The 288,358-nt window shown below is 41.9% G+C and overlaps 1 protein-coding gene across 3 annotated transcripts; it reads left to right on the top strand.

Moving 5' to 3' along the window:
- Nucleotides 1-97,801: 97,801 nt before the first annotated feature.
- MEIS1 (Meis homeobox 1) lies at nt 97,802-229,507 on the top strand. 3 transcript variants are annotated; one of them, XM_010979915.3, is made up of 13 exons: nt 97,804-98,577; nt 100,443-100,669; nt 102,524-102,665; nt 103,204-103,254; nt 104,058-104,108; nt 105,499-105,645; nt 126,440-126,551; nt 171,145-171,290; nt 204,999-205,075; nt 224,173-224,231; nt 225,323-225,412; nt 225,733-225,828; nt 227,972-229,507. In XM_010979915.3, the coding sequence occupies exons 1-12, from the start codon at nt 98,566-98,568 to the stop codon at nt 225,789-225,791; spliced, it is 1,173 nt and encodes a 390-aa protein (XP_010978217.1). In that variant the 5' UTR covers nt 97,804-98,565; the 3' UTR covers nt 225,792-225,828; nt 227,972-229,507. The 3 variants fall into 3 exon arrangements, with proteins under 3 accessions (XP_010978216.1, XP_010978217.1, XP_064350507.1); XM_010979914.3 differs by lacking the exon at nt 225,733-225,828 and having other exon boundaries at nt 97,802-98,577; XM_064494437.1 differs by lacking the exons at nt 97,804-98,577; nt 100,443-100,669; nt 225,733-225,828 and adding an exon at nt 100,700-100,769.
- The last annotated feature ends 58,851 nt before the right edge of the window (nt 229,508-288,358 follow it).

Genomic DNA, 288,358 nt, shown 5'->3' with positions numbered 1-288,358 from the left:
ACCATTTAGGGCAGAGGAAAGCAAACATATGTGATGGAAGAATTAGAGGCAGAACTATTTCTGTGAAATCTTGGGTTTCGTCTTTGGGATTCATGCAAAGTTTGTGTTCTATTTTTTTTTTAATGTTTTTACTAATCTGAAAGAAATATTTTTACCCACATCTTTGAGAAAATTAGAAACCAAAGGGTGATGTGCCATGCTTATATTAGGTTGGTGGTATCCCAGTTTGAGAAGCATGGGATGGCTATGCCACACATGATAAACAGCACTGTAATGGGAATATATCTACGTTTTCATCCAGATATGTCACTGCAGTTATTAATTATCCAACAACAGCAAAATTGGACCCTCTTGTTTTTTGTTCACACAATCTTTATTCATTAATTGCTTTATTCAACAGGTATTTAGTGATTGTCTCCTCTGGACCAAGTTCTGCTCTCATTGCCAAGATACGTAAATGAACTAATCAGATAAACATCCCTGCCCTTGTGGAGTCTGCATGCAAGTGGAGAAAGAGAACAAGCAATAAGCATAACAGCTAAGCAAGTGTCAGGCTTATTGGAAACCAAAGAGAAAAGACAGCAGAGTCGAGCAGGGGATCAGAAGTGCAGGATGTGTGTGCCCTGGTCGGAGGAGTGGTTGGCTTCAGTGACAAGGTGACATTTGAGCAACTACTTGAAGGTGCTGAGGGAGTTAAGAGGTAAGTGTGCCTGGAGGAGAATGAGTGAGAGAAAAGGAATTAAATAGGAAGCTTATAGGCAATTTGGGACAATCACATAAATCAGCGTAAGGACTTTGACTTTGACTCTGAACAAAATAGGGAGCTGGTGTGGAGTTTTGAGCGGAAGTGACGTGACCTGATTTAACGTTTCAAGAAGATGATGCTGGCGGCTGTATTAAGAGTAGCCTAGGGAGACCCAGGTAGGAGCAAGGCAATTGGTCAGGTGTGTATTGAACTGTTCCAGGCAAGGAATAAAGGTAATGTGGAACAGATGGCGGGGAGGGGTCAGATGCTGGGTATATCCTGAAGATAGAATGGACAGGATTTGCTCACGGATTTCATGTTGGCTTGGAGAGAGAAGTAAAAAAATGACTTCAAGGTTTTTTGACCCGAGCAACTGGAAGACCGGCTGAGATGGAGAAGGCTACACGTGGTGTGTGTTTTAGGGTAAGATCAGGAATCAGTTTTGAACATGCTGAGTTTGAGACGTCTATGGGACATCCCAGTGGAATTAATAATATATATCAATATATATAGTATATATATCTGGAGTGTAAGAGACAGGTCTGGACTTAAGTTATAATTTGGGGGGGAAGTCGCCCACACATACGTAGTGTTTAAAGCCATGAAACTAGAAGAAATCTGCCAAGGAGTGAATACAGAGAGAGGAGCGGGCCAAGAACGAAAGCCTGGGCCACTCCAACATTAAAAGCGGGCAGACAGGATAACGGGAGAAACTAACAACAGAACGTGAGAAGAGATGAGGGAAAACCAAGCAAAGAACGTTTCAAGGACGAGGCAATGACGTCACTGAGTTCCTGAAGGAGCCCCAGCAGCATCGTGCCATCTGTCTAGTAAACACGGCCGCCGTCTCCTTGCTTTCCCCCTTTCTTCTCCCCTATCCGGTTAAGAAGCACAGAGGTGAGCAAAACCATCTCAGCAGGGTCCTTCTAAAGGTGGGGCACCAGCCAACCCAAGAAAATTTGGCCATTAGAGGTAGAATCCCAGCCCTCAGAATTTATTGCAGAATTGGGGGTTCATTTTATGGCAAGCAAAAAAAACCCAGAATGTATGTGGAGAGGTCGTGCTGCTGTCTTTTTCAGGCTATCCTTCTGTGTGGTGTGAAAAGAACAGAGAACCTCCAGGGACTTTCCTGGAGGAACGGAGGTGTCCAGGCTGAGTAAAACATGCTCCCTTACCTGGCAGACATCCTTCCTGGGCAAAGATTCCGTGGGGGCTTGTTTACTACAGGCATCTGTCTCCGGCAATAACAGGGAGTAATATAAAGCAAAACAATTCCTATTGTGTCCGAAGGAATTTTCTACATAGCTTTGGATATGACTTGAGAAGGAGCCTTATTACCCAGGTGTGAACTTCATCTTACGAGACGAAAAAGCCCGGGAGCTGGAATCAAAAGATGTGAATCTTACAGGGAACCATGAATTACAGGTGACCTTGCTCACGTCGTTGAGTTTTGGTGAGTTCATGGAGTAGAGGGTGCTGAACAGAGCAGGGGTGGTGCTGTGTTGGAATTCCTTCCCATCCGGTGGGCTGCACTGGTATCCTGGAGCAGTGTGCTCCATTCTGGGCACCACATACGATGAGGAACATTGACAAACTAGGACAGCTCCAGAGTACCATTACCGTGACAACAATGAGTGAGCAAAAACTCACATTGCTAAAGAATGCTTGGAGGAATAGTCATGGGTTCTTAAGTTGGAATACACAAACCTGAGCAATGATGTATGTATTTATTTTTATTTTTTTATTTGAAGTATAGTTGATTTACAATGTTGTGTTAGTTTCTGGTGTATAGCATAGTGATTAAGTTATATATATATATATTCTTTTTCATTATAGATTATTACAAGCTATTGAATATGGTTCTCTGTGCTGTACAGCAGGACCTTGTTGTTTATCTTTTCTCTATGTTGTAGTTTGTATCTGCTAATCCCAAACTCCTAATCTATCCCTCTCTGCCCTTTCCTCTTTGGTGACTGTAAGTTTGTTTTCTATGTCTGTGAGTCTGTTTCTGCTTTATAGCTAGGTGCGTGTGTGCGTTTTCCTGATTCCCCACCCAAAAAGAGTGCCCCAAACAAAGGGGTACTCTATCCAACTTGAGATAGAGATGTTGACAGGATTTCCCAAATCGTCTTCAGATATTGGGGAGCAATCCTGTATGAAAGGCTTAGAGACTTCCCTTGAACAGTGTGTTCTGGTAGAGCAAGACAGACCTGGGTTCAAATGCTAGTTTTGCACCTAATTATGTGCCTTTTCACACTTAATTGAATCTCTCTGATCATCTGTTTAATTTTTTTAAGGGAAGATAATATTCATCATGAGACAGTTCATGGGGATTGAAATACTGTATTCCACACTCGGCCCTGCCTCCAAGGTAGCTGGTATCACTACCCAGCATAACACCTGATGCCCGAGTCAGGACCGATGAGCCAAAAGACACAAGAGACTGATTTGAGCTCAAATTTTTTCAAATCTAAGAGCTTGAAAAACTTTTTTTTAATGGAATGAATTGCTTTGTGGGGCCCCTGTACAGACTAGATATCCCCAGTTCTCAGAGATAGTCTCAAACAGTTACTGGTGCTGTGGAAATTGGGGGTTATTTAACTAAACAATTTCTGAGATCTCTTCCAAAAGTGAAAATCTTGCCATTCTAGGCTTTGGCCTCTCCTGTGTGCCCCTTGTGTCTCTGATAAACGTTCGGGGCACTTCTGTGGGCCACTGGTAGCCCTCGGCACATTCTCAGGCTACTCTGAGGACTGAAGAGACATGTGGAAGTGTTTTCTAAACCGTAAAGCATCATCTACACATACTGGATTGTTTTCTGAGTTTAAAGTCAGTAGTCCATGTAATCCCATCCAATAGGCCTTTGCTTCCTCCCGCAGATCCGTAGCCCTTCTTTTCAGTTAGAGAGAAAACTGGGAGCCTTCCAAGCGCCGATGACCTCAGTAGGGCTTGTTTTGCATGTTTAAAGGGTTCAACTCCATAAACTGAAGAAGTGGAAATCACGACTGTCGGCGGTGTCTGATTCATCCAGAAGCCTTTTTTTTTTTTAACTTTCTGCATCATTTAAATGGAAAATCTTTATAGTCCAATTGTACCAGGTGAGTGCCGTGTTATTCTTCGTTGCCTCAGATCCTTGTTCTACTCATGAGCTGGGACGGACTGAATGTATAATTTAGATTCTATCGTAAAGAGGAACAAATAGCCCGGAAGAGAATAACCAGAAGAGAATTAAATTAGGAGAGAATTGGAGATGCAAGCCTGGGTAAATAGCTGCTGTTTCTTGTTGGATAATTTAGCAGATCAGTCACCTAGGAAAACACTTTGATTGTATTTGTGCCAACAGCCAGGACCATGACTGAGTCGTGTCGATCATCTCGGCAGCCTGGGCCTGGAGTCACTCAGCTCCGACACAGTCAAGAGACTGTGCGATCGTGACTCTGTTCCTCCAACTTCTGAGCCCTTCGCAGTCTTCAGCTGAAAACTGAAGACTGGAAGAGATGAATTAAAGGCACTTCCAAACTTCAACTTACTTTGCCTCCTGATAATAATACACATGGTTCTTTCTACTCAAATGTGTGGATTTGACCTGAGCTATCAAAACTTGTCAAACTAACCCCAACGATAAACAGTCATGGAATGTGGGCAGTTGCCTCAGGCTCCAAGCATTGGGTATTGCATATAAGGCAGTGGCTCAGAAAGACAGTCCTTAGCAAAGGGGAAAGCCACCTGCCTGCTGACATGTGAAGCTATGCACCTTCAGCCTGAAATCACTGGTCTCCACTTTCTGTGGTCCCCAAGGAAGGCAGATGGATCAGGTCCACTCTTCTAGTCCTTTGTGCTCATCTTGTGTGATATATGCTTCAGGTTTGCTCTCAAGCCTGTCTTTGATTTATAAAAATGTCTGCTGCATGGTAAGTGTGGGAATAGGGGACACGTAACACGGTCTGCTCTGAGCTCTACACACCCCAGAGATGGCTCCAAACTTCCAGCTCTTAGGGGCAGTCAGCCTTAGAAACAGTTCTCTCTTTCTACTTATTGCTTACTACTTCCTGACATTACACTGACATTTGTTTTCTCTGTTCATTTACATCCCAGTAAGATGTTAACTTAAACTCCTTGAAGTTACAGACTTTCTCTCTCTTATTCACCCAGGGCCTAGAATTTATACATAAAATCGTTGCAGATGATAGGATTGGAGGATCGAGAGCCCTCCGTCTCCTCACTTCCTTTCCTCCGTCCCCCAAGGACTCCCTGGAATGCTACAAACCGCTCACAGGTGGGAACAAAGCTGAAAGCCAGAAATGCTCAGTGTTTGTTTAAGGCCACAAAGCCAGTTAGTGGTGAGGATGCTGGGGCTCTGCTCCTAATGTGCTCTCCCCCCGCCCCACCACCGAGAAGCCTTCCCAAGCAGATAAACCCATTCCTTAGGGCCTCCTCCTGTTTGCTTACCCATCACACGGGAAATCTCTTTTTGACGTTTTTGACACTGGTGCCCAGCCCAGAATTCCAGATGTCTGTCACTTCCAGTTGCATATAAAGATCTGGGGCAGCTGCCTTTTCTGGGTCTCCACCCATGACCTTTTACTCCCCAAAGGAGCTGGAGAGCAACTGTTCCACTCCTGCTCCCAGACGCAGAACTTCTCCGCCCTCCCCCACCTGCTCTGGCTCTCTTTGAGCCACCAAGGACAAGAGGATGAAAGGGCAGAGCCTGTGGCATTTCTGCTGATGAAGAAATCTCCCAGATGGCACATCCGGCTGTCAACGCCGTGACAGTCAACGAGAAGGAATCACAGAAACATGCCTCCAGCTCCCAGTTCTGGTGGCTGTGATGGGCTTCAGTGCCAGGGCCCACGACTCACCCTTTGCTTTGCTGTAGAAGCCTACCGCCTGGGGACTGAGTGGAGATCCTCACGTTGGAAAAGTGCCAAAGACTCAAAAAGATCCCTGTGAAGAAGGGATGGCCTTCAACTGGGAGGGAGGGAGAGGGATGAAAGAAAGAGAATTGCTGGGTTCTTACCAGGCAAGCTGGTTCCTATTTTAAAATGAAAGATGAGACACATGAGCATGACAACAAGGACTGTTGTGACTGTTTCAAGTAGAGAAGAATCAATTATATGTGCTAGGGATGAAAGATGGTTTGGCTGTGTTGACTTGCACCGTCTGTTGCTTGTAAACATGAATGCACAGCCCTGTCAGTCCACCCGTGCAGCCTACACGTCATGCACCGACAGCCCAAGCAGGGCCAGGGAGCTCGGGGACTGGCCATTGCAAGGGTGGGGGGAATTTCGGAAGCGCCCTGGAGTACAGAGTTGAAGGCAAGAAATGCCACGCCTTTCCGGCCACCCACTGGGAACCCTCCTTTCAGCTTCCACTTTAAAGAGTGGGAGTGAGGGGTAGGAAAGGCAGGAGGAACAAGAACAACTGAGAACAGAAAGGAAGGAACAAAACAGCACCGACCCCCAGGCATGGCAATGAGACTGTCACACACAGAGCTCAGCTTCTACTTAGACATTTTGGGTCTCAATGCAAGCACACTCTGGTCAAAGAGATAATGTGGGTTTTTTTATGGATGGAGGGATTATGGTTGACTTTTATTTCTATCTTTATGCTTTTTCTCCACTTGCTAGTTTTTCTACAATGCCAGTGTAGCATTATTTATGTTAGTCTGAAAAATGGCTTTACCCCTTATCAGCCGTGCTTTCTTGGACCTTAGTTGCCTCGTGTGTAGAATGGGGATTAAGGTACCATCATAATTTTTATGGTAGTTACAAGGGACCAAGCAGATCTTTAAGCATATAGTAAACACTTAACAAATAGCCTTTGTTATATTATCATAGAAATGATATCTTCTTTTTCAGAAAGCTAAGGGGAACAAAGTAAGCTCACCAAAAGTCCAAACCTGCCCTCAGAAAGATCTTCCCCACCTCCCTTCCAACCTCTGCCATTTTTATCCAACTTCACTTGCTAGGTGGTTGTTCTGAAAAGAACCCAGAGAAGCACCAGCCACCCAGATCTCACTCAGCATCACCGAGTTTGGAAACTGGATCTGAGTCCTCCAGTGCACTGGCCCTGTGCTCGAAGTGGGCCGTCTCCCCTTCAGCGCACACAGTGCTTCCCAGGCCAACTTCTGCTAAGGTTTCATTCAGTCAGCCGTCTCACTGCAGCGATTTGAACAGCCGGTCGGGATCTGAGTTCTTGGGTGCACCCTCTGAATGCACATCTTTCTCTTTGATCTGTCTCTCGTTGAAAACATAGTTTGTCCACCAGCTAACACAGCTCTGGAGGGCACGGAGTACTCAGTTTTCTGAGCCCCATTTCCTCGGGTGAAACTAGGGATTGGATAATGTAATGCTCTTTCCTCTTGGAATACGCTTGGAATGTGGTGATCAATTTTATTCTGTTTTTCCCTCAAAGCAACATGCTGCTTCTCTCAGGTAGTGTTTTAAGCCTTTATTTCAAAACCGATTTTTTTTTTTTTTTAGTATGCAAGAGGCTTTACCCTTTTTGAGTAATTTCAGTCATTATCAACATATGAGAGATGAAATGTTGGCCCTCAGTACCTTTCTAGGTGGAGGACTATGTAAATTCTGGAGACACAAATGACCTGGCAGAAATAAAGCCAAGACTCCCTTCAAGTCTGTTCATGCAAAGGTAAGTGGAGACCCAGAGCCCAGAGGCGTATGCATGTCACTGATTTACAGGCCTTGGTGTGATCTATATTACAATATACCTCGTTATATAGGACATTATCAAGAAAGTAAAAAAACAAAATCTACAATACAGAAGAAAATATATACAAATCATGTATCTGATAAGCATCCTAGTATCCAGAATATATAAATAACTCTTACAACTCAACAATAACACAACAACAGAAAGACAAACTATTCATAAATGGGCAAAGCACTTGAATAGACATTTCTCCAAAGAAAATATACGAGTGGCCAGCAAGCACGTGGAAAGATGCTCACCATCGTTGGTCATGAGGAAAATGTAAATCGAAATCACAGTGAGACACCACTTCCTGCCCTCCAGGAAATCATGCATTGCTGGTGGGAATATAAAATGGTTCAACCACCAGAGAAAACCGTTCGGCAGTTCCTCAAGAAGTGAAACATAGAATTACCATATGATCTAGCAATTTTAATCCTTGGTATATCCCCAAAAGAATTGAAAAAAAAAATTTATTTTCCATTTGCTCTCCAACAAATACTTATATGTGAAGGTCCATAGCAACAGCATTCACAATGGGCAACCTAAATGAGCAAATTATGCTAAAAACATAAGTCAGAATATTAATTCATGTATAAGAAAGATGAAATACTTCTGCAAGCTACAGTGTGAAAGAACCTCAGAAATATCGTCGTGAGTGGAAGAAGCCAGACACGAATCGTTATGTATGTATGATTCTATTTGTAGGAAATATCCAGAATAGGTAAATTCATAGAAATGGAAAGTGGATTGGTGGTTGCACGGGGCTGAGGGAGGGGGAGACAGGGATTAACTGCGTAATGGATACAAAGTTTTATTTGGGGAGGTAATGAAAATGTTTTAGAACTAGATAAAGGTGATGGTTACCCAGCATTATGAATTGTACTGAGAATCATTAAATTCTTCGCTCTAAAATGTCAGTTTTATGTTGCTCAGATTTCACCTCAGTTTTAGAAATGAGTAAATAAACGCAAATCAATTTAAAAGCAATGAATAACAAGAAGAAAACAAAGAGGGCTGGTAGAATGAGGCAGAGAGGAGGCCCCTGCATCAGTTCACGTGGGTGAGGGCGCTCCTCCTCCCTGCGCCCAGCATCCCCACGTGGCCTCCTCTCCCAGGCAGCGACTTTAAATCTTGTCCCCCCTGCAAAATCCTCACCTCCTCCCCCGCTTTTTGGCTGTAAAAGCAAATATGCAACTTTGGGGAGGGAGGGGGTGAGGTGGATCATTTTCTCATAATAGACCAAACCACCCAGACCAGTGATACTGAGGTTAAAAAAAAAATACTAAGGTTATAGGTTAAGGAACTGAGAACTGGGGACTTTTCTAATTGTGATGATTACAGGACTGGCATTTAAAAACAGCTATTACCTCTTTCTTTCTTTCTTTCTTCCTTCCTTCCTTCCTCCCTTCCTTCCTTCCTTCCTTCCTTCCTTCCTTCCTTCCTTCCTTCCTTCCTTCCTTCCTTTCCTTCCTTCCTTCCTTCTTACTTTCTTTCTTCCTTTCTTCCTTTCTTCCTTTTTTTAAGAAGCAAACCCACATACCTTGCACTTGTGCTCAGTTTTGTATGGAACCTTCCATCACTCGCGCTGGCTGCTCCTCACTCCGTCCCCTGGAAATGACTCTGCGGGACAACATATGCAGAAGTAATGGATCGGTGTCTCTGGGTCGGGATGTTGAGACGTTTCCACGGCCCAGTCTTATTTTCAGTTTGTTAATGATGTTGGCTGGTCAGGCCTTCCTCCTGTTCAGAAAATTTCACTCCTGCAGCATCTTGGTTGGTTTTGAGGAGTCCCTCTATGAGGTAAGTGAACTTGTCAGTGTGCTGGTATTTAAACTGTGGTCAGATGGAAAAAAAAAAAATGAAGAGGGGGTGAGTTCAGAAAAGACTTTCATTAATGATACTCATTCCCCTGTCTTCCCGAGGAGGGTATAAAGCAGACCTGTTAACATCCAAAATAAAAATGGGCATGCTGAGGATCATTATTCTTACATGTCCCGACTTAGGAAGAGATAAAAAGATGCATGAAATGAAAAGATGCTTAAGACAACGTGGTGATTTTGTTCCAGAGAAACATTTGGGCCCTTTCCCTGGGAAAGCGGGTTAAAAGGTTGTCAGTGCTTTCTCCAGGGGCTTCGTCTGACAGCGAACATGTGTTTCCTCCCTTTAATCGACTCGCCAGTAGCCAGAAAGCTGCTTGTTTTCTGCAGAGGTTGTCAAAAATGATTTCAGTCTGGAGACGATGAATGATAAAAGAGGTTTTCAAGCATGGTTTTGCACTGTAGCGTTCGCAGCCCCAGAGAGGAAAGATTGTATTACAATCGCGGTGCAAAGGGGCATGTTCCCCTGGCAAGAAAACAGCCGCCTTCAACCTGTCTGATGCGTCCTGGTATCTCAGGGAGCCGGGAGATACAGGGTAGGACGCCGTGGAGCGGATGGTCCAGAAAAGCAGGCTGATGGAGCTGCATCCCATGGAAGAGGAAAACCCCAGAACCGTCTCTTCCACTGTCCACGTGAGTCTGGTTCTGTCAGAGGGCTGCTTGCAGGACCAAGTGCAGGACAGAGTTCCCGAGACAGGAGCGGCGGCGAGAGCACTGCTGCGGCCCCGGTTTCTCAGCGATGCCCTTGCTCTGCTGTGGAAGTAGGCAGGGCGCCTGGGTGCCCTCCATATTTCCTCCCCTGGATTTATGGGCATCATAAGCCGGTACTGATGGGGTTTGTGTTTAGAAAACTCAAGAGGTTAGTTATGCCTTTCCAAAACACATGACGTAACCCTAAGCAGGCAAAGAAAAATGAGGCTTTCCATCCTCTAATATTTCCCCTTTCTCAAGAGAGGGGGTAAAAAGCTACGGCCGTCTCAGCTCAACGGTTCTCTTTTCAAGCACCACCCTCCCCCTCTCCCCACCCTGCCCCAGTCCTATTGCATCCTTCTGGTAGACTCCACTGCAGAAAGCCCAGGGAGGGAAACTTGGAACACGCCAGGTGGATAATAAACTCAGCAGTGATTATTTGTGTTTCGAGCGGAAGATGCTTTCCCTCAGGTGACACACAGGTAGGGATTCAGCGCAGAGTGACTTTGGCCAAAAGAAGCTCCCTGAAGCCTGTATGAGATTCTCTTGGCAAAAACAAAATCTGATTTCTCTGCAGCTTTTCAGAAACACATCGGTGATATAAATCAAGGCGTTGGGTACAGCTACTCTTAACATCTTCCTGTTCAACTCCTAAACTGAGAAAGAAAAGCCCCAACGGAAGTTTTAACCCAAGACTGAGAACTGGTTTCACACAGAAGGTTTTTATTACTATCTTCTCGACGATGTACATGGATGCGGTTTAAATCTTTTTCCTCTGCTTGCACAGCCATAACATCTCCCAAGCAGTAACTTGTCTTCCTTTCTTTATCATTTACGACAATACTTAACGTATTTTTAGCTCACCAGTGGCCACTATTTCTACCACTGCAGAAAGATTGGATTGATGGGTGGTAGCCCCGAAAACCAGAGAGAGGGGACTGGGGCAAACTGAGTGCTGAACTCGACATTTCCATCTGATTCTAATTTCTTTTCTAGCTACTCAGTTCTATCACCATACAATTCACCCTCTGAGCGTAATCGGGAAAGAAGTGTGGATGGAGAGGGTCAGAGGCACCACACAACAGGTCCATGGACAGAGCTGGGTTGTATGTTTCAAACAACCCTTCTAGATTCTGATCATAAATATCACGCGGGTCCCAGCTTTCAGCATCTGAGCTAACAGCATATGCCAGGAGCTGACTGATGTGACTGCCTCTGGGAAGGACAAACTCTCAGCCAGTAACAGCCTCCACACAGTCTGAGCTGATGCTCTTCTCGGTGCTGACGTATTTGGCCAGTGTCAGAGCGATTTGGCTAAGTGGGCTCCACCAACTGCTTTCGGTCTATTGTGGTTGGTAATCCCTATTCAGGATGGAGTGTGCAGCAGCCTAATGAATGTGGTAATGGAATCCTTGTGTATGTCTTCCCACAGCAGGGCACAGATTAGCATAAGTGTCATATTCTATAGGTTTGCCCGCTCTTATTTTCAGGCGTCACCGATGCTGGGAATTTTTCAACTGGATAATAAGATGAGTATGGCCCACATATGCAGGGCGAGCACACGATTTTTCGTTAATAAATCTCACCTGGAGGTGCGCCCTGATAGATTAACTTCGCACTTTTGCTTTAAAAAAAAAAGTAATATTTTACACCAAGGATCCTGTAATCTGAGAAAGAAAGAATTAGATTGAATTTCATGCAGAGTTTTAAAGAATGTTGTCCTTTTCAACTGTGGGGTTGAGGAATACTTTACAGTTCTCCGAGTTTCCCATACTCATAGTGAGTTCAAAGCTCTAGCTGCATGTCACAATTACTCAGAGCTGATGTTTTATTCTCCAAGATGCCAAATGGGAGGAAAAGATACCCTTGATGGGAACAATTCATGGAGAGGAACAGGAGAGGGGGTGGTGGGGAGATTGGAAAAGCCAATTCACTCGCTTGTTTTACTTTGCAGATTAGAAGCCAACTGGAAAGGCATTTTGTTCCTAGAGTCCTTAGAAAAGCCTGCCTCAGTAAATATGAATGAGATTATTTAGAAGTTCCTTAAGATAGGAATTCATCCTCAGAGCACTCCTACCATTTTGTATTTCTAGAAAAGCATCGTCAAACTTTCTGACCTGAAGCAGTAAGTAATGGTCCCTGTGTCTGTGATGTCAGCAAAACTTATGTAAAACTTAACAATAAATGTAGAAGCCCCCTCTGCCCAACCCTTCACCTCCCTTTTGGCTGTCAGTGCAAAGGTGGTTTATTTAGCCTGAGTCATTGGCCTTATCAGGTCAATGGTTGACATTCCGTAGTTTTTTTATTCCAGTTGGTTGGTGATTTGGCCCTTACGGCCGATGGATTGGGGAGAGATTGGCAGGTTAAGGCTAAGAGAACTCCCAGTGAACCTACCCCCACCTGCCTCCTTAGAGAAAAGGATGCTGCTTCTGAAAGTCCCCAAATTTATGACTTGATTAAGGAGAGTGTAGCTTCGTGGCATGCACACCACTTAAGTGGCGGTTTAGTATGACTAATCAAAGAGGTTTTCCTGGCACCCAGTAAGTATCAATCTATATCAGCCGGGAGAGCAAAGCATGTCTTGATGCTTTTAAGCATGGAGGCAGGGGACCAGCCTGAGCCTATTAATCAGTCCAAGGTAAGTGCTGCCTCCATCTCGTATTTTAATCTCCTCCTTTCTGCTGTGTTAAAGAAATGATATCTGTGGCTGAAATAACATTTAGAAACGAAATTGTTTGCCAAGTGAATGAGAAAATCAAACCATCGTTTTGAGTTGGGGATTAAATATGAATCTCATTTCCCTTTATTATCTGTGCATTTCTCGCTAATCATCATAACTCAGACTATTTAAACTTCATTGAAAATGTAGCCAGTAATGGAGTACCATTAATATTTGTTTGTAAAGATTCCAGGAGCTGAGCAGATCTTAAGAAAGCCAGCCCATCTCGTTTTTGCGTTCGGGAAGTGGGGAGAAATCAGATTGGAGGATCTTGGCCACCCTGCTTCAATGCCTTCATGGACAACTGAGTTCCAGCTACCGGCTTTCTTCCCAAGTATCTCTTCCTTGCAAAATGGTACCAGCAGAATGAAGTTTTCCGAAAGAAAAATGCTCCAGCACCTGCTTCCATGGTGACATATCTTTAAGAGTCAACTTTCCAGCAACAAATGCCACCAAGCTAGTTAACTGAGACCGATGGCAGAAGGAATCCAAGCTGGAAATTTCACGGGGGCAGACTCCTCCTCCACCCCCAGCTAGAGCCCCTTTTAATCTCATCACCCAGTCCCTTGAATATGGTAGAAAGAGGCTGGGTGGCAAGTGTATTTAAGATTCCGAGGAAAAGTGCTGTTAAGTCAACCTTGGTAACTTAACTGAAACAGTATATGTGTAAATCCATCGAAAATCCCTGGCCTTTTACAACTCCTGTCCCAATGGAAATCAGATCATAGGACTGTTTACAAGAGACCACGACTCATTTGGACAAAGACCCATGACAGCACAGCCCAGGATTATTTGAAATTTTAGTAACCTAAGCTTTAAAAATATTCTAAAAGCAGACTAACGAGAGGCAGGTAATTGCCACGAGCTAATTATTTGTGATATTTCATATATGTAATCGGTGAACAATCTCTGTAAATGTCAGCTCGTGGCACTTTGGCAATCACTTGTAATTTTTATTGTTTAAAGAAATGTCAACATTTCCATTTTCCCCAACTTTAGTTAACCTAGGCCCTACGCGTGGTTAAACAGGCCGCCCAAAGAGTACTTTACACTGTCCTTTCATAGTGTTTCATAGTTTCATAGCAAAGCCAGTCCCTGGTTTAGCAACAATTTTGCTACCAAAAAAAAAAAAAGCATGAAGTGTGGACAAAGCAATTTAAATATTAAAATTAAAGATGACAGATGCAGTCATGATTTTCTGAACAAGTAGATTTCATTCATGTTCCAGGTCATCTTTTCATCAGCTTGGGGGAAGTTTTCAGGAGATTCTGAAATTTGTTTGCTAATTTGTTCCTTTTCCTCCTCCTCCCCAGCTACTTGGAAATCATTACTGTGAGTGAACAAAGGAACTTCACGAGAAGATTCCTTGCTGGTCCAGAGAGAAGAAAGGAGGGCAGAAGGTGGTGGTTACAGTGAATAAGATCAGATCTGGGTAAGTCCAAAGCCCACACCGCCGCCGAGAACTTCAGGCTGCCCACTACCTCCTCTGAGCTCTGCCTCCTGCACCAGAATGACACGCGTCTCCTAAGGAGTCTCAAAATTCCATTTATACTTCAGTGTGGATCACCTGGCCTCCCTCATCCATCCCCGAGTGTGGTTACTGGAGACAGTGTACCTAAAGAAGGCGTGTTCCCAACACCAGAAAGAGGCTTAGAAAGGTTGGCACAGAGAGGCAGGGGCTACACTTCCCAACCCTGAGCTGGGGGCTCAGCAAGGCTGTGGCCAGCGTGGGATATGAGAAGCAAGGGGCCTGGTGGAGGGATCTGAACTGTCAAGGATAAAATGGGAGCCAGTGGGTAGACAGAAGCAAAGGAATCTGGGAAGAACACGGGCTGAAACAGCAGCAGCCTCCTTTTGCAGGGAATGGCAGGGCCACCTCTGTCTGCACAGAAAGGAGAGAGCAGAGCCTTGGGGAAACGGGCAGCAGGACTGCTTCCTGCACAAGACTGTCTCTGTGTAGGGCCAGGATGGAGATCAAAGAATGCAGATACTAACTGTTATATATAAAATAGATAAACAACAAGTTTCTTCTCTATAACACAGGGAACTATATTCAATATCTTATAGTAATCTATAATGAAAATAAATACATGTGTGCATATGTATGACTGAAACATTGTGCTGTACACCAGAAATTGACACAACATTGTAAACTGACTATACTTCAGTCAAAAAAACCCCCCAAAACCCACGCTTCCCAGAGCCCATTCACCCACCCCACGTGCCCCCTCCCGCTTTCCCTTGCCCTTGCCGAGGTGGGGCACCTCATCACTGATCCCTTCTCCACTAGTGGGCATTAAAAGTCCTGTAGTCAGGCCACATCTCATCCTTGGAATCAACAACTTTTGGGCTCGGAGCTTCAACAGATAAAAGTGGCCGATGGGGCCAATGTGAAAAGAGACAAGATAAAGAGAACGCAAAAAAGACTGTCAGAATGAGAGTGAAGAACAGAAATGTATGTTTGTACCAGCAAATTCTCACCTACTGGTAATTCAGTGGGGAAAAAAAAAAAGAAAAACAAAAAAGACCATCTGAGAAAAGGACAAGGTGAACACTTCCTTGACTAAATCCAACCAAAATTAGAAACCTTATTGAGGGTTTGAGGGGAGTAAACTGAAAGATGTGGACTCTTCGAACAATTTGGTACCATGTTTAGACTAGCTTCAGTGTTCTAAATTTAAAGTATATTCTACAAAAACTTTACACTTAAATCGTGTTTAGCTTCTAAAGAGAATTACGCATTTCTTTGAAAAGTTGAAAATAAATTCCTTAGCATTATTTAGTCTTTGCAAAGTGGGTTTTGCCCCCCTTTTTGGAGCTCTGCATTGTATTTAGTGAAGCACAGATCTGAGCAATTTTATTCCGAAAAAATAAAGTCACCACGAGAAAACAAAACCCTTGTGTCCTGGTTTGGTATGAATGCCATAAAATGAAAATTCTTTAGAGGGACTTCGTTTAATCCCTGGTCAATGCTGACATTACATCCCTCTTCCAAAGCCTGTGATAATAGAATGACTCCAGGAAAGAAAGGCATCTAAGATGAGTGATAGAAGGAATCAAAATTACTGATAGAGGCTGAGTAATTGAGGAGCAAGTGAGTTCTCAGACACTGTGAACCAATGGTCCGTGGGTCTGTTTATATTCTGTTTATTTGGGGGAAGTATGACACTTGGATCCTGAACTTGGCTGATGCAAAGTTATAAAAGCAAACATATTTTCCATTTTAGACTGACACACCTCAAAACTTTTTTCCTTTAGGGATACACAGCATGTCTCTTAATTCTCTTCCGGTCATAGTTTTTAGCCTTCTTATATCAAAGTCTTTAGCCTTAGACCGCTGTGCACCTTTTTGGACAGCAACTGAAATATAAAGACTAATTTACAAAATCCATGAAAGAAAATATTAGTGAAGAGCAAGAACGGGGAAAGAGGTGTTTTAGCACACTGGAAGTGTTTTCAGGTCAATTTATAATCTTTGGAAAAATTTCTCGAGATTTTTAGTTGATCAAGCATCGGACATACATGGCAGTTCATTAAATTTGTGTTAATTGAAAAATATTTTTTATAAAGCCATGATATATGTGATATTTGTTCAACTCTTTTTTAAACACAGTGATGATACCTCTTTACAACGTTCTCATCCTAGAATGTTATCCTGACTGCATTATTATGTTGTTCCCACCATGATAAGGAAGGACTATCAGCCCGTAATTGTGTTCTCTGATTGTTCTCCGTGTGGTTTCAGTCAGGACAGGGGACCTTACACAGCAGTAACAAATGCCTGCCAGTCTCAGGGGTTGGAACCAACCGCTTTCCTGCCTGCTCATTCTGTATTTCCAGCGTAGGTCAGTAGGGAGGCTGAGCTCATTGTAATCGCCCTGCGACCCGGACTAATAAGAGACTCCGTCTCAACACCTGTTTTGGGGCAAACGAATGCGCTGGTGCTTAAAGCTTTTCCTGGGAATTAACACGTATCACTAGCATGCAGGTTTCATGGGCAAAAGCAGTCACACGAACACTTAACTTCAAAGGGGCAGAGAAATGAAATCCTTCCATTTACCTAAAAGAAAAACTGGATGATTTGTCTATGATCTTAATATCTATCTGTCTTATCTCCCCAACTAGATTAGACCCTCCTGAAGGCCAGAGATCGAGTCATATTTCACTCGAAATTTGTGTAGCACCGTGCTCTGAAATGATACATATTGTTCATTGATTATTGAAATTTGAATAGAAGGCACGTTAATTTTGAAGATCAAAGCACTGTGGTCTTCATGTCAATCATTACATATTTATAACATGCCTACTATGTTCAATAACAGCTATAAAGCCCCTAACATGTAGTGGATACTAAACTAGTTGCTTTCCATGTATTTTCTCTAATCTAAATAGAACACAACTATAGAAGGGAATTTTTCTCACTCCAATTTTTTTTTAAATTTTTAAAATTAAAAAAATTTTTTTTAATTTTTAAAAAAATTTTTTAAAAGCATTTGTTATTGAAATGTAGTTGATTTGCAATGTTAGTTTAGGTGTACAGCAAAGTGATTCAGTTATACATATACATACATATATATATACTTTTTCTTTTCAGATTCTTTTCCATTATATGTTCTTACAAGAAATTGAATATAGTTCCCTGTGCTATTTTATATATAGTAATATGTGTCTGTTAATCCTGGGCGGACCTAGAGATTATCATATTGAGTGAAGTAAGTCAAACAAAGAAAGACAAATATATGATATCACTTATATGTGGGCTCTGAAAAAAAAAATGATACAAATTCTATTTACAAACCAAAACCACACTCACAGACATAGAAAACAAACTATGGTTACCAAGGAAGGAAGGGTGGGGAAGGGATAAATGAGGGGTTGGGGATTAACAGGCTCACTTCAGTTTAAGACGCTGCATTATTTCAAGATTAACCAGCTTGCCCGAAGACACTCAAGAGGGTGGCCGAGGCAGAGTCCGAACCCATGTGTGTCAATCCTCTCCAGCCCCCCTTTAGCCACTCCAACGCCCCTCCACACCAAGAGGGGACCACCAGCCTTCTTCCTGCTTCTCAAACATCCCAGCATTCCGCTGCCCCTGGGTCTACACACTTGCTGTTTCCTCTACCTAGAAATCTCATCTCCGATGATGGCTCTGGCCTCTCTGCCTTCAAATCTTTGCTCAAATACTACGCCTTGTCTGACGACCCCATTTAATTTTCCAAACGGCCACCCAGCCAAACCAAGCAGTCCCTGGGCCCCTGTCCTGCTTTATTCTGCCCAGAAGCCTTGTCACCAATGACATCCTCTGTACCTTTACTTACTTACTTAGTATGTTCATTGTCTCTTTCCCCAGTTAGAAGGATTTTGCTCTGTTTTATTTGTTGCTGTATCTTCCCTCAACATTGTGCCTGGAGCAACGCCCTCACATTGTAGGTACTCAGCGCATTTCAGATGGATGAATAAGTGAAAGATATAGTAATAGCTGGTGCCACACAAGATGCTTTTAGATGAAACAGAAGCGTTTATAATTTACAGTTATTTATTTTGATGGGTATTAGAAAAAGTTTAACTAGCACATCAAACTATGATTTTGAGGATACTGTTGGCAGATATACCATGTTTCCTTTAAAAAAAATTTTTAAATGCTCCATATCTTGGTTTGGCCAGAGGTTGTATATACAAATATTGAAAATTCATCCAGTAGTACACTTAAAATGAGTTCATTTTACTCTATGTAAAATGTCAAAAATAGGAACATTCGAACAACAACAATAACAAAATCTATGATAAAGCTAGTGTAAATAAAAATATCAAGTATTTGGCACTTTGGGCAGTGGCTGAATAGCAAGTCACGAGTGATGGGACTTTGGTAACCACGTGGCTGGATCTTGCTGTTTCTCAGAGAACTACCTCGATTTTGAAGAGCTGGAGAGGTTGGAGAGACATACATGGCCACATAAGGCCGTTGTCATCTGCGTGATTCAGACAATAGTGCCATGTGATTTCAGAGAAGGAGAAGACTCTTGTAGAGTGTGGTAGGGTGATAGGAATTGATCCTCGAAGGACAGGCAGAGCCCAGGGCAGCAGATGGCACCCAGGCACTGGGGCTCTGGGGCTGACGTGGAAAGTCACTGCTTCAGAACCCAGCTCTTAGATCCATCCGGCAGGGTGCACCTCGCATACTCCCAGAGGAAAAGAGAATGCCAACTCTTTTCTGCACCTCGCCAAAGATCTCAAATCTGGACGCCCTGTGTCCCACCTTCCCTGCTCTGAAGCCAGAGTCACGGGCAGCGCTTTCTTCCCTGGGGAACCCCGCCTTTGGATGTTGAGATTTGTGGAGCCTTCGTCTGCCTGTGAACTAAACGTTGCCTACTTTAGTGAGGGAGCCCCGGGAAGAACAAATCTGGCTGCCAACACCATGTCTGACCTCCGGCCGTTGCAGAGAAAGCCAAAGAACATATGACAACCACCAAGGCAAAAACAGCCACTGCACCACGACCAAGAAGACAAGGCGAGTTCCCTCTCCTGTGATGGTTTCCCTTTCATTGAGCAGCACCTCCTGGTTGACCATGGGTGGGGCAGGGAGGGCTGTAGCCATGAGTTGGAGCTGTGGATGGGAGAGTCATTCTTGCCCTTCAAAGTCATGACCAGGAGTTCGCCTGAGCACAACCTCCCTTTCACACAGACCCATCCAAGGCTCCCGAGTCAATGTCCCTGAATTTCATTTGCATGGAAATGGCAAGTTACCCACAAAATCCTTGTCATTATCAAGTTTTCCCTTGAGAATGTCTTAGTTTGTGGCCAATTAAAACTAGATTCTCAGATTTGGAGCCTCCAAACGGCTTCGTGCTTCTTGGCTGCGTTCTCACCAGAGGAGGAAACCACTGGCGGCAAAGGTGAAGAGTATGGGGAGTCACCCTCCAGAGGCCGCCCTTTGAAGCCAGTTCCCTCCAGCACCTCCCTAGATTCACTGTCTGCACCACTGGTCTCCTTTTATCTTGGTTCGAGTCTAAAGAAATGAAAATGTGACTTTCAAATATTTTTATGAAGAAAATGCAGACTCATTAAGAAAAAGGAGAAGGTGGGAAGACTGGTGACACTTGCAGTCACCTGATAGTTCTCAGTTACTCAGGTTTAATCGTCTGGAGGGAAAGAAAGCAATTTAGAGGTTAAAAAAAAAAAAAAAGAAAAAGAGAAAGGACAAAGCAAGCATTTTGCCATTCTTTGTTTTAGCAAGAAATTCCTTTATTCTGATGCAAACCAATTTCAGTCGGATTATACTTTTCAAAATTGCGGGTGCTTTCAGCTCGCCGGCAGTGATTTTCAACCTGTCTGACATTCCGTTTACAACACAAGCAAGGGGCCCATGTTGTAACTGATGTGAAAACCCTGAATTTGCTAGAATATGTGTCTTTCTGATGGGATTTTGTTACTCTAGGCACCAGCAAGTGTTCCTTATCACGCTTCCTCCATGAAGCCTGCCTCAGAGTCAGAACAGCAGGAGTAGCTCCCCCCCACACACACACACAATTCTTTCATGTTTGTCTCTTTCTCCCCAAAGTAAGGGCCACTGAGGATAAGGGCAGCACAACTGTGTCCATCGTGGGCTCACCAGCAGCCAGTAATAAGACCTCACTTCAGGGCTCTTCTATAGATCTAAGGGGTGATGGTACCTCGTGGCTCTGATGGAGTTTTTATTAAGCCCATCCACTCTTCATGTAAGCCCTCTTGTTGAACCAGTCCTTGCAAAAGATTCCACTTAACAGAAACCAACAAATGCCAAGTCCATCCCTAATCACATCAAGATTTAAAAACATACCCCGCCAAACTCAGCACAGCCTGCTGACCATTGTATGCATAAATAACTCAGTAGTGAAATTCTCTGTACCTGTTCACCATCAAGCACTAGAATCAACTTCAAGAAATTCCTAAAAAAAAAAATTTATCTTAGAAGCTCACCCTTATTAACCTCACCTCCTCTCTCTTCACTTTTTTCTCTAAGCCCCAAGTTATTTTTGCAGTTCTTGGCATTATTCTTTGTTGTTATTCTCTGGTCATTTCATGACACTAAGTGAGATGATTCATATTAAAATGCTGTGTAAACCACAGTGCAGTCTCTGAAGGCATGTGACTTCTGTTATTGAGCTTTGAGTTAAAGGAGTATGCCTTCTATTTCTTCATTATCTGTTACCCTTAAAATAGTACCCTGCACAGAGCAGGATTACAGTAAACACTCCTGTTCTTACAGTGTACAAAAAAAGCCAGTGTACAAATGACCTATGGCTCCAACAGCCCCACCTGAGGACAGACGTTGATGTGATTTGAAGAGAGATTTCTGGAGTCAACCAACCTGGGTACAAATTCTGGAGCCACCCCCTCCCGCTTATGAACTTAGACAAGCTACTTGATATTTGTAAACCTCAGTTTGCTCATCTGTGAAATGGGAGCAATAACAATGTCTACCTCAGGGAATACTGTGAGAATTTAATGAAAGAGTCTCTACCACATAGGAATTTTACGAGGAACAGATGGGCTAACCTCTGTAAAGCACTCAGGAAAGGACCTGGTAAACAGCAGACACTCAGAAATGAAATCACAACTCTTCCCATTACTGTTAGAGGAAAATATCACCTGCGTCAGGTGTCCCAGTGCCTACTCTGGAAATTTTTATATTCCCAGTCACCTGGGCCGGAAGCTAAGGAAAGTGACAAATAGGCCTCTGGACCTCTGAGGAAAGCGAAAAATAAACCTGCCCATCTCAGGCCACATACGTCGCTCATGCTGTTGTCCAAACCAGCTATCAAGAACTCTCCCCTCAGTTGGCAAAACAGCTACAAGAAGAAAGGCCAGACCACTATCCATGAAAATATGCGGGGGCGACGGGGGCGATCTACGAGTAAAGGAATTCTGGGAGTACCTGTCCGGGTTCTAACCTGCAACGGCAGAAACCTTCTTTGCCTCACTTAAGCAGGAAAATTTACTGAAAGGGTATCGAGGCGCCCACGGGAGCACTGGAAATCTACAGGACAGGTCAGGGAAACAGGCAGACACAGGGGAAGCAAGCCCTTCGCAGACAGAACCACAGCCAAGTCACCCCACAGCGTCCACGGAGTCGGGCCCCTGCTGCCCCTGCCTTCTTACTGGGAGGTCCCAGCGGGCACCGTGGCCGCACCGGGCAGACGGCGCGCCCCATCACTGCGGGCGCTGGGGAACAGACGCTGCGCTCCTAACACCGGGATGAGTTCCTGACTCCGCTCGTGTGTCACTTGGTCCCGATGCAAACCCTTCACCAGGCGCATGCGTCTGCTGGCGGAACGGTTTTGCTACATCATCGTTTGACTCCCGAAAAGACACTGTGGGAAATCCCTCCAAAACGGGGGCTTCAAAAGCTGGGCAGACGAAAGAATGGCAAATGTTTTCTACAATAGAAGTGATTTTCTTAGGGTTCTTTTCCTCTCTGTTTTCCACAATGTACACATACACATACGTATTCCTTTTGCACTCACATACAATAATGTACTTTGTTCTTAAAGTTACAACTTCTATTCTTAAGACATTTTCAAGTCTTTCCATACATCATGCAAAATCCAGGGAGTTTTCAAAGGATAAAAGAGAAACAGTCAAAAGAACAGCGGAGAGAGAGCCCAGCGCGTGGGGCACTGGGGGCGTATGTATATTAGGGTTTTAAGATGTAGCGAGGGCGAAATGATCAAGAGACCAAATTGAAAAACTATGTTTGACACCTTTTTTCCTTCCCCTGCTCTGAGAGCAAGGGGATATCTAATTGCTTCTGTTTCCTCCAATAATAATCCCATAAATAACAAAAAGGCCGAGCGGGGCTCGATTCCCTCAGTATCAGATAACTATCTCGACTGTTTATGCAGTCGATGCATTAATTTTCGTGCGGGTTGGCTTTCTGTTTCTTTGAAAGGAGCCTCGGACAAATCCTCTTTGAGCTTTGCATTGAGCTCGGCTTTGCAGCCAAAATAAATGAGTCAAGTCTAGAACTTTGTTTTCAGAGTTTGTCAAGTTATTTCCAGTGAAGTCTTTCCTCCCGTTCCAGATGTTGTGGTTTTCTTGACTTGGGCTCCTATTTTCCTGCCCCGGGAGCATGCCAGCATCTCCTCCGGGAGGATTTCGTGGAGAGCCAGAGGAGGGTGGACACAGCTCTTCTCTCAAACACGCCCCTGAGCCATGATTTAATACAGGTGCTGCTTTGGGGCTTGGGGCTGAATCATCTTGTAGCTACATTAACTTCTCAGACTCCTTTCTTCTGATAACAGCCCTTCCGTAAACTTGGTATATTTTGTGTTCGGCCTGGGCAGAGTGAGGCGAAGAATTGGGGAAATTGGGAATTACTCTATTACAATCAAAATATCCAGATTATTGGACAAATGTTCATTTGAGGCTTGAGCTATTCAGGGAGTGGTCTCAATTTTCCACTTCTCTGTGTGTGAGGAATACAGACAAACGCATAGCACAGCCAGCGAGACCAGAAGCAGCTCAGCCATGCCAGAGTGATGGGTTTTAGCTACAAGATCGGTTTGCGTTGTGTAATCAGAGACACAATCTTCCTGCAACAAAAGATGGTCACTATGTTCTTTCATTACTATGACCACTTAACCAAGAGTGTATCAATACATTTGGATTTCTCTCTGCTCCCGTTAAAATTTCAGAGGCATTATTGTCCCTCCCCTGGGAAACATGCAAAATGTAACTTGAGAAGAAGTAAATTATTGAAAGAGCATTGGTGAATTTATTCAAAGAGCAAATTTCTTTGAAGTCTGGCTTTTTCTGGTTTAATACATTTTAGCTTTGAAATGTGATTTATTGTGTTTTATACATTTACATAAATAGATATAAGTAGATACACATATGTATCTGTCTTTGACTTTCATAGATTTTTTTCATGACTGTCCCTGCTTTGATATCTGAATATACCTTATATTTATCATTAAGCTAGAATATTCATTTTTATCCTCTTCGAGGATTGGGGGTTGTATTTTGAAGACCACCACCTGCAAGCCTTTTAGGAGGTGCCCACGGTACTCTTTCTGACATTCTATTAAATAGGAAAATAAATGCTGCCCACCAAATTGTCTGAAGTCAACACTTATGTCACCCAAAATGAGCAAGTCAGTTGGAATCGATTTTTCAGCATGTGCTGAGTAGCTGCATTTTTTTCCAACACCAACGTAGCCAACTGCATTTCTCCCCAGGCTTTAGTCTTAGAAACCATAACTCACCTCACATCTCTGTGCCGCAGTTTCCTTATCTGCACTATGAGGAGGGTGGACTCAAGGGTTACTAAGTTGTCTTTCAGTTACCAGCTTCTACCACCAGAATTTCTCTGAGTTTTGGTTTCTTCTTCTGTGAAAGAGGAAAGGTGACTTCACATATAAGTGACACCATGCAGTACTTGTCTTTTTCTATCTGGCTTATCTCACTGAGCGTAATGCCCTCCAGGTTCATCCAGGTTATTGCAAATGATAGGTTGTTTTTCTTTCTCAGGGCTGAATAGTATTCCATTGGCTATTTATACCATGTCTTCTTTATCCATTTATCCATTGATGGACAACTACTGCACAGTACTATTTACATATATCTTTTTTAAAAAAAAAATCAAACTCATAGGAACAAAGAGTAGAAAAGTGGTTGGCAAGGGTGAAGGAAATAGGGAGAGGCTGGTACAAGGGTACAAGCTTTCAGCTATAAGATGAATAAGGTCTGAAGATCTACTGTAAAAGATGGTGACTGTAGTTGATAACACTGTATCATATAATTGAAAATTGCTGAGAGAGTAAAACTTGATGTTCCCACACACAAAAAAGATAAGTATGTGAGGAGATGGATGTGTAAATTAACTGGATGGGGGGAATCCTTTCCCAATGGATACATTTGTCAAATCACTGCAATGTACACTTTAAATATCTTAGAATTTTATTTGTCAGTTATACCTCAACAAGGCTGAATTCAAAATAAATTAATTTCTTAAATTTTTAAAAGAAAAGAAAGCTGAACTATGTGAAGTTTTTTAGTTTCTTTTTAATTATTGTGAAAGTGATATATGCTTGTTTAAAAAAAAATCAAATGGCCCATTATTTCATGAATCAAAATGGTATAGTTTCCCCTCTCTTCTCTTATCTTATCCACCTCCCCAACCTGTGTCTAGAGAAAACCACTGTTCAAATTTCTTTTATCATTCCAAACATTTCTGGGCTTATTCAAACAATTATATTGTACTTCAGCATGTAAGTGGAATTATACAGTGCATTTATGACTTCTTTTTAAAATAAAATATGGTGAACACCTTGCCTTGAGAATACATCAAGGCACACTTCCTTTTTATCAGCTGTATAGTGTTCCATTTAAGGGTTTGCATAATTTATTTTACACATCTTCCATTGAAAATATTTAAATTATTGCTGTGATCTGAATGTCTGTGTCCCCCCAAATGGTATTAGGAAGTGGAGCCTTTGGGAGATGATTAGTTCATAAAGCACACTCATGAATGAGATGAATGCCTTTTTAAAAAAAACGGCTTCAGAGAGCTAGCTAGCCCCTTATGCTAGCTACGTGAGGCTACAATGAGAAGTATGTGGCCCAGAAGAGGCTCTCACTTGACCATGCTGGCATCCTGATCTTGGATTCCAGCTTCTAGAACCGTGAGAAGTAAATCTCTGTTTTTTATAAGCCACCCAGTCTCTGCTATTGTTGTAACAGCCTGAACAGACTAAAAGAATTGCTTATCTATTTTTTTACTTGAACTAGATGATTTCTAAGATTCCTTTCAGTGTTAAGATTCCACGGTCACACATCTATTGATTAGTTTCCTGGACTTCCTAAATCCATTCAACAAATACTTAAGAGGACCATGTATGTCATGTGGCAGGAGCTGTTTTTCACAACTCCAAATGAATGAACTATCTACAAGCCATTTGAACGTGCTGTGTTCAGCGCATTTTCCAGATGCAAGCAGACTCAAGTCCCAGTGGAAGCCCTCTTAGCAGCAGCCAAGAACGACAAACAGTGGATGAGAAGGAGACACCCGGAAGTCACAGCTACCCTTGGTCTGCCCCGCGTGGCTGGGTGCTCACTATTTTATTGACAAAATTTGCAGAGGACCTCCTCTAATCTTTCATCTAGTATGTAAACATCTAAACTTGCTCCATCAAAATAGTCCTAAATCTTAATTTTGCCACTGGGCCTACTTGTGGAAAAGTCAGTTCTACAAGGTAATGCTATGTGTATTCAAAGAGTTGATCTTGACCGTGAGGGTAACAGCTCAGTGGCGGAGTGTGTGCTTAGCAGACATGAGGTCATGGGTTCAATCCACAGTATCATAAATAAATAAATAAATAAATAAATAAATAAATAAATAAATAATCTAGTTACCTGCCCCCCAAGAAAAGCCCAAAACAAACAAAAAGAATTTTTTAAAATGTGCAGCTCAAAAAAAAAAAAAAAAGCCCAAAGAGCTAGTCTTTTACATGATTTATTTTATTTGTCTCAACACATCAGTAAAAGGTGATATTGCCATTAGGATATCATTATCGTTAATAAGATTTTCTTTAAAAATTATTTCTATTTTTTTTAATTGAAGTACAGTTAGTTTACAATGTTGTGTCAATTTCTGGTGTACAGCATCATGTTTCAGTCATATGTGTACATATATGTATACGTTTTCATGTTCTTTTCCATTATAGGTTACTACAAGATACTGAATATAGTTCTCTGTGCTTTACAGAAGAATGAGAAGGGATAAATTGGGAATTCAAGATTTGCAGATACCAACTACTATACATAAAATAGATATACAACAAGATATTCTTAATTCAATTATCAGTCAGAGTAAGACGTATCTGTAACAGATCTGCTGCTCCCTTTGCAGCCGTACCAAGCCCTTTACATACATTTTCTCTAATCCTTATGACTCTCCTGCAAGATACAGAACCATGTTCCCCTTGAACAGCATAGAGAAGTAGGGATGCCAGTATTCCTCCATTGTCCATTTTCTCCTCACTAAGTTCCTCCAGTGTCACATGGAATGTGCCAAACACAAGCTTTCTATAAAGCCTTAGCTAGAGATTTAAAAAAAAAAAAAGGAAACCAGAGGTCTTTAGATAAGGCCAAGACCTCAGGAAAGATGCATGGTTGAATTAATATTTAATATACTTTGAAAACTATCAGACCGCCATCAACCACCCCCATCCAAACTCCAGCCTTTGTAACACCCTTGGATTGAGATATTCTCATCACTGCTTCCATGTGTGATTTGCAAACTCATTCTTCAGGCTGTTGGTTTTCAGTTCAGTTTTGTTTTGCCTTCCTTGAGCAACTCTTTGCTGTAAGAAGTGAAGTTTTTCCCGCTACCAACCTAATTACACCAGAGCATCCCACACTCTCCTCTGCTGTAAGTGCATTTCCCTGAATGCCAGTCAACACTTAATTATCCACAGGAGGATTATCCATGTCAGAGTTGTCTCCTGCTAATTTTTAATCCCCAAATGAATTTCTCTTGCTGCCCAGGGTGGCCTTTGCTGCCAGCCATGAGTGTCTGTCCAGAAAGTGAAGCTAATATTGACAATAACTTGCATAGGATCTGATTAAAGGATGTGAATCTGCTGCCAAAAAATGTTAAAAATTAAAAATATGATACCTCCTGAGGCCAAACAACAGATGATTTGGGGATTATCTGTTGCACTGGATTTTCTGCCCTACCACGCCCTCCCTCTGGCACGTAGAGCCGGGAACTGGCTGCCCAACATGTTTTTCACGACTGTTTTAAGAGGGAAGTTATTGATGAGCAAGACTGTTGTCATGGCACATGTCAAACTCGGTCATTATCATATTTTCTTACAACAAGTTCTACAGCTGCTCTTCTATGGTTCATTTGTCTCTAAAACCTGGGAAATCATTGCTTTCGGTCAGGAGTTGACAAGAGCAACACCAGCTACTCGGGTCCAAAGGATTAGATATTCTGCCTTTTCTAGGTAATCAAATCATGACCTGAGGGACATTTTAGGTCTTCTAAAGCCATACCCAGCTACGTTTTTATGAGCACATCATGTAACTAATGGAACCAAATCCTTCATGCTAAATTGCCCCCAACCCCTCCAGAAATGAATGTTCTGGTAAAGAAAGAAACCGTCAGCACAGTGCCAGCCAAAATTCCCCAGATTGTAGCCCTTGGTTTTTCTAAGGGTAAAAAAATAAACAAACAAACAAAAAACCACAACTGCTCTTCTAGCTCAAGAAGAAATTCTCAGGTACTTGAGAGTGATAAATACCTCATAGATCTATTGAGCAAAGACATGCTTTGCAACAGTGCCAGGTCTTCTTAACAAAAAGTGAGAGGTTAATAAAAAAAGAATATGAAAAGGAATATATGTATGTACATGTATGACTGAAACATTATGCTGTACACCAGAAACTGACACAACATTGTAAACTGACTATACTTCAAGAAAAAAGGAAAAATAAAGTGAGAGATTTTGGTCCTTGTGAAAGGGTCATGTAACCCAGAGGAACCAGAAAATGCCAGGCTGCATTGTTGACATTTCTTGTGCAATCTATAGGCTGAATACAGAGTTTGCATTCTATTCCATAGCATTTAGGTTAACTGGAAATTGCTTTTTCTCTTAAAATGTTGAGTTAAATTGATGCCCTGAGGTGATTTCACAACAGCTATCCTATAGTTTCTCACACCACCTGGTGAACAACCTCATTTACCACCGAGGGGTTTGAAGACTTGAAGTTACAAAACAGAGCTCTTTAAAAAACTCCTTTCTAACGACGCACTTTCAGATATCGATTGGGACAGCAAGGGGGTTGTTCTAGGCTCAAGACGCACACTGACACGGGTACCAGCATTCTGATCTTCTGGTTCTAGACTGTAAGAGAGGCAAGGTTTCTGACTGGCCTTTTACTGGAGACTGTCTAGGGGACCACAAGCATCGAGGATGGATGTATTTGGACCTGATCTGAGGGTCAGAAGACATCTATAAACCAGTGATTTCATATAATCTGTTTTATGTGAAGAGAATTTTGGAGTATTGAGTTGTCCTAAATTATTTGGTTCCTCACTTCTTATAATCTAAGCCCCAGAGAGGTGAGAGCTGCCCAACGCAATAGCATTAAGTTGTAGCGGAACTGGGACCAGAGCCTCACGTTGCATCAATTCAAGGGAAAAGGGAAATGGGGAAACCCTCAATCTGATCCTCTAGTACGTGGTAATCCAGGCTCTTTGAACTCTTCTTGTTTGTCTGCTTCTTGTGGTAGAGTCTGGCCGGAACCTGTACCTCCTTCTGCAGCCCTGGCCGAACTGCCAACCAGACCGACCAGCATCAGACAGAGGTTCAAAATATTCAGACAAATGAGGAGCAGGCAGTTCCTAGCAATGACCGGGGAATTGCCGCCAGTTCTCCAAGCCCTTACTAGTGATGCTGTTTGCAGGTTTTAAAAGATCACCTACTTACACATGTTTTATTTGTCATATAATACCACTGTCTGCTCAACTTTTTCTTTTTTTTTCCCGTCCCTCTAGAAAACTTAACTGGACCCACGGGTCCAGCAAATGTCTGGCATCTTCTCCAGGCAGAGGTCTCCCACATGGTCCAGAGATCCACGTCCAGCCGAAATCCCCCTGTTGGGCTCCTTGAATCACATTTCCAGATACCTCCTGAATGTGTGTTGTGTCCCTGGAAGTGCAACACGCTTCCATCCTGGCTCTTCTGCTCGAGTCAGCCCCTCCTCCTGACTGTGTCTAAATAACCATTTCCTCCCCTGCCCAGGACAAAGGAAACCAAGGTATTGTCACATCCAGTTTTTTATCACTAGCCGCCAGCACTGTGCCTCGATAAATGTTTGTTAACTAAATAAACACATGCATTTACATGCACACACACACACTAGCTGATGAGAAAAATTTAAAAGACATTATAGAAGAAGAAATTAAAGATACTTGGAGATTTTAACAACTAATCCATCATTTTCATTGAATACCCACTACTCGTTAGGGAGTATCTCCAATGCATCCAGCAGCTGCTCAGATCTACAGGAAATAGAGGAGCGGGGAAGATGGCCTCTCTGCTTGTAAAAAATCTAGTTGGGAAGAGAAAACGCTATACTTGAAACCACCCTGATCTGTATGAACCATCATGGGCTGAAGGGCTAAAAACTTCAGGTCCAAAAACCCCATTTGGGAACAGTCAGCTTTCTAAGCAATAGAGGAGGATTTCATGGATGCTGTGAGAATCTGAAGATGCACAGAGTTAAGACTGAGAAGAATGGGGCAGGAAGGTTTTCCAAAAAAAAAGGAACAATGGAGAAGAAGAGGACTCAAAATGCAGGCACAGGCACGGGCGTGGGGGTGGCGTGCGGGGCGAGGTTTCCAGAACTGAAGAAACCAGCTGAACAAGTCCATCTCGGCTCTAAGTCACCCTGTTGGCGGTATTAGAGGATCAGTCTCCTTGGACCTGATGACCAGCCTGTTTGGAGAACATCTGGGGGAAATCTGATCATCTCTATAACAAGTAAATAGACAATGGCATCTTTATTGTTTTTTTGAGTATGCCTAGCTCAACCCTCATCCTAGTCCCTCCTTTTAAGTCTCTGTAAAATCCTTCTATAAAGAAAACTGTAGACGTCTTGGTTCCCACAGTTGATATCAGGCATTCTAGGCATTTTGGGGTATGTACCATGTCTTGGGATAGCCTGAAAATATTGCCCCAATAATGTGTCAAGCAGCATCATGGTGACTTGAATGTTTAAGAGCCAACAAGGAGTGACTTTAAAAAAATTATTTAGTATCATTTGAAAAAAGGCAAAATAGGACAAAAGGGCTTTATGTTGTTTCTATTGCCCCAACACCAAATATAATAAAGTAAACTAAGCTGCTGGTACTTTTAATAAACTTGCAACAGGGATTTGTTTTCTCTTAGAAGTGTAAAAAAATGGAGTGTGACTTCCACCGATCAGTGGAAAGAGGTTATGATGTTATTAGTTCAACTGTATATTTTTTTTCTCTTGTGTGTATTTTTCCACATCACATCTGATACAGGAATAATTTTGACATTAAGAACAATTATTCTTCCAATCTCCCTATTTGTTATTTGGAAATGTTTTATATTTTCCCCCAGCCTCTCCCTCTTTGTCTCAGCCATCATGGCTTCTATTCAGTTGGTTCGGTCTCTGAACAAAGCCCCGCCCACCCGGGATGGATTACTTCCGATGCATGTTTGGGTGATGAACGAGACCTAGTCGCTTAGATAAGAGAGAAGCTTGTCTCATTTTCATGGTTGACTTGGCATCGTCACGGTGTTGAAAACTTAGGCACCCTCTCTCTTGAAGTTCTGCCACCCCCAGGTGTCAATCTTGTCAGCACAGACAGCAGTGCCATCATCCTTTCGTGAGAACAGGGGTGACTTACTATCATTAGGTGTGCTAGGTGCTCACAGAAGGAATGGAGTTCTAGGATCATATGGTTCTCCACTCCTGAGCATATATCTGGAATGAACTCTAATTCAAAAAGATACATGCACCCCGATGTTCACAGCAGCACTATTTACAACAGCCAAGACATGGAAGGAACTTAAATGTCCATTGACAGATGACTGGATAAAGAAGATGTGGTCTATATATATTCATTCCGCACAGTGGAATACTACTATACCATAAAAAGAATGAAATAATGTCATTTGCAACAACATGGATGGACCTAGAGATTATCATAATATATGAAATAAGTCAGATAGAAAAAGACAGATACCATATGGTATCACTTACATGTGGAATCTAAAAAAATGACACAAATGAACTTATTTATGAAACAGAAACAAACTCACAGACATAGAAAATAAGCTGTGGTTACCAAAGGGGGGGGGATAAATTAGGAGTTTGAGATTAGCAGATACAAACTACTGCATGTAAAATAGACAAATGACAAGGCACTAGTCTCTAGCACAGGGAACTATACTCAGTACCTTGTAATAACCTATAATGACAAAGAATATATATGCATAGCTGAATCACTATGCTGTACACCAGAAACTAACACAACACAGTAAATCGACTCTACTTCAATGAAAACAGTATACACTTACATACACTTACCAGAAATGGACTGCACATTTGGCATCACCCCTGGGCAGCGCTGCCAGTCCTTGTCTAGCTCTCTCATGACCCTCTGCTCTGATTGCTTTATGCTCTGGTAGGAGCTGGGACTGATGGAAAGCCACAGAAGCCACCTCTTCCGTGAATCCCATAGACAGTGGACGCTGCAGTGTCTCACCGAGTTTTCCTTCACTGGGAGTCACACCATCCCCCAGCTGCCCTCTTCTGTGGAGAACTGTGGGTAAATAGGAGCTATCTCCCCTAAGAGGATTCAACCAATACATGATTGGCATCGTGGTGCAAAATATGAGGTCCCTTGCCTCAAGATGGAACGTATCACATGGGGGCAATTCATCCTGCAGCACTGCCCATCCAGAGGATGGCACTGACGACAGTCTCCAGCTGAAGCCCTGTCCTTGCTCTGTTCTCCTCCTCTGGTCTCGCTTGCTCCGCACACCCCTTCTCCTAAGAGCACTTGCCCACTAAAATCACTTGTCCAAGAATCCCCACCTCCTGAGGAACCCATGTTAACACAGCATGGAATGTAGGACCCAGCAGGAAGAGAACGGATCCTGGGCAGAGTCTGGAAGGGGTGGGGAGAAGCAGGAGAAACTGTGAAGCTCGTAAGTGGGGACATAAGGGGAACTCAGGGCCCAGATGGGGTGAGGAGGGTGGGCCCAAGGGCTACAAGATGTGGCAGCAGTGGGTGGGGAAGGAGCGCACATGTGAAGTCAGCCGCCAGAGGCACGGTGTCAGCAAAGCAGTTTCCTCCGTGACCGGGGCGTCCTCTGGGGACACGCCCTGCCCAGGGCCTGGTAGGTGTTGTGCTCTTGGCTCCCAGCAGAACCAGACGTTTCAGGGGCTCTTCCTGCTTGAACTTGCCCATTCTGTCACGCTGAGAGGAGGGCTCCAGCTGACCCGTTTGTTAATCCCCTAGATTAAGCTCACATAAAGAGTGAAAACACCACTAGGGGAGAATTCCTACAGCTTCCTGCTTGCAAACAAGATTTGCCTGCAGCTAACGGGCATGCCCAGCTCCGACTGCTACTATAAACCCTGGGTAGGGTTTGGAAGGAAAAGAAAAATCAAAGCAAAGAGACATGGAGGAGACTGTTGAGGGGAGAGAAGGGGAAAAGATGGGGGGAGGAGGGGCCGGGAAGAGGTGTCCACTCCCACAGTAGCCTCTGGATCCCTTTCTCTGCACTCAAAATGGGCTAATTTTTGGCCTTGATCTTTTAACACCATTGACAGAGAATAGAAAGGAAATGTTAAGCTGTCTTGGTGATATTTTGAGCAGAAGTGGTTTGAGGGAGAAAGGGGCATCTTCTTGCCATTTCTTTACTACTTGGGTGATTAGTCTCCATGCCCTTGAGATATAAAGAAAAAAATGGGGAAAAATAATCACCTTTCTTAACTTGAATTAATACTCTAATCGAGTCATCCTTGGTTTTGGAAAACATCAGGGTATCTCTCCATGAGCTTTTGAAAAGGGTCTCAAACTCAGGACTGAAATGCTGAGGGAGATTTTGCTCCAAGTGCCTTACTCTTTGGGGGAGTTGGGTGACAGAGAGTTGGTGAATTTTGGAAATTGCTAAGGGCTGTAGTATGCTTTATTGAAAGTTCTAACCAGGTTAAGTACATTAGGTGGTTACATTTTATTTATTTAACAACTATTTATTGAGCATTTCCTGTGAATCAGGTATTGTACTGGGTGTTATTAGCAGTATGGTGAGATGTGGACCTGGTTCTTATCCTTCAAGAGGTCACAGAGGAGGAGAGACATTTAAGGAAGAGATTATGCCAGGGTCTGTTTGAAACTCTATGGCTATGCTCAGACCTGGTCACACAAGGTTTGTGGGCTTTCCAGTAACATGGATGGAATAGTCTAGGAGCACAGGAGAAGGTGAAGTCTCCAGGTGGTTGTGACTGGCACACCTAGCAACGTGATCTAAGGTAAATCTAACTCCACATTGCTCCATACGACCTGATTCATCCTCCTCTGCATTCTCTGCTCCCTCAGAGAAGTATCATCACAGGAGGGGCTCAACGAGAAGCGGGACCCGAGAGCCCAGTTCTTCCTGTGTATCCAACGATTTGGATGACACAGGAACGTATTTTATATGAGCCACCATAATTATTACTATTTCCCAGTGGTGATGGTGAGAGGAACAGAGACTCCGATAGTAAGAAAGGATTATAAATTACCTACTCCAACTCTCTCACTCTCCATCTCTTATCTCATTGTCCCACCTGTTGCTTGGCTGTTACTTTACAATATCCCTGCCAGGGAACAGTCATGTGAACACTTTCAGGAAAGGAGATTTCAGTATTAGCTAGGGTAGCAGCAAACTATTTTTTATTGAAAACAATGTTTTAAAAGGAGACTTTAAGTGTAGGTGAAATCTGTGGAGGTTCTTTCATCAGATTGCTCATTATGACTGTCTTTTCCTTTAACTCCTTGAAGATATTCTTAATAGCTTCTTTAAAATCTTTAACAGACATAGAAAACAAACTCATGGTTACCAGGGGATAAAGCGAGGCGGTGGGGCGGATAAGTTGAGAGTTCAGAATTTGCAGGTGCTAACTACTATATATAAAATAGATAAACAACAAAATCCTCCTGTATAGCACAGGGAATTATATTCAGTATCTTGTAAAAATGTATAATGAAAAATAAAACGGAAGGAATATATATGTATAAGTGAATCACTCTTCTGTACACCAGAAATTAACACAACACTGTAGATCGACTATAATTAAAAAAGAAATCTTTGATAATTCCAACATGTGAGTCATCTCATGGTTTCTTTCTTTCTTTTTTCTTTCTTTCCTTCTTTCTTTTTTTTTTTAGCTTTTTTTTTTAATTGAGTTTTAGTCAGTTTACAATGTTGTGTCAATTTCTGGTGTACAGCAGAATTTTTCAGTCACACGTGAATATACATATATTCATTTTCATATTCTTTTTCACTGTGAGCTACTACAAGATCTTGTATATATTTCCCTGTGCTATACAGTATAAACTTGTTTATCTATTCTATATCTACCTGTCAGTATCTACAAATCTCAGACTCCCAGTCTGTCCCTTCCTGTCCCCGTCATGGTCTCTTTCAATTGCTCCCCACCCCCACCAATTATGGATCATATTTTCCTCTTTTATGTTTAAGAATGTTTCATTCTACACTAGATCTTGTGGGAAATATGTTGTATAATATCTGAATTGTATCATCTTCCTTTAAAGTGTACTGAGTTTGTCCTATCAGACAATTTAATTATTGGAAGATTCTTTTGATTCTCTTGGGTTCATTTTTATTCTTTAATAGAGTGGTCTGTTTTGGTTTTTTGTTCTTGTTCTTTACTCAGTCCTACAGCAGGCACTTCCTCTAGGGCCTAGTTCTCATTCTTTTATAAAGTGTGGCCTTTTACAGTCTCACCTGAACACCCAAAGTTGTCCTCGTGTGGGCCAGAACTCCAACAGCTCCCTAAACTGCATGCCCTCTGTTGTTACTGTTCAGTTTTTATCTCTACAGCTGTCTGTGCTTTGTCTTGTGGAATCGCCACCTTTATCTGCACAGCTCAATTCTCAGTCAAGGAAATTGTATAAATTCACATGCAGACTCTGGAGGCACCCCCCCCCCCCAGGCCCCTCACAGCTGCCTGTTTTCCAGTACCCTCTCCAGGAAATTCAAGCTACTTCACAAGCCTGGAACTCTGATCTCTGCTCCCTCAGCTCATCAAGAACACTGTTCTATTTGGTTCCACTTCCTCCTGCTGCCCCAGGCAGAAAAGTGCGGCTCCTCTTATGTGTTTCCTTTCTCTCAAGGATCACAGCCTCATGCCTGTTACCCAGTGCCTGAAAATGACTGCCTCGTGTATTTGTCCAGTCTTATAGTTGCTTTCAGCAAGAGAGCAAGTTTGGTACCCGTTACTCTGCAATGGTTGAAAGCAGAAGTCAACATTCTTTAAAAAAAAAAATTATTGATATTATTATCTGCATATCTTGACTAGAACTATGCCACCCCACGTTGAGGAGCTAAGGACAAGCCAACATCGTGGGAGAAGATGGCAGGGCAGAAAGAAAGGAGCCTGTGTCTTTAACTGAATTTACCAACGCTTATACGTCTCACCTCCAAACTTCTCGTTTTACGAGATTATGAATGTCTTATTGCTTAAGCCACTTGCAGTTGAATTTTCAGTCATTTGTGGCAATGGACACAGTAATTGAGACAATTCATCATGTCTGAGTCTTCTTTTCTCAAGACTAAACAACTCTAGCTCCTTCAGGCATTTGTCCCATGATATCATGTGAATTCCAGTCCTTTCAAATTTCTTGTCTTAACGATGATAGTGTGCTATAAACTGAGGAGTGTGATTAACTCAAACCTCTGCAATGAGATTGTGAGTGTCAGAGAGAGAGTCAGAGACTGAAGGATTGATTAATTGAGCCCACTAATCATAGCAAATGCACCCAGATAATGGAATCTTACATTTTACTTGGAAGGACCAGACTGAGAGATCATCGAGTTCAAGTTTCTCAGCCTAGGATCCATTGAGTTCGAGGGATGGGGTTGGGATGAAATTGGAGGTAACACACCCGTATGTGTATATTATTAAGAAGATCCATAGATTCTCCAGTGGAGGAGAATTGATTTGCTTCTGTGACTCCAACATCAACAGTTAGAAGTCACTGATTTAGACCAAACTTTTCATTCTTTAAACAAAGAAAGGTTATCCAAGTAACTATGACTTTGGGAAAGACTTTGCCAAATTGAGACTTTAATCAAGGACATCTACCTCTTTCTAAGTTATATTCAGACCGATCTCACTCACTGGTCTTTTCTCCCCTGCTTGTATGAAGGCTGGTAGGTGAATATGGGCTCTAAAGTCAGCCTGGCTATTTGCTTGAGGTTGCACAATGTATTTGTTTCTCTAAGCCTGGGTTACCAAATCTTTTTTTAAAAAATTAATTTCTATTTTCTTTATTTTTAGTGACATATAGTTGATTTACAATATTATATTAGTTTCAGATGTACAGCGTAGTGATTCAGTATTTTTGCAAATTATACTGCATTATAGGTTATTGCAAGATAATAGCTCTAATTCCCTTTACTGTGCAGAATATCCGTGTATTTGAGGGCACCTCTCCCCTTTCTCCTTTGATAACCACAAGGTTGTTTTCTATATCTGTGAGTCTATTTCTTTTTTGCATATACTTTCATTTGTGCTTTTTTTGAGCTTCCACATATAAGTGATGTCATACAGTATTTGTCTTTGTCTGACATGTTTCACTAAGCATAATAGTCTCTAAATCCATTCATGTTTCTACAAATGGCAGAATTTCATTTTTTTTACGGCTGAGTAATGTCACACTGTGTATATATCACACTTTCCTAATCCAGTCATCTGTTGATGGGCACTTGGGTTGCTTCCATGTCTTGGCTGTTGTAAATAGCGTTGCTGTGAATATGGGGTGTGTGTACCTTTTTGAATTAGTGTTTTCCTTTTTTTCCAGTTATATACCCAGGAGTGGAATTTCTGGATCATGTAGTAGTTCTATTTTCAGTTTTTTGAGGAAGCTCCTTAGTGGCTGCACCAATTTACAGTTCCACCAAAAAGTGTATGAGAGTTCCCTTTTCTTCACATCGTCTCCAGCATTTGTCATCTGTGGTCTCTTTGATGATGGCCATTCTGACAAGTGTGTGGTGGCATCGCGCTGTGGTTTGATTTGCATCTCTCTCTAGTAAGTAGTGATATTGAGCACGTTTCATGTGTCTGTTGGCCGTCTGTATGTCTTCTTTGGAAAAATGTCTATTCAGGTCTCCTGCCCATTTTTAAAACAAAATTAAAAATAACATCCGTGTATCCATCAGAGTTCTTTGTTTCAAGTGATATAAACTAACTATGGTTGATTTAGGCAGGAGGGAACTTACTGCAAGAAGACGAGGGGCCTCCAGGAAGAGTATCAAGGTTGTATTTTGCTTCTAACAACATCTGGAGGCTGGAGAACCAGTCTCAGAAGAGGCAGAAAGAAGGAGGTCTAGGTAATAGCCAGACCACAGCCAAAATGATGTCACAAAGCTAGTTGGTGGGGACTTTTGTCACTGGAGCTGCTGACATTGAATAATGGAGTTCACCTCTCACTACCACTAGCCTTGGACGCTGGATGCCACAGTAAACACACAGTCCTTGCAACCCCTAGAAGCTGAATACTGGAGCCACCTATGTCACCATTATCTGAGAAATAAATTCTCTACTTTCCTGGTTTTTTTGTATCTCTAGCTACCAATGTAAAGCCTGAGGCAGTTACCTCTATTTGGCTGAATGTTGGTCATGTGTCCACACCCCAGTCTGGAGCCAACAAGTATCTGAACTGTTTCTTGGCTTCTGCGCTGGGAAATTCCATCAAAATTCCCATTATTGGGAATTTCTCAAACACCGAAAATGAGTTCAAAGGCTGAACAACTGTCCGAATAAAACTAACATGGATCTGCTACTCAATAGGGTTGGTGTGAGGCTTCAATAAGATAACAGAGAATGTCTAGCAAATAATAAAGGCTCAGTTGATGTTCACATTCATTATCATCTCCATCAGTGTTATTACTGGAAGAGTCAGATCATCTTCTCTTCACATGATACTAACTGTTCATAATGCCTGTCCTTGAAAAAGGTCAAATAAGGACTTAAAATGATTGTAGTTCAAGGAATGGAAAAAAATATAGAGCAAATTAAGGAAATGGGGAGTAATGCCAGAAAGGATCAAGGTGGAAAAGTTGATAGAGAGGAATAAGGAAAAAATGGGCACTCGTTACAGAATTGTGAGTTCTGGAAAGACATGGGTCTATCAGGAGAGAGAACATAGACAGGACTTGACATGGAGACCTAGCAATAAGGAGGGTCGTGTTATTCAGAGCTCTGGTCCTTGGGTGTGACCTTCCCCATCCAAGGGGCTCATGCTGAAAAAAAACCAAGATAATTCAAGACGAACCAAGAGGCTTAGAAAGAAATGTTCTTGGTCTTTTTTGAAATAAACCCTTATAGCTGGTGTCCATTTGGTGGTGGTGGTGGTGGTGATGTGTGTGTGTGTGTTTACTTTGGTGTGTTTTATATTTAGAGAGGAAAATTGAAATGTGAATTTTAAGAGAATTTTATTTAATTTTTTGTTTTGGCAGGCCCCCTTTCAAAACCTTCTTTCTTCCTCTTCTTCCACTCTAACCTGCGCAGACACACAAGTCATGGGTGGGATTGGCTGCAAAAACGGTGCCTCCCAGGGTATTTCTATCCATCTCATCTGGGCTTAGCTGCCCTCTGATACCTGGTAGAGGATCCTAGTTAACACATCAACCAATAGGGATAGTTATTCTAGAACAATAATTCCCAAGCCTTGTAAATATAAGTGTAAAGATGAGAACCCCTCTTGCAGTGAGCAAGCTTTGCTTCTCTGCTCACTGGCTCCTTTTTCACTTGGAAACTGGCCCCTCCCTCTCTCCAGGTGACTCTGGTATGGCGGTAGATCAAGGGGCTGCACCTCTCCTCCCCTTACAGAGGTGAGTGTATCATCCACGCTGACCAGTCAGATTACCTTCTCCACCTTAACGCTGTGGTGAGCCCAGTAAAGTAGGGCTGGCCCATCCCATCTCTGTTTTGGAGTTCAATGTGGATGTTGGGATAAAGTCCCCCTTGAGTTCACCAGCCTTCAGGATCATGAAATCATATGACAAAGACCAGGATCCCTTCATCACCCTATGGACAAAGCACCCCTGACAATGAAGCCAAGCAAAGGCAAACAGCTCAGCGTATCTCTGAGTTGCCTGGGCCAATAACTTTGTCCTTTGGCCTTAGCTTGTTTAAGTTGGGTTTTTATTAATGGCAACTGATAGACTTCCATATCAATGCCCCCACCCCCAAAATGTTATAGACTCTTGTGTGATATGAGCTGAACTTTCAGTATGGCTTGAGAAAACATACAATGATAAAAAGTGACTATAATCTCAGGAAATCTTTTAAAATAGTTTTGACGCTATTAATCGTAACAGCATCTACAGATTTTTTTAAAAAACAATAATCTATGTGTGAGACATGCTGCTTATTCAGACCCTAGAGAATGCTTACACAAGTGGGTTACTGCATCCCTAACAATACTTTTTTTTTTTGGCTCTCCATCCAAGGCTGAGAATCACTGTTTTCAAGCTCTTAGACTTTCCATACAATACTCCAGAAAAAAAAAAAAGCACTTCTAAGTTTCACCATATTTTAAAGAGCTACAAACCCTTTGTCCACTTCTGAAGAACATACCATCCAAGAGCTTTCTGATAAGCTTCTTGTACCCAAACAAACCGAGTTCGGTCCAAAGGTTCCAAAAACACAAGGCCACCATATCTGAGGACGCAAGATCCACCTGCGAGCCCCGAGAGTTCAGAGACTCATGTGGGAACAACACTGGGGTCCCCACTCACCCTAGGGAGTGATATTCGTGGCGATCAGGGTCCTCAGCGGGGCAGCGGCATGCAAGTGTCACTCCCCAGATGAAAACTGCTCTTGCTGTTTGAATGTAGTGCCAGGAGCCATTTGTGATGGGTTTGACATTCTATCAGAAAATTCCGCCAAAGCTCCCTTTTCTATTAAAAGCTACTCAGAAAAAAGAAAAGAAATGGTGGAAACCCCAACAATAAAAGCAACCATTTACTAGAAAGACCAATGCAGCCCTTCAAAAAGCTGACTGGATGGTATGAAACTCACTAGCTGTTCAATTTCCTTTTTGACCTGTTTTTAAAGTTACAACAATTTTCAAAGCTATTTATATAGCTGAGGATCTCTATAAAAATTTCTACACATTTTCGATTTAACAAAGAACAGACTGCTAGACCATGTTGGGGTCAAAAGGGACTGGGAGTGAGGTGAGGGAAGCCCATTATATCCTGCTTCAATTTAGCTGTGAGAAACGGGAGTTCCACTGCACTGGAGAAACATCGATCCCTCAAGCAAAAAACGTTAGCAGAAAAGTAAGGGGCAATAAAAGCAGATCTGAGCCCTGTAGCAACTGGATCAAATGCTACCTGGGCCTTCAGTATCTGACTGACCCAGTAGAACGAAGATGATGGGAAATGGTTTCTTTCAGTCTGGGCTTTGCCTCGCTTCCACCTCCTGGCAGCCCAGCGGGGCAATCTCCGCCTTGAGGCACCGTTCCTGTCGTGGGATCAAATGTGCGGATTTTAAAAACTAAAGTTTGATGTGGGTGAACAACTGCCTATAAAATGCATTAAGCGCTTTCCCTGTAACGTATTTAATTTCACACTGGCTGCCGGTATTACCTCTGAATGGATTACGGCAGGGGGCTGCCATTGTCCCACTAAACCGCACGGGTTAAATAATACCTTGGTGTGTAGAGCTGCTTCAGGACCATTTCATACGGGCTAATACATGAAATGAATACCCGGCTTTTCTGCAAGTGATTTGGTTGGGTTAAAAATAAGGACACGTTGAATTGGTTTACAGTGCGAGATCATTTACGGCACTATTTGGATTGTACCTTTGCCTACAGTAACATTTGCACCTGCATTTTGCGATTCTCAGCAGCAGGGCATAATCGCACACTTACTGCTGGAAGGCATTTGGTGCTCGGAGTCTATTTACTTAACAGCCTCGGGAATAAGACTCCACTCCCGGGTCAGCCACTTAAATGTGGCTTCGTGTTTAGATAATGACACCGTGTTCTTGTCCAAGCCCGGGGAAAATGCTATCGATAAACTCCAGCGTTGCCTGCCCGGCTCCAAGTTGACTTGATTCTTTTTCAAGAGCCCTTGCAACCTTTAAGCGCATTTCCAAAGTTATCCCCTCACGTAGGCGGGATAATCACCTCGTTTTGTGAAGCACTTCTCAGGCCATAGACACTGGACTCATTTGAGTCTGAGCCAGATGGGGCCAGGAGGAGGTTTTACAATGAAGCAGTTTCTCTCTGCCCCTTTGGTTGCACCTGTAACATAAACAGCCACGGAGAGGGAAGCTTTAAAAGCCACTTAGCCGGGCCTCTGCTGCCCTGGGTTTTGCTTCCCCGTCTGCATCGGTTTGGGACTTGCCCTGGCAGGAGACGCATTCTGGCACAAGTGTGAGGCCCTGGGTGAGCTCACCTTGGGGGCTAATTATACAATTGTAGATGCTTATTTTTAAAAGAGGTTTCAAGTGCAAGGGAGTGAAGAGGGTTCTTTTAGATTCCTCTGTATTGTTGTTGTAATAAAAAGAAAGTTAGGAAAGTATTAAAGCTTTGCTCATCTTTTTTTTTTTTTTTTTTTTTTTCCCCTTTACTTCCCTTGGCTTTTGAGCCTGAAGAGAAAGCTGGAAGTCATCGGAGGCCCAGTTGGAACAGAGAGTGTTAATTCTTCCATATCTAAGCCTCTTTGTCGAAATTCCCTTTGTCTCCGGCCCCAAGTCATTAAACACTAATCCCATCACTCTCCCTAATCCGCCGCACTGGAGCCGGAGTTCACTTTCTGCAACTGTCTTTGTGGCTCTCCTAATAGACAGCTCTTCTGGACTGCCGTCGGTTCAGGCGCATTCAGAGCGGCCCATTGCAGCTCCTTAATGAAGTGCCCTTAATGAATCTTTTCCTCCTTCATGCAGTGAGCACGGGCTTCAGTTGGTTTAGTGTTAAGTAGGGGAAGATGCAGAGTCATCTCAGGGGCCTTTGCAAAATATGACTGTCAAAGGCAAAAGCCTCGGAACCGGGCCATTGAGGGCAACGGCCACTGAAGTGCTCATTTAATTACTAAGGATTTACAAAAGAAAATCTGCCCTTTGTAGCTAACAAAGGACAAGGAACTAAGAGGAGATAGCAAAGGGGTTTTCCAACAAATGATAAAAGAGGAAACATGGCTGAGTAAAGCCATAGGGCCTGTAGAGGGACCCATTCACGTTTGCTACGCTGGCTTACCTTTCTCAGCATTAGGTATGCCCGCAGATACCAAAATGGGCTTTTCTAGCCTGCCAAGTGATGGAGCCCGGAGGTCGGTCTGATAAATTCTTCACGGACAAAAACCCACTACAATGACAAGCCACTCCACTAAATGTACCACAAAGTACTGTTCAGGAAGCGTCGATAATCCCCGGGGACTTGAAAAAACAACCATAGTGGGGAGGGTGGGGGTAGACAATAGGAAAAAATGTTTCCAAGCAGTTTTGTTTGCCTTTTTCTTTTTCTTTTCTTTTTTTTTTTTTTTTTTTTTCTCTTTGAGTAAATTGTTTACGGTCTTAACTGCTCAGGTTAGCTTGGATTCCAATCCCTCCAACCCAGCAATTTTAAATGAAAACTCTGAATGAAGCCTGATCACTTTATGTTTGCAAAATATGTTGACCCATTGCATGGATAGCTCAGTGAGAATATGTATTACGTGATAAAATCTATATGATATAATGTGATTATATCATATCTATGTGATATAATCTGTTTACTATATGATGAAATTAATAGGTGATTTTTGGTCTTGTAAATATCCACGTTTAAAATTCTGCAGGATCAGGCGCTGTTGCTTCAGATTAAGGAATAAAATGAAAAACAAGTTAATGGGGAAATAATGCCATCCTATTGGTCATAATTTATTTGGCATTGAAGGCATAAGAATACAACTGACAGCAGTTAATACAACTGTGGCTGGATTCTTTGGTCACAGAGTCTGCGTGCCAGCAAAGCCACAGAGGCAACTGACCCACAGAGCACCTGCACGTAGTAGACACTCAGGAAATACTTCTTAGCCAACTGATGAGTTAACTAATTAATTGGACCAAGTCATCTAGTCCTGCAGAGTCGGCCTAGAGAAACTTTGAGTACTTTTAATAAATGAATAATTGTTCCCAAGACCCCATCATGAAATCATTTAGTAGATTTGACAAAATTAAGATCACAGGGCGCAGCAGGCTTACTTTTCTGATTTGGCAGCACGAGATGGCCTTGTAAAGATGCTGTCAGATACTGACAGCAAAGTCTGGGCTTCTGAAATCCCAACTCTCTCTCTTAATGCCAAGACTCAACCCCTCTTCATTGTACATGGCAGGTGACATCTTGGCTTTATCTCTATTGAGCATTTTAATAAAATTTTGTGGCCTCTTGTTTGTACCAGACCCAATGGTTTCTGCCCTGGAAAAACAAAAACAAAAACAAAAACCCAGAAAACAAACTTTGAACTCCCTAATGAAAACAAATCAGATCCATTTACTAACTGGCTAAATCAGAACAAAGTGACTCATCTCAGAATGAAACCGCAACATTCTCCTCACAGATAAAAACAACTGCATTTAGCATTTGGGCTGCATTTCAAATTCCAGTGCCTGTCTACTGTTGGCAATAAAAGTTACACTTGGACATTGTTAAAATGTGCTCATGTGTTCAGGGCTTCTATGTTCCTCTTAACTGACTTGCCAAATCTTTTCCTTTGGGGAATCAAACAGCTCTTACACGCATTGAGGAAAAATTTCCTGTGCTGCATGTTGGGGGAAAAAAAAAAACCTACATAGCATTGGTTGAGTTTATGGGAGACACAGAGGCAACATGAGGCCAGTACCATGACCAGCTGAGTGCCAGCTGTCCCCGGGAGCTCGAGCCCTTGAAAGTCAGTACTCCCTGAAGCTGGGCTGCCTATGGTGCATTAGATCATGATGGCTGCATCCTACCAGAACTTTTTATTTAATCCTTCTCTTTCTTTCCAGACCCTAATTTTTTTTTCATCTCATTTTGCACAAGCAAGCTGCATGAATCTCATTTCAAATGAAAAACAACATTGAAAAATTGGAACCAGGGTGGTGTATTGGGAAGATTCTCCAGAAGGATCTACACTGCAGATTTTTCCCCCCCTCTGAACCTCATTTCCTCTATAACAAGTTTTGGGGGAGGGGTAGCGGTGGATTGGATTAACGCTATTTTTTTTTTTTTTTTTCTGAAGAGGGTACTTCCTGGCAAAACGTTTTGGTACTTCAAGTTTTCTTTTTAAGAAAAGATGCGTCACTGAGCTTTGGAATTAATAAACATTGGAAGCACTATGTTTTTCATTGTGTTAGTTGTTAGTGGCACTCACTGACCTATGCCAGCAGTCTGTAGTTCAAATTTACCAGGGACAATGCAAGTTCAACTGAGAAAAGGAGAGATGGAAGAGGAACCTTATCATTTATCAAAGTATAAGTAGCTCACGCCTTGAGGTCTCTCCTCCAGAGGGTAAAACAAGAAAACACTGATCTATTTCTTCCATCATTTCTCAGATATCAAGAAGCCAGTTGCCCTGTAACTTTTATGCCCCACTAAATCCCTAGCCCATGCTACAGTGCCCGACATGTATTTCTGTAATGAATGAATGAATCTATCAGGTTGTAGACAGCCTGTAACAATTATCTAAAGAGAAGTTGAAGTTGGACCCCAGAAATAGTTAAGACTTTTTTTTTTAATTTCCTACAGGATTTTCCATATGGATTCTACTGTTTTGCGTTAGAAGCACAGGTAGTTTGCAGAAGGGGAAGGTGAATGGCTAAGACATTACTTAAGAGATGCACACACTTGTGATTAATCAGGGATACATGAACTGAAACAAAGATGAAATTTTATTCTGCACTTATCAGAATAGAAACACATGGGAAGGGAAGGCAGTGCCAAAGGGTGAGCATGACGTAGGGCCATGAGAACCTTCATACATGGAGATGGTAAATGGATGAGCCGTTCTGCAGAACAACCCAGCAGGACTTAGGTCCCATGACCCAGCAATCCCACATAGCTGCCAGAGAAATCCTCACACACAGACTTATGGGCACACATACCATTCACCACTGTGTTCTTAGTAGTGGTGGTGAGTGGAGGGGCAATCTAGATGGTCCCTCTCTAGGAGAAGATGGAATGGTATTCTGTGCAACAAGGAGAATTAATAAATTAGAGACAAATATGGATAAGATATAAAAACAGTTTTGTGTGTGAAAATGATAAGAAATGAGAGCAAAAGTGCAATTTTATATAAGTAAATTAAAAACATAGTAACACAACAAACCAGTGCAACAAAAATATGTACAAATCCATGTGAATCTATCAAACACCCCAGAATGTGTATTTACTAGAGGAAAAGAAATGGAAATATTGGGAGTGAAGGAAAAATATATAATTTTAACAAGTGAGGGATCCTTCAGAGACCAGTGATGGGAGTGTGCAAAGAACTGATGAGAATGATTAACTTACTTTTCTGTCCCTGAAATGCAAAAGAAAGGAATGCATGTTTTGAAAAACAGCAGAGATAAACGAGATTGTCATTTTATTCCTCCCCAAGAAAATAGCATCTTTCAGAGCAAATGTTAAACTTGTACAACTTTGATATAAGGGAGCATCAGTGCAAGGACATCAGATTTCCTTGACAAATGGGAAAGAATCCAGCAGAGGTGTCAATGGTCTTGAAAATATATAAAGCAAAAATCTTTGTATTGGTTAATATAAGGTTAGCTGCTGTAACAAACAAAGCTCAAAATTTCAATGGCTCAACACAACATAATTTTATTCTTCTCGCTCACATAACAGTCCAATATTTTGTGCTGTGATTTCATTCAGGGACCTCAGCAGGAAGATGTTATGTCGTCTTCAAGATATCATTTCCATGGTCCCGCATCTTGTCCCTATCGTATCATTTAGAAGGGAGAAAGAGACAGAGGAGTGTCTAAGGCTGCGTCAACTCACCCTCCATTGCTATGATGCAATCAAATGGCTAAACCCACCTGCAAGGAAGCCTAGAATATATAAGTGTAGCTGTCTGCCCAGGAAACAGAGAAAAACACAAATTTTACTCTGTCTCTAGCATTCCCTACCATGATCCTGTTGCAATGACATCAGTCAGACATGGAGAGAAACCAGAGCCACTGACATGTTCATTTAAGCCAATGAACACCACTTAGCTGGTTTTTAAAATCCAAAAGAAGTGAAAGAAGATATGGAGGTGAAAGGGACAAAGTGTACCTATGGTCTTGAAGACATCTTCTTCTTAAAAAAAGTCAATTGTTTGCATAAACAACGAAAATTCACAATTAAATCAATCGAGCACCCCCTTAAAAAAAAATCAATGGCATGGGAAGATGAGTGCTATAACCTTTTTGTAAGGCAATAAGATGATATGAATCCCAAATCTCTGAGCGGTTCATAGCAATTCCAGGACACATAGCAGGGGAGCTTGGTCTCTCAGAACGTGAATTTTGGGGATTCCTAGACACATGTTTAAGTCCAGGGCCTTACCTTTCAGACTACGGTTTTTACCTGTGACATGAGGGTAGTAAAAATATGTACTTCGTCAGTTAGGAGATCAAATAAGATAATGCGTGTAAAGCCTTTATTACCTACAGTGGCTGGCGTGTAAGAAAGATTTTGAAATGCCACTGAGGACGTCATCAGGGTGTGTGTGGCTTGGGCTCAGAAAGGCTCATCAGAGACTTTGCTAAAAATTATTACGTATGGGGGGAAATCTCACAATGGCCTAAAACAGGAGACTGGTTAAATAAATAATGGCAAATCAATCTGCGTCCTGAAAAGATATGGACAATGATTCAATAACAAGGAAAAATAGTTCCTATATGTTAAGTTAAAGTGACTATAAATGGACTGTAAAGTAGGATCCACGTTTATAGAGAAATGGATGTAAATTTATACACAGACCACTGACCAGAGGGTGTACCCCTAAATGCTAATACTAGTTTTCTGCGAATGGGGCTGGGAGCAGGTTAAGTTACCTTCTTTTCCCTTTGCAAACCATCGCTTTCTAGATTTTTGTTAATAAGCATGTATTTCTTTAGAAAAATGGAACTTTTAAGTTCCAGGACATACTTTATGTGTTAGTATGTTTTCTCCTCTCTTTTTATAAAAAGTCTTCAAATATAAAGAAAAATACTGTTTTGTGAACACAGTGCAAGAACTGATATTCCCCATCCCCTAGATCTAACAGTGGTTTACATTTTGCTTCATCTTTTTCTTGAAGAATTTTTAAATCAATTATAACCATGAGATGCCATACCTTTAATCATCCACCTGAATCTTTAAAAATAAAGATAATTTTTTTCCCTAAATTACAGCTAATAATATTTTATGTTTTAGAAAAATGACTATGGGTAAATGTGGTTAGATGCATCTATTCTTTGGTGAACATAATTATTTTTAAAAGCTAATTCTATGAGTTAATATTTAGAGATATTAGGAGGCAGGGCATCAGAAAGTCTAGCTAATAGACCAGTCTACATGTAGACTTACTATAAATCCGTTAAATCACTGGAGTCAGCTTTTCCCATTTGTAAAATGAAGGTGTTGTGCTAAATGACATTTTCCACTTTTAAGAATCATATTTTCTTTGGGGGCAAAGAGAGGAAGAAGTGAATTTCCACAAAGAAAGAAAATTGAGGGTAGGGAGACGCACCAAGGAGCTAGCATGCGTCACTGGCGTGAGGAGAATTTGAAATGAAGAAATTGGAGATGGGAGATATTAAGAGATTTTTCTAATTGGTCCAAGAAATAAAGACACCTGTGACCTTTTTGTTTAACCTAAAAGTAAACTCCTGAACACTCCTCCATCTCCCAGGCATGAGTTTCAATTTTGGGAAAAGGTTTTAATTTTTCCCAGTCTTTGCAGGGCGCTTGGACTGTTTCATCCTTGTCATTGTTTTCCTTCCTGGAGCAGGGCAGTCTGGGTAGACCTCTGCCAAGAACACATCCCTCTGACATTCAGCGCCATGAAAAGAAGGGCTGGGCCAGGGCCCCTCTCTCTGCATTTGCATCACAAAGCCCAGCCTTCCTCTGCGCACTTCTCAGTAAGAGACTTCCTTGGAAAAAGTCAGATTCAGATCCAGCTTGGGGCCCCCCTGGCTGGGGGCCTGGTTCTTCTGCACTCTCTCTGGGCCCTAATCTCAATTCCTCCGTTTCCTCCCCCTAAAATAGAACTCAGCCCCTCCCTGCAGGGAGCACGACAAGAATTCACTGTTTTAGGATGTATTCATATGCTTGATTCATTGTGACAAAGGGCAGTTGCAACTCCAGCCTGAGTACTAATGAGGTTAGTGCTGTGTGTGTAGTGCTGGACGCCTTACCTCTGCACGCGGCCGCAGCCTCCAGCATCTCCACCCGGAATCTGCTTCCAGGCTCCCTGTTAAGGGGAGAACACCAGTGAGAAGTCTGGGAACCTGGATTCTCATTTTTCTCTGCTCTGAGCTGCCGTGTGGGCAAATACCTTAAAACTTCCCTGAAACTCAGCTTCCTTACTTGTACAATGGAGCGGCTGGACCTGACTACTAGTTCTAAGATCCCTGTAAGGATACACGATTGAATGCTTCTAAGTGCAGTTTTTTTCCTTTTCAGGGAAAACAATATTCTCCTTGGTTTTTAAAAGTCATTTAAAAAGAATATGTGGAAAATACTCATTCACCACCTTCTCCATCCTAAAGGCAACTTTTTCACTCGCTCTTTGTATTTCCAAGAATAGTCTATTGAATTAAAAACACGCATATCCCCCAAATTAGGAGTTTGGGATTAGCAGATTAAAACTAAACTATACGAAACAGATAAACCACAAGGTCCTACTGTATAGTACAGGGAACTATGTTCAATAGCTTGTAATAACCTATAATGAAAAGGGATAAGAAAAAGAGTTTATATACGTATAACTGAATCACTATGCTGTACGCCATAAACTAACTATATTTCAGTTTTAAAAAATACACACATCCCCAAATCTCCAATTCGACGTCTAAGAATTTATCTTACTGACGGACTGGAACATGTCTGTGAAGACACGCATCACGTGACTTGTTGCAGTACGTTTGGTTCGTACAAGCGCACTAGACCAGCCTGAATGTTCATTAAGTATATTGTGAAGTGTTCACACAGGCCGTTAAAAAGAAGGAGGTAGATTTATATGCACCTGAATCAGTTAACAGTCTTTATGTTGCAAGTAACAGAAAATCCACTGTGAACTGATTTAAATAATAAAGGAGATTTATTGGGTCACATAAAGGAGAAATCCTCCAGGATTCAGCTTCTTCCCGTCTCTTTGCTTTTCTGTCCAGGATAATAGCTGCGCTCCAAGTGTGGTTCTTCCCTGGTGGTGGGGGACTTATCAGCCGTGGTTAGGGTTTCTTGCTCCATTCCAAGGGCCAGGAGAGAACCTCTGCCCCAGCACTCCAAGCACGGGTCCTGAAGGTCATCTTGTCTGTCGAAGCTTGTAGATGCCACGGGAAGGGAAAGTACTGATTAGCTTTGGCCAGTCAGCCAAGGGTGCTTCCTGGGCGCTTTGTGGGAAGGTCAGATGAGTAAATGAAAATCTGAGGACTTAAGGAAAGGAGGAGGGAATGGACCACCAGTAGACAGCTATCAAACATCGACTATAGCTTTGGAGTATGAAATAGCGTCTAAGATCCTTTGTTGAATGCAAAAGACAAGGTATAGAGGTGTGAGTACAACACGCCACCATTTGTGTAGAAAGTCATACACGCATAGACTATGTCTAACAGTAATTTCAGTCTCACATGCCTTCATTCAAATACATACACGGGAAAGCGCCCACAGGGAGAAAAACAATAAAAACAAACCAGAGATCGGAGAATCGATCATACGTTGGATATTTTCAAATAGTATCTTGGAACAGAGAATCCTGGAAGAATTGTTCATTGCATCAACAGCCCCTGCACTGGTTTCATCTTCCAACTTTGAATGGTCCTCGTCTTCAGGATTCTCCAGGAATGCAGAGTATTCAGCAGAAGAAAACAATCTAACTCATCATGCAAACGACAAGGTAATAAACAACGTATATGTGTTTGCACAAATCAATTTACAAATGTCACTTTTCCTGAAAGAGTTTTTAAACAATGCCCAAGAGCTAATCACTGGGAACTCCACAAGGTGACATAAATCCACAGACACTTCTTTTCCTACGGAGTCTCAGAAATACCTAGGGCTGCTCCATCAGTCACTCACTCAGAACTGCAAGGGATTCTGACAGTTTCTGATAGCTTCCTGAATGCCTGCTACTCAGTGGGTATTATATATTCATGGAGTTAGATCACTGGTATAAATTGAGTTTTAGTAAACCGAAGAAAAATTGGAAAAACATCTGTGCAATAGGGGAGCCTCCCTCCCAGGAAAGGAGGAGCGAACTTTACACAGTCAGCCTATGGCGCTCTGGAGCATGAAGCCAGCAATGACTTCAAAAATCCCATTGCAAACTGCCAGCACAACTTTTGCAAAAAATCAAATTAAGATGTATGTGTGTGTGCACGCGCATAAAGTGCTAGATGCAAGAAATGAATTTTACAATGGGTTAGAGGGTTTCCGATGTTTTCCTAAGCGGAAGATATATCAAAAAGGAGAACCAGAGTTAAGAAGGCAGAGTGGTCAAAACAAATGATTCCCTTTGACATGTAAGAGAGGGCTTTGCTTGGAAATAACTAAATATTCGCTCATTCATTCAACGAACTTCTAATTGGATGCCTGCTATGGATAGCTGAGAACTGTGACGAAACAGGGACATTAACCACATGGATACGAGTAGAAAAAATATATTTGGAAAGTAGGTAATTATGAAATGTGAGCGAGACAAGGAAAAGTTATAAACATTGATGACTGCCAAGCACTTGTAGGAGGAAAAGTATTACAGAGGGGTTACTGTGGCTCATTCGATATTAAGTCACCAGGAAATAAATGTGGATGAGGTAAAACGGCACACTAATTAAACATGTGAACTCTGGGGTCAAAGAGCCCGGATGCAACGTCCAGTCCACTACCGACCAGCTGCATTAACTGGTAACGTTACTTAACCCTGCTCCTTGGTCTGTATGAGATAATGGAAATAGAGTTCTTAGCATGGTTCCTGCCATCTACTTAGTGATTTTGACAAGTTAGCTGTTGTTATTATTTTTTATTATTATTATTATTATTATTAGAATTAAGTTGAACCACTGTTTAGTATTAGCTGTTTCTCTACTTTATTTTATTATGCATAGAACAGGATAGACTATTAACAGATTTACAGACATTTTTAGGGGAGTGGAGGAAGAGGACGATTGCAGAGAAATTACCTCTTTACGTTAAAGCTGTGTTTACATACATTTATTCATTAGCAGCCGAGCTGCTTTACCTCTTTGATATTGCCCTGGCCTCTTCATGTTGACTCGGTGGCATTTGAAAGAGCTATTTATTTGGTAAAAGAGTTACTTACAATTTAACAAGTCATTTGGCGTGTTCCTACTTTAATTTTGCTTCTAACATGTTAAGTGATTTTTTAAAAATTTTTATTAAAGTGCAGTTGATTTACAACGTTGGTTTCAGGTGTCCAGCCAAGTGATTCAGTTATACAGATACATACATATGTATTTTTTCTCTTCGAATTCTTTTCTGTTATATATTATTACAAGGAAATGAATATAGTTCCCTATGCTGTTAGGGGATTTTAATCTGATATTTCTCTGATCTATTCATGGACAGCTCTAATGCCATCTTTACAGCATCCATTTTAAAGCACAGCAGAGTTATTCTGGTGGGCTTCTGCGGTAAGGGGGCCGTGGGAGAGGAGGTGAAAGAAACAATTTGGAAACGATCATAAATTAACTGTAAATCGAAGTATTTGCTTTCTGGAAGGCTGATTTTGAAATCTTTCTATGTATTATGTTACTTGTAGGAAACTTGCAACAAAAATGACCTTGAATATCCCTAAGAAATTTTTTGCAATGGGCTACGATTCTGTTTGGAAGCTAAAGGACACACGATCATCTCGGTGAGATATTGTCGTTTCTATAGCACTGGTCTCCGAGAAGGAAGATGCAGAAGCCCCAGAACAAGTCATCAGTCTGAGCAACCGAAGGGCTGGAGAGAAGAACCCAGAGGAAACGTAAACATGGGAAAGAAAGTGATTTGTGCCTCGTTCCAGATGCCCTGTGACTGGTGCGACTCCTTGTAGAAATGAGCCTGGATTACGGAGATGACTTTCCTCTGTCAGCTCGAGACTGCACATTAAAACAAGGTGAAGTGACTTACAACCATTTTGAACATTGATTCACCCCTTCAGCGTGACCCGTGCACATAGGAGAATATGACTTTTAGTGCCCCGGAACGTATCATGGAAGAAAATAGAAAATACTATACAGAAATGGAAGACCACAATTGAATGGGAATGAGTAAAATCCCCCAGGACACACACATACACAAAACATTGGTGCTGTATTTATTCTGATATTTTTTATTTTTTTCTGCTGCTTTTGCTTCTTAGCTTTCCTCGTATATTACACACACACGTGTGCGCGCGCATGCACGCACACACATGCACACACAAGAGAAACAGCTAGATCATCTGGATCCATTTAGGGACTGAATTTCCTAAGTGCCCGTGAGATAAACAGACCCTATAATATAGTTGTCACCTGAAAAAACCCATGTTTGATCAATGGTCCATTTGCTTGGTGGAGTGTGAACTTTGCTTGGGAGCTGAAATGACAAATATTACTAAATTATTATCAACACCTATCATCAGACAGTTGGTTCATTGTCCTGCGTGGAGTGAATTACAAATTAGGAATCTATCTGTAGCTATAACTGGTACTACAGCATGACCAGATCGTTGAACAATTGATTCAGCTGCTCCACGCCTTCTGAACAGAGCAAATCCCTCTTCCGGAAACCTTGAACCCGCAGTGGCGTCTCTCCTCCAGAAGCTCTTAACGCTGAGGTCGGCACCGATGGTCTTCTATCATTTGTAATGTTTAAAATCAGTTGAAAAAATAAGCATGCACCATCACTCTACTACACTTGTTAATTTGTAAATTAAGTATCACATATTAGAAAACATTAAATAAAAATTAGAAAAGGATAATCTTTTTGACATGAATATTTAAAGTCATTTTAATCTTATTTTAACAATGCAAAACACCTTTTTGCTCTCACCTAAAATATTAATGTGTGTACTTGGTTATTGACTGTTTCTCATTATCATTCAAAATCTCCATTTTGTTTTAAAATATCTGATTTTATTGTCTGGCAAAACTAAAATAGTTACTTCACAAAGATGTTTATATCAGAATGGAAGAAACTCACCACTGGTTACACTTACCAAATCTTCCTGGGTTTTTTTTTTTTTTAAAGCTTTTTTGGCTGAGAAAGGTAATTAGGTTTATTTATTTATTTATGTCTTCTCAATGGAGGTACTGGGGATTGAACCGAGGACCTCATGCATAATAAGTACAGGCTCTACTACTGAGCTCTATCCTCCTCTCCTCCAAAGTGTCATGTTTATGCTTACCTTACAACCACATCCTCCAATTACCAAAGAGTTCTTGTTGAAATTCTACAGGTAAATTTCCAGCTTCCCTGTTAGAAAAGAATCAGGGGGTGTGGCACATTGATATTGTTAACATACTAGTTCCAAATTCACTGAAACTCTTCATCTGGAGGGTTTTAAAACAGATTAGATCATTTTAGTTTCCAAGTTTTTAAACTGCAGAGGTTCGAGCAATTTTGTAGGAGATATACATGGTTTTTTTCAAGAATAAAAATCATATCAAGTTGGAAATATTTCCTAGGATCCATTTTCCAAATGCTTTCTTCAGTGTACCAAATTCCTTTCAAAAGGCAGTGTCTTCTTCCTTACTGTTAGCTCAAGGGAAGATTCAGAATGGATATAAATACCTATTTCAAGTAACCTTGCTGATCATTTTGATCCCTTCCTTTTTTTTCTAACTCTGATCGGATCTGACTTCCTGCATCTTCATTTTTACCTGATAGGAAGACAAAGAAAGAGTGTGTGTGAGGAGCAGAAGGCAGTTCTGCCATGTGCTTGCTGCCCCTTTGTGTGTGCATTATTTGTTCAGTGTTATCTTCAGTTGATGATTTTCTTCCTGGAATCTTTTTAAGCTACTTGTCCATTTAGTGAGAATTAATTTAAACCGATATGATCAGCTATAACTGCCAGTCAGGATGACACGGGTATAAACTCCAACGTGTCTCTACATGCTGAGTGAGCAAGTAAGGACACTGTGGATCACTCAGAGGCTTTGGAATTTCCATTCCTTCTTAGAATGCTCACTTATCACATGAGACTGGGATAGTGAAGGAATGAGGCCACATGTGTCATTCTATATCTTAAATACTAGTAAAGCTTAACCTATGTCTTATTTTTATTAAAAAATATTTATAGGGTCTTATACTTTCTTTCTACGCCTACCTCACTGGATCATTTTTCACAGCCCACTTTGGGGACTACTGGTCTTTGCTCTCAGGGCCTTTGCACATGCTAGTTTCTCCCTGGGCCATTCTGTTCTCCCTACCCCCTTCAACAGTTATCTGTTACTTCTCCTTCAAGTTTCATCTGCAATATTTCATGCTTGTGGAGACATTTCCAGATCTTCACTGTCCTCTCAGATTAAGCCAGGTCTTTTCTGTTAGAAGCTTTCATAGAATCATATTGCCTTCTTTCAAAAGCCCTTCATAGCATAGTTACAGGTTTACCTGTGTGATTAAGAATGGCCTCCCTGCTCTCTAGAAACTGTAAACTCCATGAAAGCAGGAGTCACACCCATTTTCTATTGTATGCGCAGCCCTTAGCACAACGCCTCACAGATAATCAGCATACAATGAGAACTTGCAGAATAATTGAATGAATGATTGATCGACTATGAATCTGGAACTTGTTCATATATTAGACATCCTAGATCATCTTGTTTTATCCTTTATTTTATTAATAGAAAAACTGTAATGTAAGAGGTTTATATGTTGGTGAAAATGTAGAGAAAAAGGAACCCTTGTGCCCTGTTGGTGGGAATATAAATTAGTACAGCTATTATGGAAAACAGTATAATGGTTTCCCCCAAAATTAAAAATAGACTTACCATATGATCCAATGTTCCACTTCTGGGAATACAACCAAAAGAAATAAAATCAGTACCGCAAAGAGATTTCTGCATTCCCCTGTTTCTTAGAAGGATGATTCATAATAGCTAATATGTGGGAATAGCCTAAGTGTCTGTTGACAGATGACTGGATAAAGAAGATATGATATTATATACAATGGAATATTATTCAGCCATAAGGAAGAAGGCAGTTCTGCCATTTATGACAACATGAGTGGACCTAGAGGGCATTATGCTAAATGAAAAAAGGCAAACACAGGAAGACAAATACTGTATGGCATCACTTTTATGTGGACTTTAAAAAAAAAATTAGACTCAGAGAAATAGAAAGTAGAATGGTGGTTGCCAGGGCCTGGAGGATGTGGAAAATGGTCAGATATTGGTCAAAAAGTACAAAATTTCAGTTACAAGATGAATAAATTCTGAGAATCTAATGCACAGTATGGTGACTATATTTAATAATGTTGTATACTTGAAATTTGCTAAGACTATAGATTGTAAGCATTCTCACCACACAAAAAAAGAGGTAAGTATTTGAAGTGATGGATGTGCTAATTAACTTGATTGAGGTGAATATTTCACAATGCATACCTATATCAAATCGTCACATTGTAAACTTTAAATACATACAATTTTGTCAATTATACCTCAATAAAACCGGAGGGAAAAAAAGGTTATGTGGCATGCCCCAGGTCACATAATTAGTTGATAACAGTAAGAGGGGGAAAACCTGAGGATTTTGACCCCCAGGGGCAGTGATTTTTCTATGCATTCAAGAGATGCTAAAGAAAAGTCAGCATTGGGAGAGAGTGTGGAGAAAAGGGAACCTTCCTACACTGCTGGTGGGAATGTAATTCAGTGCACTATGGAAAACAGTATGAAGGTTCCTTAAAAAACTAAAAATAGACTTATCATATGATCCAGCAATCCCCATCCTGGGCATATATCCAGAGAAAACTCTAATTCAAAAAGATACATGCACCCCAATATTCACAGCAGCACTATTTACAATAGCCAAGACACAGAAGCAAACTAAATGTCCATTGACAGATAAATGGATAAAGATGTGGTAAATTTATACAATGGAATACTACCCAACTCTAAAAAGAATGAAATAATGCCATTTGCAGCAACACGGATGGACCTAGTGCAGTAAGTCAGATAGAGAAAAATAAACATCATATGGTATCACTTATATGTGGGATCTAAAAAAATGACACAAAGGAGCTTATTTACACACCAGAAATAGACTCATGGAATAGAAAACAAACATATGGCTACCAAAGGAGAAAGGGCTGGGAAGGCTAAGTTAGGAGTTGGGGCTAACCGATACAAACTACTATATATAAAATAGATAAACAATAAGGTCCTACTGTATAGCACAGGGAACTACATTCAATATTTTGTAACTACCTATAATAAAAAAGAATATGAAAAAGAATATACATGTATAACTGAATTGCTATGCTGTATACCAGGAACTAAGACAACATTGTAAATCAACTAAACTTCAATAAAGTAAAGAAAGAAGAGAATAAAAGAAAGATAGAAAGAAAGAAAGAGAGAAAGGAAAGCCAGCATTGGAAACTGCCTTCTTAACTCAGATAATTAGACTCCTTGAGACCAAAAGTTTTCTTGAAGGGGCATATAAAATAAATTTACACGAATAAAGATTTTAAAACAGTAAGACAAAGAACCTAGTAGAAAAGCTTTATAAAATAGACCACGAATTTGCAATTCATGGAAGAAGAAATATAAATTACCAATTAACATGTGAAAGTATATGTAATCTAAGAGAATTATCATCTAAATTAAAAATATGCTCTTTTCCCCCATCAGGGTGCTAAAATTTAGAAAAAGTGGTCATTCCTACTGTCATCAAACTGTGAGAAAAAGGGGCCTCTCATAAATGCTTTGTGAGGGCCAAAACTAGTGCAATCATTTTGAGTCAATTTAACAATAATTATTGCCATTTAAAATGTCCATGCCCTCTACCCTAGCAACCTTAGGACTAAACGTACAAAGGCTTGAACAGGTGAGCAAAAATATATTCCAAGATGTTCACTGCAGTATTGTTCATTATAGTGAAAACTGCGTTACAACCTAAATAGCCACCAATAGGAAGGTGATTAAATAAATCACCATTCAATCAAACTATGGAAAATTAAAGACTACAGTAGATCTACATTTACTGATGTAGAAAGCTAAATTGGTAAGTTAAAAACCAAAAACTGTGTGGTAACAAACAAACTTACGGTTACCAGAAGGGGGAGGGGGCGGGGAGGGATAAATTGGGAGTTTGGGATTTGCAGATACACACTCCTATATACAAAACACATAAATAACAAGGTCTTACTGTATAGCACAGGGAACTATATTCAGTATCTCACAATAACCTATATTGAAAAAGAATATGAAAAGGAATATATACATATGTATAACTGAATCACTATGCTGTACAACAGAAATTCACAACATTGTAAGCTGATTATACTTAAATTTAAAAATTTTTAAATTTTTGTTTAATTAAAAAAAATAAATGGACTAATTTAGCAAAAGAAAAAAAAAGTCATATGATTCCATGTGTGTTTTATTTAGTTTTAAGTAAACACAAAACTTTCAATAATGGTTACCTCTGAGGAGGGCAGTAATATGAGAGGATGTAATAGCAGAGACTTGCACTTTTTACTGTACAAACTTCAGGACTGTTTCCATTTTTTGCAATCACGTTATTTCTTATGTAATTCAGTTTCCTGCCAAGTCATACGTTTCCCTGTTCACAGTCCCCAGTGCAGACGCAGAGCTTGATCACTCCCCGCTCCTGGTGCTCATGTGGGACCTCGAGGCACTGTGACATCCATGCCCACGCTGTGGGGAGCTGGGGGACACCGGCCAAGTTTCTGCCCCTTCTCCCATCAAACACCCCAAGACAGCGATGGCACCCAAAGCTCCTGAGACTTAACACACTTCCCTCCACAGAGCCTGATCAGAACGGTGTGTACACATGGCAAACGTGGAGAAAGCCTCTCAGAAGATGAGTGAATTTTCCAACCTGAAGTTGTGGGGAACTATGTGGAGCCCCCGATGCAGCTTCCCGATACCCTTTCCCCACATAGCACAGGGCAGATCAAACTAGGGGAACACGGGTTGGGGTTTTGCTTTGCTTTTTTAACGGAGGTGCTGGGGATTGAACCTAGGACCTTGTGCGTGCTAAGCATGTGCTCTACCCACCCCAACGTGTCAGGGGTTCTTAAGGAGCAATGGAGAGCTCTAGATTAGCACAATAAGTTAAGAAACTTGTTTTCTTGAAACTTTCTTAAAACTCATCTCTCCTCCCTGCAGCTGAACCTACCCTTGACATCCATCTGTAATCCCACTCGCTCCAGACATTCCGGATCACCTCAGCCTGCAGTCACCACCCCGCCTCTAACCCAGGGCTGTGCGTGTTCACCCAGTTAAACTGACGAGGGACCCCGTGGCTACAGCTCCTTTATTGCTTTCATCGGCGATTTGAATCTTGGCTTACCCTTTGGCTTTTTGTTTGTCTTACTTTCTGGACCAGGCAGGGATGTTGTGTTAAACTGTTTCCGAAGACCCACCTGAACCTTGCTGTAGCAGACATCTGAGACACACTGGCACCTTCGCAAAACTGCAAACAAAAAAGCCAGGACCGCTAGGATTCTTTTGTTGTTGTTGTTTGGCAATTTTGTGGGCATGTTCCTCACATCCATCCAGAGTTTCCGTGTACCCTTCACCAAAAGGAATTCAACATTGAAAATGAATGCTGCAATTCGCAAACACTGCATATTAGTTTATGAGCTCAAGAAGAGTAAAAACAAAAAACTATACAGTAGCCAACAGTGCGAGGGAACAAAGACAAAAAAGGAAAAAGCTGGTTTCAACTAGAGAATGGTGTTTGTGTTTCACATCCAATAAACTATCACAAACAAATGAGGTGAAAACTTAGAGAGATAACCCATCTTGTCAAACAGAAAGAGGTGTGTGTGTGTGGGGGGTGTGTGTGTGTGTCTGTGTGTGTGTGTTAAATTAAGAAATGAAATTCTAGGCTCCTTTGCTTAATGAAGCCAGCTCCTTCATCTTTTAAAATGACAGTTAAAGTCAAAACTGGAGTTTGAGGGCGGGGGTTGGTAATGGAGATTTAGGACCTCCCTTCAGACATTAATAAACACTACTCCACATTCTAAAGCGATTAGACATAATTTGGCATAATTGCCAATCTTTCCTGAGCAAAGATACGAACTCTGTTTTTTTAACTGCTAAACTCTTTTCACAAAGAGCAATCACCTCAGTCCGGGGCTCAGGGTTCACGCCTTCAGAGAGGCATTGCGAGGCAATATATTCTTGGCCCTGTATATTAATAGAAAGTTTTTATTTTCTCAGATTCACCGTAGGAGTGGAACAGAAAACAGATTTGAGAAGACCAAAAAAATATTTTCTAGGACTCGATCTTGAAGAAAATTCATGTGAGGAGAAAAAAGACATTCATTTTATTCCCTGTGAGCCAAACTCCACTCTAAGTTGGTTGAATCTTAAAAGTGAATAGTCCTCAAAAATTTGTCCCTCTGAGGACCTATGCTTTCTTACGGTGACTTTCTGCCCAGCTTGTCTCATCTGGCTAATTTAGATCTCAACCCCTCAAGGCACACACCATGTATTTCAAGTGCTTTCCCTCAGAGCATCGTACTGAGGATTTCAGTTAACTGTCAGTAGCAATGTGTTTTCCGTAGGTATCCCCTCTAGGTCCTGTTTTTCACACTGACCTCCCAGTTTCAATTTGTGTGGTTAACTGTCCTTTCACTAAACTATTGGAGCGGCTAGGGATTTTTCTAAGTCAAGTTTTGACGATTCGTTTTGGATCTATTCGCTAGGATATAGCAAGAGGTGAAAAGCAAAAGGGGAGAATTGTCATGTTGATCAATATCAATTATAATCAAACCAAAGGTTTCATAACTGGGCAAAACATAGGCTGTTGAAGACCACCAGTGTTTGAAAACAAAGTATCTAACCTTTCCAGCGCTCATATATTGAAAAAGTACTCCTCTTCCTCTTCACCTCATTTGTCAAAAAGAAATTACTCAGTAGGTCAAGACACTCCAGTGCCGAATACATTTTTTTCTGAAACGTTTGGTGACAATATTTTTAAATATTGTTGTACCTTTGTACGTTCTGAGAAGCATTGAAATGAATCAGAAAAAGAAATGTAAAAAATCTTTCGGGGTTAGTTGAAGGCTCTCCCTGGTCATGCAAACTTGTTAACAGATATTTCTTCGGGAGAGCTTGAGAACCTGCCCAGCAGAAGATGCTCGTCCTGGGCCGACTCTGGTGCTTACGATGAATCATTGAATAAATTATTACCATCCACGGAGGCTGCCTCTTTGGATCATTAGCAATTTCAATCTAAGAAAGATACTGTAAAGTACACTCCAGCTTCAACATCAGTAGACGAAACGCTGGGGTAAGTAGCAAAATTAGACTGCTTTAAATACTAGCTAGAACTTTTATTTCAATGATATGCCCTTGGAAATTCCTACCTAAAACTATATGGTATGTAAACCTTTTGAGCATAGAGTAGCAAGCTGAGATTTTGTAACAGAAAAAATGAGATTTCACTAGAATTTTAGACATTCGTCAAATAAAATCCTTTAAGGTAGAATTTATTCTATGTACATAAATAAACAGAATGTAGAAATTACGCCTACCATTTTCACAGCTTTTCTCCCTCCGTTTTGTGTATGTGCTTATAATAACAAGAGATCTAGAACATTCCCATGGTCACTAATTTGATTGTATTTATGGCTGTGAATTAAGCTGATGGGTGTATTTCGCTTGGGAAATTCGGTGCTCTGTAGTTGAAATACAGGTTTTATGACCTTTGTCCTGATCTCTATTTTGTGGCTTAAAAAAAGCTATAGGAATTTAACAGTAGGCAAGAGATTCTCTGAGACTTGCAGTCCTGTTGCATTGTGACTAAGACTTAAGCTCAAACAAGAATATAAACAAATGTTTAATAAATTCATATTTCAGAAGTATGTTTATTATTGTAAACAGTACGATCAATTTTAGTAAATTATCTCAATTGTTATTTCATAACTATTAAAAAAACAAGAAAAATGGTACAAAACATTATTTGGAATTAAACAGGGGGAAAAATTCTTTTTATTAGTCATGATTAAAAATACTCTTAGATTGGTGGAGGGTATAGCTCAGTGGTAGAGCACATGCTTAGCATGCACAAGGTCCTGGGTTCAATCCCCAGTACCAACTCCAAAAAAAAAAAAAAAAAGAAAAAGAAAAAGAAGTAAACCTAATTACCTTCCCCCCCAAAATAAAAAATAAATTAAAAAAAATACACTTAGGTTAAAATTTAACCCACCAACTTCTCTTACTTCCTTAGCCTTTCACAAAATACCCAGGAAGGTTTAGCAACTACAATGACAAAAGAGCAGGAATCATTAAAAATCATTTAATCAACTCATTACAATGCACAGTCTCTAAGGTGATTTTCACAAATACATAGGTGTTTAGAAAAGAGATTCTTATCAAATGTAAAGCAGAAGTAATTTGGAGATGTAAGTAATTAATGCAATACTCCTTTAATAATATGACATTCTCTAAAAAGCTCAAAACACATTTTTAAAAATTGGAATCTCAGAATTATCATTTTGGAAAGGTATATTTCCTCTCTTTGACCACTGGGCATAAAAAAGGAGGTAGGTCTTTTTTTTTTTTTTTAATGGGTTTGTCTTGCACGCTGAGAAATATATTTTAAAATTAAGTGACCAGAAGACATTACCACTGGCAAAGCATTAGCAGGGAAGAAACCTCGATAAAATCAGCAGTGAGACACTGAATCAGTTCTTCTGTTAGTGAAAGTCGTAGGCAAAAGTTCTAAAATTATACAATTACAAAAATAAATCAAGCCAGCGTGTCATTTCTGCTTTTCTACATTAATAAATTAACCATGTAACATTGTTCAAAATTATGTCAGTTACGCATATAATAATCTTTTAAATTAATGAAGTGATGAAGCGTTTTGATGACACCCATGATTTACAGGGCTGCTTTTAGCTAATGTTAAAAGCCTTTCACTTAATAAATTGCCCCCTTGAGAAATTACCAAAAATGAATATTTTCTATGCTAAATGTGTCAAGGTTTACACTTTTTCAATACAGTAACAAATGGCCAGGGAGACGCATTTTTCAAAATGTATCCTCTTTTACATATATTTAATTGAAATTAATTAGTATATTACTTTAGACGGAAATGATTATACAAGATCATTGATGAGAATTTTTGTGAAACAATAAAGCTGGATTTAAACAATGCAATTAATCATACGCTTACAAAATTTGGATGATAAACTGGGAACTGTTTCCTCTTTGATGAAAGAGGAATAATTCTATAGGACCTGTGTTCTCAAAATACACCTAATGCTCTACATCTTAGCTTAATCATTGCCTTAATTGTTTGTGTGAAATTTTTATGAAGACTGAACTATATTACTAATAAGGCTTTGTAATGTTTAAAATCACTTTTTGTTTTGTTCACTTCTATCTAAACATTTCTTCATGAATTGTTATGTGATTTCAGCTCCAGTGTATTTCTGAGTTCAATCATGAATAACAACAGTCAGACCTTGCAATCAAAATATATCATTTACACCGTCCTGTAGTTTTATGTGGCCTTAGAGACATGTCTGAATACAAGGGAAATAACGTCTTATGGAGGCACATTCTGTAAGTTCGTTGGGAGAGCAGAATAGATTTCAGACAAGCCAGGATGTGCTTGTGTGTGATAACAGCAAAAAAGAAAAGAAGCTAAATATAACTAGGACAGAAAAGCCTGACATTGACGATCCCTGTGCTTATGGATTTGTTCTCAGAATGTGGAGACTGAGTTTTATTCCACTTCTGAATTAGTAATGTGCCTAGTACACTGGGCCAATTTCTTTTTCAAAGCTTTTACAGCTCCAGCCCTGAAAACAAGAATAATTAATTTGTGCTTCCTGAGTCCGGTGGATGTGATTTTAGGCAGGCAGATGTCAAGGAAATACTTTTTTTTAGAATTCTTATAATCGATGGCAAGGAAATGGAGAATTGCCTGTTGGCATTTCAAACGATTTTAAGGAATTTCAAACTTTCATCGATGAATTTTTAATGTGTACTAATCATGGACGCTCAGGGCTTTGTAGTCTGTGTTTAGTGAAACGAAACTATAAGCCTTTAAACTATTTTCCTTTAAAAATGGCTTGAAGAAAGTAATAAAAGTGTTGGGACATCAAGACTTTTTGTTCTTTTATAACATATAACAGCATCGAACTAGTCACAAATACAATTATGCAAGTGAGTTAAATAAAAAATTGGAAAGAATCAATGGTCTCTCAAATATAAATACTCTCAAATATAAATCACTGGGATTATTTCTAGGAAGTGCCTTCATGAGTACAAAATTATATGGGTATAGAAATTGATTAAAATCCTTGCCTGGGTGAACCAAAACATACTGAAATCATGATGACAAGAAGTGGGGTGGGAGGAACACCAGGAACTCTCAGAGGGTCTATGGGAGCCCTGTGCAAGAAGGGTAATTTTGAAACAAAAGCTTAACTCTGATAAATGAAGCTTCATGTTCTAATCCACACTCACTAGGGAAACATCATGTGACATCTCCGGACCTTAGTTTTATCTGTTCTGAGAATGGAATTGTGGTATCTATTTTTAGCGTGAAATATTGCATCCTTTTTTCCTACCTCCGTGGCACTGCGGAAACACGGCAAAATGCCATATGAAAGCATTTTTAACTTCTTTGAAAGAACCGTGCTGTATAGACCAGAGATTCAAGTAACTGTGGAATTTTCCAAGCCCTTTGAAAGTAGATAATGGTGTAAAAGCTTACAAATTAAGAATATATTTATAGTATATGCATATCTATGTACAGACTAGAAATTTTTATGTGATTTTATGGCAGATTTCCTTTTTTTAAGCATGCTCAATTGTATTAATAAATTTATATTCTGTACATATGCCAACAAAATGCCGGGAGGAGGAGGACAAACTTCCCCAGCAGTGGGAGCAAGGCTTTCTTTCCCCCACCCCAATCGTGGTCTAAATGGAAACCTCAGTGGAAACTTTACATCTTACGTTTACGCCCCATAGAAGCAGATGCTGAGCAGCTTAAAGATGTATCTGCATCCTCTCTATTTTCAAAGCCCAGTTTGGACGTCGGGCAAATCTTTGACCTTTTACAACACAGAGAACAGCCAGTCTGCCCCTGTTTTTCAAAACAGAGTGCTGTACGCCTTACAGACACAGATCCAATAAAACGCTCTATTTATTGGCTGAGCATTAACAGCGTCTCTTACTTTACTCCTGTGACCCGCTCTGGCGGTTAGTCACACATTCCAATTGAGCAGACGCCACAAAAATATCCCTTATGTATAAAGAAAGAGAAGAGCCTAATTGGCCATCGACCTCTCCCTTCCAGCTACCCTGGTTTCACCACCCAGCGGCTTCCGACGCGTCACCCTTAGAGCCAGACAATCTGGGCTGAGAAGACCATGGAAGGCGAGGCTGAGCGTGAGGTTTGGGAACAGCTCCCTGCCCCACCCAGAAGCCCCACTTCGGTGATCAAAGCCTCAGCAAGTTTCGTCATCACCACCTGAATCAGCGCCTCTCAAAGTGCCGTGCTGGGAAAACTGGGTGTGATCCAGAGCAACTTGTATGGCTTGGTTTTTATTTTATTTATTTTCACTATTACCTTCTGTGCATAGCAGTGGTATTGCAATCCCACTTATGATAATGACACAGAATTCCCTTTGAAAATACACGTATTTATATTTTAAAGAGGATTTCAAAAATGTATGCAAATAAAGGCACGGGGAGGCAAAGATACCGCAATGATTGTGAGAGGGATTTGTGACTCGCTGAAGATTAGAAGACACTGAGTCCCCGAATGCTAAAGCAACTATGGGGAAAGAATAACCACTCTCTCCTTTCAGCTAGGTTTTTAGAATAATTATTAGAATTCTATGGCCAAGTGCCTTCCTCTGTATTTTCATTTGATCTCTTTACTACGCTAGCAAAGTAAGTAAGATATATTATTATCACCACTTTACAGATGGGGAAACTGAGGCTTAGGAGGCTCAAATTTTTCACTAAAAGTCACACAGCTATTTGAGTGTGGAGAGAAACAGGAAGCCTTCAAAATAAATAAGGCTTTCTGCTCCAACTTTTTTCAGGTTAACACGCTATTCAATTCAAAAGGTCACATGGGGCGTGCAGAGTTAAGTATTGCCTTTGTGTTAAATTCGTGCATTCACTGAGTAATACTTCTGTACTTTTTCCAACTGTACAGCAGACATCATAGGAAAATTCCTTTTGAGCAATATAGGATTTGAACCCAACTGAACTAATTAGTTCACGATGTGTTAGGAGGTTAACTATCTGATGGTGATAAAACACTTCATTGATGGAAAAGGCCATGTTAAATCCCCCAAATTCCCATTACAAGTATCACTGTTCAGTATTTATATTCCACGAAGTTACAGGTAAAGCCAAAATATGAATATCATGCAGTTATTATGTTTCTGATCAGTCCTGGGAGAGATGATATTTAATCCCAGCTGTCACGCTTGGGGGCTGTCGGCATTTGTCAGGGAGAACTGATGGATCAGGTAGTCGATGGACAGTTAGAGACGAGCAGACACATATTCAGGGGATGCTGCCACTTTGTTGTTTCATAGGAAAGAAGAAGTATTAAAAGAAATCTCGTTTTGCCACTGTGTGTGTTTTTCAAAAAGAAAAAAGGAAAAAACAGACGTCGTAATTTCTGAAAGCAAAATTTGTAGCTTCAATTGCAAATTTAGCCTTCGGAGTCTGCACGGTAAGACCACAAATTGTATGAGATCCTTAAATTCAAGTGGCTCCTCAGAAACTTAAATATTTCCACATGAAAAGGTATATATGCCAAGTCAAAGTTACACAAACATACCGCATGCCCGTGAAGTTCCAGTACCACCAGCCAGTCAAATGCATTCAAGATTTCAGCATGGGAAGCTACCATTTCTGGAAGGCAAAAAAAAGCTGATAAACAAAAATATATTATATCCCCGTGATGTTCCAATAAAATAGCCCACCTGAAGTTTCTCTACTAGGAAATCTGACTTGGTTTTTTCATAACAAGACTGCTTTACAGCATGACTTACATTTTCCCAAAGGAACAAAACCCCTGTTTGTTTGAATAGTTTTCCTTTGCATTTTCTAAGAGGATATTCCCTTCAGGGATACGGACAATAGCAGTTGGATACCAGGAAGGCATATGGTCTGGAATGAAGTTCTGAAGTGTGAAGAAATGTAACCTCAACTCAAAGTGAAAAGCTACACTTACACAAGCATAATTATTGGAACCGCTCGACCTTTCCTGCTGAAATTAGTGAGCATTCTCATTTTCCATATGCAATCACTTACTGTCCTTTCCCCGCTATTAGTGTTTCAAGAAGCAAGGACATTTAATGAAAAGAGAAAAGAAAAAAAAAAAAAAAGCCCTCTGCTAATTTGAAGCTGAGCATCCCATCCACTAAAATTGACAAAAGTGTCCTCTTGATAACCACCATTTTCCAATAATCCAGCCTCACAAGAGGGAGCCTCACGAGGAAGGAGCCAGTTAATGTGCCTCAATTCTGCGTCTCAAAATCGGTGCAGAGTAACGTCATTCACTACAAAGAGTTATTTTTCAGCCTTTTGGAACAAGGGCCTTCGTGTAGATAACACCACACGGAAAGCTCATTTGTGAACGACCCGATCTAAACACTTAGCCACTCACTCTGGTGGTATTCTGGCACCTTACGAATCCTTTAAAAAAACTCAGATGATGCATGGTTACATGACATGCAACCTGCTTGAAATCTGCGAGCTTTGAGAACTGGCCTTAAGTAACTTGTTTGTCCCTGGGTGTCCCAGTCCCGCTCAGACACGGAGAGAGCCAAAGGATTAAAAACTGCCCCTGCCAAGTACATGCTGCGCTGATTGAAGACGCTACCACTGGGGTCGGTGGGAGGGGACTGGCCCGGCCGTCAGTCCGCGGTTTTCACCCTCTGAGCCGGACTCCTTGTAACTGTAGCGGAAGGCATTTTCAGCCCCTTCTCGAGGCAGTCGGCAAATGCCTCTCACAAAGTAACAGTTAGACAGGTGTTAGCTATGAAGCTGCTCAGCCTATCTGTAACACCCAGGGTGGTTAACTCTGCTCAAGTAAACCGGGAGGGCGGGCTGCACATCAGAGCCAAGCCCAGCGGAGGATATAGCTCAGTCGTAGAACGCACGCTTAGCATGCACGAGGTCTTGGGTTCAATCCCCAGGACCTCCATTTGAAAAATAAATACGGAAGTGGAGGATTAAGAGGTACAAACTATCAGGAATAAAATTAGCTACAAGGATGTGTTGTACAACATGGGGAATATAGCCAGTATTTTATAATAACTATAAATGGAGTACAGCCTTTAAAAATTGTGAATGACTGTTTTGCATACCTGTAACAGAATATTGTACATCAACTGCACTTCAATTTAAAAAATCTGATTCTGTAAAATAAAAACATAGATAAATAATTTTTAAAATAAATAAATAAATAAACCTAATTACCTCACCCAAAATTTAAATAAATTAAATTAAATTAATTTAAATTAAATTAAAATGGAGAAGAGAGAGGGACCTGTGCTGTGACAGGCCGCCACCAGAGCAAAGCCAAGAGATGGAACAGCCTCATGGAAATGCCCAGAAGGCAGAGGCAAAGGAGTCTCCCAGCAAAAGAGAAGGAAGGAATCAAACCTTTTTCTGTCATGTTTTACTTCCACCCCTTTGACATCCCAGTGAGATTACACCAGGCCCGAAAATTACTGTGTTAGGTTTGACTTTATGGAATTTGAATTGTGAAATCAATAAGTATTTTGACCGTGCTTTGTCAAACTTAGTATGTCTCCCCAGTCACCATCCCCACCCACCCCACCCTACCTTCATAATCACTGCTGAGTGGACTGCTCATGGATCTCATTGGAAATGTTCAGCAGTTCCCTGAAGGGGCTGTGCACCCAACTGGAGAGCCGCCACATGAAAAGTTAAGCACATTGGTCCTCACTCGGTGCCACAGGGGTCAGAGGTACAAGCGGGGATGCTGCAATCACTTGACAACACTCTCTTACGTAAGATGGTTGTCCAGTGGATCCCGAACAAGTGCGTATTGATTTGTTTACATTATAAACATAAGTAAAACAGACATTTGTAAATGTTATCATAGAAAACATATATATGGAATCTAAAAAAAAGAAAAAGAAAAGATACAAATTTCAGTTATAAAACAGAAAGAGACAAATGGACACAGAGTCTACTTAATCTTGATGCAGGTACAGGAAAAGCTCTTGGCGGGGGAGGAGGGGAGACAACGTCTTTTTGCAATGCCAGTTCCTCTAGTGGTGATCGCCAAATAATGGCAGTTTGAGCAGCTCCTACACGCAGGTTGCTGATACTAAAGAGCAGACAACAAAAACCATCAAGAAGTGAAGAAGCAAGAACAAAGCTGTGGAGCCTTTCGATCCTGCCCAGATAACCCTAAGTGGGGTGAGGGGCAACCAAGCCCAGAATCAGTGAGTCCTGAAGGAAAGCAGAGAAACCAAAACTTCACTCAGCATTCACCGAGCTTTAAACTTCCTCCATCAGGACTGGCTAGGAGAGTCACAGACACAGGAACCACCCTGAAAAATTCTGACTCAGATGCTCAGGCTGGGAACTAGACATGCATGTAACCTCGACATTTTTCTGCAATGATTTTGACCTTGTCTTTGGGTAAAAATAGCTATGAACCAGTAGTTCTCAAACCTGGATGACAAATCCTAAGAATCACCCAGGGACTTAAAATTACGGATTCCTGGTTTCCACCCCACACCGAGTTGAACAGAATCTTGGGAGGTGGGACCCCAGACTATGTGTTGTTGAAAGCCCCACATCTGATTCTGATTATCAGCCAGATTCTGGACGGATTGCTTTATAGCACATCCCAAACATGTCTCAAAGCTGGCCCTAAAGCCCCACTGAATAGATCCACATAGGGTCCGGGAATCTGCATTTAAACCAGCACCCAAGGCTGTTCTGGTGTGAGTATTGTGAACTGTGAGCTGTGAACACTAGGAAGAGGTGGAATTCAGGTATCAAACTCGAAACTTCATTTGAGGTTTTTATCCTCCTTGACCAATCATTTATTTATACATTCCAAAAAAATCAATAAATATACTAAGTATCACCTATGTGCCAGGCACTGTTTTAGAACTTAACAGAGTTCATAATCTAGGGATAGAGATAAAAATACAAATAATTATAATGTACTGTAGCAAGGACAGAAATAAAGATGTTTCTAAAAAGTGATGTATGATCACAAAGGAAGAGGTAACTAACAGCCTGGAGGAGCTCAGAAAAGTTTTCCAGAAGACAGGTTGACTTTGAAAGTAAGAGAGGAATTCTAGTTAGAAAAAATATCATGTAAAATAGTTTCCGCGTTTCTGAAAGTGTGTTCCTCAGGCAGCCGTTCCCAGAATCTCAGGGATGTGCCCCAGAACTCCACAATTGGAATTTCTTGGAATGGGACACAGGAATATCCATTTCTATTGAGCTCCCTGGGCGATTCTGCAAAACACTAGCTTGTGAAAACTATCGACAGAGATACTCAAAAAAAAGTTAGGTTTATTCAGGGAAGTATGAACACATGGTGTTAAAGTGGAGACATTTTTAAGGCTTGAAAAATCGAGTAAGACTTCTGCTTCTGGCCAAAATGGCAGTAATAGGGACCAAATGTATGCTCCTCCTTGAAGAAACCAAAAAATGGAACGAAAAAGAAGGAAGAAAAAAAGAACATAAGCATTTTCAAGGCACTGAGTATCAAGGAATAAAGGGATCCTCGAGGGAGAGGAAGAAATGAGGTGAGCCCTATGCTTGCTTTGAGAGTTTCCAAGCAGTGGTGCAGGCAGGAGAACCCCAGGCAGAGCAGGTAGACCCTTGGAGTTGCAGGAATGAAGCTGAGCATTGGGGTCAGCAAGCAGCAGGTTCGGCAGGACAGAGTCCAGGAAGGGAAAGAATAAGGATGCTATGGAAACCAGGGACTATTTTGAACACCTTTATGGCACCAACTTCAACAACTTGGTTAAATGGACAAATTCCTTGAAAGACACAATCACCAAGGCTCATTCAAAAAGACACAGCTAACCTGAATGTCCGTACCTGTTAAAGAACCTGCACTTGCACGTAAACCTTCCCGACAAAAAACAAACAAAATTTACCAATAACAACAGACCCAAAGAGATTCACTAGTGAATCCTACCAAACATGTAAAGTAAATGAAGTGATCCCAAATCTACCTAAACCATTCCAGAGAATTGAAAATGAAGTCATACTTCCCAATTCGTTCTAGGAGGCCTGAATTTCAACACCAAAAGTATTTTTCCATGATGCGTGAAAAAAATTACTAAATTGGACTCTATTAAAATTCAAATGGGCAATGTTGGGCAAAAAACATTGTTAAGAGAGTAAAAAGATAAGCCAGAGATTGGGAAAAAAATAGGTATCTGATAAAGGTCTTACATTCAAAATATACAAAGAACTCTTAAAACTCAACAATAAGTAAAACACCCTAATTAAAAAATGGGGCAAAACTCTAACAGACACAGTACCAACAAAGATATACAGATGGCAAATAAGCATATGGAAAGATGTTCCACAGACTTTGCCACTAGGAAGTTGCAAATCAAAGCAACCATGTGATACTACTGCACATCTATTAAAATGACTAAAATCCAAAAATCTAATTATACTAAATGCTGACAAAGATGCAGGGAGCAACAGGCACCCCCATTCATGGCTGGTGGGAGTGCAAAATGGCACAGCTGCCTGGGAAGATAGTTTGGCAGCTTCTTATCAAGTTAAACGTACACCTATCATATGATCCAACAATTGTGCTCCTAGGTATTTATGCAAATATTTTGACAACATATGTCCATACAAAACCCGGCATGTTTATAGCATATTTATTCATAATTCCCCTAAATGGGAAGCAACTAAGATGTCTTTCAGTTTGTGAAGGGATAAACAAACCCTGATACAGCCACACAATGGAATTTTACTTAGTAATTCTTAAAAATAAGCTCTCAAGCCACAAAAAAGACATGGAGGAGCTTTAAATGCATACTGCTAAGTGAAAGAAGCCATTCTGAAAAGGCTACCTACTCCACAACTCCAACTATATGATATCCTAAGACAGAATTATACAGGGAGAATTTGGATTAGGCAATGGGTTTTGAGACGCGACACCAAAAGCTCAAGAAACGAAGGAAGAGTAGATCAATGAGACTTTATCAAAGTTAAAAAAAAAAAATCTTTTGTGCAAGAAGATAAAAAGACATCCACAGGATGGGAGAAAGTATTTGCAAATCATTTATCTGATAAGGGATTTAGCTTAAACTTCAACAGTAAAAAACAAATAAGCCAATTTAAAAATAGAAAAAGGATTTGAATAGACATTTCTTAAATAAAGATATGCAAATAGCCAATAGGCACTTGAAAAGATGCACCATATCTTTAGTCATTACGGAAAAGCAAATAAAAACCACAGTGAGCTACCACTGTACACCTAGTAGAATTACTAAAATTAAAAAGATTGATAACACCCAGCGTTGTGTAGGATGTGGAGAAGACTAAACATTCATACTCCCGGTAGAAATGTAAAATGAAACAATCTCTTAGGTATGTAGTTTGGCTGTTTCTACGAAGTTAAATACACTCATACCATAAGATTCAGCCAGTTCACTCCTTGGTATTTACCCGAGAGAAATAAAAGCATTTGCCCTTAAAAAGACTTCTACACAACTGTTCACACAGCTTTATTTGTAACAACCAAAACTAGAAATAACCCAAATGTTCATCAACAGGTGAATGGATAATCAAAATGCTGTATAGAAATACTACTCGTCAATGAAAAGGAATAAATTACTGATAGATACAACAGGGATGAGTCTCAAAATAATTATACCAATAAACCAAACAAAGAAGCAGCGCAATACCTCCGAGTCCACGTATATAAAATTTTAGAAATGCCAAACTAACATATGAGGATATAACATATGGGGATTGCAAAGAGTATGAGAAAACTTCTGAGGGTGATGGATGTATCTACTGTCTTGACTGTGGCCATGGTTCATACATATGTCAAAAATTATTCAGTGGTACACTTGAAATGCGTGCTCTTTATTGTATAGCCATTCTAGCTCAGTAAAGCCATTTTTTAAAAGTGTGAATTCCGAGGACAGGTGTATGTAGATGAGTCAGATATGTGAGGAAGCCATCTTCCTCTCACCCTTCTTCTTCCCCAAACAGCTGGCTAGACAGGTAGCCAGGTAGCCTCAGGAAAGTTTTTTCTAATAGATGCCCCTGTTTTCAAGGTCTTTTGTTCTCACTGGGTGCTCAAAACCCCAAATCAGTGAAGCACCTCATAGGATAATTATTTTTCCTCCATTTCTATAAATCGTCATATACTTGTTAATGCACTATCACATATATAATCTAATTTTTGCCTTTGTATGTGTGAAATACACAAGGTAGGCATTATTTGATATGCATTTGTCAAGTGAAGGAGAGGAAACAAGGAAGTCCAAGATCAGAGCCACATGGCTGTGAGTCAATCTACCTCCTCACCCGCAGAGTCTGTTTTGATTGACAGTTAACTAAGTAAAATTCAGAGAAGGAAGGCTCAGCAAAGGGTCCCACCTTAGCTTTCTTACTGCTTCTGCTACAGGGAGCCCACTGACACTTTTAGATGTCATTTCACGCCCTCATTGTGATCTTTTAACACAACGATTGATTATATGAATCAATTATTCTTGTGTGTTGTGGGCTCCTGGAAATTGACATAAACAATGATAATTAGACATAGTTAACATTGTATCAGATTATTTATTGAGTTAGTATTTACTGCATTATTGTGTACTTCCTTACAAGCCTATGTGGTAGCTCCAACCACAATCCTCTCTGTTTGACAGATGAGGAAACTGAGGCACTTGAGCAAAGTCAAACGGGTGATGTGGGAAGAACTGGGATTACAGCTCAGAGTGTAGGACTTCAAAGCTTCATCCTATGCCCCAGTAAGACATTTCATGTGATATTTGTAAACTAAGACATCTCCAGATTGTGTTTTTAGGGAAGCCATAAATTAGATTGGAAACTGCCTGCTTTTACAATGTAAAGCCTGCTCTCCACAGAAGCACCTCCTTCCCGTTGTTGATGTGAGGCAGTGGGGATGCTGGTTTTGCAAAATGATGCACACAAAATAAAGAGACTGACAAAGACGAGGGAAGGAGAGCCGACCTGCCCAAACATCCTGACCTTTCTCCTAGGCTTTTGTTTTGCTGTATATTCTATTTCTACCTTATTGGTGCCCTGGTGTTCAGAGAGTCAGAGTTTAAATAAAATGAGATAAAACACTTCAATGGCTTCAGAATTCTATTTCTCCATCCTTCTTAACTGTTTAGCAAAGAACTGCACTTCTTTCAACTTACTGTTTCTTGTTTTTCCCAAAGAGGAGAGACAACTTAAAAAACAAACAAACAAACAAACAAACCAATACTTCTGGTTTAGCTCCTATTCAAATATGTGGTCACAGGGGCAAGTCAGCTTTTTGGGGGGCTCAATTTCCTTATCCATCAGTAAGAGGGTTCTTCTGCACTAGAGAGCCTCTAAGATGCTATCTGAGCTTTCAAATTCCATGATCTCGTGTTTCTTTCCTATCTGTTTTGCATACCAGAGTTTGAAATTTTCAAAGTTTCTTTGCTCCTCTTGGGGGCAAAGATTCCTTGTCTTCTCTTCCTGTGCCTCCTTTTGCTGTTCTTCTAAATTACTATGTTCTGAAAAAAAAGATTCCAATAGCTCCTAGCTGCCCCAGGTCAGAGGGAACCCAGGTTGAATGACAGCTCATAGATATGCAAAGTAGCGCTTTGCTTAAGGGTGATGGAGGGGTATGGAGAGCAAACTGAATCACTCACTTCCAGGAAAACCTTGAATCAATAGGAGGAATAGGGTTCACTGCTGTTCCATCACTACAGAATTGTCCTTGCCCACCAATACTTAAACTCCTCCAGAATTGTTCTATTTGAATAAAACTTTTAGTCTAGAGAAATGGATACTGAATGAGTAAACAAAATCCAAAAGATGACTTTTAGATGGCTAATAATGTTGGGGTTTTTTTTTTTTTGAGAAACTTTTAGAACTTTAACAACAAAAATTATGTTCTTAGGTTTCTCATTACATAAATGTGGCATCAATAGAAAAAATAGCTTAAATATGATAAAAATAAAGATGAGAAACTGAAATGAAACAAAATTTGCATCGTCTTTATCACTTTTTTTTTTTGCTAAACAAAGAATACCCAGCACAGTAGAGGAACGTAATTCCATTAATTCAAATTTTCTTCAGAAGAATACAAGAAACTTCATAGAAAAATACACATGGTGTTCATATTATCAGGAGATAAAGATTTGAAAAGGGGGTGTGGGCTTAAAAACAATATCTTTTTTTTCCAGTTTAAAGTGATTTTTAATTCCTTTTCTGAAAGTGTAAGAAATTTACATTCTGTTTTACTGACATCTTTTGCATTGAAAACTTCAACCTTAAAACTGCATCACACAGACTTTCAAAGTTTGTTCAATGAATTCATGAATTTTATTATTTACGTGGAATTTAAAAACTCTTAAAACCAGAGTGAAGATTTTCACCTCTTTTAATCATATTTGTTGTTGGCTTGGGGAGTGATTAATTCCCTATTTTTTCTTTTTTAATAAAAGAGACTGATGCTTTTTGGAAAATAATTCTTAAAATAGAAAAATATTGTATTAACAAGGCATTATAAACTGACTCTACTTCAATTTAAAAGAAGAATAGAATATAGGTTGTCAGGAGCTGAAAGATGAGCAAAATGGGAGAAGCTGCTCATGCTCAAAGAGTACAAATTTCTAGTTATTAATTGATTAAGTTCTGGGGATCTAATTTTTTTAAAAGGATCTGATTTTCTAAAATATAAATAAAATTTTATGTTCAACAACAAAAAAGAAACTATTGTGAAAAAGTAGTTCCTAATATTCTACATAAACAAGGACTATGCAGTATAAACCAGAAGATACCGACTGAGAAATAGGTTGAAATGAACTAAGCACAGTGTAAGTTATAGTCCAAAAACAAAATTAGAAAGTAAAATTAGAGTAAATGCTACCCACCCTAACCAAAAAATGAATAAGAAAAAGATTAGAATTATTTATAGTTTTAGAGATATAATATTTTAGATCCCATCCCTGGAGCATGAGGAAATATTGGAGGAAAGACGTTTAAATAGGCAGAGCTTTAGGGGGTTGGCCCTGACAGTATTAATCCACAGCAATGGTCAGAAGAAATCTGAGAGCACTTTGACTCTGTTCTTCTCTGGATCATTCATGCCCTAAGTGGTCTTTAGCTTATTTCTTTTCTCTTCGACTACCTCTGAGTGATCCTGCTCTGCGCTGCTCCCCATCTTCCTGCCAAACAGAGGAAGGCACAATCGCCAGTGCTGGGGCTTCTTCCCACTTTGGGTACCACTCACCCTCCATGGAACTTAACGCTCTCGAAAGGTCCCTTTGGGTTTTCTCCCCTTGGCGGACCACACACTGTCCCTGGCACCTTCCCTGCAAATGAATGGGGCAAGAACGAATTATTGAGAAAGGTTTCCTTTCCTGCTCCCCAGGGCATTAGATCCAGAAGAGGGAGGTAAGCTCTGTATCTCAAGATTCTCAGTACCTCTGTCTTCACACACTTCCTCACGCTTATTTAAGGAGCGTTGCAGAGATTTCTTTTTGTGCTCAAGTTTTGAGAGCAGAAAAGAAGTATATTGGTATTGCAAATACCCTGCCAACCACTTTCAGACATTCCAAGGATGCCAGTTTACACAAGCCCCAAGAGGGCTACCACTCATGCCTCAGAACCAGATAATCTTTGCTTTTCAGTCATTTCTTCACTTCATTAATTTTTGAGGAGGGACTGCTTCTTCCTACTCGTTTCCATAGGAGGGAGAGCTTCCACACTTATTAAGTCAGAGTATGTGTGAAAGTCTTCCAAAGTCTTCCTCTCTGCCCCCTTTCACATTTCTCTGAAAGATCGGTTTTCCTGATCAGTGAATCTGGAGGGAAAACAAGAACCACACTTGGAGACTCAGCCTCTGCTGAGCGCTTTGTCTTTTGATTTCAGGCAGCCTGTGCTCAGGACTCACATACACATGCAGTTGTGGTTTGGGAAACCTTTGTTGGGTGGGTTTGTTTAATTAAACAGGCGAGATGGGTACTGGCCAGCCTAGATCTAAGCCTTGTTTTCTAATTAGCTCCCTCCTACCCCAAAGCTGGTATTTCTCCAAGATGCTCCTATGTGAATCTTTCAACTGGTCCCTAACCCAGGGGCTTGGGAGTGAGCCGGAGTGTTAGTCATCGTTCCCTGAAATCCCAACATGCCCAGCTTTCCTCGGGCTTGTAGGATTTGTAAATCTAAAGAACAGAAAGTACCCTTTCCGATTGCCTAATCCAAGAATGTTATCCTGAAGATAAAGACAAAACCCTAATGTTAAAAAATAAACTTCCATGGAGAACTGGCTACTAAGATGTAGAGGACCAAACGCCTACACTTTTGAGAAATAGTGAACTTATTATTTCAGTGAAATTCTTCTCACTGTTTCTTGTCTACCCTGGAGATTTACAGGAACTTCTAAAATATATGCCCCTGCAACATTCTTGGAAATCAGTCTTGACTGAGACCTTTTTTTAGTTCAACATTCAAGATGTTATTTTAATTTCTCTCCGACGTTTACCTTCCATCAAAGTACAGCACCGTCAGGTAAGGCTCGGTACCCACAGAGAACGGAGGGGTCAGGCTGATCAGGATTTCACTATTACTCCAGCTAATCGAGAGAGAAATTCGACAGCTTTTCTACTTGTTACTCTTTTACAAACAATAGATTTCTTTATTTAAATTAACTCAATATGGAAATTTGTTCACATATGTAAAAAAGGATAATTTTAATTAAAGCAAACTTTTTAAAAAGTGGGCATCCAGGTATAATCTGTGTACCCTTTTCACCCATGATAACTTGCCACTGCGAAAATTCAGGCAGAAGATGACACAAAAACCTTACAATGCAAAATCTCAGAACAGCTTGGAAAACGACACCAGCAGCAGCTGAAAAGCATTTATTCCATACTGTTCAGCTGCAGGAAAAGTCACTTTGAGTAGCCCTTACCCACTCAGAGGAATCGATCTGGTCTCCCCCTCCTAAACATCTTTTTAGAAAATTTTGGTTTCACAAAGGAAAGAATCTTCCAGAAACTACTTTTTCACTTGCCCACAGCTTCCATATTTGCATATTCTCACCAGTTTCAGTGAAACTCTAGGTCTTAAAAATGTCCACGTTTAAAAGAAAAAATGAGTTTAGAGAAAAGAAAAACATATCTACAAATAACTGTTTTTTCTGGTTTAAAAAAAAGAGAGCACATCCACTTTAGAAACCTTGAAAAAGAAAGTAAATATTATTCACCATCTTATAACCACAATTAATGTATTTATGAATGTCTATTGATTCTTTCTCCTAGGTACATTCAAACACGTACGTAATTATGACAAATCTGCTTTAGTTTTGTCTTTTTATTTTTATGAGCACTTTAAATTTCATTAATATTTATTCAGAAACAGCATACATGTTGGCTTCATATATTCCTTCATATAAGAAAGAGGATTCTGAATTTTCAAAGCTACAATTTCCCTAACAGAGAAATTCACAGAAAAGGTGAACAGACAATTCAGAAAAGAAGGACAAGGACTACTAAACAGAGACATGAGCAAATTGGCAGGTAATAAAAAATGCAATTTAAAAAATACGGGCTCATTTTTATTTACAAATTTTGGTAGGGAGAATATTTAAATCTTTGAATCCAATGCTAACAGATAATTCAGCAAAAAAAAAAAAAAAATTAAAGCCATAAAAATTTTAATATCTTTTAAAGACTTAGAATTCCAACCCCCAGATAGATAGCTATCTAAAAAATGTAGGGAAATCTACATGCACGTGCACACGCACACACACAAACCACACACACACACACACAAACACACTATGCCCTGTAACTTAATTTTCAATAGCGGGAGAAAAAAAATAGAGACCAAATAAATATCCCAAAATACTGGTACTTAACAGTATTATAGGAAAAAAACAGTATTATGGTATACCTAGGCTTTGTAATATTAGGCAGACATTAAAAATAGATATAAAGTTTGTGTAATAATTTGAAAAAGGTATAATATAATAGAAAGCAAAAGCACATAATTCTACAAAAACATACATCTGAAGAAAGAAATTGCTATTAGTTATGTTTGAATGATGGGGTTATGGAATTTTTTTCCTTTTTCTTTAGCATTTCTTTCTTTTTCAGTACCATTTTGATAATTGAATCTTTAACTTCTTGGGGTGCTTTGGCAATCTTTAATAGTCACTGCAATTTTGACATAATCAGAAGAGGTTGGGGGAAAGAAGAAAAGGAGATAATTATTACTCAAATATCTAAGTAGTTGTATACACTAAAAATGACGGAGTTCTCTCATTTTATTGCCATACAAACTTCAAAACTTTGTGACCTAAAATGCGAGCTATTTTTTTTCTCGTTTTCTATGTTAATTATCATAAATACCTCTTTTGTCCTTGAACGTAATGAAAGTTCACGGAATGCCTGATGAATTGACCCCAGTTGTGGACTGACGTGGGGGTGAGGAGAAGTCATTTTCATTCAAGGTGACAATACAGCTCTCTAGAACAACTTCCAAAATACAATGAGCAGCTAAAATGACACATGAACGGGCCAGGAAAGTAACTACTATTGATCACACACTTCCTCAGGATCTCCACCCTCCTTTGTTTTCCTTAATCCAGATTCTGGCACGTGGGTAATCAGTAAATAATTTATCGGATAAATGCATTAATTAATTAATAAAGAGCAATGTCTGGACTGTTGCATTTAAAACATGGTAGGTAATTTCTAGTCCTGGCTAGGAAACATCGCGTATCAATTCTGTGTTTCACAACTGTCTTTGAAGGGCTGACTGCGTTTAAAAAAGCAAAAACCACCAACTGATCATAAGAAGGCAGTCTCTAGAAACCAGGGCAAATCTCATAGACCAACTTGACACCTAGCTTCAAACTCAAAGTCTCAAATTAATGACAAGCTGTGTCCAGTTATTAATTATACAGCTGCTCTAAGAATGGCTAATGGCATTGCATAAGACGCATCCTCAGAGAGATTCAGGTCCTTCTGACCTGCCCTTAGTACAGCACTAGACCATATTGTTCTTCCCTGTAATGTCCCATCAAAGTCAATGTTGCAAATATTAAATATTCTAAGCCTTCTGATGAGACTTTTGCTCATGACTAGGGAACATGAAAAAGTCTAAGTAGAAAGTAATTTGCAAAGTAATAACAGTGTTCCCTACCCAGGTGATAGCTCAGAGGAGATTTAATTGGATAAAATTACCCCATTTCAAGAATAATACTTTGTACTTTATGTCACAATTATCATTGACGATCTCGAAGAGATTTATGAACATTGATTAAACATCAGCGCGCCATTCTGAAGGAGATGGAATTAACATTATTTTACTGAGGCCAGAAAGGGAGGATGTCCTATTTCAAAGCACACAGTAAATAGTCAAGAAATAACCCCAGTCTTCAGTGGCTTGATATTAGGACTATTGTCTCCATCCCTTTGGGAGCTTTTCACTTCCATAACATGTTATAATTTACATGGTAGAAGCAAAAAAGAAAAAGGTTTTTGTTTTGTTTTGTTTTGTTTTGTTTTGTTTTTCAGTGTATCTTATAATTGCCTAAAGGAATGCATTTCTGATTGTCAGAGTCAGGAAATACTTAAATCATGTCTCTTGAGCCCCGGAGATTTTAACTGGAAAAGTTCTGTTTATAATCAGTTTGCCTTCCCCCTTTCAACTGTACACATTTGGCATCAGCAGAATCAAATACGAAATTCACAAATCACCAGGGCTGGGGAGAATATAAAAAATGGAGTCAAGTCTTCCTGATTTCCAGATGAGGAGGAGCCTCAAGCCCAAGGGGGTGGGAAAGATGAAAAGAGGTCTCTGTTCAAATAATGAGGAGGTTCTTCCATGGCTGAACTATCTCCAGTTGCAGGGAATGCCACCACTTAGCTCCCAGGGCCTTACTGCCTCCTTAGTTTGCTGGGCAATTGAGCATCTCGAGTTAAATGGATGTAAATGAGGCTGTGGCCAGGGATAAAAAGTGAAACTGATGGCAGAAGACCTAAATTTTCAGCCCAGTGGCATTCAACATAAAAGAGATATCAAACTCTAAAGTTCTAATTGGACTATGATCACAGCCCTCAAGAGCCTTGGACGCTACCAGAATGAAAGCATAGCAGAGCATCTCTCCCAGTGCCTGGCATAGAGGAAACCCCCCAGTAAATGCTCCCCCTTGTGCTTCAACCAGCCCTCCACCTCCTTCGACCCACTCCTGGAGCCCAAGACCTAAAACCACTTGATCCACGTATCTATATGTATTTAAAGATTGCGGGGCAGATTTTTGTTTGTATTTGCAGAAGCTGCAAGTACTCTATCAGATGTTTCTTTAAAAGCTTATAAATGATTCTTTATGCTTTCTTTTAAAACAAATAAGCATTGAGATGAATATGCGTGCATTAAAGTTCATGATCAATAAAGGATGATCAGGAGTGGAGTTAGAGAAAATGTGTCCCCACAGATGAGTCAGGCTAACCGCTGTCACCTGAGCCCACATAGGAGAGGAAGGTCCCCTAATGATGGAGACCCTCAATTTATAAGTGCCCCCCCCGACCCCAGTGAAATTCCCCACATTGGGGAGATGAGTGAGACTCTCTTTACAGGGAAAGTGAATTCCTGTTTCTATTTGCTCAGCAAGCCCAGGGTGGGGATCAGACTACAGGAACTGAAATCACATTTATTGTTGCTGTTGTTAACTTTTGTTTTACCTCTGCCATTCAGGTGACCAATTAACTAATCCCACAAAAACACGTTCTGATGACCCAATAACGTGTCCTTTACTATGCTATGCTTTAAATATCTTTCCATCAATCACAACATTGAGAATTCTAAAAAGTGACAAAACTATGATGACAGTGATGGTAGTGATGAGTGGGTAATGTGGCTCTATCTGCTTAACTGCATTTGAAAAATAGAAACCGTGACAAGGCTGATTAGTTTTGCTATTCTCTTTTGGAAGATACAAAATGTCTAATATTTAAATCTTGGTCCCTCCCTCCCCGCAACATGACAGATTATTCAACCCACAATCAAAAGATTTCACTTTATTGTAGGAGAAAATATTTTGGAAGTGAAACTATGTCTTTAATATTTCCAAGTAAAAGAATTCATATCTGATAAAAGCAATACTTTTAGATATGTCATATGCAAAAAGGGAACCATATAATTAGAAGTGAATTTAGACAGAAAGACAGAAAGATGAGATGTAAAAGCAGATAATTAGCGCACTGTTATAATTAGCAAATACTTCTCAATCCCATGGTAACTGTGCGCTGAAAGGGACTCCTGCCGATTAACTAATATTTCCTGAAAGCAGTTTTCTTCTCTGTCTTTAAATGGAAAGTTTGAATTGCTATCTCCTTGAAAACCATGCCATAATATGTCATAAATTGATTTATGTCTATGTTATAGTTTTTTAAATGCAAAGAAGACATACCAACTATAAGAACAAAACAAATATTATACTTATAGAATAAAAGAATTACAATAAATCTACATAATAATCTTGTGTTCTATATATAATTTTGAGCGCAGTCTTTCAAAAATAGATATTATTTGCTCAACAAAAAATAACTTTGAAGTCAGAGAAGCAAACATTTCACATTGAGCGTGGTTAATCAGTTCAAAATGTCCGCACATTAGAAATAGTGGAACTTTCTGGAGATGTGTTCCGGAAGTTTAAACATTTCTCATCTTATAGATGATAGGAGGGAAAGAGAAAAGAGCTAAAAAATTCAACTAAAAGGAAATGTTTTCTCATTTTTTCTCATGCCCTCCCTCCCAAATATTTAGCACAATAAAATGATGCAGTTACAGGGATATTTTTCCATTAATACCATAATCTTCAGTGCATGTCATGTTACTTACTGTGAAGTAAACAGTTGTGTGATTTTAAACTTTATCTGTGAAATGGAGATGACAATAATATGTCCTTGCAGAGTTTTGCGGAGTAAAAGAAGATATTAGGCCTGAGGGTGGGGCAGGCATTGCAAACTGTGAAATGCTTTCTTAAATTAGGGACAACAATTGAATTCTCAATTTTATGCCTGAATCTCAAAGACTTGTTTAGAACAGACAATTAATGTCAGCTGAGTAACACTGTTCTAAACAGAACAGCATAAGATGAAAAAGTTGGCAAAGTCTTACCAATTACAGGCAACAGGACCCCAAAAGGTAGTCAAACACTCTGAATCGATCTCAGATTGGCTGGGATAAGCCCTGACATATGGTGACATTAGTGAGAAGGGCAACCTGACAGCAGAGCAGAGAGAAAAGACCGATTTATGAAATTTGCAACAGACTTGCCTCTTTAATCACTATCCCCCCAAAATGTCAGTGACAATGAGAAAAGCAAATAAACTCTGGAACTGTTTTTGGACCTCATGTCTTCTGAAAAGTTTCCAAGAGAGCAGGGTTAGGAGAGTGAGGATGACCCTGGTGTCTGGGTTAACTGAGTGTGTAGAGCATGAATGAGCCTGCGCGGCTTCTCAGCAGATCTGCGACCACAGTTCAGATACTTCAAGGAAGCAGTCCTCAAGAGGGGGATCTGCAGGGCAGTGGACTCCTAAACACGTGGATGAGAACAGACCTGCTTATTGCCAGCATTTACACAGTACGAAAGAGTCTCTAAGATCACTTACTGTTCTCCAGAATCATTCTAAAGGTAGCAAGGACATTAGACGTTACGCAATGAGAACTAACCCGTCCTCAAAAGAATGGGGTATGTTGCTTTTTAAACTGTGCCCTTTTAGAATGATTGGGGTGGAAAGATTTTGATAAACAAACCAAGAAAAAAAAAGCAATAGGCAAAAAAAAAAAAAAAAAATGCTGATTAATACCAGCAATAGGAACAGACATTTTTAGAAAGTGTTTTTAATCAGCTCCCCAGTATGGGGTTAACCAACTGTGTCAGCAGAACTAAATTAAAGACTCATAGGAAAAGAAAAAGCAAATAAAACGAAGAGAATTTTGAAACAAATTCAAGCTATTCCCTCCTGGGGTAAAAAGCTACAGGCACTGAGGAAGCCTCACTGGGGGAGCACCTCAAACACATAAGCCCTAAGCACGGATCAGGTAAGTGTATCTGAAAATATATAATACTTTACATGCTAAATTAGCTTAGGATTAAAAAAAAAAAAAGGTGTTGGCCAGCGACCATAGATATGCAAAAATACAAAATGAAATGGAGAGGGTGTAGCTCAGTGGTAGAGTGCCTGCTTAGCATGTCAGATGTCCTGGGTTCTGTCCCCAGTACTCCCATTAAAATTAATAAATAAATAAACTCAATTACCTCTCCCACCGCAATTTTTTTTAATACAAAAATAAAGAGAGTTAAATGCTCAAATAGGAGAAAGAAAAAAAAGGTAACTACCAGGTGTAGAATCACAAATCCGGGAACTGACTGGCAGTGAGCGTTTGGTTCTTCCCGGGTTAGGGTCATGGTTGGTCCCAGGTTGCCAAGGATTCCTGGTAGCACAGTATAGCTGGGAACTTAAACATGGCTGTTTGACCTTCAAAGCAGTGGTTTCGAGAGCATTTGAAGCTCAACCACACTCTTCATCGTGCTGGGGTACTGATTTAGAATCACAGCTAAATGACAGTTATTAAAAAGGCCCTAACTATCCATTTCCAACTCTGTGGTTTTAAAGTTCTTAAGCACTCTGGTTGTGCTAAGCAATGCTTTTTGGTCTTGATTTTCCTTGGTTTTTAAGATGGTCAGGTGTTTATGTTGTTTCAATAAATTATTATTTTAACTTAATGCCATATTTAGGGGAAAACAAAGCAGAACAAAGGCTTCCAGCAAATGGCATTTGGTTTGCTGAGACATGTAACCACTATTAGGCGTAAAGAAATGAAATCTCTGTGTAAATTACCTCTTGCCCTCTAAATGCAGTGTGCAACTCTACAAAGAAAAGACAAATGTAAAACCAAGAACTAGAGAAAGTGTCTCCAAAAGTTGCCTGGCCAGTAGAGACAGAATTAAGTATTTTAACCTCTAAACCACACTAAAGAATACCCAGACAAAATCAAATGATAGCAAAAAATAATCCTGTGCTTTTGACGTCCGTCTGTTTACTTAGTTCTTTCAGGAATACCTTTCAACAAAGACCTAAGTTGTCATTTTCAAACTTCAAGAATAGTATCTGGAGGTTACAGTGCCTGAAGGTATTAAGAAATTCTTCTGACACTTGATTTCCCTGTAGGGAGAATCTCAAAAGAGGGGGGAGTAGAGACTGAATAAATTGAAAAAGAAAAAAAGTCCAAAGTGGAAGCATTTATGTTTTTTCCGTCCCTGGAATATAAAGCACAAGAGTTTCAGATTTCAGTGTTTTGAAGGTTTTTATGAGAAATTATTGCCATTTTTGTAGAATCGAGTACATTTTTCAAAAATTGCTCATTATTATCTAAAATTTGGGCCTTACTAATGTCTAAAATTGTAGTGATTACATTTCAAAATGCAGTCATGTAAAATGGGGGCTTCATATAGTTCACCAAAATCAACAAGTTTGCAGTTATGGGTTTACAAGATACAATCGCACTTGAAATACCAAAGCTGAATTACAAGACATTAGTGATTTTTTCCCTAAAAATTAGTGTTTTTATTCTCTAATCATTAGTATTCACTTCTTTCTTTGCCAAGTGCCTCTTTGTGTTCATGGCGTGATATTTGTTGAACAGAATTTGGTCACGCTGATATATTAAGTAGAACCTGTTTAGAACATGGCATATTGGACAGATTTAAGATGACCTTTGGCCATTGCTTCCCAAAGTGAGGTAAAGATGATTTAGGAGCATGTATCCATGCAAATTTATTATGTTTTAAATTTATTATTGTATTTACTGTATTTTGCATTAGAAAAAATACAAAAGAAATCTTATGATATAAAATTTCATTTTTTTCACTGAAGTATATTTGATTTACAATGTGTTTCTGGTGTACAGCATAGTGATTCAGTTATACATATATATTCTTTTCCATATTCTTTTTCATTATAGGTTGTTACAAATGACTGAATGTAGTTCCCTGTGCTACACAGTAGGACCTTGTTGTTTATCTAATTTATATATAGTAGTGTGTATCTGCTAACCTCAAATTCCTGATTTATCCTTCCATCCTTTTTGCCTTTGGTAGCCATATTTTGTTTTCTATGTCCATGAGTCCATTTCTATTTTGTAAAGTTCATTTGTATCTTTTTTTTTTAGTAAAGTTTTATTTTAAAATACATTTATGTGTTTTATTCTAATTGAGACTATTTTTTAAAAAACAACAAGAAGGCACTGAAACAGGGCAAAAACCCTATGATTGTGGGTAAATGGCTGAAATCAAGGCAGGGAAACATTGCTTTAGAATAACCTCTAACCCAACTCCAAAACATCAACCTTTGAAAAAATTTACTATGAAATATGTATTATTGCAATGACCTGACACTAAACTTTTTTGTCCATTATGAAGCTACACGTTTTCTCTCGGCCTGATTTTATAATACAGAATTACTAAATACAAGGACCAAAGAAGTACACTTAGAGAAGAAAATAATATAACCAATTCATTTTGCAGGTGATTAATTTCTTCAAATGCAATCAGCCCATTCGTGTCTGTGTCACAAATTGAACCCAAGTGTCCTAACCCTTCCGTCTACCTCTCTCCCCTACAGCCACTGCCCAGAATCTTGGCTGGGAATATTGGTAAGCAAAAGAGCTTTTTTCAATGGAACCAATTTCCAAAATCATTCTTCCGCTTCAGTCTACAATCACTAAATAGTCGAGAATTAAACAGTTTTATAGGCCAGCATATCACAAGGGTCTGGACTCCTCAAAAGACTTTTAACTAAAAGATATACGAATCAACAAACATCTAAGAAAATGCAACGAGCTCATCAGGAAAGCTAGGCTAGAACGAAACTAACGTTTAGACCTCAAAGGGTGTTATGGTACGCTATTTTTTGTTAATGTTCAGTAAGTTTAAAAAAGAAAAACATAGTAAACTTAACAGAATTTTCACAAAAGAAATGTAGATGGCTGCAGATACCAAGCCTACAAGCAGATTTTCCGTACCAAACACCCACATCAAGACAAAATACAAGGTAACAAAAAATTTCAGAATTAAAGGCTAAAAACAATCAGGTAAGGAGGAGGAGAGGCTGATAAGTAACTGATTTGTTTTAGGAGCCAAGTGTGAAGCTAAAAATAAAAATATTCCAGAATTAGAAGCGACTACTCAAAAAATTTATTTTGCCCATAGAAGATACAGGATCTGTATAAAGGGGTTTCATAGCCTGGGTCTCGGATGAGGTGGGGTTCAGGAGAGCAGAGCTAAAGTGCTGTTTTTGTAAACTTGAAACCTAAACATCTCAAAGAGTTATGATGTCTGTTTAGACTCTAAGAAGCTCCTTCTCACATCCTTAAAAGGCAAGCAGCTGAGGAGAGACAGAGTCAGAGGGATGTTGTTTTTAATCCTGGGGTAAATAAAGCCTTGAACGTCTCCACGTAAATGCCTGGGTGACCTGGGCTCATTTCCTGCTTAGGGTCACTCACTCACAGGAAATTGATGCGAAGGGTCTGTGTCGTTTGGTTGTTTGTTTGGGGGGTTAGGAGTGGGCTGGAGAAGAGCAAAGCCAATGAGACCCCCACAGCATCTCCACCAAATACAAACTCTCCTTACTTCTTTCTCCCTGCTGCCTGGAGGGGTCTTCCACAGGTCAGCAAGGTCCCAGCCTGCTGCTCTCTGAAAGGGGTTTGGTGATGGACTCAGTGTCTGGGCAGGGGAGAAGGGAGGAGCCACCACCCAGCCCCCCCCACCCCGACTCACTCACGCACCACCATCAGCTTCAACCACAGCTGCTTCTGACAAGAGACACAGGCTCTGATCTCCAGTGATCTTAGTAAAGAAGAGTAGGTAAGGTTTCTTCCGTAGCCGTGATTTTTTTTTTAAGTATTAGGGTATATATATATACACACACGTGTGTGTGTGTATGTGTGTGTGTGTGTGTGTGTGTGTGTGTGTGTGTGTATATACACACACACACATACTTTGAGACATGCAGAAAATAGAAAGGAGAAATTGGATAGGTCACTTAACCCCTGTCGGGCTCAGCTTGCTCATCTGTGAAGTGGGCAAATGAAACTAAATGCCTTGACTTAGCCCTAACATTCTCTGGCTCTTTGCAGTGGGGAAGGGGCTGAGAAAATTGGGCCTAATGCCCAGCAATCACTTCACCCCATGTGTGATGTCGACTCGCACTTCCCAGAACAGGACGGTTATTTCTGGGATGTCCTAGGGGACATTTTGCAAGGGGGTGGCACTGTTTGCCTCTGGCCTTGGTTCTCACCCACCCACACTTACTTTTCTTTTTCCTTTTCCTAAGGGAATTGTTTGTGATTGAACAAGTGGAAGCACAAATAGCTCTGCGGAACTATTTACGAAAGTCAATACGCAATTATGCAAAAGTATATGATAAAGCTCCCCAGGAAGCACAAAGCAGCTCCCGGGAACGAGGTGCGCGTTCCTCCTTCCCTGGCGAGGCGGGTGTGCGGAGGCCTGTGTCCTGGGGGTGGACAGGCCTGGATCCGATCCCATCTTGATCGCTCTCCCTGTCTCTCTGTTTCTGCCACAATCTCCCTCTCCCTGTTTCTGTCGCCATCACTCTGCGCCTCCCCCCTTTCCTCCCCCTCCCCCTACCCCGCATCACCCTCCTCCCCACGTCCCCGCCCTCCGGTCCCAGGGCGCGGGGGCCGCCGCCTCCCTCTGAGGTGTGAGCGCCGCGCCGGGCGCGCGGAGAGGGCGGTGCGGCGAGGAGAGGCCGCCGGTGCCTCTCCTTCCACCCGGCGGCGGCTGGGACCGGGAAAAGGAACCGCATCTATCCCCACACGGTTCTCCCGCGGCCGCTAATCCCATTAGCGCACCTGAAATAATAACCTCCGCCACAAACGTGCGCTTGTTCCAGCCCCTCCGAGGGGGCTGCCTGGGACGCGGGGGCGGCCTGGGTCCCCGAAGGCTCCCGCGTCCTCAGCAGACTCGCAGGGCACACTTGGCCCCGGAGGAGGGAGCGGGAGACGGGCGGCACCCCCGGGGAAGAATCGTCCTGGAACCGAGGCGAGAAGCTTCTAGAATAGGCTAAGGGACAAGGGGCGGTGGGGTGAGCCCGAGTCCCCGAGTCCAGATGGGGAGAGAGGCGTCCTCGGGTACTCAGTCCCAAGAACCGGCAAACAGAGCCCCGCGCCCCGAGTCCGGGTCCGCGAGTCCCCGCGTTCCGGCTCCCGGGCCGCCACCCGCGCCGCGCAGGCCTGGCTCCCTCCCTCCCTCGGGCGGCGTCTGCGGCGAACCCCAAAGAAGGGATCGCGATCAAGAATGGCGGGATGGGGAGCACTGGCTGGAGAGCGGACCTTTTCACCCACCCTTGGTTATCTTCGGGGTCCCCGGGGAACACGTTCCCCCAAGCCTGCCCTCGCCCCCGCCCCGCCGCCCTCGCGCCCCGCCAGCTGTGAGCAGATTCTGGGGGGCCCTACCCAGGGAAGCGTATCCTGCCGCCCCCACCCCCCGCCTCGGGAAGCCCGCGCCCCGGGGGGTGCAGGTAGGCCCGGGGCTGGGGGTGGCTCGGCGCGCGGGGGACCAGACTGCGCGGCAGGGCGCCGCGGGACCTGGCACCCCGCCACGCACAGGCGACGGCACAGCCCCGCAGAGGGCACAGCGGTGGAAGAACCCAGTCGGCAGAGAGTCCCGGGAGTGGCCGCCGATCTGCCAGTAAATGAAGTTATCCTCCATGAGCTCGGAAGAAGGGAAGCCTCTCAGGGCTGTAGGTTTGACTGTGAACTGACTTGTTCGCGGCTTATACGTCGACTTCTCTCATTAGTTATGTTTTCAAATTGGCCCTTTCTTGCATACATCGCCTGGGAGGAATGTCATGATTTTTTAGCAAGCATCACCATAGTCTGACGTTAAGTTAAAAAAAAAAAAAGACAAGAAAAGATGATATTTATTTTTCATTTTTTAAATAAGGGCACGGAAGTGTTTTCAGATATTCACAAGTGAATAACTACTCAGCGGGCATCCTTCAGTTTCTTCTTGCTCTTTCCTTCTCTGAGTTTTTCACGCTACTAGAATTCTTTCTGAGCTGCAGGAAGCCTTCGATGTTTTTCTTATTCATTAGATAACTCAGTGAAATGTTAAAATATTTATTTTTGAATAATCAGTACAATTTTTTTGCCTGAAGGTTTTCACAAACTATACCCCTTAATCCAGTCCAACATGGAAGCTAATCATGGCCAGTCTGGCTCATCCTGTTGCTTCAAATGTACATGTTTTCATTTGGTGACTAGAGACATACGCCAGCACTCGGTACTTCCACTACTAAAGACTATATCAAACGCGTGAATACTTAGGATTGGTTCCTGTAAGAATTTTCTACGTTTTCCAGCTATTGTTAGTAGGGTCCTTGTTGTTGCTGTTTTATTCTGGACCACTGGAGCTTAATAGCATCTCATAAAATAACCTTTCGTAGTTCAGTTGATTATACCAAAGTTTGAGAGACACCCACCACAGCCATCACCACCTGCATGCCTCACAACCACCACCATCTCTGTAGACTAGCTGTAGCCATCCTGTTCTTTTCACACTGCAATGCAAACAGTCTCACTGCTTTAAGTAGTCAATGTCAATCCATAACTATATTTATAGCTATATGTAATATGTAACTTTCAGAGTCATTCTGACATAGTGCCATATCAAAATGTATATTTGAAGTAGATCATTGAAATATATTTATGCATTAATAAAATGTTCAAAAGCCGTCTCCTTTTCACTATTAGGTTTTTATTAAAGGGCACCCTAACAACTAGTCTTGTGCTACTTGAGTTTGTTTTGTTTTGTTTTTTAAATGCAATAAGGAACTGTAACTTCAGAAAAGCGGATGAACAGTTTTAAGATCCTGGTACCCATGTCTATGTCTCTTCAACCAAAATCAGCTTGACTTCTCCATATTTTATTGGTGTTGGGCTTTATCAGTTCTCTACGGTAATTGTGATTATTCAGAAATTATGTCAATATCAAACAGAGGTCAAAGTTAGCTTCATGAATTTTTGTTTTGGCACAAAGCTTCCATAATGGTAGAGCTTTATAAATATTTTTAAAGTCATAACTAAAATGTATACAATATTTTTAAATGTTTAAGAGAACACCAAACAGCCTCTTACATAAAGGCATCTGACTCTGAATTTCACCCACACTTTCTCCCACATGTGGTCTCCAAGTGAAAACACTGAAGTTTTCACGTTTTCATCCAGCAGTGCCCAAAAGGAACTGCACTAAATGTTTCTAATTACCAATTACATGCTCTCACTCCTAAAAGTACTTTTCTTGATTGGTGAACAATGTTGTGTTCCAAATATCAAAAGTTTGTTTGTACACCCTGGATTACCTAGGCACTAAATACATTTAACTTGACTATCAAGCAAATTCACATTCAGAGCCAAGCAGCAATCTCTCTCTCTCTCTCTCTCTCTCTCTCTCTCTCTCTATATATATATATATATTTTTTTTTTTTTCAGAGATGCTGGGCTTGTCCCACCATCTTTTCTTTCTTTTTCTTTCCAAGATGACTCCCTGCACATATATACATACAAAGCAGTATTAAATGTAGGTTTTAGCCTTGTGCCTTAATCAAGTGATTGAGGTGTGCCTCTGCTTAATTTGATGTCCTAAACTTGGATTTGAACACATGATTAGACCACAAAACCTGTTCTGTGAGTTTAAGTTGGGTTCTGTGGCCCTCTCCTGTTACTTACCAGCACCAAGTCACACCCCCACCTCCACCCTATACAGGACAAGAAAAGTTTCTTAAATCATAAAGACTGTAGTTTTTCCATTGTCCAGTAGACGGCACAAAAGATCAAGCCTTCAAATGCTGAACAATCCACCAAAGCTGTTTTGTTTGGTTTGGAGTGTGTTTGAGTGTGCTGTTCATTTTAAACCGCCAGCTAGCCAGTGTTGTATCTGTGAAGCACAGAAGTGTCTCAAAACTTAAGATAACTCCCCAAAGTTTTAAAATATAGTTGTGTAAGAAAGTTTTGTCTATCTCCTCAACAAAACACTGCTTCAGACAATGCACTGACTGTTAGAAATGAGTTTGGAAGGAAATATTAGTGGGAAATTTATTATTTAAAAGGTACCTTTAAAGAAACCAAATTGAGAGAAATCACAAGGCATTTCATTTTTAATTATCTTCTAATAGATGGAAATATTTACAATCTGAACCTTCAAAATTCTATATTGGAATTTTGCATGCTGACTCTATTTTTTAAATTAAACTTAACACACAACTCAGACCAGAAAATTGAATAGTTCAAATGGGCTTACATATACATGCACATATAATATGTAATAGAAAAGGGGAAGAAATTTTCTAGAAATTTTGTGAATAGCTTTTGGGGGATACTGGAGGCGGAAACCATTGGAAGTAATTCAGCTGAAACTTTGCCTCTTCTAAAGCAATGTGTGACGGGCTAATATTTTTATTTTACTAAAAAGGCTTCTATTTCCCTTTTCATTCTGCAGACTCTCCGTATGTAGAAGTGGTGGGGAGGTAAAGTGTGGGCTAATAACTCATTTCCCAGTTAATTTTATTAAGAATTTATAGCACTGTTTAGAAAGTTTTAAGACAACCATAAATTTTATTAGGAATATTTTATTAAGCCCTCCATTTAATTAATAAAAGACCTCTATAACTTCTGAAAATGTCAGAGCTAGTAATTATGTTAACCAGTGTAATTTTTCCCCCTCTAGAGACCAAAGCATTTTAATGATTTGAAATAGAAAAGTGGTAAGGAAAACATTCCCCCCTTCCCCAAATTTTTCTCTTCACTTCTGCGTTACCCAGGCAGAATATAGTGACTTAGGTATTTTCCCTGCGATGGTTGGAGAGCCTCAGCTGACCTCTCATTGACTTCTGAACTGGACCCAGACGTTCTTTGTTTTCTGAAGCAAAATGCAGTAAACAAATCCCCGGGTTCTTATAGCCCGGATTGCTTTGGGGCACTCGATTATCGTCTTCCCTAATCCTGCCGGTTAACCCCCTTTCATATCACCTAACCGAGTTGTTTCTCCCTTTTATAGACCTCTAAATAGTTTATTTCACTTTTCTCACAGCCATTCATTAGCTTTGACTCCTTGGTACCTTTCTCAGATCGCATCCAGGTTCTTATCTCCAGCATTCCTCTATTATCTCGACTAGATTTTAAATCTATTTTCTTTAAACTGTCTTTCCCTCCTCTTATTTCGGTTTTTTGAAATGCAAATGCTAATGTGGGGGTGAGATTCAGAGGATGGATGTTCTTGAAGTACCAACTGTAAGCCTCCACCCCCCCACCTCCCACCCCAGGACAACTTCGAGAGCAATCAGAACATTTTAACAGGCATCTTAAACTTAGGTGGCAGATGATAAACCCTTATCATTCTGTGAACCCAGCTGCCAAACTCGATTGATTAACAGGCTTGTGTTTATTCTGGGCTGGCAAATACACACACATTTTACCTTAAGAGGTGCCTTTTTAATTTCTGAGGGTTTTGGAGCTGACTCATCAGTGTGAACTTCGAGCACAAAAGCCTAATTCGGGATATGGATCTTTTCAAAGGCACAATTCCTTATAGGAGAACAGAAAACTAGAGTGGAGTTCTCCCGGAGGACTGTAGCAACAGCCTAAAGGGGCACAATTTGCTTTAAATGCCTCTTTGCCAGAGGGTCTAAACAATAGAGACCTAGGCCCCAGACTGCCTCTTTAAAGTCCTCCTCTATCTTTGGGAAGATGCTCTGGGATGAGAAGGGTAAGCTGAGTATGGAAGGCCCATGTCGAAAGAGCTAGGGGCAAGTGCCAGAACCCTTCATCAGGCCAGGTTTTCACAAATTAAACGTACCATTGCCTTAAAAAGCAAGATTCTGCCATAAGCCTATAGGTATAAATATTGGTAGTAGTTTTCCAAGATACCTAGAAGTATCCCTGTACCTTTTCCTATTAATAGATGATTAATTGCTGCCCTGCTAAAGGAGGTTTTTTTTTTTTTTATGGCCACTATATTGCAACTCTAGACGTCCTCTGTGCAATTTCTCTCAGCAAGCCCCAACTGTAATAACTGTTTGCTAATTGTAAAATTCTTATCCAGAATGAGGTTTAGGCAAACAATTTGTACTACTGTAATTACATTGTAAAAGTGTTTTAGTCTCTTGATTGTTCAGAATTAATCTTATAAAGACCTAGGGATAGCATCAGGTTCACACCTATCCATGGGAACGGGGAGGAGGAAAGAAAAGACACTTTTCAAAGCTAGTAAGAGTTTAGTTTAAGCCCACAAACTCAAACTATCTTTTCCTTTAAGGAAGATTTGTGTGTAGGTAATCAAAAGTATATTTATAAGGTAATCTGATAGACTGTGGTCAAAGAGCCTAATAGTCTTCCTACTGCTTGAAGTTTTGGGTTGTGTTTGAAAAGAAGAGACTTACTTGAACCTTCTTTTTCCATCTCTGCTAGAAAACAAAAGAGAAGACTTACCAGAATACAAATACAATTCTATTGTCAATACAAAATACATCCTACTGTCAAAGAAATATAAATGTCAAAACTGGCCTTTTCCACACTGGAAAACGTGGCCGCAACTTGAGGTAACTCCAAGCCGGTTACCTAAGTCTTTGCCCCGGAACCCCTAGGGCTGTTAAAGGCTATGGTTACTGAAATGTATTTCGCAGTAAATTTCTCTCGGTTAAATTATACTTACACAATTTCCTTCGCAGTTCATTTTAGGATCATAAACGTAGCAGTGCTCGTGTCGATGTTCGGCTTGACACTCCCCACCCTCAGCCCCCTCCCCCTTCGTTCCCCACTACCGCCAGCCGCGCAGATGCCCTGCAGGCCTGCTGGGGAGAAAGCTCACACCTCGGCGACAAGCAGCCGTCGGAAGGCGCTCAGGTGCTGGCCGCAGCCCGCTAGGGTTCCGGGAAGAGCTCGCAGGAGACCGGCCCAGTTCGGTCTTCTCTGTAATAAGAAAAGGATGGCGATGCCTGCCCAGCCAGCGCAGCTGCCCAAGAATTAAACAGAGAAATCGCCCTCTGAGACGGGAAGGTTCCATCTTGGCCTGAGTTCTGTTTCCAAGTTCACGTTGGGGAGGAGGGGGTGGGTGGGAGGGGTGGGTCAGGCATAAAGGCGCTGGTAATGCACCTGGATCCCTTCGGCTTTGACACGCGGGCCTGCCTTAAACCTCCGGCGTGATGTGTCGGGGTGTTTGTATCAGAAAACTCTACACTTGTTTGCGATGGAGAAAAGTAAAAGATCCTAAAACTTGAGGCGTTGGGGAGAAAGAGAAAGGAAGAGAGAAGAGAGAGATGCAAATGGTGAAGGATCCTAGGATGAGTTTTTTAAACAGTAGGAGGTCTCTCAAGGCAAAACGCATCTGAAGGCTTTGGACGAACGTGTCAGCCCTTCGGGCACACACGGGGAGACTACAGTGTCGGGACGGGGGTGATGTGCGGGAGACTGGAAGGCTCAGACGCTCAGCTTTATGGCAATTCCAGTACTAGGGGGAACTGGGCGTTGACTCCTGCAAAGTATGAAAAGAAGCGATACACGTCGCTTAGACAGATACGTGCGCTCTGTGGAACCTGATTTCAGATCTATGTTGTGATGCTCGCCCTCTGTCCCCAGCTCCTCGAAAGCCCACTTAACAGAAACTTGAGTCCTATCTCTCAGACTGATGTAAATTCTTTTAGTTTGCCCATTAAGAGTTGGCCTCAATACACTGTAGAGCTCCTAGTCTTTTGCAAACAACCTCTGCGGATAGGAGCCCCGAATCTTTCTCAAAACTCTTCCCCCTACATACCCCCCCCCCCTTTTGCGGTGAGGGTTGGTTCGCAGCTGGCGGGGTGGGATGAGGGTGGTGGCGATGAGGGCGAGGGGCCGGCTGCTTTGGGGGAGTCAGCCTTTTGGCCATCATCAGGGCGGGAATCCGGACTGGCAGTTTGCGTTCCCGGCAGATCGAAGCTCCCTGCTGATCGATTATTTGATAATTGATTTTCCCCGCAGCCAATGCGAGGCCTCCTTGGCGAGAGCGCCTCTTGATTGGCCGAGCCCTCCTCCCCGGCTGCCTACCGAGATTTGGGTGAGCTCATTTTCCAGTCGACCGCAGGGGGAGTTTTCTGCGAGGTTTCAGCTGGAGGGAGGAAAAAAAAAAAATCCTGCTCCGAGCCGAGCGAGCTGCGAGCTCTGCTTGGGGATGTGAGGTTTGCAGCCCTCTGGTCGAGCTGCTGTGGCTGAGCCATCTCGGCAGATCAGAGCCGGGCAGGCAGAAAAAGAAAAACAAAAATAACACCATTAAATATAATAATAAAGGGCAAGCTTAGGATGGGAGATTACAGGAAAGGAATTTTTTGTTTAAACCAGAGAATAGGTATTTAAAGGGAGAAAGTTAAAATTAGTGGCTGGTTGCAGCCTCCGAGTTGTGGGTAGGGGCACCTTTTTGTCTGAAATCTCAGATCCTCAAAGTGAATTTCTCATTTTTTCTTTTTCTTTTTTTTTTTTTTTCTTTCTTTCTTTTTTCTTTTTTTTTTTTTTTTTTGGAACTAGGAGTTTTCCCTGAGCCGGGTTGGGGATAGGAAAGCAGAGCTGGGGGACGGAGGGCTGAGAAGGAGAGCGCGGGGCGTCACCAGGGAAAGAGCACGGCCGAGGCTGGAGCCCCTCGGCGCCTCGAAGACAAAGGCGGCGCGGCCGTAGCCCCAGCCGAGCGCGCCGGCTCCGCCGCGCCGCGCCCTGGGCGCACGGCCGCCTCGCCCGGAGCGGGTCGGAGAAAGAGCCTCCCTCCCCGCGGCTCCCTGGCCCCGGCTCCACCCGCGAGGTCTGGGCTGTTCCGAGCCCGCGTCGGGTTTCGCTTTCCGGCGATCATAAATAGCTTCGTGTTTGTAAACAGGCGCTGGGGGCACATTCCCGGCTCTCGGCTCATTGTTCCCTCCCTTCCTCTCTCACTTCGCGCAGGACGCCGGGGCTGGAGCTGGGGGCCTCCGGGACGAGGAGGTGGGGGCGTCCAGATCCCCAAAGTGAGAAAATGCAAGCATTTCCTTTCCTTGGGCCGGGTGTCCACCTCTGACAGCAAAAAATACTCTAAGCTGGATCTGCAGAAAGCCCCAGCCATCTCCACCCCACGTTCTCAGGACTCCTTAGGCAGAGCCTTTCTCAGCCTTGCTCCTGCTCCTCCTCCTAGCTCCCAGTTTGACTTTTCTACTTGGGGTGTTTGGTTCTAAGAATCCACTACTTCCCGCATCAGCTCCCTCCGCCCCGAAAAATACTGGCAGACCCCAATAATTTCTAGGAAAGTCAGGAAGTCTATGAGCGGAGCCCTGTGCAAAATAACTCCTGCTGCTGCCTACCCCGCGTTTGGTCCCAATTTATTTCAAGACAGTCGGCTTTGGGGAGAGAGTCTGGAGAGGGAGGGAGAGAAAAGAATACGGAAAATAATGCCGGAGGCCGGGAGCTGCTGCCCGCGCTTGTGCGCGTGTGCCCTGGGTGTGTGGGTGTTTGTGCCTGGGCGTGCGATTTAATGGAGCGCCTCTCTGCCTCTCCAGTGCGGCCAGAGCTCGCTTCGCGCACCCACCCCTGCCGAGGAGCCTACTTGCTGCAGCCCAATGCATTGTGTAAGACGCGACCTGTTATGGCCACCACTACTTCCGGGTTCTAGCATTCTGGTCGGAATCCACCTCTCCGCCTGTGCAACACACACTTTACACACGCACGGGGACTGCAAGCGGGCAGCATCGATCGTGGCTCCTTTAAGACAAACTCAGACAGACATTTTTTTTAACCCTCCTCCTCTAATCTCCCTCCAGTGCAGCAGTTGCAAAGAGGGAGAGAGAGAGAGAGAGAAAGAGAAAGAGAGCGAGCGAGAGAAGAGAGAAACTGATTAGGAATTAGGACTGATTCAAGGGAAGCGAGCGCTAGGGCTTTGTGCATTTGAATATTAACATTTGAGGTGTTCTGACCAGAAGAAGACAGAGCGGATGATCATTCATTCACCACGTTGACAACCTCGCCTGTGATTGACAGCCGGAGTGGCAGAAAGCCATGAGATTTGGTAGTTGGGTCTGAGGGGCGCTTTTTTTTTAAACTGATTTTTTGGGGAGAGAAGATCTGCTTTTTTTTTTTTTTTTTTGCCTCCGCTGCTGTCTTGGAAACGGAGCGCTTTTATGCTCAGTGACTCGGGCGATTTGCTTCAGGTCCCGTAGACCGAAGATCTGGGACCAGTAGCTCACGTTGCTGGAGACGTTAAGGGATTTTTCGTCGTGCTTTTCATTTTTTTTTTTTCCGGGGGAGTTTGCGTATTTGTTTCTTTTCACACTGGCCTTAAAGAGGATATATTAGAAGTTGAAATAGGAAGGGAGCCAGGGAGGCCGATGGCGCAAAGGGTACGTATTAAAAAACAATTGTGGAACTCAAATGTGAGATTAAATTGAAACGTGGCTGAAAGACACTGCTAAAAAGTTTCCTTTTTTCTCTGTCTTTTTGAATGAGGCTCCTAAAGCCATGGCCTAAAGCGAGAGGATTTATTCAATGCATTTGTAGACTTATGTATGTTCCATGTAATTGTTAATTCAAGTAATGAAGTTTTCTATAGATTCCTAACCAGCAGCTATATAAATAAAAATACAAGCTTGGGCAATCATCTGTTTAAAAAAACAGAAACAAAAAAAAAACGCTAGCTACCTAATGCTATATAGTGTGAGCATTCAAGGAGCAGAAGTTTACAGCTATTTTAAAACTAAAATAAGCAGCTAGAAACTTCTGATATGTTATTGATTGTGGTCATCTCTAATATCACTGAAAGTATTTAGCATTTTTTAAGCAACTAACTTTGTCATAGTACAACGGTTTGGGGGGTCGGAAAGCATTCATCTTTTTAAAGTAATTTTAATGTTCATGGCTTTTTATGCAAGATAATACTTTGTAAGTTTTTCTTAGAAAAGCCTAGCACTAATTGGATGCTAAGCACACAACTCCTCACTTTAAAAATGCAATACTAATTTCCCCAATATTCCTATTTGAATGGAAATGTAGTGAGAGTAAAGTGAGACAATGACAACCCAACTGAGGTAGTTTCTTAAAAGAAAGGGGGTCTACAAAAAGCTTTCCTTGCATAATTTGTGCCCTGGCCCTCAAAGCTCTGTTTGCAAAAGAAAGTTACTAGGCTGACACATTTTTTTCTTTACTCTTTTGGTTCAGGCAAATGTCAGCGTTCTTCCAAACTCTTTTCACACCTCTGGCTTTAAGGAGATGAAAGTGGCAATTCCTCTTTTCTTTGAAAATCATTTCACTCTCAGTGCCTCCAAATCTTGAGAAAAGACCTTGTCTGAAATGAAGCCATGAGAAAAATCTAAATAGCTAAATTTCACACAACAAAATAATGACACACTATGAAAGTAGTTTTTCTACAGGAGGCAGATGGGAGGGTTGCATATGTATTTGCTTTTAAATTTGCTTTAAACATGATGAGTAACATTTGCCTCATTGACTTCTAGTCTGGGGGGAAAAGTTCACAAGAGCAGAAAAATAGACTAACTGCTCCAACTACAGATTTTCTTTAACTTTGGGGGGATATTGCTCAAGTCTAAATTCAACCCTAATGTACAAGAGAAGCTACCCTTCTCTGTTTCACTTATAAGGGGGCCAGTTAGTTTTGTATAATTTAGCAGAGTTTGTCTTGGAAAGCAAAGGGAATGCAGTATCTTGCAGGACTGCCTAACCCCACGCTGGCAGGGAAATAAAATGAGAAGCCTGTATGAATTCACGTGCTTGGCTTAGCTGTTCCCATCGTAACTTTTTTTTTTTCTTTTTTAAATTCCCCCTGATGGGAAGGGGCTCTGAAACTAGGCAGGTTTGCTGCACTGTCCTGGCACGTTTTATTATTGTGATTTTGAATTTCCTCCTCTAGAGACGTGCACGTTTTACCTTCCGCCCTCCGGGAGAATGCCTCCCTTTCTTCCTTCTTTCTTCCTTCCTTCCTTGCCAAAGGAGCCTGAATTTCTGGCTAGTTGATAGGGATACAAGTTAGGGCAAGACCATTCAACCTAGCCGAGTCTCACCTTGAATCCTAGAATTTGTACTTTAAAAAATATTTTTTACATAAGAAATCTCAACTTCAGAGATGCAAGGCCACCGAATTCCGGGTTGAAGGATCCAGCTGGACTGACATTATATAAGCCCTGTGCCTTGCCGTTCCCCCATTTGCCCGCCTGGCCTTCTGAACCGTGTTTCTCTCCTGTTTGTCATGCAGTACGACGACCTACCCCATTACGGGGGCATGGATGGAGTAGGCATCCCCTCCACGATGTATGGGGACCCGCACGCGGCCAGGTCCATGCAGCCGGTCCACCACCTGAACCACGGGCCTCCTCTGCACTCGCATCAGTACCCGCACACAGCTCACACCAACGCCATGGCTCCCAGCATGGGTTCCTCCGTCAATGACGCTTTAAAGAGAGATAAAGATGCCATTTATGGGTAGGTACGACGGGCAGCAAGTTAAATACTTGAGAGGCGATGCTTCCCCTCTTTCCCTTTGCCCTTGGCAAGAGGAAAGCCAGAGCTCTCTGGATTGAAGGTACATTATTTGGTGACTTTTCATCTGCTTTGCATGGAGACTGAGGGGAAGGCGGCCTGCCATCCCTATTGCACCCCAGCTCCACACACTCTCCGCGCCTGCCCAGCGCCCCGCTTTGCCGAGGCCATGCCCGCCGAGGGGTCGCCGTGCAGAAGTTGCCAGAGGTCCCTTGTCTCCCCAGACCCTGGCTCCGCTCCGTAGCTCAGCGGGTTGGAGTCCTCACTCGCTCGATTTCGCTGGGAGAGTGTTTGGGGTTTCTAAATGCAGGCGCCTTTGTGTTGGAACGAAACTTTTAGTTTCAAGGAAAATCTTTTAAGCCACTGATTGTTCTGACTTGCTAAGTTTACTCAGCAACCGTATGCTGGCTCTGCCACCGCACAATAAAATCAGGGGAGGACAGTTGCAGGTCAGGCAAGGGGAAACAGGCTTTGCATTGAGGAGGTCGGGCCACTGTAGTCAAGGAGAGGAGCTTGCTCTGAATTGTTGCAGACCTTAGGAAACTTCTAGCCGTTTTCGTACTTGTGTTCAAAGGCGAAACCTGCAGGATTTAGAAGTAGAAGCCGGGTGCTCTCGGGCCGGCGTTGTCTTCCGGCTGCTGTTCACACCGGGTTCTCCCCCGCCCTCCGGTTCGACCCTGGACTAGTAAAACCCTTTGAAAGTCATTTGTGCCTACTGTGTGCTGATGCATTTGAGGATCTCTTTTTAATTGGCAGCAACTTTTCTTTCTATTTATTTATCCTTTTGGGAAAAAAAATCAGGCAACACTGACCGTCCAGGGCTGAAAACCCTTTCTGCTTTATCTTCTGGTCCCTTATGCGATGGGCTTGCTTAAATCCCAGCGTCCTCTCCGCAGCGTTAACTGCAAATGGTTTAGTCTCTGGGGCAGAACATTTGGGGAAGCTTTGAAAAGGACCCCAAACTGTTAAATTCCCAGCTGGGCTGTGAGAGCTAATAAAAGACTTGAGACACCTTCTTGAGCATTAGAAGCCTTTTTTTTTTTTTAAATGGGCTGAGATAGGCGACATCTAGGCCCCTAGAAATGCTAGCTGCTTTGCCATTCCGCAGGGACAAAATGAAAGGCTTGACCGCAGGAACATTTGAGGGAACTTTCTTTAGGGGGCGGAGGAGGCCATCGGCGAAGGGAGGGAAGTGTGCAGGCAGCCGAGCAGGAGCCCTCCTGCTCTCCGAGGGCCGTGGGGTCGGGATCGGGAAAGGCAGCCCTCTGACACTAGGTCCTGCAGCCAGAGAGGTCTTTTCCCCAAGTTAGCTGAGCTCCTGCCACCAAGATCCCCAGAGCCTTGGGCTGGGCGAGGCGGCCTTGCAGGAACCCATTTGAACGCGCTTCCCCGACCCGTGCGCCCAGCGCCTTTCTCCTCTTCCAGGTCCTGGATGCTCAGCGGAGGGACGAGGGCTTGTCGGGGTGGGAAACTTAATTCAAAATGGCTGCTGGAACCGCTTGGGTTTTATTCTTAGCAAATGTTACCAATTTCTCCGGCCAGATATGCTGAACCAATCCTCAGATACGGTCTATGGCTTAGGGCCTCCGACTTCGGGGGGCCCAAGGAGGAAAGGGGAGGTGAGCAGTCACCTGGGGGGGGGTTGAGGGGGGAAAGGGGAACAAGTAGATGACAAATTCAGGGAGGGGGGTCCCTGCCTTGAGCTCCTCCGGCTGTTTTTCTTGGTCACCTTTTTTTTTTTCTCACTGACGCGGGACTAACCATTGTGTTGTTTGTGACTGTTGTATTTTCTTGCAGACACCCCCTCTTCCCTCTCTTAGCACTGATTTTTGAGAAATGTGAATTAGCTACTTGTACCCCCCGCGAGCCGGGGGTGGCGGGCGGGGACGTCTGCTCCTCAGAGTCATTCAATGAAGATATAGCCGTGTTCGCCAAACAGGTCAGCAAAATCAATGTTTCAAAAGTAAAAGAAAAAAAAAAAAACCCAAACCTCCCTCCCCTGACCCAGCACATTTTGAAAAGTAACCAGCCAACAGTCCGCCCTAAGCCAGGCCTGTTACATCTTCCCTGAACTTTTCCTCCTAAATGAGTGTCTGTTTGCGGACGGCCCCAAATCACCCATATTCTCACCCACTTCCGCTCCCCAACCCGACGCAGAAAGCTCACTCTGTAAAGTGCAGCCCCAAACCCATCGCGCAGGAGCTGCCTGGGACCGGGCGAGCTGGGCAGTGATCTCTAGAAGCACAGTTGCTGGGAGAAGTAACCCTGAGCTCTGGGCTTGTTTTTGGCTTGTTTGACTCACATTGAAGGGTTTCTGCGCGGGACGAACTCGGTGTCACCGAGTCTGTCCCGGAGGTTACATCCTGCCCCCGATCTTGTAATGAGGCAAGAAACTAGGAAGGCAACCAGATTTCAAATGTTTCTTTCTTTCCCCCCCTCTCCCCTCCCTCTCCCCTCTCCTTCTCACTTGCATTTAGATTCGCGCAGAAAAACCTCTATTTTCTTCTAATCCAGAACTGGATAACTTGGTAAGAGCGGACCCCTCACTCCCTTCCCCCACATCTTCCCTCCCCCCCAAGACCCCCCTCCCCCCAAGCTTTGCTTTGAGAGCCCTGAGGTTTCTAGATGGGTCTTGCCGTAGTTGCAAGTGGGCTGCAGAGCTTTCCATCCACCGGCAAGTGGTCCGGGACAAGGTCCCGGGGAAATAAATTCACCTCGAGAGGGGCCGGGCGAGCCGGCGCGGGGGAAACGCGAGCTTTTGTTTTTTATGACAGCCGGGCAGCGCGGCTCTAATCAGCGCGGGGATTTATCTCCGGGCCTGTCAGCGTGTGTGCTTAAACTTTGCGGACTTCCCAGCCCTCAAAGTCGCGTCACGAGGGCAGCAACTGGGCCCGAGCCCCCCAACCACCAGTGTGTCTGAAAGGTGTGCGGAAGGCAGTGGAAACTTGGCAGTGTGAAAAGCCACAGTTTGGGGGCTGTTGGGATATTCTCGGTGCGCTCCTTCCAAAGAAACACCTAGCCGAGGGATGCAGCCCTTTGGGGGGTGGGGGTAGGGGCAGTGGGGCTGAGACAAGGGGGAGTCGTGGGGGAAGAGAGTGTTTACGACCCCCACTTAAATGCTTTGTTGTTGTTTTAGCTATTTTTTTTCCTCCTTAAGAAATATAAACCTCTAGATGGTACCCAGTCGCTGCTGTTAAGTTTTAGTGTTATTGCCATAAATCAAAATAACTCTATTTACTGGGGGGAGGGGTGGGCTGGAGATGTTAGAGCTGTGACAGCCAATTTTCTGCAAACTAGGACTGGGGTGCTCATTCTTTTTGTATCTTTGCAGATGATTCAAGCCATACAAGTATTAAGGTTTCATCTGTTGGAATTAGAGAAGGTAATTTCTCTAGCTTTTTCTCCTTTTACTCCCCTCTGCACCCCAACACACAGAAGGGGAGGGTTCAGAATGGCTGAAGTTCAGGCTTCTGGGACATTTGCATAAATGTCTTTCTCTCTGGTAATTAGTGTCAAGGCCAATCTTAACGTCCATTTCTCTTTGCAGTTTAATTACAATTTCAGCCACTAAAACCGGGATCACAAACGCCCCAGCCTTGTATTCATTCTTAATACCTTGCTGGCTTTGTATAAACAGTTGCAATTCTATGCATCCCCTTTGATGTGTAGAATGCTGTTGTGAGTTTGCTTCACAGGTTATACCTCTGTGGTCTCTTCTCTTCCTCTTCCTCCTTTTCTTCACTACCACTGGGAGGGGAGAGTTTTGTTTAGTTTTAGTGAGTTTCTGGAAGACAGTCTGAGAGCAGCGGCAGGTCAGACACAGAGGAGAGGCGGAGAGGGAGGAGGAGGAGTGGGCAGGGAATCTAGAAGAGGTGGTGGGGGAGGCACTTGAAACATTTTGCAGAGACAAAGCAGAGTTGATAGTTGTGTCAATTTCTTGAATCTGGGACTCCTGCACACACACCCCACCTTCACACTCAAGAAGGGGTGTGGAATAACGTGATTTTGCTAGATATTCTGTAAATCTCAGCAATAAAAACTTAATGTATTATAATTCAAACTACCATTAAATTGCAAGCACACTAGGGTTCCTTGGGAATTTTTGCATGTCATTGTTGCCTGGGTCCTGTAAGAGACCACTCTACTTACACCTAAATATTTTGAAGCATTCTTTTTCCTAAAAAAAGAAATCAATTAGATACATTTTTGTGGCTGTAGGGTTTTTTTCTCCCGTATCATGAGCCCCCCTCCCCCCCCTTTTTTAAGGAAGCATCCTAAAATATGCCTCTTATGGATGGAAACCCTAATTACAAATGTTATTAGGACTTGGGTTGTCAGGCATATGTCCTATGCCAACACAGTATTGGTCCTTTGGAGAATATACATACATATAGTTTGTTATTAGACATGTTGGAAAAGGATTTATGATAAAGTAACTGGACGAAATTAAATAGTTTACCTTAAATGTCACCCACGCAGGTCACCTCTCTAATGGCCACAGCCCTGGGAGCAGATGAATTTAACACGGGTGTTGAATATGGTGTAGCCTGTGAATCATCTTGTCACTGTCAATTTTCTGGGATATCTCTATTTTGCAAGAAAAGAAAGTTATTCCTAATTCTGGATGCATCTGGGGGTCTCTGGAGGACAATTGCCCTGTGTTTCCCCTATTTGGAAGTTTGGATCTCACAAGGGGGGTGGACTGCACTTGTCAATGTCATTTATGAACTCCTGATTATATTTCCATTTTTTTTATTTCTGTCATAATGTAGGTACACGAATTATGTGACAATTTCTGCCACCGGTATATTAGCTGTTTGAAAGGGAAAATGCCTATCGATTTGGTGATAGACGATAGAGAAGGAGGATCAAAATCAGACAGTGAAGATATAACAAGATCAGCAAATCTAACCGACCAGGTATGCGCTTTTCAATTTCAACATCCCTGGGAAAAAAAAATCTGTATGCATATTGCTTGCTGGGTCACTACCACCTCCTTTTATTATTTGCATATGATTAAGTCCCTTTTAGATACATTTCCATCGAAATGAAAATTTTTGAATAATGTGGCTATTATTGCTTCATTAAGGCTGGCTCTGGGATTCGACCTGGAGAGATGAGCTTGTAAAAGCTTTGCCTGCAAACTTGACCTGTTTCTTGTCGCTTTTAATTTTTGTCTTTATTTTATTTACCCTCTATAATAATGGGAGTGTTCACTGCCAGTGACCGCCTCTGATTGTAGGGCTTTGTTCTGGAGCATTTCCACCCCCCCTTCTATCTCAAAGAAAAGAAAAGTGTAGGGTCTGCTTATTTCTTATTTTATTAGGAATAAATCCAAGATAGGTGGTCTAAGAGAGAGAGGGAGGGTTTGAAATCTAGCAAATGCTGGCTATTTTCTCCCTGTCTATACGGTTCATTAGCCTGTCTTGTCAGTTTTCCTCGGCCGAACGCTTCTAGACCTCACTGAACATTGCTTTGTGCAGTGCCCGCTGCAAGCTCGCCCATTTTATTGTACTTAATAGAAAAAATAAGACCAGGCCGAGGTTATAAAAACAGATAAATATGGACGTTTCTCCTCCTCCTTTCCACTCATCCTCCAGCTGGTACGTGCTCTGGGCCCTCTGGGTTGGCAGCTTTTGGAAGTGTCAGCGTCAGAGGCACCCCGGTGACTCCCTCGGTGTGGCGGGTGGGGGACCTCGCGCCGCCCTGCTCTCAACTGCCGGCCTCTGCCTGCTTCGCCCCCTCCTCGCTCGTCCTCCCTGCAGGCCCTTCTTCCGCTGCGTTGCTAAGTGGGGACGACTTTTATTTGGAGTGGCTGGGGGGGGGGGGATTTCTCTCTCTCTCTCTCACCCCAACACCACTGTTTCCTCCCAGTCTCTCTCTCTCCCTCTCTCCCCCTCTTTCTCTCTCTCCTGTCGCCGTATCTCTGGATTGGCCCTAAGGAATTGCAAAAATGCCATGAAAGTGAAAACGTGAGGAGTGGGTGAGATGAAACAGGGCTCAGGACAGCTCTTGGTTGCGAATTGTTGCAGCGCGTCTGGAGAGTTGGGTTGCGGGCCTCCTGCGCCTCTCCACACATAAGTGAAGGCCCAGAGTTGTTTCTCTTTCTGACTTGGCACGTGAGTCCCGTCTTGGGGGAGAGATCAGCCTGCCTTTGTTAAGCCAAAGGACAGCCAGTCATACAGAGGTTTTCCTTTGCAAACCCTGCCATGATCACGCTTGGGCGGCTGTCTTGCAGAGTCCTTGCCGGAGTGCCCGACTCCTCCGTCTTGGTGTCCTCCTAAAGTTTGCTTCTCTCCACATCACCCCCTTAAAATTCCCAGCTTGGACTTTTCTGGGTGACCCCGCGGCGGAGGCTGAATCCCTCCTTTCCCCACGAAAGAGTGGAGGGCAGGCAAAGCTGAGCTTTAAGAGCGCCAACGAGCCGGGTCTTTTCTACTCTTTGGCAAGTTGCAAACTTTCGGCAGTGTAGACGAGTGCACGGAACAGGCAGCCGGCGCAATCCCGGCGCGGCCCGGCCGAGGTGGGAACCCTGCAGGCGGCTCTCGGCCCCGGCCCCGCGGGCCGCCGGGCCTCCCGCCTGGTTCAGGCCGCCAGCCCTCGCCCGGGAGCTGTTAAATGCTGATTCCGCTGAGGAACCCTCGGGTAGCTGCTGTTGAATAAAAATTGTAATCCAACAAGCCTAACTAGAAAATGGGATTCTAAAAGCTCCGGAGTGCTGGGTACATAAAGCTATTTGAGCAAATTACAAGAATCGCTTAGGGGCACAAATGAAATCAACACTTTAATTGCCTCCAAAATGAAGATTTATACCCCATTTTCTCAACGAATCATTATTTTATTAAAGTCAAAGATGAAGGACCAAAGTTATGGGTGCTTGGGGCGGGGGATACAAAACTGATGAAACATCACTGGGTTCTCCCCCTACTCCTTCGGTAAACTTTTGTTACTCAATTGCCTTTATTTGAGACAGGCAGATTGGTAGGCAGTTGTCTTGGGTGAAAATTCACTCTTACTCTCCTCCCCCACCTCGAAAATGAGCAGCGTGCGTCCGGTCCCGCCGCTTACGAGTGGGCTTCGAAGCTCCGGCTGAGCTCGTGGCCCGGATGGCCTGTGCGCGTGGGCGCGCTCGCGTGACCCCTCGGGCTCTCCCCGGTCTCCGTTGGTCGGACGGAGGGCAGCAAGCCTGAGTCCGTGCTTGCGAATGGTCCGCTTCCCAGGAGCCGGGAGCGAGTGTGCCTGCGCTCCCTTTGGAAAGGGAAGCCCAGGTCGCGGGGCGCACGCGGGACGTTGCCTCGGCAGCGCGGTGGAGTTCCCTGTCCAGGGAAGTGGGGACTGAGGGACGAGGCACCAGGGCCCCCTCGTAGGCGCCAGTGCTCCCAACTGGAGCCGGATCTCGGGTCCCCGGGGGAGCTGGACCCCTAGTGCGGCGCCCTGAGGGCCGAGCCCGGAAAGGACGGCCTCGCCACCTGTCTGCGAATGTGGCCCAGCCAGTTTGAGCCCCGGCAGAGGGTGCGCTGCGGCACTGGATGCTTCAGGTGTGGTGCGAGCGCGGGGACTCGTTAGCTCATTAACCCCTCTGTCTCTAGGGCCCTGCTGGAGGCCCAGTTTATTTTACTTTTTCCCTCAGAGGGCGCGAAGGCTGCCACCCGCACAGAACCTGGGATCCCCGACTTTGATACCAGCCGGTTTCCGGGAGGGCTAAGTCTGTGGAAATCTACTTGGCCTTGTAGTATTGTTGGTTTGTTTTTTTCTTCTTCTTCCTCCTCTTATCAGATTAAGACGCCAGTAGAAGCCATAAGCCATAAACCATAAGCTCGCTCTCCCCCACCCCACCACCATCGTCCCCCTCCCTTCACTCCCAGATCCCGAGGTCCCAGGCCCGAGAGCCCCATCCCACGGGCGCAGGCCTCCCGGGCGCCCTCTCCCGACGGCCAGCCTCCCCGCTCCGCACGGATGCACCCGACGCCCCGGAGCCTGGGGGCAGCGAAGGAGAAGCGGGGGCTTCCGAGCCTCGGCAAGGGGCGAGGGCCCGGCTGCGACCCCAGGCGTCGGCCTGGCGCAGAGGGGGCCACCGTGTGAGGCGTCGAGGCCAGAGCTGAGCCTGGTTGGCGGTGGAGAAGGGCGCGGCGCGAGGGGAGGCGGGGCTCGTGTCTGAGGGACCCAGGGTGGAACCGGGGGCGCCGAGAGGGGTTAGGCGGGGAAGAACCCGGCTACCCAGACGCCAGGCTTTAGGCCGCGCTCCTGGAAGGGGCTGTCGAGTGAAGTCTTCTTTCCCAGGGCTGTCTGTTGCTCGCCACTCCTTGAGTCTAAGCATTTTCCACTCCAAGAACGAGTCGAGAGGGAGTGGAGAGAGGAGCTAGGCTCCCCGGCCCCAGAGGTCGCCACCCGGGGCTGCCAGGCCTGCTCGCAGGGAGCGGGTCTAGCTGGGCCTGTGCTCCGGCATCAACCCGGGTTCTCCCACAAACAGTGGAAGGCAAAGGAACTGTCCCTGTGGATTACAATTTTTATTCAACAGCAGCTCTCCGGGGGGTCCTCGGCTGAATCTGCATTTAACAGCTCCTGGGCGGGGGCTGGCGGGCTGCACAGGGCGCCCTGTTGCATGTTAATCCAGATTTGTCCCTGACATCTGGGGAGAAGTAATGTCGCTCGCGGAGATGGAACCAGAAAGCCACGCTCGCCAGGCAGGTTAAATGCCAAGTGCTGCTGGGCTCCCCGGGGAGGGGGGACCGCCGCCGGGGCTGCGCGGCCCAGGCTGGAGAGCGCCAGGCTTCCGGGCCTCGGGGATCCGGGGCGGCCCTGGGCCAGAGCGCTTTGGTTCCCCAGTGGGTCAGGGAACCCAGGTGGTGACGGTTTTATTTGAAGAGTCGGGAATGTTGTTTCTAAAGCATAGTTGGAGATAAAATTCTTACAACTGAACTTGGACTTGGTTGAAAACACCCCCTCTCTGCAAAGTGGAGTGGGGATGCCTCCAAGGGAGATTTAAACTCTCTCTTTTTGGAAGGTGTTTCTCAGGAATGAGGATGGGGAGGCCTAATGTTCTTGATGAATTGGATCTGCTGCTTTAGGGGAAAAAAAAAAATAGATGAGGCCCTGGGATATTTACTAATACTAGGAATGCAAGCCGTTTATTTTCATCCAGTAAGGAAGCGGGACACAAACAGCGAGGGTCAGGAAAATGGTCCCTTTGTCAGGTAGTTTCTAAATGCTTACACATAGACACACCTTATTTAAATTGTAAATACTTTAGAGCTTCTCACTTAATGCCTTAATCCTGGAACCTCTCAGTCCACAGGGCTTGCAAGCAATGGGGTCTTAGAATGGTCTAACTTCACTTTTGATTGTTGTTGTGGGTCGTGTGGGGTACTTTATTCCTTTTTGAAATATGTCAAAGGGAAATTATGGCAAGATTCTCTTTAATGATTAAATAATAAGGTGTTGACTGCCTGTCACTACAGGGGCTAATTGGGATGTTCATTCTAGGCTCTTTATTGCTTAATATCCTTTGATTTAAAAGGTAGTTGTTTACCAGGTGTGTTTTTACTGTTGTTTTCTGGCTGGCTTTGTGTGTGTGTTTATGTGTGAATGTCAGATTAGTGATGTATTGATTCTTAGGAGGGGCACTTCAAAAACATCCGAGGAAAAAAATAAAGTACAGAGTATATGCCCATAGTTGAGATCAGTTACATTGTCCAGTGTCTCGAAGTCTAAATGCTAATATTACAAAAGTTATTCCCTTTTCCTGGCTTCTGTCTCTTTCTCGATGGAAGTCCCCAGTGCATGTTTGCTGGTTAATGGAAAGCAATGATACTAACGCTACTTTGTACAAAGTAAAGCCCCCTAACAGTAACTATTGTTCAGTGTTTTAACCAGCTCTGTGGCAATAGGTCACTGAAATAGCAATTCCTCTCCCACCAGAATGATTCCATTGCTCACGATTTGGAAATACATAGACTATGGCCATCGGTCCTGTAGACTTTGATTAGAAAACATGGAGAAACTTAAATAGTAGAAGAAGAAGAGAAAGAGGAGGAAGAAAAAAAAAGGCATTAAAATATGGGGCTGCTTTCAAAAAAGTCATTGAAACATCATGTTATAATTGCCCAACTTTGAAAATAAACAAATTTTAAATCATTATGTTTTCAAACACTCATATGTTTAAATGTTAAAATGTTTGTCATAGTCCGAAAGATTTAAAACACAGCTGTTGCCGGGTGACGGAGGAGAAAATTATGCAGTAAAACTCCATACTTTTAAAAACAAAGACTATTTGTGGTCCCATAGCAGAAACTTCAGTTTTTTAAGGCCAAGCAGATAGGCAAGAGGGTTACCATGTTAACATGGGGCCTTCTGTTGTGAAACTAGCTTACCTTCGGTCACAGGTGGCGGTGGACAAACTGTGAAGAATGCATAAGCAGTTGTATTAAGACAGTTTAGAAACGAAAATGCTGTCAGATGAGTTCCAGGGAAGTATTTCCATATTGGTAACCTTACACTTGCCATCACACTAGCAATATTTTCTTCTGAAACGTAAATATGTCAAACAAATGTGAAATGCTTAAGTTTTAATAAATGATCATTTAATCATCCAACACAACCCAAGTATGTATACAGACACTTTTAAAGAAAAGTCGGCATGTGGCCAAATTCCTATAGGGACTAGCAGGGTAATGATCAAAAAATGAACACAAAATAAGACTTCCTGTAGGAGGGTCTATAATTCAACATTATTTGACTCCACTGTCAGGGAAATAGTTGAAGGATAGTAAACGGATACCGTTCTCAGTCATTTTTGTTACACAGTCTTAAATGTTTGCAACCGTAGCATTTTACATGGCCTTTTTTGGGGTTATGATAGCTGTCAGATTTGTACCAAAGTCGTACTTGAATTTAGGTTATCTTTGAAGCAAATATTTTTGCCAGGTCTCCTGAGTGCAAAAAATTAATTTCACGTTGAAAAATGACATCAAAACTTTGGCAAAGTATTCTTTTACAAATAAAGAAATAAAAACAGAATGCACATGACACCGTGTAGCTGACAGTTGTGCAGATGTTAGGCCTAAAGGTTTCCAAAATCCCAAGTGAAAGAACCCTGCTCTAAATCACGTAGGGCGGGGGTTCTTATTCAGCAGGAAACATCAGGATATTGTACCTGTTTAAAAGGTTAGGGTCCAAACAGCATATACAGTCTCCCACCTTGAATTTAAATAATAATTCCAAAATTTGACTTTGGGGAACCAGTAAAAGTTTGAATATTTTATTTAATATCTGTGAATATACCTCACGTATATAAAATCGGTTTTGAAAAACTCAAGCAGATGAGTGTGTTTGTGTCGGGTAAAGGATAAAAAGTCTCCCTCACTGTATTCTTAATTTAACGTACCGTGATTTCAGGATTATGGGAATTGGAGAAAGCTTTTTGGAGTCTAAAGCAGCCACTCTAGAAAGCAGACCTACATCGGGCAATTGCTGGATTTCCCACACTTATGAATTTGACATTTTAATAAATGGTGTAAAAGATACCATGTGAAATATGTGAGAATATATTCATTTAAATATTTGTCACTAGAATCCAATTTCAATCAATTTAATGCATTCATGTGTGCAGAATTAAAGCAATTGGCAACACTTTGCTACACACTCTCTGAACACTTTTTTTTTTTTTTTCCCAAATAGCATTTCTTACTCTAGGAAATGCATTCTTGTTAAAGGAAAATATGAGAGTGCCAGTCTTTTGAAATTATTTTATATTTCTGGACTTCTTGGATCAGAATTCCTAAAATTGACTAAAACATATCATAAAGAGTTTATTCTCTGTTGAGAAAAAAAAAAAAGCTTATTTCTACATTTATTGAATTATACACCAGTTGTTTTTTGGTATCGTGAGTATATACAGTTAAACATAAATTATAGCCAGAACTAAGTCATTAACTCTCTTTAAGATGCAGTAACCACACTCTGGCTTCTTCCGTGCACCACTGTGTATGGCATGAACTCATGCAGGAGAAATAAGTTGAGAAAATAAATTCTGCATTATTTATAATCCTCAAAAATATATTTCTACAATGGATTCTTTCCTTAATAGCCTTCAGGACTCCATTTACAATTAATAGGATTTATAATCATGAGGCAAAGAACCTTGAGTGTGAAGTGTTATGCATGGGTCTTTAAAAAACTTAAGTGAAATCGTTATTTTTCCACAGAAGGGAAATGCTGTACCTATAAATAAGTTTACCAAGTAATACTTTTAAAATCACTGCAACTTTTTATGAGTTTAACAAGTTTAAGCAACATTTTATAGTCTTTTTCCCCCCTTCATTTTGACACAATACCAAGTCTTAAATGTTACCATCGATTTAAATGTGTATGATTCTGACTCATTTAGAAGATAGGAGGAAGTAAATCATTGACGTTTTGAGTGATAGCAGTGTTGTTCCCCGACAGCATATGCTAACTTGAAATTAATCGTTGCTGAGGAATTCCCATTTCTTTAGGTTTTTTCCGTACACTTTCCAACACAACATGATAGCATGTTCATTATTCATTGGTTGTAAATACCCGGGTTGTTGGTTGTTATTCAGCAGGACAGGACCAGAGAGCTCTTTCTTTTTCCGATCACCTCTTCCCCACCGACTGGCAGGCCCCCTAGGCCTGAGGTTTGAACTTGAACTTGTTTCCCAGGTCCCATTTCCCTGTTTCAGTACCTTGTGGGTTATCCACCCACACGTGGGTCTATTTTCCTGAGAAGATGAAAAATGTTAGTCACTTTAGAAGAGGAATGAATAGAGACCAAATTCATCAGATATTCCCAACCTGTGCTTTTACAATCCGGTGAGAAACCCAAAACTGTTATTCTTGTTTGCCTTCCCTAGGGCTGTGAACATTTGATATAAAGATTCATATCAGCCTCTTTGTGTTCTTCCTCTTAAGGCCTAAATGTTTGTTTTCAGTGACTGGATTCTTAACTGATAGTCCATATTTGGTCCCAGACCTCCATGATTTACATTTTATTCTGCATTTGCATTCACATTATGTCCCATAGAAACTCTTTAAAGTCAAGTGTGTTTATGGCTATTATGAAACTCTGGAAAATGAAGTTTGTAATGAAACCGACGTAGTCATCAAAAGGACGATGAAGGAAGCAATTTGATGTAAACCCAGTTTTCTTATCCCATCCCAACTTGTAAAAGGCTTCTCGCTCTTCTTTTAAAAATATTAGAAGCTGAATGAATAAGAATTTCTTTGACAATAAAACTCCTCTGCATGTCTGCGTTACTATTTGGATGTGTTCTCAAATGTTAACTTTAATTTGTTAGACAAGATATAATTAACTGTGACCTATAGTGTTTTCTGTGATTCAGGGGCTATTCCTTAGTGATCTGAAAACTTAATTTCATCCTAAATGGTGTGCGATGTCTGAGGTTCTAAACGCATGCTTCCACTATTTACAAGAAGTGGAAATAGTCCATGCGTCTACAGGGCTTCAAAAGGGAGATGCTTTGGGGGTGGCGACTAACCATTTTTACAGTATAAAGTCGTAGCAACTACCCAGTGTACACGGGTTCTGTTTGAATTTTTTTCCCTAGCCTTCTTTTTTATTCACTGCAATATTAAAACTATTCACTCACAAAGAAAAAACAAAAAATCGCTGTGCATTTCACAGAACAGAAACTCATACGTGGCATTTTCAACCTAGTCATTTTATTGATCTTCAAAAATAGTAGCGTACAGAGAGAATTAAGAAATGCAGCTAATAGGTAAAATGCTATTAGCAATGATGCTATAATCAGAATAGAAACCTTAGCAGTAAATTGAATTGGGCATTTTGCCTTTAGTTGGAACATTTACTTGAAAGTTCCCACCAGATCCAGAATTGTTTTAAAACCCCCGCTGAAGAATATTTTAGTGTAAGAACTTCGTGCTAACTCACCATTGGACGTTACATTTATTTGAAATTGTTCATTCATCAGAGACTCAGTCTCATAGTAACCACCCTGCCCTTCACTCTTGAACAGTTCAGATAAATGTATTATTTATTTACAGTCTATTGTATACATTATTTATGGGAAATATGCTATAACTCTACAGAGCATATGGAATTTATCTTTGCGAGACACGGGTGGCGTCTCTGCCAGAAGGGGCACAGCCTGTGTAAGTAATAAGATTGCCCTCCATGTACAGATAAATATCATCTCTTACAGAGTCATTACGTGTTAGCATTTCGTAATTCCAGGTGCCAGTGCGTTTTCCCGCTTTCATTTTAATTGTCATCGTTTTCTTGGCTCTAGCTTCTGCCAGAGAGAATCAGAAACTTTACATTTTGAATCGATCTCGGTGCTACATGAATATCTTTGAGGGGGAATATAAGCTATTGAGTAGCAAAATCATTTAACCCCTTCATTTCTTTCAGTGTGCTTCCCTGTCCCTGACTTAATGTGTTAAAAATTTTCCCAAGAAGCTTGTTCATGACATTTTGAACGCTGGTTGTAGATTTGGGGCCCTGGCCTATTGCTTCTCCATATGGGGGCATTTTTATAAGCTGTGTTCAAAACAAAACCACCAAGAAAAGTATCAGGCTCGTGGTGCCCTGCACTTCCTTGCACAAAATATTAGAGACGTGTAGACTGGGCTTGTTCTAAGCCCATCAAGTGTATTGTTGGTGTTCAAGTATTTTTTTATTCTCATAATTATTCAAAGCCAGTAACAATCTGCATTTGAGTGAATATAAACATTTTTATCCTGGAATTTGGGATTTGCAGCAACTCAATTTTATTTTCCAAATTACCCTGTCATTTCAATTAGGTGCATTGTTCCTCGCTCTGCTGTTTCGACATTCTAAAGGTTTGCTTGCCACCCTAAGAGAGAGGGTTGTTTGAGTGTTTAATATTTATTGAGGGCATATAAAGAACATGCCAATAGAAAAAGAGGAGAATAAAACATTATCAAATCAACTGTGGGGCTTTTCTTCACTCATAGGATGCTTCTGATACTCCAAATACTCTGTAACTGTTACAATAATATGACTGGCCTCAAGAATAATAGCCCTGGGTATTCCGGGGAGAATGGCGTTCTGATTAACTGGAATTCCTTAAAAAGTACACCAGTGGTGCGACTCAGCCTCCTGCTTCTGCAGTTCACACTTGCTTTGGTTGACCTCTTAAATGCCTTGAAGGATAGAGAGCATGGCCATCCTAGGAACCAGAAACGCAAATTAAATTTCAAGATGCTTTGAGAAAGACCTCTGTAATGATTGCACCAAGATAAACAGTGAAGAAAAGGGAATAATCAACTCCCCACCTTCAAACTCCACACTGTGAGAGGGCTTAAAGGTTCAAAAATCCTTGAGGGAGGATGATACTTGGAAAATGAAATTTGATTGGAAATATAAAAACTGGCAATGCTTCTAAAAAACAGAAAAAAAAAAAATACAGGCAAATTAGAAAATACCCTGTTGCTAATTGTTCATGGGAAGCAGTGGTAAATGTAAATTTCCATGATTCTTCTACCCAAAGTGTAAGCTCTAAGGTAGTAGACATAAAACCAGACTGCATCTTGGATGAATGCTTTTTTTTGCCCTTTTCACATAAAAATTGTGGATTTTCTGGTTTGAGAGCTGAGCAGTAGAAGAGAGAACATTTCAGAAACACTTGAGAAAGAGGCGATGAAGAATACTGATTGTAACTTGGAGTTACGCAAGCGTTTGGGCCAGCGGTGTCCCGGTAGAGAGCACACACAGTGTAGAGTTAGTGCCTGAATCTAGGCTCTGCTGTGAGGGCAGAAGTCACTTCATCTCCATGAGCCTCAATTTCATCGTCTGTAACATGGGGAAAAAGAACCCACTTTATCAAGCTACTGTAAGAACTAAATAAGGACTAAGTAAAGCATTTAAAACAGTACACCCCAAGCAGTACATTAAATCATATTTTATCTTTTTGCTCATATTCTGCCCAGCCTTCAACAATATGAATCTGATTTGGGGAGGGAAGATTGGGTAGTTATTAATGGTGCATTATTTTATAGACCATTATATAATCATAGTATTTAAGAAAAATACTGTCGTAATCCCTATTAGGAGGGGTGACTATTATTCTGATTTCATCATAGTGTGAAAGAGGGCTGGCCACTTAGAAGTATTGCCGAGATAGGGCAGTAAATCACTACAGATTTATTTTTAGGTTCAACTTCAAATAACAGTTATGTGCTGATCTTGTGCTAAGTACCTTTTCCCCACATTTCTGAGTGCAGATGCTTCGTGGCTAAGGTCCAGTTGCTTACAACATCTTCGTATCTATTTGCACTTTGGATACAATGTTTTCAGCCTTATCGGATGTTCTTTTTTGCTAAGATGGTTGCCTAGAAAATTTGTGGTTTGAAGTTGCTTTATATAAGACACTTTTGAGTTTATTTTATCTTAATTTGTTTGCAGAAGGAGGAGCACTAAATACTGAGTTACAAATGTAAAATAAAACATTGGGACGTAAGCAATCATAAGAAAGAGACTTTATAACACCAGGTACACTGGCATATGATTTACGGATTCTTCCGCCACTCCTAAACAGCAGTGAGAGAAAATAATCTGCATTTCAGCAGAAAGTTCTCAGCAGATAAGTGAAGAGTAAGGTTTGAATTATTTAGTTACAAATATTTGGAAATATAGTGGTGGCAGTTGGATTATAGGTTTTTTGGTTTTGTTTTGTTTTGTTTTGTTTTTGAACATTTAACTCTGAATTATAGTTCACAGGCATGATTTCAGGAGTAGAACCATATAGTCAATCATTTAATGTAGAAGTTTATTTTTATTAACAGTATGCCAGCCATAACACAGTAGCATAGGAAAAGCAAAGATGATTAAAACATAAATGAAGTGCTTTTACTAAGCTTCCTAGTGTGGTGAGGCTTTCTCTTCTCCACAGCAAACGGCTTGGAGGAGTTTGAACATTCGGTGCCCTTGAATACTTTCTAAGTTCCCTGTCTACTTTCCAGTTTTGAGACTTTGGTAAAATGAGTGTCACCTCTCGGTAGCAATTTCCCTTTGGTTGTCATTGTTTTGTTTTGTTTTCCTTGTAATTGTTTGAATGTCCCTGCCCCGTGTAGAAATCACTATTATCTTCTGAGACCACATTGGGGTCACTGTGGGGTGATGTTGGCACTGATTCTCAATGTCGAAAAATTGGGCGAAGTCAGTGCTGTGTGGATTTCATCAGGAAAATATTTGGAATATTTTGGGGGTGGTGGTGTTTTATATCTGTAGATGTTTTCCTTAGCATTGTTAATTCATGTTTAATTTCCTGGATGAATTAATTCAGCTCTGCAGATTAGTAATGACCTGAGGGTGTCAGGGTTGTGACCTAAAAGATATCAGGCTGTGGGAAAGTAGGGTTTTAAGGAGAATTCAGGGAGTGACCCTGAGTCTGAGCCTGGTCTGAGCTTCGTAAGCTCCTGGAGAACAGGCAAGCTATTAAAGGGCTAGTAGATTTTAAAAATGTGTCTGACTGCCTCGCTGCCTTAAATCCCATTGCAGTGTAATTAAAAGCACGCAAATTAGTTCTTTCCACCTTCTTTTGCCTTATTCCTCCTGCATGCGATGGGTGGACGGCCCTGTGTGTACACGAACGTGCGCTTGTGTCTCCCCGCGTCTGAACCCGAGGCGGCAGTGATTCCCCGCGCTCCTGCGATCACCTGATACACAACTTTTCATTTAAAGATGAAATGACTCCTTGGAGAATTTTCACCAAAAGCAAAAGAGCACAAAAACTCTTCTCCTCCTCTCTCCATGCCTCATTACACAGAGATAGAGGATTCAATGTTTGAAAAATTATCATTTTTGTAGGTTTTATTTGTGGTACGTGAGAACTGGGAAATACAAAACTCGATTTAACAGAAGCTGCCTGTGCGTCCACAAACTCCCCATCATACAATCGTATATGTATGTGTGTTTGTATATGTGCGTGTGTGTAAATACACACACACACACACACACACACATACATATGTACTTATATTTAAAGCAGTACATCAGAGTTGCTATGTTGTTAAGGTTTTAGAACTCTACCTTATTTGATGCTGAATTAGGTACACTCACACTGTGTGTAAGGATACTGGCTGGTACCAAGGTCGTGAGCAGCGTAACTAGGGATAATTGGACAATCATTGAGATGCATTTCTAGATTAAAAGTCCACAGTGGCAAATATGATGGGGCTGGACCTGCGAGAAGAGGAAGTGTGGTGTCTTGGGGAGAGCCGCAGATTCTGAGAGGGGATGCTGGATTTCCATTGTCTCACCGCTAATTTACCATCTGCCCTGAGTCACCAAAATTACCCTCAGGCTTCTAGTAAGCGGGGGTAATAAGCACATTTTATCGCAGCATTAAAAAGGGGCCCAACAGGAACCCTGGTGGGTCTGCAGACTTGGCAAAGGCGGGGACAGGGAAGGAAATGAGAAAAAGGAGAGTGGAGAGAGAAAGTCGGAAGAAGTGGGCGAGGGAGATAACCCTTAAAAAAAACTCTGCTTCCCCAGGGGGATGTGCATGTGGGCCACCACCAAGGACCGCCCCAGACCCCCACCAGCCTTAGCCAGGCACAACCATCACCTCCCACACTTTCTCATCTCTCAGCGGGACAGAATGTGGATGTAGTAAAGGTTTCACCTCCAGGTCATCCCTATGTGGTCCCTGATCTGCAGCACGTGTGCACGCTGAAGTATTCATCTGTGAGCTTCTGGTGTTTAAAAACTTCTAAAAGCTTAGAGGGGAAGGGGGTGACTGAATAGTTTTACTGGGTTAAAACAAAACAAAACACCCTGTTCATGCTTGTCATGGTTAAATGAATTTTGCTTAATGATTTCTAGGGATTTTTGGAAATCCCTATTAAGAATTTTGTTTTATTTTATTTTATTCCTGGAATGACCTGAATTTGAAGCCGGATAGTATGTTTTGAGAGGAGCAGGCTTTACGCTGGGCTGTAGTAAATTGGCAGTGCGACACGGTGGCCGAGTGCATTGAAAGCTTATCTGGGATGTTTTGGTTATGCAGCAAATCTTCAAACAGGACCTTCAGGTAGGAGTTTCAGCACAGCAGATTTTAGATACTCAGAAATAAAAAATTCTCAGGATTTCCAGTTTCTCAACTTCACGCCCATATGCACAGGTGAACATGTACCCCTTTCTGTAGGAAAGGAAGGTTCCGCCTGGCCCCCTTTTGTCCTCATCGGTCTGTGTGTGGGTCTCTCTGGTGGTGCCTTTTCCTCGAATGGCATCACCAATTGAGTGACGTGTGAAGAATCCCATCTTCTGAAGTGATGTGCCTTTAAGGATCCTAAGAGACACCGTTTAGACAGAGGGGAAGAGTCTAGGTGAGGGGACTAATTAGATGTGGCCACGCTGGCAGGGTGGGATGGTCACGTTCATCTGCCTCGTGGGCAAGTGCAGATGTGTGTGAGCGTGCGTGCACACACGTCGGTGCTTTCCCCACGTGGGCTGTGACTCCCCCTATCTGGAGGGACTGGGTAGTTCACTTCTGGAAGTGAGCCAGCTCTTCTGGGCCACTGGAGATCATTTACTAAAGAGATCCTGGCGGTTTGAAGAAGTAAAGGTACTTCCCCAAAGAGAAAGCTGCCCGTTCATAGGTGCAGACTGAACTTCAGGTTTGAAACACCATGATCATTTATTTCATCAGTTTCTACACCGCTGCTAGCCGACCGCTCCAGGGTCAAGATCATGGGACTCTCATTTCTCCATTCCTTTTAATGGACTGGTAGGGTAGAAATTTTGAAGGGAAAAACCCTCACTATTTTGGTCTGAAAAAAAAAAAAAAAAGATTTTGGCTTCCTACTGATGCGATGAAAAACTAAGTGCAAAGGTACGTCAAAGTGCTTTGTATACTGTAAAGGGATTTATAAATAGTAGGTATCAGATGAAACTCGATGGGGTGGGGAGGAGAAAACCACCTGTAAAATCGTGTTATTGGAAGATGAAAATAAGATCAGTTTGCGTTCCCTGGGCACACACCAGCTGCGAGATAGCCCAAGGCATACCAAGCTGTACCCCAAGCCAGCTCGGGTTAACTAGTCTTTCCAGAAGGTCTATAAACTGAATCCACCTGTATGTAGATATTTCAGGGTTGACCAGGTCAACCTGCATTGTTCCATTAGTCTTGTTACTTTATTATCGTCACATTAAAAATTATAGTAGGTACCACTTATTCAATGCTTGCTGCATGCTGGAAATTTCTGTATGCTGTGTCTGTAGAGGAGTATTTTTTTAATCATCATTTACAGATTAGGATGTTAAGGTTGAGGAAGGTTGTGACTTGTCTTTAGACCGTGTAAGTGGTGCAGCCAAATTTCAAATTAGGATATGTCTGGCTTTCATTTACTTTCTTTTGCCTCTGTTATCTTGCAATTGAGTATTCATATATTTTTATAGTGGTGTGCATTTGTGTGAATGCAGGTGTGTGAGGTGTTTTTAGATTGTGCAAGTTTTTCTCAGATGTTTTACGGTATTTAATACAGGGGATCATGGTATCAGGTGACAGTTTAACAGAGATCCTCTATAAATCATTCGAGTTAATCATTGATTCATTCAGAAACACATTTGTGTCTAATATGGTACAGACATTTTCTTGAGATGGAGGACATTTGGAGGAATAAGACATAGTCCAGGACTTTACAACATTCATAGTGTAGAAGGGTTGACAGGCACAACAGTCATCAGCGAAACAACATGAGAATGAAATGACAGAGGTGACCATGAGGTGCTCCAAGTGCTCAGGGAGGGGCGCCTCACTCATCCTGGGGGAAGTGTGTGTGTGTGTGTGTGTGTGTGTGTGTATCAGGGAAGGCTTTCTGGAGGAGGTGATATCTGAGATGTGATGTAATTAGCAAGTAGGAGGTAATCAGGGGCTGAGGCCAGAGATGGCAGAGCAGGACATTCAAGGCAGTGGAGAAGAATGAGGACGAGCCCAGAGGGACAAGCTGCATATATCTGCCAGAAATCACAGGCTGGAGCACAAGGAACAGGGGTGGAATGATCCCCTGGGAGTAGACTAGGAAGGCCTTTTGGATACCAGGCTAAGGACCACAAAATGTATTCCTCTGGGGAGTTGTTCTTGCCTTCAGTGAACATTTCCTGATTGCCAGCTAAGCGCCGGGCGCTGTGCTTGACACGCAGGATGCAGTTGTGAGCAAAACCGACACCAGTTCCTGTCCTCCTGGAGCCTCTGTTCCAGTGAAACTGAACTCTTGTAAAGCTGGGGAGTGATTTGACTTGAACTCTTTAATGCTGGGAGGGCCTTGACAAGAACGGTAATCACTAAGATGAAAAATGAGAGAAGTGGATCAGACTTGATGGCTGATTGGATGGAAAGTTGGTGACAGGTGGTGGCGGGGAGAGGGAAAGGTATCATGGATGATTCTCAAGTTTATCCCATGGATGGATGGGGTTGTACAGACTAGGATCAAAACAAAGAAGAGTGAGTAGGAGGTTTGGTGGGAAGGGGAAGAGTTTAGCTTTGGACTTGCTGAGTCCTTCACATGGAGATGGTGTAGCAGGGAGCTGGGCATCCAGGTCTGAAGCCCGAAGAAGAGATCTAGAGACACAAATTGCATAGCATGTGGGTGGTAACTCAGATCACAGGAGTGAAAGGAATTGTCTAAGGAAAGCGTGGAAAGTGACAGGGGGACCTGAAGTATGTCCAGAATTAAGGCACAAATGGAAAAAGGATTCATGAAGGGAAGAAGAAGAAGAAAAAGAGCCACCAATGGATAGCTTTATTCAGGAGGAAGGCTGGGTTGGGAAGCTGCAGTTTGCCTGTTGGAGTGCTGGTGGAACAGTCACTAACAAACAACCCCGTTTAGGTCACTAAGCACCAGCCAGGTGCTGAGCACGCGCCATCCATTGTGCTGAGTCAGGAAAGAACAAGAAGGAGAAGCTTCCAATACCACTCTTGCCCTGGAGGAGGTCTTTGCTTCCATTCCACTACCAGATCCCGCCAGTACAGTTGCCTTATAAATGAGAAAAAACACTTGATGGATTTTAGCATATCATTATTTAAAAAAAAATTCTTTTCAAACATTCTTGAGAAATGGTAGAAGGAATGGGAGTGTTCAAGCTGTTGAAGAGAGAAAAAAATGGGGAGAATTGCTCCAAATATTTTAAATGGCTGTCTTTGGGGGCCCCAGAACTAGACAAAACATGAGTGGAAATTAAAGGGTAACTAAACTGGCTTCTATATGATATGATATGTTTATAATTGACCAAGGACCTTCTGATGGAGTGAAGCCCCTGGCTGGCTACCAGTTATGGACACATGGAGGACCACTGGCCCTCAGTGTCAAGTTAGAATGCAGACTCCATGATCATTAAGGTCTTTGCAGTCCTGGTATTTTCTACTGGGCCCTGTGAACATCTCCTGGAGAAATGGTTCTCGGACTTTTAAAGAATCACACACTCCTTTGAGAATCTGGTGAAAAGTTAGGAAGGACACTAGTCCCAGGAGGGCAAAATACAAGTCTGTATATAACACAATCAGCGTTAATAACAAACCCCTCCCCCGAAGTCTTCCATAGGACATCCGTGGACTTCAGGTTAGGACCTCTTGTCTTAATGGATTTCTAATAGATGAGAACATAGCCATCGCTTACTCTGAAATTACGTACGTTGAAGGAAAAAGGCTCTTTGGGACTTCATTTAGAATCATGACTAAGGTTTGCTATATGCCTAATTGCAATGCACCATTGATTTTATTCTGTCAGCCTTACTTTACAAGTGGCCCCAAGCAACTCACAGCTTCACAGATATATGTACATAATCACATGCACATATTTTATTTCAAAAATAATCACGGTGTTGTTTGGTGTGACCACAGATAGTCATGGAGCTGTGTTATTGGAACTGAGATTCTCTGCTCGATGGAATTTGGGGGCGTTCTTTCTGCTCTGAGCTGTCTTACATATTTCTACTGGACGAGTTCATGAGCTGTTTCTGATGCTTAGACTTTAATCATGCTTAATGATCTGAACTAAGCATAATTCTTGTTCTGTTTTGGTAACCTTGTGGATTTCTCCTAATGCTCAGTTTCGTGTGACTACACCGTTCTTGAAATGCTAATACCCGAGATGCTAATGCAAGGAAGGACCACAAAAGTTAGATTTCATTTCAGAGAAGTGCATTCTGTACTCACAAGCCTTTTGGGAAGAGAAGGGCTGTGAGAAGAATGATATTAGGTGGAAAAGATTGGCTCCTAACTTTGGGGAACACACACATTTAAACATAGAGGTTGCACAAAATTTGGATAAACTGAGGTGGAACCCAACATTTCTTGCATGAATGCCTGTATAATGTGGCGATAGCTGTGAGAAAAGAGTAGCCCGGCATCTAAGACCCAACACAATGAAAATGCAATGAATCGGAATGCCTCACAGATCATAGCAGAATCAGAATTTCCAGCAAGGAAAATCTTTTCATGGTGAATTAAGTGGTGGATGAAGAAAAATGGTGATGAAAAAAGGTAGGCACAGATCACAAACACTGGGCTCAGGGCTCACTGCTGAAGATTTAAGAACCTTAGCTAAAGCTATGCAGAATAGAATGTGGAAAATTGAATTTACTAAACAATTAAGCATTGAATTAATCTCCATCCTGCACAGTAGAAAAGTGGGGGAGGGAGCCGAGCGGGGCTGAATAAATCAGTGGAGCTCATTAAAAGATAGTGAATATATCAGGTCTGTTGTAGCATAAAGGAGGACACTTTCCTGTATAACATGGAATCATGCTTTGGTGCAAAGTCACCTTTCTGGAGTCCCAGTCTTAATCAGATTAACAAACATGCTTCTGATGAGGTTAGTCTGTGGCTCTGTATTTTCAGCTTGTTATCGCTAGCTTTTCTATTAATTACAAGTCAGATCAGCAGTCAACAATAGTAGTGAGGGACAACATAAATAAAATGAGAGTGCCCAGGAGATGTTGCTTGCAGGATCTCCTGCATCCTGAAACTCCCACGGGTTCCTGCAGCTTCCCACATGCCTTGCCCGTCTTTTGTTCAATTACAGTTAATGCAATAGTTTGCCATTTTCTCCTTCTAATTATATTTTCAAGTGGGATTTGTAGCACATAGAAAAACATCCTTTTACATGTCGAGGCACCGGGGTTTTGTGCCTGGCATTGTCTGTCCCCTGGGTGCTGTGCCATTCTTTCTGCCGAGCTCTGAATAAACAAGTCCCCCTTTTAGAGGCTGCAGTTGTACAAACTGAAAATTTATGCATTAACTGTTTGCATTCTGAGCATGTGTTCCAGATTACGTCTTACAGCATTCTTCTGGTATGCTGCAGACTGCGTGTTTGTCAAAGGCACCTCATTCACAGTTCACATATCTTTCAATCACAGAATCAGCAGATCAATTAGCACTGTTTTCGAGACTCTGCATAAATGGTCGAATCAAACATACAAGTGGCGTATCTTTCCGTGACTTTATTTAATTTCTCAGGCTGCGGGTAATTTTCTGGCCAAGACCGTAGAGTAGGTGGCAGGCGAGCCCCCAGTCCAGGAACAGTGAACCTTTTCCTTGGATTCTCATGGAGCACACCTCTTAGATGGCATCTTTACTTCTCTCCTTGGGTGTCCACAACATTTTGATCTCCTCGGTTCTTCTTATCTTCTCTGGGCTATGGAAATACTTCTCAAGGAATAAGCCAAGAGCACTTTGGTGTCACTAGGCGTCTTTAAAAAACTTTGGGGGGTTGGTAGCTTAACTGCTACACAACCATGACATTCAGTGACTGAAATGATGGAGACATATTTTACCTACAAGATGATCCTGCCATCCTGCTGATCATCTTGAAGACGAATATCCCTTCTGTGCCAAGACTGTTTTCTGCTTTGCATCATTCCTCCCATGCAGGTTGACCAGTGACTCACAAGGCTGTTTTTGAGAGTTAGCACTAAAAGCTAATTAAAATCTTTTCCGGTGATAAAGGGAGCTTGGGGAGGAGTGTCGCCATGATTGTTTTCCCCAAGAATTTAATTTACAGCCAATTTTTTCCTATCTGAATGTTACTTTGAAATGCATCCAGAGATAAGAAGCAACATCTGTTTTCCCTTCAATAGTACAAGAGGGCTCGGCATGGGGCGGAGTGTACACAGTCCATGTGAATCTATTGTTATCCTCGTTTCTTTTTTGTCCCTGGGCCTGGTCCATTGGCCATGTACTATCCGGCAAACAGCTGACACATCCTAGCTATTATGGACCCCAGCCTAATTGTGAGGTCTTAAAAGCTCTGGCCTGTTTGTCTTCTAGGATGAATCAGAAGCCTCTCCACAACGCAGTGTTACAGCCCACCACTCTCATTCTGCATTTTTAGAGTAGCAGACTGTTGTGCCAGGGGGTTTGTTGATGTTAAAACATACGGTCAGAATGGAGTGGTCGTGTTTCTCCCCCTGCCCCCACTGCCTTTGCCTGGAATGTTTCTATTTTCCTTGGTGGTAAAGCGAGCAGTTACTTACAGAATTGGGAGATACTGTTTTAGCTCAGGAGCAGAAATGGACACATTGTTGGAGTGCTGGTGGTGCTCTGAGCTGGCACCGGGGGTGACGGGGGAAACGGGAAAGATGGCACCGTTGCCCATTCTGGCCCTCTGCCGCCTTGTCGCCATGGGAGGGGACCCTGCCAGGACTGTGTTCACAGACCGCCGTCTTCAGATTTCTACTTTGTGCCCCCACAGCCCTCTTGGAACCGAGATCACGACGACACGGCATCTACCCGCTCAGGAGGAACCCCGGGCCCGTCCAGCGGCGGCCACACATCACATAGCGGGGACAACAGCAGTGAGCAAGGTAGGAACGCTGTTCTTTCTCTCTTGCTACTTGTCTCACTTTTCAGGGTTGAAAAATGAGAAACGTCTAGTGAGTGACTCTTTATACTGTTTTTCCTAGAACATAAACCCCATAAAACATGAGCATCAGCTCATCTGATTTTATTCGCCCCACCCCCTACTTCTTCCTCTGCCATTCCCTCTGTCTAGCTGCCTGTCACCTGGCCACCTCCAGAAAACAGGGTCAGTGAACGGACTGAGATGAGAGAAGTAGACGAGAAGTTCCAAGGTGCATAAACAGCATGCCACCAATGCCGTGTTACCCAAATTTTAAAAAGTGTTATTATTGCTTGCCCTTAAGAGGCTGTTCAAGAGCTCATAGAAACACCCGCTAGGATTCCAATGTAACAATGCCTTAAGATGCTCAGAAGGCAGTGGATCTTTCAGAAACCCACACTGGGCTCCCCTCTTCACTGGGATGAAGCCATTTTTCTGAATTTCCTTATCCGAATCTCTCAAGCGCTCGGCTTTGTTGCAAAGTCAGACGGAGGAGGGTTAGAACGAAAGGGAAAGAAACCACATCAGTTTCATTTGTGGTGTTCTTTGAACGCACAGACCTGTGTGTGCATTTGGGTGTCCATGGATGTGCATGGCTGACTGCAACTGGCAAGGAATAAAGTTTAAACATAAAGTCAATCTTCAGCAATAAGGGGAATGAGGATTTAGATGTCTTGGACTGCTTTTGATGAGACCTACTGCAGGGGATTTTGTGTTCAGTTCATGCAACCAAAGTTTAAAAGAGTATTCTCTATCTGAATATAAAAAGACGGCTTTATTGAAGTTGACTCTGAGCCCACAGTAGGTACATACTTTAAAATCTGGTTTTATGGTCATGTTTCCCTGGAGCGCTGTTACCCAACAAAAGAATTTTGTTTTCGAACTGAATTGGGCTATACCAATTAGGATTGCAAAGTCTACGATGAATTTAACATGGTTAATTTGAAAACAGAAACAGGAAAAGTCCTTTTTTTTTTTTTTTTTTTTTGTTTAGGAACATGTATGCTATTTAGACTGGGAATAACTTCTACACATAGAATTTTAAGCATCTGAGATATTTTATTGTTCAGAGAAAAGTTGCTGACCTCATCCCAACCATAAGTCTAGTCAAAACGGAGCCCGGAAGAGTAAACTGGTTCAGAGCTGAGGCAGGGACGGGTAACCTCCGACCTCTGACTTTTACTGGGAAATGAGATGCAGCATAAATCCACGGGGCCTCTTTGCTTTCAAGTGTGTGTATGTATATATTGCAGCGTTGCTGTAGTTAAGGTGATGTCAGCACTCGCCATATAAAGCCCTCCTTTCCGCATTCACCTGGCACCGTGAGTGTTTCAGAAAGGTGTCAGTGGAATCTGAATTCTTTTCCCTGTCCTCCAGAGTTGCTCCATGGGGTCAGAGCCTAGTGTTTTGTGTGCTTGTCTCTTTTTCTTTTTCATTTCTGGCTTTAAAAAAAAAAATGTCCACCAAGCGGGTAGTTTAGATGCTCCCTTGAAGGCTTGTAAACTGCTGAAATGTAGTTGAATTTAAAATGGAATCATATACGTTTTCTGAAACATCATCTGATGAAAGGATTTGCAGGGGGCAGATGCCCCCTTCCCAGTTCTTTCCCTTTGACGGGTCATAACAAGGAATTGGGAACTTCTCAAGTTTGTTTTTCCTTCAACAAGTGATCTCCAAAGGCCGACTGAATCATGAATGTGCTGGTAACAGGAGCCATATATTGGGCACATTATTCGAGTTTTTCATTCACATTGTTTCTCTGTTTTTTCATATAAGGCGTCCCCCCAACCTCATTTTTTTCTTTTAAAGCTTTTTCCCCTAAATTGTCTCATTCGAATAATCTCGATTGAACCTGCCAAAAACAATCCTGGATGGCAGATCAGACAGGGGTAGCCCCATGTAACAGATGAGGCACAGAAGGTGTGGATGAGCTGGGCCATTTGTTGAGGCCGTGGTGCCACGTCAGCCCTGAAGTGTCAGTTTCCTGTTTATTTACGTAAGATTCTTCTCATCATGCCCTCTTTCTACCAAAGAACAGAAGCCACTCACTCCCACCAGCATCACAGGGCGGTTTTGGTGCTGGTCCCCGGCCCCGCTCTCCCGCCACCAGCTTGACCACAGAGGTGGTAGGAGTCCCACCTTGGGTCCTCCCCACCCTTCCCTGTGGGCTCGCCTTGGCAGTGTGATTTATCCCTCGCTAAACACAGAACGATGCCTGGAAGTGTTGCTGCAACAACTTCTGTGCATTTCCATGCCAACCGCGACCCTTCTCAACTCTTTTTTTTTTTTTTTTTTCCCATCCCTGAGACGGGTGGTGCTGAGTCTGTGTGCTGCCTTCGGATTAGCCGTGCGCTGTGGCTTTTCCGTGTCTCCCTGCCTGCCTTTTCTGGCCGGCACTGATGGGTAAGCCGTGCCAGCATTTGGCCTGTAGTGCATGTCCTAAATAGTTATTTACACAGTTTGAGTCCATTTTCGTCAACTGGGTAAATAACAGCCCTCTTCAAAAGATTTATAAATCCATAAATATGTCTTTATACATACCCAATAGACAGAAATAACTCAATCTGTCACGAACATATCCAAAGAGGTGTTTCCCCCACAGACAGGAGTAAGACATATTTTAAAACTTTCTCTACTGTGTTATGTGTGCTGCTTTTCCTTTTTCTCTCATTCCTTTTCAATTTTTGCCACTTCATGATAGCACCTAGGGTACAGAAAAAAGAGAAATCCCCTAGGCTTTGGTCCTCTGTTCAATAACCTTGTCTGTGGCACAGGGTAGGGATGTAACAGGCAATATCTCAGCCGAGTCCTGTTCTTTTGGACTTTCAAAGTAAATAAAAGAAAATCAGTCATCCAGGAAATTTGTAACATTCTGACAGATTTCAAAATACAGTAACAGTTCCCTAGTTAGAGTTCCAGCCATTTGGGGGATTTTGAGTGCCTGATAATTTGCCAAACTAGTGGCTGTTGTGGTCGAAGGAGTAGTTTTAGCCCACATTTTTACCTAAGCATAAAAAAAAAAGAAAGAAAAATTACAAAATTCAGCCCTGAGCATTCTGATGAGAATATAGGTAAAGTATGTAATTAGGAAAATACCAAAGATATTATCATTCTTTGGGGTTTAATGCTTGTTCATGATTTACATAATAGATCTTTCCCCCAACTCAAATGATTTATCATGGCAACTCTTCTTACAACATCTACCTTCATTAGATATTAACACTCGCAGCCCCTTGCAGGAAATTGACTCTTTTAACAGCGAAGCGCCTTTAAATTGGCATTTCGAAGGCAGGCCTAACATCTGTATTTGGTTGGGGCTTCTTGCCGCTGTGGCTGGGACATTGATTTTTGTCTACTCTTTAACTTCCTCAAAGCACTTCCAAAGATATGAGATTGGATTCTTATTTTATCCCTGTCAATGATTTGCTATGTCCCCATTTCAGAAGAGAGAAAAGTAAAGCTTGGAAATATTGGAATGAGCCACCGTCAGAGTCAGCTCCAGAATCTGGGTCTCCTGCCTTTGTAACTGTTTGAGGATGGGGTGTCTTCAGGACCCCCGAACAGAGTCTCCTAGGATGAGGTCCACATGGGCAGACACCAAACTCTCTCATGGGATTTTTTTATCCTGCTATGCGCAGTTGCTCTCCGGACCATGTTCGGCGCCTGCTCTAGGAAGTGTGGGGTTTGGACCGGGAGAACACCAAGCAAATGGGGTGCCTGCCCCGTCTTCTGCCACCCACTCCCCACCCACACACCCCCCCCGCCCCCGCCCCGGGGCTGCTGCAGCCTTAGCTGTGACTGACCACATTTTGAGTTTGGGCACGTCTCCGTTTTTGGTTCAAAGTCAAGAGAGATGAAGACATGATAGTAATAAAATAATAAAATAACACACTATGGGCTGTCAGTCAGTGTAGGTATTTCCACCTGCCCTTCTGGAAAGAGGTCACAAAGTTTTCTCTGAACCTAGGAGACTTGCCCAAAGTCACATACTGGTTGGTGGTAGAGGTGGGTCTTGAATAGTCTGACTGCAGAGCCCGAGCTCCTACTTGGCGCCCTAGGAATGAGAAATGGATCATTTGAGGGCCATTCTTTCTTTATCAATTCAAGGACTGCCCTCCTCGGGCCTGCACTGGGGCTGGCACTCTGCTCCAAGGGGAGCAGAGCTGCGAATAAACCAGAATCAGCATTAGCCTGGGGGGGGGGGGTAGTCTACTGGGCTGGGGGCTGAGAATCCAGTTCTGCGGGCTAAGTAGCACGATGCTCGAGCTAGTTACAGAGGAGCCGGGTGACTGAGATGATGAATTTGTATTATGTGTTAGGAGCTCTACCATTTCACTCATTCCAAGATTTACTGAATTGAGAAGAGGAGCCTAGAAACCAAGTAAGGACATTTCTCTCGCAGAACATTTCCCACTTAGAGCTCATCTCCTTTTACTGGTTTGTGACGACAGAGAAAAAGTATTAATTCTACACTGAAATTTTGATGTGAAACATTTCAACCCTGAAAGGACTTTACTGGGCACTGGAACTTGTAAAACCCACTTCTAAAGTTCTTTGCTGGGGGCGGGGCAGGGTAGGGCAGGACTCAGGTCCGATCTAACAATAGTATTTTTGCTCCCACTTAAAAAAAAAAAAAAAAGAAAAGAAAGAAAGCAAAACCAGCATGTTTCCTCAGAGAGGAACAATCGAAAAGCAGGGCTACTTCTTTATAATAATGTAGCAATAGTCACCAGTGCCTCCCGCTGCCCCACCCACCACCTCCACGCCAGCTTCTGTGCGAGTTCAGGCAACCTATGGGCAGAAGGCAGTTCCATTTATTACTGAAGGGAATGTCGAGGCAGTGGTTTTGGGCGGACCCGGGAAGGCAGCCGGGGAGCTGGATGCGAGGGGGGCGGGCCGCGGGGAGAGAGGCGGAGGCAGGGCAGGGCCACCTTCTGTTCCAGAAGGGTAAGCAACGGTTTATATACAGCTCGCCTTTTTACATGAAGAAGAAAAGTAGTAACAGCCCCAGCCGGGGCGTAGGAAACAGTCAGCTGTCTGGTGAATAATGGGATAGGTGGACCGGAGCGCTCTGATTGGACGTCTTAATGAGCAATTTCGCGCAGAGTTTGGGCTCCAGTTCCCCTTGACCTTTGCCCTTTATTGACCAAACTGACACTTCATTTTTCACATACTTCCAATTACGGCTCGGCTTCGGTGTTGCCCTCCCGCCTTTCTTCCTTTCCTACGGACGACTTGAGAGGAGTGGAGGCCACGGAAGATATTTTCATTTGAAAAACTACGGTAGCCACTCAGGTTTAGGGTGTAATCTGTAATCCACCGCTTTTCAGATGGAACCACAAAGTGAATAGTTTGTTTGGAAACAATTTTCTTTTTTCTCTCTCTTTGTCCCCCCCTCCTCCTTTTTTTTTTTTTTAAAAAAAAATCCCAACTGATTTTAAAAACACAGTGTTTATGATAACCTAAGAATCCTGAAAAATGAAGAAAAATGTTTAAAAAGTTTCCTACCCTGCCCCCCACCCCCCTCAAGTTTCATTTGTCTGTTGGTCTGGGTGACTGGAGTGATCTATTTTGGTTCACACTTACTTCTTAAGCCTTCTTCTCCGGGAACTTCTTGTATTTCAATGGCACTAGAGTGCATTTTGAAAACTATGCTCTGGCGAGCAGAGACAAACAAAACATAATGGTGACCACAGGTCTTAGCCCTTGGACCACTGCGTCCCCGTGTGTTACCTGAGTTACAGTAAATGCAAATTAAAGTGTGGCCCTGGCTCGCAATGGCAGGCGGAATAGGAAAATGATTTCCTGCTGGGAAAAGTCAGGTGTGAGAAAGAAAGGAGAAGTTATTACCCTCTGCAAATCTCTCTTATCAAAAGGTCCATGTTATTAACTTATCAAACATGTTGAATTAGATGTAGAGACAGGACACTGTTTTCCCAAGAACGCCCCATGCTCTACTCACCTTACCTTTCAGTCACTCATCTGATGTGAGTAATCACTTCCTGTTCCCCTTTTGCTTGACGTCTAGCATCCTGAAAGCGGGTTGTCTTAAAATAAAGAAAAATAACTCCGTCATCTAAAAGTCATGCCTGTGTATTTAGGGGCGTGAACTTGGCCACAAGCGTTTTCACAGAAAGTACATCTTCTCACTATTAGGTGATGTCACTAGTAAACTTGAGGTCATTGTTTTTCGTCTTAAACCACTGAAAAATTCATTTGAAATTATTTACTCCCAAATAGATTTCCTTCTAACACAGAAAGATTTGTCTCAAAAGTGGATGAAGTGTTCCCTACTTTATTATGTAGCCCTCTGGCATATCCATGGCATATTTTTTACTATAATATGGTAATAAAAGAATATGTAAAAGGCAGACAAAGGTTCTGTCTTTCTGTAAGGTGACCTCTGTTACTAAGTAACTGCTTTACTTATGAGCTTATTAAAAACTCAAAAAATGAGCTTTTCATACTTCACAGGCATTGATGTGAAAATGAGCTGTCCTGTGAGTAGTTTTCTTGATCATTTTTAGAACAATTGATTAGCCAAAGAGCTCCTGTCATTAGTTGACATTGACTGATAGCAATTTGTCACAAGCTCTGAAGGTCAGCTAGACAGTTGGAGTTTCAGCCTGCCTTTGACTGACCTTTACAGGGTCCATCCTCATGTGATTGGGTTTGAATAGGGCTGACCCTCGATTAGAAAAGACAGGACATTAGTCAACAGGCTCATTTTGTGTACTTTCTGTTGATTGCTCGTTTTTATTTACATGTGAACTCTGGATATCTTATCAAATTTGTACTCTGATTTTTAAACCTTAAGAGGTGTGTGATGCTTGTTAGGTATGGCCTGAAAAACCACTGTGCTGCGTTCCCTTTGGTTTGCTGTGTTACAGTGGGCTCGGTAGATGATGGAGACTTTGCTGGTGACACCTGCCATTGTCACCGGTGCAGATACTGGGGTTGTGTTGCCTGTGATGGATTGGAATTTTGTTGTTGCTATGATTATTTCTTAAGAAATACCAGCTCCAGTGTGAGCTGTAGAACTTCTGAAAATATAGCCCACTTCTCTGACTTCCCTAGAATTCATGACATTGGTCTCTCAAGAATCCAGTGATGGTTTAAAATTTAAAAATGAGTGGTAAGGAATTATATGAATAATGATGTTATGTCATTCATCATTTAGACCTGCAGCCAGAGAATATGAAAACTTTGAGAAAGGTGTCTTTTTTCGGTTTCACTCAGTCTGTTGTAAATTAGAGAAAGCTTTTCTGGCTGTGACAGCACTAGCCTTTCAGTAAGTGTGGCATGTATTTTCTGTTGTAGTTGACCCAGAAGTTAATGGTTCATAATGCTTGGTTCTTTCTCTCCCAAACTGTAACGTATTTTTCAAAAATGTATCTCATATAGAAGAATATATTCCACACTTCTAGTCATAACATGCATTTTTTTTTTTTTAGTGGAGGGACTGGGTATTGAACCCAGACCTTGCGCATGCTAAGCACGCACTCTACCACTGAGCTATGCCCTCCCCCCAATAACGTGCATTTTATTGCCTCATGTAAATAATAAAAATGGTGACCTGAGCTTTGAAAACCCAGATCTTAATGTGTAGTTATTTAATTCAGTTTCTAAATAAGGCCTTTCTTTCCTCTTACTCTCTCTCACCTTCCCTTCTTCACTTGATTCTGCACTGGGTTCTAAACTATAAGCAATAACTTGTTTTTCAGGTCCGCCCTCCTAGGCCTTCCAGAGCCACCACACACAGCCTGGCTCAGCTGAAATGTGTGTTTCAGTTTCTACCCAAGAAGATAAAACAGGAGAGAATCCATTGTCCCTGGTGGGACAGGGACAGGTGGCAGATTCTTCTCCAGGTGTCATTCATGGCAAGGCAGATGTGAGGGAGTTAATTTTAGGGGAGCATCCATTTAATACAGACCAAGGAGGTAAAAGATGAGTTGAGGATTGTAGTCACTTCTGCAGAGGGGCCACCATAGTATCACAATTTGTATTTAAGGGGGGAAATGTAAATGTATTTCTAGTCAAGCCATCAGCAATGGATTAAGCACCTAGTGTGTGGCGGGGGCTCCATGTGAGGCTGTAAAAATGAGTGGGTCATCGTATTTGCCTTCAGGAAGGTCATGTGTGCTACCAGGACCATCCAGCACATGTCAGTGGAAACATTTGCTAAGTAGTGAATATTCTTAGGGAGCTGCGAGTGCATTTATTCCACAACATGCCAGTGACCCAGGCACAGGGCTCTAACTCCATGGTCAAGGCTGTTGATGGAAACACAGTGCGGGTGGGATTTGGCCTGATTTGCAGAGGGACATTTGGTCCTCTGACCGCTATGTAAGTTCAGCATCTCTGGGGCCCTGTGAGGCCAACTTGGACCCATAACCCCACTCTTGGGAACTTGGTTCGGTCTCCCGACATGGCCATGTGGCCACCCAAGGCCCCTGCTGTCTGAACAAATGGGGCCATCACTGCTTCCTCCACCTTGAGTCACCCCGCTGCTGACCCACACCCATCTTCTTCAGGGGATCTTGACACTTCATGGGGGAGGGCATCCCTGTGGCAGTTTGGTGATGTCAATGGATACCTTGCCTGAGTAATGCTTCTGTTAATGGGCAAGCTAAAATACACAGGACTACAAGGGAAACTAATTATACTGAAATCCAGTTATCAAAATATTTTTGGAAACAAATTATAGTATAGTGATATCAGTCCTTTGTTTTAATACGCATTAAATAATAAGGTCTAGAAATAATTCCATTGTTTACCACGTTTTGAAACAGTGATGAATGTCAATGGCGTTTTAAGACATTTGTGACAACTGCATTGTGGTGTGTGAATATGATTCCCATTGGTGACAAAGTCACGGGTCCTACTAGTAGTTCTGTGGTTTGTTACTTACCTAGTTACACACGTGAAAGAAATTCTAATTCCAATTAGAGGTTAGTGAGAATAAATGTTAATGTTTTCCCTTCCAAGTACTTCTGTATTCTATCCCTTGGGTCAGGGAGCTCTATGTAGCCCAGGTTAAAAACTCCCAAACTAATTTAAGTGTCATCTGCAGGAGGTGTTCTGTGAGTCCCCGGGTTCGAGGAAGTGACCCTCTTCTGTGATGTCAGGGTATCCTGGGTCCTACCTATTCTCACGTATTGAAATGGGCCATCCATGCGTCAGTCTCCCCAGGAGGGAGAGACTGGGAAGGGACTGTGTCTCCTTCATCTTTGACTCTCCCGTGCCCAGCATTGTTAGGGCCCATGGCCACTGATGGATAATTATTTATTGAAGAGGACTGGGAACCCCCTCATGCTTTCAAACCGTGATTGCACGGCATTCCCTCAGGACTGATTCCTTCCGGGTGCCAGATGGCTACTCTCACTTGGTAATCTCTGTGCACAGTGGGAATGGATACCGAGGTCTCACCTGTTCCGACTCCCAGAGATACGTTTTAACCGCGACACTCAAGGAAAGAGTCAACAGGCAGCTCTCTCAGAAGCTGGTGGTAGATGGCTTTGGGGGGCGGTACCTTAAATCCCGCCATCTACATCATCGCTCGTTCCACCTACTCTTACCCTTGGGTTCCATCCTTGGGTCCTAACTGGTCTTCCCATCGAGGATGAGGGGGCACTGGCAGCAGCATTTTAGTATCTTTTGAGGGATCTAAGGGTAGGGGTTAAGGATGGATTGAGACAGACCCTGGGAGGATGCTTTCACGCGCTGTGCTGTTCCCAGCGGCAGACATGATTCCATCCCCCGGGATGTGATATTTAGCTCTGCTCCTGAATTTCTCTCTCTCCCTCATGACTGCTAGCACTAATTAAGGATGGTGGTGGAGGTTTTGGCTGTTGGCCTAGCAAAAACTAACCCAAACAGTAAATTTATGCCAAGCATTTTCCTTAAAAAGAGGTAGGCGTTGTCTACCTCGCACATTGATTGGTCCCAGAAGTGTAGTTGAGAAGTTGGGTTTTGCTCCAGTGTCTGGCTGTGTGGATTAGTTCAGTCTTGCAGATAATTTTCTGTAATTACTTAACCTAAAAGCATTCTGTTTGATTAGTGCCATTGGCTTTGGCCTCCCCCCGTTCACCAATGTCAAGCCGTATGCATGCCCTCCTAAATGGTGCACACCCTACTTCCTAACGAAGAACGAAGGGGGTGCAACTTCCTTCTCCTTGTTTCCATGTCAGGGGAAAAAGAGAACATGACCTTACCTAGAAAATCTTAAATTTTCTCCCAAATCGTATATTTTTAAGAAAAGGGGGAATTGAGGAGTGAATGCAGGAAACACTGAATTCGCCAATAGGCTTGTTGCTGGGTTATTAGCATTTGGTCAGTCCCATCTCATTAAACGTTTCATTTGCTTTAGTTTGACTCTTTCCTTGAGTGCCCCTATCCCAGTGCACTTGTGACAGCAAGACTGGTGCCACCCTGGCACCTGTTTGCACACTGATACCTTAGAAAAAAAAAAGGAAATGTCTTTATTTCAAAATGCATTTACGTACTCTCCCTTTCATTCTAAGAAAGGACTTAAGGTATGTAGTCTACAACAGGGTAAAGAAAAGTAGATGAAGAAATAGGAATGAAAGGAAAATAAATGAGAGGTCTATCTTAAGGATAGTACAGAATTATAATGAGTTATAAGATCATGTCCAGTTGCTAGGAGTAGGCAGTTATTTTGGCTCTGAGCTTCCTAGCAGCCAAAATGAAGAGGGAAATATCATTAGTTACAAGACGGACAGCATCCTTGGAAGTTGCTCAGAAGAATGCCTTTGGCTGGCACTGGGACCTGGGAGAAACTCCCCCATGTCCTCACACGGGGAGTCCAGTGAGATGGCAGAGGCTGACAGCCTAACACCGGGAGGCCTCCCCTGTTCCCCTAAGCTCCCAGCACAAGGCCTCAGGGAGAGTAAGTGCCTGATAAACGTCTGATTGACTGATGTGACTGGATGTCTGGACTCTTATTCAGCCCACTTGCACTTTAATTCCTTGGTATCCAAGCTTGTCTTGGTTGCCATGGTCGAAACCGATGACAGCCTGTCTTCACAGAAGCCAAGGTGCTGATTGCTTCGTGACGCCATGAGGCCTTTCCCCATGTTGCCATCTCCTTCTTCTGACCGTTTTATGGTGTGCCAGCGCCATCCTCCATCCTTTTCTCCCTCTCCCTGGGGCCAGGGATGCAGGTGAGAATGCCCTTGTTTGTCCGGTTATTGTCCTCTGGGACTGGGTTAATGGAGCCAGAGAGATTCAGATAAGTAATGGTTAAAATGGAGATATTGAGGGGGCTGAGCTAAGATACCAGGATGGTAAGATTCAGGGGCCACAATCTTTAAAAAAAATGAAAGTTCTGAAGGAATATGATCTCAACCTATAAAATTGAAGGGGACTGTGTGTTACAAATATTTGGTTTACCAAGCACTAAGAACATCTCTTTATGGTACTTTTAGTGCCAATAAAAGCTCTTGTTGGATATTGTGAATTTTAAGCTTATGAGAGAAATACTCCAAATGTTAGAAGAGCTGAAGACAGAAATAGTCCCATTCACTAACCTACTGAGAATTAATTGAACGTCCACTGTGTACCAGCCCAGGGCTAGATGTAAGAATTGGGAGTCAAGGAGGCTTTTCCTGGAATCCAGAAGCTGACAGTCCAGTGGAGGGGCAGACAGGTAACACATGGTGGGTTAGGTCTCATGATTCAGTGGGCTCAGCGTCATCTGGAAGTAGATGGATGACATGTAACAAACTGGCAGAGATTCTGCGACCACCTGGGATATGACCACCGTCTCCACATCCTTCCATGGCAGGGCAGCATCCTTCATCCATCCCAGCGCCCTTTCTCATGGAGCCTGAATGGGGCTTGGCTGTGGGTCCTTCTCTGGACAGCATGCCAGGCCACCACTACTACATCCCCCAGAGTTAGCCCCAGAAGCCATCAGTTTGCATTCCCAACCTCCTACCTAGCTCCCCCATGGTGGGGCATCTTTGATGGAAACTCGGGAGAGACAGAGAAGTAGAGGGAGTGTGGGGCGAAGAGAGTAGTGTTTGTGGGGAAGAGAAAGCATGACACTTTGGGGGCCCCAGTGACAGCAGAGAACAGGGTAGGGGACAGGACGGATCTGAGGCACAGCCTCGAGTTAGCAGAGCCAGACCCCCAAGGATCATGTCTGGCTTCTTAGGGAGCGGGGAGGTTGTGGGGAGTTGGGGAGTCACTGGGAATGTCAGAGCTGTGCCAAGGTCAGCTCTGAGTGAAGGAGGGATGGCTGGGGAGGAAGGCTGAGGACCAGACTGAGACAGAGGGAGGAGGCTGCAGACGAGAGTGATGCGGGAGGAGACTGGACCAGGCTGAGAGACTGAGAGGTGCGGGGGGTGATGGGTTCAGAAGGGTCTGGAATGAGGCCAAGGTCTCAAAAGACTGCTCTCTAGACTACAGCTCCCATCCTGCACCCCGTGTCTTCTCAGGGGCAGGTAGCCTCCCAAAGGGGGAGCTGGTCGTTGCCGGCTTTGGCTTCTCCCCCCGCCCCCAGGCTAGACACTTCCCCACCCTTTCTGAGGGTGACTTGCAGAAACCCAGCCTCCACCGTCTGCCGCCCCGCTTCCCCTGGAGGAGGCTCTGGCTCCATGGTGACCAGGGGCTGCGTGGAAAGGAAGAGGCCAGCCAAGCTATCATGGGAATTTGGTGACTCACTTCATCAGTTTACTGCTCTGAACATGAGGTGACTTCCCCTTTTGCCTGACAACTGATGGATGAGCGTTTCCTGCGTCTCTGCGCAGTAGATGCTTTGCTGCACGGGCCTTCGTGGACTCCGTGGGTTCTAATCCTGCCTTCCCACTTCCCAGGCTGCTAATTTTTCTTTATGTAGAATCTTCAAATTACCTGCCCAAGACTTAACAGACACCAGGATTGGAAACAGTAATCCTTGTGCGCCTGTGGATCCAACTCTGCTGCCATCCACCTTTTGCCAGCACGTTAAAGAATGAAGGATACTTTTTTTATACTGTAACAATATTCTCTTGACTGACAACACTGTCACCTGGTACCTTGTGCATCTATATCACACAGGATGAGTTGCCTTTTAAAAGAGTGGACTTCATTTCGTGTGTCTCGAATTTTGTTTTGTTTTTAGTTTTCACTTTCTTTCCCAGGATGTGAGTTTGTGTATTTTTAGAAGGATTGTCCTTTGCTTCGTCTCCAGATACCTGATAAGAAAGGAATCAATGTTGGAAAACATTAATTGCTCCGCTAAATGATGGAATGTTCATAAAAGCTACACAGCAAGGAGTGGAAACATTCCTCTGAGGCTCCAAGAATATCCCTTAGGCTCATTTTTCATGGCTGAAGTGGAGGCAAGAGGTTTGCGTTGTGTGGGTCAGAGTCATCATTTTAGGTCGTGGCCAGGGTCCCTAGATTTAGTTTTCATATTTCAAACGGAGACAGTAGGTTTAACATGTCTTACTTTGCAGCTGGAACAGTGTCTATTTTTAATCTGTAAGTTGAATAGGGCGCTGAATCACGTGCTCCCCAGACCCAAATGCATCACTCCTGTTGCTATCAGTGAGTTTCTTGATGGATTGGAAAAAAGTACTCCAAATGTCTATCTGACCCTGTAGAATTCAACACACTGAACAAATCCTAGCACTTTTCAAGTTAAAGCAAAGTGTTTTCTAATGTAGCAACCGTGCCAGCTTAAAGGAATCCTGCAACCTTTCCAAACAGACACACACACACATAACCGTAGAATTGGTTTTTCAGGCAGAGAGAGGCAACTGGGCTCAGGAACCTGAGTGGCAGAGGAAAGGACGTGGCTGTCTTGAGCTACACACAATTGCCTTTCCGTAGAAGAGATAAGAGGGGAAAACATTTTCTCTAGAGGGTACTCTGCTCATGGGAATACACACTTTATTGCTAGTGAGCATGTCTGGCAAGAGCCGTCCTGTGCTTCCTCCGACTTCCTACCCAGTGGTGGCAATGCCGTGGCAGTGCTCCCTCAGAATTGACTGATGTTTGCATCTATAAATAAATGTACTCAAACCATAATTGTAACAGGATGGCTTGATTACCTGGCAATGGCCTTGTTCTGAGATAGCTTTTGGATCACCTGTTCGCTGGGAACATTGGACAGACCTCGGTTTATTACCCAATTGAATGTTGGTAGCAATTGCCGCTCAAGATAAACAAAAATGCAAGTCCTCGTTGACCTTGACTTTTTTCCACCAGAGATTGGACTTGATGGCTCTATTGCTGTTGCGCTGATAAGGGTTATAAACAGTAGTTTAAGGAAAATGTTTTATTCCCAGAGGAAAATACCCTGTTTGCTGTGGGAAATGGCAATAGTCATGTATACCCTTTGCCAGATTTCCTTAATTCACCTTTATTTGGCCTGTGGGAAAAGGACATGGAGGGGCGGGACTTCTTATGGCTTTAAGATACCTTGGCTAGATTGTTGTAACTTGCGAATGGCGTAGTTAGCTGATTACATACAATTTTAGAAGAAGCCAATGATATTTCTGCAATTGATTTCTTTTGAAACTCTCGTATTCATCTAATAGGGTGTTTCAGAGATGCAGAGTGTGTAAAACTGCGCTGTGGCACCCAAATGTTCTTTCAGATTCTAATTAAAACCATAAAAATATTGTTGGTTAATCATGTCACTGGGGGCAAAGAGAAAGTGGACCTGGTGGATGTACTGACCCAGGACACTACAGAAGTGCACTGCGCGGGGAGGCAATCAGAACTTTTCTCTGGGCACAAAGTCTTACTAAATTCCAGATTTGAATCAAGACACTTTGGGCCATTAAGGATTCCCCATTTCTTGGTGAGCCAGAAAGCCTCGGTGACTTGTTCTCTTTGCCCTTAAAAATCCCACTGTGTTTTCTTTTTGAGAAGAGGTGCTTTGGCTCATTGCCACCAGCTTCAACTTTTGCTCTTAAAACGTTGTTTTGATGCAGAGTATAGTGGTGGCTGAATTGATTTCTGTGCATAAACGGTGGCCTAGATTCTTGCCCTGTGGAAATCCATGGAATTAAGAACGATAGTTTCCCGGAGTGATAAGAGGCAAGCGAATGATAAGATATGCATGCAGGGGAAAAAAAAAATAGAGATGCTCGTAGAATGGAAATAGGGTCTCTATAATTTGCAAGTTTAATGTACATGTAAGCCACTAATACCACTAATAATTTAATGCTAATATGTGACAGTAGGTAAATGTAATTCTAATCATTTCCTACTTGGTGTCTCCTCAAAGACTTCTGAGCAAAACTATACTGTATTGAAATATTTTCCCAGATACCCAGGATGAAAATCTGGTCTGCCGACCCCTGTGGCCCTTAGGAGACCCCCAGGATACTAGTGACTCAAATTTCCTCTGAGATAGAAGTTGTGGGGCAATTTGAGATTGCAGAATCTCGGCCAGAATTTCTTACAGAGAGGTCTAAAACACTGGGCTATGAGACTGATCCAATGGCCCAGCTGAGATCTCATCCAATGGGCCCTCTTAGGTAGTCCCTGGTATTATTTAATAACACAGAATATGTTTTTCTAAATATATTCAAAATATTTGACCTAACTAATGGGGAATTTCATGCTGTTAAGAAAACAATAATTCTGACAGAGCAGAAGTGTTCCATTCTCCCCTGTCTCCTTGGCTCGGCCCCATTGCTTTACCTGTGAATTTCTGGGGAGAATCACGGCTTGCTGACTTCCACTTTTCTATGAAACTTTTGTGAAGAACAGTGGAAATCTTTCCAATGACAGATGTCATTGCCAATTATTATGATGTCCATTACCTGGTGAATGAATTAGGAAGTTTATTTCTGCCCTGGTACAAACCCTTCCCTGTGACAGAAAGACTGTAGCCTAGAATCTTGGCACAAAAGCGCATGCTCAGGATTGCCGGTGATTCTCTGGGTTGATGCATTAGGAAGGAGCAGAGGTGAGTCTGCTGCCTGGGGGTCCTGATCCCTGGTCCAGGTCCCTCCGCTCAGGCCCCCCTGGGCTTTGGGGGAGGAGCACCCTATGTTCTGCATCCTCCCCGCGGCCACCGCAGGGTGTGGCAAGGACAGGAACTGTGTGTGGCTGGCTCTCTGTCCCGCTGCTGGGAAAGACGTCTGCGTTTATCTGCCTTGTTCTGAGCACAGTCGCTCTGTAGCCACCTCCCCGGCCACTTTGTGGGAAAGCTTTCTTTAGGGTGGGTGACGTGGCATTTCTTGTCACTTCCTCAAATTCCTTCCCGCTGCCTATCAGCATGGCTCTGGACTTATCTGGGTTGAGCTGCAGCCAGCCAGAGCTAATCCAGGTTCCTATTTCAGAGGAACAGAGTGACAGCAGTGACACTGCCATTTCTCGGCTTGTGACCGGGGGTGCTGGCGGGGGTGGGGGAGGGGCAGAGGAAAGAGGGGTACAAGAGGTGAGGGCCAGTGGCTTGCTTTTCTAACCTGGGGCCTTGAGTCTCCTCTTCCCTGCCGTCACTCTGCCTTCTCCATGAGGCTGACAATATTACTGATTTTGAGGTGCAGTTGGATGTCACTTTTCCAACTGTAACTTAAAGAAAAAAAGGGGCTCTTGGCCTGAACGAACCTGCTTTCATCCCTCCCGCTGAGGTCAGCCCTGGCGATTTTGAACCTCTCAGAGGAAGTCTCATGAGTTGAGATTTCGAGGATCAGAGACACGTGGCTCTTCTGCGCTGATCTTCCATCACGTGACACATACTGATCGAGCACCTGCGATGCTAGGCTATGAGAAGGAGGAATCTTCTGTACGGTCTCACACATACAGAAGTGTAAGTGGGAAGATACCAGGAACAGAATCAGCCAGGGCTTTTCAACGTGGACACTTTTCTTTTACACCAGGATCCTAATGACTGACATCTTCTTGGCTCATTTGTTTCTGAAATGCATTCACCAGTTGGAAGGCTCTGTAGAAGGAAGTGATCAGGCATTTAAGTTGTGCTCATTCATTCATTCATCCCCAGAGAACCTCCTGTACACCAGGCCCTGGGCTAAATGCTGACACAGCCGAGACGACTAAGGCCAGTTCCTGCCTTCAGGGACGGTGCAGTCCAGTGTTTGCTTCTCCCCTCTCTTCTGAATGGAGAGATATCTGGGACGAATGCATTTCCTGATGCCGTTCCCTTTAGGAGTTACCTATGCTTTCATCCCGTTTGGTTGATGCTCTTCACGAATTTTCAGGCCTGGGGCGGGGTGGTCTCAGTATATGATTAGATCCAAAGAAGATGGGTCTCTCCTCATGGGAAAATGGCTTAAGTTTCCCTACTTTGGACTGAAGAACAGCCTAAACACCTGTACAATGGGAACCACAGTAGCGTCCACTTACTGGCGTGTTGAGGAGATTAAACAAGTTGATCTCTAGGACTCAGAGCAGTGCCTGGCATGTGGTAAACATTGTGTCCGTGTGAGCTGCTGTCACCATCACCATCATCATCATCATTTGGCTTGTTTTTCTCTACGGAAAAGAGAGACTAGTTAGTGCTGGCACTGATTTCCGGGTGCGAGTGATGACGAGGTGAGGACTAGAGAAACTAGTACCCTTCCCGGATGTGTCTTCACTTCACAGTGGGCGGCGTTGGCCTGCCCTTTTGTGTCAGGACAGAAGGCACTTTAAACTTGGTGGGCACTGAGATTCCCACTCATACAAGGGTCCCTTCTGCTGTCCATCACTCCCAAATGTCTTGTCATGAATCTGCCACCTCTTCCTTAGGGGGTGACGATGACGAAGCGAGCAAGTAGGAAGAGACTTAGATGGCCAATGATGCCTCTCTCACCGCAGGCCTCTGGTCCATGGCATTCTTTGTGAACAACAGCTTGTGTTATTTCTGCAGCACACATCAAGGGGTCTGTGAGGACATGAGGTTTGCAGTGTTGGTCAGGGTGACGTGTTGACCAGCCTGCCTCTTGCTGACAGGCAGATGGAGGTGGATTTTGAGCTCTCCGAGGACCTGGGTGGGATTTCCTGACAGGAGCCCAGCTGGGATGGGGAGGGTGTTTGTCCACTAACCCAGTGTCTTCTAGTATCTCTGGTCTCCTGCTTTCATAGTGATCTTGGGTCTTCAGGAAAGCTGTTGGGCTGTATCAGGCCTTCGAACTGCAGGATGCTTTGGTACCAGTAAATCTGAAGATACAAGAAGATAATCCCCAGTATTACAGATAAATTTCAGGAAGTCTTATACCGAGCTCGAGGACTAGGTTCATAGCAACTGCAGTTGGTAAAACAAGGTTCAAAGCGTCTCCTTCCTATTAAGAGTGAACAGGAAAGGTTAATTCTGGGAAGTCACGGGGAGGCCAAACCAGATTTACAGGCAGGTCTTTATTTGTTTACAGCGAATCAGCTTTCCCTCTTCTTTCACCTACAAAATTATTGGTGCTGCTGGCTGCCCTGGCTCCCTCTCTCCCACCTTGTTTTTCCTGTCTCTTCTGTTCTTTATATATACAGTGTTGTAGCCTAGTGGTGATGAGACTGGAGAGAGTCTATTTCCTATTCTGACTAAATTTTTTTCTATCCACTCTCTCTCATGACACAGTAATGTGCTTGAATTTTTTTGAATTTTTTGAATTGACTTATAGCTGATCTACAATATTGTGTTAGCTTCAGGTGTATACAGAGTGATTCAGATATGTATATGTATGTATATATATATATATATATTTGTTTTTCAGATTATTCTCCATTATAGGTTATTACAAGATATTGAATATAGTTCCCTGTGTTCTATAGTAATTCTTTGTTTCCTGTCTATTTTATGTATAGTGTTGTGTATCTGTTAATCCCAAACTCCTAATTTACCCTTTCCCCACTTCCCTTTCCCCTTTGGTAACCATATATTTGTTTTCTATGTCTGTGGGTTTGTTTCCGCTTTGTACATAGATTTATTTGCATTATTTTTAAAATTCCACATATAAGTGATATCATATAATATTTGTCTTTCTCTGTCTGACTTACTGAATTTTTGATGTTAGTTGCAAACCCATCCCTTCTCAAGAGAGTCGAAGTGGTTTCCTGACAACCAAGCATGATCCTGTTCCTTCTAAAGAGAGGAGTTTCTTCCATGTGTGGTGATGACTGTGTTCTCCTATAGCACAATGCAGGGACAGTGTTCAGGACCCTCACTCCAAAGCTGAGGACGTTACATAGCATGTTGAAGGTGCAGGGCAGGACTTGTGAAGCTCTGCATTGAGATTTCCCCCCACATATTGTTTGTTATCATTTTCCCAACTTTTTATTATGAATATTTTCATATGTATAGGAAAATAGAATGAATAGTCTATATAATAAATAGTAATAAATAATAGTATATATGATAAGTAGTATACATAATAGTAAATATTAATATATACTAGATAATATATATATATTAATAGTATATACAATAAGTAGTAATAAATAGTACCCATAACTCTCTGTTCCATATCAACAATTGTTAACATTTGGCCGTGTTGGCTTTGTCTATATAGAGACACATGCATATGGGTACATATTGCTGTATATTCCTCTTCAGTAAAAAAAGAATATTTAAGCAACTATACATTTCTGAGGATTCAGATAAATACGTGCACTCCCCCATCAAAGTATTGGAGCACTTATTTTGGCGTCTTGAAAACAAATGATGGAACATCAGAAAGAAACAGAGTTGTATTTGACTCTATATGAGGATCAACTCATGGTGATCGGTTGCTATTTTAAATGCTTGTCTGTGTGCCCTGCATGCCGGGAACTTTTAGGCTTCTTTCTGTGAGGCTGCCGGACAGACTGGGAAGCCCACTGCGGTTGGAGTGCCAGCACTCAGGTGCCATCCCCATTCCCACTGGGTAATTTGTGAGCCCTGTGCTCTGGCTCGGACAACACACATGACCTCGCTGGGATGGAATTTCTTCTGTAAATAAAAAAGAAAAAGAGTTGGGCAAGATGATTGAAGTGTTTCCTTTCGGTTCTGAGATACTGAAATGCAAAGAACCACGGTGAAATTTTGTGCACAAACTTAGATAGAATGGAGAACTTTCAATAAACATCTTACATATAGATTGAAATCTCTGCCGAAGGTCAGTAAGTTCCGCATAATTTCATGGTCAGTGAGGAGGAATTCTGAATCTTGGACTTAGTATTGGTAATAGTCAAAAAGTACCGACCATCATCAATATCTGAGTTTTTGGAATATCTGGGTACAAAGTAGTGTCAGTAGATTTGATTCTTTTACATACAGATTTAGCTGAAATGGCCCAAATGCATACAGCTCTTTGATTAGATGTGGAATACGTAACTGCTTTATTTGGTTATTTCTGAAATTTCTAAGTGACTTACCTATTTAAAAATTTAAATGTTTATATTCTGTGTCCTCACCCCAACACAACCCAGGATACTTTTTCTGTGTTGAGGGAAGGGTGTGGGTTAGATGTTTGGGACAGATGGACTAACATGTTGTGTCAAGTGAAATATTGTTTGAGTTAGATCGTGTTTGGGGTTGCCTTACAAGGTTTGGAGAGGATTTTCTTTTTTCTTTTTTCTTCCCCTAACAAAATGTGTATATCTGAGCAGAATATGAATCGATCAGATATACAATGAGCTCTTGGGAAATTATCTCTTGTTTTTCTCCTTTCAAGAAATGATGAAGTTTTTTTTTTATCTTTCGCTAAAAATCAGCTGACAGTATCAGCATGTTTGTCATCTTGGGTTTAATCTGTGGTTAACAAGCTGCATACGTCTGCCCCAGCGCACAGGTAATAGAAACTTCAGTCTGACAGCAGTTCGTGCAATTTCCAGCAAAATCTTGTTAGTGTAACATCTGCCCTAATAAATGGCAGTAAAGGTGGGGAAGTACAGGAGATGGAGGTGTTCCCATCTCTCGTGTAAATATCCCTCTGCTGCTTCCCTGCCGATCTTGAGTTCCCTAAAGTTAATTCTGTCTAGAGATTTTTTTTTTGTTTTTAACTATTTGATCAGATGATTACCCTGCTACAGGCCAGCTAAAAGGGGTGTCTTTTTTGAACCTCTTCCATTGTTTTTAAAATCATTGTGTTGTAATCTTTTCAAATGGCTAGCCAGTAGCTGCTTTCCTGTTGAAAGAGTAGGGTCATTCCATGGGCAGATCACCTGCATTTAGTCCTCTGAAAGTGCATCCCTAATTCTCAGCAACAATGCGGTTTTAGCATCAAGGACGTATGACCGAAAAAAACTGAGTGTGGTAAATAAACAAGGAGGAAAATACGCCTTAGTTGTCTAAGAAAGTAATTGGGTCTTGCTTTTGGAGCCTGGTATATACATCCCACTTGGTATAATTAGCTTCTGTAAACATTTGAACTATTTTGTAGCCGAAACATTCTATAGCTCAGGAAAACAGACGAAGGAAGGTTTCTCAGGTTGATTCCTAATATAGCTGGTTTACTTTTCATCGTGGGTGTCACTTTGGGGTTTTATTGCGTTAAAACGTCTCTGTGATTGTTAACATAAACTTGCAACCAATTTGCTTAAATATTGGAAGCCGGCAGGATGTTGGAACACGCATGGCATTGTGGAGAAAATCACCCCGGCCTGAGTCAGGGGAGAATGCTGCGAAAGCATTGTGCTAATTTTAGCTTACAAAGAGGATGAAGATAAACTGCCTACCGCTAGTTTGCCATATGCTATCCTGGTGATAATATTTGAGTGCAAAATATTCCATAGAGGGTCTTACTGTTTTCAGTAAGAGAAACCTGGATAAGAGTTAAGCAAATTTCTGCTTGGTAAGTTTATAAGAAATAATGAAGTAAAACAATTCTCAAATGCAGGTAGATGAAATCTGCTCAATTTATTTCGGCTTTATTGACTTTCATGGGAGTTGACAGAATTAGTTTGGGTTGATATGTGATCCAATTTGATCTATTTTTCACATGTAAATCTTAAAAATCAATCTGAATAAATATTGATCTCTTTCTGAGAAGCAAAAATATAGTTGCGATTGCGTCAAACTGCTTAGGGGACAGCATCCCTTGAAGTTCAATAAAGGAAGAAGGCAATCGGTTCAACTGGTCTTAGAAGAACACTGTAAAAAGCCTTTTTAAAAATGAAAAAGTCAAAATCCATTACATTTCCATATTTGGCAAACTCAGCGCCTACAGTTTCACCGAAGAGGGTTTGACCTATTTATTTGTCACTGAGACCACTTCACAGTGAAGGGATTGTTAGTTCCTGCAAAACTGAGAAAAATCCAATGTGCATAGCGCATTTGCAGATGGAGACAGACTGTGGAGCCGGATTTGGAGGGGGGGTTGGCTGGAAGCTTTGTGTTAACAACTGGTGAAAAGCTTGACCTTTGCGTGACCTAGGTCAAACAAACCCCCAGCTTGAGAGCTCTCCTTTGACATGGATACCTGTTTGGGAAAGGGGGCCCCCAAAAAGGGGATACAGATAAAATTAGGTTCTGGACTTGCAGGCTTGCTTTTTTCAATGTTCTAGTTACTCCATTATTTGGGGGCAGAGTGTCCGTCTTAGAATGTCACAGAGGACCACAGATTCATTTGTTCAGTGTCACGGGGAAAAGATGATGGAGAAATATTTCTTTCTTTTTTTTCTTTCAATGATACAGGCAGGGCATGCTTCCCCCCCCACCCCCCAACCAATGCAATATGATCTGGGTTGTGATTCACAGAGTTGAATGAACGGGCTGAGCTCCACTGATGAAAACATTTGATAATGTGGAAAATAAAAGCCCTGGCAAGGAGGGGATGGCAAGGCTTCCATTGTTTGTCCCTGCACTTTGTTTTTATAGGGGTTCTCACAGGAACAAATACATTGGAGTAAATAAAAGCAAAAGAGCACTGTGAGTTCGTATCGTGGCCTCACACATGCTTGAGAGTCAACTTTGGCAGGAAACTAGCCCGGGTCTGTTCCCGACCATTTGCGTTGCATCTTTATCTCTCCGGTTCATTGTTTGCCACTGAGCGCTTCAACCTCAACTTCCCAAGTAAAAGCTTCCTGTTGCTGGCCTTTAAATATAGTTTTGTTACAACAACAACCAAAAAAAGAAAAAAAAAATGGAGAAATGTATTAAGGAAGCCAACTGACGGCGAAAGGAATAAAGCAGGTCTGGTCCCACGTGACTCTCAAACTTCAGGGCTCGGATGCGTGAGGCTGGTTGCTCTTGACGGAGTAACAGTCCCTTCTGGGTCCCCAACTAGAGGAACCATCTCTGTGCCTTCCCAGGAGGTCCAGAGTGAAGCAGGACAATGGAGATGTGCAGTGTTTGTCACGCCTGCCCTTGTGCAGTGTTTGGCTTGACTGCGTTTTTTACTTCTAAGCGCTGTTTGTGGCTGGGATGTTCCGCCCTTTCAACTGCAGGTTAGAGGAGACCCATCCTTTATTAATCAGTCTCCTGCTTCCAGCTCTTTTAATGTCAGTCTCTCTGACCAAGCACCCCTCCCACCAATGGAAAATATGGTTCTTATTCTACCTTAATGGGTGGGGGTTACCCTGAGACTTCCTGCAATTTTGGAGGAAAGTGCAGCCGTTTTCTCAGGCCTTGGGTATAAACAACATTGTTTATGCTGTTTCCATTCTCGTAGTCCTCTGTTTGCGCAGGCCCTAACCCAAGTGGGTCTGTTTTGCATTTAAAAAATTAGCGTATGTTTTCAGAATCACTCTATCAAGTGAGGCCGAGAAATGCCATACGAATGCGTGGTTGGGGGTTACCAAATTCTGGCTTTCAAAACTTCCTTGACAGCCAGTTGCAGCTCTGGATCTACCCTCACAAGACGTGCAGACCTTTTGTGTGTGTGTGTGTGTGTGTGTGTGTGTGTGTGTGTGTGTGTGTGTGAGAGAGAGAGAGCGAGATGGAGCAAGGCCAAGGGGAGGGGGCTGCAGGGGCCACTGCAGCCCAGGCAAGCTGGAGACTCTTCCCCAGCACCCTCGCGGCCCTCCAAGAACAGAAGAGGGAGCCAGCTTGCCAGGCAGCCTTAAACCTCCCAGTCCCCTTGCACCGTCACTGCGCCTACAGACACAACTCCGTGTATTTGCTAGGAGAGTCAGAACCGAGAAGAGGCCTGCAGGTGGCTTTGGCCCTTGAGTACAGGATGCGGACTTTCTTGGTGATTTTCTTAAGGGGGACTCTGGGTGGAATGCTGAGGCCTTAATTCTTTTTTAAAAATTATTATTATTTTTTTAAAAATTGATTTATAGTGTCGTGTTAATTTCTGGGGTACAGCATGGTGATTCATTTTTGCACACACATATGTACATTCCTTTCCATATTCTTTTTTATTATGAGTCGTTACAAGGTATTGAGGCCTTAAGCCTTTATCCAGCTCTGTTTGCCGCGTTCAGCACTGTGCAAACGTGGTTGATAACTCTATCATTTGGTTAACTTCTCCGTCGTGCGTTGGCGGGACTGCCTCCTGGGCACTAAGCTAAGAAGATCGCTGCTCTCTGGCCAGGGTCTAGCAGGAGACGGACAGCAGGGGAATGCAAAAGCCCATTCTTTTCTGCAAGTCTCCAGCTGATTCGGAGCTGAGCCATCAGCTTGTTCCTGGAGATGCCGAGAGCAGACGTCCTTGAGAGAGAGCGCCTTGGTGGTCTGTGTAGATCTGGCCGTCCTGTCTGAGGGCCAGACGCCCCTTGTCGGAGCTGGGGAGCAGTGCAGTTACACAGCAGTGACTACTGGTCATTTGGAACAATTAGCTGGAAAAGTCTTTCTTTGGTCCTATTCAAGAGACTGGAAGTTTGTCTCATGGCTCTACGGAGAGTTGCATCGTCTTGGTTACGTTGTTGAGCACCTTTCAGGGGCTGTTACTTGCACCTTTACTTTTGGACAAGTTGTCACCCATTCCCACGCAGGTAGGTAGGTAGACCTCCTCTTCATAAAGAGGCATCAGAGGGAGCCATGCTCCACCCAGGTGGGCTTTAAACGTTGGGGGTGGACTTGGGGACCATGTTGCCTGGCAGAGAAGCCCCTAGAGCACAGAGACGTCAGCATGTGATGCACGGAATTAAAACCCTAAGTTCCATAAGGCTCGTTTGTCTAAGAGATCACCTGGTTCCCTGAGCACCTGAAGGCATCTGGCAGTTCTAGCAATGCTGGCATTTATTCTTCTGTAGTCTGACCTTGAAGGCATAAACTGGAGCTGAGTCTGGGGTCCAAGCCTCTCTTTATCTCTCCTGACCATCAGGACAGGAATTGGCACTTTGATTTTGTCTACTGTAATCCTGTCCCTCCAGTTTAACACGGGGCTTTGCTGTCTCCCAGCTGTAACGTCGGTGCCTTACTGTGTCGTCACGCTTTCGTACGGCTGAGTCGCCTTAAAAACCGAGGGATTCAAGTCCTGCTAATATCATTATTCCTGTGATATTTATTTCCTTGTAAATGAGTTCCCCATTTCAACTACATCTTTAGAAAATGATCTTGGTTTTTCTTCCACCATCATATCAATAATCGTAGAATAAGCTGAGAAGTTATAATTACTCTTTGCATTCCCTCTGTGGAGTAGTTACATAGACTATCCACTTGTTATGAGGTTAATTTTCATTCACTGCAAATGAGCAGGAACAAAATGTCCCTGCCTGTTTGATCCCCGCCTTTTGCCGCACATGTTATGACTCCCCTAACAGTAAACCACACAGTCCATGGTCACACACTCTCTAATGTACTTTCTAATAAATAGAGCAGCTAAAAATACTGATGTTCTTCATTAAACGTAAAACAATCATTTTAACTGCTTCTACTCTTAGTGACCCATACATCACTTAATCAGACCAATTTAAGCACAGAGAGAGAGAGAGAGGTTGAAAATATGACTGGATCATCTGCCTGTATTTCATCTGGGGACAATACGCCTAGAATTTAGGCTCCGGATGATTCTTTAGCCATCTCATTGTTTCCTGTGAAGGTACGATTGTCTTTAGCATGTGTGGGTGATGGTGAGATGGCCTGTGCAGAAATACAGGTTTAATTAGACCAATGAAGACCGTACTTCATTAGTTCACTTGTGACAAAAAAGAGTCATATGAGGAAAAAGCTGCTCCCAGCCTCTCCTCTCCTTTCAGTCAGTTGAATCCACCACCCAGTCAGGTTTTCCTTAAGTAATAGTTCTCCTTGCATGAGAAATGAGGATTTAGCAAACTCCTAGATTGTATAACTAAATTCTTTGCTAAATTTTTCTCAGAAGGAATTCTGTATTTTCCATATATATGAAAGAGTTACCATATGATCCAGCAATCCCATTCCTGGGCATATATCCAGAGAAAACTCTAATTCAAAAAAGACACATACACCCCAATGTTCATAGCAGCACTATTTACAATTGCCAAGACATGGAAGCAATTTAAATGCCTATCAGCAGATGACTGGATAAAGAAGATGTGGTATAGATATACAATGGAATATTACTCAGCCATAAAAAGAATGAAATAAAGCCATTTGCAGCAACATGGATGGACTTAGAGATGATCATACTAAGTGAAGTAAGTCAGACAAAGAAAGACAAATATCATATACTATCACTTATATGTGGAACCTAAAAAAATGACACAAATAAACTTATTTATAGAACAGAAACAGACTCACAGACATAGAAAACAAACTTACGGTTACTGAAGGGGAAAGGAGGCGATAAATTGGGAGTTTGAAATTAGCAGATACAAACTACTATATGTAAAACTAACATCAAGGACCTACTGTATAGCACAGAGAACTATATTCAATAGTTTGTAATATCTGAATCACTATGCTGTACAGCAGAAACTAACACAGCATTGTAAACCAACTATATTTTGACTCAAAAAAAGAGAGAAAGAGAGTGGAACTAACTCAGGGCAAAAAGCTGAAATATTTTTTCTGTAGAGAAACAAAAACTGTAAAGATCAACTTTCCTCTGCTGCCCCCCCCACCACACCCCTGCATTACTCTGAATAAATTTACATAGCTTTATGATTTCAGTCTGCCATTCACTCATCAAACACTGGCTGCCTGCTAGTGGTAGGCCCTAAGGGTACACAGTGGTGACCAAGCTGCATATCTACTGTGTTCAGGGAGCTTAGAATCTAGCGGGAATGGCTGGTGGATAAACAGGCCATGGAAATGCGGTGTAACACCAGTTAGAATTATTGGCACACAGAAAACGCATCTGCCTCTGTCTTGGAGAATCCTAGAAGTTCTCCTAAAGAAGGGGCACGTTTACAGTATTTCACATTTTCCCAGGAGTTTTCACATATATAATCCCACTTGTTCCTCACAACACCCGCTTTGACTTAGCTAGTTCCTTACTACCACTGTGGATGGAGGAAGGGGGTCTCAGCAAATGGAGCCACTTCACAAAGGTGACACAGATAGTAGTCCTGGGCTCTGACGTCTAGGTCGGTCATGAGTGCCTCTGTTTGGTGAAGTGCGGGAACTTGGAGAGATGAGAAATAATGGCCCGATGTCGTGAAATCACTGTGTGACCATCTGGGAACTTGCCCTTGATTCACTGCCAAGTTTAGGATGACCTGGAACAATCATTTCACATTCACATAGCCCAGGCAGAACTTCGCAACACCCACCTTCCCGTTTAAAAAAATAAGGAAAACAAGCAAGTACAGAAGAGAGACCATTAACAGGGTCACTCAGAGCAGCTTCCAAAGCTTCAGTTTGCATCCTTTCTTTTGTGATAACATGGCCCCAGATAAGTCACATTGCATGTCTTGGAAGTTTGTAGGCTTCTCTGATGGAGATCGTCTTCCCATCCTGATTCTTCAAAGTTCTATATTTTTTTTTAACCTGGTTACATGCACATCATCTTTGGACCAGAGAGGGGAGGCATCTAGCTTTGGGCCTGCAGTGACCCACCATCCCCCTTCCCAGTCTTCTTGCTCAGACCAGACTGTGCCTTGTGCTGGCTCCCGTTCTGCCGGTGCTTGTCTCTGTTACACCGGAGGGAACTTACTGCTCCAAAAATTGCAGAGATGCCTGACTGATGGGGAGTCCCTTTAGAGAGGTATTGCGTGCTCCCTTTAAGAATGAAGTCTCTGTTTCCCCCAGTCCCATGGACCTCCTGCAAGTAAGCCCCGCTGGCCATCAAAGCCAAATGCTCTGGGGGCTCCTCTTCCTGATGGCGGACCCCCGAGCTGGGGAGCTGGACGTGGGGTTCAGAATTCTCATTCCTGCGGGTGAACCTCTGAAATGTAATTATTCTCCAGTTTGGGGGATTTGATTATATTGCAAGTACCCCCCTCCTACTGTCTCGTGATTCCTTCTTTGTGTCTTTAGATGTAGAAGATCTTTTTGGGTTGGTTCCAGCCTTTTTTAAATCAATGGTTGTTCAGAAGTAAGTTGTGATTTTGTTCTTTTCAGAGAGGAGGTGAGCTCAAGGTCCTTCTGCTCCTCCGTCTTCATCCAGTCCAGAGAGGTTTCCGGAAGGAAGAAGTCCTTGGGTGTGAATGAGATACAGAGAGGAAGGCTGTGTTTCCCACACCCCTTTTGGTCTCTGATATGGAAATCCCACTCTCACAGACTGTCTGGATTTGAATGGATGTGATTTGGGGCTGTTTCCCAGTGTGGTGTGTCCAGGGAGAGGCAGGCAGGACATGCTGCGGGTTAGGAGCTGGGTTAGATTCTCAGCAGCACAGAGACACTGGGTGGCACGGGGAGCTGGGGCAGGGCTGAAGCAGCCTCATTATTAAGAAGACAAGGACTGGAGGGGAGGGTAGAGCTCAGTGGTAGAGCGTGTGCTTAGCATGCACGAGGTCCTGGGTTCTACCCCCACTACCTCCATCAAAACAAACAAACAAACGAAACCCCCCAAAACCCCAAACAAATAAACAAAAAAGAAGACAAGGACTTGGAGCATCTAACCTGGGTAGAGAAGCGGGCCTCCGAGCAGGCAGCTGGGTGGTCCAAGATACAGCATCCAAAGCGGGATCATGTTCAGGCCTGCCCTTCAGGATGCCCAGTCTGGTGGGAGGGGCCAGCAGCAAAGAATTCCAGGCCATAGGCCAACTCAGAAGTCAGGCAGGGCTGGGACTGGCCTTCTGAGGTCTGTTTTCAAGGGAGAGGATCCCCTCCAGCTGGGAGCAATGTTCCGCCCTGGGAAGGAAGGCCGGCAGGGCCTGGGGGAGGAGGGGAGATAGAGGTTCCTGCCAGCGTGCGGTCGGGGGCAAGACCAGACCCAGAAGAGGGCCAAGAGCAGAGCAGGGAATCCAGAGGCGTGCCCGCACTGGAGGACGTATCCGGTGGGGCGCTGGTGTAGGTAGGGTGATTTAAGGTAAAGGTCGGCCCTTGCTCCTGTGAATCTAGGTCCAGTGGATTGTCAAGGGACCAAGGCCACTCTGACTCTTCCGTCTTGTGGGATGAATGTCTCGGAAAACGAGGGGGTCCCAGGCAGGGTTATGTAGAGGTGCAGCTGCGGGAACTCCGGAAGAGGAAGAAACAAGCTGGTGGAGAGAGAGGGTGTCGGGTGCTGTGACATCACCCCTCTCTCCGTGGGAGGGGAGATGTCTGCCTTCTGTAGCTGAGACTAACTCACGGATTCTGCTACTCCCTCCTCAGCCCGGGTAGACTTCGGGTCAGCGTGTAGGTGACACCATCACTGAAAACCCCACAGGTCTGGAACACGGCTACCCCTTGGGTGTCCTCCACTGTAGGCTGGTGTCTGTGGGGCAGCATGGTTTGGGTTTCCATATCCCCCTTGGAGGGGAGACTTTCCTGGTTTTGATACATACGTGGAGAGAGAAAATCAACTCTCCTGGGAGCTTGCGGTCCCTCCACCTCCTTCCCACCCCCACTCTCTGGCTGAGCCGCCTGGTGGAGTGGACTCCTGATTTTAGAAAGCAGAATGCATGGACATCTCCAGCTTCCTCCCAGCTCTCCTACTAATACAACTTCAGGCTCCTGATACGGAGGGACACTTGGAAACCATCGTGTGATGCTAGGAAATGTGCACTTTGTCATATTTTCTGTCCCAGGCATTGCCAGATTTTTGGTCATTTCATAGGTGAGCGCTCTGAAGCCTCGGGAGAGGGCAGGGGCCTCGGTGGGTGGTTCTCTGGCTGGCTCAGTTCTCCCCTCTGCGTTTTGATATTTGGCTCTTCAATTTCTACCCCTTACATGAAGTTTTTCTATATGATTTTCTTTTATTTTTGGAAGCACCTCCAGTGAAGTTGCCTCACTCTTTTGCAGCGTGGCTCCTTTGACAACCCCCCTTCTTGCGTCCTCTCTCCAGATCCATCAGCACTTGGTATTTGCTTTCTTCCTTGTCCTCTTCAGGAGTGGTTTCTGTACGTAACCTTTTCCCATTCGCTTTGACTAAGGACCAGTCACGGGGCACTCGGAGACTGCTGCCTCGGCGTCTCTTGCTTCTGTGCCTTTGGTGGAAAGAGTACGATCCTGGAACCCTTGAGATGCCTGCATTATAGGTCAGGCTTTGTGCCGGCTGTGGACAACGTGAGAAAGGCCACTGTTCTTCTCTGGGAGAGCTTTCTGGAGGTTAAAGAAATGCTCCTCGATCGCCTTATCTGATCGAGTGGGTTACATGGAGAGGCTGGCTCTAGAGTGGTTCGGCGTTCAGCCTTGAGTCAGATCTGGATTCGAATCCACAAGGAGCACCATTTCCTTGTCTGCAGAGCAGTCTGTCTCCGTATCTGTGCGTCAGGGCAGTTGCAAAGATGACATGAGGTCATTCAGAAAAGCACCCGCATGGCATGTGTTCCCTGTGCGGCCCATAATCGTCCGTCAGTAAACACGAGTTATTTCTACTGGCTACTAAAATAGTCCTTGAAAGGACCATACTGAGTAAAGCGTTTTTGAAATATGGAGAAATTGATTCTTTTTTAAACCAGGATAATATAACTTTAACATCTGAGGTTTCCGAGAGGATTAGTTGATTGAAAATAAAGGCCAAATACAGTTTCGAGTATCTAGTAAGTGCTCAGTAATTGTTTGTTTTTATCATTACTCTTATTCTTACTATCTAGACAAGAGATGGACTATAATTGAAAATTAGCCCTGCTATTCTTTAGTGCGTCTGGCTCTTCCTAGACCTTAAGGATACTTTCTTAAATGATAGAACTTTTTCTCCACATCTGTAAATCAAGAACAAAAGCCCTTTGCTGTTAACAACTGCCACGGAAATATTATTTAGGGAGCAGAGGGCAAGTTATTGTGAATTTACCGCTTTTGTGTGGGAAGCGAGACCTTGCGTTAATAAAGACTGTTTCCCCCGCATCACCATCCAGCAATAGGCCACCAGCTTCATGGGACAGGACCGTGTAGGCAGCCCTGCTTCACCTTTTCACTCTGAAGCCCACTTACAAAGTTCCACATCCCTCCAGGGTTTTCTGGGGAAATAGAAGAAAAGAAAAATAGGAAAATAATATGCAGTGCTGGGAGGGTGGGTGTATATGTTTTGCAAAAGTTTGGCTCCTAGGAATGCGAATGGGATGCGGGGGGCGGTGAGGAGGCATGACAGAAGTGGCAGTGAGTGTCTGCCTGCTTTGGGTGAGGACTTCAGGACGCATGTCCCCTTGCTGACAGAAAGTCCTCAAAAGCCTTTACAGGAGCTAGCATTCACTGAGCTGAGCCACCGCTGCCAGGTGGGGTGGTAAACATTTTATGCATCTTATTTTACTAAATCTGTCCAATAACTCTAATGAGTAAGTACTATTACTAGGCTCATTGTTTTTCCCCCAAGGGCTGAGAGAGGTTAAATAACTTGCCCAGGGTCACACAGCCAGCCGCCAGTGGGGAAGATGATGGGATGTACACGAACCTAGGCAGCCCAATGCCAGGGGCTGAGCTGTTCTCTTAACACGCCTCTAGTGTGGAGGCGGGGAGTGAGGTGCAGCATGTGCGGAGGAGACAAAGGAGGAGGGAGGGCTGGAGCACGCACAGGAGGAGGAGTCGCCCTTGGGAGACATCCGGGCTTGCTCTGCTAACTCTAGTTAGACCGAGAGACGTCAGTGAGGTTGCAGGGTCAAATGAGGACCCAAACAGCCTCGCCGTCAGCCGTGCCCAGCAGGCATAGGTGCACTTCATTGTGTGGCAGGATGGGAGGCTGTCCCTATCTTGCTTTATAGCCAGGCATCCGCGTGCACCCAACACGCTTGCTGGCTTTTTGTGCCCATGGCGGGAGACGCCCCAGAGCCTTGCTGAGATGAACCTTGTGGTCCTTGAACCCGCAGCACGGCCTCTGCAGCGCCTCGGATGCTTTGAGCTTACTGGAAATGCAGAATCTCAGGCTCCTTCCCTACTGAATCCAAAACTACATTTTAGCAAGATCCCTGGTGTTTTATGGAATACACATTTAAGTGGGGGCAGCACTGCTCTAAAAAGTTTTATCTCTATACAATGCACACCCAAGTCAAGTCACCACCTTGCCGAGCGTGCTTATTTCAGACGGCAGGCACCTGTCCCTAATTAACTGAGTGACTGGTGTGTGGGCACCACACGTCTGCAAAAGAGCTGGCACCTTGGATGATCGAGGGAGAGAAAGTTCAGTGTAGTAACAGCAGACACAAGCCCATAATTCTCAAAGCTTTTCTTTCAGAAACTGTTGGATTTTTCGATGGCTTGAAAATAAGAAACTAACAAGCCTTTATTATATTTTTTTAATTCCAACGTCTTTCTTGCCCATTTTCCTTCCAACTATACTTACTATCTCTTCATTCTCCCAAAAGACTTCCTAATCTACATTTCACAACCTAGTTCCATTTGACTTTGCCGTGCAAAGAAATCCGTCCGTGCGGATGGAATACCATCTCTTTTTTTCCGCCCTGACCCACGGCATTTCCTCTCGCTCCAACTTCTGTCCCGGGAGGTAGGTCCCCCTCTCTCATCCACGGTGCTCCACCTTCAGCCACCCTGGCGCCCTTCTGGTGCAGACCATGACCTTGTCTTACGGACTGAGAGCAGAATAAAAGGACATCAGGAAGGGATGAAGAGGACAGTGCCCATGAGTTCCTGGAGAGAAGGTTCTCAGGAAGCCAGGGACAGTCAGGATGGGCTGGTGCCCCAAGTTTAACCACCACATAGTGCTCTCGTTGCCAAGGCTCTGTTCATCCAACCACACAGACCGGCAGTGTGAGGACAGACACAGGGAAAGAGTTATTCAGACTGTAGTCACGTTATCCTGGTTTATCTGGAGTCATTCAAGAGTGATGTGGTCCAGCGGAACAGAATCCTACTTTTAAAAATTTAGGGGCATTTTAAATGAAAATGGCTCCAGACCACACATACACTCTATCATATCCGATTATAATAGACTTCAAAAAAGACCACTGAAAGTCAGTAGATACGTGAATTACGGCTCTACATCCTATCTTTCTTGTTTGGACAGCCCTCTTTAGCATTTGTCGGCCCTCTGTGAAAGGACCCCGGTGTGCTGTGCGTCTTAGGTTCTTTCTTCTTCTTCTTCTTCTTCTTTTCTTTCTTTTTTTTTTTTTTTGGTCTCTTGGTCGTCCTATATTTTTACAAAGTTCTCAGCCTACAAACTATAAGGCAGGAAACCAGCTGAGTAAACTGAAAACTGCATCTAAAATAAACATAACAATTCTCTGATTAAGGGGCTTGTGGTCATTTCTTGGTGGAAGGTCTATGAGCTTTACCACACTTCATCTGTGATTTGAATCCAGTGGTTCTCAAACTTGGCTGTACAGTTTAATCATCTTGGAGCTTTAAAAATCACTAATGCTGGGATCTCAGCCTCCAAAATGCTGGTTTAATTGGTCTCCAGCACAGCGTAAGGCTTCAGCATTTGTAAAAGCAACCACGTGATTCCTTGTGTAGCCGAAATGGAGAACCACTGCTTCTAATGTTCAAGTCAGAAACTTGAAAAAAAAAAAATCCTGCTTTTCAAGTGTGTCTGATATAATTGAGTTTGTGGAAGAAGCGACCTCTTTGATAAAGAAATGTTATCCTGTCCGTGTAAAAGTGTGTGTACATTCACACTTGTGTACGTCCGTAATATATATGCACACATGCAGAGTAGATGGAAGTTTAAAAGTAAATTTTATGGCAAGCTTTCAAAGGTATCAGAAAAATAAATGGGGTGTGTGTGTGTCTGCCTCTCTGTAAGATCCCAAGTGTGGCGTTCGGTTGTTTTTTGTTTTGTTTTTGTTTTTTCTTTCTTTTTTTTTTTTTACTGGCAGAACATTTGCTTTCGTGGTTCTATAGGACTTTGTGACCGTTGGTATCTGTTTCATATACTTTGGGAAGACTATTTCAAGCAGTGAACTTGTCATACATTACTAAAATATTTAAAAATAGGCAAAATACTAGGTCCTAAAATGCTTTCTGAGATGTTAATTCAAAACAAAAGTTTATGAGTTTATGCTGTGTTCCCTCTGCGACTGAAGTGTATTCTCTTTTCGTTTCTTCAAAAAAGGTTGGGGATTTCCATCTTGTTTTATTGTTAGTATAAATACATAGATTTCAGTAATATTTTATAGTGCACTCACATCCTGAAGTTTCTAAGACTTCATTCAGAAGTTATGCTGTTTTTGCAGGGATTTTCCATGGTGTTTAGTTGTGTAAAAAAAAAATGCTGCATAGATGGAAAAATAAGTAAAATCTGTGGGATTTTTTCTTCTTTCCTATTCACCACTGATGTTTGCTCCCTGTATGAAGGTAATTAGTTTGCTGTTGTGCCCCTGAGGAGAAGTCAAGTCCAAAAGTCAGACAGAATTACTAAAAAAAGGTATTCCTATCTCAAAAGAACAAAGTACAGTGATTTAAGGAAAAAACAAAACTTGGAAAATGTATCTGCTTTTTGGTGTACCTTGTATCTGTCCACAGTCCTCTACCTGTACAAACATTTACATAAACTGAATCTGAGGTGAGCTATAAATATGAATATTGTTAGACCCTGACTGACAATTCTTACTCTCCGTGAATTTAGAAAGTCATTTCTTCCTTTAATCCCATCCACTATACATTCAAATTTTAACAATTTTTTTTTATATTCCATAAAAATCCAGCAAGTGTTTTCATTCTGGACCTCCGTTATTTTGTGGATTTCTTTCCATATAGTTTTCACCCAGTTACATTTTCTGCATTAATGAAGAGTCAGGTCATGATGGAAGCTTAATAGAATGTGTCATTTATGGGAAAGAAGTTATTCCAAATGCATTTCAACAGGCTGGCCAACCCCTACACTATAAACATCCAAAGTATGGACAACCCACACACACACCCACACGCACACACTTCTAACCTGGATCTCTGACTCCTGTTCTCCATGTTTTACATCCACGGGACCCACGTCCTATCCTCCCAGTGTCTGTGAGAAACCGTGGCATGTTCAGAAGCACGTGGCTTCCCACATAGAGGCAGGGACTTGGGGTTGGTGGTTGGGGGTAGCGGATGTCACCATCAGTTAGAAAACTGACACGGGCTTTTTTGAAAGAGTGACATCCATTGATTGAAAATATACAAGCCATAAGCTTTTTATTAATTTGCTTTTCAGGGGGAGGTACTTAGGTTTATTTATTTATTTTTAATGGAGGTGCTGGGAATTGAACCCAGGACCTCGTGCCTGCTAAGTAAGCATGAGCTCTACCGCTGAGCTATATCCGCACCTCTCCATAGGCTTTTTAAACTTCTTTCTCTTCCTGAAATTCTGCCATTTAAAGATTCATTTACATGAACGAAGCTTCTTTAAAAAATGCCCACACTTCCGGGAAGGTGAGGGAGGCATCAATTACTCATTCCTGGAAGGAATTCGTTCTTTCAGGTGGCTTTCTACCCAAAGTCCGGCTCAGATTACCTACACTGACAGCCTGGGTGTTGTGATTGGTGGGAGATGATGAGTGTGACTTCATGGCAGGAAGACTCAGTCTAGGTGATGTGACCATATGACCACAGTGGGGAGGCTGAGTGCCCGCACAAGGCATTGGGATACTTGGAAACTCCAGGACAGGGATACTATGCAGCGGGGGAGAGATACAGAAAAAGAGGCACTGAAGGCAGTCGCACATATTTGCACATCCTCCTAGGCTGACTGTGCAGAAATACGAGAAGAAACTCACCTTCCTCCTTGTTCTTGCACTTCCTGACTTCCTGCACCCAGGGCTCACATGGCAGGTGGAACTTCATTCCCTTAATGAATTACTTTGGCTTTTGATGAACAAGCCTTGGGAACCATCACCATCCGTAACTTGCTTCTGTGTGAAAAATATGTCCTAATGTCCAAGAGACCTGCTTACAGATTAACTTCAGGATGTAATCGGTGCTCACACTGGGGTTGCCTGAATAGACTCATTGCTTTTCCCTGGTCCCTCGTTCTCCAGTCTTAGTTTGGAATCGAGGAATTTGTTAAGTTGAGCTAGAAAGAGACCTTGGAGGATGAGCCTCATCTGGTAAAATGTACCTAGCACGCAGTGGAGAGGACACCGATGACAGTGCAGAAATACCCATATAGGTCACAGCCCTTAGGGCCTGTGGGATCACGCCCGAATCCTAACCGTGGCCCACAGGTCCTGTGTGGTCTTGCTCGTCTTATCTCTCCAGCCCCATCTGATCCTGCTTTCCCAGGTTCCAGTTCTCTGCTTGTTTCGTGCTTCCTTAGGACACACACAGGGCCTTTGCACATGCGATTCCCACGGCCTGCAGTGCTTTCTCCGCCCTCTGCCCTTTGAGGCTGTCCACTATACCTAGCTGACTTTTCTCCACCCTGCAGATTTCTACTCCAGGTCACTCCCATCCAAGGCGGTTTCCTTTGTTCCACACACTCACAGATTTATGTTTCCTTCTGATGGAGTGAAATCGCACCCTTATTGCTGTGACCATTCTGTTTAACTTCTGCGCTGTCCAGCTGGAAAGCGCATAGAAAAAGGGACTCTGTCTGGTTTTGTTCACCACTTATGTCTCTCAGGGTTGGCTTTAGTGTTTGGGACCCAGTAGAAGTTCAGTCCATTTTTGTTAGACCGGTCAATGAATGATGGGAGGCCCAGTTTATGCATAAGATAGTGGCACGTACAGAGCGCGCTTTTGAATGCTGCATTGATTCTCTAGAAAAGGGGGCAGCAGGTTCCTGGAGAGCGCTCCTGCCTCCAGGCTCTGCCTCTCCAGCTCCTCCCTTGGGTTTCTGTGATGTCAGGGGTCCACTAAAGGGCAGAGTGAGGCTGTGAGCTCATTCCTCAGTGGTTAACTATTAACAAATATTCGTCACCATTTAACAAATCTAAATTCAACTAGGAATGAAAAGCCTCATAGCCACTCCCTGGGAAGCCAACCTCAGGAAGCATAGCCAGACATCTCCTTTTAGAAGCACCAATAACGTGTTTACTTAAAGTTTGCTTCTTCTCAGTCTTCTCCCCTGCTGGTCTTCCCTCCATCTTTTCGATCAATGACACCGCTATTTCCACCCCACTGCGCGTGTGTGAAGCTCTTCCTAGGACCCTGTGCTGCCAGGACTGGTACCAACACCTTATCTTGGTTTCCGAAGGAACTACCTCAAAATTTTCAGGAAAGCCGTGGGTGGTAAAATAAAATAGATGGGAATGTGCTCTCCTTTGTTATTTTCCTGTGATCAACTGAGAATTACGTTGAACTAACAAGGAAACCGTAAACACCTAAGGAGAGGAAGAGATACAAAAGGGAGGCTGAGTTAACAGAACCCTAATTGGAGTTAAACTTAGAAGCTGACCATTGGATTTAGACGAGTACAGATGTCTATCGGCTGCAGATTTGGAGATACATGATGTCTACTCTGTTTCTCTTGAAAATGTGTCATTAAGCTTAAGAGGTTGTATCATATCTTCATTTATCTTGCAAAACTCTTTCTAATGTCTCCCAGGAGCCTATGGCATGCAGTCTGTAACAGTATCAGGTATTAAGGTCCTTGGATAACCTGTTGCTAAAGAATTGCTAAGGCAGGTGTGGAAGGATGCTGTGGGAAAGACTGACACGTGACTTGGCAAAACCAAGGAGAAGCCACAGTTCTAGACTTGTGTTTGCACCGTGTCTATCAGGTGCGAGTCTGGAGTCTGAGCTCAGGGTCAAATTGTCTGCTTAGATTCTCTGCTATGGTAAAACTGGGTGATATGTCAAGGAGGGGTAGTTAAAATGAATTCCTCGGGGGAAAAATGCAGAAGGAAACAAATAACCTTTCCTTTATTTTTTTAAAGTTGAACTCAGGGCAAATGCAGAAACAGCAAGAAATTTTAGTTAGGTAAATAGTTTTCGATGATAACTGCAGGAAGTAGGGGTGTATTTCTAAAGGGCTATGGTAACCATTGTAAAGAACTCTGATACTTTAACTCAGTCCATCTTTTGTCTAAGATGAGCTTAAAGAGTTCATGGAAACTTCCCAGCTTTGGAGAACGCATTCTTTTATGTTTTCTTATATTTCATTGAATGTCACTGGTGAGTGGTTTTTCGAGTTTAATTCAGGTAGGTATCAAAAAGAATTGTAAAAGCTGGACATTGAAACTCCGGTTTTCTCCAGGCAGTGAAAAAAAAATGCATTTACTCATTCATTTAATAAACAATTGACAAGTTTGTACCCTGGACACTGGGGTAACCCTGGGGCTGGAGAGTCAGCGAGAAGTGTGACCAGATCCCTGCTTTCTTGTAGTCTGTAATCAAGTCGAGGGGGCACCTACGGAAATCAACAATCCTAGCAGCGTATGACGTGTGTCTGGGGGGAGGAATATCGGGGGGGAAAGTCACACAGGATTGGGGAGGAGGATTACTGAAGATTACTAGAGTCCAGCAAATGCTTCTTACAGGAGATGGCATTGAGCTGAACCTCAAAGGTCACCAAGGAGTTTGTCAGGAAGGATGCTACAGGGAAAGGGACCAGCACAGGGGGACACAAAGAGCTATGAGAGCCGTGTGTGCAGTAAGACCCTGAGAGCGTCAGGGGGGCTCAGGACGGGTGGCGCTGTGAACATGGTGCCCATGGGGACAGACAGCAGATAGGCTGGAAACACAGCCCTGGAGAGAGACCATGAAAGGCCTTCTCTGCCAGGCTACAAAGTGTGTGACCTTTTTCTTGAAGGCAAAAGGTAGCCACAGATGGATTCTAAGTGCCAGGGTTATATGATCAGATATGTGTCTTTGAAAAATCATCCTGGCAGCTCTAACGCATTCTAAATGAAGACAAAACACTTCCTTAAAACCTCTGAAGTCTTCTGGCCGGTTCCTGAGAAAGGCTTGTCTATAACTCTCACCATGTATCCTCTTAACATAACACAGAAACAATATCCCCTCTGACTTCTGGCTAAGCAGACACAGCCAGGGTCTGGAGAAGTGGGTTTGGGGCAGTTTTTCCATTTTTCTTAGCAACCTGGCGCGCCCAGATAGCTCGACTACAAAGGAAACCTGACCTCTCCACACTGATGGGATGTTTGCACCAGCAGCCCCTGGAAAGGCAGGAATGCTCTACACACTCCTTAAGGGGTGAAATGCCATATTCTCCGATGGGAGTGTGCTCGGGGAGGAAACAGACAAGAGAAAAGCAGAGATCCCTTAAGGATGGATGCAAAGTTAGCCGCCTCCCAACCTGACCTCTACAAGCCTAAGAGGGCTTTGAGCTGACCATTTAGACAACTTTCAAGGCACAAAAGAATTTACTCAGGATCGAAAGATACAGTGATAACTGGCCTGGATTTTTGAGTCCAGGTACCTCTTGGGGACAAAGGCTCTATTTCTAAACACTCAAAGAGGAAGAAAAGTAAAGGTTAAGAAAAGACCATGGCCCGAAACCATGGAGTCTCCCTACAAAACTGTCAACGAAATGGTCCTGAAGCGGAGGGAGGGGTGGGGGATGGGGGGTTGGTGGAGGGGAATGGAGGATGGTGGGGAGTGGTTGAGGGGTCGAGGGACCACTTACACATTCATTTGCCCTGGTAGTTGAAAGTTCATCTCCCTAATTAGGAGTTTTGCCTCTATGACATAAAGAACTCTCTGGAAGACACCCTGTTCTCTTTCTACCTGCTGGCCCCCTGACACTAACACGTGAAGTGCCCATCCCTTGAGATGTAAATCTTAGGCACTTTGGGGGGTTTTGTGTTTGCCTCCCTCTGCATAGGTTTTGGGGGCTGGCAGTCCTGGGGTGGGGGGAAAGAGGGAGTTAGGAGGGAGAAAAAAATGGGAGAAGGGCTTTGACCTGCCGGGAAGGAGCCCTTGCTGACACGGTCAGTCTGACCCGTTGAATGGCCTGAATACGATAAATGCGGCTTTATCCTGCCTTGAAAGGCACGAGATAGCGCCGTCTAAATGCCTGGGCATGCTTAAATAGGCGACCAGGGATGTTTGAGTTGAGCGTGTTTGAAATCTGAGCTCTCTGACAGCCTGGGAGCTGTCACAGGTCACCTGCCTTGCTCCGCTGGGACGGGCCCAGGTCTCACAAGAAATTGTCCGTAGACGAATTGTAGTACAAATTCCTTTCTTTGTCGGTCGGCCTCTTTCACTCGACCATGGCCTATAAAATTTTGTAAAAACAATTCTTAAATATTATTTGAAAGGGCCAATGGCCCACGCTGAAAGGTTTGACAGTTTGACATATAGTGCATGGTTTTGAGAGCTCGAAACCTGCAAAGTGTGGCCAGGATTCTCCCCCTGCTTGTTAGAAGCCTGGTGTTTTTTCACCAGGGTTTGGGGGGCCGCCCAGAGCGCCTCTCCTCCCAGCCGTCTGGCCTCCCAGGCCAGGAGTCGGCTTCAGTGATCTCAAATCCTTTTAGACTAATTTGGGAGAGTGCAGCAGAAGAGCTGGCACCTTGGAATCCAGCATCCAGCATCCGGAAAGCACAGGGCCAGGTATGGCCAATTAAGGAGCCAATCGGATGATCATATCAAAGCAGATCACTTTAGCGTCTTCTGATGGCACCAGAGCCCGGGCCCAGAGAGAGGGGGGCCTGGAGTTGCACTTCAGTGAGGGGCTGAGGGGGGATTTGAGTGGCCCGGTTTCATCAGAGGCAGGCAAGTCGCAGGGAGGTGGCTTTCTGCATTAGAATTGGCTGCCTCTGCATAGCCAAAGGCCATTTTCAGGAGCCTCTGGCCCCTCAGTCACTGGCCTGCTAGTTAATTGCCACACGGACTTCATGACACATGGGCAGATAATATGACATTTTCGGTTTCTGTCACTAGCAAACGCCACAACGTTACTTGCACTAGTTGCTAAGAAGCTGTCAGAAACCATTAGCAATTGGCTAAAGTCGCCCTATGGCATTTCCTCATAGCATCAGCAAACCGAGCATAAATCACCCACTGGAGCCTACTGCTATCCTAATGAGGCTGTAAGCTTGTTTATGGACTAGCATCATTTTTATGATTATTTCCACCTTTTCAGTTTGCCTTCATTTGGCGGCGGGAGAAGTCAGCTCTGGGAATGAAGTCACTGCTGACATTTTACAAATGCGGTTCGGAGCTGCTGCCCGCTGCTGTGTGGTCGGCCGGCGGTCCTCCAAGTTTGTTTAGTGATCTTAAAAATAAAAAAAAATAAAAAAAAAAGGCAAGGAAATAAATCCTCCAGAGACCACAGAGAGGTGACTGTATCAAATTGCAGCGTGGATGGGAACGTGAAAGGGACAATTGACCATTGAGACTTTCCTCTGAGGTGGAGACTCTTTCAAGATCCATTTTCAGTTTTTGAAAGTGGAAGAGGTTAAACAATTTATTAAAATCGATGGAAGTGTTTGCTTTCAGAATAGTCTGTTTTATTACGCCCCCTCCTTCCTCGTCCTCTCCGTTTCCCTAACTTGTGTCGGGAAGGAGCAGGGTTTATTGTTTTAAGCTTTTCTGAACATGCCCCAGTATTTACACTGGATTGAAAGCATTTGCTTCCAATGAAAATCTTGTCTTAGATTACAACCCAGCAGTGTAATTTCCCTCCCAGATGGGAGTAAAGTAGCTATATTTGCCTAAAAACAGTAGGAAGAACAAACTGTGCATTAAGCCAAGGCTGTTTTTGGCTTGAGCTAATGATGTAATAGAAACCTTTTATTCGCGAGAGGTCACTGCCAGGGACTGAAGGGGGTGATCTGGCTCTGGCTTGAAAGGTTTCTCCATTGTATCTACATAAGTCTTCACTTAAAAAATTCTGTTCCTAATGCTTCTGCTTTCATACAGCAGAAATAAACAGGAAAGGTTCTGGTGAGTGTTACACATGGAATGCAGAAAGCTCTCCTCTCCTAATGGAGTATATAATTCAGGTGCCCTCAAGGCACGCTTTCAGGAATTCTTTTGCCTGAGGTAATGGGAAGCTAAGGCTGCTTTAAGGCCTTGATTATCTATTGATGCACAAAGCTGGAAAAAAAAAAGTCATCTCCGCTGGATTATAGTAGATATTTCCATAAATTATCAATGAATTCTCTTCCAGGCAGGCACTAGGCATTGCCTGCTAAATTAATCTGAAGGGGTTTTGAGATGGAGAGAAAGGCTCTTTTTTTTTTTTTTTTTTTTTAAAGGTGGAAAACAGTCATGGAGAGGTGGTGGAAAACTGTGTCGTTAGTTAGGTTAGAAGCTTTTCGTTTTTAATCAATGATGGAGTCGTGTGTTTCTTTTCCTCCGGTACCTTCCGCATATGGAAAGTGGATTAGCCCATTGAAATTTTAAATGCTGTTGAGTTGTTTTCTTTTCTCATGTTTTTTTAATGAATTGTTATTTTAGAGGGTGAATTGCTTCTCTGAATAAAAAGCCTCTTTAAATATTGGAATTTCAAAGAATTTATTAGGCAAATCCAAGGGGACTCCTTATGAAACACTTGGTTATGCAAATAAAGGGTTTGGTGGGGTGGGAGGAGCACTGATTTAGGGCTGTGGGTGTCGTTCCTCCTGGGACGGACCCCCCCCCCCCAATCCCATCCCCCTTGGGCCAGTCACCCAAGGAGATCACAAGGACTTTCTTCACTGATGCAATGAGGGCTTGGGAACTATGGATCTTTACAAGCTTTTCCACTGAGAACACAGCTATGATTCCGTGGTACGTAAACAGAATATATAAATTTTGTCAGCAAAACACTGAGTGCAATAAAATTACAGATTTTAAATCGATAAAAATTAAACAGAAAAGTTCTGCAGAAGTTTTGTTTTTTGTTTTTTGTTTTGTGGATATGCTGTAATCAAAGCAGAAATGTTGAAATTAGCCTCTTCCTCACCCAGCAAAAATTTTAAGCTTTAACTCAGTACAAGTCAAGGTCATTTGAGGGGCAGTTTTCTCTTTGGGGGGATGGGGGGGGGATTTCCCAAGGGAGCTCTGTTACGAACCATTGATAAATGGTGACATAGCTACTTTAGATTAGACTGCAGTAACTGAAGTCAACATAGAGAATTCTCGTGTAGAGGATATTTAGGGGACAGAAATAAGGAATACAGAAATTCGTGAAGTGATCTGAAGGCATCTGACGCTAGTTCCCGTGTACGGTCTTAGCAAAGTTCTTTGGGCCACGTGGACGGCTCTCCAGGGCTCACAAAACCCAGTGGGTGTGCTAGCCTAGCTCATCGCTCAGCCTTGCCTCTGACCTTTTCTTCCTGCGCCTGGATCAACCTGTCCTCTTCAAAAAGCCAGGAGCTTCCCCCAACAGCTGGGGTACCAGGGGGAGCAGAGCGTATAACAGGAGCTAAACTACTTTTTCGGGTGGTAGGTTCAGTCCACTGTTGTTTCCCCTTTTAACTTTTGTACCCAAACACCAGGTGTTTACTTTCCATTTTTTCACCTCATGACTCGTTTTGGACAGTGTGATTATAGGGGCAGAAATTTCATTTTTGGTCTTGTTCAATATGCCATTATGAAAGGAATACTACGCTTTTTATTTTATTGTGTCGCAGATCCCAAACCTTATCTAGAAGAAGCAACTTCAGTGTTCTAACAAAAATCCATGGAAAAGTAGGGTTCAGTGTACAGGAATGTGTAAGCAGGTGACTTTTCAGTGAGAAAAATTTAAATCTAGAAGAAATTTTAGAACCTGTCTGGATGAATAAGGAATACAATCCCAACGGACTGTTCATTTACCGTCACTTTCTTGGATTTAAATAGTCACTGTTTTCTAATTAAAAAAAAAATGATTTCAAGAGGTTTTCCCTTACTAAGCTTGATGTTCTCTTTCTATGGCAAGAAAAATTATATTCTATCTGAAGCATTCCTGTGTCAGATTGCTTATATGATGGATTAACTACATGTTCCTGGCCTACTTTAGTCTTAAGATAGATCACTTGTGGAAAGAGTTGCTACCTTAAATAAATGCCTCTTCTCCCAAGTTGACATCAGTGACCCTCTGGGGGATCTGAATGCCCAGGCAGGAACAGGACCTCTGCGCCTGGCTTCCACCATATTTAACTACCCAGTAGGAGTTACACTTCCCATGTCTCAACTATTTACATCTGAGTAATTACCACGGCAACAAAGCCACTAAAGAAGTCAGACATCCCTCTCCATTCCCTTTGCCCTTTCCCACTGTCCTTTGGCAGAAGCTCCTCAGACCTGACTACTTTTGAGCCTAGGACCTTGTTCTTTCTCTTTGTCTTGAAAAAGAAAAAAAAAAAAAAAAAGAGTACCCAATAAATAATGAATCATTTATATTGCTCTTTTGGTTTTGTTTATATCCAAAGGCATTCTATTTGAATAAAGCATGTCAAGGTAGCATCAGTCAAAATTTGATTCACTATGTTTGCAGGTGATGGCTTGGACAACAGTGTAGCTTCCCCCAGCACAGGTGACGATGATGATCCAGATAAGGACAAAAAGCGTCACAAAAAGCGTGGCATCTTTCCCAAAGTAGCCACAAATATCATGAGGGCGTGGCTGTTCCAGCATCTAACAGTAAGTGGATTCTAAATGACCTATGTAAACGAAATATGGGCGATGAACCAGTTTTGATAGTGAAACGAAACAGGGGGAACCCAGTCCCCCTGGATTTGGAGTATTTCTTAAATCACTGTGTTCCCCACCGTTTTTACCAAAGTGTTAGCGCTTGTTTCCTAGATCCGTACCCCCAACAAGGAGTTTTATTTGCAGTTTGCTATTGCGATTTTGTTCACTTTGGTACGTTCCGAGGGTTAGAACTTCCCTTGCCCTTGTGATTTTAAGGATGTATGTTAATGCTGTTGCTTTTCTCAGTGTGACTCTTAAGTACCTAGAACCAGGTCCCACGAAGAACAGAGCCAGACAAAGCCCAGAGACAGGGACTTCATTTCTTCGAAGGCTTTATGGTGGACCTTTATGGCGAATGGTCTGCCAAAAAAATGTAAATCTTGTTGCAAGGGCAGGGTGCTCACCTAACTTGCTTTTCAGTGGTTTGAAGGTCCTGGCTGCCATTATAACAGGTACATCCGAGGCAGAGCTGCTCAGTGAAAGCTGTCCCTGTATTGAGAACCATAAAGGAAAACAGCAATATAGAGTCCGCTCTTCCTGTGTAGTCCCTGGTGACTTCTCAAGCCGAGTAACAGTTTATATTGTCTGTGTGAGTATTGCTGTTCTCACTGCAGGGACTCTCCGGGCAATGCGAGAAACTGGAGACTGGGGGCTTTATGCCACCGAGGGATTTGTTTGGTTTGGTTATTGTTCTGAATGGAATTCATGTTCAAAATATTTATAATCATAATATTTTGGTGGGTATTTTTGTAAATGCATACTGGTGTAATGACATCTAAGGCAGAAGACAAACATGAAATTTTCTGGGTCAAATAACATTTTTAAGAAAATCAGCCAAATTGTGCACCAGGGAGACTTTCAATGTTAGGGACTGAGGATGAATTCAGACAGGTCATAGCATAGATTAGCTCAAGATGAATGAATGTTAAGAATCTGGGTTTTTAAAAAAAAAAAAATGTCAGGAACAAACCTTTCATGTTACTCTTTTTAGCATAGTTTGCTTTTCTTCAAGTCATTTGTTTTTCTTCAGTATCAGAGTTATTTCTGCATTGTCACTGATGTGACACTGAAGGCCACTGGTCCTACTCCTCTCGGCAGAGGCTGTGCCTCCAGTAACACTCAAGGGTATAAATTAATGCTGATTTTCCAGGATCTGTGAATCAAAGAAAAACTGAGAGCAGCAGGAGTAACTCAGAAAAAGAGTTTTCTCTCTTTCCTTCTTCCCACCACGATTCCAAACCGTACCTCGATGATGCTGACAGTTTGGGAATCAGCTTTAGGGGCTGGTTCATGCTGGTAGTTAGCTGAAGCCTTAGATGGTTTGGCTGATTTTGACATCCTATTTGGTTAACCTAAAATCTGATTAGGGCGCGGTTACTTGCCCGACACTTGTTGCATTTTATGTGACTAGGTTGAGCTCTGCCCTGTGCAAGTTTGCTGCTGAAGATTATCGATTACTGCTGAACCGGGGTGGGGAGGACTAGGGTCTAGAGGGCGTAGCATGAAAAATAAATAAATAGCATTTAAAGTGAGCAGGAGAGAAGAAGTGACAGTTGGGCCAAAGTGCTGATGTAGCCATGCTGATGCTTCAGCACCAGAGCTGACCAGCTAACCTGATCAGAAGGATGAGTGGAAGGAGGAGACAAAATCAGGTTGACCCTGAAGTCACAACCAAACTACTTCTATTTCCATACTAACAGAAAACAAAAAATCATAGACTTCGTTAGCCTCCATCTCCATCTGCAAAGGAGTTTTGGCTTCACTTGAAGCTGAGGTACCCCTGAATAAAATATAATCAAATATTGGTTCAGACAGAATCAGGAGGGAGAAGCAGGTTCTTTTATTCATCCACCAGATTTCCTGGTTTTCTAGGTCATAACCTTGTGAAGAACCTTGCCAAGAACTATATTATTTTTTAAAAACAACAACAAGAACAACAAGAAACTAAAAATACCAGTAAGATTTGCATTGTATTTTGTAATCTATCTATTATCGGGGCAATTACAGTAGAAAGCTTTAGCTTTTCTCCCTCTTTCCTTCCCCCAGTGAGAAAGCTTCCCTAGAACCTATTAACAAGAGTTTTTATTATTGTTTGTCCAAATGTAAGTATCTCCTGGTATCTCACTATTAATTCTTTAGCAGATTTATTTCACAAGCTGAGAGGTCTTTGGGGATGCACAATTCATTTGGAACACTGTGTACAAATTTTCGACTATCATATTCTCGCTTTATGATTAATGCAACCTATCCAGGAAATCCTTCCTGAAACCTTGCTAGATACAAAAGAACAAATGAAGCTCAGGCTAATTAAAACAATAGCAGTAACAATTTATTAGCAAATGGTACAAACGAATCTTTTAGATGCCAAAAGGCATGTTCTAAAACCTCACACACCTTTTGGAAAGCGAATTGCAATTTTTTTTTTCTTTTTCAAATAAATGGGTCAATCTTTTCATTGGGTTTATGCAGTTTAAAAAAATCTGCCTTTGAAAGGGCTTTCAGCATTTGTTTGCTGGTGGAGTAGAATAGGCCCTGAATTAAAAAAAAAACAAAAAAACAAAAAAACAAAAACCTTTCTGGATTTGCACCCCAGCTGCAGAAGAAAAATGTGCCTTTCGTAGTTGGCCACAGGTAGATTTAATCAGTAACACATTTTACTACTCCAACGAGAGAACTAAAGCTTCATTCTTGGACTCATGGTCTCTAGCAAGCTAAACTGGACATACTTGTGTATAATGAAAACAATAAAAGAAAAAGGAAACGGGCTTTAAACGCTGGTGATTCTAGGGTAAAAGGAAATTTCAGGGATGTGAATTTCCAGCTTAGACTTAGTGGAACCTTTGCCAGTTTTGATAACTAGAGAAGATCTCCTAAAAGAAATGATTTCCCTGAAACTGAAAAGAGTGAGTGACGTTATTTAGATAATGAGAGAAAATTAGAAAGAAAATAAAAGCATTTGTGAATAGAAATGCTTGCATTTGCCTGAAGACAAATTATTGCGAACAATTAGAAAGTACTTAATATTTGAGTATGAGTCACTATATAGTCACAGTCAGTTCAGGGGCATATACAACATCAAGGTTTAGTTTTTTTTTCCCCTTCCTAAGGGTATTACTCCAACTGTAAATATAACCTACTGTGTCATATGTTTAAGCTAGATGTGGTTTGTATTATTACTGGTTATTTTGCTACAGAGCGTTACAAAGATATGTGCCTAAGGGCTAGTAAAAATGAGGACAAGGAATAAATACAGTGTCTAAGGTAAAAAATCAAGGGTCTCTGTCCTTTTTGTTTTCCTACCCTAGTATACTGCAGTTTTAAATATAATCTAAATAGAAAAGCAGTTAATATGGTTCTTATTTAAAATATGCAGTGACTATTTTCCTGCATGGAGCTACTGTGTGCCCCAAGAATCCTGAAAAGTTAGGGAGAGTAGAGGTTGTTAAAATGCATACCTGCAGATTCAGGTGTAGAGACCATTTAAGAGGGTGAGGTACTTGACATTGACCGGTGCCGGAGGTGATCCTGAAGGTGAATTGATTTTCATTCACATTCTCTTGGATTCCCCATCCTTTCACTGATCTTGAGGATCCCATTGGGTACCAGACAGACAGCTTTTGTTTCTGAGTTAGACAGACACACTTTGCTATTTGATTTTGTTTTCTTTCTTTCCTTCTTTCAACTTCCAGCCTGAAAAAAATATATATATATATATACATATATATATATATTTTTTTTTTTGCTGTGGCCAAATATATGTCTCAATTTCTGATTTATAACACTTCCCTCTCAAATGTGGATAAAGCCAAAACGAGGGGTTGAAGCATCTTCCAGGTTGAGAATGGCGTTTCCATAGAAACACTATTAGATGAAAAGTGCCCTGCGGGTCCGCCACTCTAAGGAGGGAGTAAATGGAATTGAATTGGGAATTGAATGCTCTGGAAGAGACAGATGTTGTTTCATTGGTTTTGCTTTTGGTAACAAGATCTGGTGGAGACATCTTAGTGTCATATCTCTGCTTGCAACTCTGGAAGAATTGCTCTCTCAACATTATGAATTATTGTTGCAATGAAAAAGTACTTCTGATTGGTATCCAGATAACCCACTTTGTTGATCTAGGTGAGTGGAAGGTCAAAAGGCAGCTGGAAGGACCTACCCGGAGGCACGTAGTCAGGTAGCAGGTGGAATTTGCTCCTCTTCTCCCATTTTTATTTCTCGTTCTATCCCTCACCTCTATTCTTTGCCAGTTTTAACAGTGAATATTCTTTATTGTGCCTTCCCAGTCAGCATCCTTCAGCTGCCATCAGTCCTAAGAAGGTAGTGAGGCAGGAAGACAATATTCTCAAACGCTTGCCTGTAATGTCCGTCAGAGTAGGAAAAAATGTTTGAGAAAGACAGTCCCTCCTTCACCCTGGTCCTGACTAGTCCTCCATGTCAATATGCCTGAACCAGGAAGCGTGGTTGTGGAGATGGCAGCTAACTTTGATACCTTCTTCATTACATGGTATCTACAGATATGTTATTAAATTAAGATACGTGACAACCGAGCGTGAAGAAGTGAGATATTCTTTTTCCTTTCAGATGCCTATGTGCCGTATCACAAATGAGCGCTCTTGTATCCATAAGAATATCTTCATAGTTATTACCTTTTTCTTTCATGTGGTTACCATTCAACTTCAAAGGCTTTAGTAAGGATGATGGTCAGAGCTCAGCTTTGCCAAAACTAACACAGGCTTGGAGGACAAATCTCTACATCTTAATTTTAAAAGATCTCTGCTACTTCTGAGACAGATTATTTCAACTTTGATTGGCTAGGACCCTGAATTTTTTTTTTTTTAATTTACCCAGTTGGAAATCCTCTGTCTCAGGAGAAAAATGAAATAGATGAATTTAATTACTTGGAGGTAATATTGGAATGCCCTAATTCTTCTGTAGTATCCAACAAATAAACTCTGTTATAATAAATGAAGCGAGTGGTTTCTAGATTCTGGGGCAACTGCCTTTTTCTTTTTCTTAGCTGGTTATTGAAATCCTAATGGGATGGGTGATGAATTTTCTTAGGTCAGGTAAACTGAAAAGGCTACAGCTGGAATTCTTCACCCAGAAGAATCGGAGTTAATACTAATGATCATTGTGAATTAGAAGATCAAAGGCGAAGCATCAGCCTGTTCTCCAAGTTGTTGCCCCAGAGGCCATTAGTGACCTGGCAGAGCTCCCTCCCAGCCTCGCACACACCTCCTACCCTTCGCCCCAGCCTTTCTTCCCCGTCAGAGTTATGCACCTCTGACCTGGGGTAATTACCGTCGGGCTGATGAGGAGGCATGGGGGGAAAACAGTCAGAAGTAAAAACAAAAGTCCAGCTTTAAAATTGAACATGTATCTAGGTACCTGGGACCCCTAAACAGAGGACCTCTGACAGGGGCTCTGTTATTTTTCAGGGTGTGATGGAGGTTTTTGTGCTCAGTCAAATGGCGTGTTCATTTTGTTGATGATCGGTGCCTTCTATAAGGGACTTTTTGTAGAGTCTGGCTGGCAATTCGTCAGATGATTCTAAAATTTTCCTTTTGTTTCCAAGGCAAAGTTAAAAATAGTCTGTAGTTTGGTGTTCTGATATACTCTTAATTCAGGTTAATTGAATAAAGGATTGGGTTCCAAACAGAGGTGACAGAAGCCCAATTTATTAAATTGTTGGTTGCTGATATACAGAACCACTGGAACACTAGCCAGCTGTTTTGACTTCAAAGCATGTGTCAATATCGTGTCGTCTTCTGGTTTCTCTTAGTGACGATGTATTTTTGAAGATAAAATACCAAACTCTTATAATGAATATGAAACTGCTCCTGCTCAGTTTATCTTTCAGATTGAAATTGGAACATCACTTAGATATGTGTGAGTGTAGTTTTTAAACTGAGTCCAACCCTTAGGGATTTTATGTCCTTCGTTTTTTCACTTCCTCGGTGTTTAAGATTCCTAGTGAAGGTACTTTGTTTTAAAGAATGAAAAGTGTGATGGAAAGAAGAAATGATGGTTTTGCGTTAGAAAGGATTCCAGTATTTTGATTTGGTTAGGTTTGGTTTGGTTAGTTGGTTGGCTGTTTTGCCAGGAGAAGTAAATCTATGTATCATGGGATTTTGGATACTTTGTTTGACTTAACTGGAAACATCCCCATCACATCAGCCTTTATAATGGAAGTGCGATTATGACTGTGTGTGCATATAGGTCCGCATGTGCTTGGGCATTTTTCTGTAGGACAAATCTCTCTGAATCCCTGCCATCCACACCAATCCTGGTGGCGAAAACTGATCTATTTTACTTATTCAAATCCCCTAAATAGCTCTGCTCAGGACTCTGGTTTGTCTCTTTTTGCTGATGGAAGCCAATGCCGGAGGATAACCAAATAGTGGAGTCCCCATTGCAGTGGTCTCCAGACCCTCTTGGTTATGGCCCCTGCCTACCTGAGGTATGCCGAACGCCATGAGGCAGCAGAAATCATTTTATTAAGGCTCCAAGGTAGTAATGATAGTGATTGTTGATTGTGGGGGTTCACAGCAAAATGACTGCACCTGACAAGGATGCTGGTATTTCAATACTGCTCGTCCCTCCCTTTGTGAGTCCTGAGCCCAGGAGAGGTGGCTTTCCTCCATACGCTGGACCCTCACCCCAGTGTGTCGGGAGCAGGAGAGAGCCCTCAGACACTCAGATAAAACTCCTGTTTCTTGGTGGGCCCGTGGAGAGCCTCTGACAGCCAAGGAAGAACTGAAAGGGTTATGCCAGGCAATTTTCTAACACGTTGAAGACCTTTTCGTTTTTGTTTCCTCTTGCCATTGCAGAATGCCTTCCCTCAGCACTTACAGCCCAGGGAGCGTGGCTCCCAGCACAGGAAGTATTGCTCTATCTCTAAACACTAGGAAGAAAAGATAACTTGAAAGAAAACAAAAGGCCTCCAGTAACTTGATGTTGTAAATGCAAACATCCTAAGTTGGCTGAGACTTAAATGAGACACAAGATACTTGGTTTTACAGTAGATTATGCACAACATTCTGAAGGAGAGCTTTGCTTTGACTTAACTAAATGCTTACATTTGAATGTCCTCTAGGGATGATCCTTTCAGAAAAAAAAAAAGGGACAATATATGCAAATTTATATATATTGACATATATATAAATATCTACATTATATATATTTATATATTGATATATTGATTATATATTATATATATCAATTTTTTGGATGTCTTTGCTTTTCAGTTCTTAATATTCTACCGTCACTTTTTACCTGTTTTCACGTTAACTTTGTCGCTAGCATCCCTGCAGAGCCCATGGGCTCTCCCATGACACAAATGACCCCTGAGGATTGAGGTTCTAAGAAGTTTTTGGGACGTCCAGAGGCCAGGAGGTGTAGTCTGTTAATAGGAACTCTCATCCTAAGAAACATCTGTGAGTGGAGATAACTCCTCTTGCAGTTTATTGAAGCTTAGGATCCATTCCCATCTATTATTTAATGAGAAGTCAGTTTCCAAACTTCATGGGGCTAGGAACTCCAAGAAAATGACTTGATTTCATTTTTAAAAAGAAATGAAATTATCTCCTGCCAACAGAATGTTACTTAAAAAAATGATCTATTAATTACTTGGCTCTTTTGACATTGGATCATTTTGTCCTGTTAACAGCCGAAGGAAAAAAAAATTGATCAGAAGGCTAAATAAAATTATAATACATGTCTCTCTGGGGCTGTGTAGTTTAGTATTTTCATCTCCACTGGATTCTTAAGGCAGTCTTGTAAGGTAGGCAGGATGACAAAAAGTGAAGGTTATAGGAGTTAATGATTTTTCTCAAGGTCAAAAGCTAGGCACTGGCTGAGTTGAAACCGGGATCTCCTGACTTGAATTTCCATGTGCTTTCTACCAGGTTACCTCTGAAACACAGAACAAATAAAATCGCATGGTGGGAGTTCAAAGATAATAATTATAATCTCATTTCATGACCTAACTAATTAGTGTTTTTGAAATAAAAATATGAGCCAGAGGGTCTGGCTTAGAACTCCAGCATGCAACCTGATGGTTATCGGCCACAGAGGGTCAAGGATGGTCCTTTTTCCAGACGTATCTGCCCATAAAAAAAGGCATCGCTGCAGCTGTTGATATTTTGCGCGACTGCAATCATTTGTTCATTGTTAGAATTTCAGATTTTACACATTAACTGCCCCTCCTCCCTTACGGAAGTACGTGGATCTCTACCCCTGTCTATCACTAACGATGCGCCACCGTGATTTGGGGGTGAGGAATCTTGCCTCATGCAAATCCTAACTAAACCTTCTAACACAGAATTTAGCTCCTTGAAGATGTTTTGCCTGTCACATGTTCAGGACGCCAAAGAGCTATGTCTTTAATTTGCTTTATGGAGATAGAGGGAGCTGCTTATGCCTCCCCGATTACTCTTGAAACTACGGTCCAACTGTCATTTCTCAGCAAAGAAGGCTGCTAAACCCTGGAGAATTAAGCCACCGCTCTGGGGTATGACACTGAGGTCTGATCATTTTCAAGCTAGCAATAACCAGAATCCTAAAATTCTTATGAATAAAATGTAATTTTAGTAATGTTTCCATAAACAGTGGTAATGGTGGCATTTTAGGAGGCAGTGACATTAGTCACATGGAAATTGTACCACATTGGCTTTTAAATTACTCCACCTGTCTGTATGAATAGAATTTTCAGTGTAAAAGCAGAGAGACAGCTGCTGCTAATGTCTCCTTCTCCCTGTGCAGATAATGCTGGCAAATCCACACGCATAAAGGACTGGTTTGTGATGTAAAACGGTACCTGACCCTGCTGGCTCGGGAGCTGCGAAGAAATACCTTTAATTACCAGTGGCTGCGTTTAGTTGTTGACATAAAAATGTCAACTTCCAGGGGTGTAACCCCAGGTGCACTCCCTCTAGTAATGTCACCCACCGTACACTTTTTTTCCCTCCCACCCTCATCCGTGGTGAGATGGGTGAGCATTTATCTTGATGTGTTTCAGAAACATGCAAGGCGTTAATACTTAAAAGGAAAACATCTAATACTGTACGAACTCAATTGATGATCTTTCTGTTGGAGAACTTTGAAAGATTAGTGGAATCTAGTTCCTTCTTTCTAGCCAGAATGGAAATGTGGCACCCCATTTACACCTTCAAAGGGCCTAACATCATTCATCTGCTACAGATACATGTTGTCACGAGAGGAGCATGGCCAGGCATCTCAGAGAGCAGACAGAGTCAAGAATAGAGGGACTTGAGTAGAGGGACATTTTTGACCATGTGCCCACGCTTCCTGTTGATAGATGATGAAGCTGATTTTCTGGCGAAGCCCATTTGCTCTTGGCCTTTTGTCTGTGGTCTACTGTAGCAGCTCCGTCGCAATGGGCATGTGCCAGCCAAGGGGATCCTCCTGTCCGCGATGCCCGTGGCCAACGACGTATTTGGCGCGATGGTAAATAGGAGATATACGTGTCTGGCTCATTGGCGGGCATTCTTTTTGACTTCTTTCACACAACTGGTGTTTTCGTGTTTAATTTAACAAGGAGTGAGTAGTAAATGAAAGCTGCTGCCTGAAATCCCACTGTGAGCGTGTTTTGCACTTGGCTCCCCAGTGACAAGGCAATTTGTGAAATTATGTGATGGAGTAATTAGATGAAGCCAGGGCTTCTGATTGTTGCTGTGCGTATGTGGCAAGGGTTTGTTGGGAAGAGGGAGGGGGAGGGGAAAAATAGATTATTACCCTGGCAAGTTGGCTCAAAGCTTCTTCATTTATTTGTAAACAGAATATTTAGTGACCGCATAGGAAGTAGCTGTAATCACCAGCTCATAAAGAAACCACAGCAGAGCTTTTGGGTTTTTGCAAAGTGCTCATGTAAAATTTAAGCTGGGAGGCAGAATCCCTGTTAATGTAATTAGGATTTAATTTACCACCCTTTGCACACAGATGTAATAATGTCTAGATATTTATTCTATCTTTAAGCACGTTACATACACCTCGGTGCAGCCGTTACTGAACAGAAACAGGTGTGAACACTTTCCTAATTCGGTTTTACACTGTAAACACATAGCAATTTAAGGGAAATATTTACCAAAAACGAGGGGAAGGAATGTCTGCAAACGAGGCGGTAATGGACAGTTGCCCTTTATGTACTGATGGATTTCTCAATGGTTAAGTAAATTAAAGCAAACGCTAGAAAAATCAATAGGCCAGCATAGTCTTGGTTTTGCCTCATAGACTTCAGGACAGAATGACAGATGTGGTGTCTATGACCCATTTAAGTATTAATGCCTGAAGAACTGCTTCTGCATGCAAGGTTAGAGGCTTTGAGACATGCTGGTGTATTACATTACAGACAATAATATTTTTAAGTAGATATGGAATTTATCTGTTTCGGTGAGGTTGTTCTTATGTGATGCATTTATACTGGAAGATTAGTTGCTTAGTTGTTGCAACGGCACCATAAATCAGTTTTGAATGTTCCCACGCAGAAACATCTTCATACGGCTGTAGTTGGAAGGTAAGGATGATGTATCTTGAGTTTCCGTGTATCGTGAAGTGAATACACTCTACGTGGAAACCAAATTAGAGTTAGTTAAGGAGTAGATGCTCAGAGGCTTTGGAAAGATCTGTAAAATTCCATTCAAATGTGGCGTTAGCATTCAGTTATTCTCCAGGGCTCCAGATGCTGTATGTCACATTGGTACTCACATGTCACAGAGCTTGACTGTCATCGCGTGTGGAATGTTAGGGCTGTCCTGATGCTCCAAGTGGTAGGTATTCACCCCTAATGAGAATGAGAAGGCCAGCCTTTTGGTAGCTCCACAGAGCGTTCATTTCCCCATCTGTTGTTCCCATTACCAATTTCCAGAGAAATGATGTATCTACGCTCACTGTGTTGGATGGTTGACTACCAGAGCCAGGGAGACAAGAAAAGAAGCCAAGTTCTCAAAATGTACTTAAGTACTGGCTTCAGGGACCAAAGCTGGCTTTCAAACCAAAGTAAAATGGCGGGTTGAACTCACTATGCTGGTAATTTGGGGAGAAGGTGCCTTTTGTTATAGAGAAAGAGAGTTGGGCGGGCTTGATGTGTCCTGTTTACTTTCTTAGGCTGAGTTAACTGAGAGACTCATTCCTCAACTTCCTTCTTTGCCCACGACAAAGCAGACATGGGTCCCCCCCGGGGTTTCGAAAATCAGTATGTAGAGGTGATATCGTGGTAAACCAAATCCTTGGAAATATTGCTAGGTTGGTATGATGGAGAGAAGCAGAAAGATTATTTGGGTTCCAAATTGGGGCTGTTTTCCTGTTAACTGGCGTACAACATAACGTGAATATTCACCGCGTTCCTGGGAAGCTGTAGCAAGAGGTTTAGCAGCGCGCACGTTTCGGGGGTTTCACGGTAAAGCGTAACTTCAGAAAAAAGTGAAAGTCCCATCTAAAACCCTTGGAAATGAAAATTACTGCAGAGTTTAAGATTCTTTTGCTTCTTCGAAGCCACGCATCTTACATTTTGTGAGCATTCACGTACTCTGGGAATCTTCATTTCGATGGAGATCCCCAGAGAGGTGGGGCCTGAGAGTCTGCATTTTGAACCAGCTCCCCGGTGACGCTGGTGCAGGTGGTCCGCAGACCACACTTTGCATCGCCAGGTTTAAGGAGCACAAGCAAGATGACAGATTTTAAATGGAGAGATGATTGTTTTTCTCTGTCTTTGATTTTTGATACTTTGATTTTTTTTTCCCCCTCTGGTTTTGAAACTTAACCCATCATTTTTATCACGTCTATTGGACCGAAGGTGTTTTGTTTTGCCTCCACCAACTTGCCTATCCTTTTCAGTGTATGAGACCTTTCTTTAAAATATCAGAGAGGTTTTAAAAGATAGACTTTATGTTTTAGAGCCGCTTTAGATTCATGGCTAAACTGAGGGGAAGGGATGGTTTACTACACGGACACATGCTTATTGCCCAAAGTCCATGTTGACATTAGGGTTCACTCTCCGTGTTGGACAGTCTATGGGTCTGGCTAAATAAATGGCACGTATCCACCATGATAGTATCATTTAGGGCAGTGAAACTACCCTAAATGAATATCAGAGTTTTCACTGGGTCTCTCAAATACCCAGAGAGCTTCTGATAGATCAAGGACTCTGCAGATATCCAGACTTTTTCTTTGTGGGACTTACTGACGGTGCTCTTGGGCTCGGATGGGTGAAAGGTAGTTCTGAAGGTGGAGTGAGACAGAGTCTTGCCCTTCACCGCCGTCTAGCTTCAGTGCTCAGTACACAGCAGTGGAAGTTATCATGGGGACAGGGCAGCGTGTGCAGTGTTTGTACTAGTCCCAAGTTCCCACTCCGGCCCCCAGGATCGGGGAGCCTCTGTCAGTACGGAGGTCACAGACTCACTCAGTACAGAAGCAATACATAGATCTGAGGGAGAAATGCTTTCGTCCCTAGCACTACTTGCCAACTTCAGTCTGCTCCAGGAAATCCTTTTGTGTTTCCGCTGCCTGGTGTCTTCGGTCTGCCATGGGCACTCACAAATTTCACAGCATCCTGGAGGATGAATTTGTTTTAAAAAGTGAGCATCTGAAAAGCATTCTCTCTCTAGTTGGGCTGAGATCTAAGGAATTATTATAAATAGCACATACCTATTCATCACTGCTTAGCGGGTAAATTCACTCACTCATTAGAGTTCACATTGCTGGATGTAGTTTCTTGAAATTAGGTCATTTATTTTGGTCTAAGTCACTGAGGATCAAAGGTCATGAGGAATCCAAAAGCCATTAGTCAGGGTTCTTTTCTGGACCCCTCAGATGTCATTGTGCGAGTCACCCATGGCAGCCCGGGCCTGGCCTGCTGTCAGAGAGCTGGCAGGGTGCCTACTTTATTTCCAGTTTGCATAGATAAAAAGCAGAGCAGCTACTCTCGGAATCACTATAAAAATAAGCTTACATAAAATCTCCATTTGAAATACAGTATGTGTGTGCCCCTGCGTGCTCCCTCCTAGGAGAGTCACGGGCCCTAGAAATCAAAATTAGGAAAGCGAGGCATACACTTAAGGGCCTCGTGGACCAGCCTTTGTTTGGGGGCCGGCATTTCTAATTCCTTGTGAATTTAGGGAAGACCAGATTTTCCCAAAGAATTGTAGCGACAAACCAAGTGCTTTCATTTGCTAATGTGAAAATAAAGTAAAGGCACCACCTGAACCGTGGTCAGAAATATATATTGCCATCCCCCTTTAATGACTTTGAGGTACACTTGGCAGTCGGGAGTTTACGCGTATCAGGAGCGATGGGTGAGAGATGCAGTCAAGTCTATTCGTTCACTTCCCCCGGTGAGCCCTGTGTGTCGCGGGCCCACACCTGCAAGTGGAAACACCGTCAGTTACCAAGATGGTAGGTGCCCTGGACTCACTCCCTGAAAGTGTTCATAGTGGCCCAGAAACTGTGAGCACACAGCAACATTCATCATCTCAGTGTTCAAGAGAGTGACTGAATAAATGGTGGGGTGAATTTCCAGGGAAAAAAGTCCAAATATGCATGCATGAAACAGTGACTGTTGGAATTTTGAAAAATCCAGCTATAAGCAAGTGTCCTATTTGATTTTAAGAGATTAGTAATTATTAAGTACTTAGTCTGCATGTGATCCGACAAGGAGTCGTTGCACCCCCATTTTACAGATGGGACAGTTTACAGAAGGAAGTGGGCGAGGAAAGTCTGAAGACCTACCAGAGAACTTAGTGTGTAATAAAATAGAGACTGGGGAAAAAACATTCAGAGCCTTGATTTTTCAACCTGCTGGATCTCACTACTTCCAGACGTTGAGACTTAAAATTATGGTTTGTTTTTGCTCTTGAAACCCTCTCTGGCATACACAGAGACTAGACCTGGTGAGAGTGGGGGCAGAAGTCCACCTGACGGCATCAGAGCCACGCCTTTGCTACACTTCCTCAAGAGCGATCCGCGGGCTCTGTGGCACCATCCGAGAGCCGTGGGTTCCTGCTTGGGGGCCATGCTGTCCCTCAAGCTGTCCGTGGCCTTGACCCCTGCACTGCAGCAAGTAGGTGTAGGAGGGGTCCAGGGAGGGGAGTCTACCTGCAGCGGGATGAATGCTGGGCTCTCATCTAAGGATACCTAAAGCTGGTTGGTTTGTGCAGAGAGGAGGCTGGAATGTTTTCCATGACGGGATGAACTCACTCCACTATCTAGCAGGAAAAAGCAACTTTCCAACGTGCTTGTGATTATTTCCCCATCACAAGTGATGGCGAAACTTTAGGCTGCATCTACCCTTCTCTTGGAATAACAATATAAATTGGGGCATTAAAGTTTTTTCCAAGTGAGTTCAAGTGCATTTGAAGTGCCTCCTGTGCGCAAGGCACCAAGCACATCTCAGAGCTTTCTATGCTCTTTGAAAAGGGCATGAATGTAGTCGGTGGTGCTGTTTGCAGAACAAACCGGGGTGAGGAAGACAGTTAGGAGACAATTCAGGTGAGAGAGTTGTGGTTGTAAGAGCAGAAAGAAATGGATGGGTGGGAGACACATTGGAGGTAAACCTGGCACCTCGTACATAGGAACATTTGTAGCAGGCACGTGTCCCCCATACACTGCGCTGAGGGCCAGTGATGCGCCAGGGTGGGTCCCCCATGCAGTGTGTGTGCGGAGTTTCCAAATAATGATAAAATGCCATCAGTCTGTTTATAAGTATCACCATGCACTGGCAATTCTAAATAGTGTCAGGGCCAAAAGTGTTCCTCCAGTGGGGGCAGGATGCCCCCACTCCGCCCCCACCTTGGGAGGCCATTGCTGAGTACTTTCATGCTCTGTCTCACTGAATTCCCACCAGGACTCTCTCAGGAAGGTCCTGCTAGTCTATTTTACCGTGAAGAAAACCAAGATGCGGAGAGATTAAACTTGCCCAAGGTCACACAGTAAGAAGCAGGGACTGGATTTGAACCCAAGCCCATCTGACTCTGATGCCTGTGTTCATAACCACTCCCCTGCACCTGCGGTTCCCTCGCCTGGAACCTCCATGACCCCTTCTCCACTTCACACTTTTTTCTGCATCCTTGACATCTCATCTGTCACCGCTTGGGGAAGTTGTTCCCCAGGAGAGAGGAAATGGCCCCTCGCTCCAGACCAATAGTACCTTGATGGCCATCTGATGAGAGTCCTTATCATGGTGACTGTTTATTTACAAGCTGCCTAGCTCCTAAATAAGATGACAAGCTTTCATCTCTAGCTTTTCAGAACCATGAAATCGATGCTTGATGATATTCATTGACCAAATGAATGAGCAAAGTTTCAGGACAGAGGTGACCAGACCCTGAGACTTTTATAAAAGTAAAAAGACTGGAAAAGGTCCTGGTATAGAGATCCAGAGATCCTCAGTGACCTTGGAAAGACCTGTTTCAGGCCTCTGGAGGAGAAAGAAGTTGTATTCTGGGGCATACGGATGACACTGCTGTAAAGGCAGCAGAGGTAGGCCCTTTTGCAATTGCTCGAGGAAATATACCAAGAGCCACAATTTGGGCAGGAGCTTGAGGAAGTGGCGAAAAGAAGGAAAGGTTTCTCTTTTCTTTTTTAATGCTTAGGAGAAGGAAGATTTGCATGTTTACATGTAGAATCATGAGCTACTATTTGTTAGTGCACAGCCTGATCATTGACTCAGGCAATTGAGAAGGAACCTTTGAAGGGAAACGCAGGAAGGGACTGATGAATGGAGCCAGGATCAAGCACCCGTGGGCAGTGGAGGGGTTGAGTGTGGAGAGTGCTGGGATGGCATCTCACAGCTAGCGCTTGGCTGTAAGTGAGAACCAGGAGAGAAAGATGAAGGCATAGAGACTGAGAAGTAGACAAGACGGGGGTCTTGGGTGCTAGTCTCCTCCCAGACCTCTTAGCAGAACAGGAGGCAAAACACCTGCTAAGTGTCCAAGGAGTAGGCTTGGGAGCTGGAGGAGAATGGAAGTCATCTGGGGACAAAAAATTGCTGTTGGGAACACAGTAGACAGACAAAAAAAAAAAAAAAGAGTAAAAGAAAAAGAAAAAAAAGAACTTCACAGTACAGTTGAGGACACGTGTAGAAATAGCAGTAGACACTGTGACCAATGACTGGCTAGACTTTTAACAGGTACATTTCATAATCAACCTGCTTTTCATGTGTGAAAATTAGGGCAAAATAATACATTTTTAGTGGTTTTCCACAGGAAAAATAATTGCATTTTTCTATTCCTTAAAAATTAGTATCGTGGGGAAAATCCATTGGGCTGCAGTCTGAACTACTTAAGTTCTTACTGCCACGTATAGGTTGGTGAACTTGAGATTGCATTAAAGGTTTTATCTCAGTTTTGGAGGAAGTTATCATGCAATTACTGTACATTATCTCTCCGGGCTGGTTGAATGAGAAGTTTGCAAACTTGTTATTGATAACCTTTGAACGTGAGTTCAACAAAAGCCATGCAAATGCAGCTGTCTGCTAAGATAAAATTTTTTTCTTACCATGATATGAGAAAAGGGGGATTTTTAATTCGACGACAACAAATCAACACGGTATTTTTAAAATACTTGAGCAACTGTAAAGGTGAACAAGTAAAACGATCTCAGGTGTGCTTGTTAAATCGTTCCTCTGCCAGAGACCTCGTTTTTAATAGTGGGAGGGGTGGGGGCTGGCTTGAACAGATTCCTTGATGTTCCCGAGTTGAAGTTGAAGTGATCTTGACGCCTCTTCAGAAGAGTCTGCTATTGTCATTGTGGATTGATGGTAAATGATATACACCTGGCTTCGTGAAGTAGAAGGGCACCCCGCATATAATGAATGGCTCATTGTCACATATAAAGAGCAGTTGGCTCAGAATGATTGGCGAGCCACGGATGACTCATGTGGAGTGTTGCTGTTTAAATGGAAAGGACTCTTGGCAGGCAGACATACTAAAAGGAAGATGGATAGATGGATGGATGGATGGATGGGTGGATGGATGGAAGGATGGGCGGGTGGATGGGTGGATGGGTGGGTGGGTGGGTGGATGGATGGGAGGATGGGCGGGTGGATGGATGGATGGATGGATAGCTCATTGGTCTTTCAAACATGTTTTAGAAAAAGAAGTAAAAATAAGTCCACTATTCAGTACTGCAAGGCAATGTCATGACAATGTTGGAAAGCCAGCTCCCAGTAGCTGGTTTACTGCGGGCATTTCTGCCCTCGTCTCTGGGGTTACCAGAGCGCCATGTGCACAGTTACACAATGCAGAAAGGCGTGGGTCATTTCTAGGACAGATAATTGAACATTAATACTCGCTGACATTGTCGAAGGAATGATATGTCAACCTGACAGGGCCTATGTGCTTACATTTGCTGATTTGGCTGCGGACGAAGCCTCTGTGTGTCAGGATCAGACCCCAGGCCTGACTGCAGCAGGGCCAAGGATGACGCAACCATTAATCACCAGCTGCCATCTTGGGCCAAGAGAGTGTCAGTAAAATCATTCCATATCTTGTGTGTGTGTGTGTGTGTGTGTGTGTGTGTGTATGTGGCTGGCAGGTTGCATCTGTTGTGTTCTAGAGTTTTGAGGTATGGCTCTTAGTGGAAAACATCACTTCAGACCTTCAGTTAGTGTCATCTCATCAGAATTTTTAGTGGGCCAAATGTCTCTTTCCTTCCTTCCTGCTTTCCCTCCTTCCTTCCTTCCTTCCCTGAAACTAGCTAGACGTTCTGAATAAATGGGCAAGGTTTAGTGGCTGGCGGGGATGCTCTGAGATGGCGTGTCTTTTGTTCCCATGGGAATTGATTTCCATGACTTCCTGGTTTCCTGATTCACCGTAGATCTTCAGTCTAATGAAGAAATCAGACAAGAATTAAACTGAAGTTACTGACTGTGATTTATTTTTCTGATTCTCAACAAAATCTCAAACCCTGTGGGCAAATTTCTGAACAGAGGGAAAGAGGTTTATGCAATTATTTTCTTACCCCTGAAATCACATGAACAGCCCTTTCCTGCCTCACTTAGTATAGATCTGTAGTGAGTTAATCCCATTGCTCCAGTCATTCCACAGCAGACACCTCACTGCCCTTGTAACCATTCAGAGAAAAGAAACACGGAGCTAATCGCAAGACCTCTGGCACTCACCCCCATTGTGCCCTCTTAAAATCGGGGTACTCTGGGGGCGGTATCTGGTGGTGGCTACTCTGTGTAGGTTTTCACTGCACGAAATGGTATAAAATAGGGCTCCTGAGAGCAGCCATTATCACATACTGGTTAACATCACAGATTTTTTAAATCCCAGCTGCACTGGAGCCATGAAAAAAAAGCTTTCATCTGTAAAATCTAGTTTCCCTTTGTTATTAAAATAAATGAAGCCATTAAACAAAATATATGCATATAATAGTCGAGTTCATCATGTGGCATCATCGAAATGATAGAATTTTGCGTTTTTAAAAATCAGGGCTGCCATTTTAGAAGGTTTGCCATAAGGTGCAGGTCCCAATACGCTAGAGGTTTCTGAAACTTCATGCCTTATTACATACATTTTTCTCTTTAGTTTGCTTATTTATATATTTATTTGGACCTCCTTAGATGAAAAGTAGAATTCTGTTTAAGAAGGGTTAGAAAAAAAATGGCAGCATTCCGCCCTCCAAAATCCTGTGACCAAATGAATTAATTAATTATCGATGAGCTCAGAATGTGAATGTGTTGGAATTGAAATACTTTCCAGAGACTTTATTTCCAAAGGTTTGTTTTTAATTACAGTGGCATTTGGTTGGCATGTAAGGGCGAGTTCTCACTCTTGGTCTATCCGAGCTGGCTCCCAGGCCAAAAGATTCTCTGCTCCCTTTTCTCGAGAGCACACTTTTCTGCCAAATGTGGCGCCCCTGCCCTGCCAAGGAAGGTGGGCGAGCTGCCACTTCTGAGTCCCAGCCACCAAAAGACAAAGGCTTTCTACATCCTCAAGTCCCAGGAATCAGGATGAGCCTCACACCTTGATGGTTCCGAATTATTGATTTTTTTCCCCCATAGACTTTAAAATATGGAATATTTTCTCGGGGCCTCGGTCTATCCCCGAGGGTGATTTAGGCACTTACAGGAGTGTGTGAACCCTTGCAGGCCACCAGAGGCTCATTTAAGTGTCCTTCCTCATCTGTCTGAGCTCTGAGCACGTCGCCTCTCACAACTTGCTTTTTTAGTGTTGTCTCTTTTACTCTCTTTTAGCCCGAACATAGTAATTATTTATCTACTTCTGGAAAGCGCAGATAAATTCAAGATGGTGGGTGGGGTTGTAGCTGAGTATAAAACATCTGCTAGGGAAAACGTAACCTCCTTTGCCCTTGGCGGGGCCAGCTCTCTGATTTGTGGAGAATGCATATGGGCACCACATAACTGTGTGGATGGAAAATGCAGGGCTTCTAAAAAAAAATTATGAAGACTTTCAAGATGGCAACATCAGCCAATGAAACCAGATGTGGGGCCCTTCTGTGTGGGGCCCCCTGTGTGACTGCCTTTGAAGGTGACCTTGACCTTGTCTTTAGATATCCTGGAAGTGATTGTCCATATAAAGGGAATTAATTGCAAGAAAACACTGAAACCTAATTTAAACACTAGAAAAAAAATTATAAGAATTACTTAGTCAGATTTTCCCTACAAATTGAGGGGGGTGAAAAATGTATATAGTATGTTAACTTAGATTGGCCCAACCTTGTGAGTCATCTCGGATTCAGCCACTATTTACTAAGCTCTACCTCCAGGCCAGACACTCCGCCAAGCAATGTGATGTGTGTTGTCTTGCGTGGCTCCCCCCCCCGTTTTGCCATCCTCACTGCCACTGATGGAAAGTGAGGCTCCGAACATTGAAGGGCTTTGATCAAGGTCAGACAGGCAGTCTGGGTTCCGGGACGTGAGCTTCAGGTCTCCAACCTAGTCGGGACCCCGGCCTGTACCTCTTGGAACCAGTAACTCTTAAAATGGTTTCCTTTAGATTTGCCATTTGTCGATGTGTCGCCACATCACTGAAGCAGAAATGGACTTAATGACCAACTGCCCTGGCCTGCACAGTTTGAAGACTCTCCACGTAGACCTAAGCTCTCCTAGGAGGTGACTTAGGAGGGGGCACAGTTAGGTTCCTTGTATATGTTATTAGCAACCTCATGACATGGCAAAGTGAGACTTGCATTAAATAAAACTATATCTAGTTATTTCAAAGGAAACCAACTACCCAGTTGTTCGGTGAGAATAGCTCTTTCCCAGAGCCTGTTTAGGAAGGGCCAAATGCCACTAATTAAGGCTTTTTCGCTTTAGATTACTTACAGAAGTTAGATTACTTATGAAAGTTTTCTTAGAAATGATGACAGACAACTTGAAAGATGTTCGGCTTTACGTGGTTTTAGTCTGAGTTTTTGGTTTCACCCTTCGTGTAGAGCGCAGTGCACATTCACGCAGTAAAACAGGCTGGGGCCGCAAACTCACCGCGGCTTTCTGAAAGATGTGGCTACAGCTCTCTATTTCATCATTAAGCGGTACACCTTGAGCTTCTGGAGAGCCAGAAAGGAACCAGATTGAGAAGTAGGAGGCCTGGGCTCCAGGCCTCAGAGCCACATATCCTGCCATGTGTCAGCTCGGAGTTATGCTTTTTCTCCTATAGAATTAAGACAGTGTTCTCTGTCCTTCCAACCTGGCCAAGTAATTGTTAGGCTCAACTTCGGTAGAATATACTAAAAGCTCTTTGAATAAAAGAGATATAAAAGATCACCCAAACTCAGTCTTAACAACAACAACAAAAGCCCCCAATTGGCCTTCAAGTTAAATTTTTTTTTTTTTTGCAGATTAGATTCCATTATAGGTTATTACAAGATAGTGGGTATAATTCCCTGTGCTGTACAGTAAACCCTTGTTGCTTATCTATTTTATGTACAGTAGTTTGTATCTGTTAGTCCCATACTCCTAATTTGTCCCCCCACCTTTGGTAACCATAGATTTGTTTTCTGTGAGTGTGAGTTTGGTTCTGTTTGGTACATAGATTCATGTGTATTATGTTTTAGATTCCATATGTAAGTGATGTATAGTATTTGTCATTCTCTGTCTGACTTATTTCACTAAGCATAATACTTTCTAGGTCCATCTATGTTACTGCAAATGGCCAAATTTCATTCTTTTTATGGCTGAGTGGTATTTCATTGTACATTGTATGTATATATATTAAGCCAACATATATGTATTAAGCAAATCGTCTGTTGATGGGTACTTGGGTTGCTTCAATGTCTTGGCAATTGTACATAGCGCTGCTTTGAACACTGGGGTGCCTGTATCTTTTTGAATTAGAGTTCTTGTTTTTTTCCTGCTATGTACCCAGGAGCGGGATGTCTGGATCATATGGTAGCTCTGGTTTTAGTTTTGTAAGGAACCTCCATACGGTTTTCCATAGTGGCTGCACCAATTTACATTCCAAGTTAACTTCGATTGAATACCTTTATTTCTGCACCTTTATCTTGCCATCTTGTTGGTGACAGGTCCTGCTCTTTCTCTCACTCATCTAAGATATCCCATGAACATCTGTGAGATCTGTGGCAACGCCACAGAAGCAAATCCACAGCCCTGTGAGCCCGTCCCTGTCCAGTTAGGTCGGACAGCTGAGAAAGCATAATTTGGGAAACAAATACCGGGGATCGGCCCAAATTTTGACTAAGACTCTTCCCTCTTCTATAATCCACCCTGGAGACAGACAGTGAATTCACATCAATAAATGCTTTAGGGAGTTAGAAAGGGTTTGCTTAAGAAGGTTCATAAAGATAAAGGTAATCTCATTACTAAGACAATTTGAAGTTTTTAGTTTTTTTTTTTCTTAAAGGGAAATTCTCTTTAGTTTGATTGCAAGATAAGGGTTTTGTAGTTAACCAAGATAAAATGTAGTGCTGAATAAGCTTTTAAATTAAAAATTGAAGTGTATGTTACAGAGAATGGAGATAATTAAATAGCTCAGACTACAGTGGGTAAAGGGAGAAGAGTTTTCATGAAAATTAGCTACGTAAAGGTAAATTACATTTGAATCTCAACTTCAGATCTGGGTGCTCTGCTGTTGGCATAGGTTGAATTGATAATGCCTGTGTGTTAAAGGATTCTGGTTGTTTCTCTGCCTCTCTCACAGCTTATAAAAATGCAAGCAGACCCACCTAATGAATATTAATAGGAATGATGTGTAGATAACACACAAACCCCCTGGATCTGCGGACTTTGGACGGGGTAGTCAGAAAGGATTTCTGTGGCTTTATTTAATACCAAATTTACATACTTTTAAAGAATAAACATCATCTTAATATTTTAATATCAATATTCCAAAGTGGGGATTTTAGTGAAATTAAAAAGCTTAATTTTCCTTCCCTGAACATTAGAGTCACCAAGGTCTGCATTTTAAGAGACAGGAAACTGTTAGCTAAAAAAGAAATTAACTTAATCCCCCTTCATTAAGTTCTAGTCTTTTTTTTGTTGTTGTTACTTAGAGACAAGTAATAATTATATCCGCAGCGATGCAAAGCGTGTTTTACACTTCTGTTACACAAAAGAACTGCAGTTGTTAAGGTGACAGCAAAATAAGATGAGAACATTGATAAATACTGATACATTTCTTTTCCTGAAATCTTCTCTGACTCTTGAAAGTAAATTTCGCTCAGGTGTCTGAGCAGCATTTTAATTCATTAACAGCAAAAATCTACACGGGATCTTACAAAATGTCAATCAACTAGCGAAACAGTATTTTCCCAGCTAAGGTTATAAACACGACAGCTAAAGTGAGTGGAAAGAGATCTCAAATGACTGTACATCCCAGTTCTTTTTGGATGCATAAAAGGTGGGCATTTTGTTTGCAAGTTGGGTTTTGTTTTGTGTGGTTTTTTTTTTTTTTTTTTTTTGGATGGAACTTTTAACACGTACCCAGGAAATCTCAGCGGTATCTATTATTTAAAGCATGTGCTTTCTCTCTCTTCGGCGTTGTGAAAAGACTTTTTAGATTTTAGCTTTACAAAAGGGGGAAATCATTAAAATGTAGTTTGTATCATTTCGTTCCGTTATTTGTCATCTTTATGGCTGCTCTGTAGCTTCCACGGCACCTTTAATGGTAAGCTTGGTCAGGAGAGGTGAACGGGAATGTGCACAGACTTGGCTGCGGGTGCGCACTGACAGTGCCTGCTAGCTGGGCTTCAATCCACGTCCCTGTAGATTTTAATGTCCCCACAGACTGCTGGCAGCCTGCTTCCAGCTGTGGCAGGCATGATGCAGTGAATTGCTTTTGAATGTTCTTTACTCAAATAGGCAGTAATTACAAGCTTAAAGAGGTTTAGTGGTCCAGTAAACTACATAATCACCCCTGAATTAGCCCGGGCTCATCAGTCGCAGTCCAGCAAGCTCGAGTCTGCTGTTTATATGCAGCCTTGATCACATAGCAACCTGATCAGCAGGTGTGGAACAGCCAGAGTCCCCCATAAACACAACTGTCTACTGGGGACAATGATCTCTAATGAGATGAGGCTACACCATCACTGTAATTTAAGTGGGAAAATTAGCACTGGAGAACGAGTACCAGTTCCAGGGGTCTTTAGTCATGTGGGGAGCCGTACGAATTCTCCATCTCTCGCGCCCTGGCTCTCGCTTTCTGTCTCTCAGAACATCTTCACCAAGTTTACTTGTTTTTGCTTCTAACTTAAAGATACTTGGTTCTCTCTACAAGGATGCATAAAAGATGCGCATTTTGTTTTCAAGTTGGTATTTTTGTTGTTGTTGTTTTTTTGGATGGATTTTTCCTCAATATTTAATGCTGGACAGGGCGTCTCTAAAGGCAATAATGATTGCTGTCGACAGACTCGTTCCAAATGGTATCGTATTTCACCTTCCTTGTCTTTCCTCTTCATGGTTTCAAAACCCTTTCACTTTGATGTTTAAAGTGGAGAAGTGTTCTTCGGGTTGGGGCTGGGTCTCGTTTTAGCTGGCGGGCTCTCTGTAATAGCGGAGATGAGCTGTGCTATCCTTTGGAAAAGATCTTTATTGGAGTTTATTGTATGAACTGGTCATGAACTTTCTTTTCAGAAAAGTGGTCCAGGATGGTGTGCTGTTGTTGTGTTTTATTTGTGACAGTGAAATTCTCGGGGAAGAGACTGTTATGTGGAAACAGCTTTCTCTCTTCTTTATTCCGTCCTGTGCTGTAAGAAGAACTTGAACTTTATTACCCTGCAGTTGAGCAGTGGGAAGGGAACTTTTGCAACCAATAAACCCAGCGAGCACATAGCATGGATTTTGGAGAAACTTCAGGGAAAATTATACACGCTAAGAAAGACAAACAGAATAACACAGGAATGAGGTTTCTCACGGTCCAAATCCCAGCTTCATCCTATTTGCAAGTGACTTAGGGGACTCTGTGCCTCAGTTTCCTCATCTGTAACCTCAGGGTGAAAGCACTGACCTCGAAGACTTACTGTAAGGATTAAACGAGTGAATACGTGTAAAGCACTGAGAACATTGCCTGGCGCATTATAAAAATGTCAGTTAAGTAAAGTCAATAAAATCTGTACTGTTTGGGAGATTTGTGGAACTGAATGAGAAAGATGAAGAGTTGCTGAAATGGGGCTGCTGGTTTTCTAACGCATATCTGAAGTCATCTACTTGGAAAGACTAGTTGAGGCATTTGGGGTGTCCCCGACTTCGATAGTGCTCCTTCATTCATACAACAAATATTTCCTGGGCCCAGCACTGGGCTAGCTGCATTGTAAGTGGCAGTAGCATTCCTGTGTTTTTATTAGTATTCTGCTAAAATGAAATGGTTCCAAATGTAATTTAATTCATATTTGATTAAGAATCACATATGAAATGAAAGTAATTGGTAGAAATACACAACAATTAATTTCAAAGCAGACAATTTAAGGCATATTGTAATGTGGTTGGATGGAATAGCAGGCATTTGTTTCTGTGACCCTTAAAGAAATCTTGTACATAACCTTCCATCATTCTCGTATTTATAAGCAGCACTAGAAGAACTAATAGAGTGACAGATGTATTAGTTTCCATTGAGTTTTGTATGTTGCAGCAACATTTCCTATTGCTTCCATTAGCAGAACTGAGCTGTAGGCACACACACATTAAGATAATGGCTTCTTCATAAAATGAGTAGTAATCATCGTCTATATATTCATGATTAACTCATCAGGAATGAGTGGGACTGCTCCACCCATCATTTAGAAAACAAAATAGTTTGGATGTGAATTTTCGCAACTTGTGTGTTATCACTGAGTTTCAAACCCCAGCTCTATTCCTTACAAGCTGTGTGATCTCAAGAAAGTTGTTTGTCCTTTCTGTGCTCAAGTGTCTTCATCTATAAAATGGGTATAATAGTTGTGCCGACTTCAGAAAGTATTTGTGAGGAGTTAAATGAGTTAGTGCATGTGAAGTACTGGGAACAATGCCTGGTACATCCTCAGTTGTTAATACATGTTGCCATTACTACGTCTGCCACTCTCATCAGTGTTACTCAGCTACTATTAATCAGGTCCCTTTGGAGGATGCTGGAGGGAGAATGTGGGGAAAGGTTCTGGTGAACTGACTTTCACCCTGCAGCTCCATCCCCACCCTTAATCGTTGCCTGCAGGGCAGAAGCAGTGGGGATGCTAGTTGTGGGGGGTGGGGGAGGGGCGGGTAGGAAAGTGGCAACCCTCCTGGGATCCAGGCTATTAAAACAGCAGAGAAACATTCAGTCACCACTCACCACGATGAATAACTTTGTTCATGTTCCATGATAATGTGTTTTTGGTTTTTAAATGTTTAGTTTAAAAAAGGGATGGGAGAAATTGGAAAGAGACATCACTGAAGGAGCAGCCAAGTGGAGAAACTCCGGGGAGGACGGATCTGGCTCCAGAACGACGTGGCTGTGAGCCTCGTGCATGTGTTTGACCTCGCCAAGCCTCAGTTTCCTCATCTGTAAAGTGGGGCTGAGCATTGTCCCCTACTCACGAGGTCACCAAGAGCACATGCGATGATGCATGTGATAAATTTGTCCTACTGACAAACAGAAAGAGTTCATGGGGGGAGGTAGAGCTCACATGGTAAAGCACAAGCTTAGCATGCACGAGGTCCTGGGTTCAATCCCCAGTACCCCTCCTAAGCATAAATAAATAAACCCAATTACCCCCTCCCCCAAAAAACCAACAACAGAGTAAGTTCAAAGACCTATTAGTATTTTTTTTAACCATTTCTTTCTTTTTTTCCCCATTTTTTTTCTTGTTGTTGAAGTATAGTCAGTTTACAATGTTGGGTTAATTTCTGGTGTACAGCATAATGTATCAGTCATTCACAGACATACATATATTCCTTCTGACACTCTTTTTCATTATAGATGACTACCAGATAGTGAATATTATTTTAAATGATTCAAAGAGGACACAAAAGTGAAGCATGTGTTTTCTCCTCTGTTCGCCCTCTGCCCCCTTCCCCCTACTCCCCCCTCCCTGTTTTCCTTATTGGCCTTTTTGTGTTTCCTTTTATAGCCATCGTTTTCTACAAAGAGAATCAATATTCAGGGAGTTCATTAATAATCATAACTGTTCAAAATAATTTTAGCACTCTTCATGAATTTTAATACTTTTAGGAGGAGGATATAAGTAATTGCTAATTTAGAGACCAAATTTTATGTCTTTAATGCATATATTTAAAAATACTCCGGGAACATATCTATAGTTAATGAAGAATAGATCTAAACATCATTATTATAACAGAAATGCAAGTAACTTTTTAAAAAAATCCCTAATCCAAAGGACTGTGAAATCCCTTACTATAAGGATCTGCTTTTCCTATTGTTTTCATTTTTATATTGAATTGATATTTAAAAGAAATTAAAAGATCAGATAGGTGGGACAGGCAAGGCTTTGTAATCTTAGCCTCTTATAAGTGACTATAAAACAATGTTTTCACTGCTGTGTATGTATAGTCTCATTAATGCAAAAGTAAAGATTGTTATGAAATATTCCTTCCACACTTGTTGTTTTCATGTGATAAGATTAAGTTTAGATAGTCCTACCTGGCCCTCCTGTTTGCACACCTCTACTAGCAACTTCTTATAACTACTGCTGGGTAGACAAGAAATCGGAGGGCTCATCTGGACAATGGCTTGATCAGGCTTCGGAAAAAACAAGTTCTGACCAATCAGTGGAGCACCGTGAATCTGAGCAGCTAGACACTGTAGGAGCGTCGGTGGAGAATTAAAGAAAGCAGGTTGAAATCCTGCGACTTCCATGATGATGCTCCAAACATCTGTGGCTTCTTAGCCAGGACGGGCACCATGGCTCTTCTTTTTTGATTCCTGCATGTGTGGGGATGCAGGACTCAACTGCTATGCATTCAGGCTCCGTTCTTCCACTGCACGGTGCACCGCTTTTGTAATGCAAATGGCAGGCACAAAGTGTCTCTTTGATAATGTGCAGTCAGAAGACAAAAAAGCATTCACTGAAACAGTAAAACTAATTCATAAAGCTGAAAGACAATAGGAGAGCATTATGGATTTTTTTTAAAGGAAAAAAGTATCCTAGATCAATGTAATTGTCACAATGTAAGCTATTCAGAGTCAATGCATAAGGGGGCAATGGCTGCAAGTTTATTTAAAGTGGAAGAAGTTTTTATGGGGGAAAAAAAAAAAACCAAAACGACGTTAAACAAATGTAAATATATTTGGTTAACAAACTTCTGCTTCTGCTCTTAGAGGTCACATACATGGCTGGTTATTTTAGTTTTGATCCACAATATTCCGTTAGTGACAAAAACTCAGTAGAAGTTTTAAAAGAACACAGAGATCTAATGGTTAAGAGCCATGTGGTAGATTTTTTTTTTCTTCTTTAAAGGGAGTATCTTTCCATCACATGCTAGAGTTTAGCTCAAGGTCAACTTATATTAATGCATTAAACTTAGCTGTGGAGGAGGCAAAGGGCTGGAGGAAAAAGGATAAAAGAAGTTCCGAAATTGTTCTTCCAACATATCCAGCCAGGCAACAGAACATCGCCTTGATAAGGGTTATATTGGACAGTTGCCATAATTCCTCCTGTTAGATCAGCTCCCCTGGTACCTATTCCCATACCTTTTAAAGGATAGCATGTAACATTTTGCTTGAAAATTGCTTCCACCTCTATTGCTTTGTTATAGCTGTTTTGCAGTTTCGGTAGAGAGGCAGTTCTGTGTCACAAGAAATTACTAATCTGAGGCTTGAGAAGGGGCAGGGTAGCCTTCCATTATCTCACCAGCGAGCTCTGTACAGGATTATTTTCAAATTTTCTGCTGCCATTACAATGTGCTGTTCCAGTGGGTAAGGCAGTGAGGGAGGGAACGTTATTGAAACTTGGTTACCAGGGTAGATAAGATAAAGTTCATCACTGTCTTGGCATCCACATTTGCAGCCAGGGGTGGAAAATTTGATGAAAGGCGTACATTTGGTCAAGGATATTGTTAAGATAGAAGGCTGGACAGTTTCCATCTGTGTGTGCTGAAGGGTTTCTCTTTTCCCATTAATGCTCGTCAGAAGGAGTCGGCCCGATTGTTTAAAGGCATAAGTTTTCTTGCAAGGTATTGTAAACTTGGAAATACCAGAGAACCAACCCCAGAACCACCCCCGACCCTGCCATCCCAGTCTCAAGACGTAAAATTGGAATCGCGCAGAGATAACGTTCTTTAGAAAGTTGTCATTTTCTTTCTGTCACTTCCTATCCTCTGCGGCTGGCAAAATGACAGTTCAGACTTAATTTTTACGTAAGCTATTTTTAGAGTTTTTTTCAGACAGCCTCTCACCGCGTCTGTGACCCAGGACACAGGCTCTAGGGATCATTTTACCTTTGATGGGGTTATTAAACAGTCACTGTTCTACTAGGTCATTATTAAAAGTCACAGAAACGCGGGAAGAGTGGCAAGCAGTGTCTATTTCAGCAAGAGACTCACACTGGAAAGAAGTCAGGGTGTTGGCAGCTGAAGTCAGGATGCTCATTTTGTGAGTCTTTCCCGGTACCTTGGGTGCCACTGCCCACAAGCCACCTGCTTCCCCCGGAGGCCAGCAGCTCTTCTCTTCCCAGCGAAGCCAGCCTAATGCATGTGTGCAGGTTCAGTGTTGGAAGGGAGGGTCAGCTTTACCCAGACATAATCACTGTTTTATGGCTTTCACTCATTCCTGAGGTGTTAATGCAGATCAAATGGGAAACACTCCAGAAAGAACCCTGGCAGCTACCGCATGGCCTCACTCTCCGGTCTCCATCGTTAATTCTTACTGTGAGATCTAAAGGTAATTTTGTTTGCCCTCTTAATGCGTTGCAGTCGTCCCAGTGGCCCTTGCATATCCTTTCTCAAATTCCCATCTTGATCAATTGTTTGCAAATAATTAAGCTTTTAAGAGATAATGGCAGGAGGCTAATGTACACAACAAAGGCGAGGTCTCCTGTCACTGTCTATTGGACTGTGGTCAAATTTGCTTTGATATCCCAAAGTGATTAGGTTGATTGGTGTATCCGGCAAGTGCAACCCCTCTTTTCCTTCACAAGAACCCACTGATCTTTCTTAAACCGGTGTCCTTTGCCGTTAGGAAGCCATAGTAGCCAAGGTGTTGGGGAAACTGACAAGGGGGACCTAGCCCCATCGTTGCAATGGTTTGAATACCATTTTCTTCCTAAAATGACACTTTTCTTTCTCCCTTTTGTAAAATGACATCTACCTTTGCCCTTCTCTTGGCCTCCTCAGCCCTTTGGGCGGAAGGCAACCTCGGCTTTGAATGTTTTTACAGCAGCCTTGCCTATGGCATGTTGGGTTTTTGTCAGTTTTTTTTTAAAGTCTACAAAGGAATAACTCATACTGTCCACAAAAAGCTTATCTAGTAAAGATGCATAGGATTTAAGATAGTTAAACATATTGGATTTCAGTTAAAAAGCTCACTTCTTTGTGCACTTTTGGCTGACTAGGGATTAACTACCTGAATTCATGGCTTTCATGTGATTCTGGCAATTACAGATTTTTTTTTCCCCAGGGAATTGAAAGTTTGCAGGACACCAGGGCTGAAAACAGTGAGAAAAAGAAAAATACCCAGTTGATCTGCCGTAGACAAATGTTTAAGAATTTTGTTGATACCTTTATTGCCCCCCTTAACAGTGACCAGATTATTGTAACATTCAATTTCATCCAGGCTCATTCATTTCTGTTTAAAAGATATATATGTATATCCTGAACGACTGAAAATTGTTGAGTGGAGACAGAGTGCTGGGTCCCCATTGCTTGAGGCTGCCTGGCAATTATGCTGCATGAAATTAGACACAGTTTGTTCCAATTACTTAAAATCAGATCACATGAAAAGTGACAGAGGAAGAAAAAGGGGAGAACGTTCCCATTTTACAATATTTAAATTATGAAATCAGAAACCGCATGATGTAAAGGAACAACCGAAGCCTGCACTGAAAATTTGCAGTCCATACGATCACTCTTTGAAGCTGTGACGATTCAGGTAATTTTAATGATCCAAAGAGAATTTTCCCGACACCTCTTGCATAAAGAAAATGTGAATTCCATTTGCTTTGTAAGAATGGGTGTAAAACTTGCTCACAAACAGGCATGCAAGAATACTCTTGAAAACACAGCACAAATAAATGACTGTGACAATTCTCGATTTTCAAAGTAACTAAAGGTAAATGGCATAAATATTCATTTTTATCCGGTTCTGGTCATCTTATTAAGACACAACTAACAAGACGGGGCAAAAGGTGTTGCCGCCCAGCTGCAGTGAAGAGGGACTGTTGACGTATTTATTAATTCTCTTGAAAATCACTCACAGGGATTTCCAGAGGACCCGCAAAACTGTAAGGCAATAACATTACAGAAGATGTTATAGATCATAAATGATCCATGTATAGATCACTGTACAATGTGTATAGCAAATAGTGCCAACTTCTAGATGCTAAAATGTGTACGTTTCAAATCAAGCTTTGATTCCATACGAATTGCTGGCCTCGGTCACCTCCAGATGATAAAATTGAGGAAAAATTGTCCGTTGCTCAAAGTTTCCTAGTTGGTGAATGGCAGAATAATTTATACAGTCTAATAGGGTTGTATTTAACTATGTGCTATGCTTCAACTAGTGCAGACCTCGAACTATTATACATCAAACCTGAATTCAGTATTCAATTCAGAGGATAAGAGATTCATTTGGTTTGTGTCATGTGGCACACTGTTAGTCATGTTTTAAACCTTAGGGTGGTGGATTGCTTTTGGGTCAGTATCCAGTTGTGAGATGTTGCCTGTGGGGACTACAGTGTGGTGAGTAGGGTGATTGTCACCTGTGGTCTTAGCCTATTATGGAGGTGATGTACTTTTACCTGAAAAGAGTGGGTAGACATCACTTCTAGGAATGAAGTAAGGAAGGTAGTATTGTAGCTGTCAAGTTGGATTATTTATACTTCCTGTGGGCTTTGAGAAAAGATTATTATATATTTTGATGTTGCATCTGAGTGGAGCATATCTGCGTATCATAGCAAATCATAGCCATTCCTTTGTTCCACAGATATTTACTGGTTTCCTTTATGTGCTGGTCTGGTCTTTGAGGATAGCGAATGAGAAAGGCTTGAACGTTAGAGATGCTAAATGAGTGAGAAGAGACACAGGACCAAGGAAACAAAAAGTCCGAACGAAGGCTTCAGAGAGTGATGCTCGCTCTAAGGGAAAAAGGGACAAAAACTGAAGAGAGTCATAAGGTGGGCTGGTGGAGAGTGGGGTGGGCATGGCTTGGAGTTTGAGCTGAGACCTGGAAGTGACATTGGAGCAGGATCCTGAGTGGTAGAGCCCAGCTGGATGTGTTGGAAAAACAGGAAGTGGCTGGACAGAGGGGTGGAGTGGGATGAAGATCAGAGGTCGCCAGCCGAGAGGTGGGCAGGGCTGGTGGGCGGCGGGTCTGGCAGGGCAAGGTGGAACAGTCTGGAGGCTTCAGTGGGGGTGCTCATGAATGGAGATTATGAAAGGCATTTGTCACATCCTTCGGTCATGGCGAGGCTTAGATGCTGGAAGGGAAGCAGGAAATATCCCTGAGTCGTGTTGCCGCTGACCCTCCCTTCCCTGGGCCAGTTTCCTCACCTGTAAAACAGCAGGGACAATAGGTTCCATTTATGTCCCTCAAAGGGATAGAATGGGGATTAATTACCATTCTGCCTGTAATACACTTGGAGCTCTTTAGAGAGAGGAACTATATTCCATGAAAGCAAAGCCTTATTCTAATTGTGTATTTATTGATTAAGTGACAATCAAGAGACAATGCTTATGGGGAAAATGGCTACATCTCTGCTCTCCACAAACGAATCCCAGGTGTATAGATACAGAACATATTTAAACCTACGTATTAAGAGTATTGAAGTGTCATTAACGAGCCTCCTTAGCATCTCATCAGACATTATTAATGAGATTAAACGCTATGTTAATTAACATTCAATAGACCAGAATTTAGTTTCCAGTGGCACAGAGAGTTAAATGGAGAGTTGGGGGTGCCCTTTCCCATTCATAAGAGAATAGAAGGTTGACCGTCAGAACAAGTTTTATCTTGGGAGAATTTACTGGGATGCAGTGTTTCAAAATAGCCAGTGGAAACCGTGTCCTGGGCTGCTCTCCCAGGCTTTAGAAATGTCTATTTCAAATTTAGATGTAGTTGACTATTAAACAGAAGATATCTGTGCCCAAACACAATAGTGTTTAGTAAAATTCTTAACATTCCTATAAGAAGCGATGGATTTTAGTAGAATTCTAAACATTCCTATAAGAAGGTATGGATTTCATTTTATTGTCTAATCCCATAATACATTTTTATCCACTCTAACTCCCAAGGAACATAGGTGGGCTTGTTCTTAGCAGGCAAAATGTGCTGGTCTTTGACCTTATATTGGCTTGTGTTCAGAATCCCAGTGTCTGTTGACATTCAGATAGGGAAACCAACTTTGGTAGAATTTCACTTGTTTGTGCTTTGCAGAAGAGCTAAAATGAATAGTGTTTTTTTAAAAAAAAATAGACCCACTTTTAATTTTGATAGTTGCATCTGGCAATGTGGTATTTTGGAAGGAGAATTTGACGCTGACAAGGTGCTTAACTCCTGGGGACCTGAGCTGAGGCTCTTTGTCCAAATGGTTCAGCTTTAGAAATCAGTGGTTCTGTAAAAATATTACGTCTGGGTGGTACACTTTTATATGGCCAAGAGGGACTTGTTCTTATTTTAATCCTATAAAATACAGTGACGCTCATACTAAACTTTCCATGTTTGCAACAAATCAACCTGTTAAAGAATAAACTCAGTATCAAGGTTCTGCAAGTATCCTAACTAGCTATTTATACACTTCACTAATCTTCGTAATTGGCTTGTCTTTTATTGCCATTAATTAGATGATGTAGTATTCCATTAATAAGAGCGACACACCTCAGCATTTTTACCTTTAATTATAGACCTCAATAGACAAGTAGGGTATTGAAAAAATAACCTAAATGTTGCCTGATATACACATCTTTTTTTTTTTTTTAACAGAGCGTGTGTGTTTATTATCGAAACCCTTATACCTGGCGTTGTTGTACCTGACATGCGATGTGCACATCGTGTGTCCAAAGCGTACGTGCGTACACCTATCTTTTTTGTTCTCTTCCAGCACCCTTACCCTTCTGAAGAACAGAAAAAGCAGTTGGCACAAGACACGGGACTCACCATCCTTCAAGTGAACAACTGGTAAGTAATTTGGCTTTGGGTTGACCCGCAATCTGCTTCCTCGCTCCGGCAACGTGCGGTAATGTTTTGCATAAAGAAGACACACCTGGTTTTCCCTGGTGGCTTGTTTTGATGGAAAGGTGAGAACGCACTGTTGAGTGGTAGGCCAGAGCGCTTGCTATTTTGGAAAAGAAAACACTGTCTGGCTGAATCAACTCACAAAATTCTAGGCATAGTGTAATTAAGTGTTTGATTGATATTCGCTGTGTGTAAATGTCTCTCTCTTTGTGGCTTTTTTCCCCCTTTGGGATAATCAATAGAAACACTGGTATCCTATTTTCTAAGAAACAAGTAACCAACCTATCTGCCAGGTTTTAAATTCACTGAAAAACTGAAAGTTCAGCTAGATTTTTGTGAGGGCGATGCTTTCCAGGACAGGCTCCCCTTTCTTCTTATCTCCCTCTGGAAAAAAAAGAGAAATCATTTCTGTTTCTCCTTGGAAGCTCCTCAGAATCTGCTGTTTCTCAGGGCTGTGCAATACTGCTTCTAAACAAATGGGTGAATTCCTGATTTGGGGGGAAGCTGAGCTGATGGCCCAAGTACCAGGCAACAATATTCGGACTTAATGCACGGCGGCATGGCAACGAGGCTCTGAGGAAGTATGATTTATGACCCTTTGTGAGTGTACTGAAAGCCGGGTTCGTATAATCACCCAGAGCTAGTGTCATATTTGAAGGGTATTGAAATCCGATAGCCTCTAAAATTAAGTGTATCTAATTAATTGTCCTAATATTTTTAGATTAGTGTTTATGATGGCGAAACCTTATCCTCTTTGAAGTAAAAATCCAGAGAAGGCCCAAAGCCGGGTTGGGGAAAGAGGAGAACTGGGAATGCCAGTTCGCAGACAGAAGTATTTCTTTCTGTTCAATCAGTGTCAAAAGATTAATATTACAGAATGTCTGATTACATGGCCTAATCCATTTTGGTGAAGAAATTTGTTCTTAATGTCCATTGCACCTACATTAACAGACCCTTCTCTGTTAGAGAGCCTGGGAGCCTTTGGGAGAGATTTCAGATATATTAAACCCCATTACAGAAAATGTAATTTCTGTCAATATAATCCCATGTATTCTTCAATTTAGTATTTTAGAGATAACAAGCTACTTACAATATATTTGCCTTTGGAGGATTAATTTACAAAGTGCACTATCTTCAAGACACAGACAGACTCACATAAGCATTGCTTGTAAGGGTTATCAATTCCTGTGACCTTATGGCGGCCTCGGGAGATCAATTTTTGCAGCCCTCGTGGTCAAGTGGACCGGGAGCCGGTGGAAGACATCCTATACCTGAGTGTGTTGCTAGGAGTTACTAGCTGCTGAGATTTTTGTTTGTTTGTTTGCCTCTTTTAATCTGTGACTGTATCTTCATTTTCAAAACTCTTAGTATATACTTGAACTCTGCCTTCCAGATTGTTCTGGATGATATTACAGTGCAGACCAGCAATTTTGCATGCACACCTAAATTCGTAGCTATTTTTAAAGTTAAACCAATGGGAAGGCAATTTGAATACAATGGAGGCTGTACAAATGTCTATTTCCCTGGGAAATGTTTCCATTTGAGTGCCAAGGAGTGGCAGGGCCAGCTCTCATTAAGGAAGGTGATCTATCACACACGCCCTCTCTCCTCCTCAGTGTTGCTAGCAAACCTCAGCCACAAACACTGTTACCAGAGAACAGATTCCAATGCAAGCTGCTTGCCACAGGTGGACAGCCTTCTGGGATACTTCCTGTGGCTGCTGGGGCAGCCAGGCATTCCTGTGACACCAGGCTGTATGCCACTGTCTTTTCCTAGATTCTGTGCACAGTGATCACAATCCGATTTCCTCAGTTTTGCAATTAAGGGGGGGGGGCGGGAAGGTGGACCTTAAAAAAAGTTATAGCACAAGCCAGATAATTTTTCAATGTAAACGCAGACTTTAACCTAAACTTCACACGGATATTCAATTTTGCAATAGGTACATAACATAAAAATCTTTTTTTCTTTTTTTTTATTATTGTTAATTTTGAAATAATTATAGATTCACAGTAAGCTTAAAAAGAAGGACAAAGAGATCCCGTGTACTCCTCACCTAGTTTCCTCCAATGGTAACATTTTTTTTTCTTAACACCTTTGCTGTGGTATGGTTCCTGTACAGTAAACTACACATATTTCAGATGTACAGTTTGATAAATTTTGATAGATGTACACATCCATGAATCCACCACCACAATCAAGAGAGCTAACATTTCCATCACTTCCCTAGAGGTGCAATTTTCGGTAACATCTTAATAACTATTAAAAAAAAACCCAGGAAATTGACACTGGTGCATCCACAGATTTTACGTAGATTTTGCCAGTTTTATATGCACTTGTGTGTGCCTAAAGTTCTATGCAATAATTTTATCATGTGTGGATTTGTATTTCAACTCCATAATCAAGATGCAGACCTGCTCCATTACCACGAATACCCGCTTGCTACTCTATTATAGGCATATCCTTCCCCTTCTCTCTCCACACCCTCCCACCCAGTTCCTAACCCCTGGCAACCACGAATCTGTCCCGCATCTCTGTAATTTTGTCATTTCGAGAATGTTATAGAAGTGGAATCATACAGTTTGTAGCCTTAGAGTTGGGCTTTTCAAGAATCGTTTTCCTTCGTTACATGGGATGTAAACCCAATTCCGTTCTCACCTGGCACCGTGTAGGTGTGGTGCGCATGTGTTCTCTGCTTCCGTGGGGAGTTAGGAGGAACCGTCCTCGCTTGCACTTCATTGCTTCCCATTGCATTTGGCAACTGTTTCAACTCTATAAAGACTCTGTGGAAGGGAATTCCCCTCCAGAAACTAAAAGTTGTAAGACTGTTTCTCTTGAGTTTGGTGAATAATGACACTCCTGTGTTTGAGTCTTTAGCAGAATATTAATTTTCATCCAAACCTTCTCCTTTTTAGGGGCTGATACTAGGTTTCTTTTTCTTTGGGCTTTGGGTAGGAAAGATGATACAAAAATGGGGAAAAACCCGGGTGGTACTGCGCTGAAATCAAAGAGGCGAGAAAATCTTAAACGATGATGGCGGACTTGAAGACGAAAAAGCAGCATGACCTCTTAGTGGTTTTCATTTTACTTGATCTTAATAAGAAATTATACAGAGCTTTTTTGAGAGCCTGTAGATATTTTTCCTGTGTTGAGCATCGTGCCCAAGTGACTTCCTCCTGGAAATAATAATTGAAAAAAAAATAAAAAAAGACGACTTCATGCGTACTTTAGCACTCCCCCTTCACTTCATTAAGGCACAGGATTTAAAGACGTGCGTCTCCCTTCTTGGGTTTCTTAAAACTTGTTAACACACATGTACATTTTGTATGTACTATGAGTCACTGTTGAAGAGATTTAATAAAATGCTGAAGGGCAGGTTGGGTGTAGATCAGTCATAATTATTGACAGCAGCACAATGTATTGAAATACACAATATGAAAGTGAAAAATAGAAACTCACATCCAGTTGTTAGCTTGTCATAGAAACCCTGGCCAAGGCAGCTTTAAGTTAGGTTTTGACAGAAAAATGAGATGAGAAATGTCTGGTGCGTTGTAATGATTCTTTCATTCCATCGCTGAACTAATTTTGCACATCCTTCATTGATGTAAGTAATCTATATTACCCGCCTTGGCTAACTAAGGACAAAGCAGATGGGACTTGGTGAGGAGAGGGGCTAACAGGGAGAATTTCAATGTCAAACGACAAGGCAGATTTGATTAGTGAAGAGAAAACCTGGATGAAAAGGAATAACTGTTAATTTTTGATATTGGGTCTACTTGTCCGAATGAAAAGAGAGAGGAGGAATCTTCAAATGGTTGCTTTTAGGACTTGTAGGCATTGGGTCCTGGGATGGAATGTGAAATTTATTAGATGAGACATCCCAGGACAAGTCTATGCCAATACATACATTTTTGGAGAATTGAGTCAATTATGCAAATAATTTGTGTAAAAATATTTCTGCCTAAATTATCCAAGCATTTGAGGCAACTGCATGGTTTTTAAAAAGTCAACCTTCATCACTGTCTAAAAATTTTAATCTAGCATGCTGTGGCAGACCTAGACTTAAAGCATAGTAATTTTTGAAATGCAGTATGTGCTATAAATGCATGTAGTCTCTGTCTTTTGCTTCCTCACTCCCAATTATGATTTGGTCCCCAAATGATAAATAATAGCACTGGGGGCTTTTGTCTTCTTGTTGGTTGTTGTGGGTTCGATAAATACTCCTGTTACATCAGTGAAAATATATTACTGATACGCTGACTGTTCTGTCATTCAGGCAGGTGCTTCTTAAATTTTAAGATTAGATGGTTATGTAGGTCTTTCAATAAGGAGGTAGAACTTTGACAAAAACACACACACACACACACACAAAGTCAATAGTGGGTTCTTTCTTTCCTGAATGGACCAACTTTATTTTTTTTAATATTGAAAATATGAGTGTAGAATGGTCAAATAAAAATTCCCTTATATGTTTTCACGGCCAGGTTGCAGACTTGGGAATTCTGTCTGACGAAAACCTGTGCCTGCGATGATATCTTACTTGCTGGATGCCTCAGACATATCCTGCCTCAGCAGAGTTCTAGCCTAGGGTGTACTGAATAAATATGACAGTTTCTTTGTTTACCCTTTCTCATCCAAACACTTTCCCATTAAGGCCTCGTGTTAAATGGTTATTCCTTTACCCTCTCTGAAAAAGCAATATGGGTCTTAGGTGCAAAATACACAGTTTATGTGAAATACAGCCTGTATGTGGAGAGAAAAGTCACTCTCCATCAGTAGGGTGCAGACCCTAACCTCCGAGGTGAAACTTTACAGAGCCAGGAAGCATCCTAACCTCCGAGGTGACGCTTTACAGAACCACCACAGCAGTACAGTTCTCAGATTTAGTACACATACCAGATTTCCCTACTTACTTCATTTATTGCCTTCAAAACTGCAAAGCATTCAGGCATCACTTCTCATTTATTACCGTTGGGGGGAAAAGCTGTTATCCTTGGAGATTTATGCCACCAGCAGGTAAAAATATAAACTTACTTTCAAAAAATAGGATCACCCTTATTATAATAAACAGATTCAACTGTTAAAGGTCAAGTTTCTTTCTGAGTTATGGTAATAATATAGCAAATATTTTATAAGTAATCAAAGATGCTATAAATATAGGTACCTGTGTGGATGTAAATGTTAAAACATTCACAAATTATCCTTTCAACTTCTGAGATCTAAAAATCAATAGGGGGTCATAGGGTTTCATAGAATTGCTCTGCTTTTGCTTCTAACATAATTTAATAATACATTTTACAGATGTTGTTTAAACATTAGGCACAGATTGTTTTGTCAATAAAACTAAACAGAGGCATGACACACAAGCAAGGAAAACAGATGTAAGAAAAAGAGCAGTGCACCAAGTAAGAAGTCCTGGGTCATTTGTTTCCTATTTAGCTGCAAAACGAAAGTACAGGGTGTGTGGTGATTTTCCTTGCCTGAGCATCACCTAGGGATGGGACAACTTCACACACAAGAGGTAATTTTATTAAGCAGGTGGGTTAACGTTTTCCCTTGAGAATCTGAGTGTAACCTACATTTAAGGTAGACCTCCTAATGGATCAATGGAGTAACAGGTGCAGTATTCTTAAAACAAGAAGGAAGAGACAGAGAACTGGAAACAGAACACCTCTCCAGCATGTTTCAAACAGGTTGTTGTCTTCCAAGCCACAGTTAATTGCTAGGCTCTTCACCTTGAGTGTCAGTTCTAATAATATTACCTGTACAGGCACTCACTCTGGGCTTAGATTATAGCAATCAGCAATACTCACTAGATAAAATACTGTCTAGTTGCTCATGAGAAAATATTGAAATCAGTCAAAAAATGTTTAGCTTGCATATTGCCGGAGACAGAGCTGGCGAGGCGCCAGGCAGGCAAGGCATTATTAGGAAAAGCTGAGCCCATAGCTTGCAGGGAAAAAAGCTGTGAATTTTGAAACCTTCAGGTATTGTCATGTCAGAGAGTCTTAGGACTTCAACAGAGACGCTGCTTTTGTCTGCAGATTTTTAAAAATTTCCAGCAAACAATCCTCTTTGAAAACGACTCTGCCGTCTGTTCAAGTATACTGTGTTGTAAGTTTCACTCCCCGCGTTTACTCAGAAATTGCCCCCCTCTGTGTTCAATCACATCATTAATACTGGGAAAGATGGAAAGTCCTTCTGAAGGGGTAGGTGTTGGCCCACTGCAGTGGATGGAAAAAAAACCCTGCCCCTTCCACCACGGGACCTTGAGGCTAGGTGAGAAGAGAAACAGGAAGGGGTGGGTTGGAGGAAGGTGAGTGTGAAAGTCCAAACACTGTTTCGTGTAACTGCTGTTTCTCCTCCAGCCAACATTCAAAGGCAGTTCCTGAGCTTTTCAAGACAAGATAAGAATGTGATGCCTGCAGCTGAGAGTCGGTACCACCTGAGGAGTGGTTCAGGACCATTTAGGGTTGGGGTTCAGGTGAGGCTCAGAGCTGAGTGAAGTAGGTGGGAGACTGAGTCCACCAGGAACCCAGTGTCTCCTTTCAAGGCAGCACAACCAGCGGTGTGGTGGTTGACTTTGCCAGTGGTGCGGAGGTCAGCAGGACTTGCTGCAAGTCTGAATTAAGCAGATTTATTGTTTTCAGCATCTTGGCACAAGTATTGGGTCAGAGAAGGGGAAGGAACTCCATGGGTGTCATGCAGCCGGCAGAGCAGGACCTGACTCCTGTTTACTTGTGGAGAGCATGGGAAGTGAGGCGCTCAGGGGCACCTCGGTCAAGGGGAGGGAGCCCCGGCATCCACAGGTGGCTGAGGAGCAAATCTCCCTGTAAGTGTCACGACAGCACACAGTTTACACAGGGCGACTAAGGGGAGGGAATATGCAGGCAAAAGAACACTGGGGCCCAGACATGTCATCTGGCATCCCCACTCCTCACCAATTAGATGTGTGTCCTTCGTCAAGTCACTTTATCTCCATGGCAACAGCTTCCTCTGCCTTAAATGGGCAGGTAGGACTGAGGACTTAGTGGGACTCTAAGCCTCTTCCAGCCTAATATTCTAGGCGGTATATAACCCAGGGAATGATAGCCAATACTTTGTCATAGCCTATAACGAAAAAGAACATGAAAGGGAATATATAGATGTGTGTGTGTAACTGGATCACAATGCTGTACACCAGAAATTAAAACAACTTTATAAACCGACTATACTTCAATTAAAACATGGAAAAAAAAAAAAAAACAAACCCAAAACCCAAAACGAAAACAACAACCCCCAAAAAAGTGAACCAAAGAGAAGCAAGGTGAATGTTCTGAAACTGATTTTGATCCTGGTTTCACATTAGGAGTGGCAAAAAAAAAAAAAAAAAGAAAGAAAGAAAGAAAGAAAGAAAGAAAGAAAGAAAGAAAACAAGTCCTTTGATAAAGAGGCAAACAGGACAATTCATTAAAAAGTTGTTACTTTTCTTCATCTTAAATAAGCACATCAAGCACTGTAAAATAAAAACTAGATGGAATTAAACATTATCGCAAGACATGAAAAACATGTGTGCTGTCACTTTCGGATTCATAATAAAGATAAATCAGTTGTTTTTAGCAGTGCGCTAGGCGTCTGTGAAGGGCATGACAGATAATAGGCTTGGAATTTCTGAAGTTATGGTAGAGCAAAATTTGTTTTTTCCTCAGGCGTTCAATCTTTTTCTCTAGTAATTTTGTACATGACAAACTTTTTAGTGGGTGCATTAATAATCTATAAGTAATGGGTTGTCAGGTGTCAGTTAGATAAGATTAAAAGACTGTTTAAGCATTATCCATTTGCTTCTTTGCAGGAGTTTTATAGGTCAGGAGAAATAACTTTTTGAATTGTGGTTGTTTGCACATGCTGGGTTTTTTTTTTTTTTTTTCCCGTCTCTCTCTCTCCCTCTCATTTGGCTCTGCTCCAGGTTTACCTGGAAGATTCGTATTACATTACATAAATCCTGCATGTAGAAGCAGATTCGAAACTCACACTATGTGAATCAAGGGGACGAACGTCCCAGCTGTCTTCTGTAAGCTGATTTTAGTTTGGAAAATGTTACCCTTTCTCTTCTCAAAGCAAACTTTGTGCGGCTAGCCAGTTCAGCAGAGAGGGACCCTGAAGCTCGAGACTTGAGGAGTTTCCTAGCAAGTCAGGTTTAGGTCTATTCTTGTCAAATCTGTCTTAAGTGTGTTTACATAGAGTTTGCCTTTCTGGTATTTTCTGCTTGCACAGACCTGATCTCTACCTATTTTGTGTCAACAGTTGCTCGGGCTGGTGTTGGGCGATTAGCCGCGGAGCACTGGGGCGCGGAGCGGTGCTCCCGGAGACCCCTCTCCCCTCTCCCTTACATCATCATCTTGCTTCAGGCTGCACCTACGGAAAATAAACAGCATTTCTGAGTGGTGAAAAAATCAGCCTGAAATAGTAAATTAAAAATTGGGGCAAATGTTGCCTCCTTGTTGAATAAAACAGTTTTCTCGGAAATGGAGAGGAGCCAAGGGTGTGGGGGAAGGAAGTCTTTCTGGGGGCAAACACCGTCTTGGATCTGCTCTATGTGGCTCCAACATGTAAATGCCTGGAGCTCTGTGTAGACGCTTCAGGTTTGGCTGCTTTTTTTTTTTAATTTTTAAAGGGAAAGAGAACATTAAAAAATTAGTAATAACAATACCAACCAAAAAAACCCACTCCTTCAACATGGATGCTTGTAACTGGCAAATACAACTCCCAATCAAAGCCCTTGATGTTTTCCTCATTTTATTTCTATTCTTATGAAGCGTTTAAACCTGACCCATGAATATGGGAAATAATTAACTCTACTGGGCTCTTGACATCTGAACAATCACAAACAAACAAACAAACAAAAAACCCTTAATCTGTTCCCATCCTTGAAAGCTCCTTTTTTCCTTCCACCCTCTTAACAAATGTGGCTAAAGGCCTAATGCTTCACAAGATTAGATCCCATCACTGAAGAAGGGAAAAAGCACTTCCTTTCTCAAATACATTAACTCCTTCAGGCCCGTGGGAATTACTGGTCTTGGATTCTTAAGTGTTGCTTAGCTCAAACACATATTTCCTGTCGTGGGAGACATCTGCCTTAATATTGATTAGGTCCCGAGTTTTCAAGACTAGTATATTGCCTGGGGGTGGAATGAAATGCTCCATGGTTTAAAAAAAGATATATTTAAGTTTCCAGTGTGTTCTACTCTGGGATGCTGATTTGAATGTAAGCGGCAGTTTTGAGGGCTATTGTTTAGTTGAAGGGTTTTGTTGGCCTGGATCACTAGAACACTAGAACATGGGCTACTTCATTTGATCCCCAGTTTGGGTCAGAGTTCATATGGACTTGGAAAGGGCAGGAAGTAGGAGATGTTGAAAAGCTAATGGAAAGAACTGTACATGTCCAGAGATGTCAGGTTTCAGCCCCCATGGCTGGTCACCAGGCAGGACTGTTTACAGAAAGGAAAGTGCAACAGTTTATGGCAGGGATTCCCAACTTGGGGACCGAGACAGGGCGGAGAGGGAGTGGAGGGCCAGAAAAGGCAAATCGAAATCATCCTGAGCGAATGTAGCATAAAAAAGCATATTGAGAATTAACTTTCAATTTTAGTCCTTCTATTTCTTTTGAAATAGCAAATGACAAAGGTGTAGGAGATTCTGAAGTTTATCGAAACAGAGCAGGGATGAAAATTTTAGAAACACATCTATGGAACGACAGAGTCCAAGTTCTGGAGAGGATTTTATGCATCATTGACAGATGAGGCCCTGGGCCTTATAATGTTAACCCTGCTAATTAGAGGCAAGGACGGGGCTGATTCCTGGTCCAATGCTTCTGGAATTCCACCATTATGTATTTATTTTTAACAGCTTTATTGAGATATAATTCACATACCATGCAATTCACCCATTTAAAGTGTACAGTTCAGGGGTTTTAAGTCTATTCACAGCTACATGCCAACCATCCCCACAGTCAATTTTAGAACATTTTCACCACCTCATAAAGAAACCTGGTACCCCTCCCCTGTCGTCCATCCCCCACGCTGCCACTAGTCCGTCCGCTTTCTGTTTCTGTAGACTTGCCTATTCTGGACGGCTCACATAAAAGTGATCAGGTAATCTGTGTTCTTTCGTGATGGGCTTCCTTCACTTGGCATTGTGTTTTCAAGTTTCATTCACATTGTAGTGTGTGTCACACTTCATTCCTCTTTATTGGTTGAATAATGTTCCGTTGTCTGGATACACCACATTTCCTTTATTGATTCATACATTGGTGGACATTTGGGTTGTTTCCATCTTTTGCTGCTGTAAGAATTTCTGTATAAGTTTTTGCACCGTTCAGTATTTTTGAGAATCATAACAGCAGTAGCCTCAGCAAACCTCTCTTAGCTTTTACAATTTGCAAAGCACTTTTCCTGAAATGGTAACTCACGGATCGTCACAGTCCCAGCACCTAAATCCCACTGTGATCTCAGAGCGAGCGAGCGAGCGAGCGAGCGGCAGTTTCCCTGCTCACTTCTCCTCCCCCTCCCACTGGACCCTGCTCTGACTCTCCCTGCCCTTGGCCAGTGTGTGGACTGTGATAATTACGAGCGACGATGTTCAAAGAAACAACTCAGAAGTGAAACGTACATTCTCCAGACTTTCCCCACTGCGATTTAAGATGACCATAAGCATTTTTCAAAGATTTGACAAGTTCCAAGAGGAGGCCATTTTGTTGGTTTTATTGTCCTCGTCTGAAAGCTTTTGTCATACACCTCAATTTGCCTTTGGGAGGTGTTGCCTTTTAGTCTGAGTGGTTCCATTTGTATTTAAGGGCCGACAGGTTACCTATGGATATACGTTGTGTAGTGCTTGGGTTTCAAGCTTTACTAATTGAAACAGAAGTTACAGTGAACATTCTAAGGAATAGACACAGGCCTCCATTCAGGTCCAGCCTAATCAGGTTAAAAAAAGAAGTGAAGCTAAACTTTGAGATCTCTTCCCTTGGCACGGGTGGGGACACCAGGCCTAGGAAGTTTTTGGTTAGTGAGGGCTTAGGGAGCTGAGGGGACTAAAGGAGAGATGCTAGAGAAAGGAAAGGACTGGGAGATACTCCAAGATGGTACGGGATTCTAGGACACCAAATGCATGTCGGGGCTGGTCACCATCCTAACACAAAAAGGTTTCAATTGCAGGCACTCAGGGGAAGTTCTATTTGAGAGGAAAGTATATATTTGATTAGTAAGATGGCCCCTACACGTACCAATTGGCTTGGACCTTCGTGGTTTATGCCTGCTGTCCAGCAAAATTCTCATTATTTTTTTATTGAAGTGTAGTTGATTTACAATGTTGTGTTGGTTTCTGGCATACAGCATAGTGACTCAGTTATACATATATATATGTATATATATATATATAATATATATACTTTTTCATATTCTTTTTCATTCTAGGTTATTCAGCATAATTATTAAGAATGTCCCTTTACTCTCAAAAGTGTCCCAGTCTAGAAGATAAATTATCTGGTTATCCCTCTTATAATGGAGATGGGCTGAAAATTAAGATTTGTTTTAAATAACTATGTATTTATTCTGTAATATTTAAGGGACGTTTAATTAGATGTGATTTGATTGACTTCTGTGAATATGGGAAAATTAGAATTTATATGGAAAATGGTTTAGCATAAATCAGAGACACGTGTATTCGTTGAAGATTTTATTATGCACAATTTAGCTTTTCATTAGTCAAGGAGGTTTTGCTATATTATCCTGGATCATTCTATTGCTTATACATTGTGCTAGTAATCACTGTAATTTCATACACTTTAAGTAAACCACTTTTTTTTTTTTTAATATTCCTAAGGTTATACAAAGTCAAATTTGTCAAACTGTTGGTCACTCTTAAGTAAATATGTTATAAATGCCATTTTGTTATCTGTGCCTTACCTGGATGCTTGTCAGTGGTACTTAAGTTATGTGTGACTACTGGGTATTTCTTACGCTAGGTCTAGTGATGTATCTCCACGATTCATTCCACTGGGTCCGGAGCCTAGGGTTTTAGTGATCCAGAAGGTAACAAGCATAATAGAGCAACATAGAGACCCCCCCACCACCACCACTAAGGGAGTCCCCCTTGCTTTGAATTCAGTTCAATGAAAGGATTTCACAAGCTGAGCTTTTTTCTTTTTTTAGAGCAAAAAAAAAAAAAAAAAAAACATTTTACAATTTGCTTTCAAGGAAAACTTTCTGTAATATATAACCAAGCGATGAAGTATTTGCCAAGTTATTTTAACATTAGGAAGTCCAAAATAATACTTGGGTTTTGTTTTTACTTGGCATTATAATTTTCAAGTAATTAGTGATTTTTTCTTTTCACCAGCTGCTTCGAAGAACATTTTATATGTAATTAACTTCCTCCATTGTCTTAGCTTCAGTGTTTTCTAGAGTAGTTTGGCAAATACACCTATCACTTCTAGAGAAGGGGGACTGTCTGGGACCTCTGGTTGTTGGGCTTTTTGTGATCTAAGCAAATTCCAACGTTACATTTCTAGAGCGGATGGAGGGCAGAGCACGTGCTCCCTTCTCCCCTTGGGTTCAGGCACCTCCCCCGGCCTCAGACACACAGATGATGTATTGCAGTCCTGGAACTGCTGGATCCTGGAGGAGGTTGAGAAATGAGAAGAAAGTGCCAAAAACATGATTTCATAAGGTTTGACTGGAGATTGAGTCAACTTTCTTGAGCGTCTTAAAATCATGTTTCATGAAATTTCACTTCACAAAGGGAGTGTAGAAGGCTTGAACCCCGAAGACTGCCAGTTACGGATCATTAAATCCAATAAGTGAATGTAAATCTAAAATGAAGAATTCCAACCCAAGATTTGGAAGTTGATTTCTTGTTAAAAAGAACAGAGAGTTATGTGGGAGATAGCTAGAACTCATTCCCTGAAGAGTTTGTTTATAAGACAGGCCTTAAAGTTACTAGGAAATGCTGACTTAAAAAAAAAAACTAGTATATAGAGTTTTATTTAAATGACTGCGATAAAGTTGAAAGAGACGCTTCAGCAAGAAAACTCATGAAAAAAGAAAGAACTGAATTCTGGAATTCAGCAACTGCTTTCCAATGTGGAAAAAAAATGTTTTTGTTTATATATTTTATTTTATTATTGTATTTTTTCTTATTGAAGTATAGTCGGTTTACAATGTTGTGTTAATTTCTAGTGTACAGTATGGTAACTCAGTTATACATATGTATACATCTGATGTGAAATTTTATGTTTGAGGATTTTTCACAAGGCTTAATTTTATGAAGTCCTAATAGAAATAGGTAAAAAGAAAATGAATTATGTATCAATTAAGTGTTATATTTGCATGTTGTTCATGTTCAATCAAATAAAGAATAGTGCATGCAGAAATCAGTACTTAAGAATGCATGGTATTAATTTTTATTATTAAGGATGTGTGTAAGCATCAAGTATACCTGAAGAGTAATCAGGATGACTGTAATTAATACTTTCTTTAATGGACAGCATAGGTAGAGAAGGCATTTTTCACTTAATATATCCTGTCATTTAATGAAATCTTTTTCTGATAGTTGATAATTTTAGCTTCTTGGGCAAAAGAGGGTGTTGCAAAATGGCGTTTCTCCTTAGGTGCCCATACTTAAGTGGGCGCCTACCTTCCTGCTATTTACTTACACCTAGTTGGCAAGAAGCACCAAGGGGATGACTGAGAGTCACGTCATTGTTTAGAAACAACAGCATTTTGATTTTATGTGGTTTCCTGAGTTGGTTGTGGCGTGTTACAGTCACCAAATATGGGCTCCCCTAAATCATCAGTGAGTAAGTCATGTGGTCAACATGGAGAAATAGAATAAAGGTGAGAAACCCATTCCTGAAAGTCAGCACATAATTTCTCCTTACTTTTGTCAGGATTATGGAGAACCACGCAAGGAGCACTGAAGGTGGAAGAGGATGGGGAGAGGGCAAAGCCTTGTGGGAAAGTCACCCATGGACCTGAACAAATACACCTGGTGTTTGGTCCTAACGGGTGCCCATGAGGGTCTCTCCACCCCTCCTGATTCTTACAAAGAGGAAACGAAATTTAACAAGCCAGTTTTGTGGGAAGGAACCAGGGCAAGGAGGGGAGGATAACTAAAGGACAAAGGTCAGCTTTAGAAAGCTGTTCTACCAGCTCTTGCTCAGAAAACTATTCAGATACCCAAAGACTGAGGAAGAAAGAGATAGATGGAATTAGCAGAATGAAAAAAAAAAGGGTGGGGGGGGGGTGAATGATAAATAAACATCTAGGGACAAAGAAAAAAAAGAATAAAGCAAAAACTTCCTGTATTTCTTTTTAGCATAACTGAGGATCCATGTCCCATTCTCCTTGCCTGATTCCTTTTTAAAAACGCAAATAATAAAATTCAGCTTTTAGGTGATTCCATGTCTGAGATATTTGAAGATTTTGCTCCCCTTTTCACCTCCCACCCCCCCTCACTAGGACCTGAATCCCAAACAAAGAGCTAGGTAAAAAGAAATACATCTCTGTTTATTTTGACATGGAAAGAAGCTATAAAGCCAATCCATTATCTTCCTTTCCTTTGTAAAACTTGTTTTGAGAAAGGAGACAGTTTGGTCACAGGAAGAAATTCTAATCCACGATTCTACGAAAAAAGGAAATTTAAGAATTCTTTCTCTGATTGAGTTTCCTACCAACCATAGGGTGTCTAGTCCTTAAAACATACTTCACAAAAGAAGATTTGTGTTTTCAAAGCAAAATGGGATTTTTAAAAACATATACCTTGATGTTTGGAATGAAATCTGGAAATGCAAGCAGGATATTTCTCAACCTTAAAGGATACTTCTAACTAAAAGGATTATCTTGCAAAATGCCCAATCCACAGCAAATCTGAGCTATTTTCCACCAAACCAAGCTGTGAAGCTCTTTTAATGAGTAAGAAACACTGTCCCATTGTCATGTTTTCCTGACATGATACATTCGAGTTTGAAAAGGCTGTAATGTTTGGACATCAGTTGCAAAATCGTAAAAGTTTTTTTCTTAACATCTTTAAACTAACAAGCTTTTTTGAAAAGGCCTTATCAATATGGAAAATTCCAAAGATTGTATATATTTCACGGACATATTTCATCGTAAACTATTTCGTGGTTGTTGGAGAATGTATTTTTTATTGTACATTCAAATTGGAATTTGGTCTTTTTTTTTTTTTTTTCTCTTCAAAATACTGTTTCTTCTTATGTTCAAGCTCTAATGTATATTTATGTGCTCATACATAGCACACACGTACGAGTTTAAAATAAGTATTTTACTGATGCTTCTTGAAATGACCGTGTTTTAAGAAGGAAATACGTTCATATAAGCGTACATAAAATCTAAAGGTCTTTTTTTGGTTCAATGTTTAGAAAATTCTCGATAATTTAGAGTCTTCCACAATAGAAAGTAAAGTATTCTGTCACAAAAGCTGGGAGGATGAGATACAAGGTCAAAGGGCATTTTAGAAACAAACAGCTGGACCAGTTTATTTAAACAGATACAGGGGTGGGGGAACTGACCTCCATTTGACTTATAGTGGGAAGAGCAAGAATGTCATTTTATTACTTTGCCCAGAAGGAAAATGTTTTCCTGTCTGAATTCGCCCCCAGCCATCTGAACACATGGCCTTGCTGTATGTAGCTAATTCCAAAGCGAGTACATATGAGATACTACGGGATAATGATAAAATACACTTAAGAGAATCAAATGTTGAGATGGTTTCAAGATCGGGAAGATGATGTTGTTTTTAAAAATAAAACATTTTTGCTACTTACTCGGTTATTTTCACATAAAGATGTCCACCATGACCCCAGGTAATAATTTAAGTGTTTCGAATAAGTATAGGAATTATAATTCAGTAACACTCTTAAGAATTTACTGTATCCTATAGGTGTTGATAATGTCCATTATATTGAAACAAATACTGTTTTTAATTAGAGTTTGCAAAAGTGAGAAGTTCCAGGTACACCTACTAATGTTAATGGTGGTCAAGCAGTTTGAACAAACTGATTAGGTGTTCTTAGGTTTACAATGTTTTTAAAATTTGATTTAATGAAAGGATTCCTACCCTTGTATCTACATATCCTGTAGGTGGCCTGCATCTGTGTTGTCAGTAACAACAAATGGTTATTTCCACCCAAAGACAACAGACAGTACCTCAGACCTGTGGGCCCTTAACTAAGAGGCTGCGGTGAGGTGTTTGCTCTCTACCCGGGGATCTGGAATAACTACATTTAGTGCTGTCCATTGCAGACTTTCACAGGCACAGGGACAAACCTCAGCCTTTCGAGCAGAGAGTGGTCCAAGGACTGAGTCGTCTCAAAACCCCAGAAGGAACTTGTTAAGAATCACGGATGTTTAACCTGGGGAGAAGAGGGCAAAGCCTATGGGGTGTGCTGGCTGTAGTTAAAATATTTGGAAGACTGTCCTGAAGATGTGAGATTAGAGTTGTTTAAAAATGACCCCAAGGAGTTGTCCTGGTAGGTAAGGCAGAACCTTCTAACAATTACCTTGTCCGTGGATAGAGTGGGCTTTCTGGTTGGGTGGCGAGTGCTGAATTAGAAACAGTCCAGCTGAAGCCATCCATCTACCTGGTGGGGATATCAGAGAGGAGCGTCATGTCAAGGACCAAGCTTGGTAATGATTATAGCCCTTTTCGTACTGAGGTGGAATCTTTCTATGGGTCTGATAGTCATGGATTCAAACCTGAGTTGGCTATCATGAACTGGTCTTTGGAAATCAGAAAATACGAGCATGAAGGAGGCAAGCTTTGAAATAGAGATAACTCGAGTTTTAACTGAAGTTACTGAACCCCCTTTTGTGTAGCCTTCTCTCTGTCTTTCTGTACAAGCAGTTAGAGTCATCAAAACCCCTCATCTACAAAATCTTGTCAGGCTTCTTCCTGGACTCAACAGTAGAGTTGTTGCCAGTGGTGACTGGCTCAAAACCAGCTCATTTTTAGATATCTGTTTAATCTGGAATATTCTAGATGGGTGGTACGGTAGTGGCCATGCTCTGGTCAGGACGTTAGGGGAAGAGGTGCCTGCTACCGTTTGCCAGCTGTGTGTCATTCAGCAAATTATTAACATCTCTTGGGTAGCATGTGACCTCAAATAAGTCATTCATTTCTCAGAGCTTTCGTTTCTCATCTGTTAAAAAAGCACTCTTCCTATTCTTAGATAAATAGTATAAATCACATCCGTAAAATATTATGCTTTTAAAAGGACTTTTAAAAAGTTGTCAGAGTTCTTTCCCTCTAAGAGAATGCAGATTTCTATGAATAGTACCAGAAAGAGCTACTTTCGCTCTCTTAGCTATATTAGTTACTATGAAAATTACTTTTGGTATCTGCAGAATATTAATATTAAATAATTTTCTAATTGGTCATGCAGGGAAGGCAGCTAATGAAAAAGCAGATTTTTTTTTTCATTTTAATTGGTTATTTCACATGGTGTTTGTGCTACACCTGTGCTTATAATGAGAATGGAGAATTAATCTAACCTTCTGCTCACATGATTCCAATTTTCATGGTTTATACAAGATAATGATAACCTGATTTGCAACACAATTTGTTGTCAGTCTGTGTTTTAAATATTTTTATTAGCAGTTCAGGGACTTCACATCCAAGAACTGATACAATACACATTGGCAGTAAGAGTTAGCATCAACCAGTGTCCTTTTAGTGAGATTCCAGTTTTGTTAGTTATTTTAATTACTTCTCAGATTATGAAAGAACGTGAGGATATAGGATGTTGAACATCTTAAAATATCATGAAGGATGCATTTTTGGTTTTAAAACCTATCCCTGTCTGTTTAATGTTTTGTTTTTTAGGAACTGTTTTCCTTCCTGAAGTGGGCAGACTCATGAACTAGAATTCATAGTGCACTGTGGCCCCTTTAATTGTTAACAGTGCAGTGTGAAACTTTTCATTGTGTTTTTTCATGTGCTATTCAGGTTCCATATATTCAAATCTGAATTGAGAACTAAAAGCAGCTTGCTATTTCGGAGTCTGATATGTCCTGTTCATTTTTCTGCATTTGATATGTAATTCTCGGTATTATGGGATACAAACAGATCTTAAGAGTTAGAAATTTCATGAGCATGGCTTTGGAGAGCTTGTACGAACCACTTCTTAAAATTTTCCATGGCTAGGCACCTTTTTAGGGGGCTACAAAAATGGAAAAAAAAAATCTTGTTAAGACACGTAAGTGACTTAGTGTCTTAAGATGTTTATAATACATGTTCAGGGCTAGCTGGAGACAGCAAGATTATAAGTTCAATTACTGTATAGCCATGACCTAGCCTTGACCTCAGACTCTGCATAAAGAGCATGCGTGCTTGCGCGCGCGCGCACACACACGTGCACACACACATGCACACAAAGCCACCCCAAGAAATCTCTCCAAGGAATGCATTTCTCTGAAGTCCCCAGCAGTGTAAGTTAGTGGTGATAAACTCCAGACATTTTTTTCATTTGATGGTGCGCCACCCTCCTGGTTCATTATCTTAATAGTGGGCATTAAAATAGAATTAGGTTTGCAAGAGGTAGGGAAGGTTTTGATAAAAATTGTCAAAAAGAAGTCAGAGAACAGAAGATTGAAATGTCACTCAGGGGAGGTAACAGATGCCCTTAAGATCGTCTCTCTCTCCGCCAAATTCCACCCCCCTCCCCTTTTTGCAATGGAAAGGAATGGTAGCTAGTATTGTTTCCTGAAAACTCTGCTAATTCCCCTATGAAAAGATGAAATGGAAGTGTCCAACTGTGGTAAAACAGGCAAACATAAATCAACTCAGAAACCCGGAGCCTGTGTACTCAGAGGTCACTGGGGGTTACAGGTTTTGCAGCTTGTGAAGCTGCACAAAGCAATGGAGAGAACCATTGTGCCAAGACCTAGCTTTTCTCTCACCTGATCCGTCTTCTCCTCTCCCTCCCCCTCCCCCCAACTTTTTTTTTTTTTTTTAAGGAATAATGATTTGCTCTACTTTCTCGGTTACAGGTTTATTAATGCCCGGAGAAGAATAGTGCAACCCATGATAGACCAGTCCAACCGAGCAGGCAAGTCCCCCATAGTGACTGTATTCAAGTCACGCAAGCGAAAACCATCCTCAAGCCATTCACCGGGAGGTCCCATACCTGGTAAATAAACTGGGAGTGAGAGCTAGGCGCGCCTGGCAATTAAAATCAAACCAGTTTCGTTTCATAACCACACTAATCAATTTAACATCGTTATAAAATGTTTGGAGACGGTGGGGGGGAATAAAAGCCAACAGAGAAAAGTAACTCTTAAATCATATGCTTGGTTATAATATCCTTTGTACACATTCAATATATTAATGTTATTTTTTTTTTTCTGAGTTTGCCTTCCCAGCTCTTTCTGCTCCTATGACCACTCCCTGGTGCATGGCTTGGTGTGGAATTGCTGTAAACTTTATTACCTGTCAAAAGGGCAAAGGGGTCAGGATCGCTTGTGGGACTCAGTAAAGTTCAAAGACATTCAATGAGGTAGAGCTTTTGTGTGCTTTAATAACCCAAGGCAGCTTACTTCTGAAGCAGCTTTTCATGTACAGTTAAAACATGGGATTCAGGTAGTGGTATAAATACACGGTTCTGATTTCTCAGGCCTTCTCTTGTTAATATCCATCTTCTAGTGTTCAACTTAAAAAAAAAATAACAGCTTTTTCTGTTTTTTTAATCATGAGCTTCAAATGGCAACCCTTCTACGGGGTCTTGACTTGCAGATCTAAAAATCCAAGACACGTCTTTCTAGGATTTGTTTTTGTGTTGTAATGTACCAGTAAGATCACCAACGGTATTTACTAGAGATACCCTCTTACTTGCAGAGAGCACTCTGAAAAACCATGTTCAGCACATGAGTCAGTACACACTGAGTCATATTTTTGTATTTTTTTCAATACCCTTTATGTGGTCACCAGACAAAAAGCCAAACACAAAGTTTCTGTATCTTAGCTGTTCTTTGAGCACAGTGTTTTAAAACTAAGTCACAGAAGATCCGAGAGAAATTTAACTTTGAATGTTTTAAAACAATACCTGCCTGGTATGGTCTGTCTCGTCTCTTTCTATATCTCTGGCTATTTCTTTCTCTCCCGGAGATTGTTATTAAGAAGGTGTGTTCTGCCCTTTTGTAGTAAGTCAAGGAACCCCTTATAACCCCGATGGACAGCCAATGGGAGGTTTTGTAATGGATGGTCAGCAACACATGGGGATCAGAGCGCCAGGTAAGACTCTGTTTTTGTGGTTGCTCCTCATTTTTAAACTCCAAGAGTGTCACCCCTCATCGGCACAGGTCAATTCACCTCATCCTTTGCTGTTATCTCAAGCCGCCTGCCTTGCCTGCCATCTGTGCATCTAAGATACTGCAGAGGGGACGCTAGGATCTTGACGCGCTGAAGATCTCACTGTTTCTTGACCCTCTGGAACCTGGTTTTTTTTTTTTTTGGTTTTTTTTTTTTTTTGTTTTTTTTTAAGGGTCTTTTGGCACTATCTGTTGACTTTGCTCATTTTCTGGCCTCTTCTTGGATTTTTATCTCCCTTCTAGGACCTATGAGTGGAATGGGCATGAATATGGGCATGGAGGGGCAGTGGCACTACATGTAACCTTCATCTAGTTAACCAATCGCAAAGCCAGGGGGAAGTAAGTACAAATGGGGTCTTTGTTTTCACTTTGTCCTAGGAATATTTTTCCTCTTGCATTTTCTTATGTTCTCCTTGCCCATAGCTTCATGCTTGTTCATTCCTTTCCATTAAACTCCTGGTTTCTTGCTTCCTTCATTTTCTCCTCGGTTGTGATCAGGCTTTTAAGCTTACAAATACTGTGTATGATGTACATTTATCCTGTGTGTTGCTATTATACAGTACTGACCACATGACAAAACAAGAAACAGTCAGGAGGTGGGGGAGTGGGTTGTCATGGCAACAGACTGATTTGCAAAATGTAAGCAGTCTGCAGCAGTGCAAGGAGAGGAAAGAGCATGTCCCCAAAGTGTCATAAATCTGTCTAACCGCAGTTGATGCATGAGTTACATTTCTACACTAACCTGCAAGACACCGCAAAGCCAAACAGAGACTTCTTTTAGGTAAAATCAACACTAGCTTTACTTAGGGTAAGTAAAGGCATATTTTGCGCTTCGGGCAACTAAACTTTGATTTTTTTTTCTTAGTTTATTCCTTTGTCTGTCCATCATAATGGGATTACGTGTGGCAATGGAAAAAAGGAGAATACAAAATAGAGGTGTGCACAGCGGGCTGCAGGGCTTAGCCCGGGCTAATTGACTATATCCAAATTAAGTATGCCATCACTTGCAGTGTGACAAATGGATTTGACTTATTCAGTATACAAAAATAGAGATCATTAATGCAATCTTCAGTGGCAGGCCTAGTGAAGTGGGCCCAGGAAAACTGTCCCAGATCCAAGCTCTTGCATTTGCTCCCCTAAAAAGACACTCCAGCAATTCATGTTCAAACAAGGGAAACTGTTTTGAACACCAAAGCTCTCGTTCACTTCCTAAATTACCCCTAAGAGCCTTGCTCTTGCTTTGTTTCTGAAATTAAAAGCAGTGATGTCGGAGTCTTGGTCGTGTCTCTGATTATATTAACACACTATTTAGAATTACTGCTGAGGCCAAGGGTAATTCAGGCTGATCTTCTTCTCTGGGTGGGAGTCAAATATAAGTTTAACAATTAGCTCTTGCAAACATTCCACGGAGCTCGGGAATGCCACAGTCTTATTACCTCATCGTGGAATTCTGTAGCTTAGTTAATTTAAATATTGTTTCTTAGTTTCTGGGTCAATTAAATTTAAATGATGTATTTTATGCTTCGTGACCAATTAAATTAATAGGTTATTACAAAAAATATTATCATCTTTTTTGATTAAAGAGCTGTGGGTACAGTATATTTTATAAGCAATTTTCATTAGTTCAGAAATGTTCCTTTAGGCTAGATTAAGCAGCCATTCATTGCTAGAGCCTGGAGACCTGATTCGAAGGTGTTCATCGTATTCACGGCGCACTATTACTTAGAACTAAAGCCAATTGAACCTACTTAGCAATAGCGTTATGCCTCTCACCCCTGATGATTACAGAGCTATGGCTCTCAGAAACAATACACCTGTCAGTTTCCATCAACGAGAGCAATCCATGCAGAAGACAAGAGGCCCCTCAAAGCAGGAGGGGTATTGTTTTAGGTCCAATTTTTCTTATTGTTCTCAAAATCATTGTAAGGTGGACAGGGTTTTGTGAAGGCTTTCTTTCCCCAGCTGTAAGAAACCATGAGGGAGGAATTCACTGATAACTGTGATTGTCTGGGAGTGGTGGTTGGCGGAGGGGGGGGGGGCATGCGGGAGGTGGCGCTTTTGTTTTGTTTTGTTTTTAAAAGTAACAGGTTTTGCTAAGTCATCAGCCTTCATGAGCCCGTCTAGTTCGGTTTCACGAGAGATGTTTCGTGTAGTCTTGTACTCTCGATAGAGGATGTTTAGGGGACCAAAGGGCTGTTTGAGACCAGATCTCAAATAACAGTTTTATTTTTTTTTTAATAAGTAAGACCTCAGTAGGCGGCCCTGATAACGGTGACAAGGAAAGGAAAATAGTCTCACCATGTGAGTGTCCGGCACATTTCTCATTTTATTTTCTTCTGTGTGACTCGAAAGAACACTTGACAGAGCCATGCTCCCTTACTCCCCATGTTCCCTGGCTTTCCTAGGATTGCCACAGCCAGAGCCACACTGTTGCTTTTTCATAATATTTTCTTTTTTGTTTCTTTCTTTTGAATTTCTACAGGGCTGCAAAGTATGCCAGGGGAGTATGTAGCCCGGGGTGGTCCAATGGGTGTGAGTATGGGACAGCCAAGTTATACCCAACCCCAGATGCCCCCCCATCCTGCTCAGCTGCGTCATGGGCCCCCCATGCACACGTACATTCCTGGACACCCTCACCACCCAACAGTGATGATGCATGGAGGACCGCCCCACCCTGGAATGCCAATGTCAGCATCAAGCCCCACGGTTCTTAATACAGGAGACCCAACAATGAGTGGACAAGTCATGGACATTCATGCTCAGTAGCTTAAGGGAATATGCATTGTCTGCAATGGTGACTGATTTCAAATCATGTTTTTTCGGCAATGACTGTGGAGTTCCATTCTTGGCATCTACTTTGGACCAAGGAGCATCCCTAATTCTTCCTAGGGACTCTTAAAAAGCAGGAAATACCAACTGAAGTCAATCTGGGGGACATGCTAAATAACTATATAAGACATTAAGAGAACAAAGAGTGAACTATTGTAAATGCTATTATACTGTTATCCATATTACGTTGTTTCTTATAGATTTTTTAAGAAAAATGTGAAATTTTTCCACACTATGTGTGTTGTTTCCATAGCTCTTCACTTCCTCCAGAAGCCTCCTTACATTAAAAAGCCTTACAGTTATCCTGCAAGGGACAGGAAGGTCTGATTTGCAGGATTTTTAGAGCATTAAAATAATTATCAGGCAGAAGAATCTTTCTTCTCGCCTAGGATTTCAGCCATGCGCGGTCTCTCTCTCTCTCTCTCTCTCTCTCTCTCTCTCTTTTCCTCTCTCTCTCCCTCTCTCTCTAGCCTGGGGCTTGAATTTGCATGTCTAATTCATTTACTCACCATATTTGAATTGGCCTGAACAGATGTAAATCGGGAAGGATGGGAAAAACTGCAGTCATGAACAATGATTAATCAGCTGTCGCAGGCAGTGTCTTAAGGAGACTGGTAGGAGGAGGCATGGAAACCAAAAGGCCGTGTGTTTAGAAGCCTAATTGTCACATCAAGCGTCATTGTCCCCATGCAACAACCACCACCTTACACATCACTTCCTGTTTTATGCAGCTCAAAAACATAGACTGAAGATTTATTTTTAATATGTTGACTTTATTTCTGAGCAAAGCATCGGTCATGTGTGTATTTTTCCATAGTCCCACCTTGGAGCATTTATGTAGACATTGTAAATAAATTTTGTGCAAAAAGGACTGGAAAAATGAACTGTATTATTGCAATTTTTTTTTTTTTGTAAAAGTAGCAGTTTGGTATGAGTTGGCATGCATACAAGATTTACTAAGTGGGATAAGCTAATTATACTTTTTGTTGTGGATAAACAAATGCTTGTGGATAGCCTTTTTCTATCAAGAAACCAAGGAGCTAATTATTAATAACAATCATTGCACACTGAGTCTTAGAGTTTCTGACGGAAACAGTTTGGATTGTATAATAACGCCAAGCCCAGTTGTAGTCGTTTGAGTGCAGTAATGAAATCTGAATCTAAAATAAAAACAAGATTATTTTTGTCATGCTGACTCCACTGCTTGCAAAATTTGTTTACTGCCACCTCCCAAATTTTTTTTTTTAATGATTAATACAGTAAATAGAAATAATTCATTTTAGCTCCCTAAGACATACGTGCATTTGGAAATTTTAGCCACAAAATAAATTATTTAGTAATAGTCACTGATTTCTTTAAGCTGACTTAAACTCCTAATATCTGCAAATTTAAGGCCTAAGGGTACTAAACTAACTGTAGACTCTGATTACATCCAGCCGAATTACTCATCTAGTATCAGATCAGTGAAATTATTCTTGCACATAATGGCAAACCTAAGGCCTGAGTTAAGTCTTTTACCAAGGATGTTACCTAGGAAGAGCTGTATATGTTTATTAGGAAATTAACGACAGGAATTGAAGAGACCAGACGTCAAAATCTAATTTTTATAAATCTGCTCTCTGTTCTCATTGGATAAAACTGGTTATTAACCAATTTTCCAGAACAGCTGTCCAGAATTTCTGCATGGCAGCCAGCTAAATGGTCCAAAATAACATGTTTAAGCTGGACTAGCTTATAATTTTATTTAAATAAAATTGCCGCTATAAAAAGTGCTTCCCAAAGCTAAGGAAAAATATACAAATATTTTAATTAAGGCAAATTCGGCTTAAAAAAAAAAAAAACCAGGCTTTTAGTAGTGATTGCTTTGTAAACAAAGGATGGGTCGCAGGAGAGTGCCTTAAACTCAAGCCTGACATTCAGGCCCGTGTCACCCTATAAACCCGCCCTGAACAATTCTATTTTCTATTTGAAAAGAGAAACCAGCTGTGGGTTGGGTTTACTAGGTGACGTGTGATTGACTGACTCACCTGCTGGAGCAGCAGTGCACTCTCTCACCTTTTGTTTATGGGGCCTGGTTTCTAAACACGTGGACCCGAAGAAGGAGAGCAAGGCACCACCTCAGCAGCCCCGTGCGCGCGCAGCGCCCTCCGCCCTACCCCGCCCCCACCCCATATATGGGATTGTTTAAATTTCCCGTTTGGACCCAGTGGCAATTCTTCGTCTACATAAAGAGTCCATATTCGTGAAAGAATTCTCCTTTGATAGGTGGTTACTAGCCGTTAACAACCATTTATTTACTTTAAAAATTAATAATAAACTTTAGAAACTAACCATCCATTTGCCCCTCCTCCTTTGTACATGCCTGGGTGAGTTGGTTATTTTCAGCCTTTATTCCCGAGGAAGCTCTTGCCCGGTGGGGGAGGTAAAGAAAGGGGAGGGGGGAGGAGGGCGGGCGCGGGGGGTGGGGTAGGGTAGGCACTAGGGGAAGGAACAGGGTACAAGTGAAGAAGTATTAGGGAATATGGAAGCTATGAAGAATCACGATCATTAGTGTTCAGTGAATGAGAAAAAAATAAAACAATGTTCTCTCCCTGCGTTCCCTGCTCCGTGTGCCGGTTTTGTAAGAGCCTTGCTGTCGGCAGGTCCTTCCTCCCCCCCCCCCCCCCCGCCTGGACACCCCCACCTCCCCCTCAATGCTGTTTTAGCTTTTCCTCTTGTAAATTTCAGAGCCAGCTCAGAGGTTATTGAGGACACTTAACCGAAAGAGGGAAATAATAGAGGTGCTGAGAGTGTTTTTGATGTTTCTTAAAAGGCAAAAACAAAACGCCCTCTTCTAAATAAGGGCACACAATTGTACCTGCTTTTTATTTTTACTTGGGGGAGGGAGGCCTGCTGGTTGAATGAGACGACTTTTTGGCATGATTTAAATATTTTTCCGAAAATTAAAAAAAAAATTCCCCTATCATATTTAATCAGCTGTAATTATAACACATTCGAAATGAATAATATGCCTTGACAGTATTTTTATTGTTATTGTTCATTGCATGATGTTCGACTGCTTTAGAAGCACAGGAAAGAGAAGTAAACGCGCTACAAATGGGGAATTACCCTCGTTTAGCATTAAAATTCATTTAGATAAAATTGCCACAAACATTTAAATGGGAAGATTAGTTCCCCCTCACGCCTTATTGCACTCGCTCAATGGTTCCGTTAAGAACATTTTACACGTTGGAAATTCCGTCTTCTCAGACGGCTTGCTGTTTCCTAGTTACCCAAATTCAAAGCAAAGGCAGCAGCAAAGGCAGCAGCAGCAGCAGCAGCAGCAGCAGCAGCAGCAGCAGCAGCAGCAGGAAAAAAAAAAGTTTTGGCAACTGGTCTGCAATTCATCCGATTCTGGCCCCAGCCTCCCCTCCGCCCACAGCAGTCCGCCCCCCACCCATCACCTTTCCTCACCCCACTTCCCCCTCCCCCAATTAGGTAATTTGCAGAGTCCTGTGGAGGAAACAAGTTGCTTAGTTTAATAGTATTTGTATACAATGTTAAATACAAAGAAATACCAAAAAGCCAGCCTGTCTCTCTCCCAGTCTCCCTTCTCCCGCTTCTGCTCTGAATTGAGGATTTAGTTTGAAAAGTGCTGAGTTTCTCACATCCTTTACTCTGAGCCCACAAGGCACGTTTTTGGCTTTCTTTTCAGCCAGGACATTTCCAGGAAATTCACCACTGCTTCTTGCCTGTATTAGAAAACGTGTGAAAGAGCCACTTTGAAAAGTCCGTGCAACGTCTAGTTTCTCCCTCTCCTTTCTCTCTCTGTCCCTCTGTCTCTCTCTCCTTCTCCCTCTCCCTCCCCCCACATCTCTCCTTTCCTCCCTCTCCGCTCTTTCTCCCCCTCCCTTCGCAGAGCCGCAGGAAAAGAAGAACGTCGGCTTCGACTGCCATCTTTTGGGGATTTGGAAAAACGACTCGGTAGGAATCCGAAGGAGGCGGGGGCACGGGGGGTGGGGGGGAACCCCCTTATTATCCTGTGTCGGAACTGGCTCCCTTAATCTGATGCTTAAATATTTGATGTGGAAAAATTACCCATAAAATTAGTTACTAACAATTTCAAATTGAAATCACTTATCGAATTATAAACGCATTAAAGCTGTATGGATGGTATTAGGAGTTCCTCGGGAGGCAGCGGGTGTCTTCTTGCTGTGCGCCCGGCCAGCGAGCTTCGCCCCGGGAAGAGGCACCCCCGCGGAGCCCGGGGATAAGGCAGGGAGGGCGGCGCTCTGGGCGCCGTGGACCCGCCCGGGGGGTGGGGAATGAGCGGCGGCTTGGCCCGGGCGAAGGCTCCGGCTCGCTCGGCTCGCTGGGGCCGGGAGGAGGGAGAGGAAGGAGCGGCGGTGGGAGGCACCGACCCCGGGGCCGAGGCGCCTACCGGGAAACTTTGTAGTGAAGTCTAAAGGTTCTGAAAAGGAGAAATACTGTAACCGCTTGCCCCCTCCCGCCCGCGTCTCCCACGCGGCGCGCAGGCTTTGCGCTCCGGGCTCATATCTGTGTGCAGCGCCTCCCGAGTCTGCGGAGGGGGCGGGAGGAGAGATGCCAGTGGCCTGGGTCTGGGCTGATCTCCTTGCGCCGACGGAAGATTACGCGGGCAGCGCGGCAGCTGCGAGGATCCGGGCCAGGATGCGGCTGTCCCTGCGTCCTAACCTCGGGTCCTAGGCCGGGCGGGTGCAGGGTGGACAGGTCTCTGCTCTGAGTCCAGAACACCTTGAGGGTGGGAGGCGGCTGCAGCACCTTCACTAGCCTCCTACCTCCTCCCCACCTCAACGTGAAAGTCAAGTCTAAGGGGGCTGCCGACTTCGTCCCAGGAGACGAGGCATCCCCAGATCTGCGCAGAAGGTCGTGGAGAGCACCTCCTGGAAGACTCCGGGCCCCCACCCCTCGGAACCGCTCCGCTCGGGGTGCTTTGTGGTGGATTAAAGGCTTCTTGATGGATTCAGCTTCCGAGTCCCAACGCGACTCCAGGAGCGGGACTGCGAGAGCTTGGGGCCCGGGGGCACTTGGGAGGTGGGCAGCGGCCACCAGGCACAGCGAGGGAGCCATGGGCAGCACCCCGAAACCTTAGGCAGGAGCTCCTCGGGATCACTTTAAAGCCTTTACAAACTTTCCTCTGCCTTTCGGATCCCAGCAGGCCCTCGGCCCACGTGAAGGCAGTAAAAACAAGACGATGCAGAGCTCTCGGGTACGCGCTTGAGCGCCGGGTGGAGTGGCGTGGAAGAGGGTCGTGGGGCGCCCTGCCTGGTCGGGCATTTCACCTCGTCTCACTCCCTCGTGCCAACCCGCAGCCACTTGACTGTCGGGCAGCTCGTAACACTCGGGGTGGCCAGGTGCAGAGTCGACACGAGGTTGGGAATCCCATGGCTCAGGACAGAGCGGTGAGGGAGAGAGAATGGGAACTCGCACTTAGAGTCGCTGATGACGGGGTGGGGGAAGGTATGTCTCATCTTGGCCCAATCTGCCTGCCAACGCGTCTGTAACATCCTCTCCCGAGGCGGAGCTGGAATGAAAAACAAACAACGTATTGAGCAATCAGTTCGCCAACATTTGAGCATTTAAGAGTCTTTGCCCTCAAAGTGGGTATCCCGAGGGTCTCGATGGGGAGATGAGGGACCTTTTAGAATCTTAATTCTGGCGGGCCGCGCCCCGAGGTCGCCCCCTCCGCGCGCTGCCTCCTGCCGGCCCGGCGCGCTCAGCCCACCGCGGGGAAACCCAGGCGCTGATGCCCCGGAGAAAAGGGATTTAGTTTTAAGCCAGTCTCCCATCGATCGGGTCGGTAATTCCTACCCCTGCCCACTCGCAGACACACTCACCTCTACCCTAAAGCATTAAGTTCATTACGCGGGCGATGATCTTAATCTCCAGGCGGAAAACGAGTCCCGGGACCTCGAGGATTGGGGAAGCGGTGAATAAAGTCACCTGCTCCCGCACCCGCCCGGCTGGCTCCTCAGGTCGGGGGCCTTGAGTGGCAGGACGAGCTCCGCAGGCGTCCTGCACTCCACGCCGGGACGTTTCCCGCAGGGGTCAAGAACCCTACGTCTGCTTTCTTCGGGTTGGCGACCTTCTCGAAGGGTGGGATGGCGCTCGCTTTCTTCCTTCCCTCCCTTCTATTTTCTTCTTGGGGCCCCCCTCGCATCTCCGCGCTCTCTTCCTCCTGTCCCCCAAAGCGGCCAGTTCCCCTTCCCTTCCAAGTGTCCCCAGGCACCCCTCCCCCCCTTCTCCCCGCAGCTGCAGGTCCAGCACACAGTCCCGGTAACCCGTAGCCTTTTCGCGCCTGCTTACTTCACCCACCAGCCTGGACGTGGGTGAATGGGGATCTCTCAGCAAAGCCCTCCTGAAGCCACTTGCTGAGGGCACCCTGGGGCTTTAAACAACCTGATTCCTCGATCTAGGGGAGATCCCTGCTCCCATTGACTATTCTTTCTCAAAGAAAGGCAGTGAAGCGGCAAACACCCCCTCGCAGCCGCCTACTCCCCATTCCCACTCCCCCCCCCATACCCTCCCCCGCCTTGGCATCGAACAGCGTCTGGCATCGCAGGGAGATGGAGGCGAGCCACGCGCCCCCGTCCTTACTGGCCGACCCACGAGGCGCCAGCTTTTTCTGGAGACTCAGTTTCCAAGGGACCATCGTGAAAACGGGGGAAACACAACGCCATGGCTGTGTAAGCCCACGTTCTTGCACCCCCCCAACCCCAATCTGATTTTCAAGACGGGCATTTTCAGGTAGTCCTAAACTGTGAACAGCGAGCTTTGTGTGTTATCTCGTGGGGGTGGGGGTGGAAGAGACGGAGACTCCACCGCCCGCTCCAGTCTTTAATGTCTGAAATAACGAAATGCCTGTGTGGCAGCTGCTACTTGAGCCAAAACTAACTCTTTGGAAGACGGAAAAGAGTGAAAGGAAAAGAAAGACTGTTCATTTTTTTTTTTTTTTCCCTTTGGTGCCGTTTGGGATGTCATCTGTTTCCTTGGCGACTGTGTTCAGCCCCCGGAGCCCCTGGGCTCCTGGATTGTTAGGGGGGGAAAAGCATGCTATTTCTGCACCGTCATTTATCACTGTCACCGCATAATGATTCCCCTTGCAGCCCCTTATTGATGTTTGTAATTGCATTATCTCATAAAGGAGGATGATCAATGAAACCGAGCCGTGCATTCTGGGGTCAGAGGAAGCCAAAGTACTGTTTGTCCCCTTTAATACAACAAGTACTCATTATCTTTAGGTCTGCATTCAAAAAATGATCTGATCTGGGGCTGACCCTGTCGGACATCCCAACACTTTTTAAAACGCGGTTTGTGTAACCTTTTGCTTAAATGCTAAATCAAGTACCTGTCTTGCATTTCAACGAAACAAGATGCTAACACTGAATGAGAAAAGCATTTCTCCCCCCTCACCCCGGCCCTTTTTTCCGGGGGTGGGTGCAATCGTCTAAAGATGCACGCGATTTTACACCGCCACCGCTTAGTGATATAGTGTAGAAAAAGCAACCCGCATCAACAAGGGGCCCAAGTTATCTAGTGAATGAAAACATTGGGGTGAGGGGGAAAGGTACCTGAGAGTATTTAAGCAGGTCGATACTAAAAGATCAGAATAAAACCACATCCGGTTTAATTAATAAGAGTCATAAACTGAAATAATTCCCCATGATTCTGCCCTTGCTTCTCCCTTTTACAGAGTCATATCTCTTCGGTTTAGATAAATGACTTTTGTGCCTGTTCGATTCTCACAACAACAATAACTAAATCAGTTGCACGCTCTGTATCTAAAACCGTCTACAAACTCCAGCAAATAAAAAGAAGTTCATTTGTCTATTAAGGCAAGTATTTAGTTGAGCAGAAATGTCCCAGTAACACTGAATGGAGTCCATGTAATCCCAAGAAAATCAAGTCATCTTGTTGCACTGAAGTAAATGAAAAAATACAAAGGAGGAAAGTCCAAGCGTAATTTTAAACTAAATGCATTATTGGACTGTCACAGTGAAAACTGTGCTTGTGTAGCTGGGACAGAGGGAGTGGACATCAACTTAGCTCACATTTAACTCAAAGGTTTTATAAAGAAAACAAGTATCCCAGGTTTGATTATCATTTTAATTTGTGGAAAGGAGAAATGGAGACAATTCTAATTCATCATCTCAATAAATCAGGGTGAATAACTCCTTCAAAGACAAAATGAAGCAGAGAGCTTATTTTAAACATTACAAGTCTGTATTATCAAAAGAAAAGTTCCCAGTTTTCTGAAGATGAATTCCCCCATGATAATAAGGCTACCAAAAACAGGAAGAAAAAAGAAAAGAAAAAAAAAAAAAAAGAAAAAAAGAAAAGACAAAGACCAGGTGTTTATTTTTAAAGTTCCAGAAATAATTTCTGAACAGTATAAATCATTATTTTAAATAAAAAAGAGCTAAATGAAAAGCCTTCACCATATGAGAAAATGAGTACTAGTTAAATAAAATGGTGTGTCCCGATAATTTGACACCTTGACATAAAGCCTTAAATCGAATGATAGCAAAAAAGGACAAAAATACTCCCCTTCAGAAAAAGAACTTTAATAATAAAGCTAAAAAAAGAGTTTTAACTGTGTCGAACCATCACTTAATTTTTCTCTAGAAGGCAAAGTCTCCTTAAAAAGTATTATTTTCCAGGAATCCTGTCAAATCACTATGAAATAATATATATTTTGTATTATTTAAATATTCTGGCACTTTCGTTCTTTGAAAATACTCAAACTGAAATGGATACGCAGCCACGCATATATTTAACATAAATGGTGTCTTGTTAACATAAAATATTAAAGGGGAAATAAAACTTTGGGCTTTGTCAGTTGAGATAGAATTTTTTAGCATGATACTCTGATTTTCAAAACACACAAATGAAACCCCTTGATTTTAACCAATCAACACAAGTCTTTCTCTTCTTTGGCTGGGAATCTGGCATCCTGTATGTTTTCTATTTTTAATATTTAGTGTTATAGCCCACGGTTAAAATAATGAAAAATTAGTCTCGTTTCAGATATTATTTATTTATGGAACGAACATGATTAAAACATAAACACACACAAACTGCAGCTGCAACAGAAAAAAAAACTTGATTTACGGTTATTAAATCTTTGATCGCCATGTTAATGTTTCTTTTTCTACCTTTCATTTGCATTTTAATCTATCGAATCTTTACAATTTTGCTGCCTCCTATTTCAATGATTGATTACAGATCTGAAATAAGAAAAACCAAGGCTAGCTTTTCTTTTTCCTTTCTTTTATTCGCTTTCTTTTTTCTCCTCCCCCTCCTCTTCCCCCTGGGTAGATTTCTGAAACTTTCTCTCAATGCTAATGTAGACAGGACAAATTAATTCTGCTCTTTTAAATGTCAAAGATATAAATAAAAAATGTTTTCTGTCCCAAACGTGAATATTTTCCCAGCCGCTTGTTTTCCAGTCGTAAAAGATCATCCCAGGAAAACGCAATTAACAGCGAAACACACACCCACGGCGGCGTGGATTTTTTTTAAAGGACGTGTTGTTCGCGAGTTTAAGAAAGGTGAGAAGTTCATCGTCCCTTCAACCATCAGTAGCCCGGCCGCGGCTTCTTTCTCTCTCACACACACTCAGAGATTAGGTCGTGAGTTGTATCTGTGATCTAAGTCACACAAACAAACAAAAACAAGCCTGGTGGGCGCTTGCGGCGCTTAAGTTGATTTCTGGAGACAAGCAGCATAAAGACAAAAGGGGAAGCGACGCGGGACTGTTTGTTTTCTTTCCCCGGCTTACTACTGCCCCTTTGCCCCTTTCTCCCCCAGCCCTCCCACACTCCCTCTCCGGATTTCCCCGGCTCCGCGGATAAGACGGTCATTTGCTGACCGCTTTGCTCGGACGCGTCACTTTTCGCGCTGGCGTGAAAGCGAGGGTGGCGGTGGTTTTGGAAGGCGCCGGCCGGCCGGACGTGGGCTGGGCGCATCCTCCCAGCAGGGTTGAGGGCCCCTGGGGCTCTGGAAGGCTCTGGCACGGAACGGATTGCTCCTCGGGCCTGGCTGGGGGTCGGGGTCGGGGTGGGAGCCGCGCACCTCGCTGTCACGGAGGAGGCGAGCCCCAGGTGTGAGAGACGAGGTTGGGTGGGTGTGTGCGCTCCTCTCCCGCCAGCCGCGCGTCTGGGCATCCGAGAGGAGCGCCCCTATCCCCGCGCCCGCGCCACCGGGCTGAGCCCCCTTGGTGGGGTTTTAATGCCCGTGGACTCAGAGGAGCCGGCAGAGGAGAGGGGACAGACTTCACCGGCGGGTCCAGGCTGCTCGCGCTTGCGTCCGCATGTGGCGCTCTGTGCCCGGGCGGAGGGGCTAGCCGGGGACAGTCGGAGGACGCCCACCCACGAAATCCCTGCGTGGGCGCGCACACCAGCAAGAATCCGGGTGGGGGCCGTGGGTGGGAGGACTATTCCAGACAGAGGTCTCTCCAGCTCGGCCTTTGGACTCGGTGCGCACCCAAGGGCGTGCCCACTGCGGGAGCTCACACCATCTTCCCTGGGGCGCATCCCCCTCTCCCTCCCCGGGCCTGCATTGCTCCCTTTCTCCTAGAGACCCCAAGGGTGGCTGCCTCCAGGGGGGCGATCTTCCTTAAAGTAGCCGCACTGGCGGTGAAACTAGAGAGGGAGGGGGAAAGACATTTGATCCGGGCCGACCCTTTGTCTTGAAACAGATTAGGCAGACTAGAAATAGGAGGAAAACCAGAAAGTCTAGACAGGAAAACTTACCGTGTTCACAAAATATAAAAATGAACCGAGCAATCTGGTACCTCAAGGGGTGAAGATAGATCCTTGTAGACAAGTGGGAAGACAAGGCGGGGAAGATTTAAAGTGAAAGAAACGGCAGATTATTAAGAAAGTAATAGTAAGGTGTCCCATCCACTACAGTTTTATTGTTGGGTAGTAACTACCCGATTTATTTATTGCCAGGGCTATATAATAGAGATAATGACCACAAACTCAAGATAAATTCTTAGGCGCCCAGCCGGACAATTCTTTTTTATTTAAGGGAGCGAGTCTGAAAGGTGAGCCTCACCTCCCCTCCTGGAAGATCCGTCTTGCTTTCTCCCATATTATAAGCATGACATGCAAATAAATAAGTGCCTCTGCGTTTGTGTGGGTAGGCCTGCAGGATTTATTTCAGGTGCGAGGAACATACGCGGAATATGAATTTCCGCAGGAGCTGCGGAGTGATGCCTTCCCTCTCTTTCTTGGCCGCCCCCTCCTCCCAGTCTCCCTCCCTTTCTGTGGGAGCCGAGAGCGTCCCCTGATAAAAACATTAATGTGTCATGTCTCAACTCCCTATTCCTTGACATATAGGTCTGGGGAGGGTTGAGGGGCAACGAAAAATGCAAAGTGCATCCCCAAAGTAGGTTGACTTGCTGGGACTGCTTAAAGCGATTCCCGCCGACAAAGGGAAAGGTGAGTGGTAATTATGACTTCCAGTGTGTGGGGTGGGGGCAGTATCGGAAGTATGTTAATATCATCTTGAAATGTGCAAAATGGCGCACAAAGGTTGCAGTCCTGGATCTGCTAGGGGCCCTCAGCTGCTGGATAGGTCCCCAGGGGAGGCTGCTGGCTCTTGAGACCTGTCCGCCTTTCTTGGCCCTCAGGTTCTCCCTCCTGAGCTGGATAAACAATCCTAGAGTCAGGTGATGGAATTACAGGTGACCTTGCCCGTTGATCGCCAAGGTCAGAAGGGAGCGGGCGGCCTCAGGTGTTGGCTCCGTTTGACGCAGTGGCTGCAGTTAGAGGCACCAGGCTGGCCTTGAACAAGGCGGCCTCCAAGAGGGAGAGATTCTCACCTCCCACCTTCGCTCAGCGTCAGCTCAGGCGGATCCGAGCCTGCCAGGATGAAGTCAGCATCCTCTTCTGATGCTCTTTTTTCTTTCTTCCTCATGTTTTTGGGGGGTGGCAGGTGGGGGGTGGGTAATTTCAGATACAGAGTGTTTCAATCTCACAATAGCCACTTTGATTCAGAACTTCCTTTGATATGTTGGGGCCGGATAAAAACACCTGACAGTGAACTACGATGAAAAAGAGAGTCGCGGAAGGAGCCGAGGGGCGGTTGGGTGAGGCGAGGAAGAAAGGTGGGGGGAGCGGGGAGAGAGACCTCGGGCGGCGGGAAGCGATGGGGTGGGGGCAGGTGGGGAGCGAAAGCAGAGAACAGCTGTAGGAGAGCGGGCTGTTCCGGTAATTTGGCGGTTTGTGTGAGGGATGATACCATGAGGCTGAGGAGGAGGACAGTCCTCGTCAATCTTCTACAATATCGGTGTCATTCAAGCACAACTTTATCTTTGAACCAGAATATCTGTTTCAATGATTTCCATAAGCACATAAATTATAATCTTCACAGCCTTCAATATTTCTTTCGGGTACTTTATTAAGTGTTATTGCGGAGGCCATTTATGAAGTGAATGATTCAACTCTGAATCTTGTGAACATTGAAGTGTATGCTACCGAGTTTCCTTTTCCAAATAACCTAAAACAACAAAAAGGAACCAAGCTCATTACATAAGAAAGTGACACGCGTTTTGCTCTCAGCCTGGCAAGTTGCCTTACTCGCTTTGAAAGGGTGATAAACTAATTGTTTCCAGAGTTCATAAGTAATTAAGCTATTATTGGGAGGAATTTATGCAACAGTTTCATTTACAACAGAATTTTCTAGTTAGAATAGCCAGACACGTCTTCAAAAATACTGAGATTTGAATAATTGAAAATCTGCCCTTACTGTTCATCATGAAACCTACTTGTATTTTTAAATGCATTGGAAAATGTAAATACATATTGTTTTCTTCCAGACTACGTGATAGGTGGAGGTCATTATGCATAATTAATGCTGAAAGGGAAATGAGCATGTAATGACTTGCAAAGATCAAAACATCTGTAACTACCAAGTTAAGTTTTAAAAAGTTAATTTTAAAATCATTCAGCTTAATTCGTCTAAATGTGTCGGGTTGGAAAATCTATATCTAGTGTCCTTTTATAATTCCATACAGAAAGTTTAAAAAGAAAACTTCAAAAATCTTTTCAAATATGTTAAATTCAAACAAACTTTTTTCTATATTTCAACTCATATTTGTCACTTAAAAAATTAGTTTTGCCCTAAATGAAACAATATTCCTTAAAGGAAAAAGTAAAACTTTAAAAGGAAGTGATGAATTATTTAAAAAATGTAAACAAAATGCATGGCACCTTAGTTTAATAGACATATTATTTATATATGTAACAGTTTACTATTTTAATGTATTTTTTTTCCCATCAAGATGGCATCAGCTTGGCTTTTTGTTTTTAGAAAAAGTCTGTTTCATTGGCACATGAAGAATTTCAAAATGAGTAAAATTTTTATTTTAAAAGAAAACATCTTTGAAGGATAACAAGAAATCAGTGAAAATCCAAGTAAATGGCTGTAAAATCTTACCTGAAGTAAAATGCATTTTCTGGAAGTTGTTTGCAAAAAAATAATTTGTAGTCTGGTTCAAAATCCACTACCTTCACTACAAAAAGTGGGACTTGGCTGTAACAATCATTGGGAGGGGTGGAATCTCAGCCTAGCAAAAAACATATGCCATAACCACTTATTTCAAGTCAAATGCCTCTAAAGCAAAAGTCTGGAGTTTGCTGGAAATTATATGCAAAACATTCTGTCTGATTTGCATATAATAAGGGTCAGTGTTGTTTTGTGAAATCTGTGTCAACTGTGGCAATTTAGATCTGTCATTGTGCCACAATGCCTGATTCATTGTTTGCTGTAATATTTTTTCTTTATTCTAATAGGCTAGCATTGCCTAATTAAAAACAAAAACAAAAGCACCTGCGTTAGTAGTAATGCAAACCGTGGGATGATTGACTTTTGGACGCCAGGCACACTTGGAATCACTTTAGGACACTTAGCTGTTCCACCTGACTTCATTACCGAAAGACAATGGTGACTTTGCTGCAACCGGCACCTGCAGTATTTCACACAACACATGGGCCATTCTTGCCAAAACAGCCACCGCCATGATTCACACCAGAGTAGGAAGTCAACTCTTGGCAAATTTTATGATAGGAAATATCATAGGCTGTTATGATTAAGGAGGAATGAATTCTTTTTGCTCAACCCTCTGCAGTCTTAAGGAGCTGATGAGAAGCCTGTTTTCTGGTTTCCTTGCAGTAAAAATATTGCCGTGTTAGGGACGCTGCCATGACTTTATGTTGAAGTTTAATGGTTAAGGATTTTATGGTACATTGAATTCAAGATGTCCATAATAAAACGGTCCAGATAAATACTGTTGTACCACACCTATGCCCAAGTTGACAAGGATCTTCTAGTGGAAAGTCATGATGGGATGGGATGTAGGGGCAGCACTAAATCAGTAACCGAACTTCCAGGAACTCTGATTAGTAATTCTGACTCTATGGCTAGAACATTGTGTAATTTATCTTCAATGGATCTTTTCCTAATCTCTGAACAGTATGACTATATTTCTGCTTTGTAGATCACTTTGCATTGCAAAATGTGGTAAGGAATGGCTTTAAACTATGTATAATATTATAGCGAAATTTCTCTCTCAAAGAGTTCCAGGTTTTTTCCAGGTGAGTCCTGACTCGTAAGGGAATATTCCACTGTCCTCAAAGTTGTAAGGGTCTCCCAGAATTCTGAGCTGCTTTCCTTTGATTTTTCCTGCCCAGCCACCTGACAGTGCCTATTGTTCCCAGGCAGTAGCTAGAATAATTAATATTTATTGATTAAGTTGCTTCAATGAGATAAATTTCCACCAATGACCGGAGTGTAATCCAATAGACTGAAAAACAACAACTTGGTGCCCAAAGAGAAGAGGGAAGCCCAATGACTAGAGTGTATTCCCCTTTCACGAAAAAATCCACAGTACGAAAAAAAAACCCCCACAGTTTTACTAGTTTGCACTCAAGTTATGTGTTATTCTATTCTGGGTCTTGCCTTAAATCTTTGTATATTTCTAGCCTACTTCATGGAATCCTTCTTAAGACTGAAGAAAATTCCATGTGTGCACCCATGTGCACATGCATGTTTCAAAATTTTGAGCACCTCCTGTCCCCCGAGCTGTGAGCAGGACATGGAGGGGTGGGGGTGGAGATGCTGAAATTAATAGAACAATGTCTCTGCCCTCAAGAGCTCAGCCGGGAGTGGAGCTGATAGCAGTAGACATAGGTGCTGTGGAGACATAAAAGGTAAACCAGCCACCTGCAGGAAGGGCACCCCTGAGAGCCTTTGTGGTGGGCTGAAGGCAGGAGTGGAGATCAAGGAATGTTTTTATAGCCAAGTTCAATCAGGGAAACAGAAGTCACTCTGAGTGTTATGTACAAGGGATAGACTTTAATGTAGTGAATTGATTGCACCAGGGACAAGAGGCTTTGAAGGCAAGCACGTGGCAGTGATCTTAGGAGGCTGTTGCCTCCCAAAGACCAGAGAGACAGAAGGAGCAGGTGTCAGACTCCGGGGGTCAGTCACCAGTAGAAGATGTAAGCAGCCAGTCTAGTGATGCTGGAGCTATGGAGGAGATAAGAGAGGGAGGAATATTCTGGAGTCTTGTCTTTCACACTCTAATTCATGACCAGTACCTCCCTTCAGCTAAAACCAGCTGACACAGAATCCAGGAGACACCAGCTCTGCCCTCCTGCAATACAGAGCAGGGCAAGGAAGAGCTTGGAAGGCAAACTGTTCCAGGAGCATCACAGCTTCTAGGCAGATGTGACCCACCATTGGCCTTGTTCTATTTTTCCAAGTGAAAAGTAAGATCGTTAATGTCTGAATGGACTTGTTTGAGAATGCTGAAGGAGGAGAGGCTATTCCAGGCAAGGGCACTGAGTTGGGAGAGAAGGTGGCTTACTTGGAAAATGGTGAGTTTGCCAGTGTGGCTGGAGCAGAGGAGCAGGAGGACATCGTAGGACAGCACTGAAATTCACCCCAGCTAATGGTGTGAGATGACCAGTGGCTTCTGTAACAGCCCAACTTGTTAGCAACCATCCAACCCCAGAGGCCAGGGTAAAACAGATTATTGGGTCTAACACTGCAAAAAAATAGAGACATTGGTTTCCACAGGTGCACTGCAGCCTGTTGGCACATGGCATGCCTACAATGAAACACAGGTGCCCTTTTGACTACCTTCTAATTTACACTGTTTTTTGAATCAGCCGCTGAGCCGGAGGGACATCGATCCAGTCATTTTCATGAACAAATTAGAAATTGTTCCCTCATCCCCAGGAGACATCCTTGTGGCCAGTTTGGTGTTCAGAGGGCTACGTCAAAGCTTTTCTCTTCTCCTGCGTAACAGAAATAGCTCAATCCACGACCTCGCAGATGCCAACCTCATGCATGAGAGCGGGGAGGAGATGGGACTAGAACAGGGGCTCTAAGAAACCAACGAGGAGGCTGTTGTGATCACAGTGGGGTCCAGGAGTGAGAGTGATGTATAAGAGAAGATAGTTAGGAGACAGAAGGCTGTATGGAATGTGGGAGATGATGGATAAAGAGAAGATGAAAGCAGTGGTTTCCGGTTTGGAACGTTGGACAGGTTGTGGTTCCATTTGTTGGGGCAGTGACTTTAGAAGAGGGGCATGTTGGAAAGAAAAATGATAACTTGATTTTAGACATTTTGAGTTTAAGATACTTGTGGGTTATCAAGATAAGATGTTCATTAGGAAGATGAAGACACAAGCCTTCCTTTAGTAGAGAGGTCTGGGCTGGAGATAAAAATTTGGGAGGAGCCACTGGAGTAGATGAGATTATTCAGAATCTCTCTCAAGAAGTTTACAGTGAAGAAAAGGCTGGGAGTAGGGATGTCAATAAAGGGGAACGTAAAGGCGGAAGGATATCTGATTTTGAAGATGGGGAAGACGTGTACATATTTGTAGAATGTGGGGAAAGGGAAGGAAGTGTTGAAATTGCAGTAAAAAGGTGTTAAATAATGTGGACATCCATCATTTAACCATCAGGGTGGGGAATTGAGCTGTGAATCAGCAGTGGGATACCCAAGCCTCCAAGGCTGAAGGGGAATGAAGGGTACAGATGTATGTCCAGGTAAGGGGATGGTGGAGGAAAACACTGGGGCAGTTCACACCTAATGACCTGAATTGTCTTTTTTGTGATGTGGGTAATCATTTGATGAAGAGTGAGAGGTTAGGATGGTAACAAGTTTCTTTTTTTGCATTGAAAGTCCCACATCTTGCCAAGGAACCCCCCTCATGGGTCCTGGATAAACCAGGAAGTTTGGTCACCCCAAGGATAGCAGGAAGGAAAAGACTTGACAAGAAGGCTAAGTGTTAATATCACAATGGAAAAGGGGAGAGGGAGCTGACCAGACATGCAACGCTTGCTGGCCAGGGTCAGGGACACGAAGGGAATTGGAGACCAGCGGGCACCACTTTGTGCATGGCTGTGTGATTTTCTTCAGTAGTGCTCAAGCATCTTGAGTTGTTTTTTTCAGGAGAGAGTAGTTAACTCATCCACATGTGTGCGCAGGACTCTTTATAATGTATCAGAGGTCTCATTCTGGGGGCAGAAAACAGTGAAACTCAGTGGCAGGGTTGCCAGAAATAGTCACCTGCGAGGTGGAAGATTTTGCTGTCAGTGGTGGACAACATCCCTCTTTCTTCATTGGTCACAGAATTATGTCATGTAGTTGACAAACGGCAGAGTTGCAACATTCCACAGTATCTTGAGGCATCTCTGAGATAGAGTCACGTCTTGAAAATACATCTTCTTCCTAGAAGAGTAACTTAGACACTAGTCTTTAAGCTGTGTCTTGAGATAAGAAGCAGGGAGCAAAGGTCCTCACCCAGTGTCAACCCTTGATCTCTCGTTGCAGGCTCTCCCTACGTGCCATGCGAAAGGCGTGCCGTGGGAAGGTTTCGCCTTTGTCCTCTACTAAACTATACACACTTATTCCCGGTAGTATTTCCACCTTTGTTGGTTACAGGAACAAAGAGAAAGGTAAACATGTTGCTGTCTAGCTGGTGACCGGCCAGATGGGACAGTTAACTCCAATAAGGTGATTCAAGTAAAATATCTGGAAAGATGAAATTGGATAGCTTCCAAGTAGGTAAAGGGCTTCTAAATTTTGCTGTATAATTAGAACAAGCCAGGAGCTCTAAACTTACAGAAGTGGGGTCCAAGAGGGACCCCACCGACATGCCTTCAGTGAAAATCTGAAACTCAGCTTGGCTTGGGGAAGGTATTCAAATCTCATCTGAAATCTGATGCAGCTTGGCTCAGAAACTCCCTAAGAGGGCTGAGGATTCAGGCAATAGGAGTTTCATAGGCTGAAATGTGTCCTTCTCCGCCTCCCTCCGACCCCGTAGGTCATATGTTGAAGCCCTAATTTGGGGTTACCTAGTATCTCAAAATGTGACCCTATTTGAAGATAGAGCCTTTAAAGAGATAGTTAAGGTTAAATGAGATATATAGATGGATTAACCCAATATGATGGGTGTCCTAAAAATAAGAAGACATTTGGGCACAAAAAGAGACACGAGGGCTGCACAAAGCCACGTGAAGACACAGGGAGAAGGCAGCCGTCTGCAAGCCAAGGAGAGAGGACTTAGAAAAAAAATCAAACCCACCACTAGCTTGATTTTGGACTGCAATAGGGAGATTAAGAGTTTGAATTCCTCAACAATCTGAGAAGCAGTGGCCATATCAGTTGTTCATTTTTAATATAAAAATGAACTCAGGATATGTCTGCTAAGAAAACACTGCATTTACCTCCACCTTATTTATGTGTCAAATATTTATCAAACACTTTTGCTGAGTTTACCATGGCAGGTGACGTCAACACTCCTCTCTGCTCCTAGGTCTTCCCGAAGCTCCTTCACCTTTCAGTGCGTTCATATCTGCATGGACTATTGGAGTCATTTTTAAAATACAGTGGATTTCAAATGACCATGCTGCAGTTTTCAGGATGCTCAGTTACAGCATTTGTAGGCAGCGTTTTCATTATGTTTAGTGGGAATTAAACCTGCATCTGAGCACAAAGGTTAAGTCAATGATTTTACTCCCTTTATTACCCAAGAAATTTAGGCCAGTCATCCTATCTGGTTAATTCTCTTTAGTATTTCGAATACCTCAGGTTGATTCTAATGTTTGGCACTTTTAATTAAAAATGATTTTCTCCAATCCTCCTAGGCACATGATGCTGACAGGGGAATCTCTGTGGCATCAAGTTGTATGTTTCTGTGAATAACATGTTGATATCAGATTTTACTGAAAGTGTCGCAGAAGACCCCAAACAGATCTGACATTGTCTTGTGAAGCTGTTTGTAACTGTCGACTTTGAACAGTCTAGGCTGATTTGTTAAGTCTGCTTTAGAGAAGCCACGCCAGGTGGGGCACAGAACCTGCGGTGAGCAGCAGGGTGTTCATGAAAGGTTTGCCGCCCATGAATTTTCCTGGCCATTGTTCTTGGGAATTCTACCCATGTTCTGTGGGTAATTGGGAGCTGGGAAATCTTCTGAATGAGTCCTAGCCTTCTCATTGCCTTATTGTGTGACTTCAGTGACATCAATCACAGTGAGCACCAGTCTATTCACCTGTAAAACAGGGATGAATTTTACCTTCCAAGGCTAACTTACAGGTGTTTGTGGGAGTGAAGTTAAATAATGAGTGTCTCTATGGTGGGTTTTATTTTTTTATTTATTTATTTTTTATTGTGGGACTTTCAGACTTGCTGTGCACGTTTAAATCTCATCCTTATTACTGGAGTCGCCACTAAATGGTTTTACTTAATGACCCTTTTCCTTTGCTTTCTTACATTCTGAATGAATTAGCACCTGAAATGAAGTTTCACCTTCAGGGATGAAAATCATAGTAAATAGGAAGCATCTCTTGTTTGACAGGATTCCCAGAAGGACTCGGCGTTCCGCCGGATTTCAAGGTGTCTGTTGAAGTTTGATGTTGGGTTTTGTTTTCAATCTTACATTAGGGAGTGCTTTTTTCCCTGCTTATTTCCCCAAGATTTAAATGTCAAAGGTGTAAACTTTCCCTCAGATAGAAATCTTCCAGAACCTAATGTCAAGTTCATGCAACGCATGAGAATGTGTCATCTCGGAGTGTGGTAAGCACAGCTCCGCACCTCTGGCTGCCTTTCTGAAAGCCTGTCCAGTTCCTAGGGTTTCTGATTCCAGCTGGGCTGTAGAACATGTTTTCCAAACAGAAGGAATAGTGAATGTGAACCTCCTTCACTCTGTATTAGCACAGGGCATTAAGGGAACTCCCAGCAGGTAGTTCTCGCTTCCTGAATTGGGACATTGGTGAAAGTCCATTAAAGTCACATCATTCTCATACAATGCTGCTTTTGAAGCCAAATTATAATCTGGAGGATGGTCCAAACCATCCAGATTTTTCACCATGACTCTCAGGAATGTGGGTGAACTGGAATGCGGTTTGGGGGGAGGGGAGGATACTGAATTATCATTGTTGTCATTGCTGGAGTTGGAGGGCGGGCATCAACTTACATGGGGCTTAAAATTTTAAAACCTTTTTTATTATGGAAAAATTTCAAACATGTACAAAAGTAGAGACACTGGGACAACAGTTCCCTGTGTATCCATCACTCAGATTCAAGAATTACTTTTGTTTTATCTGTTTCCCTCCTTTTCTTGCTCTCTCTTTTATCCTGGAATATTGTCAATCAGACACTAGATACCAGCTCTCCTCACTTTCAAATACTTTAGAACGTATCTTTACGTAATAATGACTGTCCTGCTGTAGTTTTCAACTTAAAATTAAAAATACTTTTCATTTTGACATAAATGGTGTATTTTAAACTTATAGAAAAGTTGCAAGAATAATACAGAGAACTCCTGTAATCCTTTAATCCTTTACCCAGAATCAGTAATTGTATGTGTTTTGACTTTTGCTTTATTGTTCTCTCTTTCTCTTTCATATAAGATATAATTTTTCTCTGAACCCTTTGAGATTGAGTTGGGGAGACATCTCCTTTTATTACTAAATACTTCAGTGGGTATGTTCTAAGAACAAGGACTTTTTCATACATAACCACAGAATAATTATTAAAAGCAGGAAATTGACTATTGATGTAGCACTGTTACTGAGGCCACAGTCCATATTCAAATTTCATCAATTGCCAAAACAATGTCCTTTATAGCTATTTCTTCCTGACCCAGAATCTAATCCAGGATCATACATTACCTTTCACTTGTCATTTTTCTTTAGTCTCCTTAGATCTGGAATAAGCAGTTTCTCAGTCTTTCTCGACCTAGACATTTTTGAAGAGTCCGGATGCATTATTTTGTGGAATGTGCCTCAGCTGAGGTTTACATGATGTTTCCTTACGATTGGATTCAGGCGGTGCATGTTTGGCACAAGCACCACAGAAGAGACTGAGGTGCCCTCAGTCCACAGCATCCGCTGGCACCTGATGTCTGTTTGTTCCGGGATTGGTGACGTTAACTTCATTTGTCTCATTAAGGTGTCATCTGCCAAGCAGGACATAGAGATCGTCTGAGATTACTGTATAACTGTCCTCTTCCTCATCAAACCTTTATTCACTGGTTTTCACATCCACTGGTGGTCTTCTAACTCCATTTATTGGTTGTCATTCTATTGTAAGGAAAAGCTTTTCCTTTGTCCTCTTATTTATTTATCCATTTACTTATTTCTATTTGTCTGGACTATCGGATTCTTGCTTTATTTACTGGGTTCTGCTTCGTTTCTACGCCCTTTGTTTTTGATGCTAGTGTTTTTCAGAGATGGTCAGCAGGAGCCCATCTCACTGCCTCCTGTTTCGTTGATGGATCCTAAAGGAAGGTTAACTTGATACCTTCCACGTTGAAGTGGAGACTGAGGTTGGCAATCCTGGTCCCTTGCACAGTATCCACGAGACACAGGAGCAACAGACTTTCCATCCAAATCCTCCAGGTTTCCAGCACGTGCCTGGTGTGGGTCGGTGGGGTCAGTGGAGGAGCTGAAAGTACACTCAGGAAAAAAGCCTGGTGTTAGTCTCCTATTGTGGTTCCCTGATAGTGGCTTTCTTAGAACATGCTCCCCACTCAAAAGTCAAGCAACGGGTTTCCTAATTTCTGGCTTCTGTCTAAAACAGGTTTCTTGAGCCGGTTAATTGAACATAAATTACAGTTGACCTTGGAGGGATTAACTTGCATCGTGGGGTCATCTCAGCCGCAGAGCTATTTGGGTGCTTTCTGGCTGTCTGAGCTTTTATATACTTTTCAGCTGAGTTAGAGATGAAAATGTACCACTCGGGGACATTACAGGAATTGTTGACCTTCTCCGGTCAGTTTGAGGTCAAGGAATTAATGTAGAGAATTACCAGAAGATCTATAAATACACATGTTTCTTACATGAGAGGTGTCATTAGAAAAATAGTGTTCATTTTCCTTAACTGTTTCAGAACCATATGCAATATCTGAATGGCAGTCATATATAGGAAATTTTAGTGTGGGGCACAATAAAAAAAAATAACATTTAAATGAAAAAATTTTAAAAACTACACAAACAATAGGTTTTCTAAAGTTCCATAGTGATTGAGCCATTTTGACACTTAAAAATTATTGGATAATACACCTTCTGTTTAAGACAACATTTGTTCATGTCAGAGGCTTAACGCATTCTTTTGAGGTCACTTCAGTGCTCAAGGTAATCATTGTAGCCTGTGTCCTAATTTTTTTCTCTGCCCCTTTGGTGTCTTAAGAGGTTGAATTAGACATTGGCCTGCCAGCTTCTTCCTGGTGATAAGTGGAAAGAGCATGACCTTTGGAAACACAGACCTAAGACTAAATGATGCCACTTCGATTTGCTTTCTATCTTTCGAAAGTTCATTCTAAGCGTTGGTTTCCTCATCTGTAAAGAAGGGTTCACAACTTGTAGGCTCAATGCAAGGAGTAAAAGCTACAGAAGACTTTATGGTCAAGTATAGCGCCTGGCATAGAGGAGGCCCCCAGTGAATGTGACTCCTCTTCCATCCCGCACTTGCTTCTAACCGTGTAATAATCACCATCATTTGTTCATTTCTTGCCCTGTGCCAGACTCTGACCTCAGTGTTTTACAGGCACTACTCATGAAAGAGGAATTGTTATTTCCAATTTACTGATGAGAAAACTGAGACCCAGAGGGGTTAAGGGTCCTTGACCAAGGGTCGCTGCTGGGGTTTCACGTTTGATGCCTGAGTCCAAGATCTTAATCTTTATACTCTCCTACATCTCGTAACTATGACTTTTCATAAATTAGGCATAGTAACTCATGGGTTTGTACAAATTATTAAGTGAATACAGTTGGGAGCCCTAAGTTGTGGTAAGAAGGAATTAACCTGGGCTAGAAACAGAAATAATTAAGAGTGCAAGAGAAAAGACAGGGAAAGGTGAGAGAGAGACTTACTAGACAGACAAGGTGAATACCCCCCTCCATCTCTGGAGTGTCTGGTTGCTTATCTTGTTCTAAATCAGGGTTTACAAACATGCATGATAATAGTGCTAACAGTTCCTCTTTATTGAGCACATGGACTTTATGGAATTCCCATTTTAATGTTACAGCAACCCTTTGGGGCATATTTATTCCCTAATTTTGGAAGTAAAGAAACCAAGGATCAAAAAACAAAACAAGACAAAGAAACCAAGGATCAAGGAGTTAAGGAGTCCTGCAGACGTCCCATTCCAGACGGGGTCTGTGCAAGGTCATGGCTCAGTCCCGCCGCTCCTCTCTGCTACTTCCCGCTCTCAGCACAGATACCAACAAATTCCCTGGGTGCCTGGCGCTGCCACAGCCCAATTCTCACCCCTATAATATCTCCAATGAGCTGAAAAAATTGATCGCAGATGCACAATTTCTTTTCCTGCTTGGAAGTAGATTTTTTTTTCTTTTAACCAGACTCTGGTGACGTCCAGCCCCTAAGACTTAGCACTCCACTCATCACTGTCCACAGTTTGGCATTAGGGATAGCCTTCAACAGCAAACCTCTTTCCCTTTCTGGGGGTAAAAATAAAAAGTATGTTCTTAGAATATTCCTCTAAAAACATTTCATACCCTGGTCATTTAAGCATCCCTGTGGCAGAGGCTGCTTCTTGTCTGCCCCAATATCCATTCTCCTTTCCTCAAGAAGAGAGCTTGAATTTGAGTCAGGCCCATTGCCACCTGGAGTGACAGATGGTTCCCCGCCTCTCTTGCAGCTCCGTGTGGTCACGTGACTGAGCTAATGCTACGAGCAGAAGTTCTCTGTGCGATTCTGGTTTTGACTCAGATGGGAGGAAACTCTTTTGCCCTCTGGCCATTCCCACTTTGTTAGAGCAGCAACTGAGAAGGGATAGCTAAAGTTCTAGTGACTCTCTGGAACCAGGAGTTGACCTTGAAGACAGAAACCACCTGGTAGGATCATAGAGCGAAAGGCAGAAGCCTGGGTCACTGATGAAACCTTGCAGTCACTTTACTCGTCCTGGGCTGCTTACCTCTATTCTTACAGCAGGAGGAAAACACCCTCCTCCGTCCCTTCCTCCCCTTCCCTCTTCCTTCCTTCCTTCCTTCTTTCTTTTCTTCTTTTCTTCTTTTCCTTCTTCCCCTTTTGTCACGGTCATTTTGAGTTTCTCTATGATATGCAACCAAGTAATTCTTTTTATTTATTATTGAAGTGTAGTCAGTTTACAATGTTGTGTTAATTTCTGGTGCAACCAAGACATTCTAACTATAGTTTCCAATAATACGTCTAGCTTCCTCTGGGCACGTGTGGATGTCTGGGAAAGCCTGCGAAGAAAGCTCTGAGCCCAGCAGCTCAACATTTGAGTGTGATTTAACTTACTTTCCATTATGAAGGTATCATGGAAATATGCACAGGAATATGCACAATATGCACAAGCATTTCCTCCCATCTGAGTCAAAAGGAATATTTTGGTCCTTTATATCCTTTAACCTCTTTTTGAGCTAAAGCACTTTCAGCAGTTCAAACACATGAACACTATGTTTTCCTCTTCTTACTGTTTAATTCAAGGAAGGATGCATTTGGAAGAAATTAGGGTCTTGCTCCCCGAAAGCCAGTCCTCTCAAATCCATCAGAGACTGCACAACATTTGAGATCACGCTCTGAACAGATTTGGAACAGGTATGATGTTTTTGTGATAGAAATTATTACACCAGATACAACTCAAAATTTACTCCAGGTGGGATTTTCCCTTCCCGCCCCCTATTTTTGTTTTATTATCAAGCACAAAAGGGACACAAAATATTTCTGCTCTTCTGATATATTAAACTGTGGGCACAAGTGGCAGGTGAATTAGGAAGACATAGTTTTGTACTTGAGTCCCTTGGTAGAAGCGAGTTTTCCCCTTAAATTCGATTCATTTCAAGACAGCCAAATATCACGGTCTCCTGGTTACTATATTTACAATTATTTTTAACTTAGCAAAAGATACTGTTTGGGTGAATATGTTTTATGTATCTCCTTTGTTGACTGAAAGAATTAAAAATAAACAGAAAAAAAAAAAAAAAAGAACCCAGGAACTTCACCCCCAAAGCCTTATAAAGAAAAACACGGAGAGAATGTTTAGAGACCCTGGCAAAAGGAAGTAGAAATCTGAGCAGTCATCTGAATAATTCATCCCCCACATGGTTGTGAATGTTTATTCTTTTCTTAAATCTTGATTGTCTGACCCCGTCATAGATTAGATTGACCTGAATTTTCTAGACAAAAACCTTAAACCTTCCCTTAACTTTGTGAGAACACGGTCTGTGAGTACAAGTAATCACTCCGGGTAACAATTTGTTGGAAAGACTCCATTGCATGTCTTTGCATTAGCTTTGGAGGTGCAAGTGTGTTCTTCTGAGTTAAAAGGGGATTGTAACGGACTCATAAGATCATATAATTTCAGTATGTGCTAGGAATTTAGATACGATCGCTTTCAAGCCTTTACCCCTCCCTCTACATCATTTTAACGATAAGGAAACTGAGACCCAGAGATTTTTTTCCCAAGGTTTCACAGCTTTTACATAAATTCCAGTGGTAAAGGCATAAGGTTTCACACTTCTTGTTTGTTTTCTAAAATGGTCCAGTGGAGGAAAAGAAGCTTTTGCCCACCCTTTTAATGTGGTCCTAATTATGTTTGGCATCATGGTTTTCTTCCATAAAAATTTACTGAATAAGATTATAACATCAGAACCTTCCAAGAGCGAGTTCACGTGACCTTGCTGAAAGTTAGTGACATTGTAATACCTACGAGAAACCGAGGCTAAGTGAAAAGACTCTATCTCAGGTGACAGCGACACCCTAAGCCATGTTGCAAAACAGAAACAGCAAACTGCACATTGATTCTAATGCAAATCAAGTTGAGTATCTTCTATGGACATGTAGTCAGACAATAAAACAGAGGAAAACAATGTGTACTCTTTTCTGTTTTCAACTGAACTAGGAAATCTCCTTTAAGCTCTGCCTGCAGCATGGAAGTCAGGTTTCTGAAGTAACCATTACAACATATGTTCATGAGTGTTTATTAAGAAGTCCCAAACTTTTGTAAGTAATAAATTGATTCATCTCTAGCTATAGGTTTAAATCTTTTATTGGTTACTGATTAACTTAACGGCTCAGTCTGGCAAACCTTCATTATAAATAAGCCAACCAGTGAGAACTCCGCCATCAAACCAACTTTGTTTAAAAGACGGTCCCTAAAACATGATTTACGCGCTAATGAATTTTGCAATCAGCATGTGGTGGTGTACAAGTTTCAACATGAATCTAAAATGTACAAATCCGAAGACGCTGAAGTTATTAAAAATCACACCACAATGCAACTACTTTTAATTAAAAAGAAATATATCACATTCATATTTAGCAGCGACATTATGGCATAGAAGAAAGGTAACTTTCTGAACAATAAAACATGGCTATTGTTGCTTTGAAGGTTAATGATTCCTTTTTGAGATCAAATTACTTGCTATACTGACTCAAATCAAGAAAAAAACCCAAATAAGAAACTGTATTTTTTATATATATATATGTAAACCATGTAAGAAGACAAGGTGATTGATGATGGTATGTCCCTAAGGAAAGTTACTGGTAGTTTTTTTGTTTCGTTTTGTTTCGTTTAATTTGACCAAATTCTTCTCCGAAAGCATATGTAAATCAGTGGCTTTTCTGTCTCTGTTTCCATTAATTAAGTTGTAGACAGTGAAATTGTAACAAAGTAGCATTAGCATAAAAAATGATTCCCAGATCTTTTTCTATAGAACTTAAAAAAAAAAAAAAAAAGTCTTGAAGAACTTAAGTTTTAAACATCTGTCTGGACAGATGTCACAATGCAGAGTGTAACAGCATTATGCTGTGTAAGTATCTGACACTATGTTATGACTCTTCAGTTAAATAGTCACAGTGAGATTTTATGATCTTTTTAAAGGAAACCTTGCAGGAGAGTGTAACCTCATCTTGCACAACGTAATAAGCACTTTGAATGAGTGACTCGCCAAGGAAACGCTGAAACATAACTTTCTGTGCTAGTCTTCACTTCTTAGTTCAGTCACCTAGGACTTTTACATCGAGATTTTAAAAATCATTCAATGGCATGTAATGGTTGTGATTTTATTAAAAATTATGATATTAATTTTGAAAATTTCCCTGCAAAGAGAATTTTAGTGAAAATCTTATATGTAAATAGTGGGGAGAATTACATCTGGAAAAAAAAAATATGGCACTGCGGAATCCTACTTGTTGTGGAATATATATTATAGTACAATAAACAATAGTTTTCAAGAAATGAAAGATGAAAACCATCATGATATTATAAATGCAACAGTAATCTGATAAGTACGACTTTATGGAAAGAAATATTTAGACCCAGACACTGAGATGCTGGGATGTTATTTCATTCTGTCTTCTCCCCTACCCCAAATCCTCTGTCTTCGATACAGTTAGTGGACTTGATGAATGTGTTCACATTAGAATTATAACTACCTGGGAAAAAAATTTTTTTTAGTGGTTTTAAAGTGATTAAAGAAGCAAAACGTCTCTTCTTTCCTTAGAATTTACTAGCCCCCTTTGCACTAAATACATCACACAAAGAACCACAGTTTTCTCATATGCTAGAAAGAATTCTTCAACAAAACACTTGTAATTCTGTGTCAAAGAGACTAACCATAGCAGAGCATCTCACCGTTTACTTAATGAGATGTGAATGGAAGTGTGAAGGTTAAAAGACAGGTTCTAGGATGGGGGATGGCAAGGTGAGACGGCTTCTTTGGCACAAGGGGAAAACCCTGGGAAACATCATGTCTGAAGTTAACAGAAATCTTCCTCCTTCCTTCCTTCCTTCACTTGGAGAGTCTTCTCTATCTGCCTTAAAAATTCTAAGGTGGATTAATTTGCTCTCAAAACTGTCAGATTTGATGCTGATAAACTGAAGTGGTTTAGCTTCAGAAAACATCGGCTTATGTTTTAATTTCCTTTGTAGCAAACGCTTAGTGATACGCTGGTTTTCCGATCACACTGCACACCTACTGCTGATACCACCCTCATTGCTTTTATCATAAATGAAACTGAAGGAAGTTGGTAACGAGTTGTCAAGAAGTCTCAGGGACAACGACATGTTATTGCCCCATTTCTCCTTCTAAACCCTTGGTACCTATTCGTGAAGGTCAAATGAGATTACGTCTATGAACCCATCATACACTATGAAGCACAGACGTTAAGAGCAGATGATGCCAGTGGTGATTAGGCTGCTGCCAACTTGCTATTCATTTTTCGACCGGAATCTGGTAGCAGCCTTTCAACTCTATGGTCTCAAGTAACATAATTTGGGCTGATGTAAACTAGATGTAGCCATTCACTGGGATCCTGAAGCATCCTCTTGTGACTCCGCTTCCACTATTGTCTAGAATCAAGTAACTGGTACAAGAAAAGAGGATTTTCTTTTTTAACCTTCCGAGTTTTCCCAGCCACACTTGCCAGATTAATTAGAAAGTTGCCCCAATCTCTCTTTTCTCTTCCCTGATACGTAGCACTTGCCGAGGGAGAAGATGCTAATTTGATGCAGAAGCTGCTTAAAATCAGTCAAAAGAAACCCTTTTCCAATCTTGTGCACATTAAAAGATTCTCACTGATGAAAATGGGAGTGGGGCTGACAAGGCGGTGGGGGGAGAGGAAGTTTGGAGATGGACTGATATCCCCCAGCCTCATTTCCAACCAGGTAAAATGGAGTTCGAAAGACCCAAATTCTCAGCAGATTTGCACAGCACAGTAATAGCCTTTATGCTTGGAAATTTATGGGCCATGGACAGTTTATAAGAAACGATGTAGTTCATCAGAGAGCCAGACTGATGGAGCACATGGGAGCATTCTGCTCAGGAAGTTGGGTTTTGGAATAATACTTACTTTGATAGAGTTGTTTTGTTAGCTAAGTAAAACAGTAGGGAAGCCAATGGCCACTTAGGCTTCAAACATAAATATATATTTATAAGTCACCCAGCTGCTTAATTGAGAGCCGTAGTTTTTACTAAATACATCTTCACCAGAAAGCAGAAAAAACAAGAATATTGTCAACAGGAACCCAGTCTCCACATAGATTCACTTAATCAGTCTTTGAGAATTTGGAGATAATGAAATGCTGTCTAAATGCTCTTCTCTGAAAGTCAAAGGATGGGAAGATGGGCGGACGGTTAGAAAGATGCCTTTGTTTTTTGTTTTTGTTTTTTTGGTGGGTGGGGGGATGTTCTTTTGTATTTAAGGTGCAAAGACGTAAGTTAAACCTTAATGTGTTACCCTGGGTCGCCGAAGGCTATTATCAGAGACTTGAAATTGTGGCTCTCCGGACTCCTGATGGGGAGAGTTGAGGGGGCGCTCCTAGGAGCAAGGGTTGGGCATACAATTGTCTGGTACTTTCAGGTTTCCCAGAAGAAGGTTAAGCAGGAGGTGGCTTGTTAAATTTGAGCAGAGAACTGGAAAATAAGATTTCACACTCCTGAGATGGGGAAAGCTGGCGAGTTTGGAGTTTGTCTGGGAGATTTGAAAAAGGTCGGGTGCGCTATAGTGTTTCTCAAATTGTATTTCAGTGCTTCTGAACGAGAAAAAGGAGGTGTTAGGAAAGAAAAAAAAAAAAGCCAAGGGTCCGCAGACACATGCAGTCAAGTCAAGCGTCCTAGGTAAATGGGCATTTTAAAACTCAAATAATCTCGTGGCATGTGGAAATCAAAGGCACGGCCTCTCCTTCTGCTTGGCTGGACCTCCTAGAATTCAGGCCACACTAAGGATGCTTTGCGCCTGTATCCAGCATTCATTCCTTCTCTTTCTGTTCTCAAACCTCTTTCTCTTCTTTATGGCCATGGCCACGGCTTTCATGATTTCTCTCTTTCGCTTTGAGACCCTGAGCTGGAGTTACATTGCTGGGTTCTAGTCTGAAGTCTGCTTCTTTGTGTGACCTGACGGCAGGACACTTGCCTCCCTTCCTGGAGGGAGCAGGGGTCAGGTCCCCGAGGTTCCCTGAGACCTGACATTCTATGACCTTAGACTTGATCCTGTTACTTCAACTCCTGCCTCATCTTTTGGGCCAGGTGTAACTCTCTTTACCCCACACTTTTTAGAAAATTTATGTATTCTTGCTACTTGACCAGCTCTTTATATCCATCCTCTTTTCCCATTGTTTTTCTTGTTTTTTACTCTGAGTTTTATTTGTATTCTCTGTGCTCTTTGGTTCCCTCTTGTGAGACGAATTCTACCTGTGTAGTGTTATGTAATCCCATGTGCTGCCTCCTTGGTTATTTATTTTCCCCCTTTTCCTTGAGGTTTGATCTTTTCTTGCCTAATATAACAGTAAACACATTTAGGCCCTTTATAAATATTTCTTGATCGATTGATTTAATAAGACTCCTCATGTTTCAGACCTCCCATCGCCTGGTTCTGGACTCTGGGCCATCTCCTGTGTTTTTGGAATTGTAGTGAAAGCCATTCTTCACCTCCTATAATATGAACACTGAGTCAGGCTGATTGCAACTAGGCAATCTCTAGTCTTAAATCCTCTATTCTTAGGGGGCTGACTTGAAGGATGACTCAGGCTCCACTTCCTCTGCTCCCATCCAAAATGAACAGGAAACGTAAAAGGCATTCAGTATCTTGGATGGCAGTCAAACTTCTAATAGTTCGGTTGTGCCAGGAAGATTAAACCTTTGAGTGTCCGCAACTCCCATACCCTTTCTTTTGGTTCCAACTTGCAAGAATATAAAATGAGAGGTTTCTCTACCAAGAGTTACACACGTTCTGAAATAACAACTCACTGGAGAGATACAGATAAGAATCCTTAAAAGTATAACCTCAAATTAAATCCACATTTCCTTGTACTATAGAACATTAAAAGAATTTAATAGCTTGGAGAAAATGTTACTCATCGCTCATTATCTTGCTAATAATCTATGTATTTCTGTGAAAATGTGATAAATTTTGTAACTAGCCTTATCACATTTTAGCATATGCTTAAATGGGCTATTTATTTTTTAAATTCAGGAAGGCAAATGATTGATCTTTGTTGATTAACATTTATTGATTGATTGATTGATCAATCTATACTTAGTTTACAATGTTGTGTTAATTTCTGGTGTATAGCATAGTGTTTCATTTATACATACATACATACATATATTCTTTTTCATTATAGGCCATTACAAAGTATTGAATGTAGTTCCCTGTGCTATACAGTAGGATCTAATTGTTTATCTGTTGTTTTCTATATTTTATATTTGGTAGTGTGTATCTGAAAATCTCAAACTCCCAATTTATCCCTCTCTACTCCCATTCCCCCTGGTAACCATGTGTTTGTTTTCTATGTCTGTGAGTCTGTTTCTGTTTTGTAAATAAGTTCATTTTTGTCCTTTTTTTTTTTTAGATTCTACATATAAGTGATATCACATGATATTTGTCCTTCTCTGTCTGACTTACTTTACTTAGTATGACAGTCTCCAGGTCCATCCATGTTGCTGCAAATGGCACTATTTTTATTCTTTCTTTATGGCTGAGTAGTATTCCATTGTATATATGTACCACTTCTTCTTTATCCAGTCATCTGCAATGGACATTTAGGTTGCTTCCATGTCTTGGCTGTTGTAAATTGTGCTGCTATGAACACTGGGTGCATGTGTCTTACCAAATTAGAGTTTCCCCTCAAATATATGCCCAGGAATGGGATTGCTAGATTATAGGGCAAGTCTGTTTTCATAATTAACCTTTTATTAAATGAAACTCACAGTAGAGTAAAATAGAAAAAAGTTGTTTTTCTGTAACCAGGATTATTTAATTTACTCTAAGTTTCTCTGAGAGGTTCCATATGTCTCTCCAGACTTTGTTTCTCAGTTCCACCATTTTGAATTTCTTTCAAGGGGGCATTAGATTTTGCTTTGAAAAGCCAAAGAGTTGGTTGTTACCAGCGGCTAATGTCAAGAAATGCCTTTGTCTTAAGAGACCTGATAAATGACAATCACAACTTTCTAATAAAGTAGGGGTTTTGTTAGTCAATTAAATAAAGGTACATCATGATATTTCCATAATGTATTTTCCTATCTCATTAGAAATAAATTTGACTTGCATTTGACTTCAGGAATACTTCTGCTTGTTGGAAATGCCATTGGTACCTTATGGCATCTGCAACATGAAAAAAATGTTTTGTTATCTATTCAATACTCATGATACTAGGATAAACCCTGTTCAAAGAAATAGAAATGTTATAATCTAAAAACTACACACATAAAAAAATTGTGAATGATGGACACTGATAAACAGAACTGCCTAAAAAATCCCAACTTTATAGTAATACTCTTTTAGACATATAAAATTAAATGAAAAGAACTGATCAGAATCTTTCTGAGTTTACTAGTGTATATGTCAATGTTATAAAGTACAAACTATAATATTTTCCTCCAAATTCAGCAAACAACTGTCCAGTTTTAAACAGTTTGATATCTATGGTCTATACATTTGTTCATGAAGACTTATCACTTAGAACAATGATCCTCAAATGGTGTGAAATTCTTTTTTAGAGATAGGAAGCAGAATGACAGTTACTTTTGCTGTAGGTGAAATTTTGGAGATTAAAAATGGGTTCCTCAACCCATATTTTGAGGAAGATCCATGTGCTGGCTCTTTCCCTTCTAATCAAGTTTGAAAGTATGATGACGTTACCAGGCTTTATCATAAATAAATGTATTGTCTTAATGTTGTAGTCTGTTCGACCTCGATATCTACAAGCACTTATTATGTTGCGGTATTTTAGAAAGACCGTTACAACCTTTGTTAAAATGTTTTCCAAAAGAAGCAGTACTAATGCTAACCCTGGATAAAGCTGGAAGTCTTAAAAGGTACCTTGTCCACCAAAATGGGATTTGAAAAGTACAGGGACTGTAAATGATCTTGGCATACACTTGGGCTCCATGCAGAAAAATATGGAAGAGTGACCTGATGGAAGTCAAGCCACCATAACCAGGAGAAGGGTCTCAATTTTCCTGTTCACATGGTGTGATTTCAAGTTAATAAAACATTCTAAAATAAGTCACAAAATAGGTGAAACTCCTAGAATCCTACAAGAGTAAACAAAAACTTCTGTGTTAATACATTTCCTCCACCCTGAGAATCCTCAAGAAAGGAACCCTGATAGAGAGTGACCTCACCATGTGGCGATAGGAGCCTCCTTCAAGAAGAATCAACAGCTGTAACTAATAGGAGATTAATAGTTCTGACATTGGACATTATAGAATAATCTAAATGAGACTATATATGCCATATGTTAATTAGAGATAAAAGAAGAAATAGAAATCACAAAGAAACTTCAAATATCATGGACAAAGAAGAGCCATGTTTGAAAAAGGGTCAAGTAGATGTTCTAGAAATGAGAAAAATAATTGAATATTTAAAAATCCAATGACGAGTTATAAAGCTCCTACTAATTTAAATGTTCAACAAGCAGAATGGTAAAACAGAATAGAGAACCCAGAAACATACCCAAGCGGGTATGGAGATTTGTTGTTTGACAGAGGAAGTATTACATAGATCAGGAGGAAAAGGCTAGGGTATTCAGAAAATGCCACTGTGTCAAATGGTAGCCATAGAGAAGAAAGGAAGTTGGATTCCGACTTTACACCAACCCCAAAATCAAATCCATGTAGATTTACATAAAAGTAAAACCCCCAAATTTCAAGCTTCTAGGGGAAATTATAGGTAAACATAGCAGGCTACGAAATAATTTCTTAAAATAGTCACAAAATGCAACCGTGAAGGAAGGACAGTACAGCTAGATACACACGTGCGGAAGAATGAAGTTGGACCTGCACCTCATACCATATCCAGAAACTAACTAAAAAAATGGATCAAAGACCTAATTATGAGAGTTAAACTATAAAACTCTTAGAAGAAAAATTAAGTGTACATCTCCATCACTTTAGAGTTGGCAGTGGTTTCTTAGATATGTCACCAAAGCACAAGTAACAAAGGAAACAGAGATAAATTGGACTTTATTAAAGTTAAAAGGGTTTGTGCTTCAAAGGACACTATCAAGAAAGTGAAAATATTACTTACAGAGTGGGAAAAAATATTTGCAAACATACATCTAATGAAATACTAGTATCCAGAATATATGACGAATTCTTACGTCTAAACAATAAAAAGACAGCCCAATTTAAAATACTAGGCAAAGGGTTTGAATAGATGTTTACCTAAAGAAGATGTTCAAAGGACCAATAAACACATGAAAAGATACTCAACTGCATTAGCCACAGGGAAATGCAAATCAAAACCACAACGAGACACCACGCTGTTTCCCACCAGCTAACATACATGGGAGTGAATCTCAAATTTATACTATTGAGTTAAAAAGTTAAAAAAGCAGTTCTTAAAAGAATTGAATGGAGAGAATTATAACAAATATGTGAAATTTAAAAATACACCACTTTCTAAAAATAAAGTTTATTAACAACAACAACAAAAAGGTTGTGTATGTGTGGGAACAGGATGTATATACGAATTGTTTGTACTTTATGCCCAATTTTGCTGTGAATCTAAAACTGCTCTAAAAATAAAGTATATTAAGTAAACAAACATGCACCACATGTAACTTGTTAAACTGCATATTAAACAACATATTGTTTTGCATATATTTGTGTGTGTGTGTGTATATATGTATATATATATATATATATATATATATACTTATGTAATAAAAGTATAAAAACCTAGACAGGGAGGATTCACAGCACTGGTAATGGATCCGGAAAAAGATAACAGGGGGCTTCCATTGTATCTATTGAATTTTTTTTTAAGCTTGCTTTTGTTTTTTATTATACAAAAATTACATATTTTTATTTATTTTTGATTGAAGTATAGTCAGTTGACAATGTTATGTCAATTTCTGGTGTCCAGCATAATGTTTCTGTCATACATACACACATATGAATCTATTGAATTTTCTTTCTTTGAAAAAAGTCAGAAGAAAACATGGCAAAATAAAAGTAATTGTTACATTTTGTTAATTGTTAAATATGGTGTTGTTTTAAACTTTTTTTATTGAGTTATAGTCATTCTACAATGCTGTGTCAAATTCCAGTGTAGAGCACAATTTTTCAGTTATACATGAACATACATGTATTCATTGTCACATTTTTTTTTTCACTGTGCGCTACCACAAGATCTTGTATATATTTCCCTGTGCTATACAGTATAATCTTGTTTATGTATTCTACGTTTTGAAATCCCAGTCTGTCCCTTCCCACCCCCTGCGCCCTTGGCAACCACAAGTTTGTATTCTATGTCTATGAGTCTATTTCTGTTTTGTATTTATGTTCTTTGTTTTTAGATTCCACATATGAGTGATCTCATATGGTATTTTTCTTTCTCTTTCTGGGTTACTTCACTTAAAATGACATTCTCCAGGGACATCCATGTTGCTGCAAATGGCGTTATGGTGTCATTTTTATGGCTGAATAGTATTCCATTGTATAAATATACCACTTTCTTTAACCAGTCACCTGTTGATGGACATTTAGGCTGTTTCCATGTCTTGGATATTGTAAATAGTGCTGCTATGAACATTGGGGTGCAGGTGTCATTCTGAAGTAGGGTTCCTTCTGGATACAAGCCCAGGAGCGGGATTCCTGGGTCATATGGTAAGTCTATTCCTAGTCTTTTGAGGAATCTCCATACTGTTTTCCACAGTGGCTGCACCAAACTGCATTCCCACCAGCAGTGAAGAAGGGTTCCCTTTTCTCCACAGCCTCTCCAGCATTTATCATTTGTGGACTTTTGAATGATCGCCATTCTGACTGATGTGAAGTGATACCTCATCGTAGTTTTGATTTGCATTTCTCTGATGATTAGGATATTGAGCAGTTAAATATGTTGTTTTAACTATTCTCTTTAGTTTGTTATCAACATGACAGGTAAATACAGTGTCATGTTTATATTTATGTAACAATAACTATATAATCAGATTTATCACACTTACCCAATCTTTGTACTTTTTGTTTGTTTGTTTGTTTGTTTGTTTGTTAAATTGCCTGTTTGAATCTGTTGCCTCTATTTCTGTTGGTGTGTGCCTAATATTGATTGAGAATTCTTTTTGGCTGTGAATAACACAAACCTGGAAACAGCGGCTTAAACAAATTGGAGGTTTTCTTTTCTTTCTTGCACAGTGACAAGTCCAGGTGTCAGAAATCCAAGACACATCTGGTGGTTCCATGATGCCAGTGGAGGAGTGGACTCCTTGTCTCTTTGCACCCAGCCATCCTCAGCGTCTTTTTGCCACCCTTGGGAGGGTCCCAGGATGGTGACTCTGCTTCCAGCATCTGTATTTGAGGCAGGAGCGAGTGGAAAAGCATAGGTAAATTGTACTCACCAGTTACGACTGCCCTCACCCCGTGCCCACACATCCATATACTTTAAGGCACCTTCTTGGAAGTCTCAACCAAAAACTTCCTTCTTTTTCCCAGTGACCAGAGCTAGGTCAGATGACGACTTCCATCAAGGAATCCAGCATGATTTGTTTAAGGTTTCCCCAATCTGGGGTTCTGTAGATGGGAATAAAAGAATAGATACTGAGGGTGGATGGTGTAGCTCAGTGGCAGAGCACGTGCTTAGCAAGCACAAGATCCTGGGTTCATTCCCCAGTACCTCCATTAAAAATAAATAAAAATCTAATTACCTCTCCCCTAAAAAAAAAAAAAATTAATTAAATTTAAAAAAAAAAGAATAGATATTGAGAATACACTTAGCAGGTCTTCACAGCTGACCGACAGTGATGATGATATGATGATAATACGCTGATAATACATTTTATCTTGTTTAATCATCACTAAGAATCAAAGAGTTAAGTACCCATGTCAGCACCATTTTAAGAGGAGGAAATTGAGACTCATGGTGGAAGACGGACTTGAAGTCAGGTCTGTCTGACTCCAGGGTTGCCTGGAAGTGTCCTTCTGTTCGCACTGCAAGTCTCAAGTTCAGGGACACATGTCAGTCCTGGAACAGTGAGGTCCTCATTTGAAGCCCAAGCAGTATTAGGGCAGAAGAGCACTTGAATGGTTAATTTTTTTTTTTTAGGTTATTATTTTCTTTTTTGTTGTTGTTGAATGGTTAACTTAATAAACGTTTATTATTTTTCATAAATGCTAAAGACTCACACTATTAAGAATACAGCCCTCTATATTATATAGGTTTTTCTTTTGCCCTGTAGCTTTTATGACTTTATGTTATCCAGATATTTTAAAGTTTATGTGTCAAATGTTTCTGTTTTTCTTCATGGTTTCTTCCTTTGCTTTTATGTTTAGATATTCTTCCCTACCCTACACACCGAAAGTTATATATTCTTCTGGTTCTTTTATAGTTTACTCTGTAATTCAAAGCAAGATGGGGATGTGCAGGAGTGGGAAAGACTTTCAGGCACATGTCCTATTTTTCAGGTTTGGCTGAATGTTTCAGAACCGTAAGCTTATATATTTGAAACGTTCATCTCAGGAACTGATTTAAAATCCATAACTTAAGTGAACGAAAGTCTTTCCAAGGCCTTCCCAATGTGCGGTGCACATGTCTCTGCACTGCAATTGGTGATCATGTCAAAATGTGTCAGCTCATTTCAGATTCTTTTAAACTATCCTTTGATTAAGGGAGCGCTGTATCAAACTTATGTAAGCCTGCAGTCAAATCTACCTTCAAATTATTAGCACCTGGCGAGAAATGTCCTTCCCACTCTAAACACCAGTTTATCATGTCTAATTTGTAATTCACTTGATGATTTTGATATATCATTATAAATACTCTCTGTGACTAAGTCTTTGCACTGACTCTTTGTTCTTATAAAAATGGCAGAAAATGTGAGTTTCGTACTGTGTCCCTGACACAGATGTGTGGATCTAGACCAAGCAGTTGTGGTGCGAGGCTGAGATGATAAATCACCCCAAATGTCTTTATGTTGGTTAACACAATGTGATCAATGTTTTTCTTGCACCACTGGCTCTAACTTAGTTTTCTAGCCAATGGAATGGGAAAATATTTGTGAATTTGCTGTTATTGAACAGTAACAGCAGAAATTGTTTCGTTAGAAAACAGAATGAATGTTCTAGTCCAGACATCAGCCAACTTTTTGGAAAAAGCCAAGGGGTAAATATTTTAGGTTTCAGTTGCAACTGCTCACCTCTGCCTTGGTAGCAGCCATAGACGGAACGAAAACAAATGGGCGTGGCTGTGTTCCCGTCAAGCTTTATTTACAAAAGCAGCTGGTCTGCATGATTTGGCCCCTGGGCTGGAGTTTTCCAGCTGCTGAATAGTCAAAGATTTCATTCCTTCACAACTGAGTATTTCTTATTTGAAAGGTGGGTATCAGTTGCTATTCTGGAAAATATTAAACAAGCGTTCCTATCATTGGTACTTTAGACTTTGACTTCCATGTCTTCTGGTTAAATTGGAAAGCCCTTTGAAAATTCTTTGAAGAAGCATGACGTCAAAGTGAAATTGTTTGTTAAAATAGGGTATATCAATCTCAAACAAGACGTTAGTGTCTCAAAGCTTCTTTGATATTAGGGGCTCATAACTTTCTTCCTAAACAAATATTTCTACCTTCTGCCAGAGAGCTAGACTTAGCTCTTAATTCCAGTGGGGTCAAAGCTTAAAGGGAGGGAAGCATATGGGTACCATACATTTGTTAGAGTTTGTTTCTACGTAATCACAAAATTGAATACCTCCAGAGCTCTAAATTAAACATTTGAATGGTCTGCTTTAATGCACAGAGCTTCTCCATCACAAAGGCTGCAAATGTGAGACTCGTCCTCAGTATCATTGCTTCATGCTTTAGCACATAGGATGACTGACTTTTGCTTCTGTTTCGATAAATTTTCTCATGGTGCAGAGTGACCTGTATGTCAATGTCTGATTTGATATTAGTCCTATTTCAAAGCTAAATATAATTTTGGGGGCTGGATTATGTATATCTATCTCTATATATGTCATATGTCAAATATATGTATATTTTGAGGGGGTAGGTAATATACATAAGCATATTTATATACTTATATATATTTATACATATTTATTATATTATATATTATAATATTATATTAATTTATAAATAAATAAATAAATTATATTAAATATATGTTGTATTTATATATTATATATTATATATATAATTTTAAACATCAGTCTCTTGCAGATTCCCTAATGTCCATGAATATTTATTCCTGCCAAATTTCAGTACTATCAGTTCTTAAAGGAGGCTGGATTTCATACTTTGAAAAACTTCTCAGTCTGTGATAGGGCTTTTGTCATTGTTGTTCCTGTATATTGTTTGTTTTTATACTCTTGGCAGTCACTTTACTGTTCTTCAGTGGTTGGCTTATTTTTGGAGACACCCCCGACACAACTGTAGCTAACATATAATGAATAAGTTAGATGTATCTTTGTCTAAAATAAGGTGTAATGTTGAAGTAACAGGACTGATTTTTTGGTTTTTTTTTTGTTACGTCTATGATGTCGCTTTAAAGGATTTTTTCGATGTTTTTAGCAGGGGAAACGTTGCTGAAATATGTATTACTTCCTTAGATTAATTTCTGAAAGACAACTTTCATTTGGTATGGAAGCCAAGATCTGTTTTAAAAGTCTTATTACTCTATATTCATAGCTTGTAAAATATGGTCTCTTATTCTCCCTTGGGAGGATAATTTGGATAAATATAAGGAACTGTCAACAGGTTTATAATTTGTGTCTCTTTCAAGAAATCTATGGATACTTTGCTGCTAATTTCCCAAACTCTCACAAGCCCAACATGTTGAGATTTCATGATAGGACTTTTCCTCTTTTCCTACCTGTAACGTCTACTGTCCGTTCTGGGTGGTATTCCAAGGCTAAGCAATCAAAGGGAAGGAAAAGGAATTCTTTATTGTTTTCATGATGGAGCCAAATGTTGAAAGAAAGCAAGCTGGAGGCTTGTGGTGGAGAATAGAGGCACCGTTGAGAGAGAGGAGAGAAGTATTCAAACGGATAATACTTGGGATTATTATTTTTTATTTTTAATTTTGTTATTGAAGTAGAGTCAGTTTAGAATGTTGTGTTAATTTCTAGTGTACACAATAATGTTTCAATCATTCATATACATACATATATTCCTTTTCATATTCTTTTTCATTATAGGTTACTACAAGATATTGAATATAGTTCCCTGTGCTATACAGTAGGACCTCGTTGTTTATCTATTTTATATATAGTAGTTGATATTTGCAAATCTCAAACTCCTAATTTATCCCTTCCCCACTTCCTTTTTCTGCTGGTGACCATAAGTTTGTTTTCTATGTCTGAGAGTCTGTTTATGTTTATAAATAAGTTCATTTCTGGTTTTTTTTTTTTTTTTAGATTCCACATATGAATGATATCATATGGTATTTTTCTTTCTCTTTCTGGCTTACTTCACTTAGTATGACAATCTCCAGGTCCATCCATGTTGCTGCAAATGGCATTATTTTATTCTTTTTTTATGGCTGAGTAGTATTCCATTGTATAAATATACCACAGCTTCTTTATCCAATCATCTGTCAATGGACATTTAGATTGTTTCCATTTTGATTTAAAATAGATTTAACTTGAGGAAGATAAAATTTGTATTAAAAATAGAAATAAAAGCAATCATGAATAAGTTTAAATTGAGATTATGGGGTATGTCTTGCTTTGGTATGTTTCTTTTTCTCTTGTTGGAAATACACATGTGCCACATCCACCCCCAACAAATTCTAAAATTTATTGTTAATTTTCTAATTGCAAAAGAAATACATACTTAATGAGGAACAAGTTTAAAACAAAGAAGTAAAACAATAAAAATGGCCCATCACTGACCACATAGAGATATTAACAGTAAAACTTGACTGTGTGTGTTCTCCCAATTATTTTCTTTTTCCTTATTCCTTCCTCCTTTCCTCTTTTTTCTTTTCTTTTTAAAATTTATATTAATTTCTCTTTTTAAACAGAATCTATCCCATTAAATGTCATTTCATACATTGCTATGTCCTATAGCAATGTATCTAAATATTTCTGACTGTCTATCTCTTTGTCAATGTGTGTTTTTCCTGACAGAATTAAAACTAATTTTAACTAGCTCTATTTTTCCAATTATAAATGCTATACCTACTTATTGCAAAATAGTTTAGGAAATACACAAAAAAACAAAGGGCAAAATCATCTTTAATACTACTGCCAAAAGTTCCTTACAGTTGTTCTATGGGGCAATTGGAAGAAGGTATTTATGCTAAAGTAAGTTTGGGAAATTTTGGATTCAATGCACTTAAATAGGTTTTCTTTTACTGTGGGACTTCTCAATGCCCTTAATATGTTGAAGTGTACTATGGTGCTCAGAAAAGGGAGGTAAGACATAGAGTTTCTCAAACTTATTTGACCCAAGATTTTTTTTTATTCCCATAGCTTTTTTTTTTCCTTCAGAATACACATTGCTAAGCAATGTTCTTCACACACACATATACACACTGGCAATTCACATAGTCTTTGTTTACTTATTTCTAAGCAATTTTTTAAATAATAGGCTAATGAATTTAATATATCATGGGCATCTATTCACAACAATAAATGGGAAGCCACATCATCATTCTTTTTTTATTGAAGTATAGTCAGTTTACAATGTTGTGTCAGTTTCTGGTGTATAGCACATTGCTTCAGTCATACATGAACATACATGTACTCATTTTCATACACATTACCATTTTTAATAGCTGCAAAGCATGACATTCTTTTTATGCTCCCTCAGTTTTTAAACAACCTTTTATTGGTGTACATTTAGGTTGCTTCCTTTTTTTTTTTTTTTTTTTGCATTTGTAAATTATGCTGAAATCAACGCCCTGTACATCTCTTTCTCATAAACTTGCCCAATTATTCCCTTAGGATAAACTTCCAAAAGAAGAGATAGTACAAGCCTTTTAATTTACCTATGTTCCAAGATTAGTTTCTTTGCCCAAGAGTATAACAGATTTTCATTAAAAATAGTTAGGATGAGGATTTAGTTGAAATGTATACTCATAAAGGATGAACTAACAGGAACAGAGAGAGCTATGAGAAATATGATTTTTAAAATATCTGCAATTATTCACAAGATCAATATGCATCTTTATAAAGGAGTAGTCTTCAAAGTGTTTTTTCAGTATAGAAACTGTGTGCCTGTCTCGTTAAACAATAAAGTAAGAAAGCCAATCCCCAAAACGTTACCCCGCTCAACCCTTGGTAGAGAATCGAAAAGCTTAGGAGGAACAATCCTTTCTGAGTTTCAGGTGAAAAGGAAATACATTTTAAATTTAGATAAGGATATAGAGATAGATCCCTACTGTTTTTATAAGTGATTTGCCTCTTATTAATTAAAACCTAAAATACTCTATCCAATCATGACTCCATTCTACCAAAGGTCCCGTAAGATATTTCATTTGCGTTTACATAAACAAGGATCTCATCCCACTTAGAATAAAAATTCAGAAAGCAAATCTGATCAGATTTTCTCTGTCTGAATATTGGAGTCTGCATTATGGAAGCTTTTGAACAAGTATATACAGGGCTGAGCAAAGCTATTGTTTGCTTATGTGGTCTATGGAGATCAAGAATGTTAATGTTATCTCGAAGAACACTTTTTAATTTCTATCAAAATTGTATAAACAGGGTCACTAGGGCTAAATGGGATGTCAATGACCTATGGAGATCAGAAAGTAAACAGAAGATCTTAAAATAAGCATGTAATCTGAACACCTCGAGGGTTGCTGTATATTAAAAGGCAATTGTTTACGTAAAGAAAGGGAAAATTACTTAGTGCTAATTCTGTTTGTGACAAGCTCCTTCTTCCTCAATCCATCAGTGGAATGGCGGTGGGTGGGGTTTCACTCTGCCTGTGTTCAAGAGCTGGGAAGAAAACCAACCGGAACTGGCCTTTAGGGTCCTTCTGGCCATCAGAAGCCTACCTGTTTCCTTTATGGGGCCGGTTAGCTTTAGGCTAAGTTTCTTCTTCAGGGTAGGTTTGTGGAGATAAGGGAGTAGCCAGGGGACCTGAATGGGATTAAAGAAGTAAAATATGGTTGACAGGAAGAGATGGCTAGATCCACTAAGGTACAGGTTCAAGGATTTTTTGAAGCCTAAACTTCCATCTTCAAAAGGAATTTCAGCCAGATGGGGAACAAATGGGAACATATTTTGGGGTGGGGAACCCACAGAGTTTGGGTTCAAGGATGGAGGAGTGATGAGTCCCAAAAAATGTCATGGAAAAAGGACAATGAATTAAGAAAAAGAAAGTCGATTTTTATTATGGGTTAATAGACACATATAATTATGGATCTGAAAAAAAGGCAAATTAAAAATCACTGGAGGGAGGGGTAGGTATGGCTCAGGGGTAGAGTGCATGCTTAGCATGCATGAGGTCCTGGGTTCAATCGCCAGGACCGCCATTAAAAGAAAAAAAAACAAACAAAAACACAACTCACTGGAGTAAATACTTTTCTCGTAAGAAATGGAAGATGTATCAGCTCTCCAAACCAGCCAGGATGTGATTCAAGAGGCAGTACAGCCTAGCGATCATGTACATGGCTCTGAGGTCACACTGCCTAGAATTGGATCTAGTCACCCTGTGTGACCCAGGAGAACTAATTCAACCTCTCTGTGTCTGACTTTCCTCATCATTCAAATGAGAGTGGTAACGGTGACTACCTGCCAGGCTAACTGTGAAGGTTAAATGAGTTACTACATGCACAGCGTTCAGAACAGTGCTTGACGCACTTAGTAAGTGCTCAGTGAATGTTAGCCATATGTTTTAATATTTGAAGATGCAGTGAGATGGAGATTCTGCTGAAAGATAACCGTTCTGCTGCCTGCTAGGCCACCTGAGAGCTTAATTTATGTGGTTCTTAATGACTTTTTGATCTTTAAGAGTCACCTTTCGAAATGTAAATCAGCCACAGGGTCTTACCCAAAGCTGCTATCAATTAATAAATACTTCAGCAGGGATTAATTGGCATCCATATTGCCTGGAAGGGGTAACCCTCCAGGGAGGGGGAAGAGGTGCTGGGGAGGTGGAAAGCCTCTAAGACAAACTCAACTTCTATAGTTCATTCCAACTTAACCCATCAGGGACAGTCTTGCCCATTGTAAGGTAATTGTTAAGCCTCCGGGGTTTCAGTGCAAATCACCGGAGAAACAATGTGCCTGGATTGTTCTGTGAGAAGAAATAGATGGCTGTGATCCATTTTCTGGCTCTGTGCCTGAACCTCAGGAAGGAACAAAAAAAAGTCTCATTTGAAAGGGGTCATGGAAGGGGAGAGGCTCAGGACAAGAGTTGTGTGGGTTGTGACAAGCCCATGTGAAGGAATTCAGGGGTCTTTGCTTTGGATGCGGGCTGTGGGAAGCCAAGTTAGCGTGTGGCTGAAGCTGCCAGCTGCCTGAGGCATCAAAAGACAGGAGAGACAGGAAGGGAAGGACAAACGGACAGACGCACACACACACACACTCAAAAAAAGAGGCTATTTTACAAACATTGTTTCCTCTTGAAATACCAATAGTCATCAACTGAATATATTTTACATCTATTAATGTAGTTAAATAGAATCATCTAGTTATTCCTTTATAAATCCTCTAACTAAATACAATTATTTTAATTTATTTTTATTTGTTTAGAATTTTTTTTTATTGAAGTGCAGTCAGTTACAATATGTCAATCTCTGGTGTACAGCATGATGTCCCAGTCATACGTATATATACATATATTCGTTTTCATTTTTTCATTAAAGGTCACTCCAAGACATTGAATATAGTTCTCTGTGCTCTACAGAAGAAACTTGCTTTTTTTTTTTTAAATCTGTTTTTATATGTAGTGGTTAACCTTTGCACCAAATACATTTAAATACTTACTATTGATCCTAATGCATCTGTCTACTTCAACGCAGTGGATTTCTCTTCCGATTAATAATAACCCAGCGAAATCTGCACAAATCTAGCTTTTTGAGCTTAGGCCAATAAAAATTGATCAAATGATCTCTTTTCAACTCTAAAACTCTTCGATTTTTTAAAGAAAATTGTAATACAATTTTTAAAGGTTACTTTCCATTTACAGTTATGACAAAATATTGGCTGTATTCCTTTTGTTGTACAATATATCCTTGAACCTGTCTTAAACCCAACAGTTTGTACCTCCCATGTCCCTACCCTCATACGGCCCCTTCCCCTCCCTCGGCAACCACTGGTTTATTCTCTCCATCTCTGATGATGCTTCTTTTTTGTTATATTCACTAGTTTGTTGTATTTTTCAGATTCCACATGTAAGTGATGTCATATAGTATTTGTCTTTGTCTGATTTATTTCACTTAGCATAATGCCCTCCGAGACAAGTATTTCTGTATCTGAGATAGCTACGTCACAGAAGGGTGTTATAATCCTCTCAGTGTTTTGCTTTTTCTTATGGTGTTGATCTGATCTCAACTGCAAGGTTTGTTCAGTGTACCGCGACAGGCATCTTTCAAGTCACACACTGCTTTTCAGCAGAGTGACATCTTTATTTTAAAGAGAAAATTAAGATATGCTTCCTTATACTAGCACAGGAGGGAGCAGATCCTTCTTCATTAAGAAAAGTCCCAAATAAAGGTTCATAATAACAGGAGTTTATTTTTGTTCTTAAGACATGGCCGTCGTGGGCTGGCTGGGGGCTCCACTCATGTAAGGATTTAGGCAGATGCAGCAGCTACTGTCTCAAATATTGCTGGGTTTCACAGCAGAAGGAAAGTGTTCTGGACGATTCTGCACCAGCAATTAAACGTTCCAGCCTAGAGGTGACACAAGCCATTTTTTGCTTACAATTCATTAGACAGAATCAATCACATGGTGTCTGCCGACCACAAGGGGTCCTGGTGTATATAATTCTTCCATGGGCTCCCAAGACAAGAAACTTCAACTATCTGCTGAAGAGATTGATGGATTAGCTTACTGTAAAAAATTCAAATAGTAGAAATGTCAGCCAGTAGTACCCAAGAGACAATCACCATTAAGTGAAGTTGGTGTGTATTTTCTAGACTCATAGAAACATGCATATGTGCACACACACACACACACACACACACACACATGATTTAATTTAAAAGTATCCCCCTAGAAATGCCATTTCTTTTTGGGGGGTGGGGTGGAGGGAGGTAATAAGATTTATTTATTTATTAATGGAGGCACTGGGGATTGAACCCAGGACCTCGTGCATGCTAGGCATGCACTCTACCACTGAGCTACACCCTCCGTCCAAGAAATGCTATTTCTCTAATCTTCTTCGCTTTCACCCTTAACCATCTAGCAAGGCCATATTTCTCCACATCAAGACATTGAAGTCTACGTCTTCTCTTTTAACTGATGCATACTATTCCACTTTACAGATGGACCATGGCTTCTTTAATTAACTCCCTATGGAGGAACAGTTAGGTTCTTTCTAGTCTTTGATATGATTAACCATTTTGCAATCAATATTCTTGCCCCTCTTGCCCATACATCTTAGCCAGCAGTAAGTGTTTGTGACCGATTGAATGAAGTTGACAAAAAAAAAAAAAAAAAAGAATGGAGAAGCATAACAAATCACTGGTGATTTAAGACTCCAAACACATGGTGAGTGAAGACAAAAATAGGTTATTCAAACTCTTTTCACGTGGTTCAGCGTATTTCAGAATGGCATTAAAGGCACAGGAATTCCTAATGATGTTAATACAGCAGGCCTTTCCCATTAGCATTTCCAGAACTCCTTTAAATTCCTGGATTCCTGTTCAAGAAAAAAATTTTCTTGATTATAAAATTTAACATCCATCTCTGAGACTGTGGAAATAAGGTCTATTTCGATGCTATTGCCCTATCTGAGAAGTCTGAAGCTCTTGAGAAATGAACACAGCGGTAATGTGACTCCTCATTTATTTTTTATCTCCAGTTCCCATTCTTTAACCGTGTATATAGAATGACGAGTGATTTAAATGAGAAAACTGAATCTAAAGATAGTCAGGTTTTAGCAGTTTAAGCCAATCTCAAGTCTGTTAGTTTGAAAAGCTTTGTGACTCTGTCTGGAGGTGTTCACAGTCCCAGGAGGAGAGCGGCTTTGGCAGATCTGAGATTTGATGGGTTAAGTAGTTGGTTATGGAGGTGCAGGGGGCAGTTCCCATGGAAGATAAATGAGTTCCTTAATGTCTGAACCTGGTCCCCAGTCCACACAGCTCAGCTCAGCCATTCCGGCACCTGCTTGCTGGGGTTCACTGTGAGACAGTCAGCGCCAGGCTTGGGGGGAAAATAAACCCCAATGAGCCAGCCTAAGTACTGGAGAGGCTCAAGTAGCCTTAGCAAATTCTAACCAATGGTAAAAAGCGGAGGGGGGAGTGTTAAAGATAGGCTGGTACATCCTTATTCACGTGAGCTTCATAAGGACTCATCATGAAAGACAACTGAAAGCAATCAGAAAAAATGCCTTCTTCCAGGTGGGGTGGGTGTGGAAGGGTATAGCTCAAGTGGTAGAGCGCATGCTTAGCATGCACAAGGTCTTGGGTTCAATCCCCAGTACCTCCATTAATAAATAAATAAACAAATAACCTAATTACGAATCCCCTCCAGAAAAAGAAGTCTTTTTCAGGCTGACCTATTTACTTTTCAATTCAAGCTATATATGGTATGCAAAGCATATTTTAAAAATCTATTCTATTTTAGCAGTTTTATTTAAGTAGTCTTTTCTTAGCTTCTATGTGCGTGTGTGAGAGAGAGAAAGAGAAAGAATGAAGGGGAAGTTTAATGATATATTCGAGAATTATATCAAATTATTATTTCTGACTTAGGGATATAGAATAGGGGCATATTAGCTCAGGCTGCACAGCAAAGAACCATAGACTGGGTGGCTTAGACAATAGAAATTTATTTCTCACAACTCTGGAGGCTGGGAGGTCCAAGATCAAGGTGCCAGCAAGGTGAGTTTCATTCTAAGGCCTCTTCTCTTGGCTGGTAGGAGGCTGCTGTCTTGCTGTGTGCGCATGGGACCTCTTCTTTGTAACAGAGAGAGAGAGAGAAAGGCCTCTCTGGTGTCATTTCTTGTAAGGCCACTAATCCCGCCATGAAGGCCCCACCCTTATGACCTCATCTAACCGTAATGACCTCCGCTTAGGTCCTGCCTCCAGATACCAGCACATGGGGGATTAGGGTGTCCACATATGAATTTGGGAGGGACACAAACCTTCAGTCCTTAATAAGGGATGTTAAAGTCTTTGCTTGCTATTCAGTCCCCAAGAAGTTCCTAGAAAATTGAAGTTTAAAAAAATTTCTAGTTGGTCCACTTCTAACCTAAAAACCTCCACTCTAAATATGATGCACATACAAACATTTATCATTGTCCTCTTTACCTTACTTGGGGGCAGAACTTCCTTGCCTTCATTTCACCCTCCTCCCTCACATAAAATCTGGCAGATTTTTTTTTTTTTAAATGCTGGATTCAGATGAAGATTAAAGGAAGAAGTAATAAAAAGCAGTGAAAAGCATGTCAGAGATGCTAATCCCAGGGGCCAACCCCCAGACACCCTTCTGTTTGTCAATTCCTCTGCCACCTCTGCTCTCCAGACCCTTAGTCTGACTTCAGTTTGTCATCTACCTGAAATCCCACAACTGAAGGACCATCTGGGCTAACAAGAATTAGCTTTTTAAATGCAAATAGTTGTGTGTGCGTGTGTGCGTGCATGTGTGCGTTTAAGAGGAGAATGCCATCTTATCAGACTGTCATTTATTCTGACAATGGCGGAGCATTGGTCAATCCAAGTCCTTTCCTTGCTGGTAGATGGCTGAAGCTAACTCCACTGAGACCACAGAAGTTGTTTGAAGGGGGAGAGGTAGCGCGTGAAGTAACGGACGTGGGGAGGGGTCAGAGCATGAGCCAGTGTGTTCATCCCAGGACATCTGGCACCTGGAAAAGCGCTTGTCCCATAATGAGCACTCTAAGTATTTGCTGGATGAGTGGAGTGAAGAAAGGCTATTGAAGCATCCTTGTAGAGGCCCCTAGAAGGTGGAGCTTGAAGTCTCGTAAAAGCCTGCCGACACGGCGTAACGCCTTCCTCTCACCCTCGCTGAGATTTCCTGAGTGAGACTCTTTGTCCTGCTTCCTTTTCTTCTTTGTCAGCCCTTGCTGGCCTTGGTCTTGGAGGCTGTCTGATCTGTTGCAATCACGGTAGATAAACTGTTCACTCTCTGTCACTTGCACTCGGAAATGAACAAGGGCAGCCTCTTGAAGAAGCAGGATGTACTCTTAAGAATCTGGGGAAGGCAACTGCTGCTCGATGCCTGGACTCTTACAGAGATCCCCATCTCAGCTCCAGGTTTCATCATATGTGGTAACACAGCAAGACAGGACAGGATGCGGGCTCCAGCATTTGCTTTGCCATAAATAACTGAGTGGCGTGGCACCAAGTCCTTCCTGTACCTTGCTTTTCTTAGAATACACCACGAGTCCCTTTTGAACCTAGCACAGTGCTTTCTGTACAAAGCAAACATTCAGAATCTTGACTTGTCTTTCTGTAGCCAGGTTTCAAGCGATGTCATTCCAGTCTAGATTTACTAGGCACATTAGTAACCATGTTATATTACTTATTTTGGAAGTAGGAGCTTCAAGGCAAATATGAATAGTCTGTTTATGTTATGTCTCTTTCTAGAAATTTGATGATCCATCCAATTAGAATAGTTACAAGTATGCATGGAAAGGACGTTAAGAGGCAGGAAGAACTACTAACTTTGGTCAAATGAGGAGCATATAGATTTTTGGTTTTTCTCTTCTGTGTGTCTGTGGTTTTTGTTTTTTTGTTTTGTGTGTGTGTATGTGTGTGTAAAAAGGTTATTTTAACACATAACAATGTCAGGGGGAGGTTATAGCTCAGTGGTAAATTATCTGCTTAGCTTGCACGAGGTTCTGGGTTCAATCCTCAGTGCCTCCATTAAAATAAATAAATAAACCTAATTACCCCCCTCGCAAAAAAAAAAGATGAAAATGGTTAAGCTTCCAAAAGTTCTTAAGTAAGATTTCAGAGGGAGGAATTTTAATGATCTGGAGGTTCATCTACGATGCTTTGTGTAACAGTATTTTGGACTTTTTCATTGCTGAATAGTATTCCATGGTATAAATTTATGTGGTTTTTAAATAGGGGCTTTGCGTGAATGAGAGCCTTTTTTAAAAATTTTCAAAATATGGATCACTGACAGGGAGGTGTAGAACTGAAGGATGGACTGATCTGCATGGCGACCTCACTGCTGGGTCACTCATCACATTTCTCTTGTTTCAGGGACGCACCTTTCACTGGTGTCAGCGGGTTTCTTCCTCCCTCTGAGTGTCAACAAGGAGCCCCACCCTTGTCAGCATTAACACCTTGCCCTCCAGGCACCTGGTTCTTTCTGGATCCCACTCCTGGGGCCCAGACCCCTCAGGCTTTTCTTACCACAGCGAACCCACTTCCTTAGCCCAGCCTCCTCGGAGTGCTGCAGGATGGGGCCGCAGACCCACGTCTTTGGCTGCAGGTACCTGGCAGCAAGGGGTTCTGTTTTTATACAACCAGATTGAAGAGAACCCACTGGGGTCAGTGAAGTTCCTGGGCTCCTCCTTTAGCTCATTGCTCTTTCCTCATCATCCCACTTGCTACTCTGAATGTCAAGACAGGCAGATCTGGTCAGCCAGGGCTAGAGGGGCAGGGCAACTGCTCATCTTAGGGCTTGCCTTTGACAGGTGACTGATCTTCCTTTTGATCAGTTACTGAACAGAGCAAACAGGATGTTCCGGGGAGGTTTTATGACCCTGTGGGTGTTTGGAAGGATGCATGACTCTAAGTACATAGTTTTAACAAAATAATAAAATAAATGATTTTTCAGGAGAAAAAAATTGCATTCTGAAGGGTGACGGCACGGTGTCCTGTTAGCTCATCTGTGGCCTCTGGCAGGAGTTATTCTGCATCCCTGGTGCAGTGAAGGAGGCCACTACCCCAGGGACAGGCCAGGGGTACTCGGCTGTCACTACCTGTTGTATACTCTGTTCATTTTTTTCTTTTAGCAGTTCTGCCTCGGCCACTTACCCAGATAGCATTTCTGCTCAGCGAGGAGGGAAGTGCCAGGGCAGCCAAGCCATGATGTGCGTAACTGAAGGATCAATTTTACCTAACTGTCCTTTTCTCCCCCACGATACAAAGGTTTTCTCCTCTTTTGAGCATCAGGCTTTCAGTGAATGTCTGCAGTGTGGTATAGTCCTACAGCAGAATAATATGTGACCTTGAAAAATGGATAAACTGGAACACCATGGATCAAAGTGGATAGCTCTTAGAAAGCATGGAGTAAAAAACCAGAAATTATACAGACAGTATGATACTACTTATGCAAAAATTTTATATATGCAAAATAGTCCTGTATGTGATCTAAGGAAATTTGCATATGTATAAAAGTCTAAAAATATGCTTCGGGACAATGATCTCTAAATTCAGAATCTGGTTCCCCTCTGATGGGGGTTTGGAGAGAAATGCATTTGGAGGGGTACACGAGGAACTAATCTTGTACTAGCTAATTTTTTAAGCTGGGTGGTGGCCCCAGAGGTATTCTGTATTGTTCATACAGTTTTCCATATTAAAACCTTTTATAATAAATAAATACAAATTAGTTGTTGCAATAAAATTATATTTGGTTTTTGTTCTCCGTATCATTAAACTTCTAATATTCAAACATTTTCACCGCTTGCCAAATTTCAGATTTTGGCTAAGAAATGAAGCCTGGGGGCGGAGGGGGGTGTTCTTTGATTTCAAAACTTCTGAGTGTCACTGAATTGTTCTTAGAAGACAGTTTTACCTTCTGAAACAAATACATGATATTATGTCAACCTAATTAATGCTGTGGAACACAGGTTTTGAAATAAATGCTGCTGTAATCCTTTTTCTTTAAGACTTCTGTAATTTACATATTCATTGCTGAAGTATTTATTAAGACTGCCCTGTTATTGCACTGGAGGAGGTATCATGGAGGGGGTGGAGGTGGAAGAAAATTTCACTTTACAAAATGTAAAATACAAAAGGAAAGGCAGAATTCTAGCCAGTTTGCAAAGAGTACATGCAGCAAAGTACAATGGGCGTCCCATCGGGAGCAGCTGGACTCGAACGCAGGATGGTGGCTTGCCAAGCCATTTCAGCCTCCTACCCATCTGGAATGGGGTGGCAGGAACTGGCTTGGGGTCAGGGCCTTCTGCAGCTGAGATGAAACCTCTCAAACTCTGTCCAGGCCCGTCCGCATCTGCCTTCCCTGGGTTCCCGAGGTCCTGTAGCTCACATCCTGTGAGAAGAGCCCTTGGTCCCAGGAAGAGCTACATAAGCCACCTGAACTAGGGACCGCATCTCCCCACCACCACGCCGGTCCAGAGCGGTGGGTAATGCTGACATCCCATATGCGTGAGGAGGCAAAGGGCACCCTATGAGGATGGAGATGTAAAGGCAGAGGAAGAGAAATGATGCAATTTCTTTTCCAGCTAAGGAGAAGGATAGCAGACATGAACGAGATCTGGGAGGAAATTTATACTCGGGGATAAACAAATGAGTTCTGCGCCCGCCTCTTTAAGTCTCTTCAATGCCATGTTCATTTCTCTTTTTTGATTACCAGGTGGTGCTGTCCTCAGTCTCCTGGGGCATACTTCTTTCCGGATCTGGCACAAACTACCCCTCAGGGCTTAAAGACAAGCAGATGACAGATGATCAAGGTATGCACCTCTTAATCACGCCGCCGTATTCCCCCATCTAAAGAGCTGTTTAAAAAACACATCTAGCGGATCTCAGCCTCCAATATTCACATCTTATTTACTCCAACTTTCACTTTTGAAAAATCTAAAGAAATTCTCATGCAGGCTGTGACTAAAGGAGAGGGCAAACTAACAATTCCTTATGCAGGGGGAGGACATGTCTTTATTTTAAATTCGCTTGCTGATTCTGTTAGCTGCCGCCCTGACCTTCCAGCCAACATAAGGATTGTTTCCACTAACATTGAAAAGGTAAACAGGCACGGCCAGAGTGCTTTCCTAAGTGATGCTCTTCAGATAGCTCTTCATTTGTTAGATGATAATGACTATTTTCTCGTTTGGCTTTAAAGCTGAAGGAAAGTCAATGGGCAGAGTTTCCTGCTCTGTTTGCAAACAGCACCCACCATGTATCCAGTCCTGGACTGGGTTCTTTTCACCCAATCCTATCCCTCTGCCAAGAGAGCAAAGGTCACATTTCAAAGACATCATTTCTATCTCCTACGCTGTCAGTGGGAATGTAAATTGGTGCAGCCACTGTGGAAAACAATATGGAGTTTCCTTAAAATACTCAAAACAGAACTGCCATATGCCTCAGCAATTCCACTCTTGGGTATCTAATCAAAGAAAATGAAGACACGAATTTGAAAAGATGCAGGCACCTCATAGTTCTTAGCAGTATTATTTACAATTGCAAAGATATGGAAGCAACCTGTGTCCATCAACAGATGAATGCATAAAGAGGTTGTGGCTACACACACACACACACACACACACACACACACACACACACACACACACAATGGAGTACTACTCAGCCAGAAAAAAGAATGAACTTTTGCCATTTGCAGCAACATGGATGGACTTGGAGGGCATGATGCTAAGTGAAATAAGTCAGACAGAGAAAGACAAATACTATATGATATCACTTGTATGTGGAATCTATAAAAATACAACAAACTAGTGAATACAACAACAACAACAACAAAAAAGAAGCAGACTCACAGATAGAGAGAACAAACTAGTGGTTACCAGTGGGGAGAGGTGGCAGGGTAACGCAGGGATAGGGGAGTGAAAGGCATAAACTACTGGGTGTAAGACAGGCTACAAGGATGTATTGGAACATGGGGTATATAGCCAATATTTTGTAATAACTGTAAATGGATTGTAACCTTTAAAACCTATATAAAAATTAAAAATTAAAAAAAAATCATTTCCACATGTCTACAGATGGAAGAAGCCAGATATTGGGGAAAGCAACTAAACACAAAACAAAACAACTTCAGCCTTGGTGTTCTAGAAGATTCAACTTGTTTTACTTTGGCTGATATGTTCCTTCAGGAAAAGTCATTTCATAGTGAAATGCTGTGGACGTAGGATGGGATTCCACAGGTGGATTAGGTCCACAGAACAAAAAGTCTTAACCTAGTAAATTTCTAAGTCCTTCTAGAAGCATTCTGGGTGGGGAGCACTGTGATTCATGGAATTTCTCTGTCAGATTGACCCCTACCCCTGGAAGTGACTATGGGGTCCCTTCCCCAGGCTGGACTCCTGAGAAATGCAAAGTAGCTGTTCCTCTTCAACCAAAGTTCATTTAGAGACAGGTGGTCCATGAAATGAAACCAAGCATTATCTGCTGTTCCTCCCGGTTGGAAAATCCGAATCTCCCTTGAGCTGTGATGAAATGTCGTAGGAATAAGCCAGATTTCTACCTCCCTTGGGGTTGTGCAAAATATGCCTCTTTAAATATATCAAATTCACTAATCTGTGCACTGTTCACTACAGACCAGAGTGATCTACTCAATTAAAAACCATTCATATCTTTGAAAAATAAAACTTATTGCTATTTTACAATTTATAATTCCCCTTTTTCATCTACTTGATAAGTGTCAGGCCCTTCCAAGGTGTTTTTCTTATATTATTCCTAATCATGATAACAATCTAGAGGAGTGGCCATTATTATACCTATTTTGTAAATGAAGAAACTGAGGTTGAGAAACATTAATGGACCTGCTCAAACTTATATAGGCAGAAAGTGGAAGCACCGGGGTGGAAATCCATTTCTTATCTGATGCTGGAGCTCTCTGTCCACTTTACCAAACCTCTCCCACATTCAAAACCATCAGTATGGTCCGTGGGTACCCGCTTAGGTAAATGTGGTCCTGAATCCATTTGCCCTGTTTAGAACAATCAGAACAGAGATGCATTTTGTTGACTTGACTGAGAATAAGTGCATTACAATTAAATGTGTTTCATGTAAACTGTGCCTTGTCTTTGGAGAGCATCTTTGACAGAAAACTTGCTTTTTTAATGCATAGGACACAGGAGGAATTTTGCCAAAATAATATACTTTCTAGTATTTACCCTTTGCAGGGTGTTTTCAGTTGTTTCTCTCTCTCTTTTTTTCTTTTTGTATATATATATTTTTTTATTGAAGTATAGTCAGTTTACAGTATTGTGTCAATTTCTGGTGTACAGCACAGTGCTTCACTCACACGGGGACATACATATATTCATTTTCATATTCTTTTTTACCGTAAGTTACTACAAGATATTGAATATAGTTCCCTGCACTATATACAGCATGAATTTGTTCATCTATTCTACATGCATCACTTAATTAAAATTGGGCTTGTTTGTTTGTTTTTTGGGTTTTTTTGGATGGAGGAACTGGGGATTGAACCCAGGACCTCATGCATGCTAAGCACACGCTCCACCACTGAGCTCTACCCGCCCTTCAGTTGTTTCTTTTGTTACTACATGGGATATCAACCTAGAGGGTTTGCTACCTTAGCTCACAAACCCTTGGACAGGGTGGAGTTTTAATTTTCAATCTTGCCAGAGAGGAAAGTGTGTCAGTGAGACACGTACGTATTACACCTAGTCCCTGCAGGCCTTTTAGTGGCAGGCAAGTGGCTTCTTTGTGGGACCAAAGAGACTTTCTATTTGCTACTTGTATCAAATAAGCCCTGATTTGGGGTTGTTTCTGGAGGGCAAAGGGTGATGCTGCCTATCTGACTGCACTGAGTGATACATTTTAATCTATGATTTATGCAGCCTGACACTGACGTTCATTTAGCTCAGATTACAAGTGAAGTAATTCCTTCCTTAATGAAGTGTACCCTGCATGACATATTGACCATGCGAGCTGACAATCATCGCTCTAAAACAGGCCTCGGTTACAGTTTCTTTTGTCATTGAAACTAGACGGTCAGTTAATAAACTTAAAACAAGGCCTGCTGACCTGCCATTCTTCCAGAAGTGTTTTATTGAAACACCAGAGTAGCACATACTAAAATCAACTATTGTACTGGAAGGAAAGAGTAAAGAGTGTGTGTATTCAGTGCTGTTCAGATGAAGAGCCTATCCATGAACTTACACAAGTTCCCCTCCACTTCTCATTTTGAAAAAAATTTCAAACCTGTAGAAAAATAGAAAATATAGCACCATGAATATCTGTACACTGTCACCTGGATTCATCAGCTGTTAACATCTTGTCACATTTGTGCACTCTCTCCTCTGTGTGTGTGTGTGTGTGTGTTTGTACTATTTTAGAGTAAATTACAGACATCATGACACTTCACTCCTAAATACTTCAGTGTGTATCCCTTAAGAATTAGGACATTCTCCTGTATAACTAAAATACCATTATGACTTATCTAAGAAAATTAACAATTTGATAATATAATCTAATATATAGTTTTAATTTTTTATTGTATTTATTTATTTATTTATTTATTTATTTAACTTAAGTGTGGTCAGTTTGCAATGTTGTGTTCGTTTCTGGTGTACAGCACAGTGATTCAGTTATACATACATACATTCCTTTTCATATTCTTTTTCATTATAGGCTATTATAAGGTATTGAATATAGTTCTCTGTGCTATACAGTATAAACTTGTTGTTTATCTATTTTATATATAGTGGTTAGTATCTGCAAACCCTGAACCTCCAATTTATCCCTCCACCCCACCCTTCCCCCTAGTAACCAAAGTTTGTTTTCTATGTCTGTGAATCTGCTTCTGTTGTGCAAATAAGTTCATTTGTTTCAGTTTTTTAGATTCCACATAAAAGTAATATCACATAATATCTAACATATAGTTTATATTTCAGCTTCCCCAACTGTCCCCAAAATGTTTTTAAAGCTGTCTTTTCAATGTGCAGAATTTAATCAAAATTTACACCTTGCATTTAGTTGTTAAGCATTTATACAGAATTTTACCAGTAAAAATGAAAACACAAGGCCTTTGATCCACAGTGATTTAAAAGACTAGTGATAAAGTGTTAGTAATGTTTTGTCCCCAAGTAGTTCTAATACATTCTACTCATAAAATACGTAATCCATCTTAGTGGTCATTTTTTCCTAAAGTATATCAATCTCTTTCCCAATTTACCATATTTAAATTGATGGATGTGGGGAAATATTATTATTAATTCACAATGTAAAAAATTTCAATCTCATGGAGCTATCATATGTTTTATTCTAAGGTTTCAAAGTAGTTGTAGTATTAGAACCTCAGTGTAGAGGATTGATTCCAGCCCTATGCAGAAAGAGAAAAGAATCATGAACTGCTTGAAGCAAAGTTTTTCAGCGGTATGTTTAGAATGAATTATAAGTTTCAGGTAATTGAGTTTTCTTCTAATTTAGACTTCTACTTATTCTCTTAAAAGCAAAATGTGTTACAATTAAAAGTAGAAAGAAGAATTAATTTCAAAGAACATTCACTGAGGCAAATGATGATTTTATTACTGCCATGGACATTCAAAGATCAAGTTTAAGGGAATGTGATTGAATTCAGTGTCACAAGTGCACGTTTCATGTATAATTACACGTATCTACGGTTTTGTAAAGGGGCTGTATAATTGCTTTAGAGTTGTACTTAAGGGAAACACGGAGAAGCTGCATTTCGCGGGTTACAGTTTGTGTGAATTTTACGGACTCTATTGTATGTCATATTTTCATTAGCAGTTTTTCGGCAAAAACTCTTGCAGAAAATAGAAGAGGGGAACTGTGACCTTTTATAGTCACTTTGTAGAAGACAGTAACTTTGTTTTTCAAGTAGCAAAACAATCTTATCCTCTTTCACATTAAATCATAAAAAGGCTTATAATCAATACAATGTATTTAAAAACAAAGTTCCCCCAAACCCTTGTCCACCGGTGATTTCTATTGAATTTTAAAATTAGCTGGAATTTTTTTCTTCTAGTCTTCTTGATAGTAGAAAAAAGACATATTTCATTACATCTAAGACATATTTTTGCCCCTTTTAGTATTTGAAGTAAAGCTGTATCTTACAAGGGATGTCATGAATTTTTAAAAAGAATTTCTCTTACTGCATTTTATTTTTGTCTGTTTTTTTGGTGGGAGGGGTAGGTAATTAGATTTATTTATTTATTTATTTATTTATTTATTTATTTATTTATTTATTTATTTATTTATTTATTTTTAACGGAGATACTAAGGATTGAACCCAGGACCTCGTGTGTGCTAAACACGTACTCTACCACTAAGTCATACCCTTCCCTTTGAAATTTTAAAAATTAGAAGTATTTTTTTCCTTTCTTAGAGATAGTATGTAAAGTAATAATGCTCCTTATAGTTGATGGCTTCTTACTTCCCATGGAATGTAACACTGAACGATACAATATTATGCTACACTGTACATACCCATCTATGCGTAATCCATAACAAAGGGGTGTAGTTTTTTTAACAAAGGTTCTAAAACTCAGTATTTGTATGTGAGAAATTAGATATATGGTCCCGAAGACCTTATAACACAAGGGCTGAGATATCTTTGGATAAATCAACAAACATTAAACTGAATATACTCAAAAATATCAGTAGCTGATTTATCAAGTGCCTTTTTGAGGGCTATAATTTAATGGTTTTAATCCCGCCAGCTTTTGCATTTCTATTTCTGGTTTTGGTTGGATTTATTTAGAATGTGTCAACTTTCCATTCAGAGCATCGGCCAGTTCTGCTATCAGAGATAATGCTTTCAAAGTCCAGGCACCGCGGGTATCAGCCTGGTAGTCGCTCTGTCTTAGAGGAAGGTTGCTGTAAACAGACGATTTTGCTACAGAAAGCAGCCTTAATACTGGGAGAAAGAATTCACACATTATTCTGAAGATAACTAAATTTGTAGTCACAGTGTTTCTTTGTATTTAAGGATGTGAAAAGGAGCTGAATTTTCCTGTTGGAAAATATCCAGCGGCCCAAGAAAAGCAACTGCTTCAACATTGTGGGAGTTTTGGACACCAGGGTGGCAGCGCTGTTACCACGGGTGAGTGTGGTCGTGATGGCTCCCCACCTGTTCAGGTCCGTGGAGACTCCCACCAGTGATAATGTCAAGTTGATTTTTTTTCATTCCAAAGTGTTTCGACTGGTTGTTCGCTCAGTCTCCGTACACTATGCACTCTTTTCATGTAGTTTAAGGTTATTCTGGCTTCTCAAGTGAAAATTCTGTGTTTAAGATACAGCTTCAAAGCATGACATTGCTACTGTTAGTTAACAGATGGGCAACATTTGCTCACGGCCCACGTCCGCCCGGTGGAATGGGGCAGCGGCTCTAGAATATTGGTTCAGCATGTGCAGAGAACCTTGACTGATTCATGAAAAGTCAGACGCATCCACACAGTTTTCTATAATGAATCCAAGATCCTCTTGGAGAAACATTTTCCCCAGACTCCTGGACACCAAGGCCCGTGGGGCAAGGGCTTTCCTTTTTAATTTCTATTTTCGAGTAACCTTTTCTTGCAGT

The sequence above is a fragment of the Camelus dromedarius genome, chromosome 15, assembly GCF_036321535.1.
Source record: "Camelus dromedarius isolate mCamDro1 chromosome 15, mCamDro1.pat, whole genome shotgun sequence".
Lineage (NCBI taxonomy): Eukaryota > Metazoa > Chordata > Mammalia > Artiodactyla > Camelidae > Camelus > Camelus dromedarius.
This window is presented reverse-complemented; position numbering and strand designations above follow the sequence as displayed.

What these genes read in the sequence shown, in the direction of transcription:
- MEIS1 (XM_010979914.3), top strand. An exon ending in GGCTGTTCCAGCATCTAACA is followed by an intron (nt 171,291 to 204,998) that starts GTAAGTGGATTC and finishes GTTCTCTTCCAG; the next exon opens with CACCCTTACCCTTCTGAAGA. An exon ending in ATCCTTCAAGTGAACAACTG is followed by an intron (nt 205,076 to 224,172) that starts GTAAGTAATTTG and finishes TCTCGGTTACAG; the next exon opens with GTTTATTAATGCCCGGAGAA.